Source organism: Ixodes scapularis, unplaced genomic scaffold, assembly GCF_016920785.2.
Source record: "Ixodes scapularis isolate PalLabHiFi unplaced genomic scaffold, ASM1692078v2 PGA_scaffold8__174_contigs__length_109621045, whole genome shotgun sequence".
NCBI classification, from domain to species: Eukaryota; Metazoa; Arthropoda; class Arachnida; order Ixodida; family Ixodidae; genus Ixodes; species Ixodes scapularis.
In genome coordinates, this window is record NW_024609883.1 from 54,327,390 (window position 1) to 54,602,674 (window position 275,285).

Consider the following 275,285-nt stretch of genomic DNA (forward strand, 5'->3'; position numbering starts at 1 on the left):
TGGAGCCGTGCCATACGACGCGAGAAATTTGGTGTCCCGATCATGTCTGCCACTGTGTCGACACGGCTGACATATTCTATACTGCCGCTTTGCGCTCTGCGTTTGTTTTCGTACCAGTAACGCCTACATGTGTCAGCGCCGATGGGACGAACTGAAATGCCATCCCACACTCGCGGGTATGCAGTGCCAATTTCGTTGGAGGAATGCCCTCCAAAGAAGTTTCGTCCCCATCGTACGAGTCGATGATAATTCCGGACAAATATGGCACGCAATCTGTACTTCATGAAGAAAGATTCGAACGGTAAAAAAAGTGACAAATATAAATCTAAAGAAAACAACCATGAAACTCGGAATCACTGGAGAATCGGCGTTTGAGTATGGAAGTTTATGTGGTGTGCTTTCTTTCTTGATCAGCCTCCTTTTGGATGTGGAAACACTGACACCCCGAGTTCTGTAGACAACAATTTTTTTCTCGGCTTTAGAGCCACCTATCGCAAAGTGGTTCGAACTGGAAGTACCGTCCACTGGTCCCTTCCTACCTGTAAAGTGTGCACCTCCCATGATGAGTGGTATTTTCTGACAGCCTTTGACGGTCAAAGCCAGTTCCCATTTAGTTACGCCGCCCAAACTAAATTTCCACCTGGTTTCGCTATGCCAACTATTTTTGTTATAATAAGTGTTGTGCCAAGTGACGGTCATGTCAAAGTACCTGTGGGCCGAAAATCAGCACCTCGCACAACAGGTTATTACACAACAGCTGACGGCAAAAGTCCTTGGCGGCCAAACCGTGTGTTGGCCGACAACTTTCTTTTCTCGGCTTTGGAACCACCTTTCGTAAAGGTGTTTCAATTGGACGTACAGTCCACTAGTCCCTTCCTACCTCTAAAGTCTCCACTTCCCCCGACCAGTGGTATTCTCTTGACAGCCTTTTCATGGTCAAAAACGGTTCCCATTGAGTTACGCCGCCCAAACCAAATTTTCACCTGGTTTCCCTATGCCACCTTTTTTTGTTTTTTTTTTGTATAATAAGTGCTGTGTCATGTTACTGTCAAGTCCAAGCACCTGTGTGCCCAAATCTGCACTTTGCACAGCCCGCTATGACACAACATTTTGGGTCCAATATTGGATATACCGTACAGCTTTATTTCTTTATTCGTTAGAAACAACATTCACACCTGCCGTCTTAATGAAACTTGGCACACTTCTTGCAGAAACTTAGTGTACATCTCACTCGCCTCCAATATCATCGTTCCAGCAGTCCTACGTTTACAGCGACGAGCGAAATAAATTTCCCACTCAAAGCAATTATGGAGGCGGCCGTCTTGCTTTTCAGAAAATTGCTCCAACTCCTTTTTTTGGCCGCAACTAGAGAAATTACCCCTATTAACGACTCAAGCTCAATATATAAGAAGCGGAGCAACAGCTAAATGCCTTTCTTAAATCTCTCCCAGCACTCATGCAACGTCATTCTCCACGTATCGGCTCAAAAAGCAAAAGTTCCGTCCGTACGCGCTTCCGCCGCCACAGCTTCGCATGCGAAAAGGCGCCGCAGGCTGCTGAACGCGCCTCACGGTCGAACGCCAGCTCCTCCGCTAGCGGGGCTGCGCGCGTTTTTCAAAGCGCCCCCTATAGTTCCCGCACGGAGTGTATACTCGGTGTCACTAGTTGCGTGCAATACAGGCGAAGGCAACGCAAGGCGAGGGGAGGAAGGGCGAGCACCAGGAAGGATGGGGAGGTGGAAAGGAACCCCCTCTCCTCTTTAGCGTTTATAGAGCTCTGCTTTTCTCCCTTCGCCCTCTCTTACTCTCCTTTCCTCTCGTTGCATGTTAAAAAGGTAGGGCGGGGGAAAGGAAGGTGGTAGGGAAGGAAACGGACGCAACGCTGGCGAAGGGAGGGGGCTTCCTTCTCTTCTTGCCAGTGTTGCATCCGCTTCCTCCTCTCCCACCTTTTTCTCCCTTGCCCTACCTTCTTGGGTTGTTACCGACTGGTGCGCCCCTGCCGCTCTCATTCTATCGGTGACTGTAAAATGCTACTTTCGGTGTATACAGCGCGCGGATCTGTGCTTAACCTTGCTTAAGTTTGGTCACGTGAGTTGTCCGCTTTAATTGTTCACTAAGCCAAGCGCCTGAAAAGACTTTTTCCCTCACCTTTTCTATAGCAATGACTTCATATTTAAGAAACAGTCGGATCATCACTTGTTTTTAATAGAAGATTTAAATGCACTGTTTCTTATTTTTATCAATGTTCAGCATCAAGTTAATAGACCCTCTTCAAAAGACCTTCAAGCAGCATTGGCGGCCGCCATTGCTAAGGAGGGTCGACTTGGCTTTTAGTATGCTGTATGTCTAAGCTAGGTGGCGCAAGCTACCGCCCGTTACAAAGGGTATAGCCATTAACATCCATCCATCCAGCCATCCAAAGCACGAAGCTTGCGATTGGATATGAAAACTCCCCGAACGCCGACGCCTCCTCGTGTCCAGTACACGGCCAGATTACCTGCCTAAATATGGCGTATTAGGATAATTGGTGCAGCCAGCAGGCCACTAGATGGCGCGGAATTTTGAAAGTGGTCTATTGTTTTGATGCCAGGAGGACCGTTTTGTCAGATACTCGTTTACGTATTTATCGAGAATGACTTTCATCTTAGCACTAAAATTACATTTCTGTCATCAGCGCGCACAGGGTCGTCAGATGTCTTTGGGATAAAGGCATGTAGATCCCTTTACTCCAAGATGTGTTTGATTGACGAAAAGGAAAGAAAAGGATGCCTCCCTCCTTTTTTTTTTAATCGAACCCTGAAAGACATTATCCCTAAATTCCAATTTAGTTGCGAGTTCCAAGTTATTTCTTAGGCATTGCATTTTTTAAGATAATTTGATAAATTTTAATCTGACATCACGTATTATATAGTAATATAATTTATAATATAGATCAGGACGGTTTGCTGAATCGCACCAAAGGAGCCTTGAACATTTAAGAACAACCCTACGCCGTAATTAGCTTTTTTAAAATGTTATCCGTGGTACTAGTTTTTATGTCTTTTTGCACTAAGTCTGAAGATTTTTTTTCTCTTGAAACTACACCGAGCAGCGTCACTCCAATTAATCTTAGTGAAAATGTTATAATAGATATTGCCTAATGAAAGTTAAAAAAATGTTTGAGGGGATCAGATTTCAGATTACTTTTGCCTCACCTTTCCATATCGGGCCAACTCATGCGACTTTTAAGCCACACTGGAAATTTCTAGGACGAACACGTTGATTATATAATGATGATCAAGTGGTGCTTGACGCACGTTTTCGTCGGAACAACCTCGACAACTGTGGAACCCAGCGGCAGATGCGCTGTTTTGGATTCCAGTTAAACATTGCGACCACTTGAACGACGATATACTGTTCACACTGGTACACTAACCTTCCCACGCATACGCTGTGCTATTTTTCACGCGCGGCGTTTTAGTTTTGACAAGACACTTGTCACACTGGAAAATTTTTGAACCCGGCTAAAGCAGGGCCTGGTGAGTCAACATTGTCGGCTAATGAAAGTGCGGTTTCAGCCAACAGCAATGTCGAAAAACAAATAAGCAAAAACTCCTGCACATCACAAGTTACGTCGTGAGTTCCTTATGTTGTCAACGACTACAGTATGGCACTACACTACGGCAAACAACTCTGTGAAAGACTTGTCTTTTAGTATGTTGTATGGAGAAGGACAACATCCGAAATGGAATTTAGAAATCGTGTCGTACCAAAGGCTGCCAAGCAAGGTTTCTCCCTGAAGCAGAACGCAGACACTGAGACCAGATGCGAGATGTCTTGTATCGGTGTATGCATGCTTTCCATGGGGGAACCGGTAGCCGAATCTGTTAGCGCACTACAGCTCGGAGCACGTATAGGAGCGAAAGCTCGCGCTGCAGAACCCACCCCTGATAGGGGTGTTATACTGGTAAAAAAACGCGAACGAAAATTGAGGCTCTGTGTGTTGTGTTGTCCTCCGTCCTTTCCCCAATCTCGGGGGTTTGTCTTAAATTATGTTTAAGACAAACTTGAAACTGAAAGCTCGGAGCTACGAGAACGTGCTTCGGGCTTTTAACGTCCCTTTCGAGCAGCCGCGCTTGCGCAGTCCAAGCCAACGTTTGCGCGAGCATCGTTCGGGGTGATGTGCTCGTGCTTGTATAGCTTCTGTTTCGATTGCACGAAGCGGAACAAGCTTTGGGCAGGATTCTTGAGCGTAAAAAACGGCGGCGATGCTTGTTGCGCAACGATGGCTCGACCAACGCGTACGACGATGGGTTTTCCGCCAGCACGTGGGTGCCTTCGCGATACATGACGACTGCTTCTGACGACAATACTGCGTGTCGAAAAGCACGGTGCTATGGCAGCGTGACCAGCTGCGCGACGAGAGACGGCGACCATGATGACCGTCGAGCAGCAGCTACGAATTGAATCGCGCTGAGAGTTTTCGCAATGGGGAGCTACAAGGGCACGGTCACCACCTATGATCACATCGCTAATGCCCAGTCGATGGTGATCAGATCCGTGACGGCCGTCGCGAGTGTCGTTGTCAACCGGCTGAAAAGAGACGGCTGTGTCGATAAAACCTCGGATTGAGACAGCCAAGGCATGTGCGAAAGCAGACTTTCGTCGCAACCACGGCAAGCTCACCGACGTCGTGGGGTACGTTGACTGAACCTAGAATCTAAATGAATCTTTGTCACCATCGTCGGTCTGAAGGAGACCACCACCGTTCTGAATCAGTCACCATCGTCGGTCTGAAGGAGACCGCCACCATTCTGAATCATGAATAAAGATTCACTTTTAAAAATCTCAACAAAACGTTTGCCTCTTTAAAAAAAAATGAATTGCTCTGTATGTTTATACAGTCTTGATGGAGATACGCCTCAACGGGTAATCGGTCTCTCAGTACAACCGCTAACCTGGGGTTTTTAACGTGCATCACGCAGTAGTGATTACACGAAGGCGTGCCGGTACGAAACTCATCCAGACCGAAACGGGCGGGGGCGGCAAGGATCGAACCCAGGAGGGCCACCGCAAGCTTTCGCTCCACACTCCGAGCTGAGACGCGTTAGTTCGTTTGGCCACTTCCTCCCCGTTTGCCTCGTTTTTTCACACAAACGCTCCTTCTTTAAGAAAACCCCAATGCCACACCCTCTGACCCTGTTTCGGTTAAGGCTATCCGGTCAATGGCAGGCACGATGAATAGACGTCCTGGCCGAGTTCAACTCCTAATCCACCGAGGGGACAAAAGTTTCGGTTTTTTATACTATGCTGACCCACTCCCTTTTACGGAGAACTCCAGTGCATGTCTTTGTGCTAGAGGGCCACCTGCAATCCTTACCGTTTTCCATAGATGTTGGAGAAATTGTCACTAAAGGGGAAATAATTATCTTAGGAGACATGAACGCACGTCTAGAAAACTTCGGATATACAGATTCTACAGAATTTTGCGATGTTCTTGTAGTACTTGTTAACGCCCAAGTAAAATGTGACGGAAAAATAACGTTGGAGAGAAACAACTCGCACTCGACAATTAAGAATTTTCTAATGTCTAGCAAATTTTATAACAGATTAGGGCACATGAAAATGGATGAGGAAGGCACAAAAAGCTTAGGAAGTGATCATAAGCGACTTAAAATAAAGTTTGGTACATCAGAGCCATATTCACACATTTTTGAGCGAAAAAGTGTATTTACCCTAAACGATGCCTAACCACAAGAAGTACCAGAACGAATTGAGACTACCGCGTACAGACAACTGGATAAAGAATGGACATAAGACGAGTTGGTAAGCACTTTTAAAAGAGAGATAGAGAAGTTGAAAATCAAACAAAGAGGAAGAAGGGGAAAAACACACACACACAAAAAGCTGGTGGGACAGTGAAGTTAAGGCGGTCATAACTGGGCGACAAGACTCCTCAAGGGAGCACAGATAGATAGATGGGGTTTATTTGCGTGCCTGCAAACAGCCAAGTGGCCTGAGCAGCAGTGCACTGTCCTGTACACAGATACACAAAAGTATGAGATAAAAACACAATCAGGCGAAAATGTCTGTTTCACCAAAAAAAGCATCGTGAGTCTGTTGCAGACTTGCCATTGGGCAAGTGGCCCGCACATCAGGATAAAACGTGTCCTTGCATTTTGATGTCCTCCCTAACGGTACCCGGAACCTCAGCGACATCAGCAGCTGGGCACAATCAAGAGAACCATGCACAATTTGACGCAGGAAATGCATGTCTCTTGCAATTCGTCTATCGTGCAGAGGCACCAGACCGAGGTCAGTGAGCAGAGAATGGTAATTGTAGAAACGGCGGCGGCCAATGGGCGAAGAAAAGGGGATACACACCCGCTGAGGTGGCATCGAAACGGAATACATTTCAGAAAAGAAAGTGAGAGACATCTGTTCTAATCCAGGCCAAGATTGGTAGAACTGGAGCTCAGTGGATAATGGAGGTAAATCAGAATGATAGCAATGCAGCAAAACGGTATTGGGAGCACAATACTGCACAGGGGAGAAAAAAAAAAGAGGGTTTCATTGTTCATTGATCACACACAAGGGGATAAGTGAAGAGGGCGAGGAGGCAAGGGAATTTATTAAACGAACAATCGGTGCAACATTCGCAGAACTTGAACCGAACGAGATTGGACATAACACAAACAGCAACACGGTGCAAGACGAGAACACTAGCGAGACAACTGAGACGACGACGTGGGAATGGGGCAGCGCAGAAAGTAAACTGCCTGATGGAACGGCGACAAGCCCAGATGGCATAGGAATGAGACTAATGAGACTAGGAAAAAACTAAGAACGAAAACCAAATTAAAGTTAAGAAACGCAACTGATCAAATAATAATGGGGGGAGAGGTACCAAATAATTGGAAACTAAGCAGAATAAGGTTACTATATCAAGGTATAAGGAAAATAAGGATAGCATAGCATCGTACCGCCTAATAACAGTAACTTGTTGTTGGGGGGACCAATAACAGTAACGGTCCTGTACAGATTAGCAATGCAGGTAGTAAAAAGAAGAATGAAAGAATCTGCAGAAAACATTTTAGGTGAGCTACAGAACGGGTTCCGAAGAGATAGAAGATTAGATGATAGCTTATTCAACATCATTCAATGCATAGAGGTGGCACGGATGAGTAAAAAAAAACGTTATGGATAGCATTTCCAGGCATTAAAGGGGCGTTGCACAATGTGGGCCAAGAAAAAGTCTGAATCAGCTGAGAGAGCATGATTTAGATCCACATTTGATTAGGCTTTTACAACAGTTATACGCAAATAATTAGGCTGGGAAGCAGAAATAACAGAACCAGCAGAAATAAAAAAGAGGACCCAGGCAGGGTTTTCTTCTTTCACCTCTACTTTTTATGACATACCTGAGTAGAACGGAAAAGACATTAAGAGAGTTCAATTTAGGGTTTGATGTGTCATATAGAGAGAGAGGGGGAAAAGTGACCCAAGTCATACCAGGAATGTTCTACGCAGACGACATTGTACCGTTTGCAGATAGCCGGGGTATGTTCCAGGAGCTGATTAAGATTTGTTGAGATGAAGGAGACTATCTGGGCCAGAAAGTCAGTAGCGACAAGACGTTTCGATAAAACACGCAGAGAAGTATAAATACCAAAGAGTATGGCTGAAAGGGGGAAAACGATACTCAGAAGAACAGGAAGAAGATATGCTAAAGAAAAGGAAAATAAATGCAGCAATTACGAAGCATAGGACACTTTGGAATTACAGTAGATATGAAGTTGTTAGGGAATATGGAAAAGAGTCATAATTTCGGGGTTTTCTTTTGGCGACGCGGAATTATGCATGACTTCTGCGGTCCAGTAAGACCCGGCAGAAGAGCGTGGGCAGACTGGCCCTGGAGGAGCATGGGAATTCACCAAATGTAGGAGTGCAGGAAGACATGGGCTGGGCATCTTTCGAGGCTAGAGAGGCGATCAGCAAGTTGAAATTTTTAGAAAGGCTAGACACGATTGAGGATATACGGTGGTCGAGAATGTATATGCAAGGATCTATACATGAAAAGTCGGAACTTTAAATGGACAAACCGAACCCGAAAACTGAAAATGAAATACCAACAATCAAGTTCTGGGGAAGAGCAGACTACCTCTGTAAAAAAGGAAGTAAAATAAGCGGAGATAAAGATGTGGGAGGAAAGAATGTAGAGAAAATCAGCGTTAAAGGGATTGTCCGGTCAAATTTTGTATTCGAGAAAACAATCGAATATCATTTTTATTGCCTTGAGACGGATCGTACGTGCAATATATAAATTCTATATGCCCCTCTGCGTGAGTCATTGAATTTATGCTGCTCCGTTCGCATTCTAGCGTAAACGCTGTTTTTTTTTTGGCAACATTGTAGCTCTGACGTCACAAAACACAAAGCGAGCATTTTTGTCTGCCTCAGCGTGTCTCGTTGTTGTTGTTGTGCTCGACTTGTTTCGTAGTTCGGTGAGATTTTTGTTGGGCGGTTGGGTGCCACAACCACCGGGTAGCACGTGCGAGCAAAGACATGACGTTCGACACTTTTCCGCAAGGCGTGCAGTGTCGAGCGAAGTGGATTGTCGCCGTGCGTAGGGACTAGGTTCCCTTCAAGATCGAGATCCCGCTTATGCAGCAATCATCTCACAGAAGAGAGCTACGAGCTGAGCTCTAAGCGGACAGAGGGCTCGTAGGCTGAGGTGAGGTGTGATGCTGTACCAACGATATTAAACTGCGTCCATCCTCTCCTCGCCCAAATCGGATCAATCAATTTTAATATGCAGCGAAACCGAAACCAACAGCTAGGCCATCTGGAAACGATACCAGAAGTTGCATTTAGCACGCGTGCAGCCCGATTCTGCTTGACCCGCGTGCGAAAATGGAGCGTGACTACCATTCACCAAGCTCGTCCAAGTCAAGTGACGACATGCATTTGAACGATCCACCGTTTGTCTTCGACCCGCGGACATCGCCTCTGAGGGAACGACCCGGAGCCTCATCACCCGATCCGCTGACATGTGTACCAGATGCTGCTTCGTGCACTTCGGTGCCACTTCAGAGGCGAAATCTGCATCCTGCTTTGCAAGCGCCTCTAGTTCGATCGGTGGCCGTCGCAGTTGTGTTTGCTCGAAACGGTATACGTTTGCTCGAAGCTTATGGCTGCCGGCGAGTAATTTCCTGCTAAAAGGCGTGACTTTTTTTGCACATGCTTGGGAACTGCATTAAAAGAACTGTATTTAAGTAGGGTACAGCCTAGGAGACTACATAAATCGAAACGAAATACAAGACATCCATCGACCAACGCTTGTTATCCCGACCATTCGACAAACCTTTGCGTTTTGTGACGTCACGCAGCACTTACGGATGTAAGCTATTGACACTGGCGAAATTCGGGGTGCAGTTTCGTACATAGGCTCATGAGAGGTTTAATTGATAACGGGAGATCATATGTAAAAAAAAAGACGTTTGTCTACATGAAGCTCTCCCGACGTAACGAGCGCAAGAACTTAAGTACTTCCGGTTTCTACCGGACAATCCCTTTAACTATGTACAGGGGACGAAAACAGAAAATAAGGAAGAAGCGTTGGTATGCTAATTCACGGTGGAGCTCGTTGTTTTTCGAGGCTAGAAAAAGAGTATTGAGGACTAGGACATATAGGACATAAAGTATTTAGGAAATGGATACGCGGTGTGCCGTATGCCAAGGGGAAGACGAGACAATAGCACATGTGGTTTTCAGGTGCACAGGGCTTGCTCTCACCTTCCCGGAGGGGGCGACGAATTGGCCAGAGAGCTGGTGTTTGCAGACGATAATGAAAGAATGGATGGTAATTGCATTTTAACAAAAATAGGAGATTGGAAGTCTGGTGGAAATTATCTAGGGAGAGTTGAATGACCCACAACTAACTGGCACAGCTGGAGACCGGCGAAACAGAGGAAACAGAGGCGGGGGGGGGGGGGGGGGAATCCTGCTGATTTCCCATACCCCCATGTGTGATAGTTACGTAATTGCAGAGGGTAAGCACATTGGCGAAGGAAATAAACCATATTTATGGTTCTTCATTGTTAGGCTAGGTGGCGCAAACTACTGCCCGTTATGAAGGGTACATCCGTTAGCACTCATCCATTGATACAGCGCCGAAGAAGGCGCTTCCCAGTGATATCTTCTGAAAAGTGCTGGGCGCCGATCTTCAAGGTCGCGCACTAGTTGTCAGAGCTGAAGACGAAAACAACCCCACGAAAACCATTCGAAACCAGTTGTGACGTGTAGAATGGGCTACGATGAGTACGGCCTCGTCGCCATGGCCAGCACTGAACAAATATTTTCAGCTGACAGAAGATAAAGATGACAATTTTGTATTTAAGTGCCTTCTTTGTCATCCAAGACTAAAACGCTTAAGTTGCGCCCGGTGCTCAAGCTCCAACATGAAGAAGCATGTCAAGCTAAGCCCGATTTACTTTTATGGCTCTTTAGATTTCTAATTTAATTCCGTTTTCCGCATATATGGGTCTTCAGTTATCAAAGCAGCTTTCGCGGGGTATTACTTCATGTCAGTTAGACTTCCGTCATCTTTTTAATCAGTAATCGGCTCTTTTTGCGCAGAAGCTACACAAGCAAAACATAGATGCGTTTGATACTTTTTTTTTTTTTTTAAAGCGGAGAATCACTCAAGTGTACGAAAGCCCTGGAGGCGGTTCCACACACCCAGAAAGCAAACTAAGATTGACTTCAACCTTCACCAGTCCGTGCCTCAGGTGCAGCTTGACGGACTTGTTGAAGGTTTTGTCATCACTGCTGTTCAACCTTTCTCGGTCGTGTTCAAGTGCTCATGACACGCTTTAAGGCACACTTCGTTGCACTCAAAGAGAATTTGCGCTCGACATTTCAAAAGCTCCAGTTTGTGGTCGTCACCGCAGACTGCTGCACCCGCTTTCAGTTACATTTCTTCTTAGCTCAATCAGCATCTACATGCAACCATACGAGCGACGGTTGGCCTATCTACAGTTCTGCTACTTTACTCAAAGACATAATAGTATGTTGATATGTACTGCGTTTGCCTCCCAAAGGTTAGTTGTTTTTAAAACTTTAGTGTGGTTATAGTGTTGAAGAAGAAAAATAAAGTCACGTGCGATTTGTTTTGCTACAATCTACGAAGACATATTTTTTTAAATATCGGTTGCCCGAGCACAAATACTTCTTTATGAAATAAGACGAATATCATTTCTAGTGTGGCTAACCTTGATAACGATGTTATTTAATAGTTCTATTGCAAATAACTTTCCAGGTGTTACCTTGGAGTACAGTGCTGTGGGTGGTCCCGACAACTTTAGAAAGATAAGTCGCAGCCTTGGCTTGCCGCCGTACGCACGGGAGTGAGACGTTTAAAAAGCTGGCCACAACGCTAGATGAAGTATTCAGCGAATTCGACCTACTAGGCAAGATTACAAAGGTTATCACCGACAGCTGGTCAAATTTTGTGAAAGCTTTTCGGCGAGTCTGTCTGACATACTTCTTTTTTTTAATTGTATTACTTTCTACACACCTATATACTGCGCCGCGCTTGCGCAGGATCTACGGTGAGGAGGAAGCCAACGATGAAAACGAAGATAATTGTGAGTCTGTGTATTTATTTTCGCTTATTTATAGCGTCGAAGAAGGTAGGCACCGCCTGCCACTATAACAGAAGTGCTTTGCACACCCTTTGAACCTCATCGCTACCGTTGACGAGGCTCGTGCAGAGGCTGTTGATCAGAAATGCTCCAAAATTAAGCAATGTGGGTTCACCTAGTGTCAAAAGCCCTGGAACAAGCAGGGACAGACCACACAAGCAGCTGATCTGATCAAGGCCTACTGCGGAATCTACGTACCTCGGCCAAATGTTACAAGGTGGAACTCTACCTTTGAGCCCATAAACTCTATCAACACGTTTCTAGAAAAGAGAACCCACCTAGACGTCCTCTTCAGCAAGCTAGGAATTCCTAGGCTGCTGCCACCTCAAAAGCCTAACTTCAAGGAGTATTGCGGGGTACGTCTAATTTAGGTAGTTGTGACTTCCTTGGTACAATGTTTGACTTTTCATTAAAGGTCATGAAACCTGTCTGATGCGCCCCTGATGTCCTGCAAGGTGACAACTACATTCGCAGCGGGTATCTGGTTCCGACGCTCTACGTTCTCATCAAGAAGGTTCAGTATGCCCAGGTGGCTGGTTTGTGCTACTGCGGACCTCTAGCTGAGTGTTTCCTGGCCGGAATCCACAAGAGGTTAGCTTTGGTACGCGTAAATCGCAGAACTTCTTTTAGAGCACCGTAAAATGGAATGTCGATCGTGAGAGCCAAAAGGGTAAAACCGTCAATTGAGCGGCTTTATGAACTATATATGTGTCCCGCGCAGTAGTACGCTTCGAAACTTGTGGCTTGTGACTTCTGTTGTCCGCCGTAGGTGATCCACGACCACCAGACGATTCGTTGTCTTTGCTCAGCGGTGTTTATTACTACCTAACTCACAGAGATCCCTGCCGAAATTAGACTTGTCTCCCTTCGTCACGCTCCTCTTGGGCGCAAAAATGCATTGTGCAAAAATCAGGCCCTATAGACTTCTTTTTATTTATGTTCAGCAACATGTTAAAAATACCACTCTCACATATGACTAAGTCTGGAATGCTTGGCAGATGTTCATGCATTTCATAACGGTTCACTCGTCCATCATAACTAGTAAAGACTGATTTAAAGTGGTCATTAAATGCTTTAGAAATAATTGCACAATCAGTGTATGGAGAGGTTTTTACTGAAACGTGTTAGGGGCAAGAGATGAAGGTGACATGTGTCTCTAAAACTTTTCCGGCGAAGATTTTATAAAATTACTCAGAATAACATTGAAGTACTTGTACTTGTCTGAATACATTTTCTCTTTCAATTTAGCGGCTAACATTGATATTTTGCTCCTGATCTGAAGGGAACCAGCCGTTCGAAAAGCCCTCCTCGCCCGTTTGATTTAACGCTTCAGTATCGAATCACGTCATATCCAAGGATTTAAAGGTTAACTTTTTTTTAGTTTTACTAGGAACACAATTTGAAATGCAGTACCGAACAACGTTCTTGAAACGTAACAACAGAAAATTTATATCGCAACAATCGCTCGAAGAGATTCCATAGAACCTATCAAACTCAAGTTCAAACACGTCAAGAACAGAGACGTCATTCGCATGTGGGAAATCTCGAACGCTGCATTTCTTGATATTAGATGGAACACTTACATTAGATAACGGGAGGATCACGGCGTTGTGGTGGGAGTCTGGGAGATATGATCAACAACTTCACAGTCGTAATTATTCCCAACATTCCCACTTAAAAAAGATCCAATATTGATGCAGATTTACTTTGTACATACGTAAATTCATCGACAACTCGACTCAGGTCAAAAGTAAAGGCAATGTCTAAAATTCATGATAGTGCGCGCCGTCCACTGTGCCAGCTAAATCGTTGGGCCAGTGAATATTAGCTAAATTAAAGTCTCCGCGCATAATTACTTTCATGTTTAGTTCTAAGTGTTGGGTTAAGTGCTCTCTAACGTTTTCTAGGGCAGAAAGGGTTGAATTAGGAGGCGTATTGTCTGCTCCAAGGAAATATGAAGTGTTGTTAAAACATTCTTAGGTTGTGAATAAATCGTAATCACATTTTCAAAATCGGGTGGCATTTGTGTGCAAATGCGGGAGGCCGGTTCTGCTGTTAAGTTTCATGTCGACATATCATAAGTAAGCCTCATATATACTTCCGCGCTTTTGCTTGTTACTATCAAGGTGGAACCATAAAAAAGAAAAAGTAATCATGTCCAGAAAAAGTAATCATGTGTGCATGTTCTGCATGGACATACTCTTTTGTAGCCATGGTGCTTATGCGCACCTCTAACATCGAAACAAGAATCGTTTTAGCTCGAAAATAAAAGGTAACGCAAAAGTAGCGGTTGTTGCTTTTTGTGGGTAACGGTGACGGTAACGCGTTCCTTTTATTTTCATTTAACGTAGGTCGGTTGTGCATTCCTCTTATTTGTAAGTAACGAGTAGCATATTTTGTTACTTTTTTTCGGTAACACCTACAACACTGGCTACGTTTGCAAGGGTCATATTTGGGTCCGGACATTTCATAGAACGCCGTTTTATCGAATACCGTTTCATTAAAGCAGTTTCATCACACGCCATTTCGTCGAACGCCGCTTCACCGAAGCCGTTTCATCGAACGTTGCCTAGTTGGTCAGTAGGCATTTTTGATCAAGGAAATAGTTTCTTTAGTCACTAGAAGGACATCAGGCCTTTCATTTCCATTAGAGAGAGAGGAACTAATAATAAGTAATTTTATTTTGTCCGGTACACCTTCCATTTTTTTCATGGTAACTGATGACCTGTGCTGCTAATGTGTCCAATAATAAACGGGATCATCGCTTTGACATTTAATGAAACCTGTGATCCTTGGATGCAATGACGAAGGAACGCTCATTCAATAATGTATCCTCCTCCTTAAAGAGACGTATTCTTTTTCAAGTACGAAGGTGTCCTCGAACCAGTAACATGTTTCCACGTCGCATGAAACAGAAAAAAAAAAGAAGACGTGTCTCCCCTATTTATATTTCGTAATCATCAGAACTATGATCCTGCCGGCTTTTCTACCTATATACGTTCTTAGAAATGAAGCTATTCGATAAAATAAAAACACAAGTAAATAGAGAAAGACGAAATATTAAAAATACGCATTGAAGAGTATAATTATATTCCTTTCCGGATGTGATGGTATTAGGAATGGAAACTGTCCAAAAATTTTGACAGCAAAAAAAAAAAAAAAAAAAACAAATTGTGAATTTTTTTTTTCGAAAGTTTTGCAAGCATTGAAACAGTTGACTGAGCAAGAACAATCCAGAAATAGTGCGAAAGATAGCGACAAAAGTCAAATACGGCAAGAGTTTTTTTTTTTGCAAATAATGGTGGTGTATAGTATCATACTATATTAATGATTAAAGCGTTAATGCGAACTTCTGTTAATTTAGCGAATTCCTCGCTACTCACCTGGCAACTGTCTGCAGAGGAAACCCGATCCAAAGGGTAAATCCAAAAAATATTTAATCCAATCGACCGGTAAATTGCTTTAGCTTTTCTAACCGTCGAGCGCAACGCGCCAAGTTCTCGGAACTCGGGAGCGGCGTTTGCTTGGCACTGTTTGAACTTTCCACTACCATGGTGAGACCCCGTTCAAATACATGGGTGAACTTCGATCTGCTCAACAATTGTGAAGGACAAGCTGTATGCGGATTTTGTTGTGCCAAGTACGAATTACCAAACGCAACCCGCATAAGGCTTCACATTGCGAGATGATCAAAGTGACCTCTGGACATTCGACTTGCTGCAGCATCAGCCAAATAGGCAAGATCGGAATCTATAATTATGATTCTTAAAGAAGGTGCCCTTTAGTGAAAATTGTGTGGCCAGGACATCCACCACCGGAAAACAAAAGTGCGAACTCTCTAAGAGAAACGGATAGTCCTATCAAACAGCATATTTTGATGCAAGCGTTTGTTGACAGAATGACACCGAAGTGCCGAAGGAAACTTGGTGAGGCACTCGCGGGAGCGATATACAGGGTCTGTCCAAAAACCATCGGGTCTACATTAATAATAAAACAAAAAAAAAATTGCAGATATACATATAATGAGCTAAATTCCTCAAAATAACATCCTTCTCCGTCAACATACGATTGCCAGCGCTTCTTCCACGCATGTTCTATGCATCGAGTCCCCCTGGAAGTCTGCCACCGGAATTTCGTTCAGACACTGCGTCGAAGCCGTTTCAACTCTACACCGTCCCGTAAAGGCGTCCTTTAGGGCGTTGATTCATTCAAAGAAGTCGGCCGGGGCCCGGTCTGTACAGTAGGAAGGCTGAGGCAGCGTTGCCACGTTGTGCTTGGCCAGCAACTCCCTTACGCGTAGTGACGCGTGACGCGGCTCATTTGACCAATTGGACACACTTTCTTCAGCTGCACATCGTCTGACAATGCAGGCTGTATTTCTGTACATTCAACTTTTCCGCAATCATTCTGACACTCAGATGTCGATCAGCGCCCAAAAGTTCTTCCACTTTTGCCACATTTTCCGTGTATAATTTCTTGTTATATGTAATCTTTGTAACTGCTGTGTTTCTGTAATGGGGCTGAATAGCCGTTAAGACGCTTGAACAGCTTTTTACCTCAGCTCCCACCATACTTATACGACAAATAAAGCTTATTTTGATATAACCCAGGAAAGTCGCACTAGATTTTTCTGTCGACGCATTGGCAATGGCAGAAAACACCAATTAGAAACAAAAGCAAAGTTCACTTCTCCTAGTCGCAGCCAGAACCAGCGGCTATGCGATCTGCTACCAATCATGTAGGGTTTCGTGTTTTCGGAACTATGTTTCTTTGAATTCGTATTTTTCTTTTCTTTTCTGGGTTTAGTCTTTCTGGGTTTATTTTTCTTCACAGTTTCGGTGTTTTCTGTATCAATTTTTGCTATTGAACAAAAATTTATGGAGGGGAGGGAGGCGGGGAGGGGGAGTAATGTCAAAGAAGCTAAGACACAGACATGAGATCCCCCAAATTTCAAGGAACATGCCCATGGCCCGAAGACTTGGAGAAGGTCCATGTACCGAAAAAAACTGATGCAAGACAAGTTGTAAAAATGTATGGATCGGAATCAAGAAGCGACCTCGCTGACAGCTCAGTGGGAATTTGTTTTGGGCGAAAACAAAATAAAATGGTAGATACGCGTTTTCTTTCCGCGAACCTTGGGTTCTTTCTTATTCAAGTCCAGCACTAATCCCGAGTTGATCAAACCCCCAATTTTCGGGGAGGGGGATCTATCGGTATGTATCAAAACTTATAATCACGCGTTCTGATAAAGGTTTGCAGTCCCCGTGCGAAAACAAAGGTTGCACTCTCGAATGAACCTACGTGGCTTGAGCATATCTCTTTAGTTTTGCATTGGATTCCAAAGTTTACCGATTTGATTCGCCCTAGCAAATTGCGACAAACAAGCCACTGCTTCATTTTCATCGCGTGCCTATACATATATTATGATTACGTTTATATGCTAGTGTAGACTGCGTGGTATTCTAATGGCAATATTCGTTTATGGGCCCTTAGATATTCATCAAGTACCTTTTCTTTTAAATAGTCGATGTGCGCGAGCGCGCCCTCTTGCTCTGAAAGGATGCTTTTCCCTAAGCGCGTGGATGCGTAGCGGCGTATAGCTGAGAGCGTATCACGTCAGTTTTAAATAATACTTGTTAATACGCATTGTTTTTCTTGTCGACACGAAGTTGCTATTTGCAGACGAACCAACGTCCTAACGTTAACGGGAGTAAGACATGAATAGGGAGTTTTGGTAGACCGTTCCGATACCTCCGAGGCTGCGGCGTCGTATCGGGTGTCGTTATCGGAGTCATCGGAACGATCTACTAAATCTCTCTAATGAAGTGAACACCGTTCCGAACTCCGTTCACCCCTAAATGAGACTGCGATGGAAGCTACGTCCTCGTTGGACCAGTCATACGGCTCTCTTTCGCCACGTGATCACGCCCCCGCCCATGCCCACGCGCAGAAAGCCGCGTCGGGTGACGAGAGGGTCTTGGCTGATAGGCCCGGCGGGCACGTGTACCTCTCCCACCGCAGTCTCAGCTGAGGGGTGAAAGGTGTATGGGCCCTTTCGATAAATGAGCGCCATCTGTCGCACAGAAAGGCAACTAGCCCCCGACGCCATCTTGAAGGATACCGCGTCGCTGAAGCTGCAGTCTGCGCGCGTTTCAATGTTGCAATACTAATCACAATACGTTCGCCTTTTGCTGTGCAAAAGTCGGATAGAGAGTTGTTTGGTTTCTTGAATTAGTGAACAAACTGGATTTTTTCTTCTTCTGCCGTAATGTCTAGACTGAAAGTCAGTCACAATCGGGGTGGCGACTGTCTCTTCGACGTGGCGATGGCCCGTTAGACTCGGAGATTTGGAAGTGAGCCTGATACTACAGATAGAGTTCCTATTGCTATTCAAGTGTGCGGCTATCGGTTTTGAAAACGACTTTATTTGTGTGAAGGCTTTATTCACAGAGGCGGAAGATAGATAAAACTACGGACTCACGTGTTTGCCTAGAATATTTCAACAGATGATAAATTACCGCATTCAGGCTGATAAGCACAATTCAAAGTGACGTTATCACAATATTTTTTGTAGTTAATCCGGCTAACAATTGTTTTCCAACGATTGATCGTTTTAGCAACGAAATTCGACAAGGCATGGTAAAATTATTCGGTCGTGTATGCGGCTTACTGAACAATAAAAATAATATTAACTTCTTGCAAAACATTGTAAGGTAGGTACTTCATTCGTGTGTGTGCAGATGTGAGAACCTGTGTCAGAAAAGCAGCCCAATGAGAATTGCTATATAATCAAATCTGGCTTTTACACAACCACATTGCGCAGATGAAGTGCTAGCGCCATCCAGGCAAACGGAAAGGGACAATGCTTTCACAAAGCCACTTCTAGACATAAAGCTGACCTACCTCGCGTGCCGTTTGCAAAATGCTGTAGACCTTTTTCACAAGGGGCGCCACCATCTTGAAATATCGTCACTTCCATTATGGGCGAAGACATTGTTTTGCCGTCGCCACGCATAAAGAATACATTTAGGATGTAAACGTAACTGTAACTCATTCTCGTTTTGTCGCCCCTCTATTTATTTTATTTTTTTTTTTTTTACAGTTTGCAGGTTGAAAAGTTTTATTATTTTTCGTCACCCCTACCGGATATGCCTCCCAGGTGACTGGGGATGAGAGTAGGCGAAAAGAGGTCTATTAGCCCCAAGAAGTTCGCGTGGCGCCCCCTTACGGCAAACCGTAGTGACGTCACGGCGAGGAGAGGATTTTTCCCCGACTTGCCCCGCTCGCCCTGTGGAGGCTGTGACAACGCTAGCTGTCGGCGCGCTCGTTTGTATTCAATTTTTTTTCGGCGTGTTTTTCGTAGGAAGTGTAAATTTTTATTCATGCCTTTATTGAGGCATGGCCTGTAGCTACCAGGCGAAACTTCAACTAACATTTTAAGCATGGTTAACAGGGCAGGCGACGCATGAATCGCAGCTGGTATATGAGGATAAAGAAATATGGCCACAATTGCAGGAGCATCACTATAGATTTACATCTCGCATAATAAATCCTGCTGATGGTCTGAATGAATTGGCAGGTTACGTATACTATTTTTTTTTTTTTTTGTATCTCTGTTTTTAAACAAGATTGCCGAAGCAGAAAAGCTGCATGTTGCTCGAGCAACATGCTAAATACAGTCTGGGCCATGGGGAGAGAATCACAAGTAAGACAGCCCAAGTGCAGTGGCAAAGTAAAAAGAAAAAAAAAAACAAGGAACATTTATTATATACATTGCTCGCATTTGACCTTTGCTAGATTCGGGTAGTATTTCAACGGACTAGACGGGTGGTATCTGTGGACTTGTTTATATCAACCCTCAAGTAATGTACAACAAACGTAAGCGAAGGTGTCTAGCTCGTTATTAGACCCTTGAGCCCTAAAATTGAGATTTTACTTAAATCGAATTGTCCTGAAGCTGAAGCACCAGAAGCTTTTCTTACGCAGACTGTAGCCCTTCACAGGTTCCACATTTTCTGCTACTAGTGCTGCATCTACCACTGGACAGACGTTCGAATGCTTGGTTTTACTCCTGCTTTCCTCTGTTGTCAGATAGTTCAGCTGTAGGGAGTTTGCAGGCTGAGGAAGCTTTTGGAGACCTGCAGCAGTGTCTCTTTTAATTGGAAATGACAATCCAGACTAAACGGTGTATTTTCCGAATACCCAAAGCTGGAATAAAAATGTCAGGAAAAAGTATAAACGTTCCAAATTACGGCACTACTGCTGTGCATATTTTGGGCAGTTCAGTACATATCATACAGGAACTGGGGGCAATTCGGCCGTTTTTGCTGCTACCATACAAACTAATTGCCAGTAATTGTGCACCTTCTAAGAAATATGCCTGCACACGTGTATAAACTATATAATTAATTCACGAAGAAGCTACATTTACGTAAAATAACCATGTTCTACGAGCACTTCAAAGATAATCAGACACAGGGCCTTTAAAACATCTGCGAACCAGCGCATGCAGAGTGGCAGCGCAAAGTCGGGGTCGCGAGCTAATTTACCGACCACCCAAAGGCCCATGATATAAATGCCACTTCAAATGCCTTGAAGGCGGGATGTACTATCGTCCTAAATCATGAACATGCAAGGAACAGAATTCCAGCGTCTGAAACACTTGCGCCACCGCTTCACCGATCCCTCGCAAAATTGCCTTGTGTCGTGCGGACGGGCGGGGAGGTTCATCGGCGGAATAGCCTCCGCCGATAGCTTTCAGGATTCGTAAACCAATTTTAAAGGTAAAAGGGACAAGCAGGCGTATAAAATGTACGGAGGCACGTCAATTTCGGCCTAACTCAACGTCTTGTACACCGGGTAAACGAAGTCCAGCTCCTCGAAGAGCTTGCGGCACACAACGCCAAACCAGGAAACCGGTGCTGGGAAGCGAGCCGATGCGAGATCGCCGAGCGGAGTCATCCCCTTAACGTCCGGCACACCTCACCCAATCAGGGCGCGGCGACCGCAGCGACGCTTCTGTTCGCTCTCGGGGCTAATAGTCCGTTGCAACTCAAAAAGGTAGGGCGAGGGAAATTAAGGCCAGGGAGGAGGAAGCAGACGGGACGCTAAAGAGAGGAGGAGGTTTCCCCCTCTCTCCTCCAGCGTTCTGCCTGCTTTTTTCTCCTCGGCCTTCCTTTCCCTCATCCTATTAAATGGCAACGATCTATAGCGAGTTCAGCATTCAGAGGACTTGCGAAGGCAGCGACAAGCAGTCGATGGTCCCGTGGTCACCGGATCGCCGACAACTGTGCACTTCATGTTACATAAGCTGGAGACTGATGGGGAATGGACTCTAGAATAACAAAATGATACAGCCGCAAGCCTTTCAACTTGTGTAGCCACGAACACTCACTTATCTTTCACAACAAGGTGGCTGCGAGCGTATCACCGAAACACATAAAGAGCGTTCGAGGCACTAATCCCCTCTCAGTTCTAAAAAATTAATGGTACCACTCAGTCTCTTGTTCTGAGTGGTACCATTAATTTTCTAGCACGTGATAAAGAAACGGCAGTTGTGTTCCACCCACGACCGACTCACCACACCACGAAACTCGTACTGAGGCGACAATAATAAACCGGGAGCATCCTTCAAGATGGCGTCCGTTGCCCAATGTACCCAACCAGATATAGTTTTTTTTTCCACTTTTGTCAGACTTTTTGAAGCGGGTCTGTAGTTGCTATCACTGAAAAAAAAAAGAAATGTTTCAGCCAATTGATTTGTTTCTGCGGTCCACAGGCATTTTCCGTGCAGTCGTCGACATCATCAATTGTGGAACTCCCGGTGAAAGGGAAAATATCGTTTTTCCCTCGCCACGTAACTAGAAGGTGTTCACGATTTTATCGCGACTGTCAATTCTTCTTCTTTTGCCTTTTCTGTATTATTTTACTCAATCCGGGTTTTAATATCTTGTTTGTTGTTTTTTTTGTCGCCCATGCTGTATGTGTGAAGCACGTTGCTCGGGACGAGGTAAACAGAAAAGGTCTATAGACGCTTTGCAGCAGCTGTGCATGGGCGCCGCCATAACCGACCTTCAGGTTTTGTCTCCTGTTATTCCGTTAACTTCACTTCATTTTTACCATAGCAGGTCAAGTTATTGCCATCTTAGATTTTGTTATGTCCATTCCAGCATTGGCCTTTGTGGATCGCTCGTCAACACCCGTTTCAGGCGGCTGTAATCTGACGCGTGTGTTAAACGTCTGTACACAAGGAGGCTATGCACCAACGTTGGCACCGACTCAATTCTGTTAAGTCACGCCACGGCCTTGGCACTTCAGGCGCACTTCCGGTCTGGGTGTGGACGGAAGTCGCTATGCGGGACGGGCATTCCTGTGCTGTTCTGGAAGAAAAGAGACTAAAACCTGCCTTCTCCGTTAACGGGGTGAATATCTATTTTCAAGTGTTTTCTGTCTGCCCGGTTCTTCCGAGAAAGTGGATAGGTACCGTGATAAGGGAAACCCAGACGCCATCGGACCACGATTGCTTGTGCGGGAAGCATTTTGGGTTGAATTTACGGAGACTTGTGGTCGTTAGATTTATTTGTTGTTCCAACATGAACTAGAAAAATCTGTTAAGTAGTCCCAACCACCCGCGAACCACGTTCAGTGCGTCTTCACGTTCGAACTGCCATCTGATTGTTCAAACTGTCGTCTGCTCTTTCAAACTGGTCTGCTTCAAACTGTCATCCGCACGTTGAAACGACAGCGGCCCTTAGACGAAACGTTGACCCGGTAATGGATTTTCCGCAAATGTCGGGCGCCATCTATCCGCAAGCAGGAGAAACGATTTTGGTGGTCCACCTTGCTTCCGGTTCTGCCAGCTACAAGCTATGTTGGCTGTCTGAACAAAATCTATAAAAGCATTCGCCGTTCGTTATTATTTTTTTCTCTCTATCCAGCGCGAATAACGAGTAAATCTATATGTAAGGAATGCTTTGATTAAAGACGACTTTCTCCGTTTGTACGTTTTATTGAATTAATGGACGACGGATTTCGCTGTGGCGCCCGCCGTGAACGATGGCATGATTGAAGCTCTCTTCGATCAATGAGAAAGTACAGAGGGCTACCTTAAACTAGGTTGAATGTTTCATCCAGCATCGGCAGTAAATTTAGGAAATGTTCGAAACCAAGTTACAGTTAAGGCAAGTTTTTCGAATAGCGAGCTATTTGTAACCTGCTCGCAAATTTTCATTGCCAAGAAGTACCCTCATAGATGTCAAGGCTCACTCTAAAATCGGCCGAGAAACTCGGCGCCTGCGCATACCAATCTCAGATTTTCATCAAACGTGTATTTTTGTGGTGGATTTCAGCTTATGAAGCTTCAAAGCGCAGCTCCATTCCAGTGAAAAATGGGACCAACAAACTTGCAAGGGTCAACGGCGTACGCGTTCAGGGTCGAATTCTCCACCAAAAAAATACATATTTGATCAATACTTGGTATTTCTACGCGCAGCTGCCCATTTCAGAGCAAGCATCGGCCTCTATGTCATCTCACTTCAGGCTACAGCTGTGCGTCACGGTAAATACAAAAAGAAAAAAAAATTAATTGTTAACATTTGTTGGTTTTGAGTCTCGCGCCTGTAGACAATGTTGCAAACTAATTTGTTTATTCGATACAGAAACAGTTGCTCCCATTTGTCTTCCCTGGTGTGCACATAGCAACAAACTGTGCATCATAGCAGCTTTACCTCAATGCTTCATGATTATCTGGTAACCGTGGGCGATTCCAATATTCACAACAATCAGAAAGCAGGTAGGCGGTTTGCGTAGCAACGCGAGATTGTCACTTTAGCAAGCAAAACCAAAACCATGCCCCAGGCGAACGCTCCCTCATAGAAACGCGAACTCCGAGGCGCTCGCTCTGCGTGGCACATAGGCAACACGATAGCTATAATCAATCTGCTGACTTGAATTAACGCACCGATAAAAAATGAAGAAACAAACACACGAACTTTCTCCTTGAAGTGGCAACTGCAAAAGCCGGAGCGCTTTGAAGGCTGCCTTTACGAGCCGTCCCCATATTGGTTCGCCGGATCGCCCGAATCCACGGCTGCCGCGTCGTCGGGTGCATGCTAGTAGAAGGATACCTGAAGAAACCTAAACCGCTACAACGCTTGATGTCGCTGCTGGAGTCGACAAAGGGGGCAGCGTTGGGGCACCTCAAAAAACTTCGAAACGCCAGACCCCTGCTGCTTCACGCAGTCTCCCCCCCCCCCCCCCCCCCCCCCCCCAAGCCACGCACCACACCATTTGAAATGGCGGACTGCGGTCTGCTGCTGCTCCGCTCGCAACATGAAAACTCCGGAAAAAGCCCATTGCGATAAGAAGTAAGCGCAGGCCTCAAGGCTTTTAAGTTTTAAGTTTGTTTGGGGAAAGTAGTCTCGGTGTAAACAGTAGATACAGGGACATGTTGATTATTGTTACTAGTGGCCGTCACTGACCTGTCACGCCTGATTCACTTGGCCCGATTCTTCTTGCGATTTACGGTAGCCACGCCAAGCATCGCAGCTGCCGTCCACGCTTTTTTCAGCCCGAGAGACGTCGCGACTGAAAATAGCGAGCACAGTCTCATCGTGTGAATCAGGCTTTAGGGTCCATTCTACAGCGTTTATACGCGGAATGAACAACCGCACGTCACATTATCTACGCGCGGTATTGAAGTGTGGTACGAGCCTTTTTAATTTTGCTTAGACCCCTAAAATAGTAAGACATTGCTAGCAAGACGTAGAATCAACAATTGCAGCATGAAAAAGAACACGGGGACTGACATGGACGCCAACATCACATTCCAATGGTTTCCTGATGCGGGACGGTGCGCTTCTTGCCCACAGCCCATCGCGCATGCGCGGCGCTGCCGGTGTGTCACTAGAAACGCTCCGGTTCGTTCGTGAACACGAGTTGGTGCATAACCTCCTATATACTGACAAATCCTGGTAGATTGCAACGAGGCGCGGCCGCCGAAACGGAAAAGGTGGAGCAGCTGACAACGGATGAGAGGAGAGCCACGTGACTGGTGCCCCGCTGCGGTGGGCACCAGAAACACACTTCTCCCGAGCGAACAAGTGTGTTTGGGGTCCTTGCCGCTGCAAAAGCTGTGCGCTGACGTCCAGGTGACCGAGAAATGGCTCTTTGATGCGCTGCGCTACTCGATCCTCGCGCTCCAAATCTGCGACCGGGCACTCTATGGCTTCGTCGTCGAGCTGCCAGGCTTTGTGAGTATAGAGGATGCTATGGCTGGTGTATCTTACCGCAAAGACACATTTAAAACCTGTACAAACATCAGGCCACCCCCGCAGGTCGGTGCGAACATAAGGTTTATAGAGATTTTGAAGACGAAAATTCGAGGGTTTCCAAGGGCTTTCAGGCCCTCTCCGGAAATTTTCAAGAACAGGATGCAATGTTGTCCAGCAGTTTTATAACTGTACAACGTTTTCGGCATATTGAAAATGAAGAAAGGGCAAAACCACAGGCGAGCTGGTGAAGAACTTCCATCATAACAGGAGACACAGGGGGAAAAAAACGGACAAAACAACAAGTCTTAAACACAGCTTCCCCCCCCCCCCTAGTTTATTTGAACACAACCACTCTTATATACACCACGACCCTCATCTCCAAAGCCGAAACAGCGATGGACATTGCACCCCTCGGTCACCGAATGCTCAGACTGACCCGAATGACACATGCTGCCTCCCTTATTTTCACACCAAACCAAAAACTGACCCTGACGACTTCAACTCAGATAAGACCAGCCACACATGATAGCGGGCATCTCAAACACAAACCCTGCTAACGTCAACCCCCCTCCCCCCCCCCCCCCCCTTGCGCCCACTACCACAAAAAAAAATCGAAAAACACATGTTTCTTGCTTGTTCACACCAAACCAAAACAGGCCCAGACGACCTGAATCCAGGGAAGGCCAGTCACACATGATAACAGGCATCTCAAACACCAACCCTGCTAACGCTGCCCCCCCCCCCCTCCCCCCCCTGCAAAAAACAAAACAAAAAAACTTTAGAGACACAGAAAGCGCTTTAGTTCACTATCAAATGCCAAAGACGGTGTGCTTACGCAGTTGCCTCGTGCCAAAATACGCATGGTGTCCCTCACAACTCTCCTACCATTTTCTTTCTCAATATGCAAAGCCTGGGTCCCCTCCCTCCCCTTTTTTTGGCTGACAGTCATTACAGTCTACAACATGTTGAGCTATTTCCAAGAGCTGCGCCTTATGCTTTACCGCCCTTTTATGTTTCAGCAACCTTTCATTCAAACAGCGACCAGTTTGCCCCACATAAGACATCCCACACCGGAACAGAATGCCGTACAGCACTCCTACCTGACAAGTTACATCGGAATTTCGGTGTTTTTTATGGCAACCCTGACGACCACCTGAAAAGGGGGTTAAAGGGATACTGAACCGAAATTTCGAGCTCACTAAACAAGGCCGGGCGGATAGGCGGGAAGCTGCAAAACCAAAAAATATCACTCATACGGCAATATATCTAACAGATCGCCGTAGTTTTTGGGAAAGAAGTGCGGCGATTGAACCCGGCCGACGAGGCCGACGAGACAAGGAACGTCACGATTCTCATTCTCTCTCCTCCTCGCTACGTCCCGTCAAGCTGGTGAACCGAAGCGAGGAGGAGAGAAGCGAGGTCGCTACTCCTCATTCTCAAATTCTGCCGGAGAACAGTTACGTCAAAGAACTCGCTTGTTTGCGCCCTTCTTTTCCAAAAGTACGGTCATCCGTTTGAGATATCGATGTACGAGTGATGTTTTGGAGTTCGTAGCGTCCGGTTCAACACTTCTGCAGCCTTACTTTGCGAAATCCAAATTTTGGTTCAGTATCCCTTTAAACTTTCTACTTTATGTTGAGCTTTGAGAACTAAATTTACTCCGAACGTCTTGGCCACTGACTTTAAATTATGAGATATTCGATGTTAGTAAGGCACACAGACGACATTCTTCACAACCGGTTTTTCCACGGGAGACGAACTAAACTTTCCTAGCACCTTGAGCATAACACTAGCAATTACATCCTGGTGATGGCCCGGTTCCAAAACACGCAACTTTTGCAACTCGCATTGCCTCTCCAACCCGATGCACACAGGACTTTTTACACGCGTTATCTACCACAGACGCAATTACACCCCTTTTAACCATCTCCGAGTGACAGCTGTCAGCCACCGACAAGGGTTTTGCCAATTTGGCGGCTGACAGCTGTCACTTGAAGAGGGATGCTTACTATCCTTTTGCCATAGCCCACCAAACTTTCTTGTCTTAAATAAAATATACTCAATCAAATCATGATGGCGGGCAAGTGCGCGTGTAAAAAAGAGAAAAAAAAATGTACGGCCCTGCGGGGCAGTGGATGGAGGGAGGTGATGGAATTGTATTTAGAACCTCCCTTGTGGAATCCCCGGAAACGGGGCCTCAAGATATAAAAATGCCTATTCCATGGGCGGAGAAACAGCAACTCGCGAGGATATTCACGGGTCAAAGTGTGGCTCACCAATAAGTTTAACCCCCCCCCCCCCTCCCCCTACTCCCACAAGATCAGAAGGAAACTGATTGAGAATATAGCTTGCGTTTTGGCAGCCTTGTGCCACCATGCGTACACTGGACTGACTATCCGTAAAAATTATAGCGCACCAGGATCATTAACCACCTAACCTTGCTACAAGGCACCGGCGTCTTCAAGAATACTTCTAAGGTGTCCATTTCCAGGTGCTTTCTTCACGGATGTGGACGCACATGAAGAAACATGATAAGTCACTTCATAAATAAAATTCTCTGTAGTCACAAATACAAAAAAGCTGCTACGTTTGTTTTATTCTGGTTCTTCACTTAAATGTTTTTTGTTTTTTGCTTCGTTTATTGGTGTCTGGAATCTCCCGGTCGGTGCCTTCAGAGCGCTGTGGAGGCTATGAGCCAATGGCCCGACTAAAAAAAAAAAAGAAATAACGCAAGAATTTTGTGTTGGGAGGTAAGTAAAGTACTACTTTAAGTAGGTATATAGAACTTGGTCTTTACTTGAAGTACATCTTTTGAGTGTGTACTTGTACTTAAAGTATTTTTCTCTCTTATACTTCCCGAGAAAAGTACAAATCCCGACTACAAAACACATTTCCCAAGTTTCGTGAAACCCTTCTGTTATATTAGCCGGGTACACATCTTTTCCACAATGACGCAGCCATCCTGAATGTTTTCACTTCTGGTATGCGGTAAAACATCGTTTTGATCCCTCCACGCCGCTAGAATTTGTTCACAAAAAATGCGTGATTGTCAGACGTCCTTGTTTTGCCTCACCAATATTTTCTCGCATATTCCAGGTTGAAATGTTGTATTATCTTTTCGTCCCGCATACCAGATACAGAACCCACGTCACTGAGAAGGAGAGGAAACAGAAAACATCGATAAAGTGACGGCTCCGTATAGACACAATGCAGGGTTGGGCAGAAATACTCAAAAATGTATTTGGAAATACATATATTGGAATACATTGAAATAGTAGCTAAAATACTGATACTAAAATATGTCTGTAAAAACGTATCGCGATACTTATCGGAAAGGCATTTTAAATAGAGGCAAAAAGTATTTCAAAATACAAATAGGGGAATACATTTTAGGGAGGGCAGAAATACAAATACAGAAATACTGATACTGCAATACATTTTTCAAATTTGTTTGAGACCCCAACTGAGTTGAAGCTTGGAGTGGAAGTTTTTCATCCCAAAATTACTTTCCCATAGGCTTGGCATTTTGCCTTGGAGGTAGTGGTTTCGGACGACGGGCTCAATAGGCTCAATAAAACGTTCCCTGAAATCCTGTCTGTCTGACGAGGGATGCGAAAAGACTTTGACCTCTAAATAAATTCTACGTCACCCTCATAAATCTCATCAAAACGTCACCAAGCCCCTGTCCAATAAGGACGCCCCTGTCATTATTGATCACATGACGTCACGGTGGAATGAACTGGTATTCTTTATCTGTAGGTGGGGCCTTGATCATGAAACTTTACCACGCTGCTGTATGAAAGGACAATACGTACTTTCGTTGTACGTTACCTCGTTGAAGACCGTGCTGGCAGCGTCATTTGGAATTTTCGAGAATAGTGGACCACCTAAAGCATCCTGGAACACATGTCTTATCTACTGTTACGGTTAAAAAAACGATAGGGTGGCAGCCCTGTTGTGAAGACTCTTTCTGCCGGCCCTCCGCCACCGACACATGAATTGCAGTCCTTAAGTTTCGCCTAGCATCATCCAAACAGAAACCTCGAGGATTGCGACCCGATATTGCCGGCACAGGTGCGAGTTCTCTGAAAAACGGCGCTCTCGAGACGAGTCACAGGTGCACAAAGTCTGGGATCGGCCCAGCGAGGCCACGTCCGGCTTCCTTCCTGGGTTTCGGATCATCAGAGCAGCGGGTCACGTTCATGTAGGCTGATTACATACCCTTGAGCAGTGCAATATTACGGGTGCAGCCGCAGACACATTCGGATATGTGTTGCTTGAACATCACTGCGTGAGTCATCCTACTATTTCAAGTCAACCACTGCCAGGCTCGTGATGTAACGGACTGTGACTCAGCTTTGCCGGCTGAGTGTACTGTGTACGCTAAGGCGAGATAGACGGTTAGCAGCAGATGCCAGCAAACCATGACTCAAAAAATCCCTCCCTAAGGACCTGCGGCAGAAGATGCTCTGACTCTACTCCCGGCACGCCAGCTGGTTCGAGTCCCCGATTACACAACATTTCTCAGAAGAGAGAAGAGGACGCATGGAAAAATAGTTTTGAGAATGGAAAGGAACCTTGGTCAGCATAGTAGCAATGCCCCAGCATCTCCTTGACCCTGGTGCCCTCAGAAGTAAAAAAAAAAAAAAAATGCGTTCGGACTTCTGTTTTTTTTTTTTTCGTGGGGGGGGGGGGGGGGGGGGATTATTTTTCAAGAAATGTAACGCAATACATTTCATCCTGACTGTGTCGCAATACAAAGAAACACTCCAAACGTATATCGATACAGGAATACAGATACTGGTAAAAGAAATGTATCGCGATACAGAAATACAGATACGAAATGTATTTCTAAAATACTATCGCGATACTGCCCAACCCTGACACAATGCCTGCCCGATCAGGGCACGAAAAAGTGCCTTTTGGGACAGGCTGAGATTACTGTTGTTTTCGGCATCCACTGCCCAATATTTTAATGGGAAAGCATTAACTGGTCCCATGGAGGGAACCGGCGTTATCAGCTATTGAAGCCGCGCTAAACGGCCCATCATCTCCCCTGTCCCGACGGAGCAAAGCCTGCCTGTAACAGCGATCTGATGGATAGGCTCCCATTGGCTGGCGCACATCATATATTTTCATAGAACGGTGCTCCCATTGGCTCTCGCGCGGCGTAGTTCCAAGGAACGCCACCAGAAAAGCCCTCTCCATGGCGGTGCAGCGGCCCGGCTGCCGGCGGTAAGAGGGAGCGGCTGGCCGCCGAGCCAGCAGAGCACGCACGGGCAGACTCCAGAGTGGCTGCACGGCCAAAGCTCACTTTACGAAAGCGCGCGCTGGGCCGTCGGCCGCAACCTTGGCATTAGCGAAACGGGGCCGTCCACACCAGTACGCCGCAAACAAAAGGAGCGGAAGAACGACATTCATGCGTTTGCATTCCTAACTCGGCAAGTGCTTAGGTGTCCTCGGAATTCTTTTTTTTTTTTTGTTGACACGCGGATTTATGTTTTGTCACCACATCGGTAGACAGAGCAACTGAGTGCACGCAGGAGTGAGCTTCCACAGAAGCGGTCTATTTTGTCGTTCTCAGAAGGTAACAACTGTACTTCATATGTTGCGTAAAGCGCCGAGAAAGGCACAAGGACGAGCGCATTGATCTGGACAGTGCTTTCTTGAGCTCGGTAAAATTAAGCTCTTTCAAAGACCACGCGCTTGAGTCCTTGGCTTACGTCTGAGGTCGAGTAAGACCCCCCCCCCCCCCCCCCCAAAAAAAAAAAAAAAAAAAGTCGTACGGCGTCATGTGAAAACCTGCTATCTTCTTTTAAGACGTCACCCGGTCATTTCTCGGAGTGAATGAATGACGGCTAAGAACGAAACAAATCAAGTGCCTTATCCATGGTTTGCACCTGAAGTCTCCAGCTCTCCGGCCACCACCAGAGAAGAGGAGGAACTCCCCTCACACCGGGGCTCTCTTTCGTGTCCCAGACTTCTTCATTCTTCCTCTACAAGATTCGTACAAAAGCAGCTTCCACGTCTCTCTCCTCCGTGGTGCTGCGAAATAAATGGGATGTCAGTGCAAAGCGTGTACGATTGTGTTAAATAGTTCGTCAGCAAGAGTAAAACTGCTATGCAACAACTTCACTTTATTCAAAACTCGTCGAAAGTTACAAAATTGTTTGATGCACCCCCGATTACCCCTGGAGCAATGCGTACGTAAAACAAAAACAAAACGCTATATAGGAAAATGAAAGGGCAACACGAAAGATTGTGTTAAAAAAGTACTCGTACTTTACTTTGCAAGTGCATTGTATTTACAGTACTTTGCTTGAAGTACAAATCTCTTATTTACTCTGCACTTGAAGTACTTTTTAAATATACTTTACCCAACACTGCCACAATCACAACGCCACGGCTCTCAGCATCTTTCTTTGGTGTCGTTCTTTGCGGCTAATCCAATCACTCAGAAAGTGCACCGTGCTAGTGCACCTTGTGCAACTGTGTTCGCGTCTTTTAGTCTTCGACTGCCCGCCAGACGTTACACGTTTAGCTACCCTGGTGGACCAAACGACTTAGACAAAAGTTTTGTCTTCTAGGTAATTTGGTCCACCAGGATAGCTGGCAAACAAAACCTCAAAAATTTTAGCCATCCAATCGCCCCCCCCCCCCCCCCCCCTTTTCCCCAAACGTCGTGATCCACACAGCGCATCCTAGGTGCGACGCTGGCACTCTGAGGCGTCTCTTTTTGAGTTTGTGTTTGCCGCTTGAGGTCGGGCATCCACCAACGATGAGGTCGCGTGCAGGCCGTGCCTCCAGGATGGTATTGGGCCGACCCACAGGGACGGAAGAGGCAAACTCCCCCTTTGTGGAACCTATACTTTATTGGTAGTCTCTCTCTACAAACGCCGTGGCACACTAAGCGGCCGGCCACTTCCACTGATCCGGTGGAGGCTTCGCCACCAGGGGCTCCCACGCTTTCCAGGTGGCCATTCGCCTGGCCAGGACCAGCTCGTTTTCCGCCTGAAAGACACAAGGATGTCGCCATCACACACTGCCACTACTACAGTCACTGACGGGATGAGAACGACGATGCTTCGGCGTCTCGTATACACCTCGAGCGCGCAGCCGAAGCACAGCACAAGGCCGTAATGTGGACGGCCGTTCGAAAGACAGGTCCTGACGCTCTAGTTCTGTCGGTCACTACACCACTACTGCTACTCATAATACTAATTACAAAGCTTATTCGAGATACGCGTAACACAAATGATGTTCCGGCCCGGAAAAGCGCAGTTGTGCTTGTGGGCGGGACCCGGCATCCGGAGGAGGCGATGAATAGTTGCCAGTGCGACAACTAAAAAACGCACAAAATATAAGAATACCAGAAAACTATTCAATATGGTTACCAATCTACACAAAAATACCGTTTTTAAATTTCGTTTGTCCTTGCGGGCAACCAGTGTCAGTTAGAGGCCCTATTTTGCTGTGTGGCTTCAAGGATAGATCTGTAACACGACTTTTGTTTGGGCTAATTGGTTCTTACTAGACATGATTAAAATAGCGCAAACTTGACAAGGGCAACAAAGAAGGCACACGTGCAACAGGACTGCTTTTACAAAACGTTTTACGCTGAAAAAGCTTTACCGTAAACAAAACAAAAATAAAACACGTTTTCACCAGGTTTCTTATTGAAGACGAAAGACTTGCTTTTGTGAACCGACTAGCTTAAAGCGGAAATAGAAATCGGAAATTTCAAAATTGTATTTAGGATTGCAACAAGGGTCAAATGCTAACCAATACCAGCAAAATAAGCACGCTTATATCGGAAGTTCCAAGTTCTGATCACATAAATATGTTTTAGGCAAAGGAAAAGTATTTTTATTAAAAACGAAGTCACACCGAAATTAGTAGGGAAAAAACCCTAATGTTCCTCAAACTTCACAACAACAACAAAAAAAGATTTTTTTTTTTTTTTAACAACTCGAAAACAAGGATTGAAGCCTACATGTATGAACAATTGTGAAATTTTCACCACATGTTTTCCAACCTGGTTTTATGACTGTGTTAAGACCGCCAGGTGCAGTAAATGTCTGATCTGCTCGGGCAAGCTGGTAAGCGAACCCGCAGAGGTAACTTTGTGTTCCGGCCAATAGGTGGAAACAATTTTGCAGAAGTCGGAAATTAAGGGGGGGGGGGGGGGGGGGGGGATTGTTGTAAGGCTCAAACTCTTTCCTCCTTGACAATCAACCAAAATACAAAAGGGAAAGGAGATTCGCACAGCCCCCTGCACATGTAGCGACCAAGGAAGAATGACACTGCGCTAACACAAGGCTGGTCTGCACCTGTCCACTCCCTTCATGCTTTGCACTCGAGAACCCCTCTACAGCCCCTATTCTAATGAGGCATGATCACGAGGTAGAGGTTTAGAAATTCACTCGATCCTTGACCACAAAACCAACCGAACATAAATGAAAAATACTCAGATGTTTGCTTACAACTTGGTGGCTGCCTCAATGAGAAGCACCCCACTCGGACTCTCAGTAATCTCGACAGCTGACAAAGGTGGCTAATGGAATCATATTTTTAAATTCACCCTCGTTAACGGTGACGTTTATTGTAGATAATGAATGGAAAAAAAAAAAAGAGGCCAGAACATGCGTACTTTGGGCATCCATCGGCATATGTACATACAGGGTGTGTCAATTTAACTCCCAAACTGGCAACGCTGCGCTCTCAACGACCGTTCCATTGCTTGGACTGTTGACCACGTGTGCAAAGGCTGATCATGTGCGAACCTGTTTCTATCCTGTGAGACATTTCATATGGCTCTTAGCATTTAAAAAAAAATTGACCTTACAAGCAACACCTACCGAAGCGCTGCTCGTCAAGTCGTTTCTGACCAAGGAGAGGACATCCTCTCTACTTTCCAGATCTCATCCCTGCTGATTGTCGTGCTCCTCCTCACGATGAAGATGGCCCTGAATTGATTTCGCTTAATGACTAACTACTGCAACGTTCCTACAATTAAATAATACCCGATCCCCCGCTCCTCTCGGACGTGGACAGAAAGAAAACCCACGAGTGCTAGTTCACCCGTAGGGACCACGTCACCTGGATTCAGCCAACGACGAAGATAGCAGCTGCTCTTTTGACCAACTAAAATACACTAGGAATAAAGAGCCTTTTTTCCTTTCTCTGTCAAATAGTATGGCATTCCTGGCATGGTTTAGGAAAGACAAAACAACCATCAACCGTATAAAAAAGAAAAAAATAAGAAATATAATTAAAAGGACATTTGATTTCTGCCCCCCTCAAAATCTTGTGTTTAACTGCGACTGTTACCAAATAGTCGCTGCGTACGTAGTCCGTCGCTGCCTTATGCCAAAACGGAAGCCTAAAATTGGATCACGAGCTGTCCGTCGAGTGCCCTTTACGATCCGCCTCGTCACGCTTTTCCCGTCGGCGAGATCACCTTGGTGCCGGACAAAGGCCGAGCGTAAAACGAGAAAGGTCGTCTGCGGGGCGCCCCCCCAAGATATTGCGTCTGGACGTCCCGCGGTGACTGCAACAGATTACGGCGGGTCTGTCCGTCAGGTACCAAAGGGTGGACTCAAGGAGACCCGATAGCATTCTGTGTTGACACTCAAACAGAAGGGCTGTGAGGCAACTACGGAGTAAATACTGGACGATGATGTCACTTGGCGAGCGCAGTCATCGGCTTCCGGCGAATCTTGTCTTTCGCTTGCATTTCCCAAACATTCTAATCGTTGTTTGCGGTAAGTCGTAGAAAGGATAAAAATGTGAATTGATCTGGTTAATGAAACCAGTTGGTTGTGGTGCATCTTTTCTTTTCCTTTCTCTTTGTAACTCCCCCCCCCCCCCCCCCCAAAAAAAAAGGAAAACGGAAAAGACATACAAGGAGTAACTTTTACTTGAATTATTTTATAATAATAAATACATAAAAAAGACTACGTGCTTGTAGAGCAGACTGAAGGTGTGATAATCAAATAAAATTATTCGTGCTCAGGTTTTTTGGTGTACTACGTAATAAGTGCACATGGGAATCAGCCTCTATCGTTGAGGACAGTCTCACAGAACAAAACCAAAATATATTTTGTAACAATTTCAATTTGATTAAAATCGGTGAAACGAGGATGAATCGCAATTCAAAGTGACACGGACAAGAGGTTCTCTGTGGCGGTTTATGTTAGCTGCTTTTATTTTCTTCAGTCTCGGGCTCATCCGCACTTATTATTTTTTTTTTTTTTTCAATTCGTTTATACGGATGTAGGGGTTCAACAAGTACGCAATTTTTCTACGTAGTCTCCTCCCTTTTAGATGCACTTGGTCCACAAGCTTGCGTATTCCCTTCAAGAAAAAGGATTTTGGTTGGTCGCCCAACTATTTAGAGGGACCAGGTCTCCCACACTGACAGGCCGACCTGGTCCCTCTTCGTGCATCACGCTTGTCCGGCCACTTTTAATCTCATCGATCCCCTCACACAAATCTACGTGGTAGAGCATCGCCCCACAATGTGTCATAAGCCTCCGAAAAATTTCAGCTCCTGGCACACTTTCCGACCGGAGAAATCGGATTATTGCTCCTTGCACAACCTTGGTGCACACTGCCAGCGGAGCGGCTATGTTTACAACGAAACGGAAGCAAGGAAAGTGACGCTATCAAGGTCAAACTTCGATAGCGTGACCACAGTAGTACCAAATCTAAGCATGCATGCGTGGAAGGCAGTGTGCAAACCTCAAAAAAGTGTTATGGCGAAAGAGCGAATAATTATTTCCTCGCCCTAGTACATGGTAGCATTCCAACGCCAGTACAATCATGTCATTCGAGATAGGGCAATTGTTGGTGCTGCGAGTAGCTCGCACGTGTTATATGCTAAATATGTGCTTCATTCACACATGCTGCACCAATTACACCCAGAACACGATTATAAAAAAAAAGATAAGGGTATTTTGATGTTGAACGTAAGTCTCGGAGTAGAAAACAAGTGAAAGATATTGAAACTTGTATACTTCAGATTGCCTCCTCCAAGATAGAATCCATATTATTTTAATTGAAAAAAATAAAATATAAAAGTAATAACTAGGGCTCGATGTTCTCGAGTTTCCTTCTTCTTTTTCCACCGATTTGGTGTTCGGCGTCTATTCTCAGTGTCAGACAAAAAATGTTAGCCGTTTATCGGGGCCCATGCCGACGAGAACACAGGACACGACCGCAGGATGCCCCAACCTCCAGAAAATATGCGTGTGACCCTCTTGGAAAAAGTGCCGGCACCGATAAGAAAAGGAAGCAGAGTAAGGTATTTCCCAAAGGGACCAGCAGCCTAGCCAACAGTTAAGCGTGGGCTGTGTTCTCCGCAAAAACAATATAAAGCTGTAAATAGATTTTTTTTTTTCCCAAGAAGCTTCGTTTTTTTTTATTAACCTTTAATAGGGAAGCGCGCCTGTAGATGCGCCTCTATTTTGACCTTGGAATTGGGAGCGCGTCCACAGTGTTCTAGAAGTGAGAGTAGTGGCAAAGCGAGTCCAACGCCAATGGGAGGAGTTTTCTCCTCCAAATGGAGTAGAAAACGGCTGCATCGGCTACTTCCGCTCGCGTTAGCAACCATCGGGTGCTCTTAGTGGACACCGCTTGTCCAAAATAATGGTTGTGCTGATCACTCCCAAGCATTAACTGCTGAAGTGATGGCAGTTTATGTTGCCACTGGGCTGCATTTCTTTTATTAAACTCAATCGTTCCAGACTACTAAAGAATGAAGCGGCAAAATATCTGAAGCTCGATCAGTCGATCCGCGTACCTTTTTCGCCCAGTTTTGTCATCAGAAGTATCTGTTACTTTCAGTACCTTTAGCAAATTCTACTTTTGCTATTGTGCCACGCCTTCTTCAGTACCTTCAGCAAATTCCACTTTTGTAATTGTGCCATGCCTTCTGTGCTGTGAAACTAATCGTATAATTTCCCTATATGATTCTATGTGAACCTCCTTACTGTGTTTTATGTGTATGTGTATTAACATTGTGTTCTCCGGACATAACTTTTTTTTTTTCCCACTTCGTTCGGTTTGAGGATGCAGAAAGTCTGAGTGTACATGTTTTCAAGCTAGTGTTTTTTGTGTGTGTTTTGTCATGGCGCATGCGAGGCAGAGCTTCCTGGTTCAATACCATCTTCATGTAGAATTGAGCCATTTTCTTCAGCCCTTGCAAAGCAATTTGTTGGAACTTTTCCCCTTCATTTATTTGTTCGTGCTCTTAGCAGCATTCATTTCTAAGTTGAAATTACCGTTATTTGTGGTCAATGTCGAAAAATCAGAATATATTTTAATAAAAAAAAACAGGTTTTTTTTTTATTTGATTTAAACTTGTGTGAATTAAATCTCTTCAGCTAGAAATTAGTAACTTTTTTATCACTAGATATTTTTTTTATGGCTGCCTGATATAAATATTTCTAGCTTGATCATTCCTTACTTCAGGTACAAAATAAATACCCATGAAAAGTGCATTGATAGGCAAATGGTAAACAAACAAACAAAATTTTCAGTATTGTTTTGGGGAAAAGTGTTTGATTCAATTCATTATAGCCAGATCGGTGCAACTTCAATCAATCAGTCCTTTATTTCACATCAAAAACTGATGTAGGCTGCAGGGGCAAAAAGTCAAAAGTATGACTTGACTAGGCCTCTGCAGCCTTACAATTGGCACACGGCGACATACTACACATCAAGTAATAATATTCACTTTTCAGCTTTTAACATTAAGCAAAAAAAAAATTAATAAGAACCAGACGAACAGCATCAGTTAATCACGCTATCAAAGATAGCAAAAAAAAAAAAAGAAAAAAAAAATATATATATAAAGGATGTTTCAGAGAACGCAGGCCAAATCGCTCCTGCAAAAACTACTCATCGCAACGAAAAAAGGCTTGTGGTGGTTTGGTCCTGGGCCAGGGCCCATTTAAGAAAATTAATAAAGTCCAGGATACTTGTTAATTATTTTTGCCTAATTAACTTTTTTTAATATTGTGTTTAAGGACATGGTTTAAAACAGAAAATTGCTCAGCATCATCGAAAACCACTAAAATAACAAACTGCAGAACGATAGAAGGCACGCGAAGCATGGTGTCGGGAATTAGTAACTCTGACCCTTGAAATGTAGGCGTGACGCAAAACCCAGAGGCGTCTCGTTCGCCCGCTTACGTTCTTCCCAGGCGGCGGAGATTGTCGTTTAGAGGGGTTTATCTTCTGAACGGATCCAAGTTACTCGAACAAGCTCGCATTCTGCTCGCAAAGCCCAGCCATTAAGCAAAGGTAACGGACGGTGGTTCGAGAGGCGTGCAACCCTTGCCCGCTTGGCCCTCCCAAACACTTCTCCACTTCCGTAAATTTTGAATGTTGTAGGTTGGTCCAGTGGCTTAGAGCTCTTTTGAAAGGAACCGAAAATAAAAACGGACCAGTACAAGCTGAACTATGCAAGACGCTCTAAGAGAGCCTGTCGTAATGAAAATGAACTGCTCTAATGTGGCAAGTCGGGTCAATTGGTCCATAATTTTTCATCCCCTTTTGAAAGGCTCCGGAAAAACAAGCAACCAGGAAAAGCTGAGTGACGCAAGGCGCCTCGTATTGTTCAGGTTGTCCCGATTTTTTTTATGTCCTTTCGGCGCTCCTCAAAACGCACAGGGTTCGGTTTCTAAACGCTGTTTTTATTTTGGCACGGAAATAAGACAAAATACGTAATAATTCTTCACACCAGTGGAATGCAATAGAGACTTCTATTTTCAGCAAGCTGCTTTTCGCCATGCTTCCATGTCATCCTCCAGGCCGCGAATGTTTGTGCACAGTGATTAAACTATTTACATCTAAATTGACATGCACTATAAATCTGGTACTTTCTTTTAGAAGCAGCATGTTAATGCACATGAATTCTCCCAGCGTCTTTCCTTCTAATCGCGTGGAAGGAAAATGGAAATATCCCGGGCATGATTTGTGCAAAAGGCTATGTTCAATGGTCGCCTATAATTTCTACAAGCTCCCTGGCAAATTCACTACCATATAGCCTGCTAGCTGTCCTTTCTCCAAGAAGCGAGGTTTTGATAGAATTTCGTTACTCGGCCGCTATTTTTTGTAGTGGCGCGAAAAGAGAGAGAGAGAGAGAGAGAGATAAAAACAACGGGTTTCGCAAACTGATTTTTTTTTTTTTGTTTGCCATTGCGATATTTTGTTGTGTTTAGGTACGCTTTTGTGGTGTAAACAATTTTACGCACTTCCCACGAATATTTTATTGTCAACGACAGTTGTAAAGTATTACGCACTGCCTCGGGTGCTTTGACCTTACGCACTAGAGCGTCACAGGAGCGAGTATTTCAGCAAAATTTGAATCGACCACTTTTGTGGCATCACGACGAACACACTTTTACCATGAAATCGTAACAAATAATGATTGATGATGAAATTGATTGGGTCCCAACAGTAGAGCCACATTATTTAGGTTGCAAATAATTTGGGCGTCGCTCATGCGATATGTTTATTTCCACTTTCGAATGTGTTGAGGATGAGTAGCTGAAAAGCGCAGTCTGCAGGCTGCTTCCTGGAGTGGCCTGATACTTCCCCAACTCGGGAAAGAGGGGGGGGGGGAGGGGGGTGGAGGGAGAGAAAGGAGTGGATGTTGATGGAAGGTGATAATATTTATTCTCACTCAGGAGAGTCGCCGGTCGTTAAAACGTCGACTCGCTGATAACGGGAAAGCCTGTGGGGCCACATCTATAGTAACCATGAGTAAAATGTGGTATACAGCTATTTTATTGAGAAGCTGCGATAGTGCAAACGATAGGACGCTGTGGAGGCAAGTGAAGCAAAGACCTATCTTGCGATTGTGCCGTCTTCATTAGAAGCAAGGATTTCGGTTTGCTTCTTCAACCGCTCTTGACGCCAATCTTTCCAATTTTGGATAAATCCGGTAAAGCGTTGATCGCGCAAGCCCGCGCCAATATTTAAAGGTCTTTATCAAGTAATAAAACAAACATCCAGCAGAGGTAAGGACGAATAAATACGCAAAAGAGTCCAAAATGAGATAAACAACCTATGAGAGGAGTTGTGTTTCAAACAGTAAAGAAGAGATTGGGGAAAGCCATTTGATCTATAAGTTTCGAAAATAAATGTATTATCGACGACCTGAACCCTTTATTGCGCAAGCCAATCCTTGCGCAAACACGGGAATGGTTCCAGCAGCCGCGCGATGCCAGAAAGCGGCTACTGGAACGAACCCCGCATACCACGACCCCTGGATCTCCACCGACCGAGCGGCCTCGGACCTGCAGCTCATGGGAAAAAGCGTTCGGTCGCGCTGGCTTCCTCAATCTCGCGGATTGAGCGTACCCGCGTCAACGAGGGAAGACACCTGGACGTCTCAAGGTCGTTGTGGCGCTCGCAGCTAGCCGCTCATTTCGCGGTTTTTGAGCATTATCCCTACAGAAAAAGCCGACACAAAAGAAGCCCCTGCCGTCACGTGATTTTTGGGAGAGGGTGAAAAGAGGAGCGTGCGGGGGGCATTTTCCTACCTTGCGGAAAATGGTTTCGTTGGTCGGTCTTTAAGCCCTAAAATTGAGATTTTACTTAAATCGAATTGTCCTGAAGCTAAAATACCAGAAGCTTTTCTCACGCAGACTGTCGCCCTTCACAGATTCCACATTTATAGTCAGTTACAGGTTAAGAAGGTAGCGGCGAATGCCCCTCAAAGGGAATCAGATATCCCTCCGCCACCTCCGCATCCAATAGCGTTCCACCGTTTCCGTGACGTTGCGGCCAACGCGCGAGGAGGGTCTTGCCCTTCTGTACATATTTGCTTTATCTTTCGACTTTGACTTAGCATTGTGGAAGCCACGAGAGGGAGATTAGAGTTCTCCCCCACCGACGGAAACAAATGCGACTTTCGGGGATTAGCTTCCCCCCCCGATGGATACAAAGGCTGCTTTCAGGGGCTCGGTTCCCTCTCCGATGAATACAAAGGTCGCTTTCTTAAAAAGTGGGATCGGAGACAAGTGGGAATCCATTGAAGCGGAACAAGGAGCGTTTCCAGTGAACTCTTCTTTCGACTGCGGAGAGATTTGAAACGGGCGCATCACACTTGTGGGAGGAGCTTCTCCTACCTTCTTGACTTGTAACCGACTATAGTGCTGCATCTACCACTGGACAGACATTCAAATGCTTGCTTTTACTCCTGTTTTCCTCTGTTGTCAGAGAGTCCAGCTGTAGGGAGTTTGGAGGCTGAGGAAGCTTTTGGAGACCTGCAGCAGTGTCTCTTAATTGAAAATGACAATTCAGACTAAACGGTGTATTTTCCGAATACCCAAGTCTGGAATAAAAATGTTAGGAAAAAGTATAAACATTCCAAATTACGGCACTATTGCTGTGCATATTTTGGGCAGTTCAATACATATCATACTGGCAACTGGGGGCAATTCGGCCATTTTTCCTGCTACCTTACAAACGAATTTCCAGTAATTGTGCATCTTCTAAGAAATATGCCTGCATACGTGTATAAACTATATAATTAATTCACGAAGAAGCTACATTACTGTAAAACAACCCTGTTCCACGAGCACTTCAAAAATAATCAGACACAGGGCCTTTAAAGGGATACTACAACGAAATTTCGACGCGCGGCTCATTTTTTTGGTCTATATGTGTTCAAAAGAGCAGTATCACATGGAACATACCAATATCTTGTTAAAAAAGTCTCGAAAAGGAATTTTAAAACGAATTAAACGATCAGCAAAGAGCACCTGGTGGATGTCGCTAATGCCTCGTTTGTAATGCTCGTCTAGGAGCCTTAACAGCTAGTGACGGAGGTTGTCTCGTCTTTGGCCACGACGAGAGAAGAGGGGAACGAGGAACTCCCCTCTTCCCGAGAATCCCTTTTGTGTGTCGCAGAAGTCGCTATTGTCCCTCTAGAAGATTATAGAAGATAAACCCGTCACTCAAAATTCGTACAAAAGCAGCCGCTTCGGTGGCTGGAACGTGTAGGCCATCCTCTCGACGTCAGCCTCGCCGTAGCTTTGCTCGTCTTGAGACGACCTACGTCACGATTGCGTTGGATGTCACGTGCTCTAAGCTGGGCCTTCTCCGAGCGCTTGCCAGAGTGGGCCGTTTATAACGAAAAATACAGCCACCAGGATCAAAATACAAACGTGCGATTGTCATTTACGGATATTGTGGATCATATTCAACCTATTTTTGAACACGACGGGAATATTTCAAATTTCGTTGAAGTATCCCTTTAAAACATCTGCGAACCAGCGCATGCAGAGTGGCACCGAAAAGTCGGGATCGCGAGCTAATTTGCCGACCACCCATAAGCCCATGATATAAATGCCACTTCAAATGCCTTGAAAGCGGGATGTAATATCGTCCTAAATCATGATGATGCAAGGAACAGAATTCCAGCGTCTGAAACACTCGCGCCACCGCTTCATCGACCCCTCGCAGGATATTGCCTTGTGTCGTGTGGACGGACGCCGAGGCTCATCAGCGGAATCGCCTCCGCCGATACCTTTCGGGATTTGTAACCCAATTTTAAAGTTAAAAGGGACAGGCAGGCTTATAAAATGTACGGAAGCACGTCAATATCGGCCTAACTCAACGTCTTGTACACCAGGTACACGAAGTCCAGCTCCTCGAAGAGCTTCCGGCACGCAACGCCAAACCAGGAAACCGGTGCTGGGAAGCGAGCCGATGCGAGATCGCGGGGCGGAGTCCTCCGCCTGACGTCATCGTCCACCTCACCCAATCAGGGCGCGGCGACCGCAGCGACGCTTGTGTTCGCTCTCGGGGCTAATAGTTGCTGTCCGATGAGCAGTTTTTATCTGCCATGGTCCAGCCGTGTTGCTACATGTAAAAGGAAGGATTGTGGCTAGTTCTTTCAGCGGTACTGAAAGAAGTGTGACCGGATTCGTCTATCTGCCTGCGCGCTGATGCTCGTGTCGACTCCGCGACTTGATAGGCCTACTGGTCCAAAGCTTGGCTCACGAGTGTCTGGCACGTTCAACCTTCGTTTGCTGAGCATGTGCACACTCGAATAATGCCAAATATCTTCTCATTTAGCACGTTTTACATTCTTTTGCTGCAAAATACTTAATTGCCCCCGCCAGACAGCGACGTGCTACGGGCGTTTCTCGCGAGTCGAAACGTCAGAGCTGTTGCACGTCAAACTGTATGTCTAAACTAGCCGACTGCGCAAAACTCCAATTTCACAATACAAATGTGCACAAAAAAAAAAATCTTTATCGCATGAGAGGTATGACTTATACAAAGGCGCGACACATATACCACCTTTTCTGTGACAAAGGCTCAATATATGGACGCGCGACTTATAAAAGGGTGCGATATTGTACGACGTGGTAACTTCCTCCATCCTGCAGCATGGGTTGTTATTTCGGGCTGTTTTCAAGGCTAGTCCAGATACAATGATAATCAGTTGCATACTTGGGTAGTAATTCAATTACAGTAATTAAATTACTGTAATTTAATTACTTTTCCCGGTAATTTGTAATTGCAATAATTACTTTTGGCTAAAAGGAATTGTAATTGTAATTTAATTACTTTCTAGCGTCAGTAATTGCTAGGGCTGGGCAATTGATCGATTAACCTTCCGATTAATCGATTAAGGCTTTAATCGCGATCAAATATTTTAACCGGTTAATCGGTTTTTTAATGCGGTGTGCATCCGGTCGTTCCGTCCCGAGTGGTTTTCCTCTTCCCATCCAGGTGCTATGAGCAAGGTTCAATTCTCGCGCTCGCAAAGCGTCACGCGTTCGAGGATATACATTACAGTTCTGCCGAGGCCAGAACAAAAAGCCGGGCCCGCTATTGATCTCCGCGCGACCGCGAAACTTCACGTGTTGAGGATCTATTACATATCCTGCCCAGGCAAGACAAACAAACACAAAAACAAGCTGTGACGCTAACAACGCCATGGTTACTTCTTCCAGTATTTGGCCCGCAAAAATGGACGAGTTCACGAGTATGAAAGGCAATCTCGCTCGAAAGTTTGGGTTTAAAGTAAACTCCAGCGGTGAAGTTTTTAACTCGAAGGAAGTTCACTGCATCATCTACAAATATCCGTTTTCGTACAGTGGAAGCTTAAGTTCGCTTTAGTATCACCTACGAGCGAGCCACCGATGTACTCCGCTGCAGCAAGGATCGACCATCCGCCAAAACGCAGACAACAATCAACGCCTTCTCATCGAGGCCCCTTTCTCTGAAAAAAGAAGAAAGCATTGCCCAAGCCCTGATTTCTTGTCTTCCTGTCGGAGAATGCGGAGAAACTTCTTTGTCGTCGGAGCTGGAGCAAAAATATGTGAGTCTTTGAATCGTTGAACTATGAGTCAATTCTAAAAGTCCTTTGCGCCGTGTAACAGAGAGCAAAATAAGTCTTCAAAGGCAAGACGAGCTGTTGCATTCAATATTAATATATTATTTATAAAAATCGACGCAACCGATTAATCGATTAATTAATCGATCAAAGAGTGGCGATTAATCGGGTTAAAATTTTTAATCGACGCCCAGCCCTAGTAATTGCTAAATTTCAGGCACAATTACTTTTGCAAGATTTTGCGGCGGCGGCGCTTTTCCCCCCTGGCCACGGAGACGACAGCACAGCCAAAGCGACAGGGGAGAGAGTGTCTCCCAACCTGCTCAAAAAAAGGGAAAAGAGGGATGGGAAAGAGAGGCTGGGATAGAACGGAATGAAGGATTTTGTAGACTGTAAAACGATTTAATGAAGAGTTTGAGAAATAATTTGATAAATGAGGGCTACATTCGCGTCCGTTTTCGTTCCTGTCGTAGTGGAATCTGACTCTTCGTCTCGTTCGCTTCCTGTTGCTCCTGTTTCTAGGGGTCTTTCTTATTTTTCATTCCCACACGGGAGCATTGGGGGTCGAAGTCGAGCTGGTTGGCTCCGATCACATCATCCGGTCGAGGCGGGGAGGTTCGAGGTTCTCCTTACGCGTCTTCGCCGCTAGCATATTCACTTACATATTTCAGTCAAGTTTGGGGACTTTTTTGTTCATGAAATTATTCTCTTTTCTTTGCGAGTTTTTCACGTCCTTCTCCTCTATCTCGTGTTGGTACCACTAACAGTAAGTCGTGCTACTCTGACATCGAGGCGAAGAAGCAAAGAAGCAGCAGGTCTCATTAACACGACTCACCCTGCCTTACTTCCAACTGTTGTTGCTACACTGCTCTTCCTTCTCCCAATCCTTGTCTGCCTTTTTGTATAAATCTTCATTATTTACTGCTCGCTCTACCTAACCCTTTCAAACGTTTGTCAGCCTGATTGGACGAGAGTCCAAAACTTATAAACCGCGGTTTTAGACTGTAGGGAGCTTGTTTTTACATTTGTTGTTCGTTGAAGGAATCTTTTTTTTTTTTTTTTTTTTTTATAGAGGGCTTGGCTTGCACTTTGTTTTTATACCTCTATCGTGACCCTCCACGCGTTGTCCTCTCTTCCTGGCCTGTGCAACCGTCCCGAGGCGCGCAGTGCTGCTTTGCATTGAGAACCTGCAACGGTCTTATCTACAATGGAAAAGAAAAGGCTGCCGGGGCCTTGTTACGAAAAATTCTTTAAACAGATTAGCAGCAATGTAAAAAATATAATCGTGAGGTGCAAACTCTCCGCACCGTCTCTGAAAATAAATTCAACAAACCGAAAGGCGACCTCCAATTTGCGGAAACATTTGCAGGTAGGCAACTTTTTTGTCACTTTCAATAATACTTAAAGTTATAAAAAAAATAATAATAATGGCTCGTCTATATCTTCCAGCTGAAACACGCTCAAGTAAATCATGAAATCGAGGCGTCCAAAAGGCCGCAGTTTTGGAATAATTCGCGGATTCTAATTTTCGCAACGCGGTGGGGTCGCAATATAGATTCCAATGTGTTTACATTTTACCGGAATTGCTCGCGGGACTTTTTTTTCGCGAATTGTAGGCGATTCGCGAAATTCGCGAAAATAAAGTCGTTTACAGTGTATCATGCATTTTTCGAGGTTGTTCTTGCCATGCTAAATTCAAATCGGTCTTCTTTATGAGACGCATAACATCGATACAATCATTGCTATCCTAATGATTAGCTACATGACGATCCTAAATTTATTATCTATCTCAGCAGCTTTTTGGGTGTTACCAGCGGCGTAGAGTTTCCATTTTCCCGGGGGGGGCAGACCCGGAATGTGGCTCCAAAAAAAAGGGGGGGGGGGGGGGGGGGACGCTGCGGGGGGGGGGGGGGGGGGGGAGAGGAGGAGAAGGTCCTTGTTTTATTTGTTCCGTGGGTTCTCCCCATAAGGGTCACCTGCAGCAGTCGGAGCCTTTACCGAGCATTTTGGTAAACCCGAGACTGGAGAAAAAGGGACAAGGACATAAACAAACGGACACGGACATTGTGACAGCTAACTACCTGGTGTCCCCAAATAAGACGCTCCGCAAAAGAATGACCCGGAAACTTCAGCGGTTTGACGCATCCAGTAGAAATTTCTCTGAATACGTGTTTTACTGGCCACATTTATGCAAACATATTGCAAGACTAAACTACCAGTACAAAAAAGCGAATCTTTTTTTTTTTTTCTGCAGGGGTAGTTCGGGTCTAAAATTTTGTTGCATAAATGTGACCAGTAAAACACGTATTTCAGGAATATTCCTACTTGTTGCACCAAGGATCTAAATTTTGCGGGCCATTTTGTGTGTAAAGTGTATTTTGAGATGCCCATATAGTACCAAACTCCCCGAGTGGATACGCAGGCGCACCAAAAGTGTTAATTTTGAAAATGGTGAACAGGAGAAAATGAATCTGCTGTAACCAAAATATTTTAATATTTTGGTTACAGCAGGGACTTATCGGAGAGCCATTCGTCTTAATTTTTACACAGGATACCGGACGAACTGTCACGTTCTTAGCCGAGTCGGAACTGGGCGAGTCGACTTCCTATGAGAACGGCTTACGTTTCAAGAATGTCAATGGGTTCTGAGTTTAGGTTTCCATTTGCGGTGTTCGTGTCGGCTCACGGTTTAAGTTTCAATTGAACTTCACTTGGCCCCGCTCGTTATTCCGGGACTCCAATCACGATCCTTCAGTTGCTTCCGTCTCTTTGTCAAATAAGCCTCAACCCAGGGAGTTAATATAAAATAGTTTCCACAGGTAATAAGCTCCGGTAACCTTGCCTCAAAGGAAGTGATCAAGCACTTGCTATTCTACTGACTGTTTGCGGCGTATATGTATGAATGCCTTCCCTGGGAATGTTCGTGAAGCCTATTCAGAATAAAACGGAAAAGGGGAGCGGATTGTGCCGCCTAGCGCCGCACTGTCCATACAAACGTTTTAAAAATGTCAAAGTTGGAAGCTTTCAATAAAGTTTAGTTGCCAGTTAGCGTTTGTCCTGTGTGCTTCTTCGTCTTTTTGTCCCGTCTCTTTTGCGCTATTTTTAATATGAATGACAAAAGGAACACGTATCGGGCATGATGATTATTCTTTCCCCAAAGTTGGCCTTCGTAGAGACTCCGAAGGCCCAATCGCTCTCTTCCCCACAGGCTTTTGTTTCAAAGCAGTGTCCCTTTGTTTTTGTTGTGTTTTGCGATGCTGTTATTTGGCTTCTGGTGTGTATTTTATTGTCATGTTTTGTTTATTTTGTTAACACATGCAGCAGGGGAGAGTGGGGTAATGGTGGCACAAGAAGCTTTAATTATACGACTGACTTCAATTTTAAGAGGGCCAAAAATAATTCTCAGACGGTAGCAAAGACCATTTGATACCACTATACCTTGTGCGAAGCTGGGGTTACAAATTTTTCCGTCAAAAGTTGTTTTCTGGACGAGTATTCGAGTCGCTGTTCGGTGACAAGACTGGTAGTAAAGCCCTTCACTGACCAATCAAAAATGTGTACAATATTTTCTTGGCCGGAAGGGCATTCATTTGTAGACGCGCAAGAAATTAAAATTTTTTTCTTGGCGAGCAGGTCTGCAGAATCAGTCACTGACTCACTGTGTCGGGGATGCTTCCTATTCTCAGAAGCATTTTTGTTGTCTAAAAACCGACAGAGATGTCGCGACGCTTTCAAGACTTTTTTTAGCCTGTCATAGCTGAAGCGGGCACTTCAGCTGTTCATTCAGACAACATATTCCGCGCATCTAACTCCGTCTGAGGGGAATTTTCCACTGAATGTCTGATCTGTCACTGTCCCGAGATCCACCATTTAAAAGCCTGAAAGGAAATAAGAAGCGGGAATAAACAGGCCCCTGTGAAATAGCTGCCAGTCAGGACGGCCAACAGTCCACTGTCGATGGGCGCAGACCCAAGCCAAGCTCTTTAAAAAAAATCCCGGGCCGGGGCCGGGGGGGGCTCTGCCCCCCCGTGAAGCCGTCCGGGGGGGGCACGAGCCCCACTGCCCCCCCGTAGTTGGCGCTTATGGGTGTTACCGTGCACAGAATTAACCCAGAATCCCTGGCAATAGAGTTGCTGCTATTGTGACATTAGTTTTGTGGAAGCGACCACAGTTCGCATGCTACGGTTACCCACATCCGGCATGTTACAGGTCCACAGACAGGGAGAGGCAGCGAATCATCGTGGCTGAAATGCATTTATACAGCGGCCATATAACTCCATAAAATTGAAAGAATAAAACACAGAGGACAAGCACAGGACAACTGCTTGTCATCTGTGTTTTATTCTTTCAATTTTATGTATTCATGTTCAACCCGCTCGCCTTCACCACACCATATAACTCGTTTACAGCTGTATGGCCCAAGGTGGGGGGGGGGGGGGGGGGGGGGGGGTAGCTCTCAGAAATAAGTAATTGTAAAGTGATTGCATTACTCTTAATAAGTAGTTTGTAATTGCAATGAACTACTTTCGCGTAGTAGTAATTGTAATTGTAGTTAAACTACTTTGGGAGCTAAGTAATTGTAATTGTAATTAAATTACATTTTGAAAGTAATTTTCCCATGTATGATCAGTTGTAATGATTGAATTTTCGGGCTTTTTCATCATCGTTATGAGTGGATTGCACTGTACTAAAAAAAATGTGAAATTACAGATAGCAACTCTGGGTGGCACATATAAAAGAAAGCTGCTTGAAGGTAGCCTTTTCTAGTTCTCAGTGTAGTTGAGGTCCAATCATAAGAATTCTAGAGTTCAAAGGACAGAGCAGTGGTTCTCAACCACTGATGTTTACAGGACCACCCTTCTGGATCAAGGGAAGTGATGGGGGGGGGGGGGGGGGGGAGGAGGGGGATTCCATCCACCAGGAAGGAGGGTAAATAAAAGAGTAAATAAAAACTAAATGCATGCAAGTCAACTTTGAAACTCTGAAACAGACTAATCAGCCCTACTAACTTGGTGCACATGTAAAACAATCAGCATCATATTAATAAAAAAAGTTATTAGTTGAGAGTTTTGGAAGCCCTAAGAATGCCTTTGGGAACCCCAAAGGGTACACGTACCCCATTTGAGAACCACTGGGGTAGAGTGTATACCTGCCAGTGTAGAGCATGCACATAAAGAGTGAAAAGAAGTGTGAATGGGCCCATTCACACTTTGCACAAAATATGCCAAGGGATGTCAGTTAAATTATTAAGGAGGTCATAAAACATTGCTTTCGCCTTGGCTAGTTCAGTTGTCCATTTCCTTTTTATTAATGCACACAAGGAATCTAGCATCTACTCATATAAAGGTTCACAAACAATTGTAATAAACATGCCCACCAAAATGAAGCACCATCCATTTACTTTAAAAAAACTTAGTGAAGAAAACGTTTTGAAATTAGCACCGAAAATACCCGACCTATCCCCGAGCATCAGTTTGACAGACAAACCGAAATTTTAAAATTTTCTAAAACAAGAGTCGACAATAAACGAATTTGTTTATATTCACATGAGCACACTGCTACCAATGCACCTTCTCTCTTGATCAATCAGCTGACCTGAATGGCCGTAAATTCCCTAGGTTAAAACTGAACCAGGCATGCCTGTGTTGTATGTGAAACCATCAAAACCAAGCTCAACATCTACTTCAGTGTTCCTAAGGAGCTCAGCAGCATATTGAACAGAACAGTGCACAAAAAGACGACAGAGAGAACGAACATGCACAACACACAAGTGCTTGTGTGTTGTGCATGTTCCTTCTCTCTGTTCTTGCCTTTTTGTGCAGAGTTCTGTGCACAACACACAAGCGATTGTGTGTTGTGCATGTTCATTCTCTCTGTCCTCGTCTTTTTGTGCGCTGTTCTGTTCAGTATGTATTCGTACCAACTCGCCCAACTTGCAACACCTCAGCAGCAGTTACATAGCCAGGAATTTATTTTGGGGGGTGCCGAGGTGACCGAGACGTCCTTGACTTAGGGTGTCCTTGACTTTACCGTAAAATCCCGAGAGATACCCCACCCCAGAAAGGTAGCCCACCCCTATTTTTGGCTCGATTTGCTATTTCCTTATAAACACCGAAAGATAGCCCACTCCTAGTAATCGTAGCGTTCAGATGAGTGATGACCTTGGCATAAATGCATCTAGTTAGCCATGGCGGGATATAAGCGAACAATGCTGACTGGGAAGTACAGTCATCTTTGCTTCATTGCCCCTCGCCGCAATAGCAAGTTTGACAGACACACATAAAAATATAATTTTTTCAACTTTTTTTTTATTGCACATTGAAAGTTATTTTCCTTATTTTCCTTATCTCCTTATTTTCACCCAATTTTCTCTCAATTTTCGGTGGGTAATCTCTCGGGATCTAACGGTCTGCTGAAGGAAATAATGGTTATTCACAAAACATACATAAGAGGTCACCATTCAATGACCAAATGAGTCACTATCCTTAGCATATGACAGACGGAAACAGGCATCACTGACATTCTGTTACAATAAATGCCGCAGAAGTCTCTAGGCCAAAGAGGACCATGATTTAAGCCAAACAAGAATTTGACGAAAAAAAAAAGAAAAAGAAAAGACCGTTGCGTATACGAAGCATTCGTAAAATCTGACGTTTCCAGATTAAAACCCCTTTAAAGTTTTTGTTTTTGGCTGCAAAGTGCCTCGGGTTAACAAAGTAGCAACAACAAGCTGTCCACGTGGTTGCGGTAAGCGAAACGTCTTCGGAGGCGAAGCAAGGTACACTGTTGCGGATGGCCGGCAATGATGCAACAGTCTTGCGGATGCACATTTTGCCTTCGCTCCTACATTACACAAGTACCGTGCGAGTACTTATCTTCGCGAAACATTCTGAACCCGCAACGGCCCCGCAATCGGCGGTCGTGAAACGCTCGCAAAGAGGGAGAGACCGCGCGGGGATTGCGGAAAAATAAAGTTTGCCACGTGCCGCCAAGCGAAAGTGCAAAGACCGACGCACCTGACGGATGACCTGTTCAATCTGGCCCGCACCGATCTTGGCTTCCAGCTTGGCAACGTCCTTCTCCTGGAAATCGGGGCGGTTGGAGGACAAAAGACACAAAGTGCCCGGTGCACCGTTTCAAAGATACGGCTTATCTCTCCAAACTTGTTTACTCACAGATTCGACGAGCGCCATGCGTTCCTTCACGATCTCCTCCGTGTATCGCCGGTACGCCGCACTCTCGGGAATGCCTTGTAGCGCACGAAGCAGCTTCGTGTAGAGTATGGACAGCGACTGTAACGATAAAAATTAATTGGATGCATTTAGAATCGGATTTGGTCCGACAGTCAACCTGGCACTGCACTATTATGCCACAATACGATCGGTGACAAATAGGTGCGCGACTGTAGGTTGCTATCGCACTTCCAGTTGCTGTCCCAGTTTAAAGGGGCGGCGTAATGACATTGGACGGGAATGTTTCTCACTTTACACAAGCTTACTGGTAGTAGTGGGAACCCAAGTATGCTCGCACGAAACGCCACTGACCAAAGAGCCTCTTTGTAGCCGCATAGTTCCAAGGATGAAGGCGGACGTTTTCTTTCAGTTTCCCTTTCACAAATCTTGGTGACAAAGTTGTGGGGATCACGTTGCTGGCGTTGCCAACAACGCTATCCCCGGGATTTCCAGGTCAAGTTTCGTGAAACCTGCGGTGACAATATTTAAATGCACCTCGTGCAATGGACACAAACGCTGTGCATACGATTTGGTCTCGTGACAATCAATGTCTCAACAAATGTTCGGGAAGTGACCCGCGCCTAATCGGTATGACGATGGTAATGGTCGAACCTTAACAATGTATGGAACTCAGCACACGTCTCGTGGTCAACCCCGGCACAAGGCTACGATAAACACTGCCGGCATATAATCGGCTCCAGATCGCGTGGCTGCTCATTCTGGCCGCTAGTTGAGAGGGCGAAAGCCGCTCGTGTTCTTCTCAATTTTTTTTGTGACTGCCAGTGCATGAAGAAAAATACTAATGCGTGCTTCGTAACCTATGAACGTCAAGAAGTAATTCTAAGTGATATTTACCGAAAGTAATAAAACTGAGGCAATGGACGAGGGACACAGGAAATTCACCTGTGTAACGTTTACGCCCAATTTATTCAATGACAATGCAACGCTAAGTTGGAGATGTTTTTAGGAAGTGTCAAGCAGAATGGTAATGGTTACCATGAAGGTAACAGCCAATGGCCCAAACTCCCAATAGGCATAGCCCAGCATGCTCAAAATTCGACACCCTTTTTGGAGCTCGGTGGATCTAGCGGATCCTGTGATGGTATCTAGGCCCTGCTGGAAAGTGTTCTCCCGCCAGTAGCATCACTGTGTATTTGCAGATGGTGGCTGATGAAAGTGGCATGTGTGACTGGAGTGCATCTTGCCAGACTGTATACAATGAATGTTAGGTCTTCCAACTGTGCCCAATTGCGAGACTCGTCCTGTCACCAGAAACTTCCTCGTCCATCACTCTTCCATAAACTTTAGCATCATAGATTACTCCACAGCAATTTCTTTACTGCACCAATATTTTCATGCAGTGGGAACATTAAAACGGAGTAAAAAAAATTACATGCCCTCATCTGTTTGTGCAGAATCATTCACACAGAAAACGATAGTCGATTGGAATAACCTACCGGCACACATAGCGAGTGAAGCTGTTCAAATGGAACTTTGTGAACTGAAGTACGAAGACAACACCTAACTTTCTCCTTTGTCTGGCTTAGCTGTATTTTGCTTATATTCCTCTTGTTATGCTTTTTGCACATTTTTGTTTTTGGCTCCCAGTGGTGCAACTGCCAAGACCAGATTTGGAGCTATTTTCGGAGCAACCAAATATTAAATTTGGAGCAGTTTGGAGCACCAAAATATTCGTTTTGGAGCAGTTTGGAGTGCCTACATGTGAATTCCGTAGCACTCGTAAGCGCCTAAATATAATTTTTCGAAACACTTTTGAGCACTTGTGTACCAAGTCTAGTACTTAAGAGAACCTACCGTAAAATACCGGGCAAGCGCCCAATCAAACTTGAGGAAATCGCAAAAAAATGGGGGATGGGCTTCTCCGGTCATTCATTTTACATACAAATGTACTGTGTGCATTTTCTCAGATCCTACAAATTTCGGTATGGGCGGATGCACAGTATTTTACGGTAGGTGTAGATTGACAATTTTCGATGCTGTTAAATGTTATGTTAGTAAGTTTTTTTACACAAGTATGATATATTGGTCGCAGGAAGACATTGAAAAGGAGAAAATCAACACCTTTCAGAAAACGAATGCGAGGGACTAGGAGGCACTACCTTCACAATAAAATGGATGACGAACTGGCTCATCAACTTATTACACTTTGTTTATTTCAAACACAGAGAGCTTATCAAACCGCTCATCTAACATATATCACGTGGTTTATTTCAAATACCATGAGCTTATCAAAAGCCTGCTCTTTAAAGTTGTTTTTGTAGCTTTTCATTCAGACCTGCAGTGAAGTTCACCTTGACTAGGATAGGTGGTGCTAGACGCCGCCCAATTCCCATCGCCCGATTTTGGAGCGGCTTGGCATAATTTCGGGCATTTTTGCAAATTTTTATCAGGAGGGCGCATAAAAACCTCTCTGGCACAAAATGGTGCAATTGGCGCAGGAGTGGAAGCCCTGGGCTCCTATCTTCGTCACTTAAAAACTTTTCCGCAATTTCTTGAGCTCCGTTTAATAATAAGTGGAAGCGAAGTCAATGATACAAGCACAAACATGTCACTTTCAACAAGGTGTTCACCTTACAAGCATGGGTGCACCCCTCTTCTGCCTGTTTTAAAGGACACATGCAAAGGAAAAAAAACATTTTTTTTAGACAGCTTAGATGGAAAAAGGATGTCATAAAACGATTTTACAACGAAGAAACAAAATTTTTAGAGCTATATTTACGGCGCTATACGAATTTGTAGTTGGCGCTCGCGGGAGCCGCCGCTGGTCACGTGGTAGGCCCGCGCGCCGCCGCGCTGCGTCGCCGCCGCACGCTGAGCGCTGTGCGAACGCCGCTTCAACGCGTTTCTCCACGCCGCCGTCGCCGCCGCCGCACAAGTTCGTCTGCTTCGGGGCGCCGCCGCCGTCGTCTGACCGGCGCACAGGTCTATCACGTCTGCTTGCGCTTTTTCAGGAGTTTCCTTTGGGCTCTAAAAGTTACTTATTCGTCTTGTTTTTTTGTTATACTTTAAAAAAAGATGAATAAGCTACTTTTAGAGGCCATAGGAAGCTTCCGAAAGAGCGCAACCACCACGTGATAAATAAGGACCAGTCACGTGATAAATACGGACCACTTTTCCGCGGTGCCCGCGGGCGCCAACTACAAATTCGTTTTGCGCCGTAAATATAGCTCTAAAATTTTTTTTTCTTCGTTGTAAAATCGTTTTATGGCGTCCTTTTTCCATCTAAGCCGTTTAAAAAAAATGTTTTTTTCCTTTGCATGTGTCCTTTAAAGGGCCTCTAGGACTATCCTAAATAAACAAATATAAAAAGAAAGGACAACAGCTGTACCCTCCAACACGCATGGCTCTGAAGTGCTTAGGGACTAACCCACAGCGATGCCTGCTGTAATATCCCGAGATGCCCCACCTCCGAAAGATAATCCGCCACCTATTTTTAACTCGATTAGGTATTTCCTTTTAAACACCGAAGGATAGCCCACTTCCAGTAATCATAGGCCGTGTTCCAAAATGTATTTGATCTTACTCCAGGGTAAGGGTTTTGTACCTTGGAGTTCCAAAACCTACCCTCGTCCAGCGTTTCTCAATCTGTGCTGTCACGTGACACTACCCGCCGGAGTAACTCGGATCCATTTGAGGAAGATTTGGAACACAGCTATAGTGTTCGGATGAATGATGACCTCGGCGTAAATGCGGCTAGTTAGCTGTGGCGGGAGGTCTTTTTCAAATGCTCGACCTCCAGCATGCGCTTTGTGCCTTCCACAGTGCTTTGGCAGCATGCGCACGCTCCAGACGTACGAGACGTCCAAGGTGGGAAAACCGTGCTCGAGGCGGGATAACTGGACCTATTCCCTGCCATTCTAGCTTTGTCGGCAACCACAGCATGTGCAGGCAAACGAGGAGACGAGGTTGTTGGGCTGAAGTTCCACCGCGCACACGCAGCGCCACTTCTCCACCTGGTGAGGCTGCCCTTACTAGTTGGCCGTACGTATCGGAGGAGCGGACGACGCAAGACGCTGGTGTGCGCGTCGTGCTGGCCTGCCAAAGGGCGGGACATTGGGCATTGTTGACAAGTCGAACGACACGGTGTTGTCTTAAATAGGAAGGAAAACGTGTTTCCTGGAGAGTTTTATTCGTTTACCCGGGAGGTGATCCCAAGAAGATCGCCAGAAGCAGGAATTAGGGCCGCGTGGAGAACAGGGTTAATCTCCGTTTTCCTGTCTCGTCGTGCAATTCGGTAAGACAACTACGCTTGCTCGTCTCATTAATAAAAAAACTTTTCGCAGATTGTGTGCGAAAGTTTTGCGTTGCTTGTGTTCCCTGTGGCTGCTGACAAAAGAAACATCAATGTACGGCAAACACGTTTTTAAAATAATTTTAAAATTGAAAACCCACTCTCGCATATACTAGTACTCCGCACTCTCACGGTGCAGAGCTTCTCTTTTGATGGGCCCGTGACAACAGGATCATCCAACAATGTTTCGCAAGCACCCGCCTAGTGAAATTGTGAATCATTTAACTAATTTTGAAATATCTTTCATCTTGTTGAAAAATTGGTGTTTGTTAGGTCTTCACACTTGATAGTCTATATTTAGCAAAAGTATAAACTAAAATTTTTCTTCTGTACCAATTTAAAACACTTTCTACGGAGCAAAACAACATTGCTGGAGTTTAGTGATGCTACTGCAAAATTCTGGTGAAGAAAGAAAAAGGCTTAGCTACAATGGAAACGCAGCGACGCCACCGGTCTGCAAACAACACGGCGCCGTTTTGCACGGGAGACAAGAGATGACGCAACAAACGCCGCCAACAAACGAGCGTACGGTGCCGAGAGCAAGCCTTTTTAGCAGACGACTTTTCGACTCAAAAGCGGCGCGCGTTCCGCAGGCGGCGACAGTCGCAGAAACAAAAAAGACAGGCGCGGTAACAGCAAGGAACTGCAGTTCCTTGTCTGCAAAAGGGCCGGCTCTCGGCGTCGTCTGCTCGTTCGTTGGCGGCAGTTGGCGTCGCGACTGCTTGCGCCATATCTTGTCTCCCGTGCGAAATGGCACCGTGTTGTTTGCAGACTGGTGGCGTCGCTGCGTTTCCATAGCAGCTAAGCCTTTTTCTTTCTTTACCTTTTCCTCAGGTAAGTTCGCTCTTTGCAAATTTTACAAAAAAAATGCACCATCTGTGGTCAATTTAAACGCTGTGGTCAATTTAAAGAGCCTGCCGTCTCCTTGTTTCACCCTGTAAACAGATCTTTCTCTTATAAAAAAGCCGACACAGCCAGGCAATTTGGCGAAATGCGGCGGATTTTTATCAGGATGGCGCAGGAAATCGCCTTTGGTGCAAAATGGCGCATTTGGTGCAGAAGTGGAATCACTAAGCGTTTCACAACACCATATAAAATTTTAAGAAAGTCACAAGTTTGGATTGTAAATGTCAGCCAGATGCGCTCGCTCTGCACAAAGCCCCAAAACAGTGGCGCCCACAAGAAAACTGGGGAATGGGGTGCCGAGTAGCTCATTTAGTGACTTCAGTGTGGACTATGCACTGAGTGCAAACTATGCACCAAATGTAAACTATCCACAAATTTTTTTTTTTTTTTTTCGGCCGACAATTGTTTTGGGAACTTGCTGCAGTTGTGGCACGGATCGCTGCAATCGATTCATAAAGAAAGAGACGACTTGGTTGCTGCAACTTGGAAATAGGTCAGTTGCTCTCGGCCAGAGGGCTCGAGGGCGTCCGTAAGACGCGACAATGTACTGCCTGCACCAAACATAAAGTGGCACTGCAGAGTTCGATTATGCCCGAGTCATGCAGCTTGCACTTTCAATGTCCTGTCAAAACATTAAGTGTGCTCCTACTACAACTCTTTTGTTCTTGTCATTTTGATCCACAAATTTATATCCATCAATAAAATTCTCCCAGCTTGGCGTCCGCAAGGAATCTGAAAAAGCGCGATGACGCACAACCGGAACGCGATCGAGAAATATCCGACTTTGCTCGCCAAAGGCGCTTTTCCAAAAAACACTTGACCCCAGGGGCAAAAAACCGTTTTCGAGCCCAGTCACTGAGTTTGAGGCTACTCTCACCGGCGTCCCTCCCAACCCTAACCGAGTGGACTGTGATTTCAATAGGCGCAGCCTGCGTAGGTGGCTAAATTCTCGTTTTTTCCCGCTATATTTTCTGTTTCATGGTACATGTATTTTCCCGAGAACATTAAGAAAGCATTGTGCCACATTTGAAAAAACAAAAAAAGCAGAAAAAAAACTGTCAACTACTTTTGTTGGGTACGCGCGCGACAGAACGAATGCGACTAGAATGTATAGATCTTGTTATTTGTTTTTTTCTAAGAATAAGCTTTGACGGCGCCGCGGGATTCGCCGCATGCGAAACGACAAAGCGCTTTGCTGACAAAAATAAATTGCAACAGAAGAGGGCCGAAAGGCATGCATTTTTCGTGCTCACAAATAACGTGTTTACCGATGGACAGGACACGAACATTAACATACATACGTATGTACCACACGATGCAGCGTTATCCGAAAAGAATTTATTTGAGAAAGATCTCAAATAAGATCTCAAATAACACAGTCACAGTCGACGACAGTCACGTCTTGACGATCGGACGGAATCCGAGATGACTTCGTTTTGGGGCACGTTTTGAGGAGAGCGAGCTTCCTTTTTTCACAACCGCACCAAGGCAAAGAAACAAACCCGACTGACCCGTTTCTCACCCCAACCCGGACAACTATTTTTGGAGATGACTGAGGATTCTACGCGGATTATCTCTGGGAGGGGGGAACAATGTTCGCAAAATCGCGTCGAGGGTCGTTCGACGTCCTTCACCTCCTTCGTTTCCCGTGAATGTCGAGCAGGAAAGCTTGAATGGTAGGCACTTACCAGCCTTGTTTCTCACAATGGAAGAAAACACAAAAAGGGTACGCAGCACGCATTACACAAAAATTAAGTGGAAACTTTCAAGAGGGGCGAGAAAATGTCGGATGCAAAACCGCAAAAACGTAGGTAGAGAAGCACGCTGAGCGGGTCTTCACAGTCTCAGAGAGTGGCAGAAAATTTCTAGCTGATGAGAGTCGCACCAGCCGCATCAGCATCAGCAACATGGCGGCGGCCTAGGAGCGTTTTTTGGAAAGGTGTATACACTGCAACCCACTTATAACGATGCACCGCTTATAGCGATCAGTTTCTAGAGTTTGTAGACTGGAAATTATCAGTTTCTAGTCCAGATACAACGATAATCAGTTATAACGATTGAAATTTCGAATTTTCTCATTATCATTATAAGTGGGTTGTACTGTAAAGTTCGAGGCTGCAGCAACAAATAAGGCACAAAATTCTCACATACCCAATGAACGGATGCTAATGGATATACCCAGAGCCATGTATAGAAAGAGTTTGGTCAATGGGAGGAGCAGGCAAAGTTAGGGCATGCACCAGGTGCAGATAAGGGCTCCAAGGTGCCAAGCCTCTCTTTACACCAGGTGCAAAGAGAGCCTTGGCAGGCCCTCTTGGCCAACCAGAAGCCGAAAGCATTCTCCTAGCGGTGGTAGTGAGAAACAGTTTTAGTAAGAGCATAAGGGTTAAATGCATTAACTCTTCATGGCTGAAAATATGGTGCATGTGACCTTTTCATTATGATCACACAAAAAGATGTAAGAAAGGAATGTGTGCTCGAACGGTAGGACTCGGCCTTTCGCACCTGGCGTAACGATTATGTTGATCGTTCCGCTAGTCGCGCTCTTCCACCATGATTTTGGATGACCGTGATTGGAACATCACATGCACCATATTTTCAGTCACCGAGAGTTATTCCCGACACTTATTAATTTCTTTCTCGTTAGCACCGCCAGGGTATTATATCCGGCATGGCAACTAATAAAGGTTGTGCTTTTCGAAAAAATATGTAGACAGGAAGGTATATACGACGTTTCGGGCGGACGCCCTTGGCCACATTTGAATTTGTGAAGACGCCCAGGAACACGTCCAGCCTGCTTTTGGCCAATGGCGCTCCCCATTTGCCTCCTATACTTCCCAATAAATGGTCAAACTCTCCATATATATGGCTCTGGCTATACCCTTTGCAATGGGCAGTATCTTGTGCCACCTAGCCTAAATCGAAAAAGACAAACATATGATTCCTCCCGCCTTTCTAAGCCAATTTAGATTGTTCTCGTTTTTCGCAGGCCGGTGGTTTTTGTTAGGGTCTACAGCGCAATATCATGCCAGCAAACAAAAGCCTTATCACTGCATTGATATGTATATACAGGGTATTTCACGAAAGGTGAACAAATTCGATATTGCGAAAACCATGCGTCGCAACAAAAAAAGGCTTGGATCAATTTGGCCCTGGGCCAAGGGCCGATTTAGGAAGATTATTAAGGTCCTTGATAATGAGATTGTTAATTATTTTTGCGTAATTAACTTTTTTAATATTGTGTTTAAGGGCATGGTTTCAATTAGAAAATTGCTCAGCATCATCAAAAAACACTAAATCAACAAATTGCAGAACGATAGAAGGCACGCACAGCATTTTATGGCTTTCTGAAAAACTGCACAAATTCGACGGGTTTTTAAGTTTTATGCTTGCCATCGCAGTGCATCTCGGCCCCGACGGCACCGCACCCCGTGGAGAAATAGCGCAACCAGCCTCTGCTGCGTTGTGCGAGGACAGCGCAGCAGAGGTTGGTTGCACTATTTCTCCACGGGGCGCCGTGCCGTTGGGGCCGAGATGCGCTCCGACAGCAAACCGAAACTTAAAAACTCGTCGAATTTGTGCAGTTTTTCAGAAAGCCGTAAAATTCTGCACAATTCCGCAACAATCAAAGATCCCCAGCAGTTCAAGAACGCCATAGCTAACATTGTATAAATAAGAGTCAATTTACTGTACTAATAACCACTGCATTTTTTAACTTTATACTTATACATTGTACCCACTCCCCTCTCTAATGCCTTTGGACCTGAGGGTATCTGAAATAAATAAAATAAATAAATAAATATCGTTCTGCAACTTGTAGATTTGGTGTTTTTTGATGATGCTGAGAAATTTTATAATTGAAACCATGCCGATAACCCCTTGCAGTGAAGTGTCGGGCCAGGCCCGACATCGGAGAAACGCGCTTCCGGTCAGGAGTCGGGCGTCCTTTTAAACATGCTCCTTCGCTCTTTTTGCTGGATTGGTAGCGCCATCTCTTGGAAAACACTTCAATCACATCACTCTTGAAAGGATTCGAGTTTCTTCTCATAAGGGGCAGGACTAGTCATAAAGAAAAAAAAAAAAAGACGTGTTTTATGTCGTATGTTTTTTTTTGTGCAACAGAAGAGTGCGCAAATCTCAACTCCGCTGGCACGATGGTTATAGCCATGCTCCAGCCATGATCGTTTTATGTAACTCTCTGCGTGATGTAATTGAAAGTGACGACGATTTCAGTGAAGACTATATCCCTCCATCAGATGATGGAGAGGCGGCCTCTGTGACTTAGTGAAAGTAGTGATGAATATGAAACGACTGCGCAAGACAACGGCCGCAGAGCCGCTCCGCCACAAACATTGTTCCAGAGTTTGGTCTTGGTAAGTTACCAGAACCTGGTAACTTACTGGTCTTGGTAAGTTACCAGAACCAGAACGTGCGATCTTCAACGCGCACACAGCAATCCCAAGCTTAGCTGCTCTTCGAATGCAGCGTTGGGCACTTACACTTCTCTCCTATAACTATGATATCGTCTACAGGAAGTCCCAGGACCACGACAATGCGGATGCGCTTTCGCGGTTGCCTTGTGATTCTGGTTCGTATCACCCCGATGAAGACACCTCCGCAATGCAAGTCTCCAACGTGGAGCTGCTCCCTGTCACAAGTGACCACATCGCAGTGGAAACTCGGAGGGACCCAACGTTATCCAGGGTGCTGAACTTTACCTTGAACGGTTGGCCCAACTCCGTCCAAGACAAGGTGCTCCGGCCCTACTTTGACAAGAGGGACCAGCTATCCACAGACCAAGGATGTCTTCTGTGGGGGTGCCGAGTCATCATACCACCATCAATCAGAACGCGACTGCTGCATGAACTCCACGAGGTCCACCCAGGCACAAGTCGCATGAAGGCCAAGGCTCGGAACCATCTTTGGTGGCCAGATTTCTCCTGAGCTACCGCAGTACTCCGCATACTATAACAGAGAGGACACCGGCTGAGCTATTCCTCAAGCGGCCACTTCGAACCCGTCCTGACTTGATAAAGCCAAGTATGGAGCGGACCGTCGTCAAGCATCAACGCCAGCAGCAGTTGGCGCACGACAAATCGCGAAGACCACTTCGTAGCTTTGATTCGGGTGATTGGGTCCTCGTGCGAGGCGTGAGAGGCCATCAGCACTCGTGGTCACCAGGCATTATTGTTTCCCGACGAGGACCACTGTTGTATCTGGTGGACGTTCGAGGACGCACAATCTCCGTTCACTTGGACCATATTTTACGACTAGATGCACAACCACCAAGTCGTGAAATATCAGGCCCACAGCCGTGGATGCTCTTGGATCCAACTGCTAGTCCTGGAGCGTCTACGTTAGCAGATGGAGATTTGCCTTGTCCAGCAGCAACCGCCCCACCTCCAGTGGTGCAGAGAGGGTCGGCCGGCGACACCTCCTCAACGCCGGCTGAACCTTCAACTCGGTACCCGCAACGCATTCGGCGTCCCCCAGACAGACTTGGAGCGCTGCCTGACCTGCCGGCTGCTGGAGTGCCCCTGGAACTTAACAACTAAACCTGGAGGAATGTGGTAACTCGGGCAATGGAGGAAGAGAACGTGCACGAGCGGACGGGCGAGCTCGAGCAATCAGGAACCGGCCACCATCGGGCAAGCATCGTCTAGCACAGCCTAACCTGTATAAATATGTAAATAAACCGCGATTTACTACAGTACACAAACAATCTCCCAGACTTTCCTGCCCTTACCTTCATTTGTGAGACATTACTTTTGTACGCCGAAGTGATTTTACTTTTCCGGGGCCCATGCGTACAAAATAGTTCCTGACCGGAATGACCATTAAGTTGGTCAGAGTATCTGACAGCAAAGGGTTAACACAATATTAAAAAAGTTAGTTACGCAAAAATAATTAAAAACTTAATTATCCCGGATTTTAACAATTTTCCTAAATAGGTCCCTGGCCCAGGACCAAAACGACACAAGTCTTTTTTTGTTGCGACGCGCAGTTTTTGCAATATCGAATTTGTCTACCTTTAGTGAAACACCCTGTATAACTGAATTTCTAATGATTGTTACAAAAAAGAAAAAAAAAGGAGCGCATCGTTGTTACAAAAGTTGCTGCGTTTGAGCGGATGAGACCGGTCGCAGCGGATGCAACGTTAAAACGTTGGACAAAATCTCGTCCCAGCCCACTGATCTCCACTAGAGGAAGCTGGATGGCGCATTGAGCAAAGACGGCTCTGAAGGCTATAGATTAAACAAAACAGTTATTGCCAAAGAAAGCATTTATGACAATTCTAGGGGAAGCTCATTGTTGTTTGAGGCGAGGACGGGTGTTCTGCGAACCAGAACATACAGAGTGAAGTACTAGGAAATGGATACAGTGTGCACTGCTTGTGGAGAGGAGGACGAGATTAAGTGAATGGTGGCAGAAATCGAGAGAAAACTAGGTATTTTCTTATTCACTGATGGCAAGGGGGTTTCATAGCCTCACTTTCTTTGCACTGCGGAGTGAATATAGATTTCACATTTAAATATTCTAAGCTTAAATGGGAAAACAAAATGGCTAGGTGGCGTAAGCTACCGCGCGATCCAAAGGGCTCAGCCGTATTCATCCATCCATCCATCCAGCAAACAGGTATGAAGCCACCGGAAGTGAGCGGCTTGTCCCGGAAGTGAGCGCTTGGCAGGCTTTGTAACCCTTCCGAGTGCTGGTTTGAAAAACTCCAGGGCGCTGGATTTTCGTTTGTTCCCTCAAGAGAGCCTGCTTGTTGCGCAGCAAGAGCGCATGCGGACCCGAGAAGTATCGTGGGAAGCCATTCAATGTAAACATTTTGAGATTCTAGTTGATCAAGTTTTGAATATGTCCCAAGTTCAAATGCCTCATTCTCGGGATTTAATCCAGAACGGGAGTATTAAACCCAATCAAAGATACAAAAAAGCATGGTCCAAAATATCGACTGAATGCACTAGGAAGCCCAGCGCACGCCCAACTTCCGGGACAAGCATTGAACTTTCGGTGGCTTCACTTGCGCCAGGCTCGGAGAGCAGCTAAGCGCCATCCAGCCCCCTATAGACCTTTCCAAAAAGTGCTTTCTGGCAGCCGCCATTTTGCGAATCGAGCGACCCCTATCGGCCAGAAATTTCTGCCACCCGCCTGAGCAGTGGAGACCCGGTCAGCGTGACTCCCCACCTGCATTGTGCATTCAGAGTTCGCCGGTTTTTCTTGGAAGTTTTTACTTTTTTCACCTGTTTAGGATGCTTACCCTTTGTGTGTTATCTTCCACTGTGAGAACCAGAGAATACCAGTGCTCGTAGCTTGCTCGGCCTTCGCAGGAAACAAACGAAGAGAGTGACCGTCAAGCAGCCCACGACGCGGGCAGTTCGACGTTCTTGGAGGATTATTTTTATTGAGATAACCTTTAAAAAGCCTTCCCGGCTATGTTCTGGGTCTTCGCGAAAAATAGCTGATAGGGTCGGGTCCGGGGTGTGGTGACGGAATAGACCCGTTCCTTTATTTGCTTTGAAACTGTGCAAAAAAGCGGCTCTCATCTACATGTGCCCCAAAGCACACCGGATTGCGTCCGATCGTCGTGAAGTGACTATCGTCGACAGTGTATATTGAATATGCTGTGTTATTTGAGACCTTTCTGAATTCCTGTTCGGATAACGCGGCACCGTGGGGTATGTGTAATATATGTTGTTCGATTGATGAGACTCGTTGAATGGTTCATGCAGTGGGCAGAGAATATCCATCCAGTTTGGATATCCTATGTGGTGAAATATTTTTGACGGTTAAGACCTTTGTAGTTTGACATGACTGAGTGTATGGTGCCGTAAAATGATCAACATAAAATGAAACAAACCTTCCAGTTGCATTTGTTGTGTCGTGCACGGACTCACCAAAACAGCTCTCATTTCTTTGTTTTGATTCACAAAAATAATATAATGCATTCCTAAAAACCCTTAGACATTATGTTCCCCATAGAACACAAAATAAAAAATAGAACGCGGCAATTTAGCCTCCACAAGTGTCCGGAAGTGCGCCTATGCAGGCTGCCACAGTACCCCGACTAGAAAACCCACAGCTCAGTGCAGTCGGGCAACACTGACGTACAGTCGGGGACAAAAGTCTCCAGGACACGCGAGCTGCGACTGAAACGCATTGCTCTGCCATCTGCCGGTGGGTCGCCTGGTTTCGAGATCACAGAAAAGCGCATGCGCGTCCTACTGTGCGTGCCAACATGTGTGCTTTCCCGCTCTTCTGCGGTGCGGCGCCTAACTCGGAATCGGGCGCGGGGTACTGCCTCGGAGATAGCGCTTACTGACATGGCACTTATAAAACAAGAGGTCACGGCAACTCAGATGAGCGATAAACTTAACTGGTTATAAAGCAAGGTGCGCTGACACAACGAAATGAGGCGCAATGCCCCAGGCGGTATCTCGTGTTTCGGAATGTGTAGCAGACGCTCGTAAGCCGCCAGCGCTACCTCCGAGGCGGTGCCACGCGCCCGATTCTGAGTTAGGCGTTGTGCCGCAGAAAAGCGGGAAAACACACATGTTTGCAGACAGAGTAGGACGCGCATGCGCTTTTGTGTGATCTTGAAACCAGGTGACCCGCCGGCAGATGGCAGAGCAATGCGTTTGAGCCCAGAGCCGTTTATCGAGAGAGTTTGGCCATACTTTGGTTTGAATAGGCGAGCATCTCGGGGCCAACCACAGGCCGCGAAACAGCCCCTAGCGGTGGTTGTGAGCTCTAAATTTGTGACACGACTAATTCAAGCCGTTTTAGCGTCGCTAGAGTTAAAAGGTGTAACTCTCAGTGACTGAAAACTTTGTGCGTGCGAGGTTTTCGTCACGCCAATATTCAAGTGTAGAATAAACGAACGTGCGCTCCAAACCAGGGCCAACTTGCTAGAAACAGCGTCTCAGCTGAGACGGTGAAAGAAAGCACTGCCAAAGCCAGCGCACGAGCCGAGCGGGACACCGCGTCTCCAGGACGCTGTTCTAACAAGCCAACATCAGCAGTGCAGAGAAAGGAGGGGGCACGAGCGCGTGGCTTTGCAAAGTGGCTCCTACGCACGAGTTCACATAGTAACAAAAGCGTTCTGCTGAGCTAGGTTCACGCGCCTGTACCTTTGTCTTCACTGCCGACATTTGTGAGATGGAGCAGAGAGGCCGAGATTGAACGCCTCTATTTCACGCTTTGAATGTCGTTTGCAATATTCTGACGTCGCGGTCTCCTGATTGGTCGACGCTGTGTCACAAATTTAGTTTACGCTCTAAGCGCGGGGGGAATATTCGGCGCTGGCGGCGGCCTTTGCTCCGCCTGTTGGCCAAACTCTCCCAATACACGGCTCTGTTTGAGCCGCAGCTCGCGTGTCCTGGAGACTTTTGTCCCCGACAGTACCTTCTCAAAACCAGGGACGCGCACTGTAAATCGCTTCGTTCGAGACTGCCGCTGGAAAGGTCTGTAGTAGAGATCAGTGTCCCAGCCTTTTAAACACAACAGCTCCATTTAGACGGCCGACCGGCGGCAGCATCGGCGATGTTTTAAAATGACCTCTAGGGCACGCCTGGTGAATGCCGTGTAGCAACGAGCTCGACCCGACTTTGACGTCCTTACCAAGAGAAACTAGAGCACTTTTGACTGGTTTGGAATTATTTTAAGCAGAAAAAAAAAAGGCGTCAATACATACGTAGTGAGGATTTTTGGCCACAGCCAGACCAGTGAGCCCGGTCGTCTGCAATGGAAGGACTGTTTGTGAAGCCTTGCGGCGCTTTCAAATGACGGCACATTTTTAGAACATTATTAGATCACTTATATTTAAACCATGATACACTACTGTTGTTTCTCGTTTTGCAGTATTCAGCCTGAGCAAATAAACGATTGACTTTGAGCTTACCTTCTTCAAAACACCGGCCATGTTTTTCTCTGAAACAAGAAACAGCGTCCCCTGGCAAGGCAAAACCGCAGACGGTAAACCGTGGTCACGGTGTAGGACCGTGACCGTGGTGAACGTACTTATCCAATATATTATTTTCCCTTATTGATAAACATTCGTTTATTTGAAACTAAACGCGCCATGGGTAGTTTTTATTATTTTAGTTTTGTTAATTTCTTAATAAGTTGCGACGTTTTACGAAGTTGTTTTTCACGAGGAAAGTGTAGCAAAATGGTGGTTGTTTTCTTTTTCGCCTCCAGGGGGCTGCAGGATTCTGTCACTGTGCCGTGCGGTGAAGAGAACTCTCCCAGTAAAGTTGTCAAAGGCGATCGCCGATCGAGTTGCAGGCGCGTTTGAAAGAAAACGATGTTGAAAATTGGTTTTATTTAGTTTCCAGAAGAATAAACACACTGCAAAGGATTCCGGGAATATAAGGTAAGCGCTAAATTTTGTTCCGGTCGTTTCGTTTATCGAAAAACAACAAGGTTTTCCTCTCAAAAATTTTTTTTTTGCTCCCGGTTATTGAAATATTTAATTAGTGGTTTTGTTTAAATACTAGGGGTGCTTGTATTATTTATGCTAGGATATAGGGTGAAATAATGGTACGCCGTCGTTACGTAGCGTTTCTTCGTAGCGTTCACCTTGTTTTATTTTCGCCAACGAATTTTAATTTGAGTTTCATCCCTTAGCACTCCGAGACTCGTACGTTCAGAGCGCGATATTTTACCATATTTATTCGCAGAAAACCAGCGGTTACGACGCGTTCGAAGCCTTTAAATTGCGGCGAAAAAATATCGAGCGATCTGTGGGTTTCCCGGAGAAATCTGACTGATATTTCGCAAGAGATGCGCATCTCACTCTTGACAGCGGCACCGCAAAGTCATGTCTCCAATGCGAAACTTTACTTCGCGTAGCGGCCGTTAGTCCAGCGGCGCTGGTGTCGGGACCACCCCCACGTACCGCTAACTACTACCGTTAACCACGCACTGACGGTACCGTATCGCGATTTCCCGGTAAAATCCGCGGCGGTTACTCGGGACCTGGCATACGAGACGTGTCCGCCTCCGAAGCGAACGCACCTGTGTCCCCTATTCGAAAGACGCAAATTTCTCGGCGTTTAGGACGGTCCGGAACGCTTTTAGCGACGGTAAACGGAAATAGCAGACGACGCTGCGTCGTCTGCTGTTCCGTTAACTTTGACCGTTCGCGAGTTACGAGATGTTTTCGGTTGGGTCGTAAAGCGTTTCCCTCGATGCTTTCCGCGAGGTCGTGGGGATTAGCAAGGGCGACCCGCCGGCTCCTCGGCGGCGTAATGCGTACTCCGCGGAATCGTGGCTGGGCCCGTCGTCGTCTCAATCGATGTGGGAAGCGGAGGGGGGCAACGCCCCGAACTTGGACCCCCGCGTTCCCCTCTCGCCGCCTGGGGCGCTCGTACGAGTCGCGATGCGGGTATTGATTGGACGGACCCGCGGCAGTCTCGCCTAGTCTGCCTTTTTTTGCTGTGATACAGCCCACTTTCCATTGGTTTATACTGCCGCTACTAAACATCCTATTCTTTATGGGGAGCCTGGAGTTGGCGTTGTCCGGGAGAGCGCCCGTGCTGGGACCCCTGGGCGCCCGTAGCGGAGCGTTTTAATATGGGCAATGGGTGCTATTTTTAGGCCCATTGACCCAGTTTTAGAGAGCCTCCCCCCCCCCCCCCCCCCCCCTCCTTGTCTCCCCTTTCCCACTTCGGGAAGGGTGTAGGGCCAAATTACTGTTAAACTTTTGGTTTTTGAAAGGAATGTCGGCTGGTGAATAGAAATAAAAGTTTGCATTTGGAAACTGTCAGTTTCTCTCTTGAAAAAGGAGCAGGGTAATTGTAATTAGACGTTGCAGACTATAAACAGAGGTGTTGTTTTGTATATCCCTGTGTTTATACTTTCAGTGATGTTCTCTCGAAAGCACACCATAAAATACTAAGTAAGTGCCACCCAAAATTTTGGGGTAATCTTTATAAGTGCCTGTTAGTCTATGAGAGAGAAGAAAATGAGGGCGCGTGATAGGGTGGGTTTTACTGCTTTGCACCAGAGTGTTGGGAGAAGTTGCTAGCTATAAGGGGAATCTTGGTTAGGTTGGGCGCTTGTTATGTCTTTTGATTGGTTTTAAACTGTTTCAAAAGTGGTGGATGGGTGCTTCCTGTGACATAAATATATACTCGGTATTTCATGGTAGTTACGTAAGCATACTTCCGTAAAATAGAGCGTGCAACCATGCTAGCCCAAGTGCTCGTCTCTATTCTCTTCTTGTCGTGATTTTCGGAATTGCTTAGACCCACCCCCATATTTGCTCGGTGACAGGTTATGAATTCAGTACGGCCTACAGTGCAAGCTTTTTGCCTCTGGTAACACTTTGATTACAAATACCTACGAAGCACTTGCTTGGTACCGAGTAAAAGTTTTAACTTGTGCCCCAATAATGAATGTAAACAAAATCAGATATGAAAATGAGACATTTTATGTGATGACAACTGAGGGTAGTGGATCAGGCAATCGGTGCTTGTATACAGTATTGGTACACTGTTTGTTCAGTTTGTCTGAGACAGAGAAAACAATAGCAGTGTGGGCACACAAGTTTTGTACCTCGACAGATTGTCAAGTTAATTTGTTTCTTCATGCATCCCTAGACAAGGGGTTGAGATTTTAGTATGTATGTCATATATAGCTAAGGTTCCATGCTTTCAGGATTCATGTTTCTTCAACTTTGTGGTGTTTTCTCTGTGTTTATTTTCTTCTTGAGAGTTGTCATTTGTTTGGTGTATAACAAAATATGAGTTTGTATTGGAGTTTATGTAAAACAAAACAAAGGATATGGTCATGGAAGTCTCCAACCTTGAGGGAATCTCCATGTGACCTGATAGAAATAAAAGCTACAAAAAAACATAAAACAGGTGCAACAAAAGAAGCACTTGTGACAGGACCTTTTTGTAGCTGTTATTCCCATCATGTTAAACTATTACCAACTCGCCCAGTTCAACACTTGCATAGATGACCCGAATACGTGAAAAATATCACCGTCGAGACAAAAAAATGAGATAAGAGATGTGGTTTCCAAAGAAAAAAGGCATCTTTATGAATTGTTCTGTGGGGGCAGTGTTCTAAAAAAACACAGACTAAGCCGACGACGACATGCGATGCAGGCCCTAGGAACCTTGAGGTCACACTGGCATCGGAACGGCTACGCCTGACCAGCTTCCAACATACATTATAAGTGTTTGCCTTCTGCTTTAGCTGGCAGATCATAGCTGGCAATATGTTTAAATGAATGAATGATGCTGATGGCGATGCGTCGTCAGCATCATTCTGCTGGTTTAGCCTTTGCTGGTTTAGCCTTGAGGCTAAGCCAGCATCAGGACAGCAGCACTTGGCAAACCGCCGACATACCGTAATATACCGCGAAAGTGCCCTTCTCGTTCAAGCGCCCACTGTTAACAATTTCCAAACTTGGGAGTTCAACATATTATACTTTAAAGGACCCCCCAGCGCTACTACATCGTGCTGAAGGCTCTCGGGAAGATTTGTTTGCTTGTTTCATACTTTTTCGAGCAAAACCCACGCTGGTAGCGTGGGTTTTGCTCGAGAGCACACAGGCACATGTGCATGTGCCTGTGTGCTCTTGTGCGAGCATCCGTGAGCATCCGTCATCACCAGCTGCGTCCGTCACATTTTTATTTATTTATTTATTGATACTGTCGGCCCTTTACAAGGCCTTTACAGGAGTGGTAATACATACAAGAAGTAAAAGAACAATCATGCACTGACACTTCAAAAAAGTGATTCACCCGGAGGAATAAAAAAGCAAAAGAAATACATTCAAAACACAAAGTCACGGCACATTATCAAGCACTATACTCTTTATATTTTTAACGAAATCACAGACATTTGTCATAGTGACGACAGAATTCGGGAGTTGGTTCCATTCCTTTATTGCCCTAGGAAAGAAACTAAATTTAAAACAATCATTTTTGACAGATGGTTCCCTGATGTGCATGCTATGACGATGTCTCGTACATTCACTGACGCGTACGTCCATGTAATTATTTTTGTCTATCTTAACTAGACCATGAATGATCAAAAAAATAAATTTCAGGCGGTCGCACTTTGTTCTTAATTCAAGAGAAGGAAGTTCAGCAAGTCTACAGAGTTCAGTGGGGGAATGGTTACGATTATATTTATTAAAGATAAACCTGGAAGCAAGCCGCTGGACTTTATCAAGTTTCGACGAGTTAGCTATTGTACATGGATCCCACACTACTTTTGCGTATTCAAGGATAGGTCTCACCAGTGTTTTATAAGCTAATGTTTTTATTTCTGGCGAAGCACTTGCAAGATTTCTTCTGAGGTACCATAGTGCCTGGTTAGCTTTTCTGGACACTTTTTCCGTGTGTGTATTCCATCTTAAGTCGCTTGTAAAGGTAACTCCTAAGTACTTATTTTCATCTACACGAGGTAGGTTGGTGTCATCTATAAAGTAATCATAATTTAGGATATGTTTTTTTCTTGTTATAGACATAACGACTGATATTGAGGGTTTAACACCATTTGCCACTCGTCGCACCAATGTTTGATTTTGAGGAGTTCATTTTGCGGTTTTGGTTGATCTTGTTCAGTTTCTATTTTATTGTACAAAATACAATCATCCGCAAACAGCTTAATTGGAACTGATATTCCACAGCGTATGTCGTCTATAAATATTAAAAATAAAAGCGGTCCTAGCACACTACCTTGTGGAACTCCAGAAGCAACTGGAGCGGGTCTAAACACACAGCCTCCCAACTCAACGAATTGAACTCTCGATGAAAGATACGAGCAAAACCAGTTTGTAATGATGGGGTTCTTAAACAAGGCGTTAATTTTAAGCAACAATTTAGGATGAGACACTTTATCGAATGCTTTTGCAAAATCTAAAAATATGACGTCCGTTTGGCCACGGTTATTTATAGATTGGGAAAGATCGTGCACGGTTTTGATGAGTTGGGTCGTTGTGGAAAGACATTTACGAAATCCATGTTGATATTAAAACAAAATATTGTGATCGTTGAGGAACATTAAAAGATGCTTTGTGTGAGAGAGCCAGTTTGCAACGTTGAGCACGGCATACTTCCATAAACTTTTCGCGACATATTTATGTGTAGTTTGCTGAACTTCACTATATACTAATGTAAAAACAAGCCCTTGGGAAAACTTTCCTCTTTCTGCGCTAAAACACAAGCTGCGACTGTTGTAGTGCAGACGTTGCCAGGTGTAGCGGACGACGGTTCCACCCTTTCGCCAACTGCAACTGGCCACCTGGTACGGGACGTCACGATTTGTACCACGTGGTTAGAGCATGCTGGTGACGACACAGGAACAATATTGCCAGCTGCAGGGGTGGTTTCGGTTTGTTTGTTCGCAAAATATTACACTTTTTTTTTTGAAAGAAATAATGTAAAACCGTTTATTACTACCTCGGTATATATAATCAAGCATTAACTAAATTTCTTGGAATTGACTGGAGTTGCTTTTTAAGGCCCGCTTTAGACGGGACAACTTTTTCTGCAATTTTGGGGTTCCTGGCGGGTTGTTCCCTAGCTTTCCCCAGATCAACACGAATCGCCGAGATCGTATCTGGCTCGAAACCGACGAGCAACTTGGACAACACGGATGTTTGAAGTGGCAGCACCCAATGGGGGATGCAATATTATCACGTGACTCCCTCTGGCGGTGATGATGACAACTAAAAACTTAGTTCTGGTTTGAAATGGATGGTTTTTGGGAATAAACCGTTTCAGAAAGATGAGTTAGTAATCTCAATGCCATTTAAAGATATCAAAACACGTTTATAGTGCATATGTCTAAGTAGTGCAAAAAAATTTTAATTTAATGATGATGATAGCAAGTGGAGCAATTCGGTTGCTGTGTGTGAACATGGGCGGCCCGTGTTAATGGTGTTGCGACGTCAAGTTGCTGGGAGAAATTTCCCCTTTTGCAGTGGGCCTAAGCACCTGATTTGGGCCGGACAAGCGCCCATGTCTACTGGGTGTTTCAGGGAGTGGCCAGGCTCTTTAAATTGACCGCAAAATTCGGTTTCTTAACCTATTGCGTTCCGATTTTGTACATCGTTGGCCACAGATGGTGCACTTTTTTTTTTTGTAAAATTTGCAGAGAGCAAATTTATTTGAGAAAAAAGTAAAGAAAGAAAAAGGTTTAGCTCCTATGGAAACGCAGCAAAGCCACTGGTCATTAAGCAATACGGCGCCATATCGCATGGGAGATGAGATGGCGCAAGCGGTCGTGACGTCACCTGCCGCCAACGAATGAGCATACGGCACCGAGAGCCAGCATCATTAGCAGACAATATTTTCTAATCAAAAGCGGCACGCACGTCCCTCAGTGGCGACAGCCGCGGAACCAAAAACAGGCGCGGTAACAACAAGGAACTGCAAAGCAGACGACATCAGTACCCCAAAAAAAAAACAGTCAAAATATCCCGACAAACCATTTTTCTGTGTCCATTCAATGTGTTTTATTAGTAAGGATGATAAAATAATGCATTGGCAATTGATATCAAAAAAGCTTGCGCTGCTTTTGAGTCGAAAAGATCGTCTGCTATTTGACACCGGCTCTCGGCGCCGTATGCTCATTCGTTAGCGGCAGTTGGCGTCGCAACCGCTTGCGCCATCTCTTGTCTCTTGTGCGAGCGGCGCCGTATTGTTTGAAGACCGGTGGCTTTGTTGTGTTTTCATAGGAGCTAGGCCTTTTTCTTTCTTTACTTTTTCCTCAGGTAAGTTCGCTCTTTGCAAATTTTATCAAATAAATGCACCATCTGTGGGCAACGCTGCATAAAATTGTTGCGCGATAGGTTAAGAAACCGAATTTTGCAGTCGATTTCAAAAGCCTGGCCGCTACTTGGGACACCCAGTAGATTAATCCAGTTTTCAGTGAAAGTGGGGTGGGTGGTCCCCTGATATTTTATAGTGTATTATAATTGTTTGCCCACTGCTTTAGTTGGTAGGGCCCAGCTGGCAAGATGTTTACGTGAATTTATAATGCTGATGACGACGTGCTGCCCTAGGAGCCTTGAGGTGACACTACTACCAGGAGGACACTGCCAGGCCATAGCTGGCTATATTTATATAAGAATGATGCTAATCATGATATGTTGTGTGCAGGGCCCAGGAGCCTTGAGGCCAGACCGGCGTCAGGACGGCAGCACCCGGCCAGCCGACCACATACCCAGCCACCAATCCTTTCTCGTCCTCGGCCAACGCCCCAAACCCGGCCGCCAAGATTTCTTTCTCTACCTTTAAGCAGGTGGGCATGACTCCTCGTGATACCACCAAGGTCGTGGCGATAGATATTCTCTTGACTCCCCTAGACTTTCTAGATACCAAGGTCGTAGCACTGTATTTTCCCTAAAGTTCCCTAGGCCTCGTAGACACTGAGGCTGCAGTGTGGTGCTGCATTTTTCTTCGACTTTCTAGATACCAGAGCAGTAGTGGTGCATTTTCTCTAAAGTTCCCTAGACCTCCTAAATACCAAGGCGATACTGGTGGATTTTTTCTATGCTTTTCTAGACCACCTAGGTACCGTAACCGTGCAGTACTGCATTTTACCTAAAGTTCCTTAGACCTCTAAAATATCAAGGCCATACCGAATATGATATAGCCTTGCCAATACTGGAAACTCCTCCGGAAACCTATGACTGTGGTGGCGAACGGCGACAGCGGCGTCCTTGGCGGACCTGGAGTATTTGCAAGCAGACGACACAATGGCAATGTGTAAGCTCCGCAATGTTCCAGACATTTGCGAGCCCCATATCCCGATCCTAGGAGTTGAAGCAGTCAATTACATTCAGTGTGTCTGCACAGCGATATCCACCGATCACAACCCCAACGACAATCAAATTAGCGTGCATAGAAACAGACATTAATTTACTTATTAGGTAGGCTTAATGCCGTTCAGAGAGCATTGTGTACAGCTGGTTTGCGTCTAAAAACCGGAAAGAAGGTAGAACTATGTTCTCGAAACTTACTTTTGATGTGAGAGAGGTGCAATTCGATAACCTTATTGTCATGTAGCCTTCTCGGAATAGATGATCAGAAAGAGCAATCGCTAGAGAGCCTGCTATCTAGTGGAAGCCCACCAGCAGCAGGCATGCCGACAAACACACATGCACATAACCACAACACAAAAAAGTTGTGTTGTGGCAAAAATTACCATACAAACACCTTACAAACATTTCAGCAGTCAGAATAAAGTGCAACTGAAAATAGAAGAGGCATTTGGATGGCTCCATCCCAAACAAAAACAAAAAGTGGTTGCGAATAAAAAAAACTAGTTTACGGACGGCACAAATGCCCTGGCGTTCAAAGAATCGCAATCAAGAGTATGGGAGTAGCACAGCAGACGACTGATGTTTGTGAGCAATGAAGCGGCTGAGAAAGAGTTGAAAACATGCAAAACAAAGCAGTAATAAAAAGAAACAGCCCGATGGCTCTAACTAATCTAACATGGGGTCCGCCAAAAAGAGACAGAAAAAAAAAGACAAAGAAAGGCAGACGGAAGAAAAGGCGCCACAACGCACATCTGAACAAAAAAAAAAGAAGTACTGTAAAATTACAAAGACAAACTCAATAGAGAGATCGTCCTCGAGAGTGCTGGAATTTATTGTGCGTAAAGGGACTTAGCCATTGTCTTAATGTGTGCATTATATTATTGCAAACCAGTTTTATTTTTATTTGCGCTATAACGCTTCCTTTTCTTTGCATGTACGAGAAGTAGCAGGTATTCTTTCAAACTTAGTTTTTTATCAATTAAGTCTACGAGTATGTTCATTTCGATAATGACCTCAGATCTTATGTGCACAATCGTCTCCAAGCAGCACATATGGTAGTGAATATATTGCGATAGGTTTCCTGCTGCCTTTTATTTTTATACAGTTGGGGTAGGTGTCAGCAGGATTAGCCAGATTGTCTTTTCAACAACACAGGTATGAGCAAGACATTCATGCAAACGGTAATGTCAACAACAAAGGTTATATGTATTGATTGACCGGAACACTGGAATTGAGATGTAGATAAGTTTTAAGAGTTTTAGATGTTTAAGTTTTAAAAAAAAACTGTGTGACGATAGATTCATGTTTTGCATGCTTTACATAAACTGTGACATCAGAATGTTTTCTGGGCTAAGAAGACAAAGCTGCACCTTAGAAGTCAAGCAACACATTTATCACGGAAAGAAGACATCCTTCACTTTTGAAATGGCAAATATAGGTTTTTACCAATCAAAGTGAAAAAAAAAAAAAAACATTGCAATGCTTTTTTGTCGGTTCCCTCATATGGATATAGGCAAAGCCAATGCATTTTGAGGACTTTGTCTGCTAGTGGAGATTTGGGCGTTGCAATCAGTTTTCGCCCGCACTCCGCAGGAGTTTCCAGTGTTGCTCTCCAAGGTATTTGGCTGGTCTTTCCCTGGACTTTTTAAATACCAAGGCCATAGTGCTGCATTTTTCTTAAAGTTCCCTAGACCTCCTAGTCCCCAAGGCCATACTGCTGGGTTTTCTGTAGACTTTCTAGATACCATAGAAGGCCGAATTCTGCATTTTCCCTAAAGTTCCCCATACTTCCTAATCACCCAGGCCATACTGCTTGATTTTCCCTAGACCTCCTAGTCACCCAGGCCATACTGCTGGATTTTCTCTAGACTTTCTAGATACCATGAAAGGCCGTAGTGTGGAGGCCAGCATGACTCATAGATTGGACACGAGTGTTATGTCAACATTTGGCTGGGACCCATGTTCTCACTGACCGAGTCCCAGCTGAACGCTGATGCAGCCCCCAGTTTGTGCCCTGCGCTGACCTCTGGGATATAAAATAGAGAACCCAGCACTACGGCCTTGTTACTTAGGGAAGTGGGTGTGCACTACCCTCCTTTTTACAGGACGGCAAGCAGACCGACAGGGCTGGGGGAGGTAGACCACGCATTCAATATATGTTTGCAGTTATGAGTTAAATTCCAAAGCTGATCTTTTTTTATGTGGATCAGGGAAGTAAATATATGGCTTATTTAAATTTGGTTATCTAGACTGCAACTTGTACAATTGTCATTCATCTGTGGGCTGTCTAAAAAGTAATTGTGTTGCATGTTTGTTAAGACAGCCGGAAGATTGTCAGTCTCAATGAACGACTCGTAAGTCTCTCAGCTGTAGATGAGAAATTTAGCCAGTGCAGTACAACCACTAACCTGGAATCACGCAGTAGTGATGCACACGCCAGTACGATTGATACTCATCCAGATCGAAACGGGGAGAGGTGGGGATCGAATTCAGAAAAACACCCTCCGAATTTTACGAGAAACAAACTCAGAAAACACGGAACTCTACTTGTAACATACCCACAATAAACAGTGGCAAAGGTCCGAGGATGTCTTGAACCGTACCACCCGCTGTCATTCTCCCGCAGAGTTTTGCTACCACCACCAACTACCTCCGGAGGCGGTTCTCCTCGGGGGACCTCTCAGGGGAGCTCGAAGACCAGGAGGGGGCGACCCCCGGGGGGGGAGGGGGGGTCGATGGGGGTCCCAGGGGGGGCCCCGAGGGGGTCGCAGCCCCCCAGGGATCGGTGGACGCCAGCGGGGACCTGTCGCTGAACCTCCGTCCCAGCTCAGCGACGAGCGCTCCCAGCTCGCCGGCACGCACGGTGACCTCGTTCCTGTCGCGCGGCGCGTCTCTGACGAGCGGGGCGGCCAAGAACTTGCCCTATGCTAAGGACAGGCACCTGACCTTGCTGGTGGTGGACGACGCACGGACCGACTGGTGAGTGGTGATACAGTTCATTCATTGATGCTGGCCAACGAGCCCTGACCTGCAAAAAACTGTGTGGCCGGATGGTTTTGGTTGGCTGTCTCGTCGAGAAGGTTGCGTACACCCAAACGCAGCATCGGCGCTTAGTTTTGATCGGCTTGTCTCACCTCAAAGGTTGTGCACACTGCGTGCGGCACGGCTAGGGCAAACATACAATCCGCACTTTGTTTCGATTGGCTTGTCTAGTCTCGGAACAGTGCCAAGAATTTTTTTCGGGGGGGGGGGGAGGGGGAGGGGGAGGGGGGGAGGAGGGGAGCTGAGGTGACTGGGGTGTCCATGACTTGGGATGCGGAGAGGGGGACGGAGGTCAAAATGCATGTGTATATTATAGGTAGGGTGTGCATTTTCCGGTTTTAACCGAAAAACACCGATAAACATCCGTCGGTGACGAAAATATAAAATCGGTTAAAACCGAAAAACACCGGTGGTTGGATATTTTCGCCCTGGTTAAAACCGAAAAACACCGGTCGTTGCTAGTTTCCGACCTAGCAAAACCCAGTCCCCGTAAAGGTTCGTCAAACGTGTTATCTCGTGGATCCTGCTTTCTTGCAGTGTTTATACATGGCTTGCAGGTGGCGTCAGTCCGCCCTCCTTTCTGGGGGTCAAAAGCGTCTACCGTAATATCCCGAGTCATCGCCCATCCCCGAGCCATCGCCCACCCCATTTTTTGGGCCAATATCGATTTCCGAAAAAACACCGAGTCATCGCCCACCTCTTGAAATACCCCAGCGCGGACTCTGCGATCCGCGAACACTCATCCTACCTGAATGACGCGGCCGCGGACCTTACAGTTCAAGGACGTCCATGACAAAGTAAAACAAAGGAGGGAAAGACACTTCTTTTTGTTTACATCCGTGAGCGACCCCAAAGTGGTCGTGTATCCGTGCGAAAAGAAAACGATGGAGATAACAAAATAAGAGTTTGTTAATGTAACCGCGGAGTGTTAGGTTAAAGTCTGTCTCCGCCGAAGTAAGGTCACCGCGAACCCGCTCCTTCTTCCCGCCCGTCGCGACCGCGGTTGTGCAATATTTTAGGCAAAGCCAACGCGTAAATAAAGCTTTGATGGAACGCCCTACACAGACGTTTGCAGAGCGTCCCAACCGTGCATTGATAGCCCGCCGTGCACCGACGCACGTATGTACGCACCAAACAAGAAAGTTGCGCAAGAGCTTGCAATTGACAAGGCGCCCGACTTGGCCCGACGCCAAAGTATTTGCCAACGCGACCGCCGGCTTTCCCGCTTTTCCAGCATTGCTCTTGGTCGCTTCTTTGGTCCGCTCGCTCGCTCGCTCGTTGCGCCTGATCGGTTTTTCTATTTTCCTGTAGGCTTTTTTTTTTTTTTTACTAACTAGGAGTACATCCCAGGCGAAAATCAGTCCACTTCCAGCTGGGTTATGGAACTGGAAATGAGGCAGTCCAGCTGGATTCCAGCTGGACCCAGCTGGAACCAGCTGGACCCAACTGGAATCCAGCTGGACCCAGGTGGAATCCAGCTGGACTGCCTCATTTCCAGTTCCATAATCCAGCTGGAAGTGGACCGATTTTCGTCTGGGATAGTGGTGACATTCTTTCACGGAACAAACGTTCGCGCTATATGCAGATCGGCGATGTTTCTAGCGCGTATGCAAGCAACAAACTTTGCCATAGTAAAATATTCTTTCGTGAGCATTTTTTTCTATAAAACAATGAAACTAAATCGAGTTTTGAGTTTGATGTATCTCTTGTGCATCAGCGCTAGATACGCAGAGAAAAATAGGCAGTTTTTTCCGCTTTTTTTCAAGTGTTTGTGCTCACCCACCGAGACATGGCCCACCCCACTTTTTTAATGAATTTCAGGCGGTAGGGGGGTGGGCGATGACTCGGGATATTACGGTAGTGAACGCAGTGGAAGCTAAGCTCTCATACACCTTTCCCCCATTGTGTCTCCCATGGCCCCCTTTTGGGGAAAAATTAACGCAGTGGAGGGTAGGCTCTCACGTGCCTTTTCCTCATTGTGTCTGGCCAAGTGATGTCGGTGCAAGCCATGTATTCAGAGGTTGCTGTGGTTCCTGGAAGAGAATGCCAACGTGCTGCCATGACGGCAGCACGTTCCTTGCGTGCAGATGCAAGCAAGAAAGCTTGCATCTACTATAATAACCAAGTGTGAGAAATAGTTGCTTCTTAGAGAAGAAGTGTAAGAACTATGTGAAAAAAATTGGAACTCTCTGTCTGTGATCAATCGCTTTTTTCACCGATAATCACCGATTTTAGCCTCGTTGTGAGACGTTCTGCCGAAATACACCGGTGTTTTGAAAATAAATAAACACCGAAAAACATCCGCCGATTTTTCTCACAAATAAACACCGGAAAGTGCACACCCTAATTATAGGGTTGGCTGAATTTCGAGGGACAGCTGAAGCCCCATAAACACCTCCCCCCCCCCCCCCTGGCTATGCCCCTGTCTCGGAAGTTGTGTAAACTGCACAACACGTACAGTGCAAGCATAACGTTTGCTTTGTTTCAATTCAGTTGCCTTTTCTCAAGAGAATGTGTAGACTGCACGACACCGCCAGTTTGCGCGAACCTGATATTGGCACTTGCCTTGAGACCGCGGTACGAACATCCTATTCCAAGAGATCACCCGTCTTATTTTTCAGGCTAAATATCTATTCAGGCGAAAGCATTTTATATCTCATTGTTCAGTCGACCTTCAAAGTTTTTGAGCGAAAATGCGTCAGCGACACAAAAGCTACCAAAACGTCTATGTGACCACTCAGGCGAATTAGAGGCAATAAAATTAAGAACGATGACAAACTGAATTAGGAAGTGTCCAATGGAATTCCTAGACGTCGATCTTCTAGGCGTCGTTCTCAACGTCGTTTTAGACGTCATTCTTGACGTCGTTTTAGACGTCATTCTTGACGTCGTCCTAGAGGTCGTCCTAGACATCATCCAAGAAGTCATCCTAGACATTGTTCTTGACGTTGTCCTGGAGGTGGTCCTAGATGTCGTCCTCTAAGCGTCGTTCTCACCTTCCTACACGTAAGCAGTCTTAAGTGTACTCGTGTAATTTTTTTCTATCTATTCTTAAGGCTAAAAATTCCGATAAATCACCCGTTCCTGATTCTCGTTAGACATTGTGCAATGTTTAACGAGAATCACGTCAGCCGTGTGATCTGCGGTATTGGTACGCTTGACAGGTTAGTTTGTAACAGATTCTTGCACGTTCATTACGGCTGGGCCTAGGTTAAAAGTTTTAACCCGATTAATTGCCACCCTTTAATCGATTAATCTGTCGCTTTGATTTCCTGTCATAATATCTCCAGACGGGCAAACGTGCATTTTTTATGGGTTTTTTGTATAGCATAAGCGCCGCAATGTACATTTCCAGCTCTGGACAAAATTCTGCAGTTGAGCAACAAGAAAATTATACACTCGCAGATTATTATTTCATCTGCGAAGGCATAGGAGTTTTCCGCTAGCACTTCGACACGACAGAGTTTCTTGCATATTTGCAATCTACCTTGCTGCACTAAAGAAAGACGCTCGAGAGATGCTTTAACCAGGAGGGGCATTACAGTGAAGCCCGTTTAGAACGAACCCACGTACAGCGAATTATTGTCGATATCGAACTCACAGAAAATTTAAATAAAAATTTATGTTTTATAACGAACAACATATTGGCTATATCAAACATTTTCCCCTGGGAAGGTTTCCAAAAACGTGCAAACAATTGTCTTCTAGCCTGTCCCTTCCCCAAAAAAGAAGTAGGAAAGAAAGGGCATTCCAAAAGCTCAAGTTGTGAACAAAATTGAGCGAAGAGAAGCGATTCAGAAGGGGAGAAAGCTAAACAATATATTCTGTACGCACGCACAGAAAAAAAAAGACTTTTCATCCCAAGGCGCTTGCCCACGAAGAGAAGCGATTTAGAAAGCGAGATAAGCTAAAAGAAACAAACTCTGCACTCACGCAAAAAAAAATATATTAGCGCATTGTTACAAGGTGGAAGTGAAGAGATGAGAAAGAAAAAGAAGGCTCTCGCCTTACAACAAATTCATCGTGGAAGTTTGTTGTAAATGTTTTTTATTATATCGAACTACTTGCTATATCGAACTGATTGTAGCGTTTCCTGCTGTTCGTTATAAACGGGTTTGACTGTATCTTGCCTGCGGCTGACACTATCCGAGGATTGAGGAAGTGATCATCGCCTTTGTAGTGCACCGTTTGTCACGTCTGCTGGGGAATGATGCAGTGGCACACCCAGAGTTCTTCATTGCCCGTTTAACACCGTGTCCTGTTGGGCGCGTTCAGTAGCAGCTCCCTCAATTTTGAACGGAGTCACTCGAGTCGGAATCCTCGGAGCGCCTACTAAACGGAAAAAAAAAAACCACGGCTCCAAACCTGCTTCTACACAATTTCTGCTTCCTCCCCTGTGCCAGAAGGTCTCCGAATAAACTGGAAGCAGACGATGGCGAGCACAATCGCTTTTATTTGACGCCGGTATTGAAGAAGTCTTGACAAGGTCGTTGAAGAAAAAGCAAGTGACTGTACACATCAGCGCTGCCGTTCGAAGCAATGCAACGCGATCGAGCCCTTCGCTTGGCGGTGCAAAGGCAGCTACTGTTATAAAAACCGACTAAAAACGTCGTCAGCACACGCAAAATATAGACCTCGGCGAATCTACGCTGCCAGTTGCGATACTTTTATACGCCATACGTTTGTTCTGCCGTTCGTAACAAACTTCCTATAAAATGTATTCGTACACACACGAGAAATTCGGCCGCGCTCGGCGATCAAGGCTTTTTTGGCCGAAGTGAGCGTCAGCCAACGTGCACCCCGATGTTGCTACGCAAACAAAACATCAATCGGGATCATGCTCTGTGTGAGTGTCCAACCGGCTACCGAATTCGCGTTCACACCCTGCTTTGCTCTGTTGAGCGCGGACAGGACTATCGTCCATATTCACCGAGTTTCCCTGCAACGGCGATCAAGACACGGCATCAAATGAATATTTACATTGTTTATTAGCATATTCATACCAAACAAAATACGGTCCAATGCATTTTCCGAAAAGAGCCTTACCTGGAAAAGAAATTCGAATGCGTTATTCGTCTTACCTTGAGCACTTTTCATTAACAAAAGCGAGCAAGCCACACACCCGCGACAGAACTGACGCAGCTCTCGCCATTTTTTTTTTTTTTTCTCTTTTAGTGACGGATATTGTCACCAGTCAGGAAATGACGTCATCTTTTGCTCCTTCGACTCTACGTGCCCCGTCTCCGGACTCGGTGCTTCGGAGCTTGACTCCGAAGCCCCGGATTTACGTGCACCGGAAGTGACTTTTGGCCGTCCAGTGGAAGGAGTCAGTGACTCCTTGACTCCGGGGCCGCTACTGAACGCACCTATTGCCATTGAGCAGCTGGAGTCGCAAAAGTCAGCTGCTTTGAGAGGATCGACAACGTCGGTAGTATTACCAAGTGCTTTACTAGGTTCATCAGGACCCCAACGAGAAATTATGAAAAATCTGTTGGCGGCCATCGACGCTCAAGGAGCGAGGGAAGAAGCCCTAAATTCCAACAGGTGTACCTTGAGATCTGACTGGGTGTGCTATTAGTGAAAGGGAAGCTGCAAGAGTAGAGCCTTTTGTCCCTCTTGGGGAACTTCCGTGTGCAGGGAACCTGCTGTCCTCGGGGAGCGTCTTCTCTGCACCGGATGCTGCGCTCCCGCATATCGTAGACAGGTCGTGGACGCCATCGGCTTGCTGTGCTATAGCCAAGAAAAGCCAGATGGACTTTTCGTAAATTAGACACGGCCTTCGAGTTGGTACCAGCCCTGGCTAAACCATGATTAATTAATGACGTTGTCATTTGCGAGTTTCTTGGCTACGAACAGGATATATAGTGTGTGTTTTTGAGATGGAGGTAACGTCAGTAAGCAAAATGCAAAAATAATGTCTTGGTTTACCCGGTTTCTAATTGAACTGGCGAACCAGTTCAAAATATTATTTTTGATTAAAGCATTGTTTGATTAGTCGGAAGCTTAATCGATCGATCGCCCATCCTGAATGTTTATCGCACAACGAAATCAGAGTTTGCCGCGTCTGCAATCTGCGTGTGTGATATCGGTTCCTGTGACACAAGAGTTTGTACCAGATGTTTTGCGTATTTATCGCACCATCAAACATGAATGTCTGCAATGTGCACTATCAGTCCCCACGTTATGTGGTTGATAGCGGTGCCATGGTGCCTGTAAGTGATAGAATCTTGCACTCTGACTCCCAAGGATCGCCCACTGGATACTCTTTCACCATTTATCTCTTCAAAATGAGTAAGCGAGCATTCGTTCGGGATTTTACGGTAGTTTCGATTTTATTGCCTTAAGTTTCGGAGGTTGTCTGCACTGCACTGCACAGTTAACGCGAACATGATGTTGGCACTTTCAATTGGTCTGTCTTGCCTCGGAGATTGCATACACTGCACCGCACATTTAGTGAGGACGCGATATTTGCGCTTATTGTCGGTAACAAGTTAAGTACTCGGAAGATGTGCCACCCTACAAGCTTAATGAACCTGCTGCAAGTGCCTCCACTGTCAAAAAGTAGTGCGTTGTTCGCTTTGCGACATGGCAGCATCACAACATCGAAAACCACGATTGATTTCAGGTGCGACCGGTCGGGTGGCCGGTCGCGCCTGAGACCGACATCTTTGATGTCCTGACGTTGCCATGTTGCAAAGCAGACTGGTAACATCAGCAGGGAGCAAAGCTCACTGGTGATCAAGCGGGATAACATGGTTGCGAGGTGGAAAGGTATTCACATGCCGGATTATTTTCTACCCTGTGTTGTCAAGGGCGACAACAGGACGCAATTATAGCTTCGTCCTTCTCTCGCTCCGCATAAGCAAACCCTTTTCCTGCTTTTCCTGCCATTCCTTCGTTCTGTGACACTTGCAATTTTATATTACAACGTCTCCCTGGCCGAGAATGTGGCACCACACCAAGCTGTGACCCACAAACAACGGCCACCAACCACATGGTCCTGATCACCACCCTCGCAGCCATCAGGACCCTGCGATCAAATGAATCCTTCGAATCAAAAGACCCCAACCAGTGAGATGGCCTCTCAGATTCCACCACCCAAGAGAGTGCGTACAGAAGAAAGGACAAATCATCTGTTAACTACATGGACGACAAAGACGACTCTACACCATTCATCAAAGTGTCGTATCATAAGAACAGACCTTCTGGAATTCCGGTCTTCTTCAAGCCGACATCATCTGAATCGTCATTTTGGAAGGTGAACCCAAATTCAATTGCACAAGACATTGTTGCGGTCACGCAAGAAGAGGTATTGTCACACAAGATCAACTAGGGTGGAAGCCTCTCTGTGAACGTGGCATCACTTGGATCCGCAAACAAACTACTGACGCTGTAATTCCTAGGAAACATCAAGGTCTTTGCATCCGTGCCACAGACTTACTCAAGAAATTTAGGAAAAATTAAGAATGTGCCTCTTGAGTATCCCAACATTGCACTCCTCGAGTACTTTCTTGATGCCGGAGTAACGTTTGTACAACGACAAGTTGCATACCTTCGCAAGAAGGATGGGACTGTCGAACCACGACCCTCGGTTCCTCTGGAAGCGTTGTCCTTGTGTTTCTTCCGGACCGCCCGATGCCCCAGCGCATCTTCCTTGGCTTCACTGGTCACCCCGTCGAACAGTACTTTGGACCACCGGTTCAGTGCTTCAAATGCCAAAGATATGGCCATGTTGCCAAATATTGCCGAGGCCCACAACAATGCAAAATCTGCGCTTGACCACATCACTACAAGAACTGCAACCCTAAACAAGAACCAAAGTGTGCCAATTGTGATGGCAAGCACTCGGCATCCTTCTCTGGCTGCCCACGGAAGCATGCAGCAACTGCACGAGCTCGCACAAGCATAATGAACGGCCGAGCTCTTAAGCGCCGTGCGCCTTCACCTAACCCTGAGGTCGTCCGGCTCCCGACATTGTCTCCGACTCAACAAGAAAAACGAGAGAAACATACATACGCCGGTGCAGTAAATTGTTTTCCCAAAGCACGTGTGGCACATATGACTACAGAGAAACATAGCAACAGTGTCGCACAGCAAAAGAAGACTGTCGCCGAAACATAGACTGATGTGTTGCGTGCAATACCGAACGTTCAATCCTCAGCGAACCATCGTCCATCGACTTCTTCAGAATCTGTGCCTACGCCAGATTCCGAAGCAATTCATCAAGCACTTCAAATAATCTTCGCAAAATCGTCCCACTCCTGGACAATATTTTCTGATTCCAAGCTGGCCCTCCAAGCAATATCAGCATTTTTGCGATGCGGCCAAAATGACCAAGTGGTTTTCGAAATAATGACCCTTCTTACGCAGTGTTTGGATCGAGGACACACTATCCTTACCAAGTCACTGTCGTTTACCTGGAAACGAGGCTGCAGACGCAGGCGCAAAGTCAGCGCATTCTCTAGATGCAACTATAACAGTCCCGTATTGTCGGAATGACATTAGACGCCTTATCAATCGTCACGCTACCAGCGCAAGGAGAAAGCTATGGCACAATGTCTCCTACCATTAGGCTCTTTTCTATTCATTGGACCCAAATCTTACCTTTCAACTTCCACGTGCACATCTTCCCCGGAGGACAGAGGCAGCCATACACCGCCTCCGGCTCGGTGTCGCTTATACACAGTCCTTCCTTCACCGCATCGGGCAAGCCAGAACATTGGAGTGTCCAACGTGTGAATGTAATGAAACAATTGCTCACTTGTGCGACTGCCAAATCTATGACGCGGAAAGAGAAGACCTCAAGAGTACGTTGTTGCAACTAGACAGCCGACCGTTTTCTGTCATGAAAGTGCTCGGCACCTGGGACAGCCCTCAGAATGCAGCAAGGGCCAAAAAAGCTTTTCTGTGTTTCCTAAAGGAAACGCGGCTGAACTTCTGCCTCTAAAGGACACACATACTTTATTTGTAATGTGATTTATAGTTTCTGCTCTCATGTCACTATTTCCTTCTTTTTTTTTTCTTTTTTTTGTGTTTATTGTTTTATCCTCCTATCCTTTCCTTCCTCTTTTAACTCCCCACTGCCCCCTCCCTAAAACAGAGTAGCCAACCAGGACTGTAACCTATGTTACCCTCTCTGTTCTTCTTTTGCCGACCCCCTCTCTCTCTCTCTCGTCCCTCTATTCCTTTTTGTGGATGGTAGGATGAGGCAAGTGCTGTTTAACTGATTTGCCATCCGACTGATCACTACACTGAGACTCGACAAGGGTGCCACTTTCACAGATAAATGACCACTGCTTTTTAGGTGTCATTTCAGTATTCACCCTTCATTTCTAAAATGGGCAGAAAAGCAGATGGAACCAGGCGAGGCAGCATGGTGGTGGCGTGACTGAAGCATCTCACACAGCATATTGCATCGATAGTGATGACCTCAGCGTTTTTACTCTGGCCTACATAAATTGCCGTGAAGAAATGCTCAGATAGCCACAATTTTGCGACTTAGCTCGTTTCAGGGGTGAGCACTAAATGAACGATGAGAAGTCACTGGCGCCGACGATGCTTACCCCAGTCTCGGCGGATGTTAGGCCAATGCAGTTGTCCAAGCGAAGGCACCAAACATTTTTTACGGTGACAACGTTGGACGGCAATATGGCTGCTGGATTCTCATATTGCCACGCAGAAATTATAGCGCGTAAAAGTGGATGCCGGCACAACTCTGCGTCATGAACCTGTGGAGGTGAAGAGCAAAAAAATCGCTTAAAGTAGGTGGCGTTTCTCGGCGAAGCCCACGTCAAAGACAACCCACGTCACGTTGAGAAAGTTAGTTCATTAAGCCGCGACGTCAGTGACATCAAGAAACAAGCGGTAACGATCGGATGGCAGAGGAATATAAACTTTTTTGAGGGTCATTTGCCGTCCCCAACAGTTGTTTCAAATAACCTCTTTCCCTTTAGCTTCTGCGAGCGCGTATGCTCTCTCCCCTGCTCTAGCTCTCCACTGTTGCCATTTTGAGAGGGCACCGTCCCGCACTACCAACGGTGTCAGCCCCTATCTTTGCGCATATTTTTCCTTTTTTGACGACCCTTTTTTTAGTATCATGGGACATAAAACGCAATAGAAATCAATATGACGGTTGGGTGCCGACGTATGACATTGACGAGCCAAAGTTTGAAGTGTCTTCAGCTGCCTCTCAGAACTAGCATTCGGCGGTAATCCCCTCCTCTTCTCCCCAGGGCCAAGTACTTCCAGGGCCGCAAGCTGCACGGCAACTGGGACGTGCGGGTGGAGCAGGCGGAATTCGGGGACCTCACCCTGTGGGCGAGCACCGAGTCCGGCACCACCGTGAGCATGGGGGCCGTGCGCCAGGGCACCAAGGTGGTGCGCTCTTTCCGGCCGGACTTTGTGCTGGTGCGCCAACACGTGCGGGACGCCGGCCGCGACTACCGGCCCCTCTTGCTCGGCTTGCACTTCGGCGGGGTGCCCACCGTCAACTCTCTGCACAGCCTTTACAACTTCCAGGACAAGCCTTGGGTGGTGAGGTGCCCTCCAGTGTCAGCAACTTTGCACGGGGAGCAGCCGTAAGGACCGGCACATTTGGCACACCTTGCAAAGCTCGAATTTTAAATGCACATATCTTAAATGGGGCAAGCAATTGTCATTTCACTAAGAGTTTTGTCTATTTCTTTAATTCTGGGGTTGTAAAATCGACAAGCCACCCAAGAGCGAGTTTGCAAACCAGTGCACAGACGACAAACAGGCTGGTATAGGACACGTAAAATATGGCGGCTTCTTTCGTTTTATTTTCAATCTTTTACCACCTGTGAATTGAGCTATAAAACAAAATAGAAATAAAATATTCGAGAAACAATGTTTGTTTGCCCAGTTTTAGGCATGTACGTTTGGAATTCACGTTTTGCAAGGCATGCCTGGTGTGCCGGTGCTTACGGCAATTCTTGTATAAGTAGGGTCCCATACTTTTTGCATACAATGAAAAGCAACCCTCCATAGTCATTGGCAAAGTGAGAATGGCAGGAGAAAGCGTCAGTTGCCCCGCCTCCAGCGTGATCATTCTACCTTTGACGAAGCGCTGGCATATCTTGAGCCTCGAGCATTCGTGCGCAGTTGGAGCTCAACAGATGGCACAAAGCATGTTCCAGAAGCCGGGCGTTTCAAAGACACACCCTGCCATGCTCCCTCTGTCAGTGATTATATTCGGTTTTATCCAAATAAGGAAAAAATAAAAACACCTAAGGTTTTTAATTTTCTGCTGTCCTCGAATGAGAAAAACCCACATTTCGGGGAAAGAGATCTTCAATCGCAGCCTTATTTTGCGTCGACGCGGAACTGGACTTGCACCAAACTGTTTGTGAGGTCGCTTCTTTCTCCGGGGACCACACCCCTTGACTCGTCTTCCTTTCTTTTGATACTGAGACGTCTTGTAAGCATTTGAATCACATGCACATTTTCCGGCGATTGGGAAGTCCTACGGCCATGTCCTATTTTCTCCAACGTACGGCCTGATAAATGCCGATTTCCTGTTCAACACCGAAAATTGCCAATGAAAAACACCACATATTCCCGATGACTGCCAAAAAACACTTCGAAAATAGAAAAAAAAAAAGGAAACCTATAATATTTTTTGTATATACCAATAAACCCTGAAAAGCACTCCCCCGAGATGGTATTATCAAATTGGGGAAAATTGAAAAAAATATGAATGAAAAACCCTAAACGAAAAACCTTGAAATGAAAAACCCTGAATGAAAAAAAAGAATCCAAGCTTCACGGAAAGAAATCTTTATCTGCATCTTTATGTCGTGTTAGTCCGGAACATAGCCTGCACCATGCCGTTCGTGAGGTTCCTTTTTTTTTGGGGGGGGGAATCATACTTCTTGTTTCGTTTTCTTGTCAGTACCGGGACGTTTTTCGAGCTATCAGGTCATGCAGTTGCCTGGAGGTTGGAGAGTCCCATACCTATTTTCACTTGATAAACACCAGTATTTTGTCTGACACGAAAAGCATGCACCCAAAAACCCCAGACCTGTGGGAAAACATAAACCCCCAAAACATGCCCCCTGATTTCAAACACAAATCGACTCTGGGGACACGGAACCCCACTCATAAGGAGGCCATTTATAAGTACAAGCATTGTTTTAAGAGGCAACGTTTTGTCGCTGTAACACACTGAAGGTCTGTTCACACCTTTTTAGTCCCATCCAGCAATATTAGCAGCTGCCGAGTTCAGGTCGAAGTTGACCGGAGCACAAAGCTGAAGATCTGGCAGTGATGCAGTGCTCGTGTCCAGTGTGATCCCAAAGTGCATGCCCAAACTAGGGCAGCCTCAGATATAATTACAAAAAATCTAGACTGGGGTAAAAAAAAGTGACGGGACAAGCACAAAGATTTCGTGTTTGTCCCATCACTTTTACAGCGGAGCTGTTAAGGGCTAGGTTCCCCAGGATCGTGTCCGGTATGTCGACGCAAACCTGCCTGGACAGCTACCTTCATCTACAAGTGACGGCGGCAAGCACACAACCAGTATGGTTTCTGCTGTCGCTCGTAGATGGTGGCAACCTTTCCAGCTATAATAAAAGAATTGATAGTTGGAAGCGTTGGTGGGAATTCAATGTAGGAAACAGCGTGAAAAACAGACGACGACGTAGAAGAAGCACACAGTGTATCGAGTGCAGCTCCGCTGGTCTTCCTTCTTCACGAGAGTGGAAAGGCTGAACAATTTTTTTTTTACCCTAGTCTCATAGCTTTCCGTAATTATGTTCAAATAACACCGGCTCATTGCACACTTTTTGTTCAGCTTCAGAGAGTTGGTGCAGCGGCTACTACCAGATGACACACTTTTGTAAAGAGTTTATTTTGTGCAAAACTTTGGAAGTAGGTGGTTGTTCAAGTCAAGTTGATGTGTACTTTATTTATTTCGAATTATCCTACAGAGCCAAAGAGGACAGATGTGAGCGGGCTCAAGTTTGTTTTATCAAAACACTTTTTTGCATATACTCAACAGAGTGGGCACAAGTTTACAAGTAGAGGGCACTTGTTATGCACCAAATCGATGGGAGGCTTGTGCAATGTGTGGATCAATCACTTATTACGTGCTTACTCGATATTGCAAGAACAAAAAGGTAAATGAGTGGACTAACAAAGGAATACAGAAATCGTTCCAGCCTCTCCACTCTCCTATATGGTTACTATTCAAACTAGTAGTAGTCTATAAGTGCACTTCATTACCTGAAATGAGCTACTGAAATTTATTTTAATAAATTTACTTTCTGGTATGTAAATCAAACTATGGTGACTTTAAACAAAAAAGGTACCGTAAGATCTCGAGAGATGCCCCACCCCCGAAAGATAGCCCACCCCTTCTTTTGGCTTGATTTGCTATATTTTTTTAAACACAAAGAGATAGCCCACTCTTAGTAATGGTAGTGTTGGGATCAATGATGGCCTTGGCGTAAATGCGTCTAGTTCGCCATGGTGGGATATAAGCGAACGCTGCTGACTGGGAAGTAGAGTCACCTTTGCTTTGTTTCCCCTGACCACCATAACAAGCTTGGAAGGGACACAGCCTAAAAATAGCAATTTTTTAGAAATTTTCTTGATTGTACGCCGAAAGTTGGCCCACTCTGTAGTTTCAGCCGATTTGCTCTTAATATTAGGTGGTAGTCTTGTGCGAATAGTGGATTTTGAGTTCGAAGCGAATTCGAAGCGAATAGTGGTTTTGGCAGAATATTTTCGATTCGAATATTGAATAGTTTTTCCATGCCATTCACTACTATTGCATAATACTTAGACGAAAACCCAGCTAAACCTGTGAAGGTTATTCCACTTGTTCATTTAAAAGCTAAGTTTAATCTATATTTATGAACTGTGACCTCAGAAGGTCTGATGTCTTGGGAAGACAAGTAAATGACGGATTTGACATAAAATGAATCCTATAGGGACGGCCAACTATACCAATTGAGTGAATTTACAAATCTTGCTATATAAAATATTCTTTCTTTAATCTAGAGTTAAAAAAGAATGAATCGCGCATGATGAACACAGGTTGTGAAAGCATCTCTGCCTAACATAGTATACTATTGCATAAAAGTTATATTTTGAAACTTCTACTACAATGTAGATATACACATTCACAAAGTTTCCATTTATTTTCAAATGCAGTCGGCACGGGTGCACTATCCCGCTTTGAATGTATGTTTTTCTTCCAAGCACGCAATTACGATATTGTTCATCGCGGCGGGTTACCCCGTTAAGTGCGCTTCTTACCGAGCACCGATGTAATGCAGAGAAGCAACACCCGGAAAGCTCACTTTCATGGCTTTGGCTTCTCCGCAGCGCACCGGTGCTTGGTAAGAAGCGCACTCAACGGGGCTATCCCGCCGCAATCAACACTTCGAAAAACGCGACTAGTGCCGTTCTGTTCGAAGCGAATATCGAATAGTGTATTATTCGGAACTACTATTCGAAATTCCGAATATTCGCACAACCCTATTAGGTGGGCTATCTCTCAGGATTTTACGGTACTCTTTTCAGACGGCCATCAAGGTGTGTGGTTGGTCACCTGCTAACGGTGCCAGCAGAAGATTCACTCTGATGGCAATCAGGGATCAATAGACCATTGCAGAAATACTATGTGGCACCCCCGCTGTCCTCTTGATGCATTACTATAGCAATCTGATGTATATCATGCGAAAGAGTATCTATCAATAGAAGTGGTTTGTTTTGGTTTATCATTTTGTGATTTGAGAGCATAAGGAAGGCAAGATAATTACAAAGCAGAGTACAGTCAAACCCGATTATATCGAACCCGGTTAATTCGAACTATCCCTTGTATTGAACTATTTTTGAACAGACTAGTAGCTGCAATGAAAATGCGTAGCCAAGAATTCGGTTACATTGGATGAAAATTGCAGAGTGTCTCGATAGATCGAACTGCCAAGAGCTTCGTTTTTCTCTTCCAGCTGGCTTTCCCCTAACGCGGTGGCCATATTGGGGGAAAGCCAGCTTGCAGGTCAAGCTGGCTTCTTTTTTTCTTTGTGGCTGCGCCAACCGCTCGGACGAAAAAAAAAATTTTTTTTTGCGGAGGGAGTGGGTAGAGCAGGGGTGGCCGAGCTGACCCGGCCTAAGAGCCGCAAATAAAACCACGAAACTTCCAAGAGCCGCGGGAAGGGGGGTAGGTGGGGGGGGCGGACAAACTTTTGTTTTGAGCAATAAACGAAACTTGAACTACTTTCAATCTATCTGAGTCAAAAGCAGTCCAACTGTACGTAAGGAACCAGTAAACCAGTAGCACAAGGCTACCAAACCGCAATTCTTTCGATTTAAACCGCGTTCCATTTCTCTTTCCTTTTTTTTTTTTCTTCTTTTCTTTTATTGGGGGGCTGGGGGGGTCAGGGGAGGCCGCCGCAAGCCGCACTTTAACACGTGAAGAACCGCATGCGGTTCGGGAGACGCAGCTTGGCCACCCCTGCGGTAGAGGGTGAGTCGGTGAGACCTTAGAAAACGAAGAAGCAGCCACTGAATAGCCGCGTGACGCGTCCCTCATGACGTACAGACGCTCCTTCGAGAGTAAACTTTTCTAAATGTGGCATACTTGTTTGTTGTCAGATTCATTAAAACTTTCATATTGAATTACCCGCTATATCGAACTGGTAGACATTTTTTTGCGAGTTCGATACGAACGGGTTTGACTATGTGCTCACATTCATTCTTTTTTAGTTGTGATCTAGAACCCGCAACGATAGAGTACAGAGATTGTGTCCCTTTCAGGATATACATGTAAATGCATGTCAGTACCTGTCAGAATTGCTGTGAAGAATTCTGGGATTTTCTGAAAGGGATGCCCCCTGGAGTTATCTTTTTTTTTTCTCGACAAGCACTCTGAATAATTTATGCAAACGTTCAGTATACTGGAGCTCACTCCAGGTACGTATAATAGTTTCTAATAATACACAATTCAACATGGGCGTACCAACCGGGGGGTCAAGGGAGGCGCTTGCCCCCCCAGTTCCAGAGGGGGGGGGGGGGGCAAGGCATGTGTTTTGCCCCCCCCCCCCCTGAAACAGCCATCACTGGGCAGAGCAAACACTAACCGACAACGCCACAGGAATACCAGGGGCACCGCCCCCGGCCCTGGGGAGGGGGGTCTGGTTTGCCCCCCCACTCAAAGACAAGTTGGTACGCCACTGCAATTCAATATTCATTTCAAGATGAACTGCGCTATTCATTTTTTTTCTAAGTTGATCATGGCGGGATAGCCTCGTTGGGTGTGCTTTTAACCATGCACTAGTGCACTACGGAGAAGCAACACCCACAGAAGCGAGCTCCGTGTGTGTTGCTTCGCAGTTCACTGATGGCACCGTGATCAACGTTTCAAAAAGTCACAAATATTGCAGTTGTGTGGTTAGTAGAAAAACACGCTTTCAAAGTGGGATGCTGCACATGCACTCCTGGTATTTAGAAAGAAATGGAAACATTGTTAATGCTGACATCATCACTGCAGTAAAATCTTTAAAATTAAACTGGTTATTATGCAGGAGCATATATTAGCAGGGATACCCTGAAAACCTGCGTTCCTCATTTGTGATAATGTTTTTATATTCGAGATTGAAGCATATTTTCATATAGCAAGTTTTGTAAATCCTCTTGATTACCTATAGTATAACTGGGCATTTCTATAGGCGTAATTTTATGTAAAATGTGCGATTTATTTGCCATTCCGATGTAGGCATTGAACTTTCTGATGCCACGGTTCATGAAAATAGTTACCGTAAAATACCGGACAGGCGCGCATTCAAAATTCAGAGATAATCCAGAAAAAATGCGAGATGGGCACTTGTCAGGTAATCAATTTTACATATGAATGTACTTTGCGTATTTTCTCCGATCTTGCAAATTTGGGAATGGGCGCTTAGTGTGGAATAGGTGGATGTTCGGTACTCTACAGTAGATTAAAAGTAGCTTGTAAATGAACAAGTGAGCCTTGTTTTCTTTTTTTTTCCTAAGTTGGGTTTTTGTTTAAGAGGGCGCGGTACCTCTATTTATTCGTCCGTTTCAGCCACCAGATGGCGCGCGGCTCGAAACGTGGTTGAACGCGCAACTTCTAGATGGCGCCAGTATCGAGGTGTGAAAAGGCCCGCGTTATCCGCTGCGTGAAATAGATCCCGAAATGTGCCGTGTTCTCCCGGCGGAGGAAGTTTCTCCCTCCCACGCGCGCGCTTGGTATGTACGCGCGGTGGCCGAGTCCGGCCTCTGCGCTGTGTGATGCAGTGGGTGGCGCTCGTTTCTGTTCGGAGGTAGGAATAAAAATGCCGGTCCCCTTTTTTGCGACGCTCGTTTCTATAGCTTGTTTTTCTTCTTTTTTTTTTTTTCTATCTCAAGTGACCTACAGTACCGCCTGTTCGAAATCGTCCTTTGCGGTGAGTGATTGAGAGTCAGGTTAGCATTTTATTTGGGTCAGCACTACACGTTCAATGGAGACCTCAGGCGGCGATGTAAATATGCATTGCTCCCCAAAGTGTGTCCGAGGTGCGCAATGACAATTGGAAAGGGTATTGAAGGCGCGCGACCGTCGGTTGGTAAAATTATTAAAAAAAAGATTCACTTATTCAGTCTAATCATTTTTGCCAACGTCTTTTATCTGTTTCGACAAATGACATGGTCGAGTCTATTGATAACCTTAGCTAGATTGGACGTACGGAGTGTCCGGGCTTTAAATAAATTTGCTTCGTTTATGTGAATGAATAATTGTTTTCTCTTTTCCGTGCTCGGTGCTATGCAAAAATCGCTGAGATGTTATGGTCGCTCAGTGTGCGTTTTGCACGCTGACTCGCTATTGCATTCGCTGTGCACAATATGTGTTCAGATGGAATGTGCCAAATCGTATTTCCGATCGATATGATAGATTTACTTTGCTACAGTGTTAATTATATTTTCCTGATTTAAACTGGTTCGTCCCTGATCTGAGCCTAAGTTCAAATTCGAAGGGCAGACAGACTTAGCGTCGTAACAGCCGTAATGCGCAGAAAGAAATTAGTACCATGAAAGAAAAACAAAAGGATACGAGGTGGCTCAGAGTTATAGAAGTAATGAGTGTGCAAAGGATGCCATCGTACGTGTTTTTTTTTTTGTTTTTTTTTTTAACTCTCTGCATTGCTGGGAAACGCTCAAGGTACCAGCAAAGACAGCGAGCTGGCGTGAAATTTCCATCGAGCGGAAAACGAGTGTCATTTTTATTTCATCATGCGCTTTCATTTTGATATGGCTCAATATGGGCGCGAAATAGTAACAGGTAAGGCAACAAAATTTAGATGTTAGGTCTGGAGCACCGCCATACTCAGCCGTGTTGGGGGCATCTCTCGCGAGTCAATACGGCAAAGGTATTGCGCGTCGAACTGTACATGAGAGTTATCCATTTCAGCGAAACCTTGATTTCGCAAAACTATTGTGGCTCGAGTCGTGGCTTCCAGTACTTGGAAGCCACGAGCGAGAAATAAATGACAGTTGATTTTGAAGGACAATCGCGACGTGGAAACCCATAAAAGAGAGTCCCGATAAGACGAGAGCTTCCCCTTCTCTTCAAGTGCGTGGGTTACGCTCTCAATCCTGCACCTGTGGTAACACTGCAGGCTCCTAAAATCGCTTTGAAAACGTTCCTGATCGCAACAACTTTTTTTTTTTTTTTTGTCGAGGCGCTATTTTATTTTTTATTTTTTTTTTTTTATTTTTGTCTACTTTGATACCCCATCAGCGCAAAAACTACCATAAACTAAAAAAAAAAAAAATTAGTGGGCATACAACGACAACGCACCCACTGGGACCCGAGTCAAGGCAAGAACAACAAACTACTAAAAGGGGAAAAAAATCATGTTCGCATACACAGACAGAACGCCTCCATCGAAAGAAATGAATCATGCGCTTGTTCTGCCAGTCTCGTTGTGCGTCTGTCAAAAGCCACAAAGGAGGAACACAATCAGCGCCTACACCACTCCCCTCCCCTCCCCCCCCCCCCCCAACCCTAAAAAGAAAAAAAAAAAGGTTTCTTGGGCGCGCGCGCGGTCGCCCAAGCGATGACCTTGGAAGGGTATGCGATTGTAGCACGTTTGTCCCCCGGTTGTGCCCCTGTCTCAAATGCCACGGTCCGTTTCTCCCAAGTGCCCGTCTTATCTTCCCGAGTATCAACTCCGCAGTGATTCTGAATCATTCCGATGCTTTCCAACGTTGCAAAACTGTTAGACGAATATCTGCACAGAAGTATACACTGTTCGCAGAACTATCTACGGCGCTAAGATTCAAAAGCGCCGTGTTGGATTCGGGAACTCGTGTAGGTTTAGCTCATTGTTGGAACATTCTTATTCGCTCGATGAACTCCACAAAACGTGTAAATATTAGAATGAACTTTCCAGAGAGCGATAGTTGTTGTCGGGGTTCCAGGCGACCGGATAGGTCGCAATTATTGACTGATTAAAAATTTTATTTCATAATCACAATCGTATCATCAAGGGCACACCATTTCCTCATCACTTCTTCTACGAAAAGAGTTGCTGTATTCGTAGCACACACAGACGGAAACGGTTGAGACTGTGCCCAAATAATATCTTCTTTTGGCAGGTACTGCGCAGCGATTACACACAATGCCTCTAACATAAACATGCTGCTCCACATGTCTATTCACAAGATGCAATACATCGTTCTCCCAACTTCGTTGAAATGGGCATGAAAGCGCGTAACCGTCACTTTTTTGAAGTTCTACTTAGAGGTGAAATGTTTACCGTAAAAAGTCGTTAATTATTTATTTTTTTCCGTTCCACTACAAAGCTCGATTCACTTAAATTTTTGTTTTGATATCGTCTCTACATCACTTTTACGTCGATACTTTCGTGTTAGAGGACATCACATAATGTGCGAAAAAAAAACAACAAAAAAACGGTAGGATCAATGCTGCATAGCCCTTTTTTTTTTTTTTTTTTTTGTGGACATCAAGAAAAATAAAAGATAGTAGTTGTCTTCACTTCGCACTGCATGTTTTAGCACGGAAGTTCCTATTTGGTTATGATGTCTTTATTTTCTTAAAAATTGTATACAGTAATTTAAATTACCGAATTACAAAAACGTCGAGCTTTTCGTTGGGACGCCATGACGACAGCGACACTCGTGTTCCCTCGTGGTTTTCGCCAGCATTTCTACGATGAATTGCCAGGATCGCGAGATGCAGCAGCGTGACACTCCGTCTTCTGTGACGTCATTTGTTGCACTTCGGGACCACTTTTGATGTATGGCCAGCATAAGACGCTAAAACCACCAGTCGGAGACGCGCTGCAGGCGCCACAGTACTGCTCCTAAAAGTAGCTGTCACGTGCTTTGCTCCGCGACTGTGATTCCCTCACAGCAGCTCTGACTGAGGGTTGCCAAAATACGGTGAAACGGAGTAGAGACAAAACAGACCGGAAACGAGCTGCCAGCATACGATAGTCAAACTCCAACAAAAAGGATTAGTTTCTTCCCAAGCTGGACGACATTTACCGGGCATCTTTAGAGCTGCGAAGCTCAAAATCACGCGTACTCATAAGATTTTTTTTTTCTCGCGTGTTTGTGATTTTTATGATGTCCTGCAAGCAAGAAAAAAAATATATATGGTGAACTCACTCCGAGGGGGTACCGATAACTGCGAGCACACGAACATGAAGGATTCGCTAACATCCGTCAGGAGTGTGAACGGTAAATCGTCACGCAAACATATTCTCACAAGCTGCAAATATTTATTTGGCTTAGCAAGTAGAATACTAGTATACTAACGACATGTGATTATTGTACACAAGATACCATTTCTCGGTTCTTCAAAACCATTTCCCTAGTCTGAACGGTCGCGCTACGGGCCGCGGCTAGCCGTGCCCTCGATAGACTACGGAGCTGCGTTGTGTCGTCTGCTACTGTACCGCCAACAGGAGAGCGATAGCTCTGTGTGCTCCACAGATGCGTGTTGCGGTATAACTCTGTACGTCTGTCCTAGAGGAAGACAAAAAGATAGGCTCTGTGACCCCCTCCTAAGCTAACAAAAACAAACAGTAGTATACTCGTTTGGACTGAAAGGTTTACAAAATAGTGACCAGACATTGGAAAAGCATATGTCACAGAACTTGGTTTATGAAATGGCATCATTAATTGTTTCGAGCAAGAAATCACCTGCTCACCCCTGGGACGATGAAATCGTCACTATTTATTGCCTCAGGTATATTTGCGCTCATGAAGAAAAATCTGAACACATCCTTCTCCCAAAGTCCTATGTCGAATAATAAACACTTTTTTAAACATCTATGCACAAATAACTCATTTTTTTCTACACTTGTATATACACGTTAATTAAACGAAGTCAAACCGCATTTTTGATTAGATCTTGATGTCTACACCAACTACATTCATATTTTTTAGGGCTTTATTGAACGATAACTTCAACTATAGTTAATGGAACACGATGGCTCGATCTCAACAAAAACCTCAACGTGCGAAGCTTCCACAGACGGTCGCTTGCGGGTATTCTCAATGTGAGATTTCAGAAGCTTTCGCTTGCCATAGGGAGCTTGCTTTCGACTACAGCACTGCACGGGCCCGGAAAGCGCGGAGCGCGCTGCTGTGGGGAGAGGTTGACTTACAAGATGACGTGTTACGTGGTCACGTAAGATGGCGTCATTTCGTGCAGCGTGATCACGTAAGATGACGTCATTTCGTATGAACTGACGTCATCTTACGACAACACCAACAACATTAGTGCCGTCCGGAACCATTGACTTTAGAAACGCGCCTCTTCGCTTGAAGAGCTGATATGCGTTGATTGTTATTTGTTTCTTTTGCCTACTACAGACCATTCAAAAACTCGCCTTCTGGGTGCCACCAACTTCGTCTACTGGGCTGTGAAGCGCGTTCGAGCGTGCGCAATACCTCTCTAGGCCGAAAGATTGTACACTGAGTATGCGTTCACAGCTCAATGACTTAGGCATTTTTCGTCAGGATAGATGCTCCCACGAGAAGAGCGTAATGGATATGTGAATAGAATTGGAAATTTGAAATTTGAAATTTGAAATGTTCTTGTCCAATCGCATTTTTCTTTGGTTATCAACGCTTTTTAGCGTCATCACAAGACGTTCAACCCATAATACACTGGTGATTAAAAAATAAGCACCGAAAAACATGCACCGATTTTCGCTCAAAAATAAACACCGGAAAAAACATACCGTAATCATTACCCATGTCACCTTTTTGGGTGATATGTGAATTTCCAGAAGAACAGCGAGTTATCACCCTCCCCTAGGATTACCCTGACTACAGAGCAGGCGACCCGTTTTTCCCCGCGTTAGATTGCGGTGACCACGAACCGTACGGAGGTCACAGGACGTCCGTGAAAAATAAAAAGGAGGCAAAGAACGATCTACTCTGTGCACGCTTCATCCCCGATTTCCACGGCCCCAAGGCCGAAGGACGTTTGTGTGAAGGATAACGATAAAACAAAACTTTGCGTCAAAAAAAAAAAAAAAGCCCGTTTTTAAAAGAAAAAAAAAGTAGAAACAAGCACAACGCGTTGACGGACCACGAGGTTGTGGAACACCTCGCGGTCCGCTTGCCACAGGACGGTTGTCTTCGACCCATAGCTCCAAGGTGAATTTGCCACTTGCGAAAACACGGAGACCTACCCAGCGAGAACCAGGAAAGCAAGACACGCACACTGACGCCTCGGCGTGCAGAATGAAACAGGATACGGGCGCGGAATGCGGCCGCGGAAGAACACCTCGCACAGTGCCGATCCGGCCGATCTCCGGACGGACGATTTCGCATTTCGTGGACAGCGAGCGCCACCGCACGGGAGAGAGAGGTACCTTAAAAACGACGAAAACAAGCACCGACACCTTGGTTCTTTATATTTGTTGTAGTTATGGAACAAATCGACTTACATGAAAAATTTGAATATTATTCGATTCCATAATAAATTTAGAAGACATTAAGCGCAATACTGCTTATGTTTGAATTTAGATAATTTTGTAAATTCGCTCCGAACGCAAGAGTGCCGAATTAGCCGATTTTGACCATTTTCACGATTTTTTAAAGAATATAATTAAATTTATGATGAAACATTTGTTGCGCTTAGTGTCTCGATAATGACTCAATGTCTTTAAAGCCGAAATTTTCAAGAAGATCCGCGCAGCCGTTATTATGTGAGAATTTTTTTAATTTGGTGAAAAACCTCATGTATTCTCTATGGGGCTCTGAGGTGCGCCCCCTCTTAAGTGTGGTGCAACAGTAGTCAAAGACTTAAAGAAACTAGAACTCAAAAATTGATTCAAAAATATTCGGCCAAAACCACTATTCGCTTCAAATTCGCTTGGAACTAAAAATCCCTTATTTGCATGTGCCTAGATGTGGGTAATATGTCATTTCTTTCTAAGATCAGGTTGGATACTGCAGCTGAGTTTAGACATTTGGAGTTGTGTCAGTTTTGTCCGAGAGGTAAGTTCAAAGTGTATTGTAAGGGAGGCTTTCTAGGGTGTCATGCAAATATAATCTTTATCCGTGTGTGGTTTGCGAACCATGGTATTTGCCGTCTGTTGGTTGCTACATGAAAACGTGACAATGGACACTTTGCCAGAGATCACATTTACTATATCGAGCTTTATATCTGGTTTTTGAAGTAGTGAAAGTTTTTTTCACGTGAACTGAAGAACAGATATGTTGCTGACTTCATGTTTTTCACGAAAAGGTGCTTATAAAAAACTTTTGACAACAAACACGTGGAAATCAAATTAAGCTAAAACTCGCTGCATGGTTGTCTGGCTCTTGCCAGAAAGCCCAGCAGTTAAAGTGGAAAGCTTTCTTTTTATTTCTTGGCTGGCTATTTTGAATGTATACATGCCACGTCTCGTTGACATCTCTAAATAACGGAATTAAAAAGTAAAACTACAACATATTTTCTTGGCGTCCACAAAAGTCAAGAACGTGGACGTCTAGAGGACATCCACGAGTCGTCTATGTAGCTGCCGAGATATCCTTCCCACAAATTCGCTAGATTTTTTAGAAAGCACTGGGCTAGTTTCAGCTTCAATGCAAATTCAGCCTGCATAGATATAAATTTATGTTATAGTTAAATTACTGAAACACAAAATTAAAAACACTCAAACAAAATGATTGGTAATGGCAGCTAGAGATTTTAAAAGCTCAGAGTGGTTCCAGCCCTGGGGTGTGCGAATCCGCACACCCCAGGACGGAATGTTGTCGCTGTAGAACTTGGAATGTTAAGCTTGTGCTGATGGTTTAGACAAGAGACGTAAAAGCAGTGGTGGGTGATTACTGCAAACGACTTAATTTTTTCAAGAATCTAATTTCTGCAAACTTCGCGACTTGGAAAATATTGCAAAAAGTTTATTACGCAAATATTGTCTCATGGTACCGAACACATAGCATATAACTCCAAATCGCGAAATATTGTGCCCTCGAATTATTATCATCAAAATCTACATCCCAGAATTTGCGAAATGCTGAGCTCACGAAAATAATGTCGTTTGCGGTCATTTGTTTCTACGAGACAGTGTCTCGTCGACATGTTGCAAACATCAGTGATGAACAAAGCTTGGTTGTTGCTTGTATTTCCACTTGAAATGTGGTTCCCAGTTTTAGGCTCTCGAACTTTGCAGATTGGATGCTATGTCTGTAAGCACTGTCTCGCCGCCTTCTTCTCTGCCAATTCACGGCTAACCCATTTTGCACCATTTATGTATCTTTCAGTTCACCCAGCTGCAAAACCTGCAGCGTCGCCTGGGCAGAGAGAACTTCCCGCTCGTCGAACAGTCCTTTTTCCCCAACCACACGGAGATGGTGAGTGAGTGCGACGTGCAACAAACTACCGCCGATACCACTATGCCTGGAAAGTGTCTTCTACTGGTGCGTTTAGCATCCTATTCGCGACTTCAGCAAAACGGACGGCACCTAGCGGGAAAACGCTGAACTGGCCGGAACAGGTCCTCTTGCGATTTCCGCTTGTCTCTTGTAGCTTCCATGACTGCCATGTTGTGCAATGGTCGCCGAAGTAAATCGAGGGAAGTTGCATTGGTTGTGTCCGCAGCAATGAAAACGGTAGTTACCACAGGACAGCAGGGAAAACTGTGACCCATAATGGCCTAAGGAATTAAGTGCGACTTACATTGCTTCTCACCTTGTGTAGGGCGAACGGTTGTCCTTTCGTTACCGTCGTATTGCCAGGGTTGCTGTGGATGCAATTTACGTAACCACATGAACCAGTCGTCTTGCATTTATCGACGTTCATTAGCGCGGTGGGAAAGCAGGTAGTCCTTTCGTCGCTTCCTTGAAAAAGGCTAAGCGCCTGGAAGCTCGCTTGTGCCGAAATGCAGCCACGGGTTTTGAAAGCAGCAGATACAAATCGGGGCAAACCATTTTGAAGCCAATACTCGCCCGCTTAAATTGGAGCGTTGCGCGTCGAGCTGGTGGATGGTCCGGCACAACCAGTTTTCCGGCCGCCATAGTATTTGTAAAGAAGTGGCAACCCCTACAGGTCGCCGGAGTCACGAATACCGCCCGTGTGTTGAGAGCTCTTCTCAACTTCCGAAGAGGCAAAAAATTACATCACAGGTGCCGGCGTACTGTGCTGTCTTATGTAGCGATCTTGGTGATTGGTCCCGAAAGTTCAGGCTAAAAGCACGAGCGAATGCTGTGCTGATGCATGCTGTCATCGAGCTGAAGCGCTGAAGCAAGCTAAAGAGTGATCTAGAGCAGAGCATGCATCTGCCTTAGCCGCCTCTGTTGCTGTGCAGCCGCCAGGACATAAGGTCAGAGACGCATTACAACACCATACGGACACTTCTAAGATACCCCCACTCCCCGATGCGCTGCACCTCGTTCCGCTCGGTGTCCTCGGAGTACCGCATTTCACGAAATCTGCTGGAACTGGAGAGAATTGAGCCAATCAAGCATTCTGGTTAGCCGATGTGTTTGCCATCCTGATAGAAAGAGACAATAGAAAAAGAAAGATCTATGTCGAACGTTTACGCAAGTTTACATGCTGCTTGTGTAACAGTGAGATGACGGCTTGGACCATCTATGTGCTCCATGTCACGTAGCAGGCTTGTGTCTGCTGCTGACATTCAAATATTCATAAAAGGGATTTTAACTTCCGAATGAGGTTGCAGATCGATATCGAGAACGTCCACATCCCGGATTCGCTCCCTGCCGAGTTTCAGTTTGCGACATCTGTCTTATTTATAGATGATACTTCTTGTGTCGCGAACTTGCTACGAATCGAGGAGCGTGAAAAAAGAAGGCTTTATTTTCTTGAATATGAGCAAGAAAGATTTTCATCTGGGGGGGGGGGGGGGGGGGGGGGGGGGCAAGTTGGAGCGTGCTATGTACATTATGTACAGGTATCGTTTGTACGCTTGAGGCTGCTGCTGGGGTCACAGATGGCTTCACGGTTCCTCTCGTTCGACCAAAGCCGCACTGTTGCGTTTCAGGCAGTTCCTGCAGCAGAGAAACCCGCAGTCAGTTTAGACAAACGCTTGCATAGTTTTCGAGCTTGGTTCTACAACTGACACGTATGATCACTGACAGGACGACAATCGTAGGATGTCTCTTTCGGACGTCCGGCCCTCGGCATGCACATGTTGCCTTCGTGCCTCAGCTGCACGTGCACGCTCGAGGCTCATGAGACGCAAAAGCCTCATCAAAGTTCGTACTGCAATGGCTGCTCAACTAATTATGACACCATGACATCTACCCAAGTCGTCTACAGACGATTTGACACTACAGTGGTTCACATGTAAAACGAGTGCATGAAAGCGTCGCTTGCACCGCGACCTCGGTGAACGACTGGTGCCCCCCCCACGTGGCGATGTCGAGTCGGGAATCGATCGCAAACAACGAACTTCACCTGCAAACGCTGCAAGTGCGCACAATATCCTTGCAGTGCTTAGACGGGATTCTGACTCGGAGGCGTTGAGTCGTAATTTCATGGATGGTAGCTTTGCACCACTGGTCTCTGGACCAAGCACACAAACCAAGTGTCCGGACCTGCAGTTTCACTCCTACTGACCAGGATTACTATGGCAATGACCAGAGCTGTGTATGGAAAGAGTTTGGTCAATGGGAGGATCGGGCAGAGCCAGGGTGTGCGCCAGATGCAGATAGAGAGCTTGGTGCAGATAGAGGGCTTGGCATGCTCTCTTGGCCAACCAGTAGCCGAAAAGAATCCCCCAATGGTGGTAGCGAGAAACAGTTTTAATAAGAGCGTAAGGGTTAAATGTAGTAACTCTTCATGATTCGAAATACGGTGCATGTGATGTTTTGATTGTGATACTGCAAAAAGATGTAAGAAACGAATGTGCCGCTCGAGCTCTGTTATGTTCAGACAGAGTGTGACTGCTCGGACGGCAGATTCCCGGGCCTTGGCGCACTCTTCCACCGTGATTTTGGATGACAGTGATTGAAACATCACATGCACCATATTTTCAGTCACCGAAAGTTACTACGATACACTTATTAATTTAGTTTTTCACGACCACTGCCATGGTATTATTTCCGGCTTCTGGTTGGCCACATTTGAATTTGTGAAGATGCCCCGGAGCACGTCCAGTCTGCTTTCGGCCAATGGCGCCTCCTCATTTGCCTCCTATACTTCCCAATGAATGGCCAAACTCTCTCTATAGCTACATGGCTCTGGCAATGACCAGCCATCGGTATGGTAAAACTAACCCGTCTCGCGACAGTCTGCTCGTGCCTAAGGCGGGACCAACTAAAAGACCTCCCCGCCATCCTTACAGCCTCTGCGATTTTCGCAGAGCTGACACTGACGTTATACCGGCCAGCCTCTAATCCTAAACACGATTCGTCGCCACTGGAGAAGAGAAAAATGCTGGCCTGATACGTTGGTTTCTCGCAGTCGACTGCGCCGAGTTTACGATCAAACTCTACTTTCTCTTTCGAATCGTCGACAGAAGTCGCCTTTTCCGGGGTGCTTGCACGGTCTCGCGCACCGTATTTCGTGATAAAATATTTTGTTAGAATATTCGAAGAAAAGTTGCCATGCGAGCTTTCCCAGTTCTCGTAGTAAACTAAAACTATAGTTTTTACAAAAAAAAAAAAAACAAACAAACATGAATTGGCTTCCTCCAAGGGCAGTTGCAATAAAAGCATTTTTGATTTTCTCATATCGTATAATTGGTGCACCTGGGCTTTTACCACCTAAAAATACAAGTACAAACACGAGCCTCACTATACAGGAATCCAGAAGGTGATGAATTTAGGGAATGTACTTTTTGATATGTGAACCTCATATACAGTGTTGTCGTTTGAAAGCTGCAAGAGGATGCCGACAACCTGGTTTGTTGATGCAACATAAATCCCGAGACGAGAAAGAAAATAGCTACATTGGTTTCCTTCTTCCTTGTTTCGGTGCTTTGAGTGGTGAATATTATTTGAACCATCTTTGGACGATGTTCCCACACTGCCTTATATTCATATAAAATTACCTAAACTTAAAGGGTTTTTTTTTTTTTTGTGGATGGTATTAAGAGTGTGATGTTACGTGTTGTTTACGCTTCCGAAGATGCCAGCTGAACGTAGGAAGGCATCTTCGGAAGCACAAATCACCAACTAGTTCAGCTACAAGTGGTCACGGTGCTGTTTACACCCGGATGCTTCAATGTTTGCGAGCGTCAGAGACCTTCAGGGTTGTCACTTCTGCACAGTTTTCACCGCAGCCTTACGAGCGTCGTCAACGCATAGAATCAGATCTGAATCAACTTTTACGTCATAATCGGTTACATATGAAGCAGTATATTTTTCGCATACTGTTTTATATGCACACCGTCCACTGCTGTGCACAAAGCATTAGCTGCACAATTAAATCGGGTTTTCCAGCACGCTTGCTATGCGGGAGCATGGCGAGCAAGCCATGCAGCACGGGCCACTGGCTGGTCACGTCAGTATGGTCGAACTGTCTGGTCATGAAACAAGGATCAGGAAATTCAAAACTAAATCTTTTTTTAATTGCTAGGATCTAAAAGTTTAAATATTTGGTACGTATCATAGGCTCACCAACTAGCCTATGAAGATTTCATATTCAGGACCAGTAGTGCAAAAGGCAACAACTACTTCGACGTCCACCGCCAAAATACCCAAGAAATTATTTTGACGTCTATGACGTCACTTTTGTAAAACGTCAAAATGGCGTCTTTATTATGTCCACGTCTCCCATCAGCAACCGTCGCATGGTAGCTGTTTCGTGTTCCCTTCTGTTTAGTTTCTGGTGGTGTTGTCAGTGTTGCGTTGACGAAGTCATGTTGGTCATGTGCTGCCGTGTTGCATGCCCAAGAAGTTTCGGTCCTACTTCGAACTGGAAATGTCTTACTCAACGTGTATGTGCTCGACAGGCTCGACAGTTGATCCTTTTGGACGTGACACGCCCGGCAGCTTGAGCTCCCGCATGTCATTTCGGCACGCGTCTCGCTTAAAATATTGAGTCCACAACAAAGGCGAGCCGGACATTCCTCTATCTTGCCTGCACGTAACAGATGCAAGTGCGTACACTATGTAACACTACGAGTTTGGCGAGTGCAAGATGGGGACCAGGAACATGAATAAATAAAAAACAAAAAAGAAGAATGTAGATTTTTTTTAATTTCCGTCGCAGAAAATTATATTAAGTTGGAGTTACAACTTCCAATTAAATGCAGCTGGAAGTTCTCAAAATGTTGGGGCTCAAGGGAGGGGGTGGGTTTTATAGAATATTTTGGCGATACATTAGGAAACTTGCAAGCTTTATAAAATCAATTTCCCATATCACCAGCTTGCTACAAGAGTGCATACTTGAAGTTGCACAGGTGTGCCTTACTTGCAAGTAGATGACTTTTGTGTGCGAGTGTGCAGTAACAATTCTAAGTGTCTTTGACAAATGATTGGCCCTGTATTCTGTGGCAAACTTAGTTTTGTTCTTTGATCATTTGATGATCTTGCAAGGCCGATCCTTGCTGCATAGTGAAACCTTATATAGTGTGGACACAGATATAGTGAAGCAGAGTTGGTGCGACTTTAAAACTAATACAAACATTTCAGATATTAAGATACAGGGTGCTTTCTTAAGAGCACAGAATTTAAAAAAAAAGTTAACTTGCATTAGTGTTTCTTTTTATTTAATCCTGAGCTTAAGATGAGAGTTATGAGATGTGTGAACTTTGTTATTTAGTTAAATAAGCAGCTAAAAAGTTTCAATTTAAAAAACAAATTTAATTTTGGGGGTATAATGCAGTTGCAGAATCGAAATAGTATCGCCTCTTTTCTGGTGGCCTCCATGGCCCTCAACTTAGCCCCAGGGCTAAAAACCCCAAATGTAAGTTTTTTACATTTTTTATCCTTAACCCAGAAAACGAACACCCGCAGTGTGAAGAGTGAAAATACTGATGTAGTGAACACTTTTCCTGAAGAAAGAAATGAATTTAATATGTATAGAGAGAGTAGAATGAGCATGTTGACATAAATATTAAAATAATGAAAGTAAAAAAAGTAAAAATGAAAAAAAAAAGTAAATTAATATAATGAAAGTAGAAATGAGCACAAATGTGTACAGGCTTTCAGTTCATAACATTGTGAACTGAAAGCCTGTACATGCCTGTCCTCGTCCTTCCTTTTTGTTTAGCTTTCATGATATTAATCTGGGGTTTGTGCTAAATTTGCTTTCTGGGCATTGTGCATTGTGAGGGGCGTATGTTACCACAGGCAAAAAGATAAATTTTTAAATGTTAAAGCGCCGAAAAATGACAAGGAGATACAACGCAAGACACCTTGTGTTGTGTCTCTGTTTTAGTCCTTGTCTTTTTTCGGCACTTTTACGTTTCAAAGCTGTGAACCAGCTGGCAAGAACAATCCCCTTTGTGACTGCGGTACTTTAGCAATTAATAACAATTAACTATTCCCTTTTAACAATTAATACATTGTTTCTAAGATAAGAAAAGAAACATTGCAGCTTGCGTCTCTCAGTCAACGCTTTCTGGCGAGGGTAAGGGCCGGCGGTGCGCTCACCTGTAAGGGGTTCCTCCGAGCCAAGTGCACCCGCTGTTGGCCTGGGGCACACACATGGCGTACTGCTCCTGACAGTCCTCGACGCCCCTGAAGGCGGTTTCCCACTCACACTGCGTGTTCGGTCCGGGCTGGAGACGGACCTGCATAAAACGGAGCGTGGCATCATTCATTGTCCTTTTCGAGCAACAAGGCAGGCCGAGGGCAAAAGCCTTTTCATTACAGCTCTACGAAACCCCCAGTACCTCCATGCCCATGATCTGTGGAAGGTTGAGAATAAAAGGTCAATTACCTCCCCACTCTGCTCATTGTGATTGGTAGTTTCTTCCTCTCCACTGTTTGCTCGGCTAAGCTGAAAGAGTACTGGCGGGCTTCGTGGGAAGAGTTTCTCCTGCTGTTCTTAATCCAAGAGAGACTATACAGACAATGCATTTATACAAAAATTAAATGTATCATTAATCCTACAAATAAAGTCGGGAGATAGAGATCGCCCAGCGCGGCTTGAGCTGCGCTGCGAGTCTGTTTACGAGCTTTTATGAACTCGGGAGGCGCGCTGAATTCTGCCGAATACAGCTGACCTATGTTCAAATCAGTTGAATTCAAATAAAAGTTTTAAGAAAGCACCACATGGTCGACAGTGTAATTTGAAGGACTTGCATCCCTACAAAATTTAGCGGGACGCAATTAAGTCCAACTACACTTCCGCATTGTGCTTTCTTGGAACACTTCTTTTATGAAATCCAACCGTAGGCAGATTGTGTATAAAGGCAAATGTGTACACACTTATGTAGAGCTACGACACTCCCCGGCTGTCACACTCTGAAGCGGGATTCTGAAACATTTCTATCTAGAGGAACACTGATCTTTCTTCGGTGATAGCCCAGGAGCACCTTCCGATCTTGGCACCAATGCATTTAGGCAGCTCGTAAACAACATTGCATATGCCAGCAAGTGTTTGGTACATAATTACACTCAAATAAATAGTGCCTAAAACTTCAAAAAAAAAAAAAAAGCTTTACTTGATGGCAAAGGCAGGCAGCCAAGGTAATGTTTGAGCTTGGGGATCTCCTGAAGGTACTCTGGGGAACCCCAGGTCTACTTGCAACATAATTTGGAAGCTTTTGAAGAAAAAAAAGTGAATGCCTAGTGATGCAGTGTAATTGAACAGTTCAAAATATTCCGTATGTTCAACTCTTAAACATAGTTTTTTTTTTGTTTCTTTTTTACAAAATATTGTTTGTTTTATTCTCACAAAGATTAATCGAAAGGTTTGAGGACCGGTTGGTGTGTGCAAGGGTCTTGTGTTACAACTTCGTTTCTTAAATAAAGCAGTTCTTGCGTACATTTCTGAATGATCAGCGTTTTTTTTGTTGTTGTTTTTTTTTCTGCTCAGTTTTATACTGCAGTCCGTACATTGATACAATGCACAAATAGCATGTTACTTTAAAAAAAAAACGTTTTGTTTAAAACAAGTTTTGTGCACTTTTTTTTACATTACTATGCATATATACAACCTCCTTGAGCATAATTTTCATTTGCATCTAAGTAGCTTGTTTTTGTGTTTTTATTATTTTTGATCCACAATGTTTGTTTTTTTTTTTTTTTTTTTATGTGTGACCTATCAGACATTGAGTAGGCGACGTGACTTGACATCAAAGGTGAAGAAATACGTGACCATCATAATACAAAAAAAAAAAAAGGCTTTGCCAAGACAAAAAAGAAAAGCTAAAAAATACACAGGATAGTCACAAATGCGGGAAAGTTTTCGTGTATTTTTTTTTAAGTCTGTCCAGAATTAGAAAAAAAGAAGCTTGCATGACGGTTTTTATTTACCTCATTTGGTGATCATAGCGGTCACCAGTGAAGAGGCGAAATTGGTTAATTAGTTTGTTATTACCTAAAAAGATTCAACTTATAATTTGTTTTTTACATGTTTAGGGCATAACGTATTTGTAAAATGGACGCTCCACCCCAGTATGGTCTAGCAGTGCCGTGAAATATGCACACACACAAAAAAAGTTCTAGTGGGCGCTACGGGCGAGAAATGGCTGCTTTGTATGGGGCTTGAAACCGAAACTAATCGCGCAAAGAGTGCCGGTGATGCGAACTCTGCCGCTTCGCGAGCAAAGCCGTTTCGGTTTGACGCCCAAAGCTAAGGAAGACGTGCGAGTCAATTAACCAACACTAATGTCCCATTTCGCCTCTTCTCTAGCGTGTGCGTGCGTTTTCCATATCGGTTAACGCTGGGTTAAACCAATCGGGCAGAGTGGACCGGCACTCTTGATGGTGCGGAATGCACGTTGCAAAAGAACCGTTGGCAGCTCGCCATCAGCGCGCGCTCAGAAAAAAACAATTGCACGCGCACTCGATGATATCGAGTGCGCGTGCAATTGTACTGGATTTTTATACAACTGCGTTCGCAACCGCTTTGCGAACGCGGATCCGCTTCCAGTGTGAATGAGCGGTGAGTGCGGCGTGAACCCGCGCTTTGTCTTGTACGCGATTGGTTTAGCCGGCACCATGACGACGCACTTGTGGCGCAGCTTGATTGGCTGTATCGGGTCGTGGTGTCGGCTAGGCTAGGGAAAAAATGCTGAACGGAACAAAAGAAAATATGCTACCGTGGTGTCCACTACGGAACGCAACTAGGGAACGCGAGTTTCCTAGGGGACAAAATGCTGAACAAACTAATGCTAAACAGACTAAAACGAAATATGCTATCGTGATGTCCGCTAGGGAACGCGAGTACCCTAGAAAAAGAGATTATCACGGTGTGCGGAAGAGAACACAACTAAAAAACACAAACTCCAAGCAAAAAAAAAAAAAAAAAAACCTTTGGACAGATTTAAACAAAATACATCCTGTATGCTATTGTATGTGAAATGTTGTCTGCCGACAGAAGACAGTACGTGGCAGGGTCGAAACGGAGAGTCGCAAGACGAAACCACGGTTTTCATTCCGGTAGTTTCGGTTTTCCGTCGAGCGGGTTTCGTTTTCGCCCAGTTTCTCCTCCGTTCTCGTATCCCCCGCTGCAAAGTCCCCTTTGGACGGGTGGTTTTGATCGCGAGCCCCCCGGCGCTTCCGTTCCCCGTTTGTTTTGTTTTAGCGGACGCAAATACCCCGTTGTGTACACTTCGTCCCCGTCGGCGCCCATTGCGTCTCGCACACATTCTTCTCTCTCTCTCCCGCCGCTATTTCTGGTCCAGTTTTCGAATCACTCGAATACCTCGCATACTCGCTTCGTTCGGGTTTGAGAACACGCAAGTGCAATCTCTCTCTCTCTCACGCGCGCACAGTTTTAATTAAAGGGGCCCTGCAAGGACTTTGGACTTTTCTACTGGTTTTAGGGGCAAAGCTCCTTAGGGTGTAGCCTTGTCCGGCGTCCGTGCTCACATCGATTGCCATCCCATCTGCCTTCTTAAAAAAAGAAAAAAAAAAAAAACATGTTTGCGTAATCGACAGGATTCAAATCTGTGCGGGGAGACCCCAATGGATTTCTAGTCCATCGCCTTAAAGGGGTACTCCGCCAATTTCTTTATGGTCCCCGATTTGCTTCAAATTTTGCTAAACTCGCCAAACAACATCGCCAAAATAGTATCCCAAATATTAGGTCACAATAATTTTTTTTCACGAAGTTATTGAATTTACAATTTTGGTCCTCACCGTGTTTTTCAAACTAAAAGTCTCTACTGGCAACAATGAAAAAGTGACGTCAGTGGAAGTGCTGGGGTTCACTCTTTGGACTGTACAATTTGTTCCCAACTGATTCGAAGCAGTTTCATGGTGTCAAATGAATGCTTTGGAAGCTCGCTCCAGTCCCCGCGCTCCAGCACGGAACAAATGATTGGCATATTCTATTTTTTAGGCTGCTCGCCCGACCGGCAAGCTTAACCTTCCACTGACGTCACGGCCCTGGCGGGAATATTTGAATGTTGGTTTTTGCATCATTTTCATTTGCGGATTTCGCAGTAACTATTATGAATTTCACGATACTAAATAGCACACCAGAAAGGGTAAAGGCCAGGGAGTCAGAAAATATAGTTAGTTGGCGTAGCTAAAAAATCGGCGGAGTAGGGATACTACAACGAAATTTCGACCCTCATTTTTCTGGTCTATATGTGTTCAAAGGAGCAGCATCACATGGAGCATACCAATATCTTGTTAAGAAAGTCACGAAAAGGAATTTTAAAACGAATTAAACGATTAGCAAAGAGCACCTGGTGGATGTCGCTAACTCCTCGCTTGTAATGCCCGTCTAGGAACCTTGTCAGCTAGTGACGGAGGTTGTCTCGCCTCCGGCCACGACGAGAGAAGAGGGGCAGGAGGAACTCCCCTCTTCCCGAGAATGCCTTTTGTGTGTCGCGGAAATCGCTATTGTCCCCCTACAAGATTACAGAAGATTAACCCGTCACTCAAAATTCGTACAAAAGCAGCCGCTTCGGTGGCTGGAACGAGTAGGCCATCCCCTCGACGTCAGCCTCGCCGTAGCTTTGCTCGTTCTGAGACGACCTACGTCACGATTGCGTTGGATGTCACGTGGTCTCCGCTGGGCTTTCTCAGAGCGCTTGCCAGGGTGGGCCGTTTATAACGAAAAATATAGCCACCAGGCTCAAAATACAAACGTGCCATTGTCATTTTCATATTCAACCTATTTTTGAACACGACGGATGTATTTCAAATTTCGTTCAAGTATCCCACTCGGCCACGACTGCGGGACGAGTGGGGGGCTCTGAGATGTGGTAGTAACTCAAGAGCTGGGGATGTCATGGATGAAACGTTGCATGTAGCCACTCAACGTCTATACAGGAAAGGGCGCTGCGGTCAAATTCGTATATAATCGCGTTAAACTTAGCATGCATTGGCTCAACGTTTATAGACGAGAGGGCGCTGCGGTCAAGTGCTCAAATGCGTATATAACCACGTTCCATACCACACATTTTCTTTCGGACATGGACCGTTGACATAAAGGGGCCCTGTGATCATATTTAAGCGTCTACCTTTTTTGCAGTTTCCACGTCTCTTGGGGTTCGGGCAAGCCAGCGGGCACGGAGAGAGTAACTAATGGCCAATTCGTCTGGACCCGCATCGCACCGGTGCAGTGCGGTTCGTGGTACATGGAAGGCTAGAGGGGAGAGGGAAGCTTCCTTCTCTCCTCGCCAGTCTTTCGTGTACTAAAGTGGAAAGAGTTCACTGCACTGGACGGGTGCGGTGCGGGCCCAGACGAATCGGCCATAAATATCAGTGAGTCATTTTAACCGGACGACACGGAAACCTCCTCCACCTACGAGGGCGACCCACGTTGCCGAAAGCGCGCAATATGTGACGTCTTTGGTCCTGGGCTTACTACTGGTCAGAGCAGCTAAAAGCTTTTTTTTTTTAGTCGAGATACAAAATATAAGTGTCGCAAACCGTTTCAATTATGTATGAAAGTAGTTTTTGTTCAGTATTTTATATCAGAAAAGAAACAAATGCAGTTTATAAAGTACGGAAACAAGAAAAGACCCGTCAACAAACCCGCCACCCAGCGGCAGAAAAAACGGCGCATACTAGAAAGGGCTAGTGGGATGAGGCTCCGACGAACGGCGAGCGTAGAAAGATCCCGGATGCACGCGGCGGCGCTGCGGTCGTATACCGGCTCGAGGATCCGAGCGTTCCGAAGGCTTTCGGCGCGGGCTTGGCTGACGATTTGGCCATTTGGCGATATGGCAGCGCGAAGTGGCTCCCGTTCTGAATTGATATTTACTCCGTGTTTGCTGTCGTTTGTAGCCAACGAAGTGTTATGCCGAATTAGTCTTTAATCTCGCAGCAAATGTAATGCGAGCCGCCCTGGCCGCCCGCTTCATAAAGCCTATCCAACACGTGCTTTAGTGGCGCCCTCTCGAGCCGTCGACACGGAGTGCGGCAGTCGTGAGCCCTCGGTGAGCTCACTATAGCTCCTCTAGTTCACGGCCACTCAAGCCAGGACCTACGACGTCATGAAGGAGGTTATTTTTTGCTTGTTTTTGTAATTCTAATTTGCCTATAACTTTTAAAATAAAGCGAAATTTGAGAAGTTTTTTTTTTTTTTTTTAAGTTACTACGTTCAGTGCGCTAAGGTTCGTTGCAAATTAAAAACCAGTCAAAAAGTTGTTGCAGGGCCCCAGTGGGACACCGTATCGAACGCCTTTCGAAAATCCGAAAAATCCAGAATCTATTTGCCCTCTAGGTCATAGTGAAATTCATTAAGTTGCGTAGTAAAAGAAAAACCCTTACGAAAACCGTGTTGGGGTTGGTAAGGCACGGGACACGCGCTGAGACGTTGTTAACAATGAGACACTGTTATGGTTGGGCTATTGTCGTCGTTGCAACGACTGGACACGGGCCACTACCCGAATGCTTCTCGAGCTATCGATTATCACGAGCCCAAATCGAGTGCCCACGCAGTGCTCGGGTCCAATCTATGAGCCGCTTTCAAATATTGTCACTGAGTGGGCGGTACTGCGACCTCTCAGCTATATCATCAAGTTTTGCGAAGGAGAGATTGAATGAAAACGCTCGCTTTTGTCCTTGAAATTACACCGCAACAAAGGAGTTTCTTGGCCAGTGGCGTTGCGTGCCAGGATCCTTGAGTCCCACTAGTGCCAGTAAGCTCGTATAAAGTGCAAAACGTTTCAACTGAATGTCGTCGCACCGCCACCTCCAGAAAAGTTTGGAGTTGGTTTTATCCTCTCGTTCAGTTTATTAAATTAGTCTTTCTTCGCAGTATTTATATTTAATTTATATTCACGCTAAGCTCAGCCAGTTTGTCTATGCGGTTATTACTTCTCTTTTTTTTTTTTTTATCTAAGAAATGCTCGTTTCTGTCTTTTTTTTTTTTTTTTTTTTTTTTTTATTCTGAGAATACTCGAACTTGTAGCGTCTTGGGTTGCTTCAGATTCAAGACGCTACAGTTGAGTGGCACGCGGTGATTTGCGTGGTGTGGACTTGGGAACCACGTGGACAGGCGAAGACCAGGGGCTCTCCGAGTGGCGAACAATGCACAGCTCGAGCATGTGTTCGAACTGTTGCTGGGCGACTCGTAGTTTGTCCGGAGGTTGTCGGCGGGGACGCGCGTGGACAGGAGACGGTACACAACGAGACGACTTGGGGCCAACGGCCGTGATTGACCCGAACATCGCGTGTTCGTCGTTATTCTAAATTTGGCCAAGTAATAATCAGTTAACTAAAAACTAAATAAAAAGTCAGTGTCCTCATCAACCGTTCCAGACCATTGTAACTTCGGAGTCGAGTCTAGAAAAACCTGAGACGCTACAGAGTTCCCCACGGTTTCCTTCGTTTTCTAAGCTCCCTAAGTCGATGCTCATTTTTCTTAAAAGCACGCCACATTTGGTCAAAGTCATATTCCTTGGAAAGGCACTCAAAAACAGGCAGGTGGTTAAGAAGCTTTACAGAAATACCAGAGTAATGACCCTTCTCATAGAAAAAGACTCTCTTCAATGCGCATGACTTAGTGCGGTTGGCCATTTCAGTTTTGACATTTGCTGTACCAGTTTATAGCAAACTATTACCGGTTTTCGACCCGCATCTCCCCTTATCTTTATTACGTTCGCACTTTGTGCATCCTTTTGTTGGCGGCCGAGTCGTAACGCTCGACAGGTCAGTCTTACGACTGAGCTCAGAAGGTACTTCAGACGTCCGAATAGAAATCGCGGTATGCGCGCGCTTAGCTGTATCCTGCTTTTCGTCACATAGTTGAGGCATGATTCTTCGGGGCTCTAGACCAACTCCTCCTCCTCTTCCGTCGCCCGTCTGTCAGTCGAGAGGGTCGTCACGCTCCGTCGAATCCCGCGCATCCGCAAATAAATGCCCGCTTGATGATGTACCCTATGCGTCCTCGAACCCCCGTCGTGACGAGAGAGCCTAGCTCTAAGAGAGGGACCAACTCAAAACCACGGAGAGCAAGCGGAGACGCTGGCAGTGCAACGAACCACGTGACACCCATATGGGGCGGTTGAAAACACTCGGAGATCGAGGCGCATTCGAGAGAGCCTCCGTTTTGTTTGGCACGCGTTCAGGAACGCGCGAGGGCGTACCGTGAGGCATTCCCGTACGACCCCGCGGTCCCCTCCTTCCTTCCACCGTCGTCATTTTATCTGGGGGTGGGCATCGCGGGCTCGTCAAAATTACGGTTTCGGATTCCAGGTAGGCCGGAAGTTGCAGCACCGCGTCACTCATCATTCCTCCGCTGGGCGCCGTTTCGGCGAGGTGGGGAAACCAGTGCCGTTAGACGTTGCGTCCTCGCGAATGACGTCGGCGCCCGTGTCGCCTTGCCTCTTCGGCTTCGGGGCCTGCGAACGTCCTCCTCTCTTTCTCGGCGAAACGTCATCACAGACGGACATGGCGCGCGCTAAGCACTTTGACCCCAGCCTCGTGCCTTGCGCCTTTCGACGCGCTGATTGGACATGACCTCCAGCCGAACGCTGACACGGAGCACTCGTGTTCAATCCGTGTCGATCTCACTGTGACGTCATTAAAGTTCGAGTGGCTTTGATTATACTAGGGTGCCTGGAACGCGTCTCCGACTGGTGTGTTTACCGGGTCCAAAAAAGTGGTCGCTCGATTTCCGCCTGATGACGTCATAGAAGTGTCATGCTGTTGCCGGTCGCAAAGCTGGACGCGTCCAAAGCGGTAGTGTATGTGGCAGACGCCTGTTCTGCTGCAGGTCGCTGTCCAATGCGGCAGTCGACGGAAGCTAAAGCAGCCGGAAGTTGGGACGCCTGGAACGCCGTGACGACAGAGACACTCGCGTTCGCCTGTGGTTTTTGCCAGCATTTCTACGACCAACCGCCAGGATCACGATATGCAACAGCATGACACTCCGGCTTCTGTGACGTCATTTGTTGCCACTTTGGGACCACTTTTGATGTATGGGCGGAATAGGACGCTAAACAGACCAGTCGGAGACGCGCTCCAGGCACCATAATTAAACTAGGGGTGGTGCTGCCAAAGGAAACCCGGCAACCTTCAGCCTAGGTAAGTAGCCCGTCGTGTCGAATTTGTGACGTCAGTTAGCGGAGGCCAGCGCGAGGAAGCGGCCTTGTGGGGTGCCGGGCTTGAGGCGGGGCATATTTTTTCGCCTTTCGTCCACGCAATGTTGACCTTACACTGAAGTTTGACGAGCAGGAAGCTTCTCGAATCTTTCGGACATTGTCATAACGCGAGTGCCGTCTCCAAGCGGCTGTGTACAAGCAGACGACACGACGACCGTCGCGTCTCCTCCAAGAACGACGGTCGATTCCCCGCAATACTTGGAGGCAAAACTTTCGCCCTCATACATCGTGCAAAGACAAAAGACTCTTCAGGCAGTCCTGGTACGCCCCGCGTAACCGGGATACACGAAAGAACGCGCTTCGGGCAGTGCCTGCAGACTGTCTTTTGTACGATGGATTAGCTCCAGTATGGCTCCAGTCTGACCGCGGCTTAACATGGATAGATGGAGCCGAAGGCTTTTAATCGGGCGGCTGCTCGCGCCACCTAGCCAAAACCACACTACCGAGGCTTTGCGAAGTACAAGTTCGTCTGCATCTTTTGGAGGGGTTGCGGTGACGTCAGAACGACGCGAGCTCTGATTGGCTCTGATTGAAGGACACTGGGTAGACCTCAAAGCCCGCTGCCTCGAGGTCTACCCACTATCCTTCATTCAGAGCCAATCGGAGCTCGGCTTTCTGACGTCCCCGACCCCTGGATAAGAAGCAGACGAACTTCCGCTCCGCATAGAAATGCTACGTAGCGGTGCTGCTCACCGAGCAGCGGCATCCCTGCTGGTAGAGTCTCTGGAAGCCCTTGCGCTGCTTGCGAGTCAGCGAGTTCCACGGCCGCACGAACCCGCACGCCGACACCCAGGGCTTGGCGCCATGCAGCGAGCCGGTGACGAGGTAGCGGACGTTCTCGTGGAGCGAGACGCCGCAGAGCCCGTCGTTGCCGGGCGTCCAGAGCAGTCCCTCTGCCAGGGCCCACATGGCCTTGGGGCCGCCGCGGAACAGGCGCAGCAGCTCGATGCCGTGGCTGCGCGGGGCCAGGGGGCTCGGGACGCCGCTTCCCTTGGAGTTGGTCACGCCCACCAGCGCCACTGCGGGTACGCGAGAAAGGACAGCCGTTGGCCACGGAGCTCGACCACATAGTAGAAATGTCGATGCTTTATGACGCCGGACGTCTTGACAGAAAAAGGAAAAAAGTCATACGAAAGGCGAAAACATTTATGAGCGAACCCTAAGCACGGGGGTTTATGCGGGGGCTCAAAGTTAGACGCTCGACGAGAAAGTCGGCGAGATCGACGACCGCCGCGATTGGCCAGCGCCGAGGTCAAGCACGGGCTGGTCAATCGCGGCAATCGGCGATGTCTCCCACTCTCTAGCCATGCGTCGAACTTAAAAAGGGACACTGACAGCCACCCAAAAACATTTTAGAGAGCAGATGTTACGCGCCCGTTTCTGGGTTGAGTGGCGTCTGCGTAGCCTTCGGCGAAACCGCGCGCGTTGTATTATGGAACGTCAGAGTTTCCACGCTAAATTTAGCGGGGAAGCTGAATTTGTGTTGAGGTCATGTGACTTCAATTTTTCCGCTAAATTTAGCGGGGAACTTAACCCGCTAAATTTCCCCACTAAATATAGCGGGGAAATTTTCGCTATATTTACCAATAACTTGAGCGGGAATACTTCCTCGCTAAATTTAGCGATGAATTTTTCACTAAATTTAGCGGGAAATTTAGCTAAAAATTTCCCGCTAAATGGGAGTAGCACAGTGGTGAGTTGGGCTAGTTGGTGTTGCATTTTGAAACTGTAAAAACAGCGCAAAAAGACCCGGACAGGGAAGACGCAGCGCTCCGTGTGCGTACATCTTCCCTGTCCGTGGGAGGGGAGCAGGAGAGGAGAAGGGGGAGGAACGTACCACCCTCCCCTCCTCCTCAAGAGCTGCGGTCTAATTCGGCATTACAAAGAGTTGTAAACGTTTTTCTTTTTTGCCAGGCTATTTATTTGGCGTTGGAAGACTACCCAATCAATATTAGAACGACTTGAAGCTCGTGGGAAAATCGGGGGCGCACCAAAGTTACCACTTATGAAGCAGGCGCAAAGCTAGCAAACGCGGATCATTAGATCATTATCGCGTTCCGACACTGCTAGCTTTGCGCCTGCTTCACGAGTGGTAACTTTGGTGCGCCCCCGAGTTTCCCACGAGCTTCAAGTCGTTTTAAAAGGAGTTGATTTAGTGGTTTACGATAACGCTCTAAGTTTCTAATTGGAACCATATGTCTATTTTTGCTAATTAAAAAGGTAATTAACGAATTTTAATTAATTATCCGACTTATCGCAAAGATTAGCCACCCACATAGTGTCCCCCTGGCCGTATAACTCACTCGCACAAACCGCTTAAGTGTAGCTTTCATGGCTTTTCTTAAACAAATCTGTAAAGAAAAAAATCTGTATACAGTTAAACCTCGATGTAACAAAGTCGGTAAAATTCGCAATTTACTTCGTTACATTGAAATTTCGCTAAATCGAAATTTGGCTTTAGCATGCAAAAAAACAAATTCCGAAACATTTTACGGGTATGAAAACTCACCGAAAATGACATTTATTTAGGGGCAAAGTAGTCCGCGAGTTTTGCTTGCGCCTTGTCCGACAGTAGCAGCGGCGTCATACTGGTCATACGGCGTTCGAGCGCCCAGAGCGCTTGCACGGCATCTTGCTGCCCATGCGACGCCGTGTACCCCCTCAGTACGTCCATTGCGTCGAGCACTTCCCGAGTGCACGTGATCTCGGCAGTTTCTTCAGGATGGCGTCCAAAACGTTTGCTTTCTCATCCAAAGAAAGAACTTTACGTTTCCCCATGGCAGCAAGCACGTGAGTGAACCGCCCAGTTCAAAAATAAAGCTGTTTAGTTTAGGCGGTGCCAATGTTTCCAACCTACACAGCACTCTTGCCCGCACAGTTTACTTGCCCCCTTGCGCCCACAGGCCCACAGTGTGCTTGCGCCTTTGCTTTGCATCACGCTCGCAAGACGATAATCCAGCGATAATCGGTCTTCTCGGTCTTCTCCTAGATGGCACTGCCCGTGCGGTCGCGCCATCACGTCGCTCTCCCCCGCTGAGGTTGGCTCCCGCGCTACCCGCGGTACAGTGGACTATGATGATCAGTGAATGTCAGTGGTGATGCTGTTATGCCGTGTTAACTTTTTGCTCGGCATTTTATGTCCAGCCTCGCGGAATCCGCTTTGCCGCATGCCTCGCCGGCGCTACCGGCGCCGCACCCTTGGGCAGCCTAGGTGGCCTAGGGACGTTGGAAGGCCTGTCCCCGTGAAGTAACCTATCAAGCGCTCGCGTTTGCGCATAATTTTTTTTTTAACCACAATTTTTTTGCGAAGTTGTTTTTTAGAGTCTATTTATTTATTGCCTTCTATTGCAATGGCGCTTCGTTATATCGAAATAGCAGCAAAATAGACTTCGTTATATAGAGACTAAAAATACACGGGGTCTATGGGCAAAAAATTATGAAAAATAAAATACTTCGTTAAATCGAGGATTTCGTTACATTGAAGTTCGTTATATCGAGGTTCGACGTACCTAGTTTAATTAATGTGTACGGGGGCTAATGCACCCAACGAATGATGTGTCAGCTTCTGAACGGCAAACAGAGTTACGGAGGGTCTTATAATTATTATATACATAGAGTAAGATAGAAGCGCTTAACAGTGATGCTACAACAAAAAGTGTTGATCGGTCGCGGGAAGCACACAGCTGGATCGGAAAAGACTCATGGACGTGGACGAAAAATATTCGTAGAATTTCCACAGCTGTTCCTCGGCAGTTTAATAAAGACACTTTTACGTGGTACAAGTCAGTGAAAAATGATATCGGATTTCAGTGACAGTCTGCGCAACAGTTTCGGCAACAGTTATTTTTTAATTTTCTTATTGATTTACGCTCTTAAAATATGCATCGTTGCACACTATTTTGCGAGAAGCCTTGGCATGTCTCGGCACACGGACGCATACACACAAGCTTATGGAAATAACGAGAACTAAAAATGCAATGACATGATTTGTGTGTGTCGGTGCGTGTGTAAGGGGGGGGGGGGGGGAGGGAGAGGAGGGAAGGAAGAGCAAGGTTTTTCAGGTTGGCTTATTAACGTTCAATTAACACTCCCATTCAAAAACGTCTCAAGGTAGGATGTCCTACTCCGCTGTAAAGCGTAAAAAAAAAAAAAAATGTAATTAAAAAAAAAAAAACACTTTTTTTTTTACAGCGGTATATTTGGTCTTGATTCCCGGGTGATTCTTCAATGCAGCCTACAGCTAGCTCTTGCCAAGAGCCACCTTCCTCGCGTTCTTCGCCGAAAGGGCGATGTTGGGCTCGGAAAATAGCCACAAGTCACAATGTCTACTCATTAATCTGCTTGTATGAATAGCACGTAACGTGTTTCTGGGGACTGCTATTTCTTCGGGAAAGGGGGGGGGGGGGGGGGGGTTCCCTTCTCGTGCTGCAGATAAGACACTACCGTGATCCTAAGATTCGGAGCCTGAGCCCTACCGACGTTCCGCACTGTACACGAAAGTCGGTGGCAGTTCATTGGACGCAGTCTTCATTACAGCCACACTCGGGGATTCCCCTCTCGTGCTGCAGATAACACACTACCGTGATCCTAAGATTCGGAGCTTGAGCCCTACCGACTGTACACGAAAGTCGGTGGCAGTTCATTGGACTCAGTCTTCATTACGGCCACGCTCGGGTGAGCCATTCTTAACCACAACTTGCGGTTTGCTATATTCACCACATCTGCAGCCTCATTGGCCAAATTTCACGTCTACGGCGGAGGCTCCAGACCCCCACTGGGGACGAGCTATTTTCACGCTGTCTAAACCTATATACACAGAATTGTCATTCTCTTCGCTCTATCGTCAAGCCGCGTCGTGGGCTTCCTCGGCACGTGTCACCGGCCTTTCTCGGCATCGCGACTGTTTTCTTTAGCAAAAATGAACGCGAACACAAATGACGACACGCGGATACAGCCGGAAGAAAATGCCGGGAGAGAAGTCGCGCATTTTCAACTTCGCTTGGAGCACCGTACTGATATGTTATGTATACAACTTCACCCGATAACACATAACGGGAATCTTGTTCTAAAGGTTCTTTTTTTTTTTTTTTTTTTCGTAAAACTTGTTTTTTTTTTGGTAGCTCCGAGTGTTTTCTTATTGTTTTTTTGAGCATGGGACGAGTCGGCGACCTTGCCGAGTGTGTACGACGGCCCTGCGCCGAAACTGGAAGGCAAAAAAAAAACAAAAAAAAAAAACAGGGCCTCTCGCAGGTTTCCAAGTTGACGAGTGGACGTTTCGGAGAACTGGTTTTCCGCCTCGGGGGCCAAGGGGTCATGATTCGGACTCGCCGTCGTCGGTCTGCCGAATCCGGTTGGGCCCAGACAAACCGCTGGCACGTGCAGCGACGGGGGTTCGAGCTGGAATCTAGCCCGAGGCATCCGAGATGAAAATGCTCGTGGGCCGCTGATTAGGAAGCTCAATGCGGGAAGCTGCTGCTGCACTCCGTGACACTGGTAGCACGGACGAGCCATTGCCGGCTCTTCTCTGTTGGACCCTTCTCGAAATCCAGTGCTATCTGGTGTAAGCAAAAGCAGTTTCACTTTCGACGAACTCTAATGGCGGTCGTGAAACTGCATTTTATCAGGCACGCCGTCACTTTCGCACGTCGGTAGCAGATGATAAGGGGTTCTTCGATAACCTCATAATTCTTTCTTGATTTGTTTCGGTTGAGGATGGATGGACGCTAACGGCTGTACCCTTTATAACGGGCGGTAGCTGGTGCCGCCTAGCCTAGAAATTAAGAACCACTATCACCAGGCGGTGTGGGATATCACCAGGATGGCTTTTGGGGGATCGGGGCAAAGGACTGAAAACACCACCCCCCGCCTCTTCCCCCTTTTCCTTTGGTCAAACCTCGGCGTTACCCCGGCCCAGGGCCCACTGGAAGACAGGGCGGAGACTCGGGCCGGAGCCACGCGGGAGAGAGTCCCAATTTAATATGATGATAGCGATCAAAGTTGCCAGACTAAATTTTGAAAGGGGTTTGTGGAAGGGATGTCATCGGAGCTTTAATCAGAGCTACTATATAGCGGTGGAAAGTGGGCTGCCAGACCCTTTCGGAGTGAAATGAGAAACAGCGCCGGAGTTGTGTTTGCGCTGGCAGCAGCGGCGTAGAGTTTCCATTTTCCCGGGGGGGGCAGACCCGGAATGTGGCTCAAAAAAAAAAAGGGGGGGGGGGGGGGGGGGGAGGCTGCGGGGGGGGGGGGGGGGGGAGAGGAGGAGAAGGTCCTTGTTTTATTTGTTCCGTGGGTTCTCCCCATAAGGGTCACCTGCAGCAGTCGGAGCCATTACCGAGCATTTTGGTAAACCCGAGACTGGAGAAAAAGGGACAAGGACATAAACAAACGGACACGGACATTGTGACAGCTAACTACCTGGTGTCCCCAAATAAGACGCTCCGCAAAAGAATGACCCGGAAACTTCAGCGGTTTGACGCATCCAGTAGAAATTTCTCTGAATACGTGTTTTACTGGCCACATTTATGCAAACATATTGCAAGACTAAACTACCAGTACAAAAAAGCGAATCTTTTTTTTTTTTTTCTGCAGGGGTAGTTCGGGTCTAAAATTTTGTTGCATAAATGTGACCAGTAAAACACGTATTTCAGGAATATTCCTACTTGTTGCATCAAGGATCTAAATTTTGCGGGCCATTTTGTGTGTAAAGTGTATTTTGAGAAGCCCATATAGTACCAAACTCCCCGAGTGGATACGCAGGCGCACCAAAAGTGTTAATTTTGAAAATGGTGAACAGGAGAAAATGAATCTGCTGTAACCAAAATATTTTAATATTTTTATTTTCGTGTGGTACATTTATAATGAACAGACACACGAGGCACACGTTGAGCAATTCTCAATGCAACGGTTACAATACGCTTACAATTAAAAAAAAAGTATAGAGCAAACATACAAGCATTAACGACGTATCTGCTCGCGCATTTCATCGTACACTGCTGTTTTTGTTTTGTACATTTCCTTAACGTGCTCACTCACAAAAGCAGGAAGTAAGAAAAAGAAACAGAATGAACAGATTGTAGCAATGAGAACACGTGCATAAAAGAGACAGATAATTTCAGCCTTTCGCGGAAGCACGCAAGTTAAAATAAGAATTCTTCCAAATAATATGTCAAATAATGCTACGGAAAAGACCCGAGAAAAATATGTATGCTTCACATTTAAATTTGATCAGCGTCCAAATAGTTGGATCGCGAGCACAGCATTTGACACTTCACAGTGGTGTTTTACACTCTCAGAACACACAAATAACAAAACTATTACAGTTCTTCGATTCTATACAAATATAATCTATACAAATAGATAAAAGCAAATATAGATACACACGACTGAGAAAATAACAAGCTTCAGGAACGGAAGATATTTCAGAGCGTATTCCCGAGAAGAGTGGTCTTAGATTTCAACATGAAACGTGTTTTCTCTAACTACCGTTCGATGAATGAACTCGTTAGCCACAAGATCTAGATCCACTTGCCTAGCGAGCTCTTTGTGGCAGTGGAGCAAGGCGGTATGGTTGAGTCTGGCCTGTCCCATTGTTGAGCGCAGGTAAGTTTTAACTCTCCGGAGACACGAGAAAGATCTTTCTGACGAACAGGAAGTCACAGGAATCGTCATTGCGATTTGTAGGAGCTTGACAACTTCTGGAAGGAGCACCCTCAAGGAATCACCTGCTTTTCCCGAAAGAAGCCTCCACCACATCTTGAAATGTGACAAGACTCGTTGCACGTTGCTTTGCTATGTCCAGTAACATATCGCGGTGAAGCTGAAGACGCACAGCGTTGAGATCTCCTTTATAGAATTCGCAAAGGTACGTGCTGTCAGTTTCACCTGTTACGAACTGCTCTACTTGCGTCATGTGATGCCACATTTCTGGCGGAAACCGCGTGCGCAGCGATGCATGCACCGTGTCGATGACTAGATAGAACCGTTGCCGGTAGAAAGCTTCCGGGGAATTAAAGTCATGAGCGTGCGATCCTTCATCATATCGACGTGGTGCCTGCCGCGGTCTCTTCGGAACGCTTGGGGCCCCAATCTCCATTTCACGTTCTTCATCCGACACATCGGCCCAGAAGCTGGAGAAGTCCTCGCGGAGTTGACCGATACTCTCTTCAACAGCCTTAAAAGCTCTGCTCGGGTGAACTGTAAGCTCTTCTTTTGGAGAGCGGTGTTTACACTTTCCAACCTCTCAAAGACAAGGAGCATAAGCCTAAGTAGAAAATAGGTGTCAAATTTTTGAAGCGTTTTCGCGTACCCACTCGCTTTGGCTCCCGTGTCATTTTTTTCTTCCGATGAAAGAGTGAAAAGGAATTTGGTTAGTTCGGAGTAGTTACTGGAGACCGACCGGAGCGAGCACGCCTTTAACGTCCACCTAGTTTTGCAAAACTGTCTGAGAGCAGGGTTTTCCTGTTTCTGAAACTGCTGGAACCTGTTCATTCAGACAACATATTCCGCGCATCTAACTCCGTCTGAGGGGAATTTTCCACTGAATGTCTGACCTGTCACTGTCCCGAGATCCACCATTTAAAAGCCTGAAAGGAAAAAAGAAGCGGGAATAAACAGGCCCCTGTGAAATAGCTGCCAGTCAGGACGGCCAACAGTCCACTGTCGATGGGCGCAGACCCAAGCCAAGCTCTTTAAAAAAAATCCCGGGCCGGGGCCGGGGGGGGCTCTGCCCCCCCGTGAAGCCGTCCGGGGGGGGCACGAGCCCCACTGCCCCCCCGTAGTTGGCGCTTATGGCTGGCAGTGTCGCGCGTTGTGCGTTACTGGTTTAGAAGGACTCCAGGCCAGAATATATTGGTAAAATTATTGACACTTGATATGAAATTGTATATAGTTGTGCTTCGTATTTCATTTATTGTGTTGTCGGCTGGTCGCCGTCCGTTAAATGTAGAGCTGCAGAGGCCTCGTCAAGTCAAACTTTTTTACCTTTTGCCCCTGCAGCCTCATCATTGTCTGATGTCTTATCTGAAATAATATAATGGCCGATTGATTGCCTGAATACCTGACGGTCGAGCATATTAAAGATTTGGACAAGGACGTGGCTGCCAAGAAACTGAAAGCGATAAAGAGAAAGTGGACGAAGACAGGCAAGTACAGTCATGCAGACTATACTAACTGTGCCAGCCCCAAAGTATCTCGTCGAATCTGTAGGTTCATTTTCTAAGTTATGGTGTAAACAGGCTGCGAAATACTGGGTCTATTCAGCGACGCATTTATATGCTTTTCGTACAAAGTTGCCCAGGTTATCCAACATTTCATAAGTAAGATTTTTTTCCTTTGGAACCATAAGAGGTCAGACTAACTTTTTCCGGGGTTGTACAGTGTTTCAAAGGCTGTGCATGCCTGTCCTCGCTTCCTTGTAGCTTATCGCTCTCATTTTCTTCCCAAGTCTATTGTATTCATGCTTGCACTGCGGAATGACCAAAGTCTCTGCTGGTAGTTGTACCCCTAACATCTAGACTTTAGCGCAGTAATGTAATCAAATATTATACAGTATACGAAAAGTCCAGTCGACATTCAAATCACCTGGAATAGAAAATGAACTCGTGCTGCGAGTCTGCAGCATGAGATCGCGTCTGCCGTCAGACCTCCATTGTTTTATGGAAGACACTTTTGAAGAAAGGTGCAATCTTCCCCGTTGTCGAGGTCAAACGAGAGGAAATGCGAACTTTCACTTGTTCTTGAAATACTTCACTCTTTTACGGAAAACACTTCCCCCAAAATTCTACGAAGTAAATCCTTATTCCGTACGACGGCACGGAGTCGAAAAACAACGTGTACGAGATACAAATCTCGGATGATCCTTCGCTGCCCCTTTAATGCACCATAGAGCTCTTGCCAAGACACTTCCTTCGCGCGCTTCATCACTATAGGAAAGGTGCCAGCAATGTTGCGCCCGGGAAAGTAGCTAGAAGCCACAATCTCTACTTATTAATCTGCTTACGTGAATAGCACGAAACGTGTTTGTGGGGACAACGACTGCTATCTCTTCGGGGGATTCCCCCGCCGTGCTCCAGATAAGGCACTGTCTCGAGAAGTGCGGTGCAATCTTTTGTTGTTCTTGTTTTAAAGACACGACGTTTTGGGCCAAGGCCACCGGTAGACTGGACGTAGTGCAAGCATAATGTAAGTTCCCCTCTAGCGACTGGGCATTTGCATAACCCCTGGGTTCGATCCCCATCCCTGCGTCACTACAGCGTGATGCACGGTGAAGACCCTAAGCTGGCAATCGTAGTGCACAGGCTAAATTTTTTTTATCTAGAGTGGAGACAGTCTAGTTGGGCTGACCAACTTCCCACCGTCTAAAAGGTACGCGCAACACAATCACTGGCCATTCGATGTCCAGTCTGTGTCCCGGTTGATTGAAGTCCAGATTTTGTCGACGAGAGAGGCCACGCACGGTGATGGCCCGGGAGTAAAGCGGCGAACGCGCACGTCCCGTTTAGCCGGAGGTCATTCGTTGGGTGCGGTGCCGCGAGCCGCCGCCAAAGACGCAAAACACGCTCGTCCCAAACACAGCTAACGCCCGTGCCTACAGACACGCAAACACGCATCGTCTAATCGAAAATAAGGCTTTAACCACGCGTACCATAGATGAGGACCAGTTTGCAATCAGCTTCTCGTAGCAGACGACCGAGCGCGCGCGTTGCAGACGAGAAGGCGCATAGCAGACGACCGCGCGCACCCTAGCAGACGCGAAAGAAAAAAAATATACAACGGGTACTCACCAAAATCAGCGGTGCAGTAGTGTTCCTGCGGGTGGAACCTCATGCAGGAACATGCCCAAGAACCACCAGTGGTCAGGAGACAGCCCAGGAGGACCGAAGTTACCGTAACGGCGAACTTCATGATGTCGCCTCGGTTGTGGTGGGTGCCTCGGGGAATGCCTGCCTGCCTGTCTGCTACTCTCTTGCGCGTCTGAAGGACCTCTCTCTCGCCCCCTCAAAAAATAATCTTTTTAAAAGGGGGTGCCTGGCTCCGCGCGTGGACTAGCGGCGCCTGTGTTCTGACGTGGAAGGACGTCACCGCGGCCCTGACTCAGCTCCGGCGGTGGGTGTCTGTTTGTGTACGGGACTCGAAATAGTGCCGATCCCGGGAGATGCGGCCGACGTCGGCGAGCAAGACGGGTGCAACTGCGAACGGCGGCGGCGGGCGCTGCGTTGGCGCGCCGGAGTACTCGCGTGCGGGGACCAGTGCACGTGCCAGAGGGAGGGAGCGCCCACGGGCTTCTTCGGCGGCACCTTGCAGAGCGCGCCGCGAGGGCCTCTTTGGAGCCGACCGGCCATTCATGTCGTCGGCATGACAACACAACAGCCCTGTTCCTTAAATGGAGGGTTGGCCGCTTACGATATGCGAGAGGGAGATTGGCCGGGATCAGCTCCTCACCCCATTGCCTCGCCGAGGGCCGTCGACGTGTTTCCTACTTTTCATTACGTTGCGTTTTTTTTCTTTTTTTTTTTTTCTTGCAGTTTAGTTGAGTGTGCCCTATTTGCATCCGAGAGGCGCTGTTAAAGGGGGAACTTTGCGCGCTAAGAGTTCCTGTTTCGAGTGTGCATGGGCGCGCTTCCGCGAGCGCCCGCAGAGTGTCCGACCTTCGTCGCTGGATTTCGTGGATTACTGGAGTTGATGGCGATAATGGTATTCCTGGCACAGGATGTTGGAATCTATCTCGGGTAATTTGTCCGATAGCCAAGACTGATGGGAGGTCATGTTGGTTTACTCGACGTTCGTTTTCATCTCTAGTACTGTATTTTAATTTCATTTGCAAAGGGATATGTACAGCTCAGTTATCGTTTTGGTTGCCCGAGCTTTTATTTCCGAACTTTCGTTTCCGAATTATTTTTGACTGATTTGTTGGTGATGGGCCTTATGCATGATTCTGTTGCCCAGGTCCCCTGGCACCGAGAGACGTTTTCAACTCGTGCCTTTGTCGTCATCAAATTTCTTAGCGCTGGGGCCAAGGTGATGTGAAGTAGAAAAAAGACGAGCTGGCCTCCCAACCGTGACGTCACGGAGCAAGCGGGCTGGCCTTGTTTTACTAAAAATAAAAAAAAAAAAACTAAAAACTACTAATAAACTAAAAAAAAAAAAAATTTTCGCTTTTGAGATTTTATTTGTTTGGAAATATTGACCCTTGATCTCAATATTGTCGAGTGGTACCGTGAAAAATAGGTTAAACAATTTTTAGTGAGCGCTACGGTGCGAGAAGGTCATCTTTGTACACAGCTTCTAGCCGTAACTAGGCGTGCGAAGGGCGCCAGTGATGCAAATTCCTGCAACCTCAACCGGCTACGCAAGTGAAGCGGCGGCTGCGATAGCGCCACCCGCCTAGATTTGGTTTGAAGCCGCGTGCAAAGAGTGATATTTCTCGTCCCGTAGCGCCCGCTACAAACCTTTTCATCAAACGTTTTGCGGCACAGTTATACGGGGCGTCGACTGTTTTGGGATACATTGTCAAGGCTAGCCTATCTTCTTCTACAGTGCTGCAGCCCCGCACTGGTCTTTTGCGCTATAATTTTGTAATGCGTCCCGCACTGCTGAGGAGGAGGAGAAGCGTTGTAATAGAGGTTGGGGGGAAAGGAGAGAGCCAATAGTGTGTACGCACTGGGCGCTTGGTCACTGGCTCAACCGCACTGCTGATGAGAGAGCACGGGATTGATCTTTTCCCGCGAGTAGGCCTCCCAACCCTGACGTCACGGAGCAAGCGCGCTGGCCTTGTGTTGGCTGAGGCGGCCTAGCCGCGCGGGCTCTGAACCTTTTCCGTCGGTTGCAACGGCGCCTTGGTGAAAGAAGCACACCTTTGAGAGACAGGGAGAGAGAGAGAGACAGACTGAGAGACGGTTTGGGGTACGAGCTGCGTTCTCGCAGAAGGTGCACTCGCGGTCGGTGGCAATGACCAAGCAACTATAGATAGGAAATAATTCGCAAAGGTTACCCGGCGAAGACGTAAGACGCAAAAGAGAAACGCGAAAGCGCTACGACCACCAAAACGCCCGCTAAATTCAGCGGGGCGTAATCCCATTCTTATCCGCAAAAGCGTTACGATTGGAGACTGGCCACGTGGCACTTGTCACATGACTCTGTGTCCCGTGACGCCTTGTCCCGTGGCGCTGCGTCCATTACCACCCTAGCCGGGTTTCTTCGTGGATGGCTTATTTGCATCGGCTGGCAGGAGCGATCGTGTGACCTTAGCGACAACCAATGGCGTTCTCGTCGGAAATCGGGGTATGAGTGTCGGCGCCTGTGAACGATTACACCGAGATCTATAGCCACTCAAAACGTAATCTGCACGTGCGACGATTTTATCCGGCATAACCAAAACACAGTAATCTTTCTTTCTTTTTTTTTTTTTTTTTTTAGAAACGAGCATTTATGTTTAACGTCAACCAATTGTTTTAAGTTGTCAAGGCCAGCGTATGGCTTTGGCCAGTGCTCTAATACTTCTCCTTCGCACAAAGAGCGAGTGCGAACCAAACGTAAAACGAAGTCACGTGCCCTCGCAGCAATATGGGGCTGAAGCCAGAGTTGTGAAGAATACTCAACAAAAGTTTTGATCTGGATGAGCATCGTAGAAGCGTGCGGTCGTGTATCACTAGGGAGTTTTCGTAGACCGCGCTTTCCCCTCCGCTAAGCCCTCCGCAACGCAAAAGCCTCTACTGCGCTTGCGCGCCCATGGCCTTGGCTGTAGAGTTCCGGGTATGGTAGCGGGTTGCGGAAGGCGTTGCGGGACGGCGAAAACGATCTACGAAAACCCCCTACTACTGCGTGGTGCATGTTAAAGACCCCAGGCTAACGGTTGTACTGCACTGGCTAAATTGCTCATCTACAGCTGGGAGACTGGTCGCCCCTAGAGGCAGGCGAAGTTCTAGGCTGTATAAACATACACATAACCCAAATATTATTATGAGATACGATACTAAATACCAATTTAAAGATATATTTAGATTATTATTTAAGTTACCTTTACTACGAACTATTTTGAGTAGAGTACAAATACTCTACTCAAAATACAAGTACAAGTACATACAAAAATACAGTACATATTAAAATGAAAGCCGTCTACAACTCCCTGTAACGCCGAATTAGAGCGCAGCTCTTGAGGAGGAGGAGGGGAAGGTACGGAGAGGGGCTATGCCCTTCTCCTCTCGTGCTCGCCCCCATTTAGGGGAAAATTTTCCGCCAAACTTAGCGGGGAAAATTTTCCGCTAAATTTAGCGGGGAAATTTACCCATCATGCACCGCGCGGTTACGCCGACGGCGACGCCGCTCAAGCCAGAAACGGGCGCCTAAGAGCTGCGCTCTAAAAATTGAAAAAAAAAAAAAAATTTAAAAGGGGGTGCTGAACCTCGTTGGGAGTGGTCTACTCGTGATGACATCGCTGAAAATCACATTCTACTGTGATCTTTATGGATTTCAAAAAGCGACTTAGCTGCTGCAATTGAAGCTTACTTTGAAACGATTCGGGATAGGCAACATTATTGGTAGCGAAACATTTTAGGAATAAGAGGGACTCACGTATTGTAGGCATTTCAACTGGCGTGCTTTAGTTTGGCGGTTGGCTCGGCTCACGACGTATTCTGCAATAACTTTATAATATGCCTTGACGCGATTCGGGGGACTTGACACGTAGTCTTGCAATGCATCCTCCTAACAGCCGAACTAGAAATTGATCAGGCAGCCAGAGTTGACCTGGCGGAAAATGGTATTAGAGGGTTCTGAGAATCGAATCAATGTACGCATTCGGAAGGACGTAAAAGAAACGCTTTTGAAGGAGTTTGGAATCCAAAGTTAAACCGCAATAGGCACACAAGGGGCTTTGGGAAAGTCCAGTCTAGTTCACTCCAGCTCAATAGGACGTGCAGGATCTAGCTTTTCTAGCCGAGGGAGTGTTCACGCTCACTTGAAGACGTGCTCGCGCATTTTCATACCAGAATCCACTGAACTGGAGATTTCCGAAAATGGACGATTGTGACCGTATACCAAGCGTTGGCGTCACAGTCTTTTGCTGACGGAACCCCTCTAGCTTCAAACAAAGGCTGTAAAATCCCAATGACGTCACCAGGACTTTGTAAAGCTCCAAGCGTAATATGGCATCCTAAACCAACTTTAAAAAAAGAACGGACAGGAGGACAGATAAAGGCGAACATACTTGGGGGGGCTATCCATTTGGTCTTTTATTGTCATTCGGAGAGTGCGTTTTGCTCGTGCCTTGTTTCCTGTCCTGTGTTTGGTCGCCTGCCTCCAAGTTTGCAACCGGTTCAGCTTTGGCCTGGAGTCCTACGATCCCTAGTTCCGTGAATTGTTCCGGCAAGAAATATTTTCCGAGGTTGAAAAATGTATTTGAGATACTGAGTACAGGATGTGAGAAATGTGATTAAGTTAGAGTAGCAAACACTCTAGACGAAATGTATTTGCAAGATATTTTAATACTACTAAAAGTATTTCAAATGCAGTATCTTGAGTAGAATTAAAATTAACTGTTGGGCTAGTTGGTTAAACATCTTAATTACAAAAGCGCAAAGGACAAGGACAGAACTATGAACAGGACAAGCGCTTACTAACAACTGATTGTTTAATGCATGATTAAAGAAAGACGAAAATGAGAGGAGATTTACCTCGTAAATCGATGATCTTTTCCTACATGCGTCACCGTCAGGACACTTGGCCATACATGCCAGACACCGTAAATGCACTCCTCTATTCACTCAAACGCAAGTACTCATACGCTTTCGCAGCGAGAGAGCCCGAAAAAGTTTTGAGGCAAAAACTATAATAGAAAATAGTCTCTTAATTTTGTTAAATTTTCTCAAATAATTTTTAATCATTTTACGTGGGAATACAATTGGCATTTTAATTTAGTAAATCCCCTCTCATTTTCGTCTTTCTCTCATCATGCATTAAACAATCAGTTGTTAGTAAGCGCTTGTCCTGTTCTTTGTTCTTTCCTTGTCCTTTGCGCTTTTGTCATTAAGATGTCTCGAGTAGAGTAGATAGGCACAAGGTCTGGCTGAAGCACCTTGGAAGATAGCACATATATAGCTTCGACAACGTATGGCACTGTCACGGGCGTCAAGATCGCACGAAAATACTTTCGGTTAGCACTGCTTGCAGAGACGCGAAACACAGTCAACGTCACGTACCAAAGAACAGGCACGTAGACGAGTAATCTATTGCGAAAAGATTGCTCCGATTGCATAACCTGGAGCATGCTCAGTTTTCATTTGTCATCTTGCCTTTTTTCTCACATTTTTGTTTTATTCCTTTGGGACGCGGTTTGCTTTCATAGCATTCTGAGCATCTGCGTGATTACACTACTCGAAAAAAGAAAAGAAAGAAAAAAGGACAGCGCACTTATCGGTTGTCCGAAAGACTCGCTGCAACGGAGAGGCAATCGCGTCTGCGGCGCGAATAAATAAACAGCGCGCTTCCTCATTGCAGAACATCCTTTGACCCGACACGCTGACCGACTGGTTGGATCACGATTCACTTGCACTGGCAGCGGAGGACGCAGATCACGTGACCATGACGTCACGTGGTCTGACACCACGTGACCTCACTTTCCCCGCTAGATTCGGCGAAGAAATCAAACAGCATGTTCCTCGCCCTTTGAAACGTCCGTTTAATGTCTTCTAAACAAATGTAAACAAATACTATTTAAAAATTGCGCTCCGTTCATTCTATGACTAAAGGTAAAGGTCGTTGGGAATTATTTTTTCTTACATCATCGGAATTTTTTACGGATCTTCAACGGATGCGTGCACATCTACAGTCTGTCTTGCACGCGCGTTGGTCGCTTTGGAAAAAAGCAAGCAGGGTACGTGAAGGAATGGAACATTGTTTATCCTCAGCACGGTGATGTATAGACCCTTTTGCTGTGTACTACAAACGTGAACCACCGCTTGTGTCCCTAGCGACTTCCGGTCGCTTTGTCTTTGCGAGCATGTCGAGCTTGCTTATGTCTCCAGTGTTGAAAAGCATCTACGCAGGTAACAAAGTTGGAGATGTTACGAGGGCCTTCGGCTGTGCGATTTAAAGTCTAGACAAGTTGGTTTACGAGAAAGTTCGAAAAATTTGAACGGATCTCGCGCTTCTTCTTCCTTTGTTCACCTGAAGACTTGGTGGTTAAACGGTTCATCGATGTTTTAAGCGGGTGTGTTAGGGTAGACTTTGTTCATTATTTTTAGTTATCTGGGACGTTAAAGACTAGAGCACCGCCTGGGTCGCTAAGCTAGTTGAACGCAAAGATTATTTACGTAATGACGTATTGGCGACGTGCGCGATCGGAAGCGTCGCTGTGGTCGGCCTTTCACGATTGGCCAAATGCTGACTATGACGTCAGCAGAGGATTTCTCGTCGATAGAAATAAGAGTAATGAAAGAACTTCAATTTCGAAGGTGTTGGCAGCGTTTCTTTGAGAGCTCGACGATTTCAAGCTTCTACCATGCTCATTTTAAATACCATCGAACTTGTTCGCGAGGTAATGACGTCACGAGGGCGAACCATAGGAGGGCGCCACTAAAACATATCGCCGCTAATTAGCGACGTGCGCGACCAGAAGCGTCGCTGCGGTCAGCTTTCCCTGCTTGGCCAAGCCACGGGCATAAGAGCACTGTTATACCCTTGTTACACGGGCACACTTAACTGCAGTTACGCTAATCCCTAGTTAGCGCACAATACTTGCCGACAACATTCTGCGGCTATGCAGTCAAAGCTATGGGCGAACGTGCGCTTGAGCATTTTGAGCATCTATCGAAGCAGTGCACGCGCGCTCCTCACTTCTTATGGAATAGCTGTCCGAGAGTATACTGCGGTATCTGTGGAGCCGCGCAATAGCAGTTAAGCTGAGTTAACCGTGGTTAAGTGTGCCCGTGCAACAGGGGTATAAGACTGTCAACTTTGACGGTGTTAGTTTCGGAATGCGATGGCTTCTAGCTTCCACTGTGCACGCTTACAAGTACCACCAATCATTGTTGCGGAAACAGGCAGGACTCGTGCCCGAACGGGTGCTCCGCCGCCATTCTCTTCCACAAGCCGCTCATTTCAGTGCTGCTCTGCCATTTGCTTCCAAGGGCCGCTCGAGCCACGGGCCTTGTGCACTGGCGTATTTGACGCTACTTGCAAGACAGACGCAAGCACATCGAGGGGCTTTAACCGTGCTTCATACGTGTGATAGACAAAAACTATCAGCTGCGACCAAGATGTTTAAAGAGGCGGTGCAACGATATTCAACTGGAATATTTTTCACTTTACACGAGCTTACTGGCAGTAGTGGGACTCAAGGATACTCGCACGCAACGCCACTGACCAAGAAACTTCTTTGTTGCGATGTAATTTTGAGGACAAAACCGAGTGTTTTCATGCAATCTCTCCTTCGCAAAACCTGATGACGTAGCTCGGCGGTAGCAGTACCGCCCAGTGACGATATTTGAATGCGGCTCATAGATTGGACCCGAGCATGGCGTGAATACTCGATTGTGGCTCGTGATAATCGATATCTCGAGAAGCATTCGGGTAGTGTCCTGTGTCCAATCGCTGCAACGACGACAATAGCCGAGTCATAACAATGTCCGGAACTCAGCGCGTGTCCTGTGCTTTGCCAACCCCAGCGCGTGGTTATGATCAACATTGGCGGCATATAATCGGCTCCAGATCACGCGGCCGCTTGTTCTGACTGCGAGTTGAGCGGGTGAACTCTGCTCGTTTTTCTTAATTTTTTTCTTCGACTTCGATTGCGTGTGGTGAAAAACGAACGAGTATTTCACAGGTCATTAACGTCAGGGATCCGTTCTAAGCGGTTTTTGCGCAAAATACAAAAATCGTTGCATCGCCCCTTTAAGTGTGTCTGAAAAGCACGGCGCAAGCTTGGGGTGATTGCATTCTAAAATCAACACCGTCGAAGTTGACAATCTGATATCGTTCTTATTTCCGCCAAAAAAACGTCCCTGCCTTTTTTCTTCGAAAGGAGGCCGTTTTCGTCGTTCTTTATCATACATTTCTTGCACTGCAGCGTAAAATCGGTGTTACATATGAAAGCAAAGCGATTTTTCGACGGTATGAACGTTCTTCTAGTCAGTGCGTAGGAATAACACGGCGGGAGCATAGAAAAATGACTAGGAACGGTGTTTGTTTCTACGCTGTCTACGAGAACCAAGCAGCGATAGCAGACGACAGGGTCGAAACGACCCCCTCTCCTGAGCTTCTCAGCGTTGCCGCTACGCGGAACCAGCCGAATAGCGTTGTCCAGAGCCTTTTATTTCGCCGCCGGGCAGTTGTCCCTTCACCAGTGGGATAAAATAATTTTTCTGCTTTTTTTTTTTTTAAGTAGTGACCATTGTCCACGCAGGCTACCAAAAGCGTCGTGTGGTCAGCTTCCAAGGTTAGCCAAACTGGGATTAATTCTGCTTTCATAGACGGAAATAAGAGTAATGTCGGGTTGTCAAGAGTGACGGTGACGTTTTAAGAACGCGATGACTCCAAGCTTCCATCGTATACAATCAAACTTGTCACCGTCGATTTCAACACGTATACCATCAAATTTGTCGTTCACAACTGATCATCCTGACCCTGACGTGAGGGGTACGTAGGAACTATGAAAGGACGTCACTGAACGCACCTGCACAATATACGAGCCCTGGCACGAACCTCTCGCTTGGAAGTCCGTCATGGCCGTTCGTGAGCTCATGGAACGCGAACCGTTTTAAATCCAGAACTTCTAGAACCATTATTTCGAAATTTGCACGCTGTTCTGTTCCTCGTTGTCACTCAGTTGGAGCTCGCTCCACTAAGCAGGGGCGTTAAAAGAGGCGGACGAGAAAAGGGGCTTTTCACCCCCCCTCCCCCTCCCCCCCCCCCCCCCCCCCCCCCCCAACGTGGCGCCGAAAGAGGGGGTAAGGGGGAAGGGGCTATCGCCCCCAGCCCCAGACCATATGCCCAGACATTTGAGAAAGGTATAATACAAAAATTCCGGGGAAGGGATACCCCCTTCTTCACTACCATCTCTCCGCCTAGTCTCCTCCGAACATTTTCTACGGCACCTGGTGAACCCTAATTTTTTTGTGTCTGTTGTTTTGGTCGTACGTGCCCCTTCGTATTTCCCGCCCCCGGTTTCTTCTCGCCATCCCCCGTCGCCCCTCACCTCTCCAGCACTACCAAAGTAATCACCACCCACACCACCTGTCGGTGACCCCGCGGCAGCGTTGTTGGCGGTGGCGGAAGCGCGCACGGCTCCACAGTATTACAAAGTTTAATCTTCGCCGCGATTCCGAAGCGAAGGTTTTGGTCTCGAATAACTCCTTCGCAAAGTTGCGAAACGTCACTTTGTCCTCACCGATAACTTCCACAAACGACGATCTTGCGACGAGAAAGTTCAGACTACTCACAGCTCGCCTAGGGAAAACGTAGACAGCATTGACGCGGAGTAGGGATGTAGGGACACCCGGGCGGGACGTCATCAGTACAGCCGTTCAATCGGATGGCTCCACAGTGTTGCTCGCAGGCGCTCCGATAAAACTCGCTGCGACTTTGTGTTTCACATTCTCGCTGGAATTTGAGCACCGAGAGAGTTTGGATGATTGACATCTCGTCCCCCGTGACGCCATCGTAGCGAGAGTTCAAACAACACGCTCCGCCAACTTTGGCCCCAACTTTGTGTTTGTCGAGTTTAGCGACCTTTGTGGCGTTGGCCATGGAAATGGTCTACTTGTGACGTGCACGATCAAAAGCGTCGCTGTGATCAGCCTTCCACGATTAGCCGAATGCTGGCTATAAAAATGTTCATTTTGCACTTAAAATACACGATGCAGGAGGCCTGCAGAAAAAGCTGTCACATAGACAGCTTGACAAAGCCAAAGGCCCCCATACTGGCAGCGTCAAGGCAAAGATAAGGTATCAACTATACAAATAGAAGTGGAAACATAGTGACGAATCTTTTCACACAAAAAGATGAAAACGACAGAAAAGATAATAAACTATACATGATAGAAATACAAACAAAAATGAACACACAGTGATGAATCATTGTACACACAAAATGTAATAAACTGTACATAATAGAAACAAAATTAACGCATAGTCAGCGGCGTCGACTTTCCATTTTCCTGGGGGGGAAGGGGGGGGGGGGGGTGCTGCGCGTTATTCTTTCGCGAGAACTGGAAATTGAAGCTAACGAAAACACGCTGCACGAGCCCCGTTGCGCCCCCCCCCCCCCCCCCCCCCCCCCCCCCCCATAGTCTACGCCTATGCACATAGTAACAAGTCGTTTGATTCGCAGAAAAATATTACGTCAGGAAAGGATTTTTTATCGACGGAAATGTAAGAATGGGAAGAACTTCAATTTTGGCGGAATCTAGGCGACGTAAAGCCAGAACGAGTTACTACTACTACTACTAATTTTGGCGGTGTTGGCAGCGTTGGCTTCAGAGCGCAATGATTTCAAGCTTCCGCCATGCTCACCGCAAACACCATCGAACTTCTTGTCCGCAATGTGTAATGACGTCATCAGAGGGAACCATGCGAGGCCGTCACTAATACCCCTGTCAGACGGGCTAGTTTAGTGTCACTACAAGCGAGTGCACTTCGCCCGTAGTGTCATTTCTGTAGTGTGCCACACGACTCCTTCCTGAGGAACACACTTGGTTTGGAGTGAGTTTGACGAACTCACTTCGCTCGATCGAGTGCGTGGCATCATTATACCTCGTTTCACCTTATGTGCGAGCGAAGGCAAAGCTGGGAGCGCGAGCGCGAAAGTTCCGTGCGTTCAGGCTTTGCTCGAGCGCGCGAGCTGGGGAGGAACGCAAAAAGCGCTGGTCTCGCGCTTCTAGCTTTGGCTTCGCTCGGAGATAATGTGAAACGAAGTATAGGAGTGTTTCCACAGTAAAACATAAGAACACAGAAACCAAAAGCGTGGCGTAAGTTTTATTTTATAAAGAAAAAGAAATTCGTGAAAGAGAGGACATGTAGAAGAGTGGCATTGCAAAAAAATAGCGGGGTGTACTTGGAGTTTAGGCTGATCTGAACCAAGATTAGCGCGGCGCGAATTGATAAAAGACGACGACAAAGAGTGTCATTCAACGGCTATCTTGGTTAGCAGAGAATGATGGAGAGTACTTTTGTTTCAGCATGTAACTATTCGAGACAACAGGATAATTATGATCCAAATAGGCAGTTTCAGGGCCTCCTCGTAGACTTCCTTCATCCATGGAATGAAGCGGAACGCCAAAGTTCGATATGCTTCGTTCTTTATCTTGGCTTGCGATGATCGATCAGAATCAACCAATTGGCGTAAAAATTGTTAATTAATGTAACGTTGTTTTAGAGCACAGCTCCTAGGAACCCGTTTCTGAGTTGAGCGGCGTCGGCGTAACCGCGCGTTGCATTAAGGGATGTTTGCCAAAATGACGTCACACGTGACGTTACGAGGGTAAAAGTTTCCCGCTAAATTTTGCGGTAAAAGTTTTTACTAAGTTTGGTGGAAAATGTTTATGCTAAATTTAGAGCAAACATTTTACCCGTGTGACGTCACGTCACGTCATACTTAAAATTTCATGTGACGTGTCATGTGGCTTCACACGTCAATTCAGCGGGAAAATTTCCCGGCTTAATGTAGCGGGAAATTTAGCGAAAGTTTTACGCTAGGTGGGGTGGGAACAGGAGAGGAGGATAGGAGGGGAGGGAACAGAGGGGGAGCAGCTGCATGCCCTTCCCTTCGTACCCTTCCCTTCTCCTCCTCAAGAACTGCGCTCCAATTCGGCATTACAGAGAATTGTAAACAGCACATTTTTTGAACGTGTCTTTATTAAGGGGTATCGGTGGCCGAGATGGCTAGTACCCACCAGATCGGAGTACGTGGAGAGAAAGCTCGCGCTGCAGAACCCAGTGATCCTGAGCTCAATCCCCAGCCCTGCCCGAAGAACACACTTCCAATAAAGTGAGTTCGGGGAGCACACTACGCTCGCTCCGGTAGACCGAGTGTGTAATCTCGATAGCAGTGTTCAAGAAGTAGAAATAATAGAAGAAATTAACGCTGCGTAAAATTAGTATTATTTTTATAGGAGTAATATTAGATGCGCACTTGTGTTCTGTTGGCACGAAAGTAGCGCATTGGAGAAAACAAGCAGCTAAACTAGTTTCCAGCCTTGGTCCTGCGCGACGGACAGCGACGGCTAGGAGGCACCTGCAAGACTCCACCAGGAATCTGAAGGTGGCAGGAGAAACGCGAAAGGCTTGCTTAAAATGGAACTCGCCCAAATGGGGCAAGGTGTCTTCGAACCACCGTTCGTTCCTCTGGAAAGTCCACCGTTCTCGACTGATCACGGGTAGGTTGTCGGTCATGAGAGCGGGTACGGTGAAGGCATTGGCCCGCAGCTGATGATCGATGTCACTTGAAATTCTTGCCTGCGCGTCGGCATCCAGGTCCAGCTGCCTCTCATCTGAAAGGCGTCGGGCTCTCACGGAGAAAAGTAACCCAACCACGCGCTTCCACTGTCCAACATCGCGGATATAGCCTTCCAGCTCGTCCTCCACACACTCCATGATGTTTCGTTGCGGCGAGTGGCGAGTGGCAGTGTGGGCTCGCGCACACTAGGTGGGAGCACGCGGAGCGAAAGCTCGCGCTGCAGAGCACAGGAATCCTCGGTTCAATCCCTACCCCTGCTCGTTTCGATCTGGATGAGCGTCGTACCGGCGTGCGGACGTGTATCACTTGCTTGTGATGGCTGATCGTAATTATCTATTTGGATTTAAATTTGGATTAAAGCTCGTGACATAGCGCAACAATGTGTGGTAACGTGTTTCTAATAAGACGACGAAGTTATTTATGGAAAAATACCTATGCACTCTAATATTTTGCGTGCCCATTACTTACCCATCGTCATTACCATCATTTTGGAGTGACATGTTTTCCCGTGTAGCACCAACACACTTGAAGTGTGTTTCGACGGGATGAAGTGCACTCGCTTGTAGTAACACTAAACTAGCCCGTCTGACAGGGGTATAAAACACCTCGCTGCTAACAGGGTAAAAGAAACGCTTGGAATGCGCTGTGGGTGAAGCAAACCATAGCCTCCTCTATGCTGACAAGGCCTGGCAGATCGTCACGAGAAGCGGCCGCCAAAATTAAAAAAAAGAGCAGCAGACAACGGATGAGAGGATAGATGGATGGATGGATGAATCCGGCTGAGCCCTTTGGATCGGGCACGGTAGTTTACGCCACCTAGCCATTTTGTTTTACCATTTAAGGAGAGCCACGTGACGGGCGCCCCGCTGCGGCAAGACGCCGAAACACACTTCTCCCGAGCGATGGAATGCCCGCCCGTGCTCCTCGCGTCCCTCGCGCTACCGCTTCTTTTCTCGTCGGGTTTGAAAACCATGTTTCGGGTCCTCGCCGCTGCAAAAGCTGTGCGCTGACGTCCAGGTTCCGCTCCAAATCTTCGACCGCGCACTCTATGGCTCCGTCGTCGAACTTCCAGGCTTATCGTCTGCCACGAGCAACAGCTTTGATCGTGTGTAAAGAACGTTGGGTCAGCGCGTGCAAAGCAGCAGCGTATTAGCGCCGAGATGTTTCGGTGGCGCCCTCTTATGGTTTCCACCCGTGACGTCACGACTAGGATTTGCCTCGCCGTGACGTCACCAGTTGTTATCCTGGCTACTTACCTTCAGGTGCGACGACGAGTTCGGTGGTGTGTTTAAAAAGCAGTGGAAGCCAGGAGCCATCGCAGTCTGAAACTAACACCGTCAAAGTTGACAATCTGACAATGCTCATATGCCCATGGTTTGGCCAATCGTGGAAAGCTGACCGCACCGACGCTTTTGGTCGCGCGCATCGCTAATAGACGATTGCAAGCACTGCGCCTCACCGGTGTCCCATGCGTGCAAGCATGTGCAGCGTGCGCGTGAACGTAGCTTTTGCCCGCACGAGCGGAAGCATGGCGGCGACCAGATGCCCTGCTTGCAGTCGTCGATGCGCAGCAACGGCGGGTGTACGAAGGACGAAGCTCATTCGCAGTGAGACGCTCGCTGGCGCTTCCGTTCTCGGCACTATGGGCAGTGCACGTGCTACACACGCGGTTATGTTTTAATTTTTATAATGCGTAGAAGCTTGGCATTGCAAGCGCTTGCACCAGCAGAAGAAGTCGAAGCATCCTCCCTCTGGGTTGTGAGAAAAGGTCGACCAGGCTGCGATGCCCAAACTTCTCGCCGCGATTACTCGAAGCTGTGCATCATTCCAACATTTGCGAGTCCTCAGCCCAGCGTGCGATCTCCTCAGCCTAGCATGCGGATGTTCGTCGCTTCGCAAAGCGAGCAAATCACGCTCCATACGCACGAACACTCAAAATGGAACCGGCCAGGAGCTCTTGTGAGACTATTTGGTGGGAGCTACGTGCCCACCGGACCAATCAGCCGCCTCCGTCTTATCACGTGATCCGGCTCTGCGCGCGTAGGCACGGGCGGGAGCGTGATGACGCGGCGAAAGAGAGGCGTATGACTGGGCCATCGGGGATGCGTAGCTTCCACCGCAGTCTCAGCTCATTCGCGACTCCAGCGCTGGTCAGGCAAAATGGCGGACGAAAGGAAGACTCTTTCGTCGTTCAGCACGCGGACCACCATAAATGTCTTGCACTGCAGCGTAAAATCGGCGTTACACATGAAAACATACCGATTTTTCGATGAAAAAACACCTTATTCTGGTTAGTGCGTAAGAGTGACACGGTGGAAGTATAAAAATATTTATTGGAAACAATGTTTGTTTCTATGCTGCCTACGAGAACCGATAGCAGACGACAGAGTCGAAACGACCCCCCTCTCCAGAGCTTCCCGGCCTTGCCACTACGTGGCGTCGATTTCTTTGCAGTAGATGTGCTTGGCCGTCGCCATAACCGACCTTCAGTTATGGTTTCCTCTTATTCCGTTTACTCCACTCCATCATTTCCGTTGCAGGCCAGATCATTGCCATCTTAGATTCTATCGTGTCCTTCTCCCCAGCATAGGCCTTTGTGGAGGCTCGTTGCAGTGGCTCGGTATCTCGGTGAGACAAGAGAAGGTCAGCAATGGCCGCTATAACATGATCGAGATACAATTTTTCATATACTACCGCGCTGGCTTATTTCTTTTCAGTTTAGCGAGGTGCGTGTTCGAGCTACTGTCGAGGTGCGCATAAACAGATCCGGGAGGAGTGAAGCGTCTGCGCAATGCCGAGAGCAGCGCCTGACATCAGAGGGTTGAGTTGATCTATGCGTATACAGATGGGAATCGGTGGATAAATGGCCCCCCGGCGTAGAGCCTGCCACGTGGGATACGCACTTCAACGACGGTTCGAGTTGTTTCTGGTGCATTTCGGAATCCGAGCACGGAACTGCAGCTTATACCGTCCAGACTTTTTGTTTTCTTTCATTGACTTGTTTTTCCGCGTCGTTGTTCACAATGATCCGAGATCCTGTAGACCTTGGAAAACGAGTTTGCTTTCAGCGTGTGCCAGTGGCGTAGCCAGTAATTTTTTTGTTTTTGTTTTCGGGGGTGAGAGGGTTCCGCTGGGGCGGGATTGAGCTACTAAATTGAGGTACGCATACCCCTATTTTCTTGTGGACGCCGCCATTTTGGTGCCAGAGCGGCTGCAATAGACGCTTCTCAAAAGTCAGAGCCTCCTACAGGGACAGTCTCAAAAGCTCCAATGTTCTCAGTATCTGCACACTGTCTTTTGTATGCTGCGACCGCCTTCGCGATTCGGAAATGTGACTTCCCGAGCATGGGACATGGTGTGAGGAAGCCTCCGGCAATATTGTTATCCTCTCTTTTCCCTTTTCTTTTTTTTTTGACGGAGGAAAAAGTATTTCTTGCGATTTCAGACAAGAACCTCAGATAAACTGGATCCGCAGAGATAGGGAGTTTTGAGTTTCACCGTGTGACGCCATGTTTGACTGGGTGCTTTATTGGATCGCCAATTTGCCCCGCCCTGTCGGCCTCTTATCGGTGAATAGAGTATAGATCGGCCCCCGTTCCAGTTAGGCGAGATGTGGCTATTTAAAAACCGAGCGGCGCGCGTGCTTGATAAACAAAGCGTGGGAGCGAGGGGCGTAAGTTTAGGACCTTGAAGATTCCAGCGTCGGACGGGTCTAAATTTACACCTCGTGGCTGATTTAATTTATGCTCCTCTGCGTACGCAGTTTGCCAAAAGTAAAACAACAAAAATAAAGAAAAAGAATAGTGGACTTGAAACTTGCGCAGTGCGTGAAGTTGAAACTTCTTATCGAGCTGAAAACAAATTTGAACGTGAACGTTCCATAGAAATATGTCTAGTAGGGAAAACGATAAAAAAAAAAGAACAACACATAAACAAGCTTTTGTGCAAAAAAAAAAAAAAAAAAAACAAGCAATAAAAATGCAGTTATATATTTTGATATATTCATGATAAAAAACTGCATTTTATAAGCATTGCAGCCATAGAGTTGTTATAATGTACGCTAGAGGTTCAACTGGCGCTTGTGGGCTGCGGCAAATTGAAGCAGACAGCAGCCAGCCGGAAATCGACTTCTTGTAATGCATCTCTACGGGAAAACGCGAATACATTTTTTCCCTGCGCTCGATTATAAGAGCAAAAAAATCACGAATACTTCGCACGTATACTAGGTAGATTAATTGGAACATTTCTCAGTCACGCAGACGAAATAATGGGACAGTTTGCGACACTTTTAAAATAAATTCGTGGCATGAAAAATGGAACTCAAAACCGCTTCGTACATGTAATTACGTGCACTGTGGGACACTGTTAGCGCGAGCACGGCGTCGGCGCTTTCCAGCAGGGGGGATATACGTGCCAAACGAGCGAAGGATATGTGGAAAACCCAGGGAGACGGCAAGAGCTACGCAGTAACACTATATGAGTAACTCCTTGTGCATGCAGACGATCAAAATAAAAATAAATACGTAGCGCTTTATTCTTTCTGCTCACGAATATGTGCGAAGATGCTTGTTCTGCGTTCAAAATATCACCCGCACGCTATAAATTGTTGAAACTATCGAGAGAATTCTGGAGAATAGGTGCCCGATATAAGCTGCCCGATATAGGAAATAATAAAGATACACCTTTCATAGCCCACATACTTTATTCTTTAGGTTTCGAATGTATTTTTGCTCGTAACGATGCACGACGGAGTGGTTTTCATATAGTGACAGGACGGGCATAATAGCAATATACAAGCACCACCGGACTGCTGGCGAACTTTGTACACAGTCTGTATTATTCCCGATTATTGTTTTGCTTAAAATCGTCGCTCGTTGTTACATACCTGCCATGAAACGGAAGTTTGGGCCTGAAATATAACGAAGTTTAACATCGTTCAGGGGTAAAGGAAAATGTTGTAACTAAAGCAGTTACACTTTTACGACGTTTATAAAGGTACATACTATTCCGTACGACCGAAATAACAAAAGTGTTCCGTGTTATTTTCCGTCGAAGGGACAAAATGCACGCGCGTTTTCCCATAGGAATGCACAGGAGCACCGCATACAGGAGCACCGCAAGAGTACTCTGTCCTTCCTTAATAAACCCTTCTCTCTCTCACCGCAAGAGTAGACTGGTTGCTGTCTGCTTCAATTTGCCTCCCGGAAGTCGCATAGACGCTAGCGCCAGTTGAACCTCTAGCGTATATAGATTAGAATAGGGAGTTCTCGTAGATCGTTTTTGCCGTCCCGCAAGGCCCTTCGCAACCCGCTACAATAGCGGGAACTCCACAGTCAAGACTATCAGCGCGCAGGCGCAGTAGCAACTTCTTCGCTGCGGAAAGCTTAGCGGAGGGGGCAACGCGGTCTACGAAAACTCCCTAATAGGGAGTTTTCGTAGACCGCGTTGCCCCTCCGCTAAGCGTTCCGCAACGAAGAAGTTGCTACTGCGCCTGCGCGCCGATAGCCTTGACTGTGAAGTTGCCGCTATCGTAGCGGATTGCGGAGGGCCTTGCGGGACGGCGAAAACGATCTACGAAAACTCCCTAATAACTCTATGACCGCAGTCGACGCTATCTCCAGTCTCAGCCTTCAAGGCACGCGACGCCGTGTCAACATCGGCCCGCCTTCTTTTGTGCCTTTTTTTTTTTTAATTAATATTATTGTTTCTGAAGCTTTTTGAGCTGTCGAGCTCCTTCCTGCTAATTCTTGGTTTCCTCGCAGTGCAGGTGTTCGGCAACCGGCCACGCTCCATTCATTTTTTTCTTTTTTTTTTTTTTAAGGTTAAAACGGTGCTGGTTTTGATATGAATGCTATTTTGCACCAATGCTCAAATATATCTGAGCGGCACAAGTGGTTTACTGAAGGCAGCGAAGAGGTGGACGTCACCAAAAATCCGGATCGATCGTCCTGTCACGTGAACAACCGGTGAAAAATGTCGTGAAAATCAATCAAATGACCAGAAATGACTGGCGTGTTACAGCGTTAGAGATATCGCAAATACATTCAAAATCGAAAAAAACAATGTTAGCACATTTTGTATGTTTGATAAACATGACTAAAGTATGTTTCCGCGAAAATGATGACGAACGTGAGTGCAGCCTCAGCGGGACAACGCAGCCGCTCACAACAGCATTTTTTTTTTTCAAATTTATTTTTCGCAGACGGACGGGTGTTGGAAGAGCCTTCACATATTCGCCGGATTTTCCACCATGTGATTACATTTTGTTCCCATGTTGCATCAAAACGCGATTCTGAGGTCACGCCGCTGCTGTCGGCGCATGCGCAGTGAACGCGGACCTGTTTGGTTTGTAGACAGCGGTTAGAAGGATGTATCGTTAGACCACGGACGAGGTCACTGAGAAAACAGCACACTCGCTGAAGAGTCTGACTGCCTGAAGGCCAGGGTTGGCCAGAAATCCCATAAAAAAGTATTTGGAAATACAAATACTGGGATACATGGCAACGACGCATAAAATACTCATATTGAAATACCTTTAAAAAAAAAGGTGTCGCGATACGTATCAGAAATACATTTGATGCATATATGTGAAGAAAAAAAAGTGCTTGAAAATACAAATACAGGAATACATTTTGCGGAAATTCGGGTATTGAAATAATTGAAGAGTGAGTGAACAGGCGAGGCTGGTTGATATTCATTTCATTCATTCATTTACAATACCCTCAGGGCCTTGAAGCGTTAGAGGGGAGTGGGTGACATATTACAATTTTCTCGAATCACTTCGCGAAATCTGGTGGGGTCCTCGGTGGCTGTGATGTCACCAGGAAGGCCATTCCAGTCCGGGATTGCGTCGGAAAAACACCGCGGCCGGGTTATTTTTTTAGGATGATCTAGTTTAAAAGGCAAATAGGTTGGCGGAGTGAGAAGGGTCTGATGTAGTAGGGGCGAATGATAGATTTTATGCAAAAGGCAGAGGCGAAAACTTTTCCGTCGGGTAGCAAGTAAAGGAAGAGAATGATACGATTTTATATGAGAAACACTAGAAAAAACGTGAGTAGTCAGATTGAATGAATTGGGCAGCACGGTTTTGGAAAGCCTCAACACTGTCTGTTAGTGAAGAAAGGTGAGGGTGGGGCCAAATGAAGGATGCATACTCTAATTTCGATCGTACTAAGGGTATGTAAAAAGTCGTTTTAGGTTGCTTGGGACATATCTGAAGTTGCAACGGAGGTAACCTAGGCTTCGGTTAGCAGCAGACACCGCTGAATTTATATGACTGTCCCAAAGGAGATTCGTAGTTAGAACACCAATATATTTATACGTGACAGTTTGTTGTAGACGAACAGCATTAGGAGTAAGAGGAGAGGAAGTTTGGAAGGTGGAACGAGAGAAGCGCATGTGTTTACATTTGTTAACATTGAGGGACGTTTGCGAAGTACTATACCAGTTATTAATAGAGTCAACGCCATTTTGTAGCGCTGCAGAATCACTGGGAGATGTTATTTTACGATAAATGACACAGTCATCTGCAATTAAGCGCATTGGTGAAGATACCTGAAGTGGAAGGTCGTTAATGTAAATAAGGAAAGGTAGCGGACCAAGGACTGTTCCTTGGGGCACACCGGATGTAACAGGGGCCAAGGGAGATGGAGTCATTAGCATAAACAAACTTCTTACGCTGCGAGGGGAAATATTCAATTCACGAGAGTACGTTGGTGTCAAGTTTTAACGACGGAAGGTTTAGTAGCAGTTGGTTAGGCGGCACTTTGTCAAAAGCTTTGGCAAAGTGCATAGAGCACTTTGCCAAAGCTTTAAAAATACAGCATTGGTTGGAAAACCGGGATCGAGGTTAAGAAAAAGGTCATGGGTTAAGCAGAGAAGCTGCAGTGTTTCCACGGAAGCCGTGTTGTGTTTTGTTAAAAAAGGAAATGGAATCGAGGTGGATAGATTCTTACGAATTATGTGCTCCAGTATCTTTGAAGGTACGGAAGTAAGAGAGATAGACCTATAGTTTAAAGGGCAACTCCGCTTCATTTTCGATATTTAGAAAACTATGTAGCCCTCTTCAGTATCATATAGGAAGACCCCACGTCAAATATTACGATCTAATTCCGTGTATATATTTAATAAACTGGCCAGCAAACCTTCAAGCGAGCCAAGTCGCCGAAATCTGCCAACTCTAGCGTGCGGCGCGAGGCGCAATCATCAGCGCAGTCAATGCCACGGAGTTGGAGCGGCCAACGTTGAACCACTACGTCAGAGGCATGTGTACGTCATTCTCACGTTTTGCTTGTTTTTACTTCTCAGAGCGAAATTGAACGATCACGTCATAAGTTTCTCCTCCCGGTGTTGGCTGACCGGGCGTCCACGTGATCACCGTAACACGGATGCGCTAGTTTGCGCAGCCCTGCGCGCTTATCGGTCTGTTTCTCCGCTCCCCTTCTCTTTCGTCTTCTCCCCTTCCCCCTCTCCCCAGGGCCATCACCGTCCACGCCACGCGAAGCGACCTGCCCGCGTCCAATAAAAAAAACAAAAAAAAAACACCTGCCCGTGTTGCGTGTCCTGTTTCTCGCTCCCTCGCCAACGTCACAAGACCACGTGGTTCGACGGGGCGTGGCCATGCCTCTGACGACCCGAGACCGATGTTGCCTGACGCAACCGAAGTTTCGGTTTCGGTATCTGCTGATGTTTGAATTAGGATTACACAAATAATATTCCACATTTCGCGAATCCGAAGACGTAGAGTTGTTTAGTAGTGCTTTGTGAATGTGAATCACATGGAAGCCTAAATTTTTCGGAATTGAGCGGAGTTGCCCTTTAAGGGAGATGATTTATTACCGCTCTTGTGGACCGGGATGATTTTTCTGATCCTCCAATCATCAGGAACCGCCGCTGCATTGAATGACTGCTGAAACATTTTGGTTAAAAAAAGGCTGGACGAGCACACTGCGCTGCAGTATTTTAGAGTTGATGTTATCGATGCCACTGGATGAAGACACTTTCATGGACTTAATAATTTTAACAATACCATCAAAGTCAACATATATTGTATCCATACAAGGGAGGTTGCAAGCAATGGTTGGTAACAACGCCAAAGGACTTGGGATGGTGAACCGAGCAGAGAACGTGTCATTTCAAACTGAGGCACACTGACTCGTCTCTATTTTGTTTCCAAATTCATCTTCAAGGTTAAGTGGTGAGCGTGGAGTATGGTTAAAAACTTGTCAGAATTGACGAGGGTTATGGAGTAGCCCGGATGGAAGGGTCTCCTGGTGGAAAATACGTTTCTGTTGCACAAGCATGTGTTTGTACGGCGTTTCTTCTTGTTGCGAGTACCATGGGGGAGAAGATCGGGAACTTATGGTATGCGCTTGGGATATGTATTTTAATAAGTTCTAGTCTTAAATTTACACCAGTTTTCGTTCACATTCATACTATAAAATTCATATAAGAAGACAGGTGATTTCAAAGGTCTATGTTAAACGGCTCATAATGTTCTTTGTTATGTAGCCTAGTCGTTTTAACACGTCTGACACGTCCTGGTGCTTCAAATGCTAGGCCACAATGGACTGCTTTGTGATCACTTGTGCCTCCGAATCCAGACAGCGACGAGATACACTCAGATTTGTTGGTTATTACCAAGTCTAATATATTTGAGCACATGTCATTTACACGCGTGGAAAGAGAAACCATCTGAGACAGATTGAAATCTAAACAAATTAAGTTTAACAAACTCACGACAGTCACTGAAACCATGAATACAATCTCGACCAGACGCATTCCATTTAATATCTGGGAAATTAAAGTTTCCAACCGAAAAAAACACAGGACGGTCAGGAAGTAGCGCACATAAGTAACAGGCGCCAAGCAAGATTGATTTAAAACCACATTTGATCGAGACGCGCAGATTGCTTCGATAGTGCTGGAGACAAGGAGAAGAGAGCACACATATTAAAACACCACCACTACGACGGCCGCATCGATCTCGCCTATAAATGACAAAGGGTGATTCGGCAATATATCATTGCTATCTATATACTGGTAGCCAACTCTCGGAAATTAGCACAATTTTAGCCTCGCAGGAGGAAATAAGAGAACGAAGTTCCTCCCTTTCTGGCATTAGGCTTACGCGCATTTATAAGTACATGCAAAACGCCAACCGGGGAGCTAACAGCGGCAACAATTCTGCTCCCACTCCCTGCGTGGGGGAGTTTTAATTACGGAATCCGAAACTGCGTCGTAGCTGAAGATCTTATCGCCCATGCATGCGCAATTTGTCAAACCAAAGTTTAAATGGGTGACCCTGCGGTTTTGTGAACGCGTAGTTTCTTTCGTGCGACGCGGATATTTGCAGAGAAATCCTCAGATACGGTATGGATGTACCTCGCAATTTAAGCCCACAAAAAAGTAGCTGACTTTTTTTTCTTTTGTAAGAGGAAAAGCATACAATAACATTATTGTATGTTTTATTGTATGGTAAGGAAAAGTATACCATAACATTATTGTAGCACTATTGTATGGTAAGCATACAATAATTTTTCTTCTGAGTGCTCCCGGTCTGTGCGCACGCTCAATCTGGGAGCTATCAAGCGTGACGCCCAGGCTATGTTTGGCCAAATTCGTTACTTTTTTTGTTCAGTGGATGACCAAGATTCGCCTACGCTATCGGGTATTCCATGAATGATCAAATTACATCGGCGTGAACGATTTTCCATGTCATCAGATCGGGACGTCATGGCTTTAGTTACAGCTGTCTGATATACAGTGGCAAAATGCTGAAGGGCACAAATGTCTGCTTTCGCCTGTGCGATGGTTGCAATTTTTTTTTTTCAAGAGAATTAAGTTTTGCGGTAAGGGCAGAGACAGAGTTCTCTAGTGCCACCTGCTTATCAAGTACTTTCTCAACATCGGTTCTTTAGAGCAGCCTGGCCCGTCGCCAAACTCGTTACACATTTAAAAAAAAAAAAAAAATAACCGGAGACGATGGACGGTGAAGGGGGCAGACACAAAAAGTCTCTTCCAACACTGGGGACCTGTCCGTCAGCCGAAAATAATTAAAAATGCTGTTGTGAGCCGCTGCGTTGTCCTGCTCACGCAGCATGCACTTTGGTCATCATCTTCGCGGAAACTTACTTTAGTCCTGTTTATCAGACTCGCAAAATGTGTGAAACTTTTTTTTCTTTCGATATTGACTGTACCTGCAGTATTTCTAACGCGAACACGTCGGTAATTTCTGATCATTTGGTTGATTTTCGCTACGTTATTCACCGGTTGTTCAGATGACAGGACGGCCTGGATTCTCGGTGACGTCCACCTCTTCGTGGCCCTCAGTAAACCATTTATGCCGCTCAGAAATTTGAGCAGTACGGCAGAATTGCATTCTTACTGAAATTAACACCGTTTCAACCTAAAAAAAAAAAAAAGAAGACGTTTCGTGTTTGCTTCTTTTTTCGTCCGTCGATTCAATTTTTTCTTTTTTTTTTAATAGTGAAATATTTTTTCTTCTTTCAGAATTTTAGATGTTTGTAAGAGTGCACGGTTGTTTGCACCCGCTGGTGTGTACAAATAACTAAAAAGTAACACCATCTATGTTAATTGTGCAATATTTCTTATCCACCAAACGAGCACTCACTGTTGAATTTCAACGTTCACGGTTTTGTGCCCGAAATAAACACACAACTCCTTGAAAAAAAAAAATGGAACGAGATACATTCGCTTCTGATAGTATCGCGGTACCAGGAATACACCGAAACATGCATTTCGATACAGAAATACAAAATGCAATTAAAACTTGCATCGCGATACAGAAATATTAATACAAAGTGTACTTCGATACATTTGTATCGCGATACTGCCCAGCCCTGCCATTGCAACGATGGACGGGAGCGGTCTGCAAACAGGAAAGACGAGTTGAGTGAAGGCGACCATAATATTAAATTTTAATATTGTTTCGATAAACCTTATACTTATAATATGTAAAACTAGTATACTTGTTGTAAAGGCTAGTTGGTGATGAACGTTTTGAGCCATATGCTTCAAAGCGCTATTTTTTTGTTTTGCCATCTTTTATTTTTATTGTCTGCATTCCAAAGGATAACGACGAAAGTGACCTGGGGGCTAACATTACCTACTAAAAACGCATTTCAAATAAAGGGCGCTAGTATCTGTCTCCCTCAAGGAGGTAATAAACAAGGCACATCCTTCCTCACCAGATTGAGGATGTAAAAGTTGGTTATTCCACCCTTTTATTTTTTTTTTTTTTTAAGAGTGTACGTTTACCCGTTTTTTACTGTGATCCGTTTTGCTGCGTTCAATCACTCTGTGTCGCCATTTTCTGGAAGTAATGCTGTAGACGCATCTTACGCACGCCTCGTGCCATTTCCTACCGATTATTTCGAGGTGTAATATTTTGCCCGTGTAAGCAAATGTTTTCTAGCACCGTTGCTATGTGCAGCTTTCATTTTAACTAATAAGACACGCTTATGCGACGACTAAAACCGCGTTGTTACGACGGTCGATCCACGCGCGTTGCCTTCGCTTCGGCGCTTCGACGCGCGCCCCCGATGGCCTTCCTTTGTGACGTCACGAGAAGAGCGCTACGACCTTAGCTTCTATGAGGTGTGGCTACCCTTGGCTACCCGCACAGACCCCTACACTCTTTCCACTTTAGAAGAGCGAACGCTGGAGAGGAGGCAAGCAGGATGGATGGATCGTAATGGCTATATACCCCCTTTAAAACGGGCGGCAGTTTGCGCCACCTAGCCTAACATTTCGTCATCCCTTCTTTTTTAATATTGGTATAGATTTTGTTCTAACACAACCCCCCCCCCCCTCTAAAGCGTTCGCATTGCTTATTTTTATATGTATATCCTTCTCAGCGTTCGCCTTGCTCTGAGTGGAAAGAGGGGAGGACTTGGAGGGGGGGGGGGGAGGAGGGAGGAGGAGGAGGTGACGGCAAGTGCAGTGTCTTTGCTTTTCAAACAAGCAATGTGATGATGATAATGCAGTTAATGCAAAGGTGCAAGCGGGTTGGGCAAGAATGACGATAATAATCCCCGGAGAAGGGGGACAAAGTACAAACACAGATCTCCAGACACATGACTTTTGTTTGGGGATTTGTGTTTGTCATTCGTCCCCCCTTGCTCCTCCTTTTCAGAGATTATTATCGTCGAGCAATGTGAGTTTTGTTGAGTGCAATCTCGGGTCTGTTTCGTTAATATGTGTGCGTCTCCCGAGGTGTAGTGTAGACCGTTTTCCCGTTTCCATATCGCGTCCCGGTTTTTGTTGCTAGAGTCTAGCGCAAACATAGTCGGCGGAAAAACATCGAGACTAAGATAGAAAGAGAGAGAGAGAGAGAGAGAAGCTTGAGACTTAACCTTTAAAGTGTTCCTCTCTCGGTAAAGGAGCTGCAGGAATGCTCGCGCATTCTGATGAGAAGCAAAAATAGAATGTTTTTAAATCTTTATCAGCTCATAAAATTTTCATATAAAAAAAGAAAGACATTGATTCTCGGAAATCGTCATAGTCGGCTGTGGCGTAATCGCCTTTAATTCGAATGCACCTCACAAACATCGAGTTATTTTCTTTGGTTCGCAATTTTTTTTGTGTGTGTGTGTGTGGAGATTTTAGTTTGCCAATGCAAATCAGATTTTCTATTGGGCCCTTCTGAAAGTGGAGTACAGATCTCACGATATTCGTTCGCAAAAGATTTACTAGCAGAAAAAGAAAAAAAGAAAAGATCAGCTAGCTGATTTTAATCCATAAATAGATAAAATTCCGTAGAAATTGCGGTATTGTGAAATGGTCGTCGTCGCGCTCAGGCGTCGCAAAGACAGTTTAGTATTGTGCGCTTCATTTTTCTTGGGTTGGCCGGGTCATAGGGTCACTCTGGCTTTCCCCTTCGCTCCTTTTTCCTTGTCTGGGAGTTTTACGCTGTTCGCATGACCGAAAAAAAGAAAGAGAAAAAAAGTTTACAAGGCTGTCGCGACGGCTCAGGGCCGGTGGGAGCTCTTCACGCCTCGTGACTAGCCTTCATGAGCGCGACAATTACGTGAAACCGATTACTTTATACCTTGAAAATTCGCAGTAGCTGTCATTTATGTCTTGCCCCCATGCATCTTATTCGTTAAAGGCGAGTTCGTTATATTTGTCATATGCCAGCACGCAGGACTACGGGGATAGCTATATCTTTATACTTGTCGGGGAATAGCTATACTTTGCTTGTTTACGTGTGAAGTTTTTGCAGCAACCGTGAACAACGTCTTCGACGTTTCCAGCATGCAAGCATCAAAAGGGCTAATAGGCAGTTGTTTTCAAGACGTTGGATTAATCTTTGAAGGCGAGCAAGAGTAGTTGCTAAGATAGTGCGGTTAACCTCTTGCATACTCTTGTTTTCGAACAGAAAATTTAATTTTAAATCGGCAATTTGCACGAATTATTAAAGGAGGCATTCATTCGGACTTCAGGATTGTTTTCATTGAGATAGGCGGAGAGCGACAAACAACGCCTGCACACTAAAAAAAATCAGTTCGAAAAAGAACTTTTAGGAGTTCTTCGGCTTGTCCATATTTTGCACCCTAAAAGGTTCTTTTAAGCACCTTATAAAAAAGTTCTTCATGAAGAACCTTTAAGGAGTTCTTTTAAGTTCTCTTTTCAATGAAACAGTTCTTTGCGAGGAACTTGTAAAAAGTTCTTTTCAGCCCTTCTCTCGCTAAAACAGTTCTTGGTGAAGAACCGTTTAACAGTTCTTTTAAGTTCTCTTTTCAATGAAACAAAGTGCCTTTGGAAGGTTCTTATAAGCTTTTTTTAATTAACCAGTTATGAAGAATCTTTATTGAGTTATTTTAGGGTCTAAGGAAATAAGTTCTAAATTACCTTTCAAGGGAACTTTTATGTTGGGTGTGCGAATACCTCCTCGGTTCGAAAGGAAGAGCGATATTTCTAGGTTCAACACTGCAATGAAAGTCATTGTGTACCGCGGACTTCTTGAATCTAGAAATATCGCTGCGCTATTTGAACCGAGGGGTATTCGCACACCCCAACAGTAAAGTTCCCTTGAGAGGTTATTTAGAACTGTTATTTCCTTAGACCCTAAGAAAACTCAATAAAGGTTTTTCATGATTTACTGGTCAATTGGAAGAGCTTATAAGAAGCTTGCAAAGGTATTTGATGAAAAAACGTTCAATCCGAGAGAGAACTAAAAAAAACTACCAAGGATTTTATTTTCACCACTACTTGCTCACCCCTAACTTTTAAGTTACTTTTCACCGAGAGAGCTTTCTATTATGAACCTTTTCAATGAAAGTTTTGTTGCAAAGACCACTTTCGAGTTAACTTGAATAACTTATTCGCAAAAAGCGACTTGGGCAGCAATTTTAGGTGTACAGTAGCTCTTTTGTAAACCGCTCTTTATTGACTGTCTCGAACTGTTCAAAGAGGCAATATACATCACCTAGACGTTTTGCAAACGTCAACAGACGTGCAAAACAGGCTTTGAACAACAAGGCTCCTTTTCTGGGGCCCTACATCTACTGCAGAACCACTGGCTTGGATGGGTATTCAAGTACACATTCATCGTTGATACTCTTGTCAAGACGAAGTATGAGGTATAGGGAATAAAGGTAGGAGAACAAAAGAGGTGCTCTGCAATGTCCAACCTGTCAATGGTGAAATGAAGACAAGATACCGCGGTTCACAAAAAAAAAACATAGTGACGTTTATTGAACATGACTAAATTGAAACTTAGCACATGAGTAGAATGCTTCTCTGCCTAAAATATAGATCAAATATAACACGGCCTAGTGGAACACTGAAATGAGACACTGAAATTTTGGCCTTGAGAAAATGGAGACAACGTTCTAGATGTCTGATTTCATATATGGCACGTTAGCGAGCTCAGATCTATTATTTGACCACTAACAAAAGAAAACAAAAACTGACTTGGAAAAACTTCAAAACCCTTTCTTGTTGAGGTATACTTTATGGATAAAAATGCTATCTTGGAGACGAGATGGACGAGGCAACCACTCAGGTGTGGAAGCAGGAAAAAGGAAATTGCGGCAAAACAAGACTTCTGGCCCCTTCCTTCTCATGATGCCCCTCTCCAACCACACACTGCGAGGGCGCATGGCACAAACAGGTGTTAAACCCAGACAAAGAGCACAACGGCACTGCAAGTAGGCAGCTGCAAACCAGGCTGTTAGTTGAATTTAGACAGTGCCTAACTCTCTTAGTATACCCTTTTTAGGTTTGAAGTAACTCAAAACCAGACAAAACTGATCCACCATTCAGGCTGTCTATTGCTTTGAAAGTTTAGTGGAAAAGGTGTTAAAATTACCACTTCGGGAATGCAGAGGGCCGGGTACAGCTAAATAACATCAGTGGTGGTCTTGCCAGCGATGTCTACCCTCCTTGCCTGTTACGTCTGTGCCATTATTTGAAGTAAGAGCTTCACATCTGTTGCAGCCTTGGAGCATTCAGCAGCCATAATCTCTACGTGGTCTGCACAGTTGTCGGTACCTTCTACGTCATGATGTGGAACCTGCAAAAAAAAGTCAGTGCCATGCACAGAATATGGGATTTGAAGAACAAAGTTGTGTACCAGACGAACTCCAGCAAGCCTTATTTTATGTTATGTAAAAAATTGTAATTTAAACAGTGGGTGCACGGGTCCAAATAGATCAAGTTATATGCACTTAATATTTTAGCTATAATAAGGCAGTTCAATGCAACAAAAGAGATTTAACCGAGAGACAACCAGAGAGTATTTGATATACCTGACAAGCCATGCAACTGTGACTTTTACAGATTACATTTACAGCAATGTGATTCGTTCAAGTCACTTTGGAGCACCTGTTGCAGTAGTCAGAAGTCGATTTAGGAGTAGCCAAAAGTATGTTTAGGAGCTGCTAAAAGATGTATTGGCATGTAAGCAAAAACTTCGTCTTTATTCTTACCACTGTGAATATTATCATACGGTTAATGTGTTGGCATGCTCAACTAAAACACTATCTACTTTGCCCTCCCACTCCTCTGCAACCTTTTGTTAACATCAATTGCTTGACGAGTTTGATTCTCTCGAACAAAGCACTATCTGCTTAGTTGCACATAGAAGCACCAGACATGGCAACAACAGTCTGAGTGATGATGGATAGTATAAACTTCTGTGAATAGTGATTTTAGGTACGGAATCAAAAGTAAAGCAAACAGTACGTACCACTAAAATAAAATAATGTAAAAATAGAAACATTTTGAGTACTCAAAGTGATGTTTTGTTACAGTTCTAAAGGTTATAATAAAACAAAGATTTCGTCATTTGATTGTGAATATCAATGTCGTATATTTAAGACTTCATAACAAGAATCTGCATGCGAACAACAAATATGCCTTTTAAAAACAATCAAGCCGAATTTGGTAAGGTCATTCCCAAGCTTCTAACCATTCCTCTGGACGGGCAAATGAAAACTGTATAAAGATTCCTCTCATTTTGGCAAAAGGTAACAGGCTAAGCACTTTGAAGCATATGGTGCAGCAATTACATAACTACATTTAGCTGAATAACTATTTAAGAACAGTTCCCGCTTCCAGGTTAGTTTTATTTCCTTTAACTGTGTCTGAACCAGATTATAACAAACTTACCATGGTCCTTTTTTTATTTTTGAATACAGTCACTGCGTTGGCGTTTTTCCTTTCGCTTTCGTCCACCACCTTTGCCATAGTTTTCCTTGCTTTGCTGAACTTCTGGCAGATGCATAAGAAGCAACTTTTCTTTTTCATTTTGTTAATAAGGCTGTGCCGCAGTGAATCCTACAGTGAGACTGACGAGTAGCAAGCCTGTTACAATGCAGATAATGAACTTCGATACAAGTTTTTCAATTGTCAGAATGAAAACAAGTTCTTGTAAATCTTACGCAGCGTCCAGTGGAGTCGGCCAGGAAGGCGTATGCCGCTTGGAGAGCACGCATGACATCATCTAGCTAAGACCGACTTGGCGTTCTGGAAAGAAAAAACAACAAATGTTAGCCTCTATTTTAAGATATATAAGTGAGGACTTCAAATGCTGCTGCTTTCGGAGTTTTGCTCAGAATGTCGTCTGCCAACGCAGCGACCAACTTTGTTCGTGCTTCATTTCGTTGTGGTTGAAGGAACAGTTCACTCTTTTCACACAGCCTCCGTAACAGTAGCGAGGGAAATTATGGGAGAGTATATATCTGTGGCCATACATCCTTACAACCTCTGTAGACCAAACTGAGGCTGCTGTGTTACTAGCACGACGCACATTGGAGGGTCCAGGCAAGCTGAAAAATGACAATGTAATTAGTGCATCTCGAATTTCACAAATGGAACGCAAATTTCGAATTGAGTAATGTGCCTCACCTTTCTTTTATGTCTCCTTTTAGCTGTTCAATCAGTTTTAGCAGTTTGACTCGCAGTTTCATAGCAGGGAGCAACTGCTCAATCATCCACACTGACAAGTTTAGTAACGTCTTCCCATCAACCTCTTCTGCATAAAAGATAAAATATTGCACATACAGTTTATATCATACATATATGTTATATATGTTAATGACAGAAGTTATACCACATTTTTCTACCCTTTTATTCCGATGGTGTACACAAATATAGTATAAAGAGAGTGAAGAGGGGGGGGGGGAGGGGGACAACCATAAAGCAGTGGCATGCATCACACCCACACTGCTTCCATTTTCTGGTTCCCCAGATCCTCCCTCGACATGTTTACGTCTCATGTGCTTCCTGAAGCTCTCAAATGCAATAAAATATCGTCCAGACGGAGAGTACTCACCCAACTTGCAAACAGAATTAAAGTCCGGGTCACCATGAGCTATCTGGACATGATTTGTCAGATGACTCCCTATGTGGTAGCACTGCGAAAACTTTGAACACTCGTATCCGCTCATGCTGAAATCGCACAAACGACGACAAATCTCACCAATCGCCGAAAGACCCGGAAGCAGTTCGTCGCTCACAAAACATGTCCAAATATCCACACTGCACTACAAGTTTCATAAAAAAAAATATTCCCGTGCACATGGAAGTATGGAAGGATAGCACCATCGAGACCCCGATCAGCCACCGTTACCGGCGTTACCCTCAACTTGGAAACTGAAAACGCGAGACGAAACCGACGCCGCCAACCAACACAAACAAAGAGGACGGAGCATTCTGCTTACCTTCGAATCTCTGGCCGAAGTCTAGAAGGTTTTGCTTTGTCAACCAATCTGACACGCCCTGGAGCTTCCATCTACACACATCTGTATGTTCTCGCACCGTGAACCCATCCATTGAATGCCGCCGACAGAACCAGGTCGAAACAGTAAACAGCGAACCCCGAATTGTTGGCCGCCGTTACTTTCGAATTTACAAAATCTCACGCAGGCAAACGGCGCGGCACAGCGGCACCACCGGCACTCCTTCGCGCGCAACCGCTTCTTCGAAAACAAAAAAGAAAGAAAAAAAACAAAAAAAAAAACGTTATGAAGAACTTTTTTCCAGGCAAACGTTCTTCATCGCCCGGTCGCCTTTCTGCTGCGCCAGGGGGCGACACTGTTTGAGCGAAAACAGTTCTTCACGAGGAAAAAGAGTTCTTGGGGCGGCGAAGAACCTTTCAAGAACGGATTTTTTTTAGAGTGTGGAGGCCAAGTGAATGTTTTCTTTTAGTAAAAATTTTGCCGATTAAATAAAAAAAAAGTTTTCGAGTATAGTCCTACATGTGCTGCAATTCGTCACCGTAAAGGGCAGAGCACTCCCCACTTTCAAATAAATGTCCATCGACTAAAGTGAGCCTCCCCGTTGAGGCCACGTCCGTCATTATGGGCGTTCTTCCGCGCTTGGAAGTGCCAATTCCTTTTTTTTTTTTTTTTCGGGGGGGGGGGGGGGGGAGGGGGGGGGGAGGGGGGAGAATAAAGCTTTTAGAATGTAAATTAAAAAAAAAAAAAAAAAAAAAAAAACGCACAAAACGAGTTCCGAAACCGAAACACGAGTTATACTCGTGGTCGGGTTTTCTGCTCCGAATAATAGACGGCACGAGTGATTGATACTCGTGATTAGTGGCCGAGGGGTTATTTTTCATACGCTTTGCTGATTTGTGCCAACAACATCATCATCCCCATTAGCATCATCCGTGTGTATTTTATGTTATCGGGCAACAGGTGTTACAGCGACAGTAGCTCGGCTCTTATATGTATGTATTCGTTATTGTCGTTTCTGCTCGGTCCTCCTGAACACGATTCCCAGGATTTTCCGGGCCATTTTCGCTTCCGCCCTCGATTCCACTCCCGTGCCCGATTCGCACTTTCGTTTACGACGAAGACTCCCTCAGGCGCGCCGTAACAGCAAGTTGGCGTTCGTGGCGGACCCACTACGGACTTTTCGAGTTTTCCGTCTGCTCGGACGGCCGTGCGCACGCGCCGGCACAATGGCGTGTCGGCTAACAGCCTCCGTCAAAGTGAGGAGGGCGTCTCTTGCGAATGCCTAACTTCCTGCAAGCGCTCGTTGATTTTCGACGCGTGCTGCGCGTACACGCTGGGGGCAATGGGTTCCCGCAGCTGTCGCCGTAAAAGTCGTTCATACAGCGTTTGTGTTGTGACATGAACAAATATTAAGGCGAAAGCCTTATATCTCCCATTACGCGAAAAGGCGTCGGCGTTGTGCCCGAAAGATGGCCATAAAAATACGTCATCAAGCACGCGCCGCTCAAGGTCAAAGAGGACGCGCCTCAGAAATCAAACACGCAAAGAAAAGCGCAGCAACGCAGATGCTTCGTCACGGAAGACGTGAAGCCGGTGGGGGTGGCGCGCCTGCGCAGTGAGGAACCGCGACGTCACCGCCAACGCCCTGTGCAAAAGGGAGACGTGGCGCGCTGCTTGTAGGCTGCTTCCGAGCTTGCAGGCTGCTTCCGAGCGCGCTGCTTCCGAGCTTGCAGTCGAGCAAGCTCGGAAAGAAAACGAGCGCCTTGACGATGCACTTTTGGCGCTGCATGATTAGCCGAATCCGATCGTAACATATTATTAGGATACCAGCTCTCCGGCCTAAACGGAACATTCAGATTTTCGATATTGACGTCACATCATCCATTTCGCACCACCACGGAAGACATAGATAGAGAGAGAGGGGAAGTTGCTTTAGTACGAATTTTGAGTGACGGGTTAATTCCCTATAATCTCCTAAAGGGAGAATATCGACGTCTGGGACACACAGGAGGGAGTCGTGGTGAGAGGGGAGTTCCTCCTCTTCTCTGATGGTGGCCGGAGAGCTGACGGGATGACGGCAGGCGCACGGCATGTGGCGCTCGCGGTCAGTGCCATGGGCCATCGCCACATATATAGTATACAGGACGAAGAAGAAATGCTTCGAATATGTGTAAGGATCTGCGATATGCTGCGTTTTTGCGCAGCAAACTGCGGCAGGAGTGAAACCACATTTTGTCATGAAACAATACGTTATTTTAAGCGCGCGGCACAGATTGGTCAGAACAATTGCGATCTTGGATCAATTGTCCGCTTTTCCGCTTACACAAAGCATGTCGGTTAAAACACTAGATACTGCCTTCCCCCCCCCCTCCCAACTTACGCACAGACACACGCGTGCGCGCGACAAGCACACACACACACTCAACTTTTTTCCCGAAGTATATACTCCTTGACATGCGGGCCAGATTCAAGCTGTTCAGCGTATTCCAAGCGCGGATGGGGTGGGCAGTATGTAAAATTCAAGTATAGCTATGTATCGTTATGAACACCTCTGTCCCCGAAAAAAAAATCGTCCAGTGAGTTGTCCATAAACACGAGACAAAAATACGTGTATTTTCCTAGCTAGTCCCCGAAAATGCTGTCCATATACACCAACTCATGTTTACAAACAAACCGGAGCGCCCCTAGCAGACGCCACCGGCGCCGCGCATGCGCGGTGGATGGTGGGCAAGAAGCCCGCCGTCGCCCATAAACAAACCATTGAATTGCGTTGTTGTCAGCGTCGGTGGGAGTGCCCGTGCTCTTTTTCGCGTTGGAATTGTTGATGCTACGTCCTCCTAACAATGTCTGACTATTTGAGCGGTTCAGCAAAACTAACGAGGCTAAACTTTGCGTGAATAATGTGACGTGCGCCGATTCATTTCACGTGGACGCCGCAGAATGGGCGCTAAAGCCTGACTCCCACGATGAGATTCTGCTCGCTGTTTTCAGACGCGACGTTGCTCGGACTGCAAAAGCGTGGACCGTAGCTGAGATGGTGGACGTCGATACTGAAAACCGCAAGTAGAATCGGGCATTACAAGTCGGTGATGGCCACTGGTAACAATAATGATAAACATCTTCTTGTATCTGTTTACATTTAGCCTACTTACCCCAACCAACCTTCAAAAGTGTTTTGAGGCCTGCACTTAGTTCTTATCGCAATTACCGGGTCAACGTTTGGTTTCCGGGCCGCTGTCGTTTGAACGAGCTGACGACAAAAAGCAGCCAAGTTTGAAAGAGCAGACGACAGTTCGAACGCATGCGTAATGGGGTACGGGCAAGAAGCACCGCGTCCCGCGTCAACAAACCACTCGAATGTCACGTTGTCGGCGTCTGTGTGAGTCTGCCTACTCTTTTTCGCGTTGGAATTGTCGATTCTACGTCCTCATCGCAATGTCTTACCACTTTAATCGCTTAAGCGAAATTATCAAGGCTCGTTACGCCGCTAAACTTTCCGTAAATAATTTGACGTGCGGCGATTCATTCGCATGAACGCCGCAGAATGGACGCCAAAACCATGATGAGATTCTTCCAGCTATTTTCGGTAGCGACGTCGCTGGTGTTGCAAAAGTGTAGAAGGTAGCGGCGATGATCGACGTCGATACTGAAAATCGGAAGCGGGAACAGACCAAGCGTAACAAGTCGGAGATGACCACCGGTACCAATGATCAACATCTTGTATCTACTTTTTACACCGAGCCTACTTAAGTTTTTTGATGTCTGCAATTACTTCTTATTGCAATCACCGGGTCAAAGTTTGGTTACGGGCCGCTATTGTTTGAACGAGCAGACGACAAAAAGCAGACGTTTGAAAGAGCAGACGAAAGTTCGAACGATCAGGCGGCCGTGTGAATTTGAAGACGCACTGAACCCGTGGGTGGTTCGCACAACTTGGCGGTTTTCCCTCGTTTATGTTGGAACAAAGCAAATACATCTGGCGACCACAAAGTGTTGCCCGCGCACTCAATCGTAGTTCGACAGCGTCTGGTTTGCCCTTTTCACGGCTACTATCCACGTTCTCGGACGAACGGATAGTAGCCGTGATCTTGGTACAACCCCCGTCGCAGCATTTTGACGAGAAAGCAGGCTTTTTGTCTCGTTTCTTCCAAGGGAACACAGGAATGCATATTTGGCACGGCGACTTCTGCCCACCGCCACAGACCGGAAGTGCGTCCGGCGCGCCACCACCGCGGCGTGACGTAGGAGAGTATTATGGACATAATAACGAGAGATGACTGTATTTTTAATTCTTTGCTTATTTTGTATTTCATATTGATTTACATATTGCGAGATCTATTCGTCGATTGTACAAAAAGTATTTCAAGTACTTTTATTTTACATACTGCTCAAATACAATTTTGTAAATTGTTCCTAATCACGTACGATTTCGGGCACTCTGCGTGAGCGTGCTCGCAAAAAACAAACATTTAAAAAAAATTGTTGCGTTTTTCACAGTAAACATGGAAGAAAAAAATTAATTAACGGGGTCGGTAGAATTACGTCATTTTTGGTTGGGCGCACTTATTTTGTTTGTAAAGACTTTGTTGCTTCTATCAAACCTTTGAATTTTTTTTTTTCTGATGTACCGGCGTATAATATGCCAAATAACCTTTGGTTTTAGAGCTCCAACTTTTTTTTGTAGGTAGTGCAGTCTTGGCACACGTACAATTTGATATGGTAAATACAAATTTGTCTAAGTAGTTTGTATTTCGCTACATTTTTGCACGTATTCTGCCCATCCCCGTGTGCGAGAAAATGTGCAACACACCTTGCAGCGTCCTATGTGCGCAGTAATGTTGCGCCAGTGGCGCCAACTGCTGACACTGCCACATTAAAAAAAAAAAAAAAAAAAAAAAATACGAGGAGTTTGCGCCAAGGTGTTCCCAGATCAGAAAACGTTTATTAACAATGATTGGGGTCCGTCACACCTCTTGACTGAAGTCATCTGTTTGCTAAAACCACGACGAAGAGAGAAGGTTCGGAACAAGGCCATAAAGGGGTCCGAAATTCCACTCGGGCTTCGCGCATTCCTTACCAGGGTCGCTGTCGGGTTGGGGTTCCTAATAGCGAGTTCGTTTCACACGCACTGGCACCGTTCGAGTTCTCTCCCAGAATGCACCGCACTCTCAGAGTGTTGCACGGAAAACTGGACTCAAACGAACTCGCCAAATGCACCAAGTGCAGAAGACTGATGCTGCCGCCATCTATGTTGTAGAAAAGGTACCGACTTCAAACCGAAACTAGCGCCTTTCTGATCGGAGTGATGCGTGGGAATGCGAGAATGCAGTCGCTACCAACGTTTATCTACAAACGTTGGTCGCTGCAACCTGTAGTTTATAGTTGCGATGACTTCAAGCAGCTCGGCTGCCGTAGAGATAGTTACAGACGGCGTAAATTTCCGCAACCAGCTGTCTACAAAGCAGCTGGTTTCGATCTTTCAATTCTTATAACCGTTTACACTGAAGAAAACTGATGATGCTGTCCGAGCACAAGCATGATCCGTTTGAGCATGGTATTATGCGTGAACCACTGAAAGGGTGCGGCTTAAAACTAGCCTGTTGGAATATCCAGCAAAACTGGGACTTTCGATTTGGATCGTCATTATAGGTGGATCAAATGATCCACCTATAATGCCTCGGTGAGGGCGTCGAGAACGAGAGCATTCTCGAACAAAATACAACGGGGCAAGTTAGCTGACGTAGGTAAATGTTAAACATGATGATGTTGCCCAATCCTCGGGTAAAGTTACCATCTTTAGCTTTCTCTGATGCTTATTGGGCAGTCAGAGGTTTCTGCTGAGAGAGTTTTGTCGACAAATGTTAAATTTTTCAGCCGCACACGGATGGTGATAGATATCTCGGGGGCCGCTTTTACGTTTGTTCTGAGCATTCCTTTACACATTGGTATATTTCAGCGTCTGTGCGGCAACAGAGCGATTTAAAACCTGCAAATAAATCACGGGTTGTCAATTGCTTCCTTCGGGAAATAGCAGACGCTCACAATTCAAGCTCGCGTTTGATTTCGTGGCCCGTGGGACGCGATTTCTATCAGAAAATCTACTTTTTTTTCCGTTCGGTTTCGCGACACATCGTAGCAGACGAACCCTCGTCGTCTGCTCCCGCTCCTCGCCGGCCCCGCCGGAGCGAGGCATGACGGGATTGCATTTTGGCGCACTCCCGATTTTCTCGGTGCAGCGAGTGCATGCACGCGTGGGGTGTCAGCGCTGAAACGAACTCGGAGAGTGCAACCACTCGTGGAGTGCCGGCCGAAACGAACCCGTTCCACGCTGCGAGTGGGCACGCGTGGGCACGAGTGCCGTGAAACGAACTCGCTATAAGGGGTTCCTCGAGCTGCTCTCATGCTGCGCCATCTCGCGGCGTTTGTCATAAATGGAAGCGAACCTACGACATACATGCTCCGCGGCGCGAGGCGGAGCAGTACATGATTAAAGCCCCTTCATGTTTCAAAAGTAACGCAAGGTGCATGTATGCACGAGGCACGTGCAACATGCAGCCTTTGGAAAGATCATGGCGGCACAGCACAGCTAGCACTGAGCTCGATTTCAGACGCCATGTTCTTCCCAGCGTGGCGCGCGGCACGTGTCCTCGTGCATTTCCACAACAATGAGTGGCGCCACGTTTCCCAGGAAACAGGGGCTTTAGTTCATGACACGTCTATCCTTGCACCGTGACTGAAACTGAGTTTTAGTAGATCGTTCCGATACCCGCGATAACGACACGATGCTCGCGCAGAGGCGGCGGCGGAGTATCGGGTATCGTTGTCAGAGTCGTCGGAACGAACTACTAAAACTTACTATAACTTAGACCCCGGCCGCTACACTACCGGATCGTAAGGGTCGGCTTGTGCAAACTCACAAGTTTTGATTGTCACTTTTGAAGAATCAACTGTTTGATTTGAACTCCGTATCAAACACTGGCAGTACTTAATTAGACTCATTGTTCGTGGTCTGTTCGGGCGTGCTTCTTAGCACGCAACGGTACACTGCAGTGAAGCGACAGCCGCGGAATGGACATCGCGATTTGGCGGCTGTTGCATGGTTTGCCGCAACGCAAGCGCACGCTAAAAAGGAAAAAACAAACAAAACACTCTCGTTTACAACGGGATGGTGCACAATGCACGCGCACGTAATGGGTAGTAAAAAGAAAACAAACATACAAAAAGCTGTGAACATCGTTGTGAAAATTTAACTTGACAAGTTTCGTACATTATTTGGCGTGTTTTTCGAAATTCGAAAATTCTCGGCCAACAAAAATTCCTAAAAATGGAGTAGTTAAAAAACAAAGAAAGAAAACAAACTCTTTCTGGGAACAACAAACAGCCAGAAATATTACTTCAACAGTTGTCACTTTCGACCTTGCAGAACCAGTATTCCGTACAGCCAGGCTCACAGGTTTAAACGTGTATGTCCTAATAACGATAATTTTGACACCAGAACTAATCAATTATGCGAGCTTTTAAAAGAACAGGGGTAGCCAGTAAAAACCATAAATGATGCAATTAGTAAGGTGCGCGCTCTTGAACGTGACCTCTTGTGAGGTGACAGCGGTCCCCAGGCAAAAGCAAGCCGGCAGGCTAGCCTCGTGCTGACCTTACGCCATAGAAAGTACAAACGCCAGCTTCACCTACAAAATGTATGGCAACTTGAATTCCGACATCAGTAATTTAGTATACCTTTTACAACGCAGCACTTGCGGTGTGCAGTACGTGGGTCAGACAGAGACACCTTTCCGATTCCGTTTTAATGTTCACAGAGCGCATGCAAAATCAATCCCCACACTCCCCCTTTTAAAACATGTTAGCATGCCAAAACATTCATTTGATAAGCTTGAAGTTACATTTTTACAGTCTGGTTTCAAAACCAACCGAGATGGCAAACAAAAAGAATCGTACCTTATTCACAAGTTTAACACTATCAAAGCCGGGATCAATGAACATCCTGGCATTATGACTTTTATTCACGCGGTGAACATACCCGATCCTCCTGTATTTGCGTGGGCATACACATTCCACAGGCTATAGGCCATCCACGCTTTATTTTATGTAGAGGTCGTTCTAATATTTTGTTGTATTCTTTTTTTTTTTTTTTGTGGCTTTGCACTTTACTGATTTTGACCTTCGCCGAGCATTTGGCGTCTGCTGTTTTGTGGCTGTATCTCTGTTTTCACTCAGTCAGAATTCCCAGTGTTGTACGCACATTTTTCTTTTGGGCCAGGTTTACGCTGGGGGCTTATCTTTCGGGCTAAGCCCCAAATAATCGGCTATTGTGGCGATAACTGCGTCGAGTCTATCATGGGGCTCTTGAAGGAGCCAAATGTTTTGAATTAGCATAATCCCTTTAAGTCATGGGCCATGTGATGTAGCCAAGGTGTGTCAACATTTCAGCTCATGTAAAGGCCCGTTCACACTCTTGCGACCTCTTAAAACTGGCACACTGTCGCCATCTATTGGGTAGCACTGTAAATTTGGCGATCCGGCATATTTTCTATTTATCTCGCGCATTATCCTATCTTTCTTGGCTCGAAAAACTTTTGTCAATGTTATAAATGAGCCTTTCTCATAGGTATTACGCACATTTGACCTCGGAAATCTTGCAAAACCTTCACTCTTGTGAAATGCAGTTCCAGGGTCACCGCATATATGGCGCCAGCGTGTTCTCTCGTCCTAAGAAATTTTAAGAGGTTTCAACTGGTCTCATCTCTCTCAGTTATACTCGGTTACAAGTGCGTGAACGGCCCTTTATAGACCTTTTTCACAAGGGCGCAACCATCTTGAATTGTCGTCACTTCCAGTATGGGCGAACACACATTCTCGTTTTGCCTCCCCTCTATTTTTTTACTATTTGCAGGGTGAAACGTTTTGACATTTTATCGTCGCCCATACGGGATATGCCTACTTGGCGGTCGGGGGCGAGAGTAAGCGGAAAAGACCTTTTCTGTGTACTCTCGTCACCAACTGCCTAATAGGCGTATCCGGTATGGGCAACGAAAAAATACTAAAACGTTTCAACTTGTAACTAGTAAAAATATAAGGGGGAGGCAGAACGATAATGTGTGACGGGTACCCTTATATCCTAAGTGTCTTCTATAGGCATGGCAACGGCAAAACAGTGCTTTCGCCCATACTGGAAGTGACGACATTTCAAGATGGCGGCGCCCTTAAAGAAAGGGTCTATACGTTATAAAACTCCAAACAACCGCCTCAAGTACGTTTTTCTGCTGTATATACTTTTCCGCACCCTGCACTATGTTTTCTCTCTCTTTCTCTGTATGTGATATATATATATACATACATATATGGCTGTTGCATGTTGACATATATATATATTCAACATGCGTCAGTATCACGGGTGGTGAAAGGGGAGAAGAGGGGGGGGTGGGGCAGTCGAAACAGTTTTGAGTGTGGGGAGGGGGGGGAGCTAGGGCATGCCCCCACTGGTTTAGAACCTGTGGGGGTGACTGCCCCACCCCCGGTTCCGGAGCCCCTGCCTCCTGTGCACATTGGGTGCATATGCACGTGCATGCATTGTCGCGTGGCGAGGAAGATGGTTGGCGGCGTTTGATGCTTTGCCTCCTCCTCGCATCTCACACTGCGAATGCAGTCCGTAAACCTTGAGACACTGATCGAGCAGTTGGAAACGCACACTACCCTTGTTTAACAATGTGTCGGTGTCCACTGTCGAAGTCATGTGTGTTGTTCTCAATTTAGTGCAAAATTCCCTGAAATTCTACAACGTAAAATGCACCATTAAAATATGTCTCTGATGAAAATTTGAAATCGCTACGTGCAAGTGCCTGTTTTTACGGTCGATTTTAAGGCGAGTCCCGGTGTTCGTGACAGCTTATAGAGAATTCTAGAAAAGGGATTCTGGAAGGGCATGCTGGGCTGCGATTTTTTTTACAAACAATGGTATGTGATAGAGCCACAAAATCTTGATCTTTATTTGCACACATAAAAAAAAAAAAAAGAGTGAACACTGGAGGCATGTGCGGCTGGCAGAAAGGTCAACCCGTATGCTTGGAGCAGTGGCGTACCAACTTGTTTTTAGTGTGTGTAGGGGGGGGGGGGGGGGCAAACCAGACACCACCCCTGGGGCGGGGCCCAGTGTTCTTGGTATCCCTTGAGCGCAGCCGGCCAGTGTTTGCCCCGCCCAGTAGCGGCTGTTTCAGAGGGAAGGGGGGGGGGGGGCAAAACACATGCATTGCCCCCCCCACCCTATTCTGAAAACTGGTGGAAAGGGCAAGCTTGCCCCCCCCCCCCCCCCCCCCCCCCCCCCCCGGTTGGTACGCCCATCGCATGGAGTGCCTGCTAGCCTAACTTAGAGTATCACCACTCTATTTCCAGATTATCTTGTGCGTCGCCATTTTAGTGCTTAGTTCAAAGCGGACACTCTTTTTGCTCATTACGATCTGAAAATACGGTTTCATCTTCAGATAATGGCGCCGGGAACCTCGGGCGATATCGTTTTGCTTTTTCGTGGACCGTTTAAACGTTTCTAGATGACGGAAATCCGTTTCCCGTGATTTTGGATAAAGCTTCAGACACCTGGCAGCCATGAAAGCGCCAAGATAGCCAAAGTGTCGTTAATTTGTAGCATAGCTTATTCTTCGGCTCCAGCGCGTACATGACGTTGTACGCGTCGGAGCGCGTATCCTGACCGTGCGCCCGTTCCTCGCAGCTGACGGCCAACAAGTTCCCGTGCGTGGTGAAGGTGGGGCATGCACACGGCGGCCTGGGCAAGATGAAGGTGGAGAACAACCAGGACTTCCAGGAGGTGGCCAGCGTGGTGGCCCTGACGGGCAGCTACTGCGTCGTCGAGCCCCTGGTGGACACGCGCTGCGACCTCCACGTCCAGAAGATCGGCACCAGCTACAAGGCCTTCGTGTGCGTACGCGCACCCCTCGGCAGGTTGCTTGTCCTCTCAGTCGCACGTGCGGCGCCAACGTCGCTCGCTTGTTTAAAGGGACACTGACAGGATATCTATGCTTGCCAAGGTTTTTATTTGTACGTGACATACGAGAGCCCGTCTACCCAGAAGACAATCTGCGGCTCGAAATTCGTTTCTGTTCTGCCCGAAAACCGCCGATCGACAACTGGTTGGTTCAAGTCGCGCTCACTCTCTTCTCTGTGGTCACGTGCAGTTCACTATGGTTTAGGCACACACACAAAATATAATCAAAGTCGTGGGTCATCGAAAACACATACTCAATATTAAATATAGAAAACATTAAGATACCCATTTTTTGTGGCTCCAAAAAACTGCAAATATGCATTTAAAAAAAAAAAAAAAAAAAAAAGCTGAACAGTTACGTGATTTTTGGCAGCTCTCAATATATTTCTTCTTATTTGCCTTTTTATTACTTTATTAAAAATATCTGTGACGTAGCAAAATATTGATTGGGTAGTCTTCCGACGCTATATAAAAATCGCCTAACAAAAAATTTTAAAAACATTTTTTTTAGGGGCGAAGCCCTTTAGGGTTTAGCCTTGTCAATCCATCCATCCGTCTGTCCGGCCGGCGTCCGCACTCACATAAAAAGAAAAAAATGTTTGCGCAGTCGGCAGGATTCCAACCTGTGCGGGGAGACCCCAATGGATTTGTAGTCCATCGCCTTAACCACTCGACCACAACTGCGGGACGAGTAGGGGGCTCTGAGATGTGGTAGTAACTCAAGAGCTGGGGTTTCTGTCATCAATGAAACGTTGCATGTAGTCGCTCAACGTCTATACAGGAGAGGGCACTGCGGAGAAATGCGTATATAATCGCGTTAAACTTTGCATGCATTTGCTCAACGTTTATAGATGAGAAGGCGCTGCGGTCAAATGCTCAAATGCGTATATAACCACGTTCCATACCACACATTCTCTTTCTGACATGGACCGTCAGGGGCGGATTTAGGGGGGGGGGGGCGGGGGGGGGGGGCGGCCGCCCCCCCCAAAACAATTCTGAATTTTTTTTTTTTTTTTTTTAGTATTTGGTTTTGGTCAAGTAGCGATTATTTGGTCAGCAAACTAGATCTGTGCTACCGACGCAGGACAGTAGATTCGGCCTTCTGTTTTTCCTTGGCAACGTCTTTGTTATTTAATAAAAAAAATGGAGAGACAGGAGTGGACAAGTTTACCAGACGCGAAATGTACCGGCGAAGGGAAAGCGGTGTTTGTTCAAAGTTCAGAACCTAAGATAGCAGCTTTGCGGCGCGGGCTCGTCCAAAGCGTCTCTCCACCCTGTACGAAGGCGGCGGCTTTGGTATCGAGGCTCCCTCCTCCCTCCGTCCCTCTGTAGAGCCATCCTGTGCCGCTGAATTGGCACCACTGGTTGAAAGGCGAAGAGAGGCGGGAAAAGTCCACTATTACCGCAAGACTCGGATAAAGGGGTGGAGGGGAGGTTGTTCGGTGTCGACGCCCAGCCATGTCTCTCGGGTAGCATGGTCATCTCGCTGGCGTCCAGCCTTTCTCACTTCATAGCAAAATATGTGATCGAAGACGACCATCTCCCGAACAATCGGACCTGAAGACGACGATTATCCCCCCACTTTGGAATCCTGCGAATGGGGATGGGAAACATCTCCAAGGTCTTCAATTGGCTGCTGGACGCTCCCTGGATTGTTTCCCCGCAGACAGCCGGCTCCGTTTAATCTCCCCTCCCGCCACCGTGGCGGATAAGAATCGGGAAAGCACGGAACACACATTGTCGCGTTCCGCCGCCTCGGCGCCAGCCGCAGGTAGAAGTCCGAAGGGTTGACACGTGACGTGAGGGAGAGGAGTCCTTGAGCGGCGCTTCCCCGGAAGCGACTGACGCCAGCCAGACTGGCAAGGCCCCGAGCGTTCGGCTAAGCCTCGGCGAAACCTTCCCCCAAAGTGGTCTTAACGACTGGGAAAATGCTTCGATGACCTTCCCACGCACTCACACACACATGGAGGTGGGACGGGTCATAACAAGGTGTTGTTGAGATGGCGATAGCGAGGTCAACAAGAAATACAAAGAGAGCGCGCATACCAAAGCTCAACTGGTTCATTTTCGCTTCCCGTCTTAGGCGACGGGCATTCCCCTCTCCTCGGCTACGTTCTCCCGAAGCGGGAGGAGCGCAGCAAGGCCACGAGGCAGGGCGAGTTCTCTCGAGCGGTCAGCAACGTAGGTCACCACATTGTACACGCGTGCGTGTGTGGGCTCTGAGTGATGCGCCGCCGGGCCTGAGCGAAGGTAACTCGGGAACGCCAGCGCTCACGTTTCACAAGTTAGGAACGGTCGGTCAGGCTACTTTGAAGGGGAGTCAGTTGGGTAGTTTAGAGCGCCGAGAACAGTGCAGCTCCAAGATCCGCGAGGGAAACCAAACGTGGACTTCTTTACCGTGTTGCACCATTCATCCCTTCTCCGTCGCGGATCGCTGTTTTTCAGTGACGATTGACATGGAAGACGTGGTGACGCGCACGTTCGAGCTTAGTGGCGGCGCTTTCGACCTGTCGTTCACACGTTCACTCCTGGGCAAAACAGTGATTCGGCCGGTAGCGAGAAAGTGCTGTTGACCTCCAGAGACAAAGTGAGCCCAAGGCGGATGAAGTAACCGGGAGTCGAGTTCTGCAGCCGCTACAATGGTGAGTTGCACTTTAGGCCGTAAAATGACGTTGCTCTTTCGACAAATCATAACGAGGCATTTTCTGCACTTCGCTCGCGTATGAGGTGGTTGGTAGCCGTGACCCATGCCGGAAAAGTAATTGACATAGGTAGTAAGGAAAAAAAAAAGCTAAATGAAACGTGTGGACTGTTCGTTTCTTTTCCACCATCCGCAGCGACATAACGAAAACGTCGCGCTGCAGACATTAATTGTTTCCTCCTCTTTCTATGCATAAAAATTAGTCATAGACTGTGTGCGGCGTTTCTTTCGGTCGATGGATAATCAAAATATTTATGCGAAATTCGCTCACTAAATCCTTTCGTGGCGTGGAAAGACACTGATGGTTTTAAGAACCCCCAGCCAACCAGCGTTTGGGACTTGGTATGTTATATTGAGCTATTTTTTCTAATAGATTTTCTTTGTATTTGTGTACGCAGCCTTTACTACTTTCACGTTCTATTTACACTTCGGCTTGAGACGCATAAGATCGCACAGCTGATATTGGTAATTAGTGCTGATTCAGTCACTCGTGGTATTTATAAATTACGTCACTTATGAATGAGTTCTATCTGTTTAGTAAAACAAGTTGTTTTTACATAGAGTGAAGATGGTCCACCAAAGTCGTCCAAGCGGAAAAGTACCACTCTGCATAACTTCTTCCAAGCTGTGCCCAAAAAGATTATCACTGAGGCAGACATTGCAAGCAACGACTCGAAGCTCACTTTGAAGTCTGATGGCGTGGATGAACAACTCAAGATTGAGGCTCTCCCGTCGCCCATGGTCAAGAATTTTGACGGAACTACCCCACTAGATCCAGCCGTCCACACAGTTCGGAATCCAGCGGCTGACTTTGGTTTGCAATATGACATTGGCAACTTCGTTGGGGCGAGGCCAGACGACCACACCGTGGTTGGCTTACTCGAACACCATTGGATGCCACCTCAAGGTTACTCCTTCCCTTTCTCCGAACACAACAAGGGACAGACAGTCGAACGGAGGTACGTCAGAAGTGACCACCTGCTGAAATATCCTTGGCTGGTTGTCTCGGATGCCAAGGCAGGTTTGTTCTGCAAATTTTGTCCTCTTTTTGCCACCGGGCACATTGGGGGTAAACACAAGACAGTTGCCCTTCAGGCTCTTGTAACGGAGCCTTTGAAAAAATTCGCGAAGCTTCTGGGGAAAGATGGAGCTTTGGAAACCCATTCCAAAGCTAGATATCACATCGAAGCAGTGGAAGCGGGCAAGGCTTTTCTGAAAGCTTGTCGCGACCCAGCAAGGGTCGTGGCAAACCAGATCGATACACAGCGAATGCGGCAGGTGTCTGAAAACCGCGCGCGGCTTGTCTCGATTGTCGACAACGTTGTGTTCTTGGCCCGGCAGAATATTGCCTTCCGTGGACATCGGGATGACGGCCCAGTGGTCACTGGGAAGAACGGCAATGACAGTTCAGAGAATGGAGGAAACTTCAAGGAGCTGCTGCGCTTCAGAGTGAAATGTGGTGACCATGCCCTCGAAAAACATCTCTCCACAGCCACAGGAAGGAAGATGTTCACAAGCAAAACAACTCAAAATGCCCTTATTGAATGTTGCGGAGACGAAGTTCTGTCCGTGATCTTGGCACGAGTTCGGCAGAGCAAATATTATGGCATTATGTTCGACGAGACAACCGACGTGGCTCACAAGTCTCAGCTATCTCTTGTTTTGAGGTATGAACATGATTTAAAGATCAGAGAAGATTTTGTGGGTTTCTTAGATCCTCGAGAACTCAAGCCTCAAGATTCAAATCAGAATCGGAATTCGTCCATGTCGGACAGCGGGTCCGACGAGGAAGAGCAAGACGAAGACGACGCACTGGAGCCAACACTGACTGGTACCAAGCTCGGAAAAATCGTGCTAAGTCTACTGAGGTCATTGTCTCTCAACCCCAAAGGCTGTGTAGGCATTGCAACAGACGGATGCTCAGTAATGACTTCCGAGCTCTGCGGTGCCATTCAGGAAATCCAAAAAGTAGCCGTGCATGCAGTTCGATGCCCCTGCTTCAACCACAGCTTGAACCTTTCTATATCCAAAACATCAACTGTGCAAAGTGTCCGAAACACCACCGGGACAATGCGGGAAGTCATTGCGTTTTTTACGGCCTCGCCCAAGCGTAACGCCGTTTTGAAACTCCAGCTTGGCAAACAGCTGACCAAGTTATGCGACACACGTTGGGTCGAACGTCACGACGCTGTTTTGCAGTTTAGAGAGAGCCTGGGAAGCATCGCAAAGGCGTTGGAAACGGTTTCGCAATGGCGAGAACCAAGCTCGGCTGCCAAGGCAAGATCACTGCTTATCTCAATCCTGGATGCCGAATTTGTAATTGCAACCGTAGCTCTCTACGATGTACTCTCAGTCACGCTTCCCCTAAGTCGGCTGCTCCAAAAGCCGGATCTGGAAATGAACAGTGCCTCGGACATCGTAAAAGACACGATCGTCGTCCTGAGCGAAAAGCGGAACCCATTAAACGTCGAGAAGACTTTCAGAGAAATTTTCGCGCATGCAGAAGAAATTGCCGAGAATATGGGAGCGCAACTAGATGTGCCTCGTCTAGTCCAACGACAAATGAGCTGCGAAAAATTGCCTCCACAGACAGCCGAGTCATACTTCCGCGCACATGTATACATTCCTCTTGTGGAATCTGTCGTGGAAGATCTTAAGCAGCGTTTTCCGGAAGAGGTGCTGGAGGTGTACAGCCTCAACACACTTTTGCCTCGCCATGTGAATGAGAAGGGAGCTGAAGCAAAGCTCAGCATCCTGGCGGCAAAATACGGCGTGCTCCTCGGAATGGGGGACGTAGCTTTGCAGACCATCATCAGAGCCGAATTTTCACTGTGGGCGGCGAAATGGAGACGCGAACAAGAGAAGGGGCCTCTTCCATCGACAGCTGTGGAGACACTTGAAGAGTCGGAGCCAGAGCTCTATCCGAACATCAGGACTCTGCTGCGCGTTCTCGCTACACTGCCCGTTAGTGTTGCGACGGCTGAGCGGTCTTTCTCCACCCTTCGTCGAATTAAAACTTGGATTCGATCGCGGTGCGGCGAAAAGAGACTCAACGGTCTTGCCCTCCTCCACGTCCACCGAGACGTGAACGTCGACCAAGAGAAGGTGGTAGACCGCTACGCGCAGGGAGCACGACGAAGGAAGGCGATGTTCGTGCTCTGAAGATGAAGAACATTTAATTTGATAACTTGTGTAAATAATTATGTCTCTATTTTATCCTCCCCAAATGTAGGTTTTTTTTTTTTCTTCATCTCATTAGATAAACATGAATCTGTTTAATAAATAAGTTTAATGTTGCTCCATGCAATTTGTCTAGGCACTGCGCTGAAGACCATTTGAGCTGGCATTTTTGTTTTTTTATTGGTTTCACGGATCCACAAGACCATAAAGAATCGAACAGAGTTTAATTACTCCAACAAAATGCTCACTTTTCTCAAGAACTCTGCATTTTCGAGAGTGAGTCAATAAAATAACAATGCAATTAAGAAGGTATTTTGATCACGTTCGTCCAGGATTTAGAAAGTCTCCATATTATTCGGCCGTCTTACATTTGTCTTGCTAACAAATCCTTTCCTCTCCGGTCTTTGTGGTGTTTTTTTTTGTTGTTTTTTTTTTTGTCTAAATTGATGTATCTTGTTTGATCGAGTCCCTGCACAAACTCTTTCACACCGGGTGCCTCAATTGCCCGTGTTGCTTAAATGGTTTAGACAAAGAATTTAGAACCATGCATACGTATGTCTTTCTCTATCTCTATTTTTGTTTTTTACCACTTATAGTGCTAACCTTTGAACCACTGAAGCAACAGGTGCGGGTTTATATAAAAGAACAAGAAACTAATACAAATTTGGTGGGAATTTTTAGGCTGTAACAAACGCTAAAACACGATTAATAGTTGCTTTTTGTAGGTGCCTCAAAAATCGCTAGCCCGCGAGCAAAAAAAAAAAAAATCCTCACCGCCCCCCCCAAACCTTAGCCATAAATCCGCCCCTGTGGACCGTTGACTTAAGCGGTGGAGATACGTTCCCACGGCTTCAAGCGGATCAAAGCTGATCCCCTAGAAGAACCACTGGTTCTGCATTTCACTGACCATAAAGCAGTAATAATCAAGCTGAAACGCAACTTGGAACTCAGCACTACCTATGAGCAATAAAAAAAAAAGTCAGCACTACCTATGAACAATAAAACCAGTATCATCAGCACCACCAGAGCTTCTCCCCAATCAACATCGTTCACCACGTGGAGATGCAGTCATTTTTTTCTTGGGGGGTGTCAGCATTTTTTTAAACAGAATAATTACTATTACTATACACGTTTTAGGGGAGGGGGTTGGGCTTTGTTGCTGCTTTTTGGGGCCAGATAAACATGGAAGCTTATCTGGCCTCAACAAAAGGAAATCCCTCCGAGTCAAGATAGCAGTGGGAGAGGGGGAAATGGGAGGTGTGGCAAGAAGGATTTTCCTACCTTGCAGAAAAACTTTTTGTAGGTCAGGCTTTAAATGAGCTCGCTCAGCATGTACACCGCATGATGATGATGATGACGACGACGCAGGCGTAAGAGCATCAGCGGCAACTGGAAGGCCAACATTGGCTCGGCCATCCTGGAGCAGGTGCCCATGACGGAGCGCTACAAGCAGTGGGTGGATGCCGTCTCGGAGCTCTTTGGCGGCCTCGACATCTGCGCCGTCGAGGCCATTCAGGGCAAGGATGGCCGAGAGTACATCACGGAGGTGGGACCCCTTGCCCTCTTTAAATGCCGGGATCCCCGATTCCCAGGGGAAATTTGGTCCATTTGCAGCCAGATTATGCAAGTGGTCTTAGCTGGATTTTATCTCATTTAAAGCTTGATCCAGCCAAGACCAGTTCTGTAATCCAGCTGCAGGTAGGCTGACTTTCAGCTTTGTTAAAGGGGCCCTACAAACCTATTTAAGTGCTTACCTTTTTTGCGGTTTCCACGTCCCTTGTGGTTCGGGCAACCCAGCGGGCACGGAGAGAGTAACTAAATATCAGTCCATCAGATTTTAACCGGATGACGTGGAAACCTCCTTCTCCTACAGCGGCGCCCCGTGGTGTCGAACGCGTGTGGCATGTGACGAAATCGTGACGTTGGTCCTGGCCAGGCAAGGAGAGAAAGAACTCTCCGTTCCCGGGCTGCTCTCTCTCCTCGACCTTGCCTCCTTTTTTCAGTCTTCCCCTCCCTCCCCACATTCCTCAATCACCGCGGTCTGCGGGCGCGGGAAAAGGGGGGACAGAGGACCAAGGACGTCATGAAGGAGGTTATTTTTTGCTTGTTTTTGTAATTTTAATATGCATATAACCTTTAAAATAAAGCGAATTTTGAGAAAAGAAAACGTTCATCGAGTTACTACATTCAGTGCGCTCAAGTTCAGTGCAAATTAAAAAAATAAAACAGTAAAAAAAGCCGTTGCAGGGCCCTTTTAAGTGTGGGTAGGGTAGAGTTGTCCTTTACTATGCGTGTGGTCAAATTAATGATTAGGGATTGAATTCCTTTGCACGCAAGTGCAGGTGTCTGCCACAAGGTGGCAAGGGCTGGAGCACTTTTAAAGATTACCTAATGTGTGACTTACACCAATTGCTCATTCTAACCATTTGCTTGAGTTTTACCCACATTTCATTGTGTATACGTAGTTCTCACGGACGTCACAGCCGGTGCCTGTGGGATATGTCGGCGCCATTACCAGGTACTGATATAGTTTCGGTGTCTGGATTGGTGCCGGCAACGTTGGCCGCTGCTGCGTTGGCTGCGTCGCTACAGTATCTGCGGCGCACACAGTGCACATATCTTTCTTCTGGTGTGCGGTCGCGGTTGCAGTGGCACAGTTATGCCGATGTGTGCGATGTTCGGCTGCCGAAGCAGACGCAAGTCCTCTGCACAGCAGAGTAACCCAGAGCCAAATGTAGGGCTGCACCGATGGTTGATGGTGATAACGGGACAGTGTGAGCTTACAAAGCTGCTGTCCGAGAAACGCCGAAGCCTCTGGCTTGCCCGCATACATCGGAAGTGTCCGTGTCTGCGGTCGCCACTTCATTGCCAGTAAGAAATACGTTGCCCAACTGCACGTGGATTGCTGGATGCTTCTGTTCGCACCCTGTGCGCATTGCCATAGCGGCCGAGGCAGTGTTTGGTGTCTGGTAGCGTCACGCTGCATGGACATACTTTACCTTTCTTGCAGCTTTTCTATAATTGTGTAGTGTTTGTAGCAGACTTGTGTCTATAGTTTTGCGGCATCAGCGCCGAGTTTACCCAGCTAAAATGTTGCATATTGTAATGCGCCAAGTACGGGCACATCTCTTCGTTTGCAGGCAAACCTTCGGCTCTCATAAAGACGCTGGTTTTATTGTCTGTCAACTCGCCTCGCTCTGTTCGACAATACGCTTCAATGGGAGACGCATCGCTGTCAGGCTCTTCACCCATCCACTCATGAAATAGTTATGGGCATCCTGGGCCTTGAGGGCCTTCATCTGTTGCAGCAACACATAGTTCGGCGGCAAAACCAAGTAGTTAATTATGTCCAGGTGTGTCATGGCTGGCTGCACATCCGCATCTGGAGTGGTGTCTGTGCCGACGCATAGTGTGTGCGGATTGACGCCGTCGCACATCTTCACTTTAGACGAAGCAAAGTAGCAATCGAGTGGCACACATGCGGCGGCGGCAGCGTTCACGTCTGCTTCTCTGTGCCTGACAATGGCGGCCGGGAGTAGAGGAAGTGACGTCACGTGAGAACTATATATACTAAGGGGTTGTAGATCTCACAACAGAAGCGATTAATATACTCCCTCTCATCCTACGATGGACTAAAACCCAATGCTACAGGCCACTGGGTCCAATCACGAGCCTGTTAGAAACCACATGGTATATTTGCTCCGTCGTACGTATCAGTGCGCCAAGACGCGTCATGTGGAGGAGTTTTTCGTCTGCTATTCAAGCCCTCTGGGCGGCTCCTTCTGCTTGCTGCTACTGAAGACTACTGAAGCGATTAAATACCATCTAAAAGCAATGTGGCGAAAAGAACCCGGGATCAGAAACAGAGGCCATTAAGAAATGAAGACGATTCGGATTGAAAGTTCGATAACGGGAGCGTATGTACGGACCACGTGCGGAAAGAAGATACGGGTCCAAGTACATTTTACGTACACAAAGATTGGATTGGATTGTTATGGCCAAGGCGAAACAACTTTACGCCACTGTTGTCTGCACACCCTTCATTTCTCCAAACAGTTGACATGTTTATTAAATATGGTCATGAATGTTTATGAAACTAAATATCATGTACCTTTACTTCACCAATATAAAATAGCGGTCTATCACACCAGAGAACCATATGCGTACGATTAGTGTTCTTCGTAGTTTGCGTAGCGAATTTCTATTGCGCACTCCTTTGCAATGCGGATGCAAGCTTTTCTGAAGTAGTGCTCTGCCTGCCAGCCTTCAGGTTTTAGTCCATCGTAGGGTGAGACGGAGTATAGTTTTACTGCTTGTTTTGATTGAGACATTTAAATTGCCGTTTTCTGTCCCTCGATGAAAACTGTAGTTTCAAAACTGCCAAACCAAAAAGTGGAAAAAGAAAATATCAACCTGATTTAGCATTAAAATGGTCCCAATTTGATTCTGGTAGCCGTCACTGAACTATAGTATGTTTTTTAGTTTGGCATGCTCCCAGCGATGGCATATTCAACCATGACTCTAGCAATGAAGTGCAGTCTTTTGGTAGAGCTGGTTTTTCATTGTGTTATGTTGGTTTTTCCAATATTCCCATCTTATTGGAGACTGGAATTATACAGACCAAGTTCATTGCACTTTCTGCATCTACGTGAAATTATTGACTTTTCTCCTTGATCATTTTCAGTAGACAACAGGACTGTCTGACGTGTAAATGACTTCTGGAAATTTCTTTCATTAACGGCCTTTTGAAAAAACTGCACATGCCATTTTTTCCAACACACAAGTGGCATTTTTTCTCCAAAAGTTTTGTCAGTGTGTCGGATACAACAGCGCAATTCATACAGATTTTTTTTCATGTGTAGACCTTAACTGTGCAAGATGTAGGCCATATCTACATTTACGACAATGAAGGAATGGCAGAGCACCCTGTGAGGACCTGCTCTTTTAATGGTCCGAATATGGTGCTATTTGCAGTGTCCCATTAATCATGTACAAAAAAGTGTGACTTACCGAGTTTTTTGTGAAAAGGGCCGTTTATGGGGTGGTGTCATTTACACAAAGGTGCGACTTATAGACCGGAGAATACGGTAACTGCACATTCTTGCTCTCTACAAGTTGCTTTTTCTCAGACCCATCATCATGGGTGTTTGGGAAAGCAGTTGCTGCTTTCCAAATGAGTTAATTTGTGGTGTGGTTACCTTCTCCTGCAGGCCAATGACTCTGCTATGCAGCTCCTGGGAGAGACGCAGGAGGAAGACCGTCGCCTCATCGCAGAGCTGGTCCTGCAGCGCATGCAACAGTACTGCAGGCCCCCCGGCACCGCACCTCCGTAAGCGCTTCCTTCCTGGCCCTCTGTCCGTTTTTCATAAGTCGGGGTTCATAAGGGAATGTAGTTGAGGATCGAGGTTGTGGCTGAATGCAAGGAGAATAAGTACATCTCTACTCATATGCTGGCAACCCTGGACGGACAGACATTATTGTAATAAAGATGGGGAAACGAGATTCGGCTATCATGAAACACAGGGCACTATGGAACTATAATAGATATGAAGTTGTTAGGGGTGTATGGAAGGGAGTCATGGTGCCAGGACTGTCATTTGGGAATGCGGTATTGTGTATGAGGTCAGAAATTCAGGCAGGTTTAGAGATACAGCAAAGGAGTGTGGGTAGGTTGGCATTGGGGGCACATGGGAATACACCAAATGAGGGAGTACAGGGGGATACGGGTTGGGCATCTTTTGAGAGTAGAGAAGCGATCAGTAAAGTAAAATTTGAACAAAGACTAGCTGAAATTGAGGATACACGGTGGGCAGCGAAAGTGTACAAGTATCTATATATGAAAAGTCTAAACACTAGGTGGACAAACCGAACCCGCAAGTTGAGATTTAAATACATTCAACGAGATGGAGCCGATCAGAGCATAACAGTAGAAAAGGGAGTAAAGGAAACAGAGAGGAAATTGTGGGAAGAGAGAATGCAGGGGAAATCAGCTTTAGCAATATACAGGGCACAAAAACAAGAAATAAAGAAGGAACAGCTGTATGATAATTCAGTGGGGAGCTCTTTGCTGTTTGAGGCTAGAACGGGGGTGCTGCGAACGAAAACGTATAGGGCTAAATTTCAGGAAGTAGACACTCTGTGTGACGTATGCAACCGCGAAAGGGAAACTATAGAACATGTAATTTTAAGGTGCACGGGGCTTCGTCCCACCCTCTTGGGGGGGATGACTACGGATTTGGAGGGGGCGCTGGGTTTTCCGGACATGAATGGACGAATGGATAGGGAAAGAATTGCGGTAACTAAGAGGAGATTGGAAGATTGGTGGAAGAGATTTAGGGAAGGATAAAAAACAAATACATATAAAAATAGGCAATAAATTCAATTTAAAAGAGAGGGGGGACTGTTATAACAAAATTCATACAAAAAAAAAAAAAAATAGAAGGGATGACGAAATGTTAGGCTAGGTGGCGCAAGCTGCCGCCCGTTACAAAGGGTATAGCCATTACCATCCATCCATCCATCCAGTGGACATGCATAGTGCTAGACTTTTGTGCTGCCAAGTCTTATCGAGGCTTTTTGGGCATGGGAAAACGAGTGCAGTCACCGGTATCGAAAGCCTTGCAGTCTTCTTTTGTCCGGCACGTGTACCATGTACACCCTTTTACCGTCGAGAATTACAAGGCGTGGAGTTGGGCGTTGGATGATCGAGGTGGAACAAACGGCGCGAAAGACGGCAGACAAGTAGAACCATGCACGCACAGTACTCTGTGCGCGTGCTTCTACTTGTCTTCTGTCCTTCGCGCCATTTCTTCCACTTCGATACGTTGATAACTATGTCGCTGAAAGGGTGGGTTTTTGTGAAAAATCAAAGTCCCGTAATTTGGAATGCAATTTCCTGGTGGAGTAAACTGCGTAGAAACAGTACAATCTCATTGGAGGTTCCAGTCTTCCTGCTTGTGCATTAAGCCCCCAGATGGCAAATTCTTGTACTCCCTGCGACTGTGCAGGAGTGTGTAAGTGAGTGAGTATGAGCGAGACAGAGATGGATCTCTCTTTCTCTCTGAACGGCTCCATTTGATGTGTAGAAAAGTGGCGGAGCGCATCGAGCAATCCAGAGGAGTTTGCCGCGCTGATCACCCGCGGAGAACTTTGGTCCGTAGTCACTCGCAGCATTTCAGTTTTGATATTTGCGTTAGCATCCTCATTGCAGTCCCAACAGCGATTGCAGATTGCACTAGCGGTACTTGACGACCGAAAGTAGTCGGGACGCAGAGGGATGCAGTGCCGTCGATCAAAATGCACAAAAAGTACACAGCTCACTTGAGGGTATGCTCACTCTCCCGTGGAAAGGGTATGTCAAGTTTTTTGCCTCACGAGCTTAGGCTGTTCGTGCTGTACGCGGAGCTGGCCAAACGTCGGAGAGGTGGGTGGGCGAGTGGCAGGGAGAAGGGCTAGAACAACGCCGTAGCGGTGGCGGCCTCTCAGCGCCGCCGCCGGCGAGCAGAGCATCTTTGTTTGCTGCACTGTGTATCCTTTTGCGCCATCCCTACACTGCTGAGACCAGATGCTCAGAGTTCGGAATCTGCGAGCACTTGTTAGCTGCTAGTGGAATGGGCCACATCCTGCACCTTAATTTGTTCCGAGCCTCATCTGGAGCGCTTTTCCCGCAGGAAGCAGCCCACTGCCCCCACCGTGCCCCCCAGGGCCCCCGAGGAGCACCCTCCGCAGGAGCAGAACGTGCCCCCACAGGTAAGCGGGACCCCACTCACGTCAAGTCCCTCCTCGGTCAACGTTATTGGTATACTCTGTTTGCTCCCATACTTTTAATGGATTATTGTTTTCTCCCCCCCCCCCTCCCCCCCCCCCCCCCTTCTAAGTTTTGTTTTGTTGAGTTACTTTTACAGAGCACAGACGGTGCAGGAAGCTAACCCCCCAAGTCGGTGACAGAAAGCGTCCCAAGTGGCTCGTTAAAACTCCTCGTTCCACCACTCGACTGCTGGTGCTGTGTTGCTTTGCAACCAGGTTTTGTGCCCTAGTCGGCTGCCAAGTGACCTCCTGCCGGAACCTTCTCATTCCATTGGAAGTCTTGATTAAGAAACGGAGGCTTGTTTTTCTGCCTTTCACAAGGAAATGGCGGAAGAGATTGAGCTCGAATCGCGCGGCGAGTTAACTAGACATTGTGACGACGAGCAGATGGGGCGTGCAAACTTCCGCAATTGGTGGCCCCGAAGACAAAAAGGAAACGAGGATAAACTAATTTTGTATAGTTGCGCCATTGAATTCAATGAGCGTTAACTTTCATTACCTCCACACCAACTCCAATCACAGGACTATGTAGTACACTGGTCGCTAAAACTCCAAAGTGCACCCATGTATTGTCTTTATAGCTACAGTAAAACCTCGTTATAACAAAGTTGAAGGAGCGGTCGTAATTATTTCGTTATAACCATTAGTTTGTTATAGCCAATGTCCATTTCTTCCCACTATTAGCAAGCAAGGGGAATTATGATTGCTTTGTTATATCCATTAGTTTGTTATATCCCGTTTTGTTATAACGAGGTTTTACTGTATTAGCATTCACATAAAACTAAGCTACTCCGCTCTCACCAGCAATGCTGGGCAGAAAAATGCTTTTATCCTTTCTCTAGCAACCTCATGTGGGGAGCCGAGGGTTGTGTCAAGCCGCTCTATCAGCTTTCTTCCTCAACCTCCCCTTCCATTTTCAAAATAAATATGGAAGTGTATAGCAGCCTGGCATTATCAAAATGTCCCACTTTGCACATTTCTGATTAGGAAGGTGCACATTGTGCGTGCTCCATTCAATGTGTTCCTAGCACGAGTGCACTCGCTTCCACGATGCAGCAGCAGGACACTCAGCACCAGTTCACCCTCACAGCTAGTAAGTACATCTGAACTGTGGAAAGAGCGAAAGAAAAATGCTGCGCTTCATGAACGGTCATTGTCCAAGGTTCCCCCTTGAATAGCTCTCCTGAGGTAACCTGCACCACCTAGAGCTGCTCACTCCATCCTGGTTTGATTTTTGTATTTTCCGTTGGGAATGCACGGCACCCATTCCTCACCTTGGTTCGTTCAGCTCCACCTTCCTCAGTTCCGCATTGCCAACGCGGTCGCCGTCGTCGTGACCGAGCGTCTTCCGTGCCGCAGTCTGTGGGCGGTCCCCCGTCGGGTCCGCCCCCGGGCCCGCCCCCGCAGCCTCGCGGGCCGATGCCCACGGACCCACAGCGCCTGCAGAGGGGCTCCTCCGGGGCCGGCAACCCCCCGCCACCCCCGCAGAGACCACAGGGGGGCCCGGCTTCCCTGTTCCGGCGAGAGAGCCAGTCGAGCGAAAAATCCGAGGACCCCGACGACACCATGAGAAATCTGCGCAAGACGTTCGCTGGTATCTTCGGCGACATGTAGGTGGGGCCACACGCCCCCGCCCGTCGGCCCCGCCCCCACTGGCTGCACCCCTGCGGGGGTAGAGCCGGGGGGCGGGGCTGGAGGTCGCGGCGGGCGTAGCCCCGACTCCCGTCTGCCTCGGGATTGACGTCTCCGAGAGGGATCTCGAGCACTGCCCCCTCTTCCTTCCCAGCCGCCCTTTCCCGTAGGGAGGGGATCTGTCCCCGTGGGAGGTCTCCCTCCCTCGTCGAAGGCGTAGCCTTTGTCTTCGGAAGTTGCTCCACCCCTAGAAGAAAACAATCTCTCTCAAATGTCGGCTGCGCCTCAGGAGGACACATCCCTCCCACTGGGACTGGCTCCGCCCCCAAGGGTGGGGCTTCCCCTCCCATGGGCACCGGCTCTGCCCACGGATGCAGAGCCTTCCCTCCCCTCGGGAAACGGGACCCCGCCCCCGATCCCTCCCTCGAAGCCTCAACCCCCCGCAAACCCGGTTTTCCCCGGATTACAACGACAACGTCCCACCCCACCAACACCACCACCGCCACCACTACCGCCGCCGCTGCGTGGCCCTCGTCGCAGCCACTGCCAGACCCGAGCATCGGGTTGCCACGACGCACCACCTTCCCCCACAACCTCCCTGCGAGCGGCGAGGCCGCGCAAGACGCCGCCTGGTCGCTACTCCCCGGCTGTCCCGGGAAGGCCGACGTACCTCGTGCCCCGCTTGCGGCCCTCCATGGTGCTTCACCTAGCAATCGGTCGCGGTGCCACCCTTCTCTCGTGCGTCTCGTGTCTGTGTCTAGGCCGCCCACCCCCCCGTTCCTGTCCGGCCTGCGCCGCCGACGGTGGGCTCGTGTAGATAGCTCTCTGCCCTCCCTCGGTCGTCTGAATGTTGTCGTAGGCGAAGGGCCCTTCTTGCCGGCCCAGCGTGTCACCGTCGTTTGCATGTGAGGAGTGTTCCCGCAGTACCCAATAAAGAATGCACGTGCGCCAGTCTCCCTTCTTTTACTGCCTCAGTGGACGGTCTTGGAGAGGGCCTCGAAGTCCTTCACCTTGTGGTCGGCCGGGTTCGGCGCCAGTTCGTAGCTGCAGATGGGGATCTCCTGGCGACGAGCCTGGCGGGACGGAGAAGTCGTGTCGGGGGGCATGCTTTTATGTTTTTGTGCCAAACCGTTGAGGCTGGCTCGGTTTTCTGAGTGCCACAAGCCTGCAACGCCGTACGTGACTCATCTCGAGTCTTGTGCGCGCAAGTAGCTCCGACGGCATTGCGGAAGCTGAGTCGGCCCCGGTAATGAAATCAAAAAGTTGGAATCGATATAGGTTGACCGCCATATACATAGGTACAATCTACATCTAGCGACACTAATTCGATCACTGAGAAACTTCTGCCAGCTCCTTAAGATGAAGACTTGGGCGAGTTGGCTATTCATGACTTAAAGGTAACAACGCAAAAGATACCTAACTCACACACTAAGACCACACGCACACTGTGAAAAAAGAACCTCTCGCGTTGCACTGACTATCGACTCTTGTTTGAATTTTTGTCTTGCTCCTTTTCACCGACAAAAAAAAAAGAGAAAGAAAAATTTTTTTATCACACTTCGTTGTTCTCTTTCTGCTGCTAAGTAAGACAACTGTTATTCTGCATGGTACTTCGTTCTCTTCTAAACAATTTTAAAGTCTAATGCACCTGTCACCTTAGAATAGAGTCCAGCTATAACTCCTCAAAAAGTGATAGAGAAGGATTGCTAACATATGTCTCACTCTGTCTCATGATACTTGCTGCTTTGATGACTTTTCTTGTGAGTGGGTCATAATTCTTGCTGATTACGGAGCAGTTTCAGAAGTTCGCCGAGCATCCGCAGTTGCAGCAGTGAGTGCCTCGAAGTTATGAGTCGGCTGCCGAGACGTTGTTGTTATATTCTTTTAGTCTGTTGTTGACATATCTTCCTGTTTGACTTACATAAAGTTTGCCACACAAAGGGGGGAAGAAATAAACCACTCCTTCTGAGCCAGGGATGTACGGGGTTTTATGCCTTTTTTTTTTGTGCGGCTTATATTGGTTTTTGGTGCAGCGTTATTGTTTTTACATAAACCTGAGAGCGGGGGACCGAAGAGACAAAATCAATATTTACTAAGTTACCAGTCTTCTTGAGGTTATGGGATATGCAGCGAATGTCGGGTATAACTGCCGGCCTTTGGTTTTTGTTTCTGTCTCGTGATTTGCGAGGTTACGTTTCACCTCTTTTGATTTGTTTAGGGGGTCCAGTGGCTGAGGTTGACAGGCGTGATGGTAACCCGTTTTCTGTATCATGGACACTTGCACTGCAAAGCTTACTTGGACTGGATAAAGGCAGGACTTGAAAATAGAGTTTTTGAAGCACCGGTTCACTACGCCCCTTTTTTACCGAATTAGAATGAACCGAACCGTAATCAAGAAGTGTCTTTTAACCCCCAGGTTCATATGACCAACATACAAGGCAGGGCAAAAGAAACAGTCTAAGGTCCACAGGCTCATATGACCAACATACAAGGCAGGGCAAAAGAAACAGTCTAAGGTCCAGAAATCTTCCGGGGGGACACTACCCAGAAAAAACAATTTCTGCAAAAACAGTTGATTTTGAAAAATGTCATATTTACATCTCCCAACATCTAGAGAGTATTCCCAGAAAGTTTCATTAGATTTCACTGCATAGTTAATTTTTATAAATTATTTTCGGTACGAAAGGTAGAGGTAGGAGCACTTTGAACGTGTTTTTCTTTGTTCCACTTTTCGGCATAAATTTCACCTTAGGAAAACTATCGTTTTGTTATTACGTAACTTGGATTCATTTTTATGAGTTTTCCTGGGGTGAAATTTTAAGGGGAAGATAGCTATGAGCTTGTATTTTTTTATTTTTGTAATTTTTTTTATGTTTAAGAACTAAAATTTTGGACAAAGGATGGAAATCTAAAACACTATTTGTGGTTATGTGGCTTTTTGTCATGAAAGATGGTACGATATAGAAATATAGCTCTATAGCTATCTGCTCTGAACTCTCCTAAAGCAATATAACACATGAAAAGGACAAATTTATAAGTACTTTCAAAACGATAGTTTTTCTACGTAGACATGCCCACTTTCATTTTTGAACATTTGCATTTTTTTTTTTTTTTTTTGTACTTTACTTAGGTAACGAAATTCGGCAGAAATGTTCTCAACAGAAACAAGCCCAGTAAATATCATTTAAATTAGACAACTGGTTCAAACAGTCACTTTTTTGGGTAGTGTCCATAGCTACCTCGGAGAACTCTCCCTTGAGGCCCACGTAGTAGATCCTCGTGGAGTCCGCGCCAAAGTTGCTCGGGAAGTGGAGCGACAGGTGCTGGACGCTGGAGAACTTGACTATCCTGGTGTTTGGGAGGCGAGCGGCGCCGCCTGGTTTCGGGGCACCGGGGCAATTGTAACGAGTTGTCACTCACTTGACTGGGTACTCCAGCGTGCCCGTGTTGTCCGGGTGCAGCTCAAACTCCTGCTCCGGCTCCGCGCGGGCGTCGTCAAACGTCATCCGGGGCCGGTTCTTGAACCTGGGGTGGCAGCAGTCTAGTAACGAATATAGGTAGGTGCAAGGGCCCGCTAGCCTGCAGCCTCCTTTACTGTTTGCTGCGTGTCCGAACTGCGTGTCCGAACCCCGAAGCTTCATTTTTGTTATAAGTGCTTGGATAGGGTATGTATGTAAGAAGAAATATTTAACCGCAATATTTACGCTGCAAGATATATTTGGAGTTAGGGGCGATTCCACAACAAGCTGCTGTTTTGAGGCGTCGAACTCGAAATGGAAGTTAATTTTGGGGTCGCCTCCAACTCAAAACATGCTTAGTGGCATAAATATTGTACTAAACCGACCTTTATTTCTAAGAAAAATTTATTATATAACTTTTACATGCACTACTTAAACACAAAAGGAAAAAGTTTTGGAAAGTTTAGTGTTCCTTAAAGTCTGCCACTGGAACTGGCTGATGATCCAAATAATGCATAGCCTGGTGGGTGTGAAATAGAGAGCAAAGAATAAAGTTAAGAGAAGTTGAGCAGAGTGCATAATTTGGCCAGTTGCTTCATATCTCAGATTGAAAAACTGTGTTGTCTGCAATCAGTCAATAGTTCAATTGCCAATTCAATGAAAACTACTCTTAACAAGTGTAATCAGCTTGTATCAGGTCAATGGGCATCTGTTTCTTATGATACATGCCAGGTGACGCTCACCCACAGTCAAGTAGGTTATGTGTGCAGGTGAAACAACCTCCCCCATCACTCTCCGTAAGCTTTTGAGAGAGACCCCCCCCCCCCCCCCCCCCCAAATGACTAGAGACTAGGCACCAGGGTTGAATTTTGACTAAAAAGCACACAAAAGGCGACGACAAAGCAGAGAATAAACACGACAGACAAGCGCTCGCTCGCAACTGGCAGTTTAATCAAACTTCAAAGGTCACATAAAAAAAGAAAAACTTTTACAATTCCCTGTAATGCCGAATTAGAGCTCGGCTGTTAGGGAGGAGAAGGGGTGGGTATGTCCCTCCCTCTCCCCCTCCTCCCTTCCTCCTCCCTCTCTCGTCACTCAAGACCCGTGTGACGTCACTTGTGAAGGTCGTGACCATTGTGACGTCACTCAAGACATCATTATGGGAAACGTCCCACCATGCAACGTGCGGTTACGCCGACGCCGCTGAAGCCGGAATCGGGCGCCTAAGAGCTGCACTCTAAAAAGAGAGGTTCTCTCCCCCACCCTCCCTCCTTTTGTTCATGTGCAGAACAATTCATCCCAGCTTTAAAACTAAAAGGCCCAGTGCTCTTGGCCTTTTAGTTTTGACAATTCCCTCCCATCATCTTTTTGACGCACTATGGCAATCCGACGTAGGGCGCATGAAGAGGTCGCCCTAAACAGAAGGAGCAGTTCATATTTTTTTAGCATTTTACAATTTCAGAAAGAAGAGAGCAGGACAATAACAAAGCAGAATCGGCTTTGTGAAGTGCTCGCTTTGTTTCCGTTGCGTTCTGAGCTCGCATTGGCAAGAGAAGGAATCGAGCCACTTTGAGGATCTGTTGAGCGTAAGGGTGGACCCCACAATTCCCCGCGCACGGTGCAATGTGGGGTCGACTAGAGGCCGAGCGGGATTCTCCGGAAAGGGCCTACTGGGTGGCACGAGTGACACTCATGATCAGTAGCCGAGAAGTTGAAATGTGCTAAACAGACTGGCTGGAGGCACGTTCCCGGCACCGAAGTGCCGACCAGCAGTCGACTCACATTCGGATCTTGGACGGGTGGGAGCCAGACTCCCCGCCCATGACCAGGATGGACTTGAGCTTGATGTTGCCGGTGAAGCTGCGAGGGGGCTGGGTCAAGCGGGCCCGGCGGGGGCCAGAATGGCTGCTACGCACGGGATGTTGAAGAGGAGCTCCTCGTCCGCGTCGCTGTCCACAAACTGCACCGCAGAGGAAATTTGGAAAGTCACCAACTTGTCTCAAAATTGGTTTAAAGGCTGACCTACAGAGACAGAGTCGTCTCCCGAGGCAGATAACCGGTTCCCAGTTTCCTTCTCTCCATTACCCTTGCATCCTTCTCTCCCTCAAACAAAAGGGAGGAATTGAGAGAGTTTTCCCTTTTTTGCTTGCTGGTCGGCCTTAAACACTATTAGAATTAGCCTCAAAGGAGCGAGCTGCACGCCAGCAACAAACAAAAGAAGTGATGTTTACTACAATAGGTCTGGTGAGCCCTGCACAAGTTCCTCGAAAATTAAATGTTGCTGGCCGAGATGAAACTAGAAGCTTCTTTAAACGCATTAGTAGACACATGTGAACTACTAACAACCCAAATTACAAGTCACAATCATTTTTTTCTTTTTTTTCGGAAGCTATTAAAATTTAAGTTTCGTCCAAATGGCTCTACTAGCCACACTGAAAATGTGTGGCGTGAGTTGCCAGGGTGTCTAGCGACCGGGAAAACCGGGAATTGTCAGGGAAATTTTAATTACCGGGAAAAATCTGGGAATAGTCAGGGATATTGTCAAAAAGCGAACCCAGTCAGAGAAAATGAGCCAGAAACGAGTGCTCCGAGCAAAGACTTGCGGACTTGGGGACAGAAAAATAGGCAATAAATTCTGCTTAGAGCGAAGCGTGGGCTCTGTCTGCTCACCCGATGTAGAGTGTGCTACCCGATGCAAAGGGAACAGCCGGCAAATCCAGTCCAAGCCTTGGATTGGATTGGATTGAGGGCGCGACACTAGGCTTGATCCAATTAGAGCTACTAGATTTAGTAACAAATGGGAAAGCCACAGACTCCAATCCAATCCAAGCATTAAGCCAAAAGTATCTGAAACTGTGCATCTGGTGGCCATGCGCCATGCTGCCATTCGGTTATTGAGGTGTGTGATTGAACGTTGTGTTTTCATCGTGTCTTCGGATATGGCCTCTTCACTGACAATGTCGGCGGCAAGAAAGTGCTTGTTTAATCCAGACTGGACGAACCCATGATATTTCGTAATATGCAAATTGCATTATGCCCGTGCAAAATGATGCTCACAGTGCTCAATACTCAATGCCTTGTGTTGTAGTGGTCTTATATATTTAACCGCCTCTGCAGTGGTCAGGGAATTTCATCTGAAATTGTCAGGGAAAACCTGGAAAAGTCGGGGAACTGTCTCATCTTAAAAGGGAGTTTTAAGATGAGACAGTTGTTGAGGAAGCATGAAAAAGCTCCCAAACTTGCCACGTGCATGCATAACGCAGAGAAAAGCTGTGCACTGTATACTATAGCCACAATCTATGACAGAGAAGAGCACGGAGACAAACGCCCCTTGAATTGATTCGTATTACTTTGTAAGCCAATCACTTCCCTTCATTTCCTTGACAATGCTGATGCTGCAGGTTATCTTGGTTTTTAAATGGGGCTACAAGTGCGGTTGGCAACACCGAGGGAAGCCGGGTTCTTGCAGCTATCTTCCTTCTCTTTACCCACTCCGGTTTAAGCCGCAACGTTGCGCTGATAACTGCTTTTGTCAGGGGCATTTTCCATAGGACGAGGTGACAATTCAACTATCAGTTACAATGCTCGGTGCGCCCTCGTTGTCAGCCCGACAGGCTCAACGAACCGTCAAGACTGGTGGACAGTCTTTGCCACTGCCGATGGTACCTCTTAGTTTGCTGCTTGTCCCTGACTCAAGTTACGTTACCAGATTGCAACGGCACGAGCGTTTCTTTGCAGTGGTTTATGGCTGCTATGTGAAAATGATTTAGTCTTTGTGGTATGCTGCATGAGATGATCGGGTGACACCACTGCCATGCTACGTCACTGAGCTCATTTTGCTTCTCTGCTGAATTTAAATTCAAGATGCCCCAAAATGACGCTTTCAAAGCGGTATTTATTCATCCGCAAAATGTGGCCCTCTTGCCAAGTCCCATTGTCACAATTGATTGCACAGTAATTCAGGTAAGCATTGATTGTATTGTCTTGCCACTGTCTCACATGAAGGCACCATCTGCTAAGTTACAGTGGTGTCCTGCCGTCGCCCTCGACGACATGAGGTGGAAAATATATGGTCTGTTTTGCCGTAGCAGGCCACCTTGCGATGACATTTCGCTCCTTCCGCTTGCGCCTGAAACCAGTATTGCTGTTCTCGCAATGTCGCTTGGCAAACAACGCACTACTCTCTCAAAAGCAGGGTGGCAGATTTACGCCTATATGTGAAGCATTTATTGGGTTCTTAACCGTTCCGAGGTAGGTTGGGTGTTTCTGCATAAAACCCAATAAATAAACACACAAGAAAAGAAGGCGAGAGTGAGAAGAATGAGCAGATAACTCAAAAGTTAGTGATCTGTATGACTTCACACACTCAAACAAAGGTCAAGCTCTAGTACAGATATCTGCTTTTGCTTTCTTGGTTTGGTTGTTCATAAAGTGAGCATCACGTATCGGAAGAAAATTGTGTTCGATAGGGAGGCAAAAGCACGCTTTACTTCCATCAAGGGCTGCAACAGAATTGGTGGCAACACTCCTGTAACAGATATACGGGAAGACCTGCAGTGTACTCTGTAAAGGTGTAATGTAGAGCCAAAGGGACGTAGAACAGTTATACAACTGTTATTAGCTGTTCATCGGGGCTCCCAGAAGATGGAGCACTCTACAAGTCGCCGATAAAGCCGCCGACAGCCACTTGATACTTGCCCGAGATCTTCACCGCCAGCGACTATTTTCCAGCTGTTATATCTGGACTGTGGCTCAAATAATTTGAAATCATTGCTGCTTAGGAATACTAAATAAATCAAGTGAAAGATAGGGTCAAGATTGCTTCTCTACCCTGACCAAAGATAATTTCGAAGGCACAGCGCACGGACGGGACGCAAGATTTGCCACCTTACACAGACGTTGTGTTTCACCGCCATTCAATTTACGGGAATCTCGCTGCTGTGGATTTAAAGGCGGCTATCATCTACCGACGAGACGCCATGTCGACGAAACGACCGACGAAGCGAAAGGAACGTGCGCGGTGGTGTGTCACCTTGTCAAGTTCGAGCCTTAGCTCCCAGGGCTTGAAGACGAGCTTGCCGCTGCCCTCGACTTCCTCGTTGAGGCATTGCACATTGTCCAGGTCGATCTTGGAGTAGAGCGAGTACTGGATGCCCAAGTCGGGGCCCTGCGAATGTTGGTGGCCGTGGCCACACGAGTCGTGCCCGTGGTCGCCGTGGTCGTGCGGCATCGTCCACCGGTCCACCCAATGCCTATTTGAGAAATCGGCTGAAAGCAGCATAGGGTCACAGTAAAAACAGAGTGCGATTCCAACTCCGGGAAACAGCGGCTTATGGTACCTTTTTTTTTGCAGCGAGCCGAGGGTTTTCAAAGAATAACGCGAACGCCAACGAGGTAAACAAACACGCAAACCAGCACGGGCTGTATTCCAAAACTCGCTCGGGGGGTAAGCCGGCAGGGGGGTAAAGGTGGGTGAGGAGGAGTGGCAAATCCCGTGCGCCGACATCCTGGGTCCCGAGTGAACGATCGCAAAAGAGAGCGACAGAACACGAGAGAAAGAAAGCAACGTTGCCATGGTAAACACGGAGAGTGAAAACTCTCAGCAATATAAACAGTGATAATTTAACGTTGTAAACTAAATTCTGAGCTATTCTAACGCTTATAAAAAGCAATAAAGTCATTACGCTGCATTAACTTCCCTTCTGTCGAAATCTCGGAAATCTGGTGGTTGCGCAGTTTCGTATTCCTCAACCGCGCCAACCGCGCCCAGCCGCGCCCCACCAGCGAAGCCGGGTATATGGTTTAGTTTAGCGTTAACGCGAGGCCGTACATCTGCGCGCTATGCAAAAAGAAACCTTCGAAAAGAACGCGAGTATCTTTCCACCGGTAAGTTCGTGGATTGTTGAAGTTCACGAAACTGCTCTGATGATGTAACCGTGTTTGGGACCCAGAGGGTCTGCCTGCATGGTGCGCCGCTTGCGGCAGCCAGAATGTATGGGAAAATGGCGGACCTTTTCCTCTAGATTTAGTATATGATCTCTATGTAAGCCGGTAAGCTGGGTAAGCATCCTATTACGTCAACGTGTTGTACCACGTGACAATGCAAGCGGATCCAACGTTACTATAAACGTTGAGCGGATCTGCACTGTGCTTTTCAGTACTGCTTTGACGTTTTGACTTCAGGCGAATCGAGTATTTTTACAGGAGATTATTTGCCAGTTTCTTATTCGTCATGTTCTAAGTATTTGACAACGTTAGTATTTGACAAAACTAACGTTGGACCAAACTAAGGTTAAATATGACGTCACAATAAGGTTTTCGACCACAAAACGTTGCCAGTTTTTTTTTTTTTTTCATTAATGGATAAATAAATATCTGTTCACACTTGCACTACCTGGTTTATTTCGCACGACTTTAATGACAAAACGGTCAAAACTCATACTCCTTTGGTTGATCACCATGAAGTCGTCTATTTGAAAACAAATAAATCATAAAAACTATAAAAACAACTAATTTCGCTTATAAGTTGGGGCAAAGGGCAAAGTATTTCAAAAAAGGCTAGCAGCTAACTTGGCTTCATTTCTCGGACTCTCGAAGTCCCAAACGGCCAATCCATAAGCCTTATACGCAGTCAGCGAGTCGGCGCAGTCGGCGCAGTCTTCGAAAGTTCATAGAAGTCCGTGTTTCGGTACTTTCAGGTTCACCGATTTGATTCGACCGGGTCCTTTTGTTCCACCTTTTTGGAGCAACCTTTCTGGGTAGGAAAGCGATCAAAAGGTGAGGGCATGATGACAAGCGAGAAGCACAGCAGCGCAACGTTGTTTTGTTTGTCCCTACTTTTCTTCAAACTTTCTTTGTTTCCCTATCATGTCGTTTAACAGCGGAGCAAGCGGAGACTGGTACACAAATTGAAAAACTTTTAGTCGAAGGAACAGACACAGAAGGAAACGTCCATTTCTCAGTGTTTCACACCTGAGGCCACAGTCTTGGGTGTTACACGACATGACTAGCCACCACCAGCAGCTCGCCTGCGCACCAAGTCTTCACCAATTTGTTTCCCTAGCCGTTTGTCTTCTTTTAGTCGTTCAAGGTTTCGGGGTGCGCGCTTCGCGACTTATATTTCTTTTTACGGCGAAGGTTCCGTATATTTTTTGTGTGCGTGACCAATAACTCTTCCCTCGCACCGCCGCATGCCTTCCCCGTATGAAACATTCAAAGTAAATAACTAACTTAACGCGGTAACGAACGCGCGAGCAAGATGCCATTTGTTTCAGGTTTTTGCTTTAGAACAGCTATTGCTGCAGACGCCGGTACGTGCGGCGCGTGGAGCACCATTCTCTGCGTTCTCCTTGATGCTTGGGTAATTTAGCAGTAGATCTATTCAGCAGATTAGTTACAAATAGGCACCATTTTTTGAAAATCAGTAGGTTCTCAGGTAGATAATAAAGGTTTCTCAAAGATTTGCCGCTGTGCGATCCACGTTGGCCATGTCGTCGTCGTCGTTCCAAGCAGTGTTGCGGAATGGGCACCCCCATTCCATTCCAATTTCATTCCGGGGAATTGGAATGGAATATTCCAATTCCAATTCCATTCCGGAATTGGAATGGAATTGGAAAGTCTGGCCTTCTTGTCTCAACGTTGCGAGCAATGCTACTTGTGCGGTTGAACTTCCCATATAAGTGCGCAGACTTTTATAACCGAGTCTTGCAGGATAAAGTCCTGCTTAGGAAACTTCAGTCGTCGGCAAAATACGCCCACACCAACGAAGGACCCGAAGCAGGACCTTCCAAATGAGTGCATGAGTGCATGCAACTGAACTGTGAGCAGTTATTTCATTAAATGTTTTCTCCCAAACTCAATCTTTATTACTCCCTCCCCCCGTTGGGATGTCCCGTTTTCTACCTTGAGAAATATGTTCACCCTACCGAGTTGGCTAACGTGTCTCTGCTTGGAGTGTGAAGCGAAAGCTTGCGGTGTAGAATGTCCTGGGTTCGATCCCCATCCTCTGCCCGCGCCGATCTGGATGAGTTTCGAACCGGTGCACTTTCGTGTTATCACTACTGCGTGGTGCATGTTAAAGACCCCAGGTTAGTGGTTGTACTGCACTGGCTAAAATTATTATCTACAGCTAAGAGACAAGTCACCTGTTGAGGCGTACTAGCATCAAGACTGTCTAACTATACAAGCAACGCATTTTTTTTTCTTCTGTTTTCTGCAAGGGAGGTTATTTTCTTAGTGCTTCCACTCTTCTAAGCTGCAAGGGGAATCAAATTGGGGCAAGGTAAAAAAGTGGAGAGGACACAGGAAAGGAGGAGGTAGACAAAAGTGGAAAGTGCAAAGTGCACATCGGTCTTTGAGTGCACGAGGTCAAGCAGCCATTGGAAGCAGACGGTGGTGCAGCACTGAAATGAATGGCTCTTGGAAGCGAATGGCGGCAGAGCACCCACTCGGGGCACGTGTCTTGCGCATTTCCACAACAATGGTTGGCGGTACTCAAAAGTGTGAATTTTATCAAGGAGACTTGGCATATGGTGCACAAGGTCTATGTGCCGAGAAACTGAGAAAGAGGAGGAACCGGGAGCGCACGGGGTCCTCAGAACGCCGAGCTCTGGTTTGAATGATTGGTGAGTAGACCTAAAACTAGCCGCCTTTCTGTCCACTGCACTCGTTAAACATGTTCGAATGCGAGAGCTAAATGCTGGAAGCCGTCGTTCTGTGCTCTAACACATTGGACGAGTGCAGTGGAGGCAAGAACTACCTTTTTCTCCACTGCACTCGTCGACGTCGGCATTCCGCATTCTAACGCGTTTAATGATTGCAGTGGAGACAAAGGCAGGTAGCTTCAGGTCTGTCCACTCTTCTTTCCAACCAGAGCTCGGCATTCTGACGTGCCCGCATGCTCTCGTTTTCTCTTCTCCCTTCGTGGTTGGCGCATTGCTGTAGGCAGCGTGGAGTGCCTGTCACAATCAAGGTGTGCGCGGAAAGCGCTGCTTTATTGCCATGCTGTGCTTGTCGGGTAACGGGAATCTCGTAGCGTCTTTGTTTTGTATTTTTACAATCAAAGCTTCCATAAATGCAAATCCAACAAAACATGAGATTTGCCCTAGGGGAAAGGACCGGAGAACTACCAATAAGTTGAAGAAAGTGTCGAAGGACTATCGATAGCTAATCGTGGCCGGTCTGCTATCTGAAGACAAGCCACAGGAAAACGCCCCAAAAGAGGTCGGGAAATCCCTACTGCGACGTACGTACGGCTGACTTTGTTGACAGTAACATGTGAACAGCGGGAAATACCACTTTAGAGGCGAGGTTGCCATTTCAGTTGTGAACAACATCGAAGTCCCTTCAAACTCATAACACCAAAATTTTTCTGGGAGACATTTTTTTTAATGTTTGTCAACACCTTATTGATATTTTTAATATTCCTTATCGTTTCTTAAGAATTTGTGTAGTTTCTTACGTAATCTTGTCTACATGATTGCTAATGTTCTCCACAGGCCTCCTGAAGAAGAAACCTACACGATTGGCATATTCCTTTGCCCACCAGCGAAAAGATGGGAGACTGCAGCCATGGCCAAGTGGAGATGGCATCTTTCAGAGTAGCCGAATTCTCTGACCTCATTGACTGGAGGCCCACGCTGTTTCAGGATCCCATCATTGCACAGAGAGCCTGCGTGCTGTGCGGCGTCCTCTACAAGAAGGCGATTGGGCTGCCCTGCGTCCACACGCTTTGCACAAAATGTCATACCCAGTGTGTCGACAAAGGAAGCATGTGTCCTGTCGACCAGAAAGCATTCTGCGAAGATGATGTCGAGCATCTGGAGCTCTCTCTCAAGTACATCTTGAACCGAGAAGTGAGTGATTGCTCCCCCGTCCTAGTTAGCCAAAGTCTGAATTCGTCAAAATTGGGCAGTGGCTAAACTTCTCGAGAAAAGTTCGGCGAGGATTCAGCAGACCTGTCTGCATGCGCATACAATCACACAAAGAATGGTATGGAAGAAATAGGCAGAAGTTTGGCAAGTCATTTGGTATCACAAAGCAATGGTATGCAAAGTGAAATTACGTAATTATGCAATGCATGGTGGCGGCTGAGGGACCTGGCAGCTGAAGCACACAGCAGCTGTGGGTATGTGGATTGAATGTTTGTGCTGCAGAACCCAGAGAAATTGGGCTTGATGCCCGACCCTGCTCGTTTTGATCTTTATGAGCATCTTACCGGCATGCATTCGGCCCATGTATTGCTGCTGTGTGATGCGCATTAATCTATAGCAGAGACATCATATCCCTCTTGGGGCAACTGGTTTCCCACCATCTAAGCTTTCATGCAGCACATTGCTTTGTGCGGTGCATTTGTTATTTCTGTGGGTGTGGTCATCGTGAATCTTTTACTTAAATTAAAGAGAAAATTGGTGCCGTGTGCTGTGCAAGTAACCATTGGAAAGGCACTTTTAAGTGTTTTTAACTTGATCTGCACATTGCTATCGATGAAACAACAAAAAATAACAGCTGTGCAGCTGTTTTTTTATTCACTGTGGTTTTCATTTTCTGTCCCAGTCACATCTAGGGCCCTTCATGTGCACTGTAGATTCGTTGTGTGCGATACACAGAAAAAGTCAGAGTAGACGCGCGCCGTTAAAATTGCGAAACACAGACTGAACTCATGTACTGCAGCATGGCTCGTTTAAAAAAGTAGGTGGAAGTTTGCAAGTAAACATTTTAAAGTAGGTTTATAAAATTTTTAGATTATCACTAGGTCAGAATGCACATACAGGGTGTTTCTGAAAATGTGGGCTAAATCGGTGCTGTAAAAACTAAAAAAAAGTTGGTGAGAGTTGTCGAAAATGACTAAGTGCACCTACACTATAATGATTAAAGGCGTGCGCGGCATTTTACGACGTTCCGAAAAAACGCTCAGTTTGGACGCGTTTCTGTGTTGCGGTTTCTTATCGGAGTGCATCTCCACGCTAGCAATCCAGCTTCCAGAGGCCAAAACGTGCAACATATGGGCGCCACCACACGTGGCACTTAAATAGGCTATATAGGGAAGCCTCTGGACTACCACGTGAGGTTTGACTTTTAGAGCGCAGCTCTTAGGCGCCCATTTCCGGCTTGAGCGGCATCGCCGTCGGTGCAACCGCGCGGTGCATTATGGGTAAATTTCCCTGCTAAATCTAGCGGAAATATTTCCCCGCTAAATCTAGCGGAAAAATTTCCCCGCTAGATTTAGCGGAAAAATTTCCTCGCTAGATCTAGCGGGAAAATTTCCCCGCTAAATCTAGTGGAAAAATTTCTCTGGGGGGTCGCGTGACCCTTCAAGGTCATGTGGCCCCCAAAGTCAGTACCCTTCGCTCGTCCTCCTCAAGAGCTGCGCTCTAATTCGGCGTTACAGGGAGTTGTAAACGGCTTTCATTTTTTGAAGTCGGTGTCAGTGTGAAGACGTGCCTTTACGCAATGCCTGGTGGTGCACGCACGCTGCGCATTTTGGCCAGGGGTGGGCAGGATTGCTGGCTCGTAAACGCGCTGCTATGAAAAACGGAGACCTAAAAACACGTCCAAATCAAGCAAATTTTTGGGTTACGGGCTTGAGTTGAGCTAGGTGGTCCAACTGTAACAGTGACTTTCACGGCTTTTCCTAAACAAATCTGTAAATCTTAAAAAAAAAAACTGTAATTGATAATTTTGCATTTCTGAAATAATGATTTTGTGTGGAACAAGTGATGAATGTTTCCGATAAAGCGTAACACTCTTTTGATGCAATAGTATTTTATTAGATTTGATTTTGTTGTCGTACCCCAAATAAGATGACAATAAGTTACTTGAGATACAAATAATGTGTGATAACAAATAATTTTACATTTTCGGGGAGAATGGAGCCACATCAAGGAAGAATACCAACGATTTTTCTTAATTTATTGGTAATATGATTTATAAGATCATCCCAAGACAAATTTTCTGAAAATATGACTTCCAATGATTTATGATTTTTCACTAGTTCAATTGGCATAGAATTAAATTGAGTAGTTTTGTTTAGGGCTACATGTTTATTGATTGATCTAAATAATATTGCTTCGGTTTTTGTTTCATTATTAATAAGCACATTTGACTTTGACCACATTGCAAATTTGCAGAGCATGACATTTCTTTTTGTTATTAAGTTATCCGCTGAACATCATGAAAAATCGTGCACAAAGAGACAAAGACAAATGAGGAACGTGCATACTCACAACTCTGGTAGAAAGGAAAGATAAAGCACAATTCATGACAGGGGACACCCTGATGGATGTCCCATGTCATGAATCATGCTTCATCTTTCCTTTCTTCACTTAATATACCAGAGTTGTGAGTATGCACGTTTCTGCATTCTGTGTTGTTTCCTCGTTCGTACTTGTCTCTTCGTGCACGATTTTTCATCATGTTCAACGTCTACCAAGCTTAAGTTATCAGCATCCGCGTCAAAGAGGAACAAACCTATGTCGTCTGCATGTATTATGAAATGAGTGTTTCTGCCAGTATTCATAATATAATTTAGTTAAATATTAAACAATTAGGGCCCCAATATGCAACCTTGGGGGATGCCATATCTGATCGGCATAAAAGAGAAATGTCCATCAGTGCGCACACACTACATGCAATCTTCTCGATATGACGCAAAAGTGAAAGTGGAGAACCACAAATACCGTAGTGGTATAATTTGTCAACAAGTATTTTGTGATTAATACAACCAAATCTTTACTAAAATCTATAAATATAAAAGTTTGTTTTCAGTATTATGTCCAATAATTTCTTTTTGTAAGAGGTGTGCAGATTCCGGCGACCTTCTCTTTCTAAAACCGAACTGAGACTCAGAAAGTACCGAGTGTTTTGACAAAAAAAGTCTCTAAACGACAGAAAATAATCTTTTCGAGCACTTTGGGAAAAGATAGGCAGGACCAATATAGGTCCCTAATTAGACAAATAATTCTTCTCAATGCCCTTATACAACACTGACACTTTTGCATGTTTCCTAGGGAAATCTCCTCATGGCAAGCACATGTTGAAGATGTGTACAAGATATGGCACAGTTATGTCAAGAATATATTTAATGTGTTTAATTTGAAGGTCATCAATATGACCTGTTTTACTATTTTTTAAGCCCATAAATGTTTTACACACTTCATTATAAGTAGTAGGATCAAAAAGGTGGTTCATTGATTCTTCGTGAAATGCTGTCCACGGCTGTGTCGCAATACGAGCTCGATGCCAGATGTACGAAATGCAGCGTGGTCTCGGCAACCAATCTGCCATCTATGGGTGATTTCAGATAAGATCGAACAGGGGGTGGCTGGTCGACCTTTTTAATTTGCTCCATAATTTTATATGTTGTTTCCCAATGTCCAAAATAAACAAAATCAGAATTATTTTCAGCCAGAAAAAAAATTGTCGGACGCAAAAAATCGTACATCACGTGGAGGTGGAAAGTCGCATTTGCTTGCATAGCCGGAGGGGGCAACTTTGGTGATTAATAACTAAAGTTATACTTCTTAGGTGAGTTTAATAATCTTTTAGTACAATCTATATGTACTTAGCAATACGAAAAAAAATATTGTTATTCTTTAGTATGTGTTAAAAAATAAATAAAAAACTTCAATTTTGGCGCCTTAACCGTTTTTCCCCCAACTTTGCAGGCCTGTATCTTAGGAAATAATTTAGTCAGAAACGTCATATTTTACGTAAATACACTACTTATAAATGTAAGTATATGCACTGAAATTCAAATTTATTCAGGCGCGGGTTGGGAAGATTTTGTCAAGCAAACCCGAGACAAGCACCAAAATAAGAATATTTTAAGGGCGATTTAAAAAAAAAATCCCGTTCTCGATTTTTTTCAAACTCTGACCAGTCATTCTACTCTATTTAGGGGTTACTATAGATTAAAAACATGTTGCATTATATTGATGGTGTAATAGATACAGCACGTCTACCGAGCCCCTTCTGCGAAGCTGGGCACGGTGTGCGCCCCCGAGGTGCGACGAATTCTTACTTTGAAAGAAAAGATTTTTTTTTGTTATTCGAATATAGCAAGTAATAGTTCTTCCACATCTTTTGCACGTTATAAAAAATTGTGCATTATATAGAATAAATTACACAACAGATACAGGGGGATTTCAGATACGATCGAAAAGAGGGTGGCTGGTCGACCTTTTTAATTTGCTTCATAATTGTGTATGTTATTTAACGATGTCCGAAATAACAAAAAAAAATCAAGATCATTTTCACCCAGAAATAAAAATCGTCCGACGCAAAATGTCGCACATTACGTAGAAGTGGAAAGTCGCATTTCCTTGCGTAGCTGGAGGGGTAAAATTTGGTGATTAATAACGGAAATTATACTTCTTAGCTGAGTTTCACTATTTTTAGGCACAATCTATGTGTACTTAGCAGTACGAAAGAAATCTTCATATTGTTATTATGTTTAAAAAAAATTATAAAAAAACATCAATTTCGGCTGTTTGACTGTTTTCCCCCAACTTTGCCGGCCTGTATCTTAGAAAATACTTAAGTCAGAAGAGTCATATTTTAATTCAATACACTACTTTACGCTACTTATAAATGGAAGTAAATTAACCGAAATTCAAATCTGTATACGCGTGGGTGTGGGAGATTTTGGCAAGCAAACACGAGACACGCACCAAAATAAAAATATATTAAGTGCGGCTTAAAACAAAAAAAAAAAAAACGTTCTTAATTTTTTTTAACTTTACCCAGTCATTCAACTCTATCTAGCGGTTAATATCCATTAAAAACATGTTGCATCATACTGATGGTGCAATGGATACAGCTCCTCTACCGAGCCCCTTATCCGAAGCTCGGCACGAGGTGTCCCTGTGTTGCGATGCAATGATTGCAACTTGTTATTTTGTGAAAAGAGAGAAAAATATATATATATATATAGTATATATATATATATGAAAACGTGGCATCGGGGTCGTCGGAGCAAAAGTGCTCCACATGCACCGAGTGGGCGGACAACATTCGCCGTGCCTTTGCGACCACAGCCTCTTTCCGGAAACGCTGTCAATTGCTGACCCTCTTGCCATCAACCTTGGCAAGATATGAAGTCCAGAAGATCATCCCAGAGGCATCGATCTACATCATTAATAGATCCCGGAAGCTGAGGGAGGACCACGGCGTGTGGTATGTGCCCGATCCCTATACAAGGTGTAAGGTGAGCCCTGAAAACGTATCTGCAGCGGTTGAGTACTACATGAAAGACGAGTTAGTGTTGTAGGCAGAGTCCCAATCAGAAGGACGTCATTTCCGTTGTGCTCGATGGCCAGAAAACGCTCAGGCCGAAACGTCTTATGACACGGTCAATCAGAGAAGCGTTTCGTGAGTATAAAAGTGACCATCCCGACTCCGGCATCGAATTGACGAAGTTTTACTCTCTGCGACCCCGATGGGTTAAATGCAATCCCCAGCAAGAAGCGTGCGTTTGTGTGTACTGCGCAAACTATAACCTCTGTGTCGCCTCTCTACAAAACGCTGCTGGCTCACAACTTGACGCAGCGGAATTGAACTCTGCATTCATTTGCAACCCGCCATCGTGCCAGTGCCTTTTAAGCAAATGTGACCATTGTCCCAAAGGCCAGTCTCTTACACTCGAAAAACTCAACATTTCCGAGGATGAAGAGATAGTTTTGGCAGCACTGGAGTCAGGCGAGCTCGTGAAAAAGACTTTAGATCCGGTCACTTTTCTGGAAGAGCTTCGTATGTCGGTCTCATGGTGGATCATTCACAACCATATCAGACAGACGCAAGGCAAAGTAATCTATGAAGAAAAGCAGTGCGCGCAGCGTGGTAGCATTGTCTTCCACTTCGACTTGGCTGAAAACTGGACTGTTATCCTTCTTGACGAGATTCAAGCGTACCACTGGAAAAAACAAAACAAAAACGGGTCTCAATATTTACGTGTGTGGTGACGACTAGAAAGTCGACATACACTTTTGCCGTCATCAGTGACGACTTGCATCATGACTCCGCTCATGCCTGTCTGGCTGTACAAAAAGTGAGAGAGTGGGTCGATGACAACCTTGCTGTGTACTCTTATTTGACTTATGTAAGTGACGGTGCCGCCAGTCACATCAAGAATCGCTTCCAACTTCATGAATTCCAAAAAAAAAATGTTTATCCCAAGGCCCAATGGCCACTGGGCACGGAAAAAACGCTTGTGACGGAGTTGGAGGGCTTGTCAAACACCAAGCAACGCTTCACAACTTGAGACAGCTCCCAGGAAAGGCCATACAGTCTGCAAAATGCATGGTGAACAGTCTTTCCCAAAAACTAAAAGGAATGAATTTCACAATTCTGGACGAAGACGAGGTTGTTGAATTCCGTGAACGCAAAAATGAAGGGTGGGTGGGAGTGCGCGCCTTTCCTGGTATTCAGTCGTGGCATGTGTGGCTATGCAAAACATCAGAAGCTTCGACCTGTGACTTGGAAGTGGCACGGACTGTCGGGTCCCCTTGGAAGAAACTCTGAGTGCACACTGTCAGAAAATGTTTGCGTCAAAATCTGTCCATTTCGAAACCTATGAAGACAGAACTGTGTTGTATATATGATGTGTAATTTATTATATTTAATGCTCAATTTATTATAACGTGCCAAAGATGTGACAAACTATTACTTGCTATACTCGAATGAATAAATAAATACTTTCTCTCAGAGTAAGAAGTCGCAATAACTGCGTTGTACCACAGGGGTACACCGTGCCGATCTTCGCAGAAAGGGGCTCGGTAGAGGTGCTGTATCTATTACACCATCAATATAATGCAACACGTTTTTAATGGATATTAACCCCCAAATAGAGTAGAATGACTGGTCAGAGTTTAAAAAAAAATCGAGAACGGGATTTTTTTTTTAATTGCCCTTAAAATATTTTTATTTTGGTGCTTGTCTCGTGTTTGCTTGCCAAAATCTCCCCAACCCGAGCTTAAATAAATTTGAATTTTATTGAATGTACTTCCATTTATAAGTAGTGTATTTACTTAAAATATGACGTTTCTGACTAAATTATTTCCTAAGATCTGCAAAGTTGGGGGAAAAATGGTCAAGGAGCCAAAATTGATGTTTTCTATTTATTTTTTAAAACATACTAAACAATAACAATATTTTTTTTCGTATTTCTAAGTACATATAGATTGTGCTTAAATATTATAAAAGTCACCTAAAAAGTATAACTTTAGTTATTAATCACCAAAGTTGCCCCCTCCGGCTATGCAAGCAAATGCGACATTCCACCTCTACGTGATGTACGATTTTTTGCGTCCGACAATTTTTTTTCTTGGTGAAAATAATTCTGATTTTGTTTATTTTATACATAGGGAAATAACATATAAAATTATGAAGCAAATTAAAAAGGTCGACCAGCCACCCCCTGTTCGATCTTATCTGAAATCACCCCTATGCTAAGTTCTGCTATGGAATTGTGTGATCTATTGCGCTGTAAGATTACATTTATTGATTTCCAAATGATATCTGGAAATTTCTTCGAAGCCTCATTGAACAGTTTATCATAATATTCACGCTTTGCCCTCAGACCTGCCGTTAAGGTATTGCAATACTTTTTGAAGGTAACTAATTTTTTTAGGTACTGTGACAGCTTTATATAGCATATTCACGAAATCCTTGCAATGTACCCTTCGGCGGCCTCACTGTGCTCGCTAAAGGTATGTGAAGTGACCTTTAAATGCTGTGCATCTAATAATGCCCTTGGGAAATGCCCAAGCGATGACCAATTTTTGTTTGTTTTTGTTTTTCCGAGGCTGCTTGCTGGAACGCATCTAGGGGCTGTGGCCTCATCGCCCGTACTGCCAGCCTCTTGGACCACTATAAGGAGTGTGAGTTCGGCATCGTGGCTTGCTGCATCTGCCACTCGTCGGTGCTGCGCAGGGACATCTTGGAGCACTTCAAGAGTGGCTGCAGGATTCACAAAGCTGCATGTCTATCTATCAACAACCCTGCGGCACAAGATCTCGGGGATGTTAGCAGAACTTGTCTCGAGATGAAGAAAGCCATTGGGAACATCTCTGAGGACCTTATGTCACTGCAGACCAGCCTGAACCAGCGTTGTGAAGACGTCACAGAAGAAGGTGCGAGATTCATGTGCCAATGGCAGTTACAAGCTTCTAGGCTTGCTGAGCAGTTCAGCGACTTCAGTGCCATCTGCACCACTAAGTTCACCGAACAACTCAACGTTCTTCAGGCAGCAATAAACGACTACAAAGAGAATGTGAGCAAAGAGCTTTTTACACAAAGCAACAAGTTGGCTGTGGTTTCGGATATGGTGTGCAAGAGTTTGCCAAGCAATTGTAGGGCTAAGACAGTCCACTGGTACATTGAGCACTGGGCAGACCTGAAGAAGCAAGCACTTGAACAAGGGCTCGTTGCATTGAATGGCACCAAGAGGACCATATACGATTACAGTGTCTCTCAATATGTCCAGCTTGAACGAGTGAACAGTGTGGTGCACTTCGGTTGCTTCATGATGATACACCCCGGGGAACATGACTTGGAGCTGCAGTGGCCCTTCCGTAATGTGTACACAGTCGGCGTCATTCACCCCAAAGATGAATCAGTTGCGATTTCTTTCACAGTAAATGCTGGTTGGTATGACGATCGGCCATACTTTCAGCTGCCGAATCAAGGAACAAAACAAGGCTTCGGAAGGCCATGCCTGTCCACAGTAGAAGAGCTAGAAGGGAAGGGGTTTGTTCAAAACAATGCACTCCATGTTTTCTTGGAAATTGAACCTTAGTTTCCTTCATCATCTTCATGGAAACCAATTTGAAAGTTGTGTAGCTTCCAAAATAATCTTTTTAACTTCTTGAGAACTCAGAACGGCGCTAAGACGGCAGTATTTTCTTTGGCTGTAACGCTGTTCAGTTGTACAATAAAAATAGTCACCTTCTAAACTGGCTCATTGATGTTTTTTTTTTTTTTGTTTTTTTGATAGGACGAGACAAGAAATCAAAGGTATAAACTTCCTATCTCGAAAAGTGATGATGAGAATGTGGCAGGCAACGTTAAACCCACTGGCTTTGGAACAGGCAGAACCAGTGCTTGTGGAGGAACGGTGCTAACATGGCATCCGGGTGACAAGCGTAAACTGACCAGCCACTGGAGTTACTTTTAATGCCCATAGTATCATAAAATGACTGATTAGAAAGCTCAAATTTTTTTATCTTTGAAAGGTAGCTTCGGTACCTTTTTCTTTGAATTACGGGGTTTTGACCGTTTTTAGTGCATCAAGTGCCCCTGAATTACGAGGTGCACGCCAATACATTGCAGACGGACTAAGGGAACGGAAAAACAACCTTCATGCTTTCGCATTCACAACTCCTAAGAAGTGCTTAAATGTCCTCGGAATTTTTTTATTAGATCAGTGTAAATAAGTTAAGATGTCTCAAATTTTAATTGTAGTGCATAGTTTTGAGTTCGGAACTGCTCGTAATTTTCTGTTTCGTTTTTTTTTTTTTTTTTTTTTTTTTTACACGTACGTATTACGAAAGCGGGAAATTTGGATGTAAGCAAGAAATTGAATAAAAAAATTATGTTTTTTTATTGATTTGTCATATTAAATTTAGTGTGACAAACCTTCAGCGTCATTCCTACGCGAATATTTGAATTTTCGAATGCTGTGGAGCCCTTTATTTTTGCAGCCGTATGTTCAAAAGGAGAGGATTAAGGGCTTTACAGTAATACTTTAGAATACTACGCTCTTTGATATTCACTTTTCCTCTTCACACTTGGTACTTTTCGAAGTGTTGGAACGCCAGCTCCCCTGAGAATGCTTCTCACCGACCACCAGCGCACTCCGGAGAACCGACATCCATGGAGTGGACGCTGCCATCTTGTGAAGCTCGAGCGCTTCGCCGCAGCGCAGCCTCGAGCTTAGCGGGGAAGCACGCCTTTACTGGAGCTTGATGATTGTTGCTAGTGCAATAAAAGTTTAAAAAGTCACTGTGGCTAACTGTATTATGCAGGAACAGTATTGGGTAAAGTACATGTAAGAAGTACTTGAAGTAAATGAGAGATTATGTACTTCAAGTAAAATAGTAAGTACACCGGGTGCAACCTGTACTTGAAGTAAAGTATTGGAAAGTTTCATGATCTTACAATCTCCCCTGCAGCGTTTTTTTTTACACTGATATGCATTGCCCCAATGGTAATTGGGGTGCATCAGTCACTTTAGGAAATGGCGGCAAATTTCGGATAAAGTCAAGTGGCCACAGAACTCTTACTTACGAACTATTAAGCGCACTCAACTTGTAAGGCAGCTATTTGTGTTGATCTTATAACCACCATTACTTCACACAGAAAAATGACCGGATGACGTCTCGAAAGACGATGGTGCGTTTTCATATAAAGGCTGATTCACACACTTGCGCGAGGCTGACCGAGTACGGCTGCTACGTTAATCCTTCGACGGGTTGCTATGGCAATGGGGGTTTTAAGCCGCTTACAACCACACCGTTTCCGTCGCAATCCGTTGCTATGGAACTTGGTCAGACTTGTGCAGGTGTGTGAAGCAGTCTTGACTATACACAATTTTTTTGTTAAATGTTTGTGAACTCTTATACTCGACCTCGGAAGGTATAGTTCTGGAAAAGCCTAGGATGCGAGCCTGTGGTTTTTGAAAAAGCTTTGTTTCAGCAAGAACAGCTTTGGGGAACGTACTTTGAACTCGGGAGTTGTACTTTCCTCGGAAAGTGCCAGAAAAAGTGCCAGTACATACTAGGAGAATGTACTTCAAATAACATACAAGTTTTCTAAACCTACTTATTACTTTAATTACAATCTACTTAAAGTACCTTCTCAATGCTGCAGAAATGCAGGGCGTCTATTATTATTTTTTTTTGCTGTACCAAATTTTTATAAAGGGGGCAAAGTTATTTGAATGCGGCTTTCACTGCATGTTAATATTGCTCGGCAAACATTAGATGGGAATCCAACCACCACTATTATCAAATTAATTAACTAAAATTTGTTAATGAACTTTTTAATCACTGTAATTAGGATATATTGTCACAAATGGACAATTGATGAGGCGATGGAAACTGAAGCAAACTAAACATTTAATGGGGCGAACTGTGGCCCAAAACAAAATAAATAAAACCTATAGCGTCACAGGCGTCAATGTCGGCAAAACAGCAGAATCGAACGCTGGGGCGAGACTGGCTCCGCTCGCCATGCGGAGTCCCTTATGTACCCGCGTGGGTCTCTGGAACATTCAGCATAGAACATTCGAAACTCGATCAGACGATTTGAGGCAATCGTATGCCAAGACTGTTCCTGTTTGTAGAATTCGCGTAACCCAGCCCGTGTTATGTGATGTCTTCAAATTTCCCACTTAAAGTATGAAATTTGAAGACATTGCATAATTATCTGGCTAATGTAGCGAAGTTGGCTACACATGCAACCGACATCATTTGTGGCCATGCCAGTATTTTATACGCAACGAGCGTTTGGTTCCCCGTGTTAGGTTGACACCGCAGAAGTTGTAGTTCGAAGAGGCCAGTAAGTAAAAATAACAGTCAGTACCCAGCAATGGCGACACTTGCAAGCTATTTTAGTGCCCACTTTTGCGGGTCTGCCGGATCGAGTGAAAAAAAAAGTTGGGTTAAGTAGAAAATTCGGGGACAGATATTTTGGAACACGGGCTAGTTACACAAATTCGATATGGAACGGTCTTGGCTACGACCGCCTCGAAAGTTTGTAATGTAAACATATATCCTAAATACACTAATTAAAAACGTCGCCAAACACTTCAATCCATATGTCCTAAATACAGCAATTAAAGAATCGCCAAATGCTGCATTGAGGTGTTCCCTTGGACACATTTTGGTCGACAGTGAGCATTTTCGGCACCTATCCTTCACACACCTTTTTCATGTCCAATATTCCATGCAAGATATTGTGAACATGTTCAGTTGAGATGCCTACCTTTTCGGCGATCTCGTGCACTTTCACTCAAAGGTCTTCCTTAACGATGCCGTGAATTTTTTTAATGATTTCCTTCATGAAGTGAGCGTCCAGAACACACTTCATCTTCAGTGGATGTTCGGCCATGTTGAAACTCATTGATGCAAAAATAGACTATCTTCAACACTGGTGCAGAACCCCCGTAAACTTCGTCCAACTCAGCTTTAATCTGCGCAGCTGTCTACTTTTTTAAACAAAAATGTTTTATCATTGCACAAAACTAGCTTTTCTTCTCTCTGTTTTTGTGGTAGCTTTAAACATTTTTTGAGCGTGAACCACGGGTCGAGTGTGGCTGAAATTAGGCCTCATCACATGAATTGTAGCGGCATCTCGTAAAAAACTACAAAACTTGTAAAACTACCTCGTAGGACAAATCAAAGCACACCACTCGGTACACTACAAAAATGTTTAGACTTACCGTTTCAAGGCTCCAAATTGATCTACGCATGCTTCAGCAAGTACAACTGAACATAATCTGCATCCAGGTTTTCCAACTTCTATGTATACTAAACGTTTGATCAAATATCCATAGTCCTCTTTTAGCTGCCAAGACCTGGTTATTTCTTAGTCAACAGGACAAGCAACGAAGAGGTCGGTTTGAGCTGGAATGGCATTCTGTAGATTTATGTCTGGTTAGCGACACCGCGGACTCTTTCCCTTGCAACCAAGACAGTGGCCGTTCAGCATGGGAGGCCAACAGTGCAACAAGAAAATGACCACTGAAAGTTCTCACGCTATTTATTATCTTTGAAACCGTTTGCACACGTATGTGCATGTGGACAACTGAAGATGGCAGAAAATGAGAATCGCTTAACAAAGCATTTGTTTTGCTATGTGACACTGTAAAGAAAAAAAAACAAACAAACACCATGACAAAGTTGAGCAATACGTGTAGATGCCTGCAGAGGATAAGAATTGTCACCTGGCCTTACATGACCTGTCATCTGCTTGCTATGGCAGTCACAGAACGGGGATCAATGTATGCGTGTGTTAAGAACACCACGGCATGGCAATGATCCGCGAGGAAAGTTTGCATTGTAGTCATTAGTCACTTTTTTCTAAAAGTTTATGCAAAGGTGTCTGCTGGTCCTTCGTGAGTCCTTGCAAATGTGGGAAATACAACAGGTTGTAACAAGAAAACTAAATATTGAGTGAGTAGTCATTAGTGCACTGCCTAAGTGGACCTTTGACGGGGGGACAGAAGTTGCCACGTTCTTGAGGCAAAAACTTTGTGTCCGAGTATCATACAGTTGCTATTTCACTTGACGCTTTGGCACTGTCCTAAGAGAGATGTGTGGAGCCTCACACAACCACCTGTCTAGAAAAAAATTCAAAATCTGCACAAAAGGCTGTGCAATCTTACATGATTGGTCCCTGGAGTCAATAGACATGTTTGCAACAATGTGAAATGCATAAAATCTAACACCAAGTTTCCTCAAACAATTTGCACACAGATACGATCAGGGAAAACAGTAATTAACAATGGAAGGTTTAGATCAATACAATTTAGTTGAGTGAACGCCGTGTCTGCCTTTCTTGATCTGGTGCCTCGTCCTTTGCGCTGTTTTAATTCAGAAAACGCAGTTAAACGGGAGTTTTCGTAGTGGAGACGTTCGTTATGGTACTTGACCGTAAACCGTTATTGCGCTACATTCGGTTTAACTGACAAGACCACGTTTTCGACGAGACGGTCGAGCCCGGTTATATCACAGTCCAAACATCCCTTTGAAAATAGCATGTACAGGAGTGCTGTCTTTCCAACTCCAATGGCGGGGACACTTGATATAGCGAACGAATCCCGGCCGCTCGTTGCTTTTTTCGCCGTCCGATTGCGCCGGCGGCGAGCACATCGCTTGTGTTATGTGGGTGGCAGACTGCCAAGCCAGCATACAAAAAAAATAATTAATAAACCGTAAAAAAAAAAAAAAAAAAAAAGAAAAGTGAAGGGTGGCAAAAGCAAGGAAAAGGGCACACACGCGCGCATCGAGAGAGCAGGGAGTGCTTGCTGTTGGAACGGTAGCCTTCACCCTTTCCCCAAACACTGCTGATGCTAAGCGACTTCCCAACCACAAAATAGAATTAGGAAAAAAAAAAAAAAAAAAAAAAGATTTCTTCGGTAAGTTAGGTGTGTTGACAACAACGGTTGTGCAATCGCACTTAGAACGCCTTATCATTGTTTACCTTTTTATTTTGCCGTTATTGATTTGCCAGTTTTTTTTTCCTTTCTTTTTATGTTGCCCGAATTAGTGAGCTTTGTTTTCTTGCTTGCTTGACTTTTTTCTATGGATCAAGAAATTTTTAATGTGTTTTGCTTTTCTTTTTTTTTTTTTTTTAAATTATTTTTGTGTTTTGTCGATTATGCTGTGTGGAGGTCCCGGCCAGATGCGCGTATAAGCGCGGTGGTGTTTGCGGTTTCCGCCAACTACGCTCTATTGTATTCAGCGACTCTTGGATGCTCTATTTAGTAAGCTCCCGTTAGTCGCGACCTTCAGTATCTGCAGACGGCAGGAAATTCCAACTCTAGCTTAATTTAACATATTTTTGTATATCAAATTATTCATATATCGAACTATCTAACGATCGTGAAAAAAGGTAATAAATGCAGGCGAAGAACAATGAAGTCTCCAAAAGACATTGCTCTTGCCGTTTTCTATTGCTCCTACGTCTCAAGGTTACTATTGATGCATTTTACGATCCCCTATGAATTCAATATATCTAGGCTTGACTTTATAATGTTTACTGAAGTTTCCACCTTGAAAATTGCTGCATTTACCCTAAGAAGGTATTCTTTTATCTCTGCAACCTCAATGATAGATTCAAGTTTTGCCACTCGGCTGTCGATATCCCTGATGCCCGCATTTATTTCCCTTAACTTGTCCATTGTTTCTTTTTTATACTGTTTGCTTGATTCCAAGGATTCCTTCACTACTGCTAGTATTTCATTAAGCTTATCAGGGCCAAGGTATGTTTCTAAATCAACAAGCATCAACAGTTGTACATTGTTTGCCTCAATATTTCCAATATTGTTCAATGCGACAACTGCCCCGCCATTGTCTGACAAAGCTTGACCCTTCCGGTGGTTCTTCAAGACGAGCTCGTAGCACTGGTCAGGGGAAAGCCGGAGCTTGCGCACAATGCGTTTGATTCGGCAGCTGATGTTATCCCTGGTCTCTCTCGTGACTCTCTCGGTGAGGTCCAGTTCCGGGTGGAAGAGGAACGAAATGGCAGGCCCTGGTTGTGCCAGGACGTGTGCTAGGAAATCCAGGACCTTGCGTGGGACAAAGAAACAAGATTACGGTGTTCAAGCATATCCCACGATTGCCTCACCCGGGGGCGAGCCGAGTGGACCAAATACCGCTAGTTTTTTTTGTTTTTTTTAAGGTGAGTTGGAGTGCGTCGAGCGAAGCGCATTTCGTAGGTTGCAAGTAGGGTTACTGGTCTTTGGAGATTATTTATCTTCAAATTGAAGGGTGTTTTTTGGGGATTATTTTCTCTCACAGTATTTGTGTTTTTCAAAGTCAATTTTTGGCACTAGACAAAAAAAAAAAAAAAAAAAAAGGCGTTTATCAATGAACAAAAAGTAAGGGCACAAACGAGCTGGTATACATTGCACAATGTACACCAGCTGTGTTAGAGACTTTTTAGTGTTGTGTCGTTTACCCGCAGTCTCGGGGTTTTTTCACCCATGTTTATCAAGATGCATGTCAAGGGAAATAAGGCACGGAGGTAGGATTCACCAGTCCCCGGAGAGCATATGCATGTGACCCGAATGCTCGACAAATACCCAGAGGCCGATAAAAGGAGAAAACAAAATAAGGGACACGATTTCCAAAGAAAGAAGGAACCTTGCAGACCGAGCTGTATTCAGGGTCAACGCAAAAGAAATGATGCATTTTTTTCTCCCATGAATCTCGTGTTTTTACTTAAAGGGGGACCTGCAGAAATATCCTTCAGCCTGGCGGAAAGTTCTCCTTGCCCTTTCCCTCTTGTCTAGCGGCATAGCGTGGCAGGGGGAGGTCCCCTTTTTTACCAGCTTTTTCTGGGAGGATAAGCAGAACTTTTGGCTCCTTGCAAAGCCCAGCCCTCCGGGTGGATGTTTTACGAAGCTGGAAGGCTGCGCCCTGGCAGTCACCCATTTGAGCTGTCAAAGTTGGTTGGCTGTAGCTCGTGGCAAAATAAACGCTTACTGGAAAGCTGCGATGCATCCCCACACCACTGGAACAGACTTTTCTCATATTTATAATCGGTTCCTAAAATAAGAATTGCAGAATGCATGCGCGAGATGTGGTGCTTTCAATAAGTAAGATGATTAACATGCTTCGAAAACATTCAGCCTCCTCAAAATGCCAGCCTATCACGCTCAAACCTGCCTCAAATGGGGATCTCTGTTTTCGTAGAGCGCGCACAAATTATTGTGTGCCTAACCCGCAGGATATGATGGCCAATGAAATGTGGATAAAATTTGTATCTACACATCCCAACAACCTCATGAGTTGAAAGGGCAGCAAGGGTGGGTGTCGATATTAAAAAGATTAAGGGGATCGTTTGTAGCTCTCCGAACCCCATAACGACATATAAGCTAGCCTTGCTGTGAGCATTCATTATCGAGCACGGATATCGGAGCCGAAAACACAGGAGTTTTTGTCAATCGTTTTTGCCGTCCCGCAATGCTCTCTGCAACCCGCTATGATACCCAGAGCTCCACAGTCAAGGCTATCAACGCGCAGACGCATCAGCGGCTTCTTCGTCGCAGAGGGCTTAGCGGAGGGGAAAACGCGGTCTACGAAAGCTCCCCTAATATTAGGGAGTTTTTGTAGATTATTTCCGCTGAGCCACAAAGTTTTCCGCAACCTGCTACAAGATCCGAGACTCTGCAGGCAAGGCAAGTGCCGCGCATGCGCAGTAGTGGCGTCTTCGTTTCAGAGAGCGTAGCACAGGTGGGAAACCTGTCTACGAAGACTCCCTATCCCTATTAAAGCCAGTATTGGGGAGTTTAGCGTGCCATGTTATCGTTCAAACTTGCTTGTTTCGGTACTATAGCACAGGCTGCCACTTCACAGTGATCTTCGAAGTCTTCAAGAAACTAAAGCAAAAGCAGCCTTTTTTTAACATGTCGCGGTACTACAATTTGACATTGTAAACGCATTATGGTACACTCTTCCACGCAGTTAGCATGAAAAAACTAGCGCCGTTTTCTTCCCGTTTTTGATTTCTCCTTAGAAGTTAATTATGTTAAGGAAACTTATATGAGAGTATCCAACGTAAGTGGTAGATCTTAGTACTAGACAGTACATTGCCGGAAAAAAACAGCAAATCGTGCCGATATTGTGTTCGCACTAATGGTGTTGCGTAATGTATGCATACCTCTATATGATCAGAGTAAATAAAGTAGTTTACTGTACAAACATCTTTTTTATAGCTGGAAAATTATTTTTGTAACAGCAATTCTGAAAGAGTGTCAAATCGCTTGACGTAGATATGAACTCTGACCAAGCAGTGTAAGAGCGTACACGCAAAATGTATATCTGGCAAAATGGAAGTTTTGTTCAAATGTTCGAGAAATAAACTTGTTTTTTACCCTACGTGACACAGCTAGCGCAAACATAAAATTCACATTTTAATGCAAGGGTCATGCAGATTTTAGTGTAGAGGAACAAACTGATGCAACATAAGTTGGTAACCAATAGCAGCATTCTTTGTGGAATTGCTTGTATAAAAATGACAAATTCCAACTATAAAAAAAAACTTTTTGTTTCCTAAATTTACTCTGCTTGCACTGATAGTGTATTGGCATGTACACATTACGCCACACTGTTGGTGCGAACAAGACATCGGCGCTTTTTGCTTTTATTCCCCAGCTATCTGTTGCCTAGTTCTAAGATCTACGGCTTAGGTTGGATACTTGCATTAGCGGTTTTCTAAACAGCATTCACTTCTCACAAGAAAAAACGAACGAGAAAAATCGCCGATACTTTGTCCGTAAAAACTTCGTGGCGCACTGTAGCTATGCTTTTAAAATGTCAAATTACCATTATTTGTCATGTTAAATAAATGAAAAAGTGAAAGCTGTTTACAACTCCCTGTAACGCCGAATTAGAGTGCAGCTCTTGAGGAGGAGGAGGGAAGGGTACTGAGGGTTACGTGTTCTCGGGGAGGGGGGGGGGGGGGGGGGGTGGCCACGTGATCTCGGTGGGGTCACATGACCCCGTCCCCAAGGTCACGTGTCCACAGGGTTCACGTGACTCCCCAGAGGAATTTCTCCGCTAGATTTAGCGGAGAAATTTTTCCGCTAAATTTAGCGGGGAAATTTTTTCCGCTAGATTTAGCGGGGAAATTTTTTCCGCTATATTTAGCGGGGAAATATTTCTGCTAGATTTAGCGGGGAAATTTTTCCGCTAAATTTAGCGGGGAAATTCTTCCACTAGATTTAGCGGAGAAATTTTTCCGCTAGACTTAGCGGGGAAACTGTTCCGCTAAATTTAGCGGGGAAATTTTTTCGCTAGATTTAGCGGGGAAATTTTTCCGCTAGATTTAGCGGGGAAATTTTTCCGCTAGATTTAGCGGAGAAACTTTTCCGCTAAATTTAGGGGGGAAATTTTTCCGCTAGATTTAGTGGGGAAAGTTTTTTTTGCTAGATCTAGCGGAGAAATTTTTCCGTTAGATCTAGCGGGGAAATTTTTCTGCTAGATGTAGCGGAGAAATTCTTCCGCTAGACTTAGCGGGGAAATTTTTTCGCTAGATCTAGCGGGGAAATTTTTCCGCTACATCTAGCTGGGAATTTTTTCCGCTAGATTTAGTGGCGAACTTTTTCAGCTAGATTTAGCGGGGAAAGTTTTCCCGCTAAATTTAGCGAGGAAATTTTTTCGCTAGATCTAGCAAGGAAATTTTTTTGCTAGATCTAGCGAGGAATTTTTTCCGCTAGATTTAGCGGGGAAATTTTTCCGCTAGATTTAGTGGGGAAAGTTTTCCGCTAGAGTCAGCGGGGAAATTTTTTCCGCTAAATTTAGCGGGGAAATTTTTCCGCTAGTTTTAGCGGGGAAATTTTTCCGCTAGATGTAGTGGGGAAACTTTTCCGCTAGATTTAGCGGGGAAATTTTTCCGCTAGATTTAGTGGGGAACCTTTTCCGCTAGATTTAGCGGTGAAATTTTTCCGCTAGATTTAGCGGGGAATCTTTTCCGCTAGATTTAGCGGGGAAATTTTTCCGCTAGATTTAGCGGGGAAATTTTTCCGCTAGATTTAGTGGGGAATCTTTTCCGCTAGATTTAGCGGGGAAATTTTCCGCTAGATTTAGTGGTGAATCTTTTCCGCTAGATTTAGCGGGGAAATTTTCCGCTAGATTTAGTGGGGAAACTTTTCCGCTAGATTTAGCGGGGAAATTTTTCCGGTAGATCTAGCGGGGAAATTTTTCCGCTAGATTAGTGGGGAAATTTTTCCGCTAGATTTAGCGGGGAAAGTTTTTCCGCTAAATTTAGGCGGGAAATTTTTCCGCTAGATTTAGCGGGGAAATTTTTCCGGTAGATCTAGCGGGGAACTTTTTCCGCTAGATTTAGCGGGGAAATTTTTCCGCTAGATTTAGCGGGGAAATTTTTCCGCTAGATTTAGCGGGGAAATTTTTCCGGTACATCTAGCGGGGAACTTTTTCCGCTAGATTTAGCGGGGAACTTTTTCCGCTAGATTTAGCGGGGAAATTTTTCCGCTAGATTTAGCGGGGAAATTTTTCCGGTAGATCTAGCGGGGAACTTTTTCCGCTAGATTTAGCGGGGAACTTTTTCCGCTAGATTTAGCGGGGAAATTTTTCCGCTAGATTTAGCGGGGAAATTTTTCCGCTAGATTTAGCGGGGAAATTTTTCCGCTAGATTTAGCGGGGAAATTTTTCCGCTAGATTTAGTGGGGAATCTTTTCCGCTAGATTTAGCGGGGAAATTTTTCCGGTAGATCTAGCGGGGAACTTTTTCCGCTAGATTTAGCGGGGAAATTTTTCCGCTAGATTTAGCGGGGAAATTTTTCCGCTAGATTTAGCGGGGAAATTTTTCCGCTAGATTTAGCGGGGAAATTTTTCCGCTAGATTTAGTGGGGAATCTTTTCCGCTAGATTTAGCGGGGAAATTTTCCGCTAGATTTAGCGGGGAAATTTTTCCGGTAGATCTAGCGGGGAACTTTTTCCGCTAGATTTAGCGGGGAACTTTTTCCGCTAGATTTAGCGGGGAAATTTTTCCGCTAGATTTAGCGGGGAAATTTTTCCGGTAGATCTAGCGGGGAACTTTTTCCGCTAGATTTAGCGGGGAACTTTTTCCGCTAGATTTAGCGGGGAAATTTTTCCGCTAGATTTAGCGGGGAAATTTTTCCGCTAGATTTAGCGGGGAAATTTTTCCGCTAGATTTAGCGGGGAAATTTTTCCGCTAGATTTAGTGGGGAATCTTTTCCGCTAGATTTAGCGGGGAAATTTTCCTCTAGATTTAGTGGTGAATCTTTTCCGCTAGATTTAGCGGGGAAATTTTCCGCTAGATTTAGTGGGGAAATTTTTCCGCTAGATTTAGCGGGGAAATTTTTCCGGTAGATCTAGCGGGGAAATTTTTCCGCTAGATTAGTGGGGAAATTTTTCCGCTAAATTTAGCGCGGAAAGTTTTTCCGCTAAATTTAGGCGGGAAATTTTTCCGCTAGATTTAGCGGGGAAATTTTTCCGGTAGATCTAGCGGGGAAATTTTTCCGCTAGATGTAGTGGGGAAACTTTTCCACTAAATTTAGCGGGGAAATTTTTCCACTAGATTAGTGGGGAAAGTTTTTCCACTAAATTTACCGGGGAAAGTTTTCCGCTAGAGTCAGCGGGGAAAGTTTTTCCGGTAAATTTAGCGGGGAAATTTTTCCGCTAGATTGAGCGGGGAAATTTTTCCGCTAGATTTAGTGGGGAATCTTTTCCGCTAGATTTAGCGGGGAAATGTTTCCGCTAGATTTAGCGGGGAAATTTTTTCCGCTAGATTTAGCAGGGAAATTTTTCCGCTAGATTTAGCGGAGAAATTTTTTCCGCTAGATTTAGCAGGGAAATTTTTCCGCTAGATTTAGCGGAGAAACTTTTCCGCTAGATTTAGTGGGGAATCTTTTCCGCTAGATTTAGCAGGGAAATTTTTCCGCTAGATTTAGCGGAGAAAGTTTTTCGCTAGATCTAGCGGAGAAATTTTTCCGCTAGATTTAGTGGGGAAATTCTTTTGCTAGATTTAGCGGGGAAATTTACCCATAATGCACCGCGCGGTTACGCCGACGGCAACGCTGCTCAAGCCGGGAACGGGCGCCTAAGAGCTGCGCTCTAAAAAATCGGCCCCAAAGAATTTGAAGTGGCAGCCTGTGCTATGGCACCGATACAAGCAACGTTGAACGATAACAGAACACGCTACGCTCCCCCAAAGGGGTTCAATATTGTGTTTTCCGCTCCGATAGCCGTGCTCAATAAAGAATGCTCACAGCAAGCCTAGCGTATATATCGCTGTGAGGCACGATTATCGGAGAGCTAAAAACGAACTACTAAAACTTCCCTAATATCGACGCTCACCCTTGCTGCTCTTTTAATTCATGTGGTTTGTTAGGATCTGTAAATACAAATTTCATCCCCTTGCTGTCCTTTCAACTCAAGCAGGTTGTTAGGATGTGTAATCACAATTTTCATCCACATTTCGGTTGGCCATCATATCCTGCGAGTTAGGCACACAATAATTTGTGCGCACTGTACGCTAAGATGCCCGCGCATTGGTACACATTCATCTTTTCCATCGCTCCCCAGTTGAGGCAGGTTTGAGCATGATAGGCTGGCTTTATGAGGATGCTGAATGTTTTGGTAACTTGTAAATCATGCTGACATATTGAAACCACCACATGTGGCACGGGCCTTCTGCGCTCCTTATTTCGGAAACCGAGAATAAGTATGAAAAGTATGTTTAATTGGTGTGGGCATGCACCGCAGCTTTCTATACTCCGTTCCACCTTCCGTCTGAGTGCAGCGGATGCCACGCGCTATCCCAGCCGATCCAGCGCCGGGAGAAAATCGCGTGAGCTGCCGGTTGGGCAGAGCGTCAGACGGAGCTCAAGGTCACAAGACACTCTCTCAACGCTGGATTGGCTGGGATGGCTCCTAGCGTCCGTTGGGCTCAGACTGAAAATCAAGTGGAGCATAGTAATCGTTTACTTTGCCACAGGCTACAGCCAAACAACTTTGACAGCTCAAATGGGTGACTGCCAGGGCGTGCCCTTACAACTTCATAAAACATCCACCCGGAGGGCTAGGCTTTGCGAGGAACCCAAAAATCCTGCTTATCCTCTCAGAAAAAGCCGGTACAAAAGGGGACCTTCCCCCCCGCCTCGCCATGCAGCTAGACCAGGGGTTCTCAAACTTTTTGGTCTCAGGGAACCCCAGCAACCTTTTAAGAGTGCTTCGGCTGCGTGCACAGCCGAAGCATGGTGGAAGGCAAAGAGCCCGTCCTAGAGGTCGAACATTGGAAAGAGAACCAAACAAAATGTGCCCAGTGTTGGCACGCCGACACCAGCCGCTCGGGAAAAGGTACGGAGAGACAGCCCACTCACCCTGACGAAAAGCATCCCTTGGTTGTCAGAGTGCCAATATCGCGAGTTGTGATTAGCCACGACCAGGCTCATGACAAACGTCTTGAGGGAATATGACGAGAGATTCCACATGTGTGAGTCCCTCGTGGCCTGGGAAAAAATTCATTGACAGTCACACCCTCATTTGCCAGTCTGACACCGCAATCTGACACAGAAGCAGAAAAAATTCACCGACAAACACACCCTCGTTTGCCAGTCTGACACAGAAGCATTCCACCGCACGCTTAAACGTGCAGTGGAATGTGATGAACATGTGGCGGTGCTTTTTTCCGTTAAATTTGACAGGAAAATTATGCCGTTGCGTCTTGCGGCACTGACACCATATCATGTGACACCTTATATAGCCATCATTTTAAAAGTGCCGACTCGAGACAACAAGATTCCTCGAGTTTACCGCTGCGACGTATCAATTAACTGCCCACTTCATTCCTTAAGCAAACTATTCTAAATTCATAGAAAAAAAAGAAGAAACGTCATTGTCTCATTTGTCTGCAACCCAAACAAAAACAAAGTAATGATGTGAAGAAAAAAAATTACAGGACACTTAAAGACTGCTTACGCGTGGGAATGCGAAAGCATTCCTGCACAGTGCATTGCGTGCCCTGCTCCTCTGCGGCGTGACATGGCTGAAAGCACAGCATAGAACATGCGAGGAGTGGGAATTTCCTGCTCCCCCCCCTTCCGGCCATGCCTGACACGTGACCCGAGAGAGGGCGGCAGCTGAGCGCGCGCCACCCTCTCCCATCTATTGGCGTGCATGGAACCCGCTGCAACTGGCGTTCCGCGGAAAGTTTCTTTGCCGTTTTTCGCGGTTGCAGACAACGCTGGCTCCGTTCCATAAAACCAGTTAATGCTTTCGCATTAAAAAAAAAAGCAAGTTTCAAGCCTACATATAAACAAAAAAAAAATTTGAATATACCCCCTCTTTTGTTCAAGGCACCTCTGTTCTTTCCCTGCATTCCCAAATCTAAATCCACTTTGCCACTTATTTCTATAGGGATATATCTTTACTGAAAAGGTGATGATTCCTCTTATAGCATTAAAACACACCAAACAAACGGCAATTGTCCTTCAGTAAAGGGGGTGGCGTCCCCTGCCGAAACCATGACACCCAAGTTTTCGTCTACGATGGGCTTTTAATATACATCTCGGTATGTTCACGGTACCTTCAGTAAGCGAATGATGGGCTTCACACAACCGTAGTCTTCGATGAGCCTCTTTTCCATGTTTGGGAAGTGCAGCCGCCACAGGTGGGATTTTTGCTCGGGGGCCTTGGGAATCAGGAACCAGTTGCGATCCTTCCGTAGGGAAATAGATTGAATAGTAAACACTGTGAGCACAAGAAACTCCAGGTAAAAAAAATTACTGAGAGAAAATAACAGATTGAGAGAACTTAGAATGTCGGAATCAGCTCCGTCTAAAAAGAAAAGTGAGGTAGTCAGGTTGCTGGGCACCATCTTTCATGCCCACTGATCATTTCTGAGTGATTCTGCAAGACTCATAATCTGACAGAGGGTCGGCTCATACAGGTTAGAAGAGCAAGACCTCTCTGCTAGTTGTGCATGCCTGTCATGTTCCCACTTTTTTTTTCCTGTGCATGCAGGTAGATTCGATTGATTGGTTGTTAAAGTGGCCATGAAACGAATTTTGGTCTTGGATAAATTAATTTATATTAGAATTTTACTAATAGCACATGGTTTAGTGGGCCAAGAGAAAGAAGGTACATAATCTGAAGCCTTATTTTCGATATGAAAATTTGAAAACAAAGTGGACTATTTTATACCTCCTTCCTTTCGAAAGCTCTCCGTTTTTTTGCCATGATACATCAGCAACCCAAAGCACATCGCCCGGCCCCAGCGCACGTCACACGACACCCGACCTCACTATATTCTGTTCACCCCTAAGCTTACAGTGTGGTGGAAGCTCCATGCTTGCTGGACCAATCAGTCGCCTCCCTTTTATCACCTGATCCCACTCTTTGCCTGTGGGTATGCGTGAGGGAGTGTGATCATGTGGCAAAAGATAGAAGTGTAACTGGCCGAACGAGCACATAGCCTCCACAGCACTGTCAGCTTAGGGGTGAATGGGGTGGGAAAGCAACTTTTGTCTGAATTTTGAGCGACGGGCGAATCTTCTAGGGGGAGAATGGCGGTGTCTGTGTACACAAACGAGGGTCCAAGCAAAAGAGGAGTCCCTCCTTTCCGACTTCTTGAACTGTTTGGTACAATGAGCGGTTTGTGAGTTGGGGGAGAAAACTAAGGAAGAAAAAGTTGAAAAACCGTTTCATGACTTCTTTGACGGGATACTTCAACGAATCTCGTGTTTAAAAATAGGCTGAATATGATCCACAATACCCGTAAATTATTGCCGCACGTTTGCATTTTGAGCCTGATGGCTGTATTTTTAGTTTTAAATGGCCTTTTTCTGGCAAGCGCTCGGAGAGCACGTGACATCCGGCGCAATCGTTACATAGATTGTCTCTGGACGAGCAAAGCTGTGGCGAGGCTGATGTCGACAGGATGTCCTAGCCATTCCAGCCACCGAAGCACGCCAGCAGTTAATCTTCTATAATCTTCTAGAAAGACAATAGCGACGTCTCAGACGCACAAAAGAGTCCCGGTGAGAGAGGAGTTACTCATCCTCTTCTCTTGTGGAGATCGGAGAGCTGGCGGCATGATGTCAGGTTTGATGCATCTATAGTTATAGGTGAGACAGTGATCGTTGCTACCTGTCAAGGTTCCTAGACGGGCATTACAAACGAGGCTTTAGTGACATCCACCAGGTGCTCTTTGCTAATCGTTTAATTTGTTTTAAAATTCCTTTTCATATATTTTTTAACAAGATATTGGTGTGTCCGATGTGATAATGCTCCCTTGAACATGTATAAACCGAGAAATAAGTGCCAAAATTTCATTGTAGTATCCCTTTAAAGGAACACTAAAGTGAATCTTAAGTCAGAATGTGATGATGGATATTTCGGGATGGCATGTTGCCAGAATTTCATGGAGTTATGTGTACAAGAAGGGTTTTACAGTAGCCAAAAATCCACAACCTGGGACCAACAAAAATTTCGTCAGTTGCGAAGTTTCAACTCTCATGACACTGCCAAGGCAATGTAGTTGAATTGTGAAGGCAAAGTAAAAATAGTTTGGGTGAAATCCTCTCTATTCAAAAGAAATGTGGCCTTTTGTCAGAAAAGGTAAACTAGTGAAGACTTCTTTTGAGGATTCCCAGATAAAAAAACAGCAAGATTAAAAAGGTAGGAAAGAAGTGCCTTTCTATGAACCGAGGGCAAAAGATAAGCCACAATGAGCACAAAAACGACAGCTCGAAAGCTGAATTTATGTTCCTGCCAACCAGACCCAACAATACATAGGCTCATTGCCCAAGGGATGAGCTCAAGCTCGCTCATGTCATGCCCACGCACACTTTATACCAAAAATGACAAACCGGCACACTTTATACCAAAATCCCAAACCACTTTATAGCAAAAATCCCACCTGTTCCCCCTCCCCCCCCTCCCCTCCACCCACCTACCTACCCCAAAATTTACTGCAAGGGTTGCTCGACCGTTCTGAAGCCTTTCTGATTTGAAACCTGATCGTATCTATGTTTTTTCATTTCAAGGGGCAGTCGAGAACAGTGACAAAGCTGTGCGCATTCAGGGCTAAACTCCAAATGTTCTGGAAACACTCACCTTTGGTAACATCTTAGCCATCCAATCTTTTTTCTGAATGCTTTTGGGCCAACTAGGGTCGCAAAATTCTACTACAGGCACAAGGTCCACATTAATCGTGATGCCATCTTTTAGTTTGATATGAAGTGTTATGGCAGGGCCGTGCTGGCTCGAAAGTATCTGAAAAAAAAGAAAAAAAAAAGAATAAGAAAGCTTTTCTCCCTCAATTTTCTTTTCAGAAATGGAAAATCGTCAATGGCTTAATATCCCACCTTCCTCTCGGAAATTAAAACGTTGCGCCTGTCCCAGCTGGAAATTTAACTTGCCTTGCACTCATAACTTCAACCATAACAAAAAAGCAAAAAAAACAAAAAAAACAAATACAATGAAGATTTTGCAGGATCGAAGGGTGGTTTATACAACTGCGTCCGACTACGCTGAAACCGTGTGCAACCACTTACGACCAGAGAACAGACTGGCGCGCTGTCTATCGGTTTCAGAACACATCCAAGCTGTATTCACATATCTTTCTTGCACCAAGCGCTTGAAATAACTTTTACAATGTTATATAAGTAGGGTTATGTGTTTACGGTAAATACTAATAAACCCAGACAAATAGCCCCCGAAAGGAGTTTTTTTGTTTTAAATCGGGGGAAAACCGAAAAACCCTGATTCATAGCTGCCCTTTTATAGGGAAATCCCAGGTTTGGGGGAAAGAAATCTGTAGAATTGTTTTCGTGACCCCCAACAGAAACCTGTAATAGATTCTGTCCTTCAGATTGTTGTTTCCTTTGAGACCGTCTCCTGTTGTCGGCACCGGGTTGACGTTTTTTCGAGTATTTGGGTCACGGACGTAAGTTCTGTGGACCCTGGGGGGGGGATCACAAATTTAAAGATATCCAGTCGTTTTATAACATTAGCCCCGATAAAACCCCGATTTCTCGCCCGGCACATATAATAAGCACCGAAAAACACAGATTCTGGAAGCAACAATAAACCCTAAAAAAAAACACCAGAGTTTGAAAAAAGAAGCACACTCCGAAAACACGGAAATCTACCAAAAAATCCCACAAGGCCCGCTTCAGACAGGGCAATTTCTCCCAGCAACCTGATGTCACAACACTAGCAACACATATGCCGTCCGCATTCACATGCAGCGACCAATTGCTGCGACTTGCCATTATCATCATTAGTTTTTCTTCACTATTGAGACGCACAGTTACACACTACAAAAGTGTTTTAAACTTTAAAGGGCATCGACAATATTAACTGATCTTTCTGAAACAGCTTATTACCAAAAACGATCAGCTTCAAATCAGAACCAAGTTTTTAGTCCTGAGGTAAAACCTGAGCAAATCAAGAAAGTTGCTTTGGGAAAGTCCCGAGGTGTTTTTTGGTTGTTATCATCACGAGCACGGGGTGTCACGTGAAAATATTGCATCCCCAATGGCTGCTGCTGCTTCAGACGTCTCAGAGTTGTCAGAGTTGATGGTCCGCTTCAAACCGGACGTGATTCGAGCAATTGGTGTCACACTAGGGAAAGCTAGGGAAGTACTCGCCAGAAAAACTGAAATTGCTGGGAAAGTTGCCCTGTCTAAAGCAAGCCTAAGGGCGCCGTGCCACGAGAGATTGCCCACCCCGTTTTTCTGGCTAAATATTCATAGCATAAGAACACCTTAACATCGCCTACCCTCTCGATTCCTGCAGGACATCACGCAATGTCCCACAGGAATTGCATCTACCTTGTGATCTGCGGTTCCTGCATCTGTGACGAGCGAGTTTGCGGATGGTTCCCCCGCTTTTGTCTGTGATCTGAAAGCCCAAATACGGTTCCCACTCTTTTTGTCCGCAATCTGCGGGCGCGATATCGGTTCCAGTTGGTACGCGAGTTTGCAGCCAGTTTCCGAGTGTTTATCGCACCGAGAAAGATGATTTTGATGCATCCGCAGTCAGCGGTATCCTTTCCCGCGACACTGGAGTTTGTAGCGAATTCCTGCGTGCTCATTACATTGTGAAACGCGAATTAGCCGTGTCTCTAATCTGCCTTATTTGTGACTACAGGTAGTATTCACCGGCAGCCTTAGCTCAGCTCGCAGCTTCCGAGCATGTGCCGATGGCAAGCTTCCGCAACGCTTCCAAGACACATTTTGCACATTATAGAAATTGCAGTGATGTGATTGTCCAAAGCCATTTTGGAGCACCCTTTGGAGCAGCCAAAACAATGTTTTGCAGCAGCAAAAGTTGCAGTTGGAGCAGCCAAAACAGTGCTTTTGAGCAGCAAAAGTGGCTTTTGGAGCAGCCAAAACAGTGTTTTGGGGCAGGAAAAGTGGCTTTTAAAACAGATAATCTTAGAAAAAAAACAAAAAAAACAAAAAAAAACAGTTTTATGTGTTGGACAAACGAAGGGCATCTTGTGTTATTAAAATATGACGACCAACCAATCCCTAAATCAGGGGCCCTTTTAAGGATTGGTTGGCCATCGTGTTTTAATAATTATTTCCCCCAACCAGACAGACTCTTCTCTAATGTTTACTTTTTTGTGTTGTGCTGTGATGTGTTGTGACGAAACTCGCTGCTTGTGCTTTTACTGCTCAGACATCCCGCAAGTGTACAGTTCTGTAGGCATTGCCAAACAATTTCGAAAAACCACTTGCCACCGTTTTACTGGTTCCTGACATCGCAGATTTCCGTCAACATTAAGCAAACGTAAAACATATCCACATGGCGTCACATCTTACTCGGCATCCAAGTGTGCGAAGGCACAGAAACGTAGCGCTTTGGCGTGCCAAGGAAGCTTTGTTCACGTTGCGAGACCGGCGCAACTTGCTTTCGACGAGTTGCGCCTTTTTTCTGCGGCACTGCGCTTTTGCAAAAATTTCCACGTGTTCTCTATGGCAGGTCTTACGGCTTAAATAAGGTCTTAAAGAACTTCTTCGGCAAATGATACCGAACGAGTGGAAAGCGTATCTTCAGCACACTGCCGCCAGCATCTACAACACTCTAAGAACACAATTTTTCGACATGTAAGATGCCCGTCCGGTGGCCTCACTCCTATGCTTCACTCGCGCTGCAGCGACCAAGCGGGGACAGAGCCGTGTATACAGGGAGTTTGGTCAATGGGAGGAGCGGGGAGAGTCACAGCGAGCACGAGACTCGGAAAGAGGGCTTGGCATGCTCTCTTGACCAACCAGAAGCTGAAAAGAATCCCCTTGCGGTGGTAGCGAGAAACAGTTCTGATCAAAGGTATATGTTCCTATATGGTTTTAATAAGTGCGTAAGAGTGTAGTGTAGTAACTCTTCGTGGTTGAAAATAGGGTGTATGTGATGTTTCAATCATGATCATGCAGAAAGATGTAAGAAACGAATGCACCGCTGAACCCTGTTTTGCTCGGACAGAGTGTGACCGCTCGGACGGCAGATTCCCGGCCCTCGGCGCAAGGATTATGTCGACCGTTCTGCTAGTCGCACTCCTCCACCATCATTTTGAATGAGCGTGACTGGAACATCACGTGTACCATATTTTCAGCCACCGAGAGTTACTCCGATGCACTTATCAGGTTTGTTTCCCGCGACCACCGCCAGAGCATTATTTCCGGCCTCTGGTTGGTCGCATTCGAATTTCTGAGCACGCCCTGGAGCACGCCCAGCCCATTTCGGACAATGACGCCTCCTCATTTGTCTCCTATACTTCCCAACGAATGGCAAACTCTCTACATATACGGCTCTGAGCGGGGATGCCTGATCCAGCAATTATCATAGAGATCAGTAGACGAGACCCACGAGACGACGAGAGCGCGAAACACCGGATGAACGATTCATGCAGGGTACTTTGTGTGTCGGGCGGCCACTTGTGCACCTAGCTTATGCATGCGCAATTACGGTAATCAGTTTAGTTTAGGTCTTGAAAGGCGACCAAAAGTGGTCCTTTGGCGTATGCTTGGTGCAGATTACCCATATTTTGGCAAAATGTAGCCGGATGTAGCGGGGTTAGCCCCTTGGCACAGTTTGGCACAGCAATCCCATCACAGCGATGGAACTAGGCAAAGCAGCTTTGGAGCAATCTTTGGAGCAGAATAAAATACAGTTTGGAGCAGGCTGGGAGCAGCAAAAACGAGGTCTTGGAGCAGGTTGGGAGTAGTCTAAAAGTTTTAAGAATGTTAAAATAAAGGCTAAATGTCACCTGGCTTTTAAAACTAAAGAAAATATGGCATGTGAGTGACTCCGTGTGAACTTAACGGTAGTTTCAATAAACATTTTAGTTGCAAATATTTTTCACAAGATTACGTGCAAATTACAGAAAACATATGAAGCAAAACTGCACATGACAGTGTGACACAAAATAAAACCGAATTGCAAAGAGGTAAATATAAATAGGTACAAATAGCATTCATTGCCCAGCATAGAAAGGTGTACCGAAAAATAAAAATGGAGGTACAAAAATGGTCTTTCATTCTTCAGTGACTAGAATGATATAATAAATGCCCTTGTACATATAAATCTATTCAGACTTAGTCAATTACGCTCGGATACACTGCGCTTCGCTTTTTCGAGATTCTGAGCCAATTTCGCATTAGCAACAGCACCTGTCCAAACTCAATCTTCTCCACCTCCTTTTTTTTTTTTCAGACTTGATTTAATTAATGATTGCGCATGTTCAAGCATAGTCCGCTTGATGATGATGCGCTGTTCAAGTTGCCGCTCTTCTTCACGAAGACGAGCTCGCTTCATACTCGCATCACTGTTCTTCCTCTTCTGCCTCTCGTCATCTTCCTTTTCGACCTCTAGCCTTTCTGTGTAAAATTTATAAGACTTATTCAGAATAGCAAGTCTGCCGTCAAAGGTACCTTCATGACATCACTGTCAAATCGCTTCAAAGCCCAATCACGATCTGGCAGCTCGCATCTTGCTCCATCATACCCCTCACTGCTCGCTCGCCTTTCTTCCCAAGTTCTCTGCGCGGGGCCGCGGCACACGTTTGCTCCACTACTCAGATCTTCAGATGAAGTGACTCCCAGACTTCAGAAAAGCACGCTGAGCATGTTGCGACGGCAGCTAACGTTGGTGGCAGCAATTTTCGGAGTTCCGGTGTCAATGTTGCCAACATAAACTGCGAGACGGCTAGTTTCAACAAGACTCGTCTATAATTTTATAGCGAGTTTGTTTCACACGCACTGGCACTGTTCGAGTTCTCTCCCAGAATGCATCGCAGTCACAGAGTATTGCATGGAGAACTGGACTCAAATGAACTCGCCAAATGCACCGAGTGCAGAAGACTGATGCTGCCGCCATCTATGTTGTAGAAAAGATACCGACCTCAAACCGAAACTAGCGCCTTTCTGTTCGGAGTGATGGGTGGGAATGTGAGAGTGCAGTCACTACCAATGTTTATCTACAAACGTTGAACGCTGCAACCTGTAGTTTATAGTTGCGATGACTTCAAGCAACTCGGCTGTTGTAGAGATAGTTACAGACGGCGCAAATTTCCGTACCCAGCTGTCTACAAAGCAGCTGGTTGCGATCTTTCAATTCTTATAACCGTTTACACTGAAGAAAACTGATGATGCTGTCCGAGCAGAAGCTTGATCCGTTTGAGCATGGTATTATGCGTGAACCACTGAAAGGGTACGGCTTAAAACTAGTCTGTTGGAATATCCAGCAAAACGTTTCGTGGGACTTTCGATTTCGATCGTCATTACAAGTGGATCAGATATTAGCCTTGGTGAGGACGTCGAGAATGAGAGCTTTCTCGAACGAAATACGACGGGGCAGGTTAGCTGACATAGGTAAATGTTAAACATGATGATGCTGCCCAAGCCTCGGGTAAAGTCACTATGTTTAGCTTTCTCTGATGCTTATTTGGCAGTCAGAGGTTTCTGCTGAGAGAGTTTTGTCGACAAATGGTCAATTTTTCACCCGCACACGGATGTTGATAAACATCTCGGGGGCCGCTGGTGCGTTTGTTCTGAGCTTTTGTTGACACACTGTATAGCTCAGCGTTTGTACGGCAACAGAGGGACTTAAAACCTACAAATAAAGCACGGGTTGTCAATTGCTTTCTTCATGAAATAGCAGACGCTATTTCATGACAAAGGTGAAATAGAGGACAAACAAAGGTGAAATAGAGGAAGTCTAGAGATGCTCGCATCTATACTCAGTTTCCCCTTATGATGGATCATGAAGAGTGATGCTACGCAAGCGTGATGCGACTTCCTTGAAAGGCGCAGCAACGAGCGGGGCACGCGGTCACATGACGTGTTCGCAGGTTGGATTGGCCAAGATGGCTCACAGCTTCCGATGCAATCCATCGTAAGGTAAAGAATAATACACTGTCACTCGGCTTATTTCAAACTTGCCGTGTACCTCTCCCTGGTTGTTTTTATGTATCTGCGTATTTGTGTGGCGATAGGTTATGCAGTAAACATGGTACACATTTCTTTGTGTGTTAGCCTCGAATCTTAAAAGCCACTTAAAGGCCGACATACACTTCGCACTTTCCAATTTTGCCCGACACCTCCTTTCTTATATCCTCTCCATGTTCTACCTCGCCCCAACCTGGGTCCCCGTCGCAGCTTAGGAGAGGGGAGCGCTAAGAGGGTTATCTTCCCTGAAGAAAACCGAGGTTGTACGTCGGCCTTTAAGCCAAAGATGATATATCTTTTTCCTTATCTGAATAGGTGGTAACTACGCTCTCACAAATTTTTACCTCTACATCCCGCCCATAAAATGTAACAAAACATAAATGCCTCTAGACTTTGAAGGCAATCCAATGCTGTGCGAGCGTCGCATGGCTTTTTGAGGGCTGCAGTCACGTGCGGGGTGCGTAGTCACGGGGTGAGATTCAATTTCGTTGATGGTGCACTAGAAGAAGAAAACAGTTTCACTTTCAACAAACTAATGGTGGTCATGAAACTGTATTTCATCAGGCACTGGCCCTTTCGAACGTCAATGGCAGGTGAGAGTTGGTTCTTCAAACCCCTTATAATTCTCTATTGACTTGTTTCAGTTCAGATGATGTAAACATAAGGACTGAACAGTGCCAAGAAAGATCCATAAGCCCCTCGATTCAACTTACGCCATCAAAGGGATTCAAAGCCAAATTTGTACCGAGTGATTGATTGAACCACACTCCGAAATGAACATTCACAAGGCCATTCTATCTAATTTGTGCAGTGTGTTGTACTGACGTCTTGCATGTCAATACCTTAACTTGGTGGTGTCTTTAACTTCTTTCTTCATCAGCCTCAATGAGTCTGCCATTAGTTTGGCATACGCCGAGACGATGAAAGTGATCGAAGTTGCTAGACTGAATTTCGAAAAGGTGAAAAGGGTCAATTGGATGCATCAAAACCAAATTTCGAGCTCTGAAGCAAAACAAAACCCACATAGAAAAACCGACTCGCGGCTGGAGAAATCCGATGGCCCAACCACAGCTACTGCGGACACCCCTCACCTTATCCACGGCCGAGCAGGACCCAGAGGGAATGACGTAAGTCCGGAGAACACGGTCGAACGCCGACTGCAGCCACCGCTTGACCTTGTCTGGAAGGAGCCTGTTCTCGCCGTCCATCCACTTCAGCAAGAGCTGAACCCACTTTGTGTCCTCTTCCCGAATCAGCCTGTCCTTGGCCGCCGGGTTGACTCCGTAGCCGACGTAGCCGGGACATCCGTCCAACACCTGGAAGGTGCGATTGATGTCGTTCAGAGGACGTACTTGGTGCATAGTTCCACAAGCTACGGCCACTGACAAGATGAGAAAGGAAAGGAGGAGCTTTGATGGTATTGTCTCTAGTGCGTGCTTCCTACCTTCGACAACGCTTCAAAGTCTTTACAAAATGGAATCAGCGCGCAAACAACGAAGACACAAGGAAGAGAAATTGACAGGACAAGCGCTGGACTTCAACTGAACGTTTATTGAAAAAGAAACTAACGAGGAAAACAAACAAACCACCAAATCATCACCCCATCAAAACGTGCTCAAAAAAGCTACCTCTCTCTTAAGTAAAAAAATCGATGTTTGGCTGACGCATTGGTCACCTTCCTTTCCTATCTCAAATGCTTCGAGCAGTTCGCGTGCTGTCTTATCAGCCCCTCTTCCCAAAATCGTGATGCGATCAAATATTGGCTCGCACGAGCAAGTGCTGCAGTGTAAAGGCAAGTGACCGCCCGAGGTTGATCGCAGCGAAAGCGCGTGTTCACGTGCTCGGTCATTAACACATCGGCCAGTCTGGCCGATGTATACTCGACCACAGCTTAACGGGATCCTATAAACTACCCCCATCGCGCACTCGACGTACTTGTTTCTGTGCTTTACGGAACATCTATTCCTTCCCGTTCCCCTGTCCGCCACTCTGGGGCATAGCTGCAGCATCTTGCAGGGCGCCGACAAGACAACCGGTACATCATAGCGCCCCGCAATCTTTTTTAGATTGTGGGATACCTTGTGTAAATATGGGATTACTAGCGGTCTCCTATTTGGCCGGTCTCTTGGTTGTTGGGGTCCCGTCTTTACCTTTCTTAGTAGCTTTTCTGCTACCGCCAACAGAACTGTCGCTGGGAAGCCCGCGGAGCTAAGCCGATCAATCTGCTTTTCAAAACTCTCCTGCAACGTGTGGGGGCAAGATTTTGCCAAGGCCGCCTGCAAACAAGATGACGCGATGCTCCTCTTAACCAACTTGGAGTGTGCGGAATCAAAGGGCAGGAGCCCTTTCTTTGTGCGTGGATGATAAAGCCAACACACGTGCAATTTCTCTTCCTTGTGTCTTCGTTGTTTGCGCGCTGATTCCATTTTGTAACGATGAACCAACTCGCCTGCATTGCCACTTTGATTCAAAGTCTTGTGCACTTGCAGCGCGCACGCACAGATAAAGCCATGCGGAAGGCATGAGGCGTGCTGGAGGTCGGGCATTCGAATGACATGCCCACCGTTCTCACTCCGTAAGGCATCGACTAAATCATAATCAATACCGAAGGGCTGGTGAGGGACTAGCGATGTTCGTATGTATCCTGCGGTATGCTATCTTTCCTTTAAAAAGCACATAGCTAGCACTTTAACTGGGTCCTTTCGTGCACCTTTTCTATCGCAAAACAGCCTTTGAAAAAGGCGACTCGGTCGTTCAACAGCAACCTGTTTCTTGTGTTGAGTTTAGCCTTCTTTGTGGTCCCAACACCTGACGTGCTGTGAACACAAAATCAGACAATTGAAGCTAATGAGGCCGACACTTGTTTTGTCAGCCGCCTTGTTGTTTCTTTCTGCAACCAGGTGCAAAAGTGTGAGACAAAGGGTTAAATATTAGTGTATGTTGAATGTCTAACTGCACATTAGAAAACAAACCTGTCAAAGGAGAGGCAGATAGTTTATATGTCGACTCCATAAACATACTTGTAAGTAATGGTAATATTTATATATGAAAAAAAAAAAAAAAACTATCTGTTTTATTGCTTGTGACCGCAAATGACTTCACCCCTTCTGCTTTAGTCTCATACCATAAGAATTAATTCTTAATAAGCAATGGTTGGCAGAGCGCTATGTTAAGCACTAAGACAGAGAGACCGGTGCAGCGGCAAAACTTACGGTGAATTCGTCCTTCCTGAAAGGTAGGTCCAGTACAAGGTTAATGTCAAACTCGTCTGCCATTTTGGTCCGCAGCCCGTCGTAGTAGCTTCCGGTGTATTCGAGCCTCGGAAAAAGCACGTAGAAATTTAAGTGTCCTCAAATGTTAGTGTGCCCTCATTCAATGGTTCCACCTTGTTTTTAATCCTTTGACGGTTGTTGCTGTTTGTGGACGGCGGCAATTTCACATTTAAAATTTCCTGCACGAACACCATACTGCGTGCATTTCAAGAGGTGCTGCTTTTTTTTTTATATCTCCGGGGAATTATAAATTATTGTAATTATTCGCATAATGAACACACTTCTTTTTTCCGAAAAATCTACAAATATTTTGAGGGTGCGTTCATTATGCGGGGGAAAAGTTTTGCATTTACACACTTTGCGCAAATGTCATTTTAAGTGCCAATATGACATGGCGAGGTATTTGGCACGTCTCCACTGACAGAGGCGCACCCATGGCTGGTTGTGGACACACCACAGTAACCATGCTCTATAAACTGCAAACCTTTTTTAGGGCACGTATGGTGTGCCTTTATCCGAAGAAAAAGTGCTCTACGAAGCACACTCAGCTTGGAGAGCGGTGCGACAGTTTTTAGGCCTAACCGCTTTCACGATATCACTGTCTGAAAGCGGATCACAGACGACGGCGTGTCTGTTGACATCAATGAATCCGATGGACCAAACATATCTAGGGCTTGTCAATTCCTTGACCCCAACTTCGCTAGGCGTGCGCACCGCTCCTTTTCGTGGTGGTAGTCCGCAACCACGCAACTGCAGCCATTACGAGAGCGGCTTGGCTTGACTTGGCCTGGCTGCTTGGCGACAAAAGAACATTTGCTTCAAGACTCGCGGAGCCGTAAATTAAAAGTGCATTTATTACGCGAGAAAAAGTCCAAACATTGATGCCCATTGTGGGGAGTGTGTTCATTATGCGAGTAAATAATTTGCGTTGTGTTTCACTTTGCTGGGGCTATTTATAGTTTCAAAAATAGATAATTCGCACACTTGATATGCCCGTAATTGTCCCTTCTTATGTCAACTGCACGGATAAAAGTGGCAATCCTAGCGCCGTCTATTCAGAGTTAGATTTTTCACACTTCTCAGAATTAGATTCAGATGATGAGAGATTATCAGCCGATGAAGAAGCTCTGTGAAGTACCTCCGGTTCAGAATCTAAGATTGCAGAAGTGGGCATGCCAAAGTGAAACCGAATAAAAGAAAGGCGACATTTCCCCCTCAATATTCACATTCAGTGCTTCTCAACTTGAACAGCTTGCGAGCACTGAATGAGCTCTCGTTAAATAAGATATAAGAAACCTTAAAATTGGCTCTTCGTTTGTCCTACCCCTTGGGAAACAAAATCCAACAAATAAAAAATATTTTTTTGGCAAAAAAAATAAACTGTGAAATGTTTAAAAGAAAGAAAACTTGAAGGGTCCTCAATAACGCATGGAACGTTTGCAAGGGTATGGGAACCCGAGTCCTTCTTATTCAAGGAGAAACAGTGTTTTATGGCAAGAAGTTCCATCCGTCTCGCATATTCTTTCAATAAAAAAATCTTCGCAATTTACGAGCCTTTTGTCCTAAAGAAAAAGCGCCTGCCTTCTCAACACGAGAAAGCAGACACTTTATTCTTACATATTTGTTGGTTCTAAATCTTATGAAATTGTTCAGTTCCACTGCCTCCCTAAAGCATTTTCCTCACCTCTTAAAAAGCCGACGGAAGAGAGGATCCTCCAGCTTTATCTTAATGCGGATGTCATATAACAGGGTATTCAGAATGTCAACATTGGTGGCGGTGACTTCGCTGTTCAGCTTGAGCGATGTATGGACCTTGTGGAGTTGAGGCTTCAGCATGGCGTTCAGGTTCCTCTCAGCGTCGTCGAAGGATGGAAAAAAAACCATTGTTTACGGTCTACCGGACTTGGGTTCGTTCCCTCTGGATCCCTGCACAGCAACATAGCAGCGTCATTCTCAGCACACTACAAATTGTTGTGGCCATCACTGCCCTACCAGTAATGCGGAGTTGCCACTCCAGAACTGGAATGTTTCCAAAACCATTCCGCACTTTCATGACCATGCAATGGAATGGGAATGGCGGCAGCACGGGGGAATGGAACGGGAATGGAATTAGATGTCTTTTATATGGAATGGAGTGGGAATGGAATGGGCTCGATTCTTATGCAAGCTGTGTTGAGTTTAATTTAATGCTACGAGTTAATGAAGCAATTCGTTAGGGCGTGGTAAGCGGCCCTTAAAACAGCATCATTGCACTGGAGGTGTCTGATGGCTCCATTGACTCACTGGTGTAAGCTCTGTTGAGGATGAAAATGACGTGCCTTCAGTGAAGCAACCAAAACTGAATAGTTTTAGACGGACATGTTGTCTTTCTTGGCGCCGAGAGATGCGGCTGTTATAAGCAAGCGCAATTACTCCAGTTAGCATGTAGCGGTTACCCAGGGCGTCGAACTGAACCAAAAACCAGAGCCAAGTTCTTATGTTTAACTGAACCTGAATAAGACTGCAACCGAAATCAAACATTATGTGGTGCAACTGACAAATGGTGACTTCGAGCAGCTCTTGTAGCGGAAAACAACGAGTTTTAGAGCAGAGATTCCCAATTTGTAGCAGACAATACTGAGCATCCATGTCGAAAAGTCCTATACAATCACTTTAAAAGTTAGCCTGTGAAAAAAGTTGTTAGAGTGTTGGGGCACTATTTAAGGTATCGTACCTAGAGGAGACCTGGCCACTACAAATTGATCTTTTTTTTTTTTTTTTTTTTTTTTTCCCACTTAATTCTCATTTCCTCGAAAATCTTTGTTGAAACTTTCAAGACTGACCTTTAATCTCTCCGAGCTCTTTCGCATTTCTCTCTCGAAAGCACTAAGTCTCTTGGTCTCTTAGTTCTTGCCTTAACACTTTTTAATATCACAGAATTTAGTGAAGTCTGCTGTCATTGTACAACTTACTAGACAAAAAAAAAGAAGAGCAAAGTACTTATTGACAGCAGCGTCCGCGCAACAAGACAATAACGTATATGCGAAGAAAAAAAATATTTGTTTCCAACCTGTAAACAGGTTGGAAAGACTCCGGTTTGTTGAAGCTTGTTGTTGTCGTTTGTTTCTGTTTGTCGCTCTAATGGGACTCGGGAGGGGCCGTGGCTGATCACCGTGCGACAACTCCGGAGTAAAGACGAAAACTACGAGCTCGAAAACAGGCCTCACAGATCTCGATTCATAGGCAGCGCAATAAATAATAAAACCGTACTTACGTCGCTCACGCTCGTCGTCGATCGTCCATACACCAGTTGAACAACTGCTGATGATAGGAATCTTGAAGTGCTTGATAATTTTTAGCGCGACAGCCGTAGCCGCGGTCACAAAGGCGCGAAATGGAAGAGCGGTGAAATGGAAAAAGCGCGGGAAGCCGCAGTAGAAGAAAGAAGGCGCGAAATGGGTAATGTGGGAAAGGCAGTGCCCAGGGTTGCCAGGTGATTGTACCAGCCGAATGCAGCTAACGGAGTTCCCAGTCGGGCCGATTGGGGCGCCGCGTCGCTGGCTTCTCTCTCGTACGTCCACCCGAAGAGCAGATTCGTTGGTCTAGCCAACAGTCTCACGCCAGACTGTTTCGCCGCTGTACTTTTGAGCGCTGGCGTCGTGAATAGGATCTTCGCTACCAAAACCGAAGCACTCTGGGCTCTTCCGACCAATCACCAACCTCCAGTGTGAGGGCAAACGACCGTTTTTGTCTTCTCTTTTTGCTTGAGCTCGTCACTCCTAGAGCACTATACACGTTTGCAAGCCGGGCTTCAGGGCGCTGCCATCTTGCCTGTCTGGGGTGCGCTTGGACCAGTCATAATCCGATTACGAAGCCTTGCTAATGCGTCGTAATCGGATTATGGCCGCTCCCGAGAGCGCACCCCACTAAGGAAGATGGCGGCGCCCCGAGACCGGACTTGCAAACGTGTATATACACGTTTGCAAGTCCGGTCTCAGGGCGCCGCCATCTTCCTCAGTGGGGTGCGCTCTTGGGCGCGGCCATAATCCTATTACGACGCCTTAGCAAGGCTTTGTAATCGGATTATGTCTCGTCCAAGCGCACCCCAGCCAAGCAAGATGGCAGCGCCCTGAAGCTGGACTTGCAAACGTGTATAGCTCCTTCGGAGCAGAGTAGCGCAATCTAGAACGCCGTCTCTCGGCGACTAGCGGCGAACGCCCGGAGGGTTCCAACTGCGGTCAGAAATGCATGGAGAACGTGAGAAAATCGTTGTTTCTTCAGTTTTGTGTGGATGTGCGGAATGGAAACCATTTTTGACATAATAATGAAACATTTTAGAATAATATGCGATAAGTTTTGTGCCACACAAGGACGTAACTTTTTTTAAAAAATTGCCTCAGCGGCGTCATGCAGCAGACGACACGGCGACGTCACACCATTCACGTGACCCGCTCCGGCCAACCCGAAAAGCCCATCTCCGCTGCGAGCAAAAATCGTCTGCTCCAAACGCCATTGCCTTGGAAATTGCGTTCTCAAAATTTGCACACGCATCCGATATTATTAAAACTTTGATAAAGTGTTTAGCGCTTTACTAACTTCACGACAGGCTAGTTTTGAAAAATGTGAACTCGCCGTTAGTTTTTTAATCAGCCGCGTTATGTCGATCTCCATGTATTCTCCCATAGGGCGGGTCGCCTCCTGGAACCCTGAGTACCACGTGACTCGCACCGAGCCGCTCTGTCGGCCATGTTGTCGGCAAAACACGGGGTTCAAAGGATTGCGCTACTCTGCTCCGTAGGAGCTATATAGTGCTCTAGTCACTCCAAATAGAGATCAGTGCTCCAAGCTTTCAAACCGTTCCGCGCGTGTTGAAATCGAAAGTGTAGATTTTACGGAGTACGGAGCTGGGTCGATATCAGAAGAGCGAATGACATTTTAGCGAAAGGCGACATTTGAGCGAATGGTCGTTTTAGCGAATAACGGGGGCCCGCGTTAACCCATCCGTCGCGCTGCGCTTTACGCCGCTTCGCGGCGACAGTCTACGGCAACTCATTACAAAAATATGAACTCACTTGGCCCACCCGAAAACGCCGCTTCGCGGCGTCCGACTATTCGCTAAAGTGTCGTTCGATGAAACGTGGGCGTTCGCTAAAACGTCATTCGATCAAGTGAGTGCCTCCCGCTGCGCGTCTGCGCTCAGAAAATGATTAGAGGGATTAGAGACGTCTCTAGTTTGACAGAGATTCTGCCGAGTGGGTTGCGTGCCTCATGACGGCGTATTACGGAGTCTACTGCGCGGCCAAGTGGAGTAACAGTTCTTCAAAAGAACTCGGAGTGCTTATTCTTCCGGTTTCCAACAAACGGCGGGTGAGCCTTTATATCAAACTTTTTTGTCAACGTTCGAAACTGGAAGCATTGAAATATATGATCTCTCAATCTTTCCATTACAGCATCGAAATGGATTGCGTATGCAAAGCGCCAGGACTTTGGAAGCCTGCCGGTGAGCAAGCTGCGTCCGTGTCGTCTGTGCAGCAAGCACGCCGGTGCAACCGCGTTTGCAAAATGTAGGAAGATTCGTTTGCGGAAAAACACGTGCCTCACCGTTCTTGTTACGAATCCGTTGCTGCGAGGACTGGTTCCTCCAAGTGAGTTGCTGTCAGAGTCTTTAGTTAATTTGACAGCTTCTAGGATAGAGTACCTAAAAGCGGCCACAGTCAGTCACTTCAGAATATTTTTTTTTCTTCTTTGCGTTGCCAATTAGCGAGTTTGTTTATGGTTTATTTATCGTTTATTCTTATGGAGCTCGCCTGCAACCCTGCGTTAATTAAATTAAAATGCCAGCCTGCTTTATATCGAAGTTGATTAGTTTGTTTGGGTATTCAGCATTTTTGTTTGTAGGAGTTGTTTATAGACGCATTTAGATAATTCGATTATAAGTGCTGTTCTGTTAGTTTGTACATTAAAGTAGTTAATTTGGTTTTTACATATTTGATAACGTTTACTGCCTACTACAGTTCTTGGTTCCGCTTAAGGGGCGGTGGACTGCCGACGGAGTTTGTAAATACGTGCTTGGAATACTGCAACTAATTTGAATGGTGTTCAATAAAATATACATTTCAATGAACGTGCTGTTTTTGTTTTATTGCACTGGTAATTAATATCTCGCGAAGCGCTTTTGTTGCGAAGTGTAGCGCGCGCGGCTCGTCTGCTCGACCGGTGCCGCGCTGGCCGCTCGCAGCGGGCTAGGGAGGCTCAAGTGAGGGTGGGTGCAACTGCTAGATCGGGGATCACGGGACATGGACGCCATTTAATTGCTAAATTTTGCTGGGAGTCTATGGGGCAAAGGGTCGTTTTATTTCCTAACTCAAGTCATAAGAGCCCATTAAGGTGCTTGAATAATTTACGCAAGGTATAAATGATTACTTTTCCATAGCCACCAGTTTTGTTGCGATAGGTTAAGTATTTTTTTAACGCGAAAAATGGTAAATTCCGCCATCTTGGACGTTGCTGCTTGTCTGGCAACCCGGAGCGAGGAGGAAGCGAGAGAGGCTGCGCCAAGGCGTTCGTTGCTCGCAATGGGAGGCGAGAGGAGGAAAGGCGCATGGAGCAACAAAGCGGGCGTCTGCTCTCGTGCAGGCAACATTGGGGCATATCCTCTCCCGAATCCTCTCCCTCAGGCGCCGCCATTGAATTGCAAACGCTCTCCAGGTTTTGAGTTGTGCCCACCCTCACTTGAGCCTCCCTAAGCGGGCTAGGTACAGCGGGCCAGCGGCCAGCGCGACACCGATCGAGCAAACGAGGAGCCTGTCATCTGTGCGGGCAGTCAAGCGAGGACGTCCTCCACGTGCTGCTGTGGTGCCCTGCCCTAGACCACTGTCGACCGCCCTGGGCGACCAGCGAAGAGAGGATTCCCGAAATGCTGGGATTCGGGGAAGGAGCCCACGGTTCACTAGCCACCAAGCGCATTCTCGTTGAATGGGAGAGACTACGTCTCTCCCATTCCCATCCAACCAGTGAAAGTGTGCCAAAAGTGGGAAAAGCTAAAACAAAACAAGAACTAAAGCTTTTACCTGTGTCGGCAATTTGAACTTTTGCTGACCCCCCTGTCTCAAAAGGGGTTAGGTACCGCCAACTAACTAACTAAAACAAACCGAAAAAAAAAAGGAGCGGGAGGGAGAGAGAGGGAGGGGGAGGAGGAGAGCCGGAGCATAGCCGGAGGGCGCCTGCCGCGCCTGCGCACGCCAACGACATTGGTGGCGCCATCTGGCGGTCTGCCAATATTTTATTTGATTTTATTTTATTCACGATACCAGAGGCACTCCTCCTACAAATGCCCGCCCTGTTTTAAAAAAGTTTTGGCCCATTTGACTGACTGACTGATTTACTTTTTTCAGTCTCACGCCGTACTTTCTGCCACTTGCGACTTGTGGCGCTAGTTTCTCCTTACCACGGTGGAGGCTACAGCTGCACTCGGCTGATTGTACTCTTACCCGCCAAATTTCAACGCCAATTTTAATTTCAACCCAAAAATAGCCAAATGTCGATCCAGAAAAGTAGCCCGAAAATAGTCAAAAGAAAAACTGTTCTAAATTAGTCAAAAAAAAAAAAATCAGTCACAAAAAGAAAAAAACACAGCAATGTCATAATTATAATGCAATTAAATGCAAAGGTGCAAGCGAGCTGGACAAGAATGACGAAAATCATTCTTGTCCAGCCTTTTCCCAACCTTTTCAATCAGAACCTACAATTATCACGAAGTTTATAAAAAAATATGGCGAAATCATTGCGAGGTGGTTGTACCTCACCGCCATACGTTTTTCCCCAAAGCTGGGGTCACGCTGCTTGTACGTACATCCTACAAAAGACAGTCTGCAAACAGATTCAAACGCGAGCCACCACGAGATCTGAACTTCGAATGCCGCAAGGCAACGAGTTCAAGGAGACACTTGGCACGTGGCTTTTGAACCACGGATATCGTGGTGAGTGATAGCTGCAGATGGTTTTTTGCATAATGTATAAGCAGTGTGACCCCGGCTTAAAGGTACTTCTAGTAGAAGAACACCGCAATACGACCCGCAAAAATTGCGTTATAAATATTAAAAATAATAAAAGAAGGACAACACGGACAACACGGACTTCACTATATAGACGCTTTACACACGCGCCAGATTGAGCCGCCATAGCCGCCCTTCTCTTGTCTTACCGAGATGCCGAGCCACTGAAGCAAGCGTTGACGGGTCTTCACAAGGGCCTATGCTGGGCACAAGTACACAGTAGCATCTAAAATGGCAATAACCTTTCCTGCTGTAGCAATGATGAAGTGAAGCGAACGGAATAAGAGGGAACAAAAACTGAAGGTCATTTATGGCGGCGCCCATGCACAGCTGCTGTAAAGCGTCTATAGTATAAAACCTCGTGAGGCTTAAAACGTTACGCCCAGTGTTGCCAGATGGTCCCACAAAAAACTGCCAAACGACTGGGAATGTATAGCCCAAATATAGCCAAAGTCGTAAAAAAAATATAGCCCAAAATAGCCAAGACTAAAAACAATGATGGTTAAGTCTTATATTGATAATTTCTCACACTCATACATACATGTTATAATCTCTGTTTCAACCCTCAGATGCACCACCTTTTGTGTACATTATGTTACTTGTGGATTTTTCAAAAAAAAGCTTCGGAATGATGAAAATCCGTACAAACCTGGCCCTTCGTTCGTAGGTTTTCAGAAGTACAAAACACACAAAGATAGCTTTATTGTGAAGCCTGGGAGATATGATCATACAGTAAAAGAACGGAATAAGGAGAACAGTCGGAACACTGGATGTTTCAAACCACAACCCCAATATCTCAGGTCCTTACCAATATCCCACCCGTCTCTTTTTCTTTGTGAAGCATATTTGTATCCCCCATTCATGTTCACGCTATTTCTCATTGTGTTGTCCTTTCTTGGGGTGGGCAGCGACTGGAAGGTAGTCAATTGTTTAGCGGTGAAACTCGGACCTCTCATTTTAACAAAAACCTGGGTGCCTAAGGATTCTCACATTGGGCACCAAATCAGCATTTGGAGAGTTCAGACCTACGTCCGGGCGGAGCCATATGCTTCCGGGTTGAAGGCGCGCTACCGGGCCTGTGGTAATAGTGCAATCTGTTTGGTTTGCTCCACTGCGCTGCAGGGAGACCGCTTGAACTCTGCAAGCATTGCTTCACTGCGCATTGTGAAAAGACCGAAGTTTGTAGAAGTCTGAAGCTTTTCCTCTTCCTCTCTCTCCTCTCGACTAGCCAAAAGAGAATTTTTTTTCGAAACCGATTAAAATTTCGATAATTAACAAGCCGAACCTCTAAGTTCGGCGTCGAACCTGAGGTTCGACAAAGGTTCGCCGCATTCTTATAAATAGCCTGAAATAGCCACATAGACAACCACAAAAATTTGACGCCAACTAGAAAAAAAACGTAGCCTAATTTGGCTATATATAGCCCAATCTGGCAACACTGGTTACGCCAAACAACGTGCGAAAAAAAAATATATATATATATATATTGCAGCATGATTATTTTTATTTAGGGAAATACTATTTTTTTTATGTACGGAGCTTTTTTGTTTTTGTTTTATACGTGTTCAGATTGCAATCAAATACACCAAAAGTCGCGCTTGTAGCGCTAGCCGCAACATGTCCAGATGAATATCTCAAATTAAATAATTAAATAAGCATCACAAATTTTCTATCTCCATGCCCAGAGCAGCTGTTCACCGTTCTACCAGAATACACAAAAACTTGTAAGTGTAAGTTGCAGTAACTCGACGTAACAAGACTTTTTCACTGATCTCTATGACAATTGCTGGATCGCGTTTGCCCGCTCCGCGAATGCGGTCACTGGCGGCCATCTTTAGGTAGAGTTGGTAGAGTTATATCACCTCTAGCCACTGTAAGCTGCTGCAGCCGCTATCATCCATCCATGGCAGATAGCGTTTTGGCAGGTGGGTTGGCAGGCTGCGGTCAAAATAGCGTGGGTGATATTGCGTGCTTGATTAAAATTATTTGACGAAACATGTTTTTGAAACCCGGCGTGAACAGTAGTCCGGTTTTTGAGGACCTGGTAAAAGTTTCACGAAATCGCAGCACCGGGAGAAAAGCAGCACAGCACGTATCAAAAGTCGCATCGAAAGCAGCATCGAAAGCAGACGACGGTACGGAGTCTGCTTTTGATGCGAGCTGCGCTGCTTTCCCCCGGTGCTGCGCTTTCGTAGAACTTTTGCCGGGTTCTCAAAGATGAGGCTACCGTTCACGCCGGGTTTCAAGAATCTGCTTCGTCGAACAACTTCAATCAAGCACGAAATGTCACCCACGGTAAAGGTACTAGATCTACGGCTATTTTTATGGCAGCCTGCCGCCATTGCGCTGTCCGCCATATTACTATGATGGCTAGAGATGATATAACTCTACCTAAAGATGGCCGCCAGTGACCGCATTCCGGTCCATAGGAGAAGCCGGTCAAACGCGATCCAGCAAATAGACATAGAGATCAGTGGACTTTTTCTTGAACTCTTCTGCCTCGCGCCATGCTGTCGATGACTGGGTTGGGAGCGCCTCCCCGCGGACACAAGCCGCCTCCTTCTCTTTTTTTCGATTACGCCGTTTCCGCACGAATGGGACGGCCGGAGAAACGTTTGCGCGCTTCGATATCTCGGAGGCCATGGGCAGAGCACAGAGTTATTATAATGTACGCTAGAGGTTCAACTGGCGCTAGTGTCTATGCGACTTCCGTGACGCAAATTGAAGCAGACAGCAACTAGTCTACTTTTGCGGTGTTCGCACGCGCGTGATATGGGAAAACGCGCGTGCCTTTTGTCTCTTCGCCGGAAAATAACACAGAGCACTTTGGTCATTTGGGTCGTACCGAATAGTATGTACCTTGATTAACATTGTAAAAGTGTAATCGCTTTAGTTAGCGCATTTTTCTTCATCAGTGAACGATATTTAACTTCGCTACATTTCAGTCCCAAACGTGTGTTCCGCAGCAGGTGTAAAAACAAGCGACGATTCAAAGCAAAATTACAATCGAAACGAATATAGGAACCGTGCGCATCTAATTCAAGCCCCGACCAGGGCGCCCCTAGCGGCAAACGGGTCCATTGCATCGGGGAGCCTCTGCCAGTCGCTGCGTTGGTTATGCGTTGTAGTGGGTTACCGCTGCAATTTCTGAGATGGCTATTCCGCACCAAGAAAGCCGCAACAATGGCTGCGTGGTCTGCTACAACAGTGCGTCGAAGATCGCGCACGGCACGTAGTACTACATCGTCCCTTCGAAGCCGTACGAGGCGGAGTACTGCGCGATCTGGGTGCAACTTGTGCGTCCATACAGGTGAGCGGCGTTTCTTATCTTCCAGTTCGCGCTTTGTTTAAGCTGCTGACGAATAATACAATTAACTTTTTTTCTGTTCTAGAGACGATGGAACAGCATCGACACCGACGGCAAACTCTATAAAGTATGCAGCAAATACTTCACCGGAATCGAGAAGCGGAATGCAATCGCCCACCTAAGCCCTTGGATGTTTCCATCAGCCTACAGTTGGGAAATCGCAGAACGGCGCGAAAAAAATCGCCCAGTTATTGTCAAGCTGATTCAGAAATAAACGTACCTAATTACCACAGTCCACTCAACGCCAACTACATTTTTTGCGGGCGCGCTTAATTTTGTTAGCGGAGTACGGCGCTCCGTGACATCCACTTGTCCGTCGAAACGGACCTCCTTCACGTCGTACACGCGGCCAGGTTCCCGAAGGAGTTTCCCCATCTTCATATTGGTACCACGGAAGCTTTCTGGATTCGTAACCGCCTTAAACCCCGTCGTAATCACCCCGGGAACACTATCCGCTGTGTTGCTCATCGCCATTGCTTCCCCCGATGATTCTGCACCGGCTACCGAAGAAGCATTCCGGATTCGTAATCGCCCACTGTCCTCTGTGGTGTTCGTTGCTATTCCCGATGATTCTGCGCCGACGGCACTGGCTACCGAAGGAACTTTCCGAATTCGTAACTGCCTTAAATTCCTTCGTAATCACGACGGGGACACTGCCCGCCGCGCCGTTCGTCGCCATCGCTCCCCGATGCTCCTGCGGCGGCTACCGCTAGGTCGCGGCGAACAATAGGCGACCGCCGCGACACGGCCGGCTTGCTCGCTTCCTATAGAGTGTTTTCAAGGCTCGCTAGCATTCCGGTGACGCTTGTATATTGATAACATATGCCAGCCCTGTCAATATATGAAAAAAAAAATGATCCCGTCGTGCATGAGCGGATAAAAACCTCCAAAACGTAGAGGATAAAGTCCGTGGGCTATGAAAGGTGTCTCTTCGTATCGTTTTCTCTGCCGGGCAGCTTTTATCGCGCACTTGTTCTCAAAGATACCGAGCGCGCGCGTGATATTTTGAACGTAGAACAAGCAGCTTCGCTCAAGGCAGAAAGAATAAAGAGCTACTTACTTATTTAAAATCGGAATAGATTACGTGGCCTTCAATTTATTTTGATCGCACATGCACTGCGAGTTACTGATCCAGTGTTACTGCGTAGTTCTTGCCGCTGCTCTTGATTTTCCAGATGTCCTTCGTTCGTTTGGCATGTATACCCCCATGCTGGAAATCGTCGACGCCGCGTTCGCGCTAACAATGTCCGACAGTGCACATAAATACACGTACGAAGCCGTTTTAGCACCGTTTTTAATGCGATGAATTCGAAAGAAAAACGCCGTAACTGACCAATTCTTTCATCGGCCTGACTGAGAAATGTTCCAGACTACCTAGTACGTACGAATTATTTGGGATATTTGCTCTTATGATCGAGCGCAGGGAGAAAATTCGCTCGCTTTTTCCCATAGAAATGCATTACCGGAAGTCAATTTTCGACTGGTTGCTGTCTGCTTCAATTTGCGTCAACACACTAGCGCCACTTGAACCTCTAGAGTACATTATAATAACTCTATGCGGCAGAGTACGGGTACATCACTGCGGTATTTTTAAACACGTCAAAAAAACCTCTGAAGAAATTTAGCTTTGCAATGCTGCTCTTTTCCCCACAGCCCGAATTTAACATACATAATATTCCCCAGCTTTTCCATCGAAATCCTCTTTCGTAAGTCCATAGAGATCATACATACTAACGCTAGAGGAAAAGGTCCGCCATTTTCCCATGCATTCTGGCCATTCTGACTGCCGCAAGCGGCGAAGCGTGCAAGCAGACCCTCGGGGTCCCACACATGGTTACCAACTGCGTTCGATTTCACAAATATAATTATATCATCAGAGCAGTTTCATGAACTTCGACAAAACATGAACTTACCGGCGGAAAGTTATTCGCGTTCCTTTCGAAGCTTTCTTTTTGCATAGCGCGCAGATGTACGGCCTTCCGTCAACCCTAAACTAAACCAGATAACCGAGATCACCGTCTTCGCGGATGGCCGCGCCCCAGGAATACGAGACCGCGAACCACCAGATTTCCGAGATTTTGACAGAAGGGAAGTTAATGCAGCGTAATGAATATACCGCTTTCTATAAGGGTTAGAATAGCTCAATATTTAGTTTACAACGCTAAATTATCAGTATTTATATTGCTGAGAGTTTTCAGTCTTCGCGATTACCATTGCGACTGTCGTCCTTCAGCTGGCAACATTGGTTTCTTTCTCTCGTGTTCTGTCGCTCTCTTTCGCGATCTTTCACTCGGCACCCAGGATGTCGGCGCGCGGGATTTGCCACTCCTCCTCACCCACCTTTACCCCCCTGCGTAAGTCCGTCTTTGCGATAGTGACCATGGCTGAACGCGTGTTTTACTGGAGCGTTGGGTAGCGGTAACCCAAGGAACATACCTTTCACTGTACTAATGGGACGCTTAGTATCGAGGCATGCATGGTGACCAGAATGACGTCATTAGAAAACTACTGTAAAACCCGTAACGTTCGCGAGCCCTCAATTTTCGCGAATTTCACGAATTGAAGAATTCGCGAAATTTAAGGGCGCGCGAAAATTTCGGTTCTTAAGATTTTCAATGCAGGCGTCTGGAATTCGCGAAATTTAGTGGTCACGATTATATCATCTGTGACCGATTCGCGAAAAATAAGGGCCGCGAAAATAAAGGGTTTTATATACAGAATTCAGGGTTGGGCAGTATCGCGATACCAGTGTATCGCGATAGTATTTCAGAAATACATTTCGTATCTGTATTTCTGTATCGCGATACGTTTTTTTCACCAGTATCTGTATTCCTGTATCGAAATACATTTGGAATGTTTCTTTGTATCGCGATACAGCCAGGATGAAATGTATTTCGTTTCATTTCTTGAGAATTGCGCTGTTTGATTATTGAACTTCAATTACTTATATAGAAGAAATAAGCGCATGCAGTGCATGCACTTAGTAATGTTTTTGAGAAAATCTTGTTTTTTGGCGCGTGTAGATAATTTACGCATCACGGGAAGATTAAACTGAAAATGGTACGCTAGCAGTTTATTTATTTATTTATTTATTTACCCTCAAGGCCCCGAAGGGTATTACAGAGGGGAGTGGGGGGGGGGGGGGGGGGGGGGGGATTAGGTGACAAGGGTACAGTTGTTGATACATAAAATATAATACAGTAATTAATGCACGCTTGCTCAGACACTTTAAAAAAAATTACACAATGTTACAACAGTAATATCAACTAGCACATGGTTATTCAAAATGAACAAACAAGGCATTTTTAAAATCGATAATACTGGTTATGGAGGCTATGTCAGCGGAAAGGCGATTCCAATCAGAGCTAGTGCGAGGAACAAAGGAGTTATAATAAGTGTTAGTTTTGTAATTGGGGATACCGACTTTGTACTGGTGATCTACGCGGGATGAAACATAAGTAGGTGGCGTTAGAAGTTCACGGCGCATGAAAGGGTTATTATGGTAAATCTTATGAAATAAAGTAAGGCGAGAAATGCGTCTACGGTTCATTAGTGTGGGTCAGAGATGGGCAAAATACATGCAAATGTGTATCGAAATACAAATACAAAATACTTCGTCAAAAATATATTTAAATACAAATCTAATTACATTTAAAAATAAGCATTTAAGTACAAGATACAAATACAACCAAATGTATTTGGTCTCCTCCAAATCCTTTTCCAAATACATTCCTCAAAATTTGCGCCAGCGACTTCAGGGCACCTGTAACGGGTTTCTGGGTATCTCGTTTTACTTTTGCATCGCACACTCGGGAGTTAGTGTGCGAGGCTAACGGAATAGAAATATAATTACCAAAAAATGTAATCAGCTTGGACATAAGAGGTGAAAAAAGTACAGAGCTTCAAGCAGCTTTTTTTGTCGATTACATTTTGGTATAGACCAACAATTAAGAACCGAGACGACCAAGACGCGCAGCACTAGCTAGAGAATTTTTTACTGTTGCAACTCGCACCAGTTACGAAAATCTGGACGACCTGCGCATTTAGAATGTTGCAGGCAAAAATATGAATGGAAATCAGGCTGGAAAGCATCACAAGTTGTTACAGGTACTTATTTAGCCAGTCTGCCTGTGAACGTCGATTTCGTCACTATTCTTGCCCTGGACTAGCACCGTAATCACAAAGTCACTAAACGCTTGTGCTTGGTTGAGAGACGCTGCATTTGGTGCAGAGCGTAGTTTTCTTCCTGCTCTGGACAGTGCCTTTAATGTATTTTTGCCCACAAAATTGTATTTAATTACAGTTGTATTTGAAATACCCATGTTTTAGTATTTAAATACACAGGTCAAATATATTACCCAGTTTGTAATTAAATACAAATGCAAAATACACAAAGTGAAATACGTATTTCAAATACTTGTATTTGAAATACTGCCCATCCCTGGTGTGGGTAAACCAAGGCTATTTTTCATTTAAGTAACACTGGATGTACGATGGTAATTACTGAGTTTGAAACGTGCTGCACGATTTTGAACTGATTCCAATGTTGCAATGATTGTGTTATGACCAGGGTCCCAGATAGAATATGCATATTCAAGTTTAGTACGTACTAAAGTAGTATATAAAAGGAGTTTTAGTGACACTGGTGACTGTGAAAAATTTCGTTTGAGATATCCAAGCATGCGATTGGCGTTGTTAGTTACGTAGTCAGTGTGAGTTTCCCAGGAAAGATCAGAAGTTATGTAAAACACCTAAATATTTGTAAGAGGACACAGACTGGAGCGGAGTGTTGTCAACGCAGTAATTCGAGCATATGTTAGTATGACGGGAAACTCTCATGGATTTAAATTTATTAAGATTGAGTTGCATCAACCACTTGTCGCACCAGTTAGATACAGAGTTAAGATCAGATTGGAGAACAGAGATGTCGGAGTTATCTGTTATTTCTCTATATAGTACGCAATCATCAGCAAATAAACTAATATTAGAGGAGATAAATTCAGACAGATCATTAATATAGATGAGGAAAAGTAGCGGACCTAAAACAGAACCCTGGGGAACTCCAGACGCTACGGGAAAAAGTGAAGAGTTAGTACCATTGGCAAGCACAAATTGAGAACGATTGGTTAAAAAAGATTCTATCCAGCGTAGCACGTTCGGATCAATGTTGAGTTGAATAGAGTGCGAAAATTTGACAGGAGGACGTGAACTGGATCAAAAGATAAAAACGAGAGAACAAATTTTTCTATGAACGACGTCCACCTGAGCCTAATATTGTCGAAACAAGAACTGACGTTGTGGACACCTCTGGGACTTATTTAATTGAAAAAGAAGCTGTCAGCAAAAAATAAAACAATAGTTTTTTTTTTTTGCTGCCGAGCGCATTTCATTTATATAGATGTCACATGCGTCCACAACGTTAGTTCTGTTTGTTTTGACGATATTAGACTTAGGTAGACGTCGGCTGATCCACCGCACAATGGTGGAACAACCGACATTGCTGAATGTGAGCATCTGAAACTTTGGATGATAATCAGAAATGCTGCGAGCGGCAAGCGTGTTTGTACCTTTGGCTTGAGCTCCTGCTGCACGAGAACTGTTGCTGCTGACGTGCAAACGAACATAAGGAGCTGACGCTTATATATTACTCCATGGTGCACGTTAAAGACCCCAAGCTAGCGGTTGTACTGCACTGGCTACATTGCTCGTCTACAGCTCAGAGACAAGCCGCCAGTTGAAGCTAACTTCAAGCAGTAGAAACACACACCTGAACACAAATGAAGCACAGCAAAGGTATCCTTGACAAGCTTGCTGTCTGTCAGTGCTTTTGAAGTAAGCACGAGCGACTGTAAGCCCGCCAAAGATACATTCACGTGCGTGATTTATGTCGTAGCGTGTTACGGTGTAGCTTGTGGCGTGTCGGTGTTGGTTGTTTTTATTAGTCACTCTTGTTGGACTTGGGCATGAGCATAGCAATCCCGCAACTGCCCAGAGTGGCAGTGCAACCGGGAACTCGCGCTAAATTACTTCGAAGCATGCTCTATTATCATCATCATCCTAAACTTTAATATTCGATAAGTTAAAGGACCTTGCGGACCCTGGTCCGCAAGGTCCTTTCACTTATCGAATAGTTGCGGAAGTTGCGGAACCTCGAGTCAGTCGCTAATGGGCACTTTTGTTATTCTTTTTTGCAACATTCAAGAAGTGCCGACCAGCGGAGCCATCAATTGTAATTCTGTTGTGTCTATATTTATACAGTGAGAAGTTAGTCGGCCCCGAGAGTGTCTGGTGTCTTCGTTGGAGGGGAAACAATGCAATATATTGCTGCTTGTCTGACGTCTTTAACGTGCATCACGCAAAAGTGATACATGACAGCACGCTGGTACGATTCTCATCCAGATTGAAACGGACAAAGGCGGTGGATTGAATCCACGATCAGTGAGCTTTACAGCGCGAGCATTCGCTACACTTACTACCGATCCACGAGTAACGAGCCATTGCGGTCGAATTCGAAATCGAGAAAAAAAAAAACAAAAAAACAACAACAACAAAAAAAAACAACAATAACAGAGACAGCAAGAAAATCTCCGGTTTGAGGCATTTAGTACTAGTGTCGCCTTCTCGTTTGACAAGTTGGAAATAAAATTAACAGGGTAATTATATTTACACGAGTACGCAAATACAACTCTATTTTGTTTTCTCGTCGTGGTCTTAAAATTAAGATTAGAGGCACCCCCTAGTACGTATCGCCAAGCGTTTTATCACGTTTGTCTTCTAAATATTTGTATTTTCAAAAATGCCTTAAAAAGCGCCGAAAAAGTCAAAATGGTCATATTTCTCGATTTTATTGAAAATCTTCAGCGCTCTTAACGGAAAAATCCAAGGGCCGTGCAACCTTCATGACGTCTTCATGAGTAATCTCCAAAAGAATGAATACTCTCGTGCATTCCTGAAATTCCGGTTTGTGTTACGAAATTTGCCCATTGAGTGATGAGCGGTTATTATTATTATTATTATTATTTATTGATACTACTATCTCCTTCGGGAGATGTGGTAGGAGGGGGTACATAATGTTGTATAAAGGCATACATTTCTAGTCATTTTAGCACACGCGAAATAAGGCAATCAATGTCATCATTATACAGTATTGAATAAAAATTAGAGCAAAAAAACAACAACCACAAAACAACCTACAAGAAATACCGTCAATCGCGGGAGTGACAGAAACTGCCAAGGTTAGCAATGAGTGATGACTCAGATGAAGCATTTATTATATGACTGGGTAGGGCATTCCAATCATGAATGGTCCTTGGGAAAAATGAGAACTTAAATACATCGACCCTACAGCTGTATTCTTGTAATGATCTACAATGAAAATTTCGCGTGGGGTAATTATGAAGAGGAGGTGAAATATATGTAGAGGTGTCAATATTAAATCGGTTGTTTAGTAGGTCGAGCAAAAATATTAATCTTTGAAACATGCGTCTATGGGATAATGGGCTAATGCTGGAACACACATATAGTTCGGAAACCGGGTATTGTCCCTGAAATTTGTTGTATATGAAACGCAAGCCTTTTCTCTGTATGGATTCAAGTAAATTTATGTTGGTTTTAGTAAACGGGTCCAAGACAACGGACGCATACTCTAATATAGGCAGAACAAACGTTTTATAGGCTGTTAATTTTACATCCGATGAGGTTTGCTTTAAATTTCGCCGGAGAAACCAGAGCTTAGTTAATGCCTTGCGAACAATATATTTGATATGGGTGTTCCAACGCAGGTCGTTTGAAATGATTACACCGAGGTATTTATAGGAAGTCACTTCGGCTAGGACAGTATTGTTAATGGAATAATTATAGAAAAGAAAACTAGTTTTGTGGGTTATATGCATGCGAACACATTTGTTAACATTTAGTGACATCTGCCACGAGTCACACCAATCGTGGATCTTGAATAAGCAGCTGTTAAGTAATGTCTGGTCACTAACACCATTTACCTCAGTGAAGATAACAACATCGTCCGCGAATAAACGTGCTCGCACAGGAATGTTAGCAGTGATTTCGTTTATAAAAATTGAAAAAAATAAAGGCCCAAGGACTGACCCTTGTGGAACGCCTGATAGCACAGGGACTGGCGAGGATGTACTAGAGTTTATCTGAACGTACTGTTTTCTTTCTAGCAAGTAATTTTCAAGCCAGGAGTAGATGATATCGTTTTGCACGATTGATTTAAGTTTTAGAATCAGTTTAGAGTGTGACACTCTGTCAAACGCTTTGGCGAGGTCAAGAAAATTACATCAACCTGTTTAGAACGATTTAATATTTCAGCAAAATCATGGACGGTTTCAAGTAATTGCGTTGTGGTTGAAAGGCCATGACGAAAACCATGTTGATTCACATTAAAAAAGTTGTGATTTTCTAAATACGCTGCCAAATGTTTAAAAACAACGTGCTCTAAGAGTTTAAAGCAGTAAGGAAGCAAAGAAATTGGCCGGAAGTTCCCAGGCAAGAGATGAGATCCAGATTTGTGAACGGGAACGATCTTGGCAATCTTCCATTCTACAGGAATGACGGATTCCGACAATGATTTTTTTAAATATTAGATAAAGATACTTTGAGCACCATTCTGCGTAGCGAACGAGGAACATATTTAGAATGCCGTCGTGACTAGCAGCTTTTTTTGTCGAAAGATTAAGCAACGCTGAAAACAGTCCATCGGGAGAGATAAAAACATCGGGTAACACTGATAGGTTGGGTGACAGGTTTATACAAGGAATAATGCCGTTATCTGAGGTGAAAACAGACGAAAAATAATCATTGAAACCTTCAGCGATGGCACAGTCATCCGTTAATAATCTGTCCGAAACCATAAGTTTGGAAATGTCTTTTCGAACCGGGGACAAAGACCTCCAAAACTTATCGGGTGATTCCCTAAGGAACGTGTGCAAAGTTATATTGTTATACTTATGTTTTGCAAGACGAATCATAGCTTTCAGTCTGGTACGCATTTCATTAATATTTAAACGTCTTTTGCCCTTCCTGGCACGATTAATTTTTCGTTTTAGGTGTAGGATATCGCGAGTGATCCATGGATTATGTTTTCTGGTAACTTTGATACTCGTTGGAAGAAACCTTCGTAAACATTCAAGCACGGTTTCTTTAAAATAATTCCAAAGGGTATCAGTAGAAGAACATTCAGAACACATGTTTGAAAAAGAATCAAACGATACCTCAAGCACGTCATGTGCTGACTCGTCTTCTGCTTTAGAAAAATTAAACACACGCCTAGAAATCTTCTTTTTACGTAATGAAGGACGAAGTGTTGAAGTAGAAAACTCAACGAGTACCATTTGATGATCAGAGATCCCATCCACCACTTGGCTGTCGTACGTACGTGTTGCAAGTGGTTCCGATAAAAACACGAGGTCTAGTGTAGATTGAGAAGACGAGGTGATTCGTGTTGGACTACTAACGATTTGAAGTAGATTGTTATTATAAACCAGGTCAACTAGCAAGGATGAATTAGGGCAATCACTGCCACTACACATAGAATTACAATCAATTAAGGGTAAGTTAAAGTCACCGGCCATAACAAGAACCGGGTATTTTTGTTTAATCTTAAAAACAAAATCAGCAAGAAGATCAAGAACGGACGAGCAAGCATTTGGCGGACGATAGACTACGCCGACGACGATTGGCGGAGTAAACCCGGTAAGCTTTAGCCATAAACACTCGATATCAGGAGCGTCATTGATTACAACAAAATCCAAATGATTTTTCAGGATAACGGCAACGCCCCCACCACGTGATTCGCGATCGTTCCGAACAATGAACCCCTTAAAGGGATACTTCAACTAAATTTGAAGTATTTCCGTCGTGTTCAAAACTGAACTTGTTGATCCACAGTATCCGTAAATGACAATCGCACGGTTGGATTTTGAGCCTGGTGGCTCTATTTTTCGTTATAAACGGCCCACTTTGGCAAGCGCTCGGAGAACAGCCAGTAGAGACCACGTGACATCCAACGCAATCGTGACGTAGTTCGTCTCGGGACGAGCAAAGATACGGCGAGGCCGACGTCGAAAGGATGGCCTAGTCGTTCCAGCCACCGAAGCGGCTGCTTTTGTACGAATTTTGAGTGACGGGTTAATCTTCTATAATCCTGGAGGGGGCAATAGCGACTTCTGGGACACACAAAACGGATTCTCGGGAAGAGGAAAGTTCCTCCTTCCCCTCTTGCCTCGTCGTGGCCGGTGGCGAGACACTCACCGTCACTGGCTGTCTAGGTTCCTAGACGGGCATTACAAACGAGGCGTTAGCGACATCCACCTGGTGCTCTTTGCTAATCGTTTAATTTGTTTAAAATTCTTTTTCGTGACTTTTTTAACAAGATATTGATGTGTTAAGTGGGATAGTGCTCCTTTGAACACATATAAACCAAAAAATGAGTGCCGAAATTTCGTTGTAGTATGCCTTTAAAGGTGTCTGCAAAATACGGACATGACTGAATATATTTGTTATGCTTTGTACGAGTAAGAAGTGTATGTGAGTCAGCTGGGACGCCCGAGTAAACGTACCTTGACATAACGATATTATGCAATTTATTTACTAATTCAAAAAAGTGTTTTAAACAATGTGTATACATGTGTGTCTTCATGTCAGGTAGCCCCGCCCTTGCTTTGAGTATTGTTACTGACTCTGTGGAATGATAACGGTTATAGATAAACCGCACTGCTTTATTTTAGACTCGGTCAAGCTTAATAATGTTATTCTGAGTGAAACTTTCCCAGAGCATACTCGCGTAATCTATGATTGGTAAAATCAGGGTTTTAAAAGTGGTTAGCTGAAAGGGATTGTGAAATTAAATTTAGATTTCAGAAAACAATGAAGGAGCTGTAGGTGGGACGCTACAATCCCTACAACACTACTTGTAAGGCGATATCTCGAATCGGCGGCCACATTTTAGGAAAAGGAGGTCGAGATTGTACGATGCTGACGAGACGCGTGACATAAAAATATCCCGTTTCTTCCTGGTGGTGAGGCGGAGAAGACGCGAGGCCGTTCCCTCTCCATACCGGCCAACTCTTCCGAATTTTTCGTAAAATGTACGAATTGGTACTAATTTTACGATTTTACGAATCTTGCTTCAAATTTTACAAAAAACAAAAAATATAATTTTTTGTTTCTTTTTACTTTTGTTATGTAAAGTTACTGCTGGCGCCACAAGAGGGCGTTAGGTACCGTTCATGGTAGCATTGTGGATTTTACTATCCGTCTATCCGGTGGCCATGGATCCCAAACCAATCCAAAGCCCAAAGCCTTTGCGCCTTTGTTCAATGTGTTCAGCGGCATACATACGTTGGTTTGGCATTTTGGCGTGTTGGGCCTCGCTGTTTCGGCCAGTTTTCGTGGCGTGCAGAGCGGTGTCTGTGCCCTAGTGGCGGTGGCTTCGCGGCGCAATGGCGAACTCCAAACCTCAAAAGAGGTACTTTCAGTTCCTGAAATCCTACACGCAGGAATTCCCCTGCTTTGTGCCGTCTACGAAGGGAGACTTTGGATTCTGACACAGGTGCACGTGTGATGTGAGCGTTTCTCACGGTAGCAAAGGCTGACATTAAGCTGCACATCGCTTCGCGTAAACACCAGGGATATGTGCGAGCCGCGGATAACCAGTCGAATCTGGTAAGTTTCCTTCAGAGTGACAATGACTGTGGTGCAATTCGTGCAGAATGCCTCTTTGTGGCATTTCCGGTGGAGCATAACATTCCTTTGAGTGTGAGTGACCACGCCGAACCCTGGTTTTGAAAGAGTAATGTACCCCAAGACGGATGAGTCTAAACGCTATGCTTGTGGACAAATGAAGACGACGGCAATTGTTGGGGATATGGCCACCCACGCTGAGGTGCCGAACGACGGGCTTTTTCGATCGCCGTGGATGGGACCAGCAACAGGGATATACAACTGTATCCCATTGCTGCGACCTACTACGTTGAAAAGACTCGTAAGGTCGAAAGCCACCGTCTGTGCCTTGAAGCAATCCAAGGAGAAGCATCCGGTCATAAGATTGGAAATTTGATCCTGGACGTGCTGAAGTCCCGGGATTTATCGATAGCAAATTGCTTGGCTATGTCTGCGGAAAGCGCAAATGTCATGATCGGCAAGAAAAACGGTGTCGCCGCAGTTTTGAAAGAGGCTCAGCCAAATTTGCTTGTAGTTGGTTGTCCATGCCATCTGATCAACTTAGCCGCCCAGAAAAGTGCTGCATGTCTTCCCGTGAAATCTGATGAGATTTTGGTAGACGTTTTCTTCTACCTAGAGAAGTTTAGCTTTTCATATTAGGGTGAATATTTATAACAAAAATTCAGAGGTTTTCCGTGACATTTCTAATATAAAAAGATTTACAACTGTGGTTTCTTATTATGATAAAAAATGCCTCAAACTATTTTTTTTTGTGAACTAATGTGCTATTTTATTCAATAGTTAATGCTTTCACTCGGTGCGAAAGCATGAAGTTGCCATTCTTAATATACATAAGATGACATTGCCACCATGATGAACACATGAGTTTTAACCAAAATTACAAATGATGCGACGAGTTAAATGTTTGTAGGAATTTCCTTTCCCTCCACTTAAAAATTAGGGATGACCTATATTCGAATGTTTTCATTCTCAACAATTTTGATTACTTGTTGAATGTTGGAACTACTTGTCAAGCTCCTTGCTGGCAATTCGTTTTGTTTAGGGGATCATTATCCAAGAGTTCTTGTTTTTAAAAGTAGTAACAAACTCCTTAGTACCCTGAGCTGGTGTATGTCCTTTACACATGGTCTAAAATCGATGCTTATGGTGCTTGTACCGTGACAATTCCCTTCTCTTGCAGCCCCGCCTGAACCCCACCATTGGTGTCCTGAGTACCACTCTGAATAAGCTGCTTTAGTTGTGACTTGTAGCACAAGGTTTCTGTCCCCCAGTTCGTCGTCATCTCGGAACCAAAGGCATTTTGTCCTGCCTGCTGGTCACCACTTGTATAAAAGTGGGAATGGTGCAGTGTGTTTGTGTTAATAAACTGTTGAATCTGTGACAGTATTTTTGTTTTTGTCAGTAATGAGAATTATTTATTTTTTAAAGATCCCATCCATCCACCCATCGATGATCCTTCAAGCCATAATGTATGTACTGTTCACAAAGTAAAATTTGACAGTCTGGCAGCTGCCGCTATCATGGGAAATTGCGACGGCTCACACCTGTAAAGTACATGTATTTTGTTGTGAACCTCCTCCGGCTCCCTTGTGTATCTGAGAACTTACAAGGTCAGTTTCAAGTCGGGGGGGGGGGGGGGGGGGGGGGGGGGTTATATCTTATTTTTATTTACAAGGAAACTTGTGCTTGCATATGCATTATGGCCCATAAGCTGTTGCTTTGTGGGGCTCGGAAGGCTAAGGTTTTCATGTTCCAATATAATGCCATAACTCTAAAGAGAGTCGCTTTTTCCAGCTTCTTTCGGAAGAAACTGAAAAAAAAAACCCGACTCTTTTTATAGTTGTAGCATGTTCAGCATACAAAGAACAACCTGAACCGGTCGATCGGTACCCTCCCAAGCAGTTATATTCACAGGCTTCGAAGTGTCACAAAAAAGGAGAGATTGATTTATATGGCAGCGACAAGGAGAAGAGAAAGACAAACACCCAGCCAAATAAGTCGCCCGTGAGCAAGCAGGCCGTGAAACGTGGGGCATTTCAAGCACAGTTGGTTAGAGTACCTGCACCTTCTTTTATTAACAGATGTTACAAAAAACACAGTTTATGCTTCACAGCACATGCCGAGGCTATTAGGTATTTAAAAAAAACAAGGATGAGAATAGAAGCGTGAAATTGCAAACTCAAGATCGAGTTAAAAAATAAAAATTGGATACAAATATTGCATTTCCTTTTTTTTAAGTACGGCTTTCCACCATTGTTAGTTCAGTCTTTGTTTCTCTCTTGGCAAGTACTAGGCAAGGTACAAGTTCTCACAATGCTAAGTTTTTGATAATGCGCAAAGGCTGAAGCAATGGAAACATTTTCTAAATTCAGTTATGCAGTTATGCTTTGTTTCCTACTTCGTTGCTTAATTAGGTAATCATTTCGCTGATTTTACACACTAGTCGCCCTCAATAGAATTAACGCTGACCTAAGTCGGTGAGGAGAATAAAACCGGACACCCTACGTGTTTTAGTTGAGCTAGTTGGTACATACTGCTGGCAATCGGGTCAGCCGAATACGGGAAAACTGGATACGAAGAAAAGGACTGGGCAAACACACAGCGGTGTGTTTGTCCCGTCATTTCCTTCGTGTCCTGTTTTTCCGTGTTCAGCCGACCCGATTGCCAACCCTACGTGCCTGCGTAATTACAAGAGAGCTTCTCCTTTAGAAGTCATGCACTGCGGGAAAGTAGCAGGAAGGGGGGCTCCTCCATACTTGTCCCAATCCCGCTGGTTCCCATGAAATAAAAAAAGTGCGCATTTAGCTGCGTTTCTTTTCTTTTATTATGTTTTATGCCGAAGTCTGTGAGTTTAGTCACGAGGAAAATCAGAAAGCGCACGTGCGCACGGGGAAAGTACGCCCAAGGAAACCATGGAACGTTTTTCTTCATTTTAACTACTGCTTAGACCCGACGCAATCGCTGGTGTTGATAATGCATAAGGCGCTTTTTTTTCTAACTTTATCATTCTTGCAAAATCCAAACGCTGAAAGACGGGCACAGAAAACTGAAAGCTCATGTCAGATCTTATTTTCAGTTCATCGTCCATCCGATATCGCGATAATTATTATGTATACTTCAGGTGTCGAAAAAGAAGCCTCGTATATTTTTCGAGCTGAAATATGCATTCGTATAGTACGGACGTTTTAAACTAACCAGTTAGAAAGCTCTTATTTTGTTTGCATCAGTCCCAGGAGCTAAGGACCGCTAAATTTGACTGTTTCTGATAGAAGTTTCCTCGTTCCGGAGTTGGGCTTGTTTGATCTACAACAAATTTCTAATTGGGCTAGTAGGTTCATAGTGCGAAGACCTTCCCGACGGAACGCGCCCATCTGCAACACATCAGCCGCTACCCGAGGTGGTGCACGTCGTCCGGCAGAAGCCCTATTACGAACGATAGCACTTTCCAGTGTCCACTCTCGTCGACGAGTGAACTGTGAACTGCGACTCGCGATTCTGCTGTCCTTTTGTTGTGAATTTGTTTTTTTTTTCGTCTTGTGCTGCATCGGGACGATGCACTTTTTTAAAGGGGGGAATAATACCGCGAGCGCAGCTGACCGAATAGGCAGCGCGCCCGTGGCTAACGGTTATCGCGCTTGCCTTCCTCGCAGAAGGCCAGGGTTCGATTCCTGGCCGCGGCTACACATTTTTGTTGACACTGTAATGTGATGTTCTGGTGAATTCGAGAACCGTCTTGCTGATTCGAGGTTAGAATGTTCTACGCGCCGAGCCTTCTACGCCGAACGATCCAGAAGCCCAAGCGTGTACAAAAGCGGCTCCACGTGGCAAGCCGGAGTCAGTTTAGCCCCAGCGCTTGATCCTGCGGTCTCGCCGACATCGACGGCCGCGACGCTCTGCTGTTATCTTCTGGTTCCTTTTTTTTGGGGGCACAAGTTTGCCTCATTAAACATTTAGCTTCTGCAATTATCATCGCCTCATCACTTGTCATCCGTGACAATAGCTTCATCTTAGACGCGCCGAAAAGGGAGGCACAATCAGACAGAGAGCGCCTTACAGTGTGTGATTTCTCGTCCGTTTTTTGATAGGCCTAGATTCACGCATTAGTTATATTAGATTTTATATTAGATTGTTTTTTTTTCTTTGTTTTTCTTATTGACATTGTATGTTTTTATCACTTGTTGCGTGCCCTTACCTCATTGAGATATCCGTAAGGAAAAAACAGAGTACTCATTTTGGGGCAACGTTGTTGTTTGTTTATTTTGTACTAAAGAAAATAAATAGAGTGAAAAGGGAAGGAAACGGAAAATCGTTCTACGCGTTTCCGTTTCCTTCCCTTTTCACTATATTTATTTTCTTTAGTACAAAATAAACAAACAACAACGTTGCCCCAAAATGAGTACTCTGTTTTTCCTTAAAATAGGCCGCAGCAGACACCCTCGGAAGGATCGCGGCGACGAGGGATGTCACGGGATCGTTCGCAGCGCTGGATCGGCTGGGATCACTCGTAGCGTACGCTACGTCAGCAGCATGCACTCAGTTCCACAGAAAACCAACTTGTCTAATCGGAACTGACACCTTCCATGCTTTCTAGAAATGTAAGGGAATCATTTTAAAAGGGAGGGGGGGGGGGGGGGGGGGGGGGGGAGTCGTGTTATAACAATATTTATAAAAAAAAAAATGACGAGATGTTAGGCCAGGTGGCGCCAGCTGCCGCTTGTTACAAAGGGTATAGCCATTACCATCCATCCATCCAACGTGAAGGTGACGTGTACTTCAGTGAATTAAGGAATACTTATATTAGGTTATGTTATCTGCAGAAGTTGGCACAAATTCTACTACACAATGCAGCTCACGTAGATACATATACGTATATATATCACATCAGATTACAACGCAGTGCCAGCAATTCTTTGCGGCATACGTCACTGGACGCCATATTTGAGGGCGATGTTTAGAGCGCATGTTCAGAACGAGGTCGTGTTCCTAGGCTTAGCTTGTCTTGACTGAGGCTAAAACGGCTCAACGCCTAAGAAAATGGGAACTGCATTGATGGCTAACAGCCGAGGGACGAGGCATTCCGAGGCACAGTAGACTAGGGCTCGTTCAGCCATGGGGTTGGCCCAGGCAGGAAGTGGTGGGGGCCGCAAAAGGCCCAGCTGGGACCAAGTAACGAGACGAATGATCGGGACAAAATCCAAAGCTGCAACAACTCGCACGGAGCGCGCGACCAGCTTTTTATTCAGAAACATGACGCCACATGCACTAGCCACTCGCTGCACAACCGTATAGTGACGCCATATCAGAACAACACAATATATTGATTACTACAAATAAATTAAAAAAAAAACATTTTTTTTTTTTTTTTTAAGAAAGGGTATTTTTTGTATTGCTACTTCAGAAGAGAGCCTGGGGCTTGGAAGGCCCTACTATGGAGATGAACCCTTGGGGACGGGGGATTCCAAAATGCAAAACAGTGTCAATACAGTGGTCTATCTGTGTCACGTCTACATTTTAATTGCAAAATTCATTTTTGTTATTAATATTGTCGTGCAAGGCTACGATTGTTGCTCATTCTTTTCAATTACAGAGCTCTGACATAAGGTATTCGGTTGTGCGTGATCTTGGAATGTTGGTTAATTGTTGCACATTTTTCACTGCTCACATTGAAAAAATCTTCAATGATTCCCTACGTCTGTTGGGCGTAATCAATTCAAGTTATTCTTGTATTCAGCTTTTTCGCTCGTTCGTTGTGCCAAGGATGGAATTTGCATAAATTGTTTGGAATTCAATAAGTGTACGTCAAACACTTAGGTTGGAATATGTCCAGTGACGATTTGTCAGGCTCGTGTATGATCGCCATATCGGACGACAATTTTATTATGGTTGTTCACATTTCTAATAACTTTTTCCTTTTTCCTTAAGGCAATTAGTTCCGGACAGGGCGTATCTTTACAAATTGATTAATGCTGCAATTGTCTCTTATTTCTACTTAGTAAGATTTTATTCAATGTACCTCTATGTCAAACCAGGCTAGGGCAACTTTTCATTCTTGTAATTTGAATTGTGACACTCCTTTGACTAGGATTCAGCAGGCATATAATAAGTGTGACAATACGTACCTTGATTTCTGTGCTCCTTTTTCAATGTTAAAAGAAAAAAAGTCATATATGCTAACTAGGGTGTGACGTTGGTTTTCTTTTTATTGGACGGGGTGAGTGTACCCCTTTGTAGGCCTAACAGTTGTCTAGGAACATGCAATAAAACCATGATTTATTGAATGATTGAGTGACAGAATGAATATAATTTTTGTCGGTAGATTGCAGCATTTTAAGCTGTAGTCTACCGAGAACATGTGCAAGATTCAGGAAGACCTCAGTTGTCGAGACCCTTTGGTGGAAAGAAATGGCTTTGGATGTAGAAGACAGGATAAGCAGTCACTTTGGCTTTGCACAATTGTCATGATATTGTGGTGCAATATTTTTTTTTCATTGCAGAGATTAGTACATGTTCTGCCTCATCCTAAAATCAGTGTACCGACTACTCCTTTTTGCATATCTGAGCCTGTCTTCAGTTCCTGTTTACTTACTGCCCTGGCGACATTGAGGCAGTATGCTGGCCTACGACAAAACCTGCTCAGGTGGCCTCAGTGTACAGAGTTGCAGCTTACCTGCCAATTATTGTCAAATTTCCCTTATTTCGGAAGGTAGTTGGTTAGATTGTTACATAAACTAAACTAAACTAAACTAAAACTTTGCTGTGAAAAAAATTGTTGGGAAACGGGGTCTTGCATGGGCACAGTCCTCGGTCAGAAGAGGAACTGTCCCCAATGACATACCTTCACACTTTTCCCCTCCTCTTTGTATGTTTTTAACGTGCACGTTTTTAATCTCTGCAGTAAATCAAATCAGTCTAAGAACTGTCCTTCTCCTCAAAAAAATGAATGCATATTAGATAATCTTCAATGCACAGAATTTTAAGGAATTAAGACACACTTAGTGACAGGCTGGTGTGAATGATGGCATGATTTGCCCCCGATTTATATTATAAAATAACTTCAGTCACATGCACGGTATATCTGAGTGCTTGTTCGTTGCTGTGAAACATTATTAGAGGAATGGCTATGAAAGTTAGCATGGATCGTATGCAATGAACTTATTTAGTTTACATCTTAAAGGGGCAATGAACAATTTTTTTTCTATTAGTAAATTCCGCTTCAAATTATTTAATGTTCATAACTAGAATTCCGTGTTTTCGGAATTTATTTCTCGTGAAATTCGGAGGGTGTTTTTCGCAGTTTACTTTTTTCTGGGGATTCGGGGTTTAACAGAGTTTATTTTTGTTAGATTCCCAATTCTTTGAAATTCAGTTTATTTTACTGCGTAGGATTAAAGAATAATTCAAAGCAAAATAAATAAGGTTCGGATACCATCACTGGTTGTCCCGAAAGAACCTGGACGTACTAAAAGGCAAACCCCTTTTGCCAGTAGTACTAGATTTCATAGGAAACTGAACTGGAATCTCATTGGGACCACTGACCTTGTGCTCTTATAAAGTTGAGTTGTAAAACTCCGTCTTCTTTGCTTTTTATTTTGTCGCTGTTACCTCGAAATTCATTGTTTTTTGGATAAATCCAAATTGACGTAAAAAAATTGGGTTGTGTGTGTGTTTATACAGCCTAGAACTTGGTCTGCCTCACAGGGGCGACGAGTCTCCCAGCTGTAGATGAGAAATTTAGCCAGTGCGGTACAGCCGCTAGCCTGGGGTCTTTAACGTGCATCAAATTGACGTAAAATTTGCCGGCGAGTGTCTTCCAAATTTTTCGGAAAGCACAAAAAAAAAAAACACACAAAAAAAGAACTGAACTTGCAAGCCATCTTGTGGGCGACAATATGTGTGTGCGCGGCTGCAGAGCGCGTGCTGGCTCTGCGCTTTCGCAGTTTTTTGGCAACGTGCATTCCGCACCATCAAGACTGCCGGTCTTAGCAGGCTAGTCATGTGAGCTCGTTCTGAACATGCGCGCTAAACAACGTCCTCAAATACGGCGTACACTGAATGCTCCCTATTAATAAGGCAAAACCGACTGTGAAACTTTATTATGGGCCTTTATCATTGCTTTATGCCACTGAGACGATAGAAAATGGCTTCATGGTTAGATAATCACAAGACACAGCACTCATACACAAAAGAAAATTATAGACTTTCTTATCACACATGTTTTCGCCTCACGTCAAGCCCCCATGCATATGCAATAACAACGGCCCTAGCAACGGCTTGTTTGGACCACGGCGCCATGTTGTGACGTCACCATCTACAGGGGTCAATTGGTGTATTGGGGAGGAGATCAGACCGTGGTGCCCCAAGCAGTTAATTTTATAACTACACGGATGGGGACAACAAATAACAATGACTCAGCTCTCGGCTGAATTAACCGAACGCCGCGTCAGCGTTCGGCTGGAGTTCGTGTTCTGCAGTCGCCTGAGGGGGAGGAGGGGCTCTTTTGTTACCACTGCGGCCTACATAAACAATGCAGCATGCACGGTGCATATTCCCAGCTCCGCACAAAAGCCGAAGTGGGTCAAGCTCACACTCTCTGACTATTGATTTCGGGAGAGATCCGGCACTAACAATAAACTTCACTTCGTTTATTGTTTGGGCATGTCAACAGTCCTTGTTTTGGGTTAACTACGAGGTGTGGGGACAACAAACGGGTCAAAGCGCCCCCTATGGTTCGATCTTCTCGCCAACAGGTCTCGTAAAGCGAAGTCACGTGACATCAATTTTCCCGCTAAATTTAGGGCGGAAACTGAATTGGTGTATCGGTACGTGACATCTTTCCAGTCAAATTCAGTGAGTAGACTAAATAGGCATATAAGTCACAAGACACCATGTCACGTGGCTTCAGTCACTCTGCCAAAGTTAGCGGTGAAAGCACGGACGGAAGAACGAACGGATTAGCAAAGGTTTGGGTTGGGGGTTCCGTTAAAAATCATCTCATGCTTTCATATTCCCGACAAATATTTCACTCCTCCTTTACCAGGTGGCGTCCGCGCTGATTCTCAAGTTTCGCGCATGCGCATAATTGTCCAACTTAAGTACGTTTTGTCTAACTTTGAGATAGAAGTTCGAAAAAGTCCACCCTGATCAAACTCAAACCTCAAGCGAGTTCTCGACTTCTCCAGTTACGAGCGTAACATCTAATCCGCATAATCGTGGAAACTCGCTGGCGCCCGTGACCCCCTGGAGGAAAGCGAAAGGCTGCTACACTGGCTCTCGGGCTTCGGGGCAAAGCCGAACTATACGAAGCGGCGAAGCTTTAACGATAATCCTAATCAAGACGTAACTTCATTCCTCTGCACTATCACTAAAAGCCGTGCAGAATTAAGGGGAATCGCACACAAATAGGTTACACCTAAGAGATAGTGTTTAAACCCATAATTAAAGGCAGGAATAGGTCATTCAGTGCTTTTTATGATCACTGAAAGTAATAAATATAAAATATTAAGGGATCGCCACTGCGTAGTTCAAACAGCCCGTCCGGACTGGCTTCTCCTTTTCTGTTCTTTGTTAGATACCGCTCATGCCTCTCCTCAAGACTACGAGATAGCCTTTCGCCTTTTACTAAAGACTACCGTGGGGAGGGGCACTCCAATGAGCCTCTAGGGGAATTTTTGAAAGGCTGCTACCGTTTGGTAGAAGCCTAATAATCAAATTCCAAAATCAGAATTATTACCTGACAGATCTTTCGTTTTAACCGGAGACACGGAACTATAAAAAACCGGACAAAACAAAAAGTCTGAAACAAAGCTTGTATATTGCGCCTGACTAAAACCGTGTAGTACAGCCAAGGCTACGGAGAGAGAGGTTAACCCAACCTCCTTTTCCTTCACTTGTAAACGTTGGGACACGCTCTCTCCACTGTGACTTTGGCTGCTATGCGCCGTTTTAGCGAGACGGAGTAGAGTTTATTTAAACAACGAACGCTCTTATGAATACATGAAGACCCTCATCACCGACAAAGAAACACCCTTTTGACCAGCCCCATGCGATCTTTGGATCTGCCTGAGTGCCCGGCTTTCGGTTACCTAGTAGAGGTGACAAATAGGAGGTGTTTCTTGCCTGGTGCTGATTATCTTTACGTATATAGCAGAGCGTTCGTTGTTCAAATAAACTTGAAACTGTGTTTTAGACTTATTGTTTTTTTTCAGTTTTTTTTATTGTTCCGTGTCTCCGGTTACTATGGAAGTTCTTCACCAGGTCGCCTGTGTGTTTACCCTTTCTTCGATCATCACACAAGATTTTGATTCGAAGATGGACGGAAGACAAGGGGACAAACATGCTCGTCTCAAACGCCTCTGAAAGATTTCCTTCACACATCTTGCATACGCTACCCTCCCACGCGACTTGCACCGAGTTTGCACACGTTCACTCGGGTAGTACAAGAAATAACCCGAACTCGGAACACCTGCGTCGGAATCCCCGCCGCGAATTCCCCGTGTTATCTCCCCCGTGCTCAAAGTCACCGGCTTTCAAAACCCCCCTTTCCCCTGCCCCCTTATCAGTTCCCCGGCTCTTCCCCCAGGTCTCGTTACGGAACGAGGAAAAAACGGAAAGTTACCAACACAGCTATTTAACCTAAAAAAAGCAATGTTTTCTATATAAAAAAAAAAAAAAGGCAGAACAATTGAACACTAAAGAACCTGGCGAACCTTCGACGACTTCTGGGAGCGATTATCACATTGCTATCAAGTATGTTGAGGCCGACGTTTTGCACATTTTCTACATACACTGAAGTGGTTTTTGAGATCGTCATTCCATGGGGGTAACACGATCTATGCGCCGAAAGCATCTCCGAATGCTAAAAATTGCACTCGTGCGTGGCCTATTTCCCTTTAAAAATATTCAAATGTCGCGGACACGCCCTTTTTCAGGGCGAATTCCCCGTGCAAAGCTGTCGACAAAGGATCGCGCGTGCGGACGGATCAGCGAAGTGGTTCCGGATTCCAGCTAGTTCCAGTCTGTCGCTACCTCGGACAAACTACGTTTCATCAGCTGTGTGCGCGCATACACGTGATGGAGATTCGCAATCTCACGCCGGTTAAAAAAAAGTATTTTGGTCTACGAATGCAACGCGAGCCTGCAGAAAACCATGTGGCAGCCGCATCATCTCGCGCAGCGTATTTCCATTTCAAGGTCGGTACAAATCATGCGATCGGTGTGTGTGTAATTCGTCCGTTTTGTGGTCATGCTTCGAAATAGCAATTTTGGGCAGTGGACAGCAGTTAGACAACAATAAAATGGTGGGGATAACGAAGGCACACCAGCATTTATTTTCTCCTAATGTCAAACAAATGTCAACCGAAAAAAAAAAAAAAAATCCGTGGCAGGTTCGCCGGAGTCTTGTCAACCCGGGATATTCCGATAGGAGAGATCCACTCGATATTCCACAGCAACCAGTTTCTTGGAGACGGCCAGTGTGCCATCATCATGGTACGCTTTCACACTGACTCAGGAAACTGACACCGAAGACGGCGTACGATGCCTAAATTACACAATGTACGGATTCGCAATTCTAGCGCACTTTGCGGAGCCCATTCAAGCGGGATTCATTTCCATTTTCGTCACATACCACTACTATCATTTACAAACTAAGACACCCCAGTTGAGCATTTCTGAACCGGCTAAATAGCTGATGTTTCGCTGGGTTGACCGTTCCCGTGGACTCGACTGCGCTTGTTGTTTCGAACGGGAACGGCTGCCGGTGCCAACAACAAACACATGGTCACACATAGCACGCACATTAGGTCACTTCTGATTTGATTCAACTCTACCTTCGGCGCGTCTTCGAACTCTTAGCTTTTGCCGGCACAGAGTGTATCTGAGTCCCGAGCGTTAGGTCTACATAACGTCTCGGGGGTAGCGCGTCCTCGGAGCAGTCCACGTTCACGCACACACTCGCCCAGTGGATTGCACGAACGTTAAATATGGACACCAACACAGGAACACGATAAATGTCACACCAGACAGCAAGAACGCAGGTTAAAATAGCAGAAATGCGCGCCACTCCGGCTGGCCCCGACGCACCCGACACCGGTTGCCGAATGGGGTGTTGGCGCGAAGGCTTCTGGGAAAGCCACCGTCATCGGTATGCGGGGTGTCTGGTTTGCTTTTCCGTTGTGAGCTACGCCGACGCGCGCTGGGCGACGCTGCGCTACGCCGCGTTGCCTGCCGTTCGCAGCCAGCGTCGGCCAACGCGGTCCGGTGCGTGAGCTCGTGGACCTTACGACGCGCGACGCCGACGAGAGGAGCGCGATGGAGACGAACCTCGAACCGAAACGGTTAGGTGGCGTAAGCTACCGCCCAGTATAAATAATACGTTCGATATTCATTGATCCATCCGTCACACATCGCATCACGAGACATCACTCTGGGCCCGGAGAAATGTAAGGAAAACTGTAGTTCGCAAAGTTCGAAGCGAAATTTCAGTATTACGCCTTCTCCACCGTTAACAAAATTCAATGTACAACGTGCCCAAACCTAGGTTTAATGATAACGGTCGTAATCTTCATTGGTCCGGAAAGAAAAATAGAACGCAAGGTAATAGAATCCGAAAATGTTTTATTGCAGTGAGATCAATGGCTGGTGTGGTAATCTGAAAGTGGATATAGCTGTTTACTGACACCTATTGCGCCATATCACACCAAAAAATCTGTTTTTAGAGCAGTTCACTGCATTTTTAAAGAGCCCCTGAAAAAAAAAAAAATAAAGCGTGTCAAAAAATATTTAAAGCGAAAAAAAAAAGTTTTGCACCAAATTGACGGCGCTATACGCGAATTGGTCGGTAGTCACCTCCTTTCCACTTGCTTTCTTTCTTGGCATTTTGTGCGTGTGGAAAAGCGGTGGATCGGCTTGGCCATCACGTTGAGGTGGAGAGAGTGTAGGACCATCAGGTTGAGGTGGAAAGAGCATATGACTATTTTGTGACGACAAGTACTTTGTGCGCAAATTTTAAAATAAATCTCGCGCCGTCAATTTCCAACTTTCAGCGATGGTGGTGTCGCAGTGTGAGAATCGCGCTTTCTAGCACCTGGATGATTGGCCTCAAAATAACTTGGCTTGCCTTCACCTTCCTGGCGCGAACAAATAAAGTAAGGCTTTGATACTGCTCGTATATAGCAAAACTATAATCACTTACACTTCGCAAACCCAGTCTCGTACTGCTGTTCTACGACGATCATACAGATGACAGCCATTTTGATACGCGCCAGTGCGCCCCCTATAGGTCGTGCAAGTTGCGAATATTACACTGAAATATTTTTTGTCGTAAAAATAATTTCTTGACATGCGTGTTCAAACCAAACTGCTTAAGAAAACACTTTTTCAGGGTCAATTTAAAGGGATACTGCAATGAAATTTCCCCGCTTAATTTTTGGTCCATTCGTGTTCAAGAGAGCAGCATAAGATCAGGCGCACCAATTTCTTGTTAAAGTCACGAAATGGAATTTTAAACGAATTAAACGATTAGCATAGAGCACCTGCTAAATGTCTCTAAAGCCTCGTTTGTAATGCCCCTCTACGAACCTTGACAGGTAGTGACGATGCCTGTCTCGCCTCTCGCCACCAGGAGAGAAGAGGGGAAGGAGAAATTCCACGCCCACCGGGACTCTCTTTCGTGGGTCAAAGACGTCGCTATTCAATAGCGACGTCTCAAAATACTCTCAAAATACCTGAGATATGATTATTTGAGGTTCACTTAATTTAAAAGGGTTTAATAGGTTTTTGGGATTCAGCGAATATTTTAGCGACTTCCTGGCGAATCTAGTGACTGTTAAGTGACTTACTGGGCTCAATTTAGCGGCGCGCGCACAAAAAAGATGGCAACACTGCGCTATTGTGCCTCTGCAAGATTACAGAAGATTAACCCGTCAGTCAAAATTCGTACAAAAGCAGACTTGGGGTTAGTTGCGGTGACTCGATCGCTGGCGTGCTTCGGCCGCTTTGGTAGCTGGAACGGTTAGGACATCCTGTTGACGTCAGCCTCGCCGCACCTTTGCTTGTCCCGAGACAATCTACGTCGCGATTGCGCCGGATGTCACGTGCTGTCCGCTGGCTGCTCTCTGAGCACTTGAAAGAGTGGGCCGTTTATAACGAAAAATACAGCCAAAAATTGTATTTTGAGCTCATTTACGGATATTGTGGATCACATTCAGCCTATTTTTGAACATGACTGCTATATTTCAAATTTCGTTGAATTATTGCTTTAAGGAACTGTCCAGAGTGAACGTTTTCAAATCGAAGTCAAGAGGTGGAGGTTGAACTTCTAATAGCTCAGAAAGGGAGGGACATTTTAATAGTAGACGGCTTCAAATATATATTTTAGCGGAAGAATCAAGGTGAGACGACTGCCTGGAGATGTGCAAATCTTGGGCATTGAACTGCAAAGCAGCGGCTCTCACAAAACAAGAAAAATCTAGAAAACACAAGGCAAACGATATGGGGATTTTGAAAACGGAACACTATGGAAATGACACGATGCATTTGGGACACGGCAATGGACATCGGTGGAATCGTGCTACAAGCGTTCACATAACCTTTCGTAATGAACCTTAGACTTCTGTAATAAAATTTAGGTTAGGGTCTAGTCATGAAAACATATTCAGGACTTTATTGAATACTTAGTATTCTATTCTATACAATGTTTTTCTTATCCCTTTTATTCCCCTTGCTGGCGTTCGCTTATCGCGTTCTGTTCTTATCACGCTCGCCTCGTTGTTGATGTCTCGCCCGGTCCATGTTCGCCTCGCTGTTGTGTCCCCGAAACCAGGTTTGTTCGTGGACCACGGCGTTCCTCTTTTTTTTTTTTTTTTTAATCATGACGTTTGCGGTGCTACCAACCAAATGTATGGGCTTTTCGTTAAGCGTCCCTGCCGACACCGCAGTCAACGAGATTATAGACGCTCTTCAACTAACCGCCCGTTCCGGAAGTTTGAAGTTCCTGCAACACCAAGGTGGAGCAAGGTTTATGTCGTCGGTGACCAGCATCAGTGCAGCGAACTTCCTTGTAGCCCAAAGAAACTTGGTGCTCCGATACGCTGCGCTGCCGCTCGAAGCAGCCGGCACCTAGCTCCTTCACGTTTCCCGCCGTATGTCACGGAGGAAGCCGTCGTGCAAGCGATCAGCCCTAACGGGGAAGTAAATTCTGTCACGTACGTGTCGTACCGAAACCGTTCCGACATTTTGACCGGAACTGGGGTGGTCAAGGTGGAAACGACGAAGCCGATTCCAAACTTCTTCACCATCCAAGGGCAACCAACGAGTATCATTATCGTGGCCTACGACCTCTGTGCAGCAGGCGCGGACAAGAAGGGCGCATGGAGCCATCCTGCAAGGCCCCACAGTGGGACCTTTGCGCCGTTTATGGGCGTCCAACAGCGGGCTGCACCGTTCCTTGATTGATATGCGGCCACGCCCACACTACCATGGACTGTACAAAGCGTCGGTGCTACGCCACTGTGGCCTACCCAGCGGGAAGCCCCTTGACCCCACCAGCCGTCGCGGGTGCCGCAGGCAAGGATCCTTTCGTTCGTGAGCAGTTCAACGACGATTTGGACCTCCCCATCCGTCCAGGGGCTGTCACCTGGGGGCGGCCACCGCCCCCAGGTGACAGGCCCTCCGGTGATTCTTTAAGTGAGTTTTCGTATGTCACCCTATACCTCCGAGAAGTCACCCGACGAGGTTTTTATGGACGGTCCCGTGCAAGTCATCATTCAAGCGCAAGTCTCCGCCGCGACGAGCCCCATCGTCTCAGAGCAAGTTACAACCACGAAGCTCCCCGTTGCTTTAGCTCAAGATGACGCATCAAAGTCTACCAACGCCCCCGACTCCCACACTCTCAGAAAAAAAAGGAAGGAAAAAGGTAGCAACGCCGCGTCTTCCTCCCTTCTACTGACGGGCCTCCAAGCGGACACGAGAAAAGGGGAGGAACGAGACTTTTTTTCTCCTTCTCCAGGCAGACGGGAGAAAGCTTCTGCCCTCCA

The 275,285-nt window shown here is 45.6% G+C and overlaps 7 protein-coding genes, 2 non-coding genes and 1 pseudogene across 11 annotated transcripts; 5 read left to right on the top strand and 5 right to left on the bottom strand.

Moving 5' to 3' along the window:
- The first annotated feature begins 10,842 nt into the window (after positions 1–10,842).
- On the top strand, positions 10,843–13,450 carry LOC120843981 (annotated as a pseudogene).
- Positions 13,451–31,807: 18,357 nt separating this feature from the next.
- LOC115322053 (NADH dehydrogenase [ubiquinone] 1 alpha subcomplex subunit 5) lies at positions 31,808–66,737 on the bottom strand. Its single transcript, XM_029982388.3, has 5 exons — positions 66,675–66,737; positions 66,468–66,512; positions 51,496–51,612; positions 51,337–51,402; positions 31,808–31,965 (listed from the first exon to the last, which is right to left on the bottom strand). Exons 1-5 carry the CDS (start codon positions 66,693–66,695, stop codon positions 31,861–31,863), a joined length of 354 nt encoding a protein of 117 aa, XP_029838248.1. The 5' UTR covers positions 66,696–66,737; the 3' UTR covers positions 31,808–31,860.
- Positions 66,738–77,343: 10,606 nt separating this feature from the next.
- On the top strand, positions 77,344–187,722 carry LOC115322051 (synapsin). The gene is made up of 8 exons (XM_029982384.4): positions 77,344–77,546; positions 87,842–88,142; positions 102,390–102,479; positions 171,168–171,373; positions 178,690–178,867; positions 182,532–182,650; positions 184,992–185,070; positions 186,487–187,722. Exons 2-8 carry the CDS (start codon positions 87,957–87,959, stop codon positions 186,739–186,741), a joined length of 1,113 nt encoding a protein of 370 aa, XP_029838244.3. The 5' UTR covers positions 77,344–77,546; positions 87,842–87,956; the 3' UTR covers positions 186,742–187,722.
- Positions 103,919–129,815, bottom strand: LOC8052470 (metalloproteinase inhibitor 1). The gene is made up of 4 exons (XM_029982385.4): positions 128,557–129,815; positions 118,469–118,794; positions 108,690–108,829; positions 103,919–104,135 (listed from the first exon to the last, which is right to left on the bottom strand). The coding sequence occupies exons 1-4, from the start codon at positions 128,675–128,677 to the stop codon at positions 104,084–104,086; spliced, it is 639 nt and encodes a 212-aa protein (XP_029838245.2). The 5' UTR covers positions 128,678–129,815; the 3' UTR covers positions 103,919–104,083.
- On the bottom strand, positions 172,043–172,124 carry Trnac-aca. The gene has a single exon. It is a non-coding gene; the product is annotated as a tRNA-Cys (tRNA).
- Positions 173,400–178,105, top strand: LOC121833514 (52 kDa repressor of the inhibitor of the protein kinase-like). Its single transcript, XM_042286865.1, has one exon. It carries the CDS (start codon positions 174,880–174,882, stop codon positions 177,301–177,303), a length of 2,424 nt encoding a protein of 807 aa, XP_042142799.1. The 5' UTR covers positions 173,400–174,879; the 3' UTR covers positions 177,304–178,105.
- Positions 187,708–195,666, bottom strand: LOC8052477 (PITH domain-containing protein CG6153). 2 transcript variants are annotated; one of them, XM_040215510.2, is made up of 7 exons: positions 195,560–195,666; positions 195,250–195,487; positions 192,134–192,177; positions 192,000–192,077; positions 190,180–190,284; positions 189,999–190,107; positions 187,708–187,832 (listed from the first exon to the last, which is right to left on the bottom strand). In XM_040215510.2, exons 2-7 carry the CDS (start codon positions 195,445–195,447, stop codon positions 187,731–187,733), a joined length of 636 nt encoding a protein of 211 aa, XP_040071444.1. In that variant the 5' UTR covers positions 195,448–195,487; positions 195,560–195,666; the 3' UTR covers positions 187,708–187,730. The 2 variants fall into 2 exon arrangements, with proteins under 2 accessions (XP_040071444.1, XP_040071445.1); XM_040215511.2 differs by having other exon boundaries at positions 195,250–195,485; positions 195,557–195,666.
- A 1,152-nt stretch (positions 195,667–196,818) lies between these two features.
- LOC115311615 (E3 ubiquitin-protein ligase NRDP1) lies at positions 196,819–209,167 on the top strand. Its single transcript, XM_029970336.3, has 3 exons — positions 196,819–196,994; positions 199,715–200,071; positions 208,018–209,167. The coding sequence occupies exons 2-3, from the start codon at positions 199,772–199,774 to the stop codon at positions 209,008–209,010; spliced, it is 1,293 nt and encodes a 430-aa protein (XP_029826196.2). The 5' UTR covers positions 196,819–196,994; positions 199,715–199,771; the 3' UTR covers positions 209,011–209,167.
- Positions 209,168–214,322: 5,155 nt separating this feature from the next.
- LOC8052475 (cyclic GMP-AMP synthase) lies at positions 214,323–239,590 on the bottom strand. Of its 2 annotated transcripts, XM_040215507.3 has the most exons (8): positions 239,405–239,590; positions 237,836–238,077; positions 236,092–236,197; positions 233,971–234,195; positions 226,542–226,700; positions 224,011–224,142; positions 222,806–222,934; positions 214,323–215,505 (listed from the first exon to the last, which is right to left on the bottom strand). In XM_040215507.3, the coding sequence occupies exons 2-8, from the start codon at positions 238,033–238,035 to the stop codon at positions 214,936–214,938; spliced, it is 1,521 nt and encodes a 506-aa protein (XP_040071441.1). In that variant the 5' UTR covers positions 238,036–238,077; positions 239,405–239,590; the 3' UTR covers positions 214,323–214,935. The 2 variants fall into 2 exon arrangements, with proteins under 2 accessions (XP_040071441.1, XP_040071442.1); XM_040215508.2 differs by lacking the exons at positions 237,836–238,077; positions 239,405–239,590 and adding an exon at positions 236,636–237,015.
- A 29,232-nt stretch (positions 239,591–268,822) lies between these two features.
- LOC115333156 lies at positions 268,823–268,946 on the top strand. Its single transcript, XR_003920714.2, has one exon. It is a non-coding gene; the product is annotated as a U5 spliceosomal RNA (small nuclear RNA).
- Positions 268,947–275,285: the final 6,339 nt, after the last annotated feature.

What these genes read in the sequence shown, in the direction of transcription:
- LOC115322053 (XM_029982388.3), bottom strand. Translation starts at nt 66,695, where the DNA reads ATGGCCGGTGTTTTGAAGAAG. An exon ending in GCATGGCGCTCGTCGAATCT is followed by an intron (nt 51,403 to 51,495) that starts GTGAGTAAACAA and finishes CCCGATTTCCAG; the next exon opens with GAGAAGGACGTTGCCAAGCT. An exon ending in TTGAACAGGTCATCCGTCAG is followed by an intron (nt 31,966 to 51,336) that starts GTGCGTCGGTCT and finishes TGTGTCTTTCAG; the next exon opens with GCGGAAAACGAGCTGGTCCT.
- LOC115322051 (XM_029982384.4), top strand. Translation starts at nt 87,957, where the DNA reads ATGGGGGCCGTGCGCCAGGGCACCAAGGTGGTGCGCTCTTTCCGGCCG. An exon ending in TCCAGGACAAGCCTTGGGTG is followed by an intron (nt 88,143 to 102,389) that starts GTGAGGTGCCCT and finishes TGTATCTTTCAG; the next exon opens with TTCACCCAGCTGCAAAACCT. An exon ending in TCCCCAACCACACGGAGATG is followed by an intron (nt 102,480 to 171,167) that starts GTGAGTGAGTGC and finishes CGTTCCTCGCAG; the next exon opens with CTGACGGCCAACAAGTTCCC.
- LOC8052470 (XM_029982385.4), bottom strand. Translation starts at nt 128,677, where the DNA reads ATGAAGTTCGCCGTTACGGTAACTTCGGTCCTCCTGGGCTGTCTCCTG. An exon ending in CTACTGCACCGCTGATTTTG is followed by an intron (nt 118,795 to 128,556) that starts GTGAGTACCCGT and finishes GCGTACCCGCAG; the next exon opens with TGGCGCTGGTGGGCGTGACC. An exon ending in AGCAGGGATGCCGCTGCTCG is followed by an intron (nt 108,830 to 118,468) that starts GTGAGCAGCACC and finishes CGTTTTATGCAG; the next exon opens with GTCCGTCTCCAGCCCGGACC.
- LOC121833514 (XM_042286865.1), top strand. Translation starts at nt 174,880, where the DNA reads ATGGTCAAGAATTTTGACGGAACTACCCCACTAGATCCAGCCGTCCAC.
- LOC8052477 (XM_040215510.2), bottom strand. Translation starts at nt 195,447, where the DNA reads ATGCCGCACGACCACGGCGACCACGGGCACGACTCGTGTGGCCACGGC. An exon ending in ACGCTGGAGTACCCAGTCAA is followed by an intron (nt 190,108 to 190,179) that starts GTGAGTGACAAC and finishes CCCAAACACCAG; the next exon opens with GATAGTCAAGTTCTCCAGCG. An exon ending in TCAAGGGAGAGTTCTCCGAG is followed by an intron (nt 187,833 to 189,998) that starts GTAGCTATGGAC and finishes CCGTCCCGCCAG; the next exon opens with GCTCGTCGCCAGGAGATCCC.
- LOC115311615 (XM_029970336.3), top strand. Translation starts at nt 199,772, where the DNA reads ATGGGAGACTGCAGCCATGGCCAAGTGGAGATGGCATCTTTCAGAGTA. An exon ending in AGTACATCTTGAACCGAGAA is followed by an intron (nt 200,072 to 208,017) that starts GTGAGTGATTGC and finishes TGTTTTTCCGAG; the next exon opens with GCTGCTTGCTGGAACGCATC.
- LOC8052475 (XM_040215507.3), bottom strand. Translation starts at nt 238,035, where the DNA reads ATGGTTTTTTTTCCATCCTTCGACGACGCTGAGAGGAACCTGAACGCC. An exon ending in CCTGCTCGGCCGTGGATAAG is followed by an intron (nt 226,701 to 233,970) that starts GTGAGGGGTGTC and finishes CTTTTTTTTCAG; the next exon opens with ATACTTTCGAGCCAGCACGG. An exon ending in CCATCATTCGCTTACTGAAG is followed by an intron (nt 222,935 to 224,010) that starts GTACCGTGAACA and finishes ATTTTTTCCCAG; the next exon opens with GCCACGAGGGACTCACACAT.